This window comes from Podarcis muralis, chromosome 1 (assembly GCF_964188315.1).
Source record: "Podarcis muralis chromosome 1, rPodMur119.hap1.1, whole genome shotgun sequence".
Lineage (NCBI taxonomy): Eukaryota > Metazoa > Chordata > Lepidosauria > Squamata > Lacertidae > Podarcis > Podarcis muralis.
Window position 1 is genome coordinate 116,080,856 of NC_135655.1, and position 228,739 is coordinate 116,309,594.

At 43.8% G+C, this 228,739-nt stretch overlaps 1 protein-coding gene across 6 annotated transcripts; it reads right to left on the bottom strand.

Moving 5' to 3' along the window:
- Positions 1-8,883: 8,883 nt before the first annotated feature.
- On the bottom strand, positions 8,884-177,614 carry RAPGEF4 (Rap guanine nucleotide exchange factor 4). 6 transcript variants are annotated; one of them, XM_028749531.2, is made up of 31 exons: positions 177,160-177,614; positions 165,236-165,378; positions 160,333-160,421; positions 150,453-150,599; positions 89,761-89,833; positions 89,147-89,211; positions 81,759-81,812; positions 79,564-79,670; positions 76,566-76,687; positions 74,880-75,063; positions 65,039-65,123; positions 64,078-64,138; positions 62,467-62,543; positions 60,911-61,057; positions 59,686-59,804; positions 56,311-56,399; positions 54,639-54,717; positions 48,560-48,710; positions 47,700-47,788; positions 45,897-45,927; positions 39,696-39,774; positions 37,770-37,916; positions 33,159-33,256; positions 27,665-27,790; positions 26,713-26,891; positions 19,522-19,612; positions 16,897-16,947; positions 16,124-16,211; positions 15,712-15,776; positions 10,738-10,792; positions 8,884-10,279 (listed from the first exon to the last, which is right to left on the bottom strand). In XM_028749531.2, exons 1-31 carry the CDS (start codon positions 177,222-177,224, stop codon positions 10,152-10,154), a joined length of 3,084 nt encoding a protein of 1,027 aa, XP_028605364.2. In that variant the 5' UTR covers positions 177,225-177,614; the 3' UTR covers positions 8,884-10,151. The 6 variants fall into 6 exon arrangements, with proteins under 6 accessions (XP_028605364.2, XP_077773107.1, XP_077773116.1 ...); XM_077916981.1 differs by lacking the exon at positions 177,160-177,614 and adding an exon at positions 171,971-171,991; XM_077916990.1 differs by lacking the exons at positions 150,453-150,599; positions 177,160-177,614 and adding an exon at positions 171,971-171,991.
- Between the last annotated feature and the right edge of the window lie 51,125 nt (positions 177,615-228,739).

Genomic DNA, 228,739 nt, shown 5'->3' on the forward strand with positions numbered 1-228,739 from the left:
TTAGTTTAATTATTTACTATGTTTTATCTTGTATTTTATTCTGTGAACTGCCCCGAGATCTTTGAAAGGGCAGTATATGAATAAAATACACACACACACACACACGTGTATTGTTGCAGATTCTGAAATTATTTTTATGATCTAACTAAAAATGCGCACCTCACCATAGCGGGCGAGGTTGTGAGGACCGATCTTTGTAAATTAGGACATGATCTACAATTACATTAAATCATCCTTCCTGATAGTTGGTTTGCACCCCAGTAACATGTATCCCCTGTAGAAAGGTGCGCTTCTATATTGTTCTGTTTTCAGAAGAAGCCTGGAGCACGAGAACAAGATTAATAGGCAACAGATTTGATTTCTAATACCACCCCACCCCCTTTTAAGCCATGCAGAAGTTAAAACCATTTTATCCTTTAATATTTCCACTAGTATCGCAGTTTGTAGTTGATGGCTTTACTCAGCTGGCAGTTACTCCTACATTGTAAATATTTCCAAACATATTTCTAATCTTATATATAGCCCTCATGCTAGTTCTTATATTAAACTTTGAGATCCAATAGTGTTAAATTGCTGTTCTAATTTCAGAGCGGCTTTCCTCTGTGGTGCAATGTGGGTTTTAACATCGTTCGCCTTGTTTTATGAATCTACTCTGATCGCCTCATTGTTTCATCCATTTGCGTTGTCTAATCTAATCTAATAGTACGTTCTTGCCAAAACATTTTTGTGTGATCTGCGTAACGTGAAAAGATGCCAGAATGCTACTTCTTTCCATTTAGCATGTGTGCGTCTTTTTAAAATAAATTAATCAATATTAAATTGTTATCCAACACATATTTGATATATAGCCTCCCTAGAAATACATGCGGGCTGAGGTACAGGTATAAAAAATGGAAAAGAAAAAGAAAACAAATCATAATACAGTGGTACCTCGGGTTAAGAACTTAATTCGTTCTGGAGGTCTGTTCTTAACCTGAAACTGTTCTTAACCTGAAGCACCACTTTAGCTAATGGGGCCTCCCGCTGCCCCCGCGCTGCCACTGCGCAATTTCCATTCTCATCCTGAAGCAAAGTTCTTAACCCAAGGTAATATTTCTGGGTTAGCGGAGTCTGTAACCTGAAGCGCCTGTAACCCAAGGTACCACTGTAGAAATATATATAATACAAATCATAATACAATAGGCATATCCATGAAGCAACAGAAAAGGGGTGGACCAACAGAATTTTTCTGGGACCATGCTTGGGTAGGTGTAGCCAACTTTGTGGCAAAATTAAATAATAATAATAATAATACCCCACCCATCTGACTGGATTTCCCCTGCCACTCTGGGTGGCTTCCAGCACATATAAAAAGATAATAAAATGTCAAAAATTAAAAACTTCTTGATACAGGGCTGCCTTTTTCTAAAAGTCAGTTAGTTGTTTATCTCCTTGACGTCTGATGGGAGGGTGTTCCACAGTGAGGGTGCCACTACCGAGAAGGCCCTCTGCCTGCCTCCCTGTAGCTTCGCTTCTCACAGTGAGGGAACTGCCAGAAGAGCCTCAGAGGTGGATCTCAGTGTCCGGGCTGGAGACGCTCCTTCAGGTATACTGGGCTGAGGCCTAGATGGTATGGCTCCTCTGGGAGGGTCTCAGTGTGCTGTATGGTGCTAGAGGTCGTTAAAGGTAGCCTAGCCATCTTTATTTTTCATGGATGCTATCCTCGACTAGAAATATTTCATAGAATCATAGAGTTGGAATAGACCACAAGGGCCATCGAGTCCAACCCCCTGCCAAGCAGGAAACACCATCAGAGCACTCCTGACATATGGCTGTCAAGCCTCTGCTTAAAGACCTCCAAAGAAGGAGACTCCACCACACTCCTTGGCAGCAAATTCCACTGTCGAACAGCTCTTACTGTCAGGAAGTTCTTCCTAATGTTTAGGTGGAATCTTCTTTCTTGTAGTTTGGATCCATTGCTCCGTGTCCGCTTCTCTGGAGCAGCAGAAAACAACCTTTCTCCCTCCTCTATATGACATCCTTTTATATATTTGAACATGGCTATCATATCACCCCCTTAACCTCCTCTTCTCCAGGCTAAACATGCCCAGCTCCCTTAGCCGTTCCTCATAAGGCATCGTTTCCAGGCCTTTGACCATTTTGGTTGCCCTCCTCTGGACACGTTCCAGTTTGTCAGTGTCCTAATTGAGAAGAGGAAACGATGAGGATGTCGCATCTTTCCTCAGATTAGGGTTCCACATGAGCGAGGAGTCAAACAGAGCTCCTCCGGCACTGAAAATGTGTGAGGGAACGGCAGACTTACCCAGGCCAGCAAGGAGCTTTATCAGAGTTCAAGCAAGACAGCATCACCCAAGAAAAAGCTAGTGATAAGTCTGGCCTGGGAGGAGTCCTGACTGGAGGACCAGATAGAGAGAGCTAGAAGCCACATTCAGTTACACCATCCCTGCTTGGCACAATTTTGTCTCTTATTTTTCTTCTCTCTCTCTTACCATCATCCTTCTGTGGCAAGCCAGAATGCCTGGTGTGTGTTGAGTCCAATTTAGTTGCAGATGGCGAGCTATTATTTATCATTTTTTTAAAAATGGCAAATCGAACTGGATTCTCGTAGATTCGGATCTCCGTGTTACTTAACAATTTATTCCGACTCCCCAATGTTGAAGTCTGTACATGGAATGTTTATGCTCAAAGTAAGGTCCTGGGTGTTGCAGAAGTTTCTGGGGATTTTTTTATTTTTTATTAAAGGAAAACTTTTTAATCTGGCTATTATTTCCTTTGATTGCTAATACGTTGACCCTTCGTGACACCTGCTGCTTGTTCCTGCTGAACTTTAATGCTGATCAGAGTAAAGAACACTATGGTTATTTGAAAAGGCAGGGTGTAATGCATTTCAGATTAACAGCGAAAGAAAAGCTATTCAAGAAGGCAGAGGTTCACTATGCCATAGCGCACTCTGTGCTGCTTTTCTTATTACGAGTAGGGGGGAAAAAACCCGAAATGAGAATAGCACATCTTTTAATTTCCTTCCACTATTACCTCTTGATTTGCATTCAGGTCTCCCAGAAGAAATACCTCTGAATTCAGAAGAAGGCTATTTAAGCTGCATGGTGTTTAAAAAATTGCTGGAAGAGGTTAAGGTACCGTATATTATGCAGTTGACCTTACTAAGAAGCTATGTTAACAATTTAGAGTTATAATTTTCTCCAGTTACATTTTGTTAAAATATTTCTTTTTTTTCTCTCCTCATTTTATTTTTTCATAGCAAAACTCATTATCCCTTCTAGGTACCCCTGCAGGTTAAACCCTTCGATTTTTATCTTAACTTGTTTTGTTAGCTTTTTAAATGGCATTAAAAATTATATGAAAAGTTATTTGACTCGCAGAGAATTATCTGGTCCTTTTCCCTTTCAGCGGAGTGAATTATTTTGTTTTGTCTTTTCATCTCCTTTCATTGCAAGGACCTAGCAGCAGACAGCATCCTCTAATACAGAAACGCAGTATTTCCAGGATTATTATTTTTTCTTCCTTTTTTTTTTACTCTTAGGGACTGAGTAAAAAGTGATTTTTGCCTCTCAGTTAAAAATAAAATAAAATGGGATACTATTAGAATGAACAAAAGGTGGGAGATTTAAACATCCGCCTGTTGCTACTGTCCCCTTCCTGGGCTAAGTGCTCAGGGGTATTGTGGCAATTCCAAGCATTTTTTGGATGAGGCTGGTTTTCTGGATTTATTTCAGTGGAGCATTAGATCTAGATTTTATTGCCCTGATGGATATCTTAGGCCGGAGACAAGGGAGTGTGGCCCTGTTGTTTCTTCTCGATGGGGAATTGGAGGCGCCATTTTAAGGTGGTTCCATTCCTTCCTGGATGACCAATTCCAGAAGATGGTAGCATTATGCTATAACATGAAAACTAGAATTGTAGGGTTAGAAGGGACTGTGAGAGTCATCTAGTCAGGATTTTTTTAAAAGTCCTTGGCATGCATATCTTTTATTCTTAACAGCTACACAAAATAACTGAAGTCACATGTGGAGATTTTGGGGTAAAGTGTTATCAATATGCAGATAACATAACAGCTTTATTTCTCTTTTTCAACTGGTTTGGGTGACGCAGTGGACAGGGCCATCTTTACACATAGGTGCTAGGTGTACGGGGCACCTCTCAGGGGTGCCAGGCGGCCAAGAGTCTGGGGCCCGAGAGTTGAGTTAAGGGAAGAGCTCGACCATCAGCCAGAGCACCCGCAAGTTTGGGGGCAACCAAGCCAGTGAGATGCTGAGGTGGCCAGCGAGCTCCGCCCTCCTGGGACTGGGCAACCTGGGGGGGGGGATCTTTGTACCCCAGCACCGCATATGCTTAAGACAGCCCTGGCAGTGGAACTACTAAAATAGTGCTTGATCATGGGCTGAGATGGAAGTGATGTTGGTTGGCAATTTGGCTACCTGAATGCCATTTATTATGCTTTTGTATAGGACTGCACTCCCTCCAGTGTGCTTGGCAGTTTGAGAAGGTGCTCCCTGAACCATCTCTGTCACTTGGAGGCACAGATTTCTCCTGTTGAGTGGAACACCTTTTACCAGTTTAGGTAGTCTGACTTGTCAGCTGCAGTCCTATCTGGACAAGAGACAGCATGGTCTCAGTGATTCTTGCTCTGGTGTTTACAGTGGTACCTGCCTCGGTTTTCGAATGTAATCTGTTCTGGAAGACTGTTCAAGTTCTGGGTTACTTCCGGGTTTTTGGTGTACAAAAACTAAAACGTTTGACTTCCAAGATGTTCAAAAACCAAGGTACCACTGTATAGCCACTTTCTCCTGGAATCATGCTTTGAGGCTCAACAGTGCAGTTGCAGCAGATATATGGTCTGCTTTCGAACAACGTCTGCAACCAGATCTTCCTCATTGCCCACAGCGGAAACCCAAAATTCAGCTTTCCCGTTCTGCAGATTGCAATTGAAAGCCAAGGAATGCATGGGGGTCTGGATTCCAGCTATGGGCTAGTATCCTCAGTTTTCCACTTCAAATGTTTCCAGAAAACCCACATCACTGAATGCAACTGATTCTTTCCAGATATGCAATGGATCTCTACCAGCTTCGCTATACCCTTGGGTTGGCTCTAGTGGCTACACCACAACAAGGGCGGCTGCTGTGATGAGCCCTGAAGGGCATGGGAAGTGGGTGGAGCAACTGCGGGTGCAGATCTTGGTGGTAGTAGCAAATATTCAAATGAGAATTGGAGAAGGGTTCCATGTCAACATCGGTAGAATGTGGGCCAGTCGTCCTAAGAGATAGGAAAACACCATTCTGAAGGGATGGGTGCTTGCCTCCATTGCCGTTGGCCAATCAAAACGGAGTTGGGTTCAGATCCCTGAATCCAGAGTGGCAGAGACGGGCACGAACCAATGTCTCAAGTTGTCAGAAAGGAGGTTCTGATTAAACATCAGGAAGAACTTACTGGCAGTAAGAACTGTTCGACTGTAGAATGGACTCCCTTGGTAATGATGATTATGAGTTTATGCTGTACAAATATAATTATGAACAATAAAGATTTAAAAAGAAAGAAACAATGGACTCCCTTGGAAGGTTGTGGATTCTCCTTCATTGGACTTTTTAAGCAGAGGGACGCGGGTGGTGCTGAGGTCCAAACCACAGCACCTAGGGCTTGCCAATCAGAAGGTCGGCAGTTCAAATCCCCGCGACAGGGTGAGCTTCCGTTGTTTAGTCCCTGCTCCTGCCCACCTAGCAGTTTGCAAGCCCGTCAAAGTGCAAGTAGATAAATAGGCACTGCTCCGGTGGGAAGGTAAAATGGTTTGCCAGAAGCGGCTTAGTCATGCTGGCCACATGACCCGGAAACTGTCTGTGGACCAACGCCGGCTCCCTCAGCCTGAAAGCGAGATGACCTTGGATGAGCATCTGTCATGGATGCTTTCGCTAAGATTCCTGCATTGCAGGGGTTTGGACTAGATGTCCCTGTTTGTGCTACAAAAAAGGATGTGGGGAGACAGTGAGGCACCAAGAATGTGGATACAAAACCCATGCTTAGATATTGAATGAACAGCATGGCATCCGTTCACCACAAGACGACCAGGCAACTGATTACAGCAAGATTGCCACAAATGGGAAACACTTCGAATGCTCAAAAGGGCTTCAGTCTTCACTGTATCTTTCCTCTTTCTCGTGATATTCTTTCTTAAGCTCTGACTTCTAGCAACAACTCTCTCTCTCTCTCTCTCTCTCTCTCTCTCTCTCTCTGTGTGTGTGTGTGTGTGTGTGTGTGTGTGTTAAAGGCATACTTAAAATTTGCTTTAAAAGATGCAAATTGTCTCATCTTTGATAGTGGATGTTGACATGAAATCTAATGAGGGAAGATATCAATTGTCATAAGCGTTAATTTAAGCTGTTTATTTTATCATCAACATGTAGCTCCTTTGAGACCATGGGGGGTGGCTTGAGTAGCGCAAAGGAGAAGACTGTTGTTTTCAAAAGCAGCATTAGTTTGATCATTTATAAATTCCTGCACGCCAGCTGCGTGCCTAGATTATTCATGCTACTACAATTAATACCATTAAGGAGGAAACACAGGCGTCCTTGGGAGACTATTGCTGAAAGGTGTCAGATCTTAAACCAGGTTCTGTTGCTCCCCGTAAAATATAACCAGAAGTTGCTTCTGTGATTGTATTGTAAACAGCTGTGATCCACCCTGGGCCCTTCACGTGAGGGGCAGACAAAAGCCAAATTTAAAACAACAGCCACTGACACTCTGTCTCCACTAATGAAAAACTAAGTGAAGCACCCATTTGTGGGACAAGTATAAAGGAAGAATATGGCAAGGCTCATTTTAAAAGGATGAAATGAGGTTTGTAAATGTGTCTTTACTCTTTCCAGGTTTGAAGAAGACTCTTCTTCACCCAAACCCAGTCCTACCATTCAGCAGAGTGAGGCAGCCACCTCAGGCAGGGAGACGATTTGGGGTGTTGTGAAAAAGTACCAAAATGGTTCATTATTTCAATTTTCCTTGTTTTTGGACTGCCGGGGGAGGTGAGGTATTTTATGTGGGATTTTCTGCCTCACGTGCCAAAATAATTTGGGTACTATGTAGGGAGATATGAATATATAGATTTCAGCTTCTCGTTTTTCCAACCATAAGTTCAGTTCTCCACATTGCTACATCGGTTTGCAATTTATTTATTTTTTTTAAAAGCCCTCACCAGAATTCATGAGCATTTTAGTGCGGATTTCTCTGAAACACACCCATTTTTTCTATGTGATTTGGGCTTATATACACACCTTTGTTGTTGTTGTTGCTGTTGTTTGGTCGTTTAGTCATGTCCGACTCTTCGTAACCCCATGGACCAAGGCACGCCAGGCACTCCTGTCTTCCACTGCCTCCCGCAGTTTGGTCAAACTCATGTTAGTAACTTCGAGAACACTGTCCAACCATCTCGTCCTCTGTCGTCCCCTTCTCCTTGTGCCCTCCATCTTTCCCAACATCAGGGTCTTTTCCAGGGAGTCTTCTCTTCTCATGAGGTGGCCAAAGTATTGGAGCCTCAGCTTCAGGATCTGTCCTTCCAGTGAGCACTCAGGGCTGATTTCCTTCAGAATGGATCGGTTTGATCTTCTTGCAGTCCATGGGACTCTCAAGGGTCTCCTCCAGCACCATAATTCACACCTTTACTAAACAATTTTCATGAATATATTCATTTATATGCACACTTTACCCTTGTGCATGCATTTTTGAATACGCCAGTTGGAAAACTGCATTGCAAAATTTGGAGAAAGTCTGTTCCGGTTCTCATCTTGTTTCAGAAAATGTAAGTTTACCTTAAAATGCAAACTGAATCAAATGCCCCTCCCCCTTCCCCGCCCCCTACGTTCCTTGACTTGGGCTATGGGAAGGGTAGCAAAGTGTCTTGGGCCAGCCCTGAGACTGAGGAACACCACCCTTTGCACTAGCTCAGTGAAAACATTGGTTTCTAAAAATCTGGAGGGAGTTTCCTTTCACAATCAAGAAACCTCGGCCTGTCAATTCTACACCCACCTTCCCATTTTATGCCAAGCTGATGACTAAATTCCAGGATTACAGCCTGGTATGTTAACGTGATTTTTAAAGGGTGGGGACATGCCCCAATCTGCCCTTTGAAGAGAGACAATCCCTGCCTGAGTTTAGGAGGCTTTTGAGAGCATTGTTTTCCTCTCTTGCCTATCCCAGCGTGCTGCATTAAACCCTTTGGACTCACGTAACACGTATGAGTAGGTGGCCCTTCACCGAGTTGCCTCTACTTGCCTCTGTTTGCTGGAGTTGAGAAAGCCATTTCTATGCAATGGCCCTTGAATTCTTCTCTGGGTCCTTTTCACCTTCGAAAAGGCAGACCGCTTGTTCATCGAGCATTCATCCTGATTTGCTTGCAAGGTGTTCAGATGCCTTCCTTTCGGCTGTTTGTTCATCCTACACCTTTCTGTGCATTTGCTGCGGACCACAAAGCACCCAATTCTTTTATGAAGTGGATTTGTCTTGCTAGGGCAGCAGGGCCCTTGAATCCCCTTTAACTGTGCAAACCTAAATTTCCAATGTGCTTGAATGCCTTCAGGCTAGTGAAGCCCAAACTCATAAGAAGGCAAGCCAGACCAATAGTCCAGTCCAACCTGGAGATACTACGGATTGAACCTGAAGCTTTCTGGCATGCAAAGTCTGCTCTATCATTTGCGCTACAGTCCAGCTATTTCAGAGTCAAATAGGAGGTTTGCTGAAAGAGAGAGAGGAGGGAAGTACTTATTGAATGCATAATAGCAAAGTCCAACTACTGTCTACATTGGGCAAAGATAGTGTCTATAGTAATAGATCAAGGTGCAAATAACAGGCGCTACCGTTTTTAATAAAGGATGGCACACACGCTTTCATCGGCAGTTACGTTTAATGAAGACAGTGCATTTTATTTACATAAAACATACCACACACTCCTCGTAGCCATGAAATGTAGAGCGTGTACAGTACAAAGACCAAATTGTACTTCAATTACATGCTGAATAAAACAAGATTAAAGTAATTTGTTGTGGCGCAACAACGAACACGTAAAGAAATAAATAATCCTCACAATGAACTGACGTTTCTGTATACTGCCTACTTAAAAGTGCAAAACGGTTCCTGAAAATCGGAGGATATTTTGTAAAGTTTAAAATCCAGAAAAGACAAACCTAATCAGCCCAAAGGTGTAGCTGATTGTCGAAGGTTTCAGTGCCCAGGAAAAAAGAAACATTATTATTTTGAAAATATGTTGTGCATATTGTGCTCTTTCTGAAGAAGTGTTGTGGGTTGTTGTTGTTTTTTGCAAGTTTTTAATGCTCCCCCCCCTCCTCCAAACTATCATTACTTTTTTCCTGGCATTTTGTAAAATCCTGATTGGCAGTTTAAAGAAAAATCCCAAAGGAAATGAAATGTAAACAAATATGTACCTAAGTATTAGAGGCCCAGTCAATGCTCAGGTTAACTTAAGTGGCCACAATGCTCTACTGTAGTAAGGCAAATGTGGTTAAGAGCTGACTTAAAAAATATAATTCTCTTACAGGGAAAGGCTTTTTTTGACTATTCTCTGAATACTAAAGCCATGGCAATTCGTAACTGTACCTTGTTTTCTGCCATTAGGTATTTTATTTTTAATTTTTCTTTTGCTACTGGAGCTCTTGAGAGCCAAACATGCAAAACGAAGGGCAGAAGTTGGCCTTCAGTTTGATAATGTATTAGAAAATACTGCTATTTCTTTTATTAGATAAGAGAACCCACCTATACATTCACTGGAAACGGCAGAAGTTATAGGTTCAACTTTTCACCAGCTGTTATACCATTTTGCTTTGGGTGTCCTCTTTTTCTCTCCTCCTTTTTTAAAATTTCTTAAATAAAGATTTATTTTATATACAAGATGTTTCGTGTGTTTCAAAACGAACCAGAAGTATATATAACACCAGTAATCTCCCAGCTACAGCTCACGACCTCTTCAAACAGCCTCTGCTATTTCTCAGGGAAGGCAGTTACCATTGTGCGTTAATTACCTAAGATGTTAGGATCTGTTGTTGCTTATATTTGCAGTGGCAGTGCAGTAGCACAGAAAGTCGAACAAATGACCTTGTACCGGAGGGAAAGGGGAAGGTGTAATCACTTGAAAGGTTTTAAGCACGTCGTGGTTCTAGCCGGTGCGACATCTGTGATAAAGTCCTCTGGTTGTCAATCACACTTAATTGCCGAACGTAACTCCGGACATCCTGATGGTTCTTATTCACCAGAGATGCGTCGGGATCTGATGAAACAGAAGTGATGTGCTATTGGTACGCTTAGTCAAACGCAAATCTGAGCAGAACAAGACAAGCCACACAGCCTTCCACCAGCAGAATAATATATAAACATGCAAAGCCAGAACGCCACATTCACAAAGCCCCGTCCTTCCCTCCCTTTCAAATTAACCTTGCTGCATTCTTCTGTAATCCTCGTCCCACAAATTGGTGCTTTGTTTAGTTCTCCTTGGTTATTTTTCACAAACACTGGAGGAATGGTGTGCATTATTTTATCAGCATAGGTAACCTGATTAAAACCCCAAAACCTTGATATCTCTAGTAAAATGACTCAGGAGGCACACCCTGATTTCAGTAGAATTAGATTGTGCCTCTAACCTAGGCTGTAATTCCAGATTGTGTTTGCAGCCTTGTGGCATAGAGGGAACAACTGTATCAGTAACAACACACATATTTTGATACTTACTGAAAGGCTGGCTCCGGCAGAATTTCACTGTCCTAACGGTTTTTGAAATCATACGCTGAAAGGAAAAAATAATAGCCAACCATATTAAAACCATCATCCTGCATGTGGCAAGCAAGCCTGTCAGAATTAAAAAGGGTTTAGTCTAGACTTCCTCCCCATTCCAGGAGCCCTACTTTTCTATAGGCATGTCTCTTTTAACATGGGGATGCATTTATAGATGGACTGCTCCACCTATGTTCAGAAATGATAAAATGCCCCACACGTGCTTTTCTGCAGTATCTGAACAAGCTCTCTGAGGCTTTTCCAGCAACAATGACTATATATATATATATATGTTTGTATGCAACCTAAGCAAATCACCATGTGGGATCAAACCAAGGCTCTATTTATAATTCAGCCTGGTGTCTTCCAGAAGCTTTGAAACAAAAAGACCATCAGCCCCAGCTAGTATAGCTAATTGTCAAGGATGATGGGAGTTGTAGTAAAAAAAAACCCAAAAACACCTGGAGGATACCAGCTTGAAGATGGCTGACAGGACATGGAGACAATTTGCCTTCTTTTTTTGTCGCCCCCAGGTATCTGCTATTCAGAAACACACTGCTTGTGAACAAGGAGGCAAGATTCTGCTATCCTATCTGTTGAATCAATTTGTTTAATCCTTTTTCTGTTCCGGTAAAATCTTTTCAGTGACCTCCTCCATGCTGAACAGGTGTTTATTTATGTTTCATTCTTACATTTACCTGGGAGTGTTTTAAAAAACCATGCAGTACCAAACATTTGGAAACAGCAGTGAACACAAACACAACATTCCCGTAGCCACATCTACCGAAAGGTACTGTACCAAAGAGGAATGGTTGCCAAGGACTCTTTCAGACCAATACGACTCAGGAAAACATATAACTGTACAATGCACGGACCCTTTGCATTTTTTTTTTTTAATTTATGGTTATAAATCTGGTTCTTTTATTATTTTTCATTTAGGAATTTGGCTTTGGAACTGGTTGTAAAGCTGGCCTTAGTAATGTTTCATAAGGGAAATAGTAGATCAGGGTTTCCCCAAATGTGGCTCTCCAGATGTTTCGGGACTACAAATCCCATCATCCCTGACCACCGGTCCTGCTAGCTAGGGATGATGGGAGTTGTAGTCCAAAAACAGCTGGAGACCCACGTTTGGGAAACCCAGCAGCAGATTGTTGACTCTACTTACAAATTCAAACGTCTAAGGGATAACAAAGAGTTCAAAGTTCTGCAAAAAAAATGCAGTCGTACCTCGGAAAAGTCGAACGGAATCCGTTCCGGAAGTCCATTCGACTTCCAAAACATTCGGAAACCAAGGTGCGGCTTCCGATTGGCTGCAGGAAGCTCCTGCAGCCAATCGGAACCCATAGAACTCGCGTCGGACGTTCGGGTTCCAAAAAACGGTCGCAAACCGGTTCGGGAGCCACAACGTTCAACTCGCAAGGTGTTCAGGATCCAAGGTACAGCTGTAATAATAATAATCCCAACCCAACAACACTCACACACATGCAACCCCCACCATCAAACTGTTTGCTAACTTTGTATCCTCCTCCCCCCCAAAAATAGTTTAAGTTTTCCCATCCCAGTGTGGTTTGGAACTCCATTGCTGGAAAGTTACGCAGCACTAAATCTGGATCCCTCCACAACAGAGCCAACCATACATTACAATGAATTCTCCAGGCTGGCCCCGTCATCTCGACACCCTCACCCTGCAGTTCCAATTCAGCTTGCAGGCAGCCTAGAATAGTGGCAGCAAGCCAGGACATTTTCTGCTAATCCATTCCTAGACCCAGGCTCCAATGTTGTTATAAATATTCATACCACACCACACAAAAACCACTAAGGGTTTAAGTCACATACTTCACTTTTTTTTTTTTTTTTTTTGCATAATCTTTATGTTCCAAAAACGAAAGAATGCTTGCCCTCTCTTCCCCCACCCCCCCCATAAGGATCAGTGCGTGGATTCCTTTTGTTCAGCTCCATAAAACCTGAAAACCAATATGCACAAATTCGCTAATCCTCATTTCACACCTCAAGGGTGAAGAGTCTCAGTAAAAAGGAGAACCAGTGGCTGGTGGCACTATTTTTGTACGGCCATGGATGGAGAAGCTTGTGTTGCAGAGGCGTCTTGGAATGCCCCTATGGGCTGCTTTTCAGCAAGTACCATGACAGCGATATTCTCGCGAAGCACATTAGATAAGTGCCACCAGAAGCTCTTTTCCTGATGCAAGGAATTTGGGGAGTGGGGAGAGAGACAGGGACAACAGTGGAATCTGTTCTTGTGCATCTTGCTTTTCCATCAGGAAGGCATGTTCCTCTCATGGCCAACTCCAGGCATAAAGGCAAAACTCTCTAGCTAGGCCCCCAGCTATGCACCTGCAGTTCTTCGCATAGCTGTCAACTTACAGATTTGAAAATAAGGGACCAGCAGCCTCGAAAAGTAAGGGATCAGCAGCCAAAATAAGGGATTTTCCCAGCACAGGTATGTTCAACTTCTGAGCCCCTCTGAGCCAAAGGCAGAAAGCCCAGCCAGCAGCCAAATGAAGCCTCAAGCGGTGGTTCCCACAGCACAACAACTCAGCAAAGGGGATGCAGCAAGGAAAACCACTGTCACCTCTCCGCTGGGAAGCGCTGAGCAAAGGCGAGTCCCCAGGCAACGCAGCCGATTTGATCGGCACAAGGCATGCAAGCTCCACCCCGCAGTCGTTCTTAGACTCCTTATTGGGTGAGCAACGCAGCCAAGCAACACAGTTGGAGCCTCCTTCCTCCCTGGCCAGCAGGGAGGGAGGGAGGGAGAGGAGCTGCTTCCTTTGAAACCCGGGAAATTTAAGGGACATCATCAATCAGGGACAGCAGCGGGACACAGCGCTGGGATAAGGGACTGTCCCGCCAAATAAGGGACGCTTGACAGCTATGGTTCTTCGTCTACCTTTACCTACAACAGAAGCCTTGATTTTTTTCTTGGTCAGGTTAGGAGCCACAGTTTTGCAGCTGCATTTTATCCCCATTGCCTGGATCAGGCAAAACAGGACTGGGAGAAGATGCTGTGTCGGTAAGTGACAGGTAGGTTAGTGAAGACTGGATTTTTTTAAAAAAAAACCCTGACCAGGACTCCTGCGCCTTTCGGGAGTTGTGCAAAAAGGCAAATTTCTGCAGCTTTTGTCATTCCTGCATGAAAAGTGGCACCTGCCAGGACGCTTTCTTTAGTGCAGCTATTAAAGACAGAGAAGGCCTGTCCTTCTAGGCCTCTAGCCCCCCCCCCCCCCACGACAGCACCGGTGCCAAATATTTGACTGCATAATTCGTCCTGGAGAACTCACTAGCCTGACAGGTGAATGGCAGCCTCACAGAATCAGGCAATTTGCAAAACTGGTTTTTTTTTTGGTGGTGGGGAATTAAAGCCACACTGGGCTTGATTTTTGGCACAGATAAACTCTCCCAAACAGCAGACGAAGCGGCAAACCTTCATCTCTGGGATGTACTGAATGGTCTTTCGGGCAAAAACCAATGTTCCCTGCATGTAGAAAATGGGCATGTGAGGGGAAATCTAAGGCCTTTATCTCCCTGACCTTTTTTAAAAAAAAAATATATATTATTTACCTCACAAATAATTTCTCCAGACAACTACACTTTACTAATATTCAAAATATTTTGTTGCTATGGTTATTATTTTATTATTTGCACAGAAAACTATCTGTTCACAAGAGCTCCGTTGGCATGCTTAAAGTTAGAGACCTGCAACATTTAAAAAACCGGGCCTTTGTCGTACTATAGGGGTGCTAACTCAGACAAAAAGGCCTCTGAATTTGTGGTCTAATGCAGACAGTCTTTACGGTCTCCAGGGATGCCACTGCCTGCTCAACATGCTGTACCAAATCCATTAGGAAAATTGAAATAGTTTTAAAATAGCTGGGGGTTTTTTAAATAATAATAAAAAATAGTACAGTGTGATTAACATGCCATTACACAATCCATTGACTTGGTATGTGAGAGGCTGCCCTCTAGAGGCTGATTTGGAGAACAGGTAGTCTGAGCGAGAAGTGAACGAAAAAAGAGAAAAAGGAAGCAGCAGAATTCTATTAACTGATGTGTGTCAAGGAAGTCCGTTTCCTAAGGAAGCAGGAAATTCCAGGTAGATCAGAATATGCCTAACCATTGGCATCTGCCAGCAAAATTAGCTGCCAAGAGAAATTAGGCAGATAAATAATGATTTTGGTAAGAGAACTTGCTGTGGCTTCGTTGGCAGTATATAGATGAGCAACACTAACCTGCAAGGGGCAAGTAACTTTAAAATATGTTTTTTATGCTGGATCTATGGAATTAAATCAGTGGTTCATTTATTTGCCAATCACTTTAAAGCATTTCCAAACTGCTTAGGATTTCAAAATCTCCAAGTGGTATACATAAAAGCAACAAAACAGTATACAGTATATACCTTGGAAGTTGAACGGAATCCGTTCCAGAAGTCCATTCGACTTCCAAAACGTTTGGAAACCAAAGTGCGGCTTCTGATTGGCTGCAGGAAGGTCCTGCAGCCAATCGGAAGCCATGGAAGCCCCTTTGGACATTCGGCTTCCAAAAATACTTTACAAACCGGAACAGTCACTTCAGAGTTTGTTGTGTTCGGGAGCCAAAACATTCGAGAACTAAGCTGTTCAAAAACCAAGGTACGACTGTACTTAAAAACACAGATCTGCAACCCAGAAAGGCAATAGATTTTACTCTGAACTGAAACCTGCTGCACTCTATATTTTCCAGTCTGAAAGCCTGCCTTGTCCCGGGGCCAGCCTGCTACTCAGCCCATTTTGTACAACTATGGGGTGGACCCACATCCCAAAAGCAATGGGAATCAGTTTTTCCCCACCCATTTCTATAGGATGCAGGTAACGCCCAGTGCTCAGCCATCACTCTTACAGAGCCATTGAAAATCTTGCTTTAGTAATATGCCCTACTTACCATTTTTTCAAAGTTCACTAGATTGTCGATGAAGGTCTTGTTCCCTTCATGGATAAATGTCATGTCTGCAATACAAATAAAGGCACCACCTGTGTAACTGGCAATAGTTGAATCCGACATAGATAGATATCCAGTCACTGAGAAGATGGACCAACTTTTCACTTCCTACATGCTATAGCCCATTCAAAGCATTTACTTGTAAAAAGTAAAAGGAAAAGGAAAAAGTAACATTTAGACAGTAATGCTTAGATTTGTGAAAGAACCTTTTTCTTTCTTAGGGAAACGGGGATCAAAAGTATCATTTGAGATTATTATTATTATTATTATTATTATTATTATTATTACTACTACTACTACTACTACTACTACTACTACTACTACTACATGCTCTTCACCCCCTTCAGATAGTTACCTTTTATGAGTAAAGGCATGAATGGAATAACGGGAGGTTGAAGTTTAGCTACCGTCAGTCTGTAGGCCCTGTGATTTCTTGATGGGTCCTGGGGGGGAAAAGACACAGTCAGATCTGTGCAAGTATTTCATAAAATACAAATATTAGTTAGTTAACAGTTGTGTGTTTTTTAAAAAAAATGTAATAATTTCATAACCTAATTTATGCTTCGTTCATAATAAGGATAGTCTTCTTTCAACACTTCCTTGGAAAGATAGTAATCATCCATTTCATTAGCTGCCTGTTCCTTATAAGTTACGTGCTGTCTGATGAGAGTGTAATTACTTAACAAAAGAAGTGTTTATTATCAAAAGGGAAAATACAGCTAGAGGTGCAGTTATTAGACAGTGTGCTTATCTGAAGAAGAGAACTGTTGCATGCTTCTCCTTTATGCATTCGCTGAGCCATCTCTATAAAACTCTAAAACCATAAATCTGTAACAATAATGCATGCAGGTTGGAATATAGAATCTAGCAGAAATATCAAGGGATGATAAAGTTTTCTAAATTTCCCAGGCCGACTTTAAGTAGGGCATATATTTTCTCAGAATAGGCTCCCTGAGAGTATAATTTATTAGTCATACATGCTTGTTTTATCAGTGCTGTGGCGGGCTCATAAACTCCTTAAAGTCACACAAGGACACATAAAACGTTGGGAAATAGACAAATTCAGATCAGGTGTTCAGAACCCAGGGTGAATCCAGGTAGTGCACACTTAAGCATTAAGCCAGTTACCATTAAGCTTTCAAACTCTGCATAGATCTTCTTGAACTTGCTCGGAAGTTTCTGTCAATAAAAGAGACAAGCACAGATGTGGGAAGCCTGTAATCGAATCAAGATGGACTGAACTGTGTGCGCGGCGGACTGAATTTGCCCAGCGCACAGTTCCTACAACACAGCCCCGAGATGGAAAAAGACTTGCTCTTTTGCCACAGGTTTACAACAATGCAGCTGCGGGGGGGGGGGGGGGGAAATACAGTAAGTCTCCTAGCAACCAGATTATAAATAGAGAGCCACGAAGCTTTTAGCCGTTTGGGATCCAAAATACACCCCACCCCTCCCCCAATACCCTGGGAAATGCCAGAGAGATTTTCTCTTGGTTCGCAGAGGTTATGGAGCAGCAAAGCGGTCCACATGCTAGTGTGGATTTCCCAGCGTTCAGGGTTTGTTTGGGGGGGGGGTTGTGGGGAGGGGATGAAGAAGACACATCTGTTTCAAGTTTCACGTTGGCCCCATCTTTAAAAGGTAAAGGTACCCCTGCCCGTACAGGCCAGTCTTGACAGACTCTAGGGTTGTGCGCCCATCTCACTCAAGAGGCCGGGGGCCAGCGCTGTCTGGAGACACTTCCGGGTCACGTGGCCAGCGTGACATCGCTGCTCTGGCGAGCCAGAGCCGCACACGGAAACGCCGTTTACCTTCCCGCTAGTAAGCGGTCCCTATTTATCTACTTGCACCCAGGGATGCTTTCGAACTGCTAGGTTGGCAGGCGCTGGGACCGAACAACGGGAGCGCACCCCGCCACGGGGATTCAAACCGCCGACCTGATGATCGGCAAGTCCTACGCACTGAGGCTTTTAACCCACAGCGCCACCCGCGTCCCTTGGCCCCATCTTTAGTGCAGCGCATTTAAGAAATAAATAATGACGTCCTTGGGAGCAGTGATCTGGCGAAATTATTTACATTAAAGAACAACAGACCTCTACAATGTGTACACAGGCAAATCGTTCCTCAAGTGCGCACTTCCGGAAGGTGCTGTATAATATGAACTACCACATATAATCTGAGCTAGCTCTGGAACCAAAGGTCGCTGTTTCTCTCTCTCTCTCTCTCTCTCTCTCTCTCTCTCTCTCTCTCCTTTGTTATCATTACTGGAACACGTATGACTAAGGTCAGGATCCAACAAATGTATACACTAGTTCTCTGAGCCACAGGGGACTTTCGACTTGTTGTTTTTTACCGTATTTTTTTGCTCTAGAAGACGCACCAGACCACAAGACGCACCTAGCTTTTGGAGGAGGAAAACAAGGAAAAAAATATTCTGAATCTCAGAAGCCAGAACAGCAAGAGGGATCGCTGCACAGCGAAAGCAGCAATCCCTCTCGCTGTTCTGGCTTCTGGGATAGCTGCGCAGCCTGCATTCGCTCCATAAGACGCACACACATTTCCCCTTACTTTTTAGGAGGGAAAAAGGGAGTCTTATAGAGCAAAAAATACGGTAAATGACCATCACAGGAACATAGGAAGCTGCCTTATGCTGAGTCAGACCATTAGGTCCACTGAGCTCATTAGCATCCCCGTTGACTAGCAATGGCTATCCTGGGTCTCAGGCAGAGAATCCTCCCCAGCCCTCCCTGGAGATGGTAGGGATTGAACCCAAAACCTTCTGCATGCCAATGAGTACGACTGTACTCATTTTAAACATCTTTTTTTTTATCTAACACTCAATTGTGGCCCAGTGCAGGCTTCTGAATACCAGTTCCTGCTTGTAGGCTTCGCATAGGCATCTGGTTGGCTACTGTAAGAAAAGGATTCTTAATAATAATAATAATAATTTATTTATACCCCGCCCATCTGGCTGGCTTCCCCAGCCACTCTGGGCGGCTTCCAACCAATATTAAAATACAGTAATACATCAAACATTAAAAGCTTCCCTAAACAGGGCTGCCTTCAGATGTCTTCTAAAAGTCTGGTAGTTGTTGTTCTCTTTGACATCTGGTGGGAGGGCGTTCCACAGGGCGGGTGCCACTACCGAGAAGGCCCTCTGCCTGGTTCCCTGTAACTTGGCTTCTCACAGCGAGGGAACCGCCAGAAGGTCCTCGGCACTGGACCTCAGTGTCTGGGTAGAACAATGGGGGTGGAGACGCTTCTTCAGATATACTGGACTGAGGCCATTTAGGGCTTCTCAACTAGTTGGGTCACTGGCCTGATCCAGCACAGCCCTTCTTATGTTTGGTTCCACTGAAACTGTAAACTATGGTAAATGGTTTACAGTGAATGCAGAGATCACTACTGCTTCACTCCTCCCTTAGCACAAGCAATGGCACAGAACCACAATCCCAGGGCTTAGTGTGGTGAAATCACTAGGAACCGAGACTTGTTTTGCTCTGAACAAACCATGAATGGTAAGAGAAAAGGAAATCTTGACTTCATCTTGTGGTCTGTGGTGCCTGGTTCAGACGTAATGCTCAGCTAGGAATTGCGGTTCATTCTTCCCGACAGGGGAGGAGCAAATTGGGAGAAGTCTCTGCATTCATGGTGAACTGTCAATGACGGTTTACCATGATGTGCAAAAGCAGAAAAATCAAAGGAAGAAATGAAAGGCGGCAACATTTGTAGAACTAGGATTTACTCTGCACTCACCTCCCATGTCATTGTGAGGCGGCTTACCGCGACGTTGCTTAGTCCCATGATCAAAGCGAAAAAGGAATTCAAGTTTTTATATTCCTTGCAACTAGAAAAGAAGAGGTTCACAGTTTGATTGGGCAGGGGGGGTGGTGGGAACAAACTGAGAATCAGAAAGCCTGGCTTCTAGAATGCTTCTATATTTTGGAAGTATTCATCCAGACAAGTCTTATTATCGTGCTTGGAAGGATATCCTACTGTATTTATTTTAGACCAACCCCTTCGGTTGCAATTCTGAGCATATTTTCTCACAAGCAAACCATCTGAATCACCCGGACTGACTTCCAAGTTAGCCTCTTGAGGATTACAGCAAATCACAAGCAATTGTGAAACAAGAAAGGTTTAATAATACACCCACAATGTCACCACTTAGCGTCTTATTCTGATACTCCTTAAAAGTCCTCTTCATACCGCTTTATTTTTGTTCTACGTATTTCTTAATTCTCTTCCACTCAATAAACACCATCCTCGGGGCGTTTCCAAAAAACAATGCTCACTTAGCTAGGTTTTGGGAGTCCCATTCAGCAGAAATTCAGCTTCCAATTTAGAGAAACAAAAGTAACATAATCTGCTAAGAGACAAAGGCCGAATTCAAACGTTGCTTCTGTTGGTACAAGGGGACATTTCCCCATAAGATCCTATAGTGTTCTGGTAACCTACATGGTAATTTTTATCTCTGCTGTTGTTAGTTTTTAATGTTGTATTTGCATTTATGTTTTGATGTATGCCGCCCAGAAAATTAACTATGGGGGAGCAAAAAACTATAGGGGGAAAAATAAGTTTTATACATCTGAATCATGCTCGGGTGGGGGAAATCACATATGTATTCTCCGTGCCAAACCTTCCCCTTATCTGTGATGAAATTGTCACGGGTAATACCCCCAGAATGCTCAGCACCCCAGCACAGGACTAGTCAAGTTCTCGGACTCCAACTCCCATCATGTCACTTATCAGGCACGATGGGAGCTGCAGTTCAGTAAATATCTGGAGGTGGTTTGTGGGAAAGAGACTGTGACGTTAACATATATGAGAGAGTGGTGGAGGGGAAATAGTTAAATAGGTTGCACAGACAGGACCCAGGGGGGTGGAGTCAGTGGGACTATACAACCAGTTCTGGGAGGAGTTGGTTGGGAGTTGTGGGTGGGTAGTTGGTTGGTTTTAGTGGGTTGGCTGGTTGGGAAAAGCAGTTGGTAATAGAGAGAGACAGTTAGGGCAGTGGGTTCTTGAGTGTGGGGAGGTAGAAGAGATAGAGAGAGGAAAATAAGACTAAGAAAGTAAAGAGCAACCACGTTTGGAATGCCGTAAAAATTTTGTCTGTGTCTGAAATAAAATACCCTCTTCTTTATTAATTGAGAAGCTGACTGAGGCTGAAGTGATTTTACCAGGGAGGACCTGGTTGGTGGCAGCGGATTAGTGGTGTACGGGTCAATAGTCCGTGAGCTGACCGCGGGCTCCGTACAAACGCCACAGAGACGTCTGGGCTAAACTGTTAGGTTCTCTGCTACTGGTTTAGGACAAGGCTGGGGAATCTCCCCCCCCCCCCCCCCCGCTGTGAGGGGCCTTTAACCCATGGGGAAAAGCAAAAGTGGACCACACTTCATGGCGGAACAAGCAAGAACCAAAAGTGGGTGGAGCAAATAACATAAGGAGGAGCCATTCCTTCTCTCTCTCCCTTTCTTTGGAAACCAAGACGAAACTATGGGCCACATATGCTTCCAGAGTTTTCTGGATCACAGCAAGTTCACATGGGTACAGCTTGAGGCAAGTCATTCACAAACAATATCCCTTCACATCCTTGAAATTCGCCTATTTTGAGCAAAACTACATTTGATCGACCTCATGATCCCATTACATTTTCCTGTTTCACTGTATAGTTAACACACACAAAAAAAACATGTTGCCATAGTAGCGATTTATTTTTTTTACTGCGAAGAACAGCTCCACGAAACTGAAATAGCAGAAATAAGATGTCATCGTTTTATATTAGGAATATGAAATCTGCCCAAGTATTTGCATTCAATAAATAAAAAAAAGATCCCGAGAACTTTAGCTATTTCTAATTTACAGAGGGGGGGGGGTATTGACATAAACAGGAGGTTGTCAAACGGGAATTAACATGAGGTTAATCCTGTAAGTAGTAATTCTGGGATATTAGTTATCTGCTTGCCTCAGGCAATGCTGATGTTTTCCCTGATATATTTTTTCCATACTAAAAGTAAATGTTCATCAGTATTTGTGCGCCTGGGGGACGGGGGCTGTGTTTTTTTTAAAAATAGTGTATATAAGGAAATTGTTCAAATTATTTAGCTTAATGAAATTTATTCCTATTTTCTGCTAATGATTAGGAAAAGGAACCACATTTTGTTCTTATCTATATGTGCTACTGCCCTCTGCTGGACAGAATGCAGAACAGCTCTGTGCAAAAATGGCTAAAAAACGGAGATTCAATTCTCTTTACACTGCTAACGCACTGCGAGTCTCTGAATGTGGCCTGCCACATTCTGCACCAGTATCATTGCATAGGATAATAATGGAAGCATAACCTATGCTACCTGCAGTGGTGATGCTGGGTGTCCTATGGAGAATTTGGACTTTACAAAATGGGGAAAACCCAGATTCTGGCAGACTGGCGCCATCCCTAGCTGGTGTTAAGTAAAGGTAAAGGGACCCCTGACCATTAGGTCCAGTCGTGACCGACTCTGGGGTTGCGGCGCTCATCTTGCTTTACTGGCCGAGGCAGCCGGCGTACAGCTTCCGGGTCATGTGGCCAGCATGACTAAGCCGCTTCTGGCGAACCAGAGCAGCGCACGGAAACGCCGTTTACCTTCCCACCGGAGCAGTACCTATTTACTTGCACTTTGACATGATTTCGGACTGCTAGGTTGGCAGGAGCTGGGACCGAGCAACGGGAGCTCACCCCATTGTGGGGATTCGAACCACCAATGTTCTGATCTAGCTCTAGGCTCTGTGGTTTAACCCACAGCGCCACCCGTGTCCCACAGGCAAAATCACTCTCATTCACCCAAGCCTTTGGATCTTTATTTTAGTGGGGTGGAGTGGAGTTAGATATATATATATATATATATATATATATATATATATATATATGCAGGTTTTGGTGTCCTCGGGTATCTTCCCGTGTAAAAGTTGGGGTGTCTAGGCGACGTTTCGACGAGGTCTCACTCGTCATCTTCAGGCTGGTGCTTTCGGCTTCTTGTTACTGGAACAGAGCAGGATCTCAGTGTTTGAGTTCCTATAAATACTGTTGAGGAGGTATGGTGTATAGCCTCCAATGTTCTGGGCAGAGAGGAAGTTCCCAGGCTAGTGTGCCTTTTCTTCTTTTGTTCCTTAATTGCTTGAGGGATATCTTGAGTGATTTCTTGAGTGATATCCTGAGTACCACTTAGGTGGGTCATTAGGTGTGGATTAGTTGCTAAAGCCTTTGTGTCTTGACCTCTTGAACTTTGTGAAGAGTTTTTCTGAGAAGATGGCTGTACTGCACTTAGTTGTGCTCTGGCTTGGCTTCGTGTATAGGGGCGAGCTGTGGTTTTGTGGCCTGTGCCAGCCAGATCTGTGTAGGGATTGCAGGGGGGTGCAGCATCCGGAGGTGCCACCATGGTTTGGCTACTGGATGGTGTCTGTAATTTATCTGTGGAGAGGGTCTGGGTTTGGGTCTGGTGTGGTTGATTGGTGATGGCGTTCTGTGTGCCTCTGGATCTGGTGTCAGTTTTTGTGGGGAGGGCTAATTTCCAGATGTCTGGCAAGCGGGATGTGTCGTCACGCTTGTTCATGTTGTGAGGGTGTTTCTCTATCTCGATGGCTTCCATGATTATTCTCTTGTGGTGATGTTCCATGTTAGAGAGCAATTTGGAATCTGCAAAATTAATTTCGTGTCCTGTTTCTTTCATGTGTTGGAAGAGAGAGGAAGTTTTTTCTTCTTTTTTGACGGCATTCTTGTGTTCTGCGATACGTGCATTTATTCGTCTGTTTGTTTGTCCAATGTACGTGGCTGGGCAGACTTTGCAGGGTATTTCATAGACCCCTTGGTTTTCCAACTGGATTTTATCCTTGGGGTTTCTGAGGATATTGGCTATTTTTTGGTTGGCGCAAAAGGCTGTTTTGATATTGTGTTTATGGAGGATTTTGCTAATTTTATCTGTAGTGCCCTTGATATAAGGAAGGAGGGCCATGCCATTGTTTTCTTCTGTGTCTTGGTTTTTGGGGGGTGTTTCTTTTTGGATTAGCTTCGTAACCCTGTTTTGCTGGTATCCATTGGCAATTAACACATTTGAGAGATTCTGTAACTCAGTTGTCAAGTGGTCTTTGTCAGCCAGGCGTTTGGTTCTGGAGATGAGAGTCTTGGCTACGGAGTTTATTTGTGCAGGGTGGTGGTGTGATTGTGCATGTAAGTAGCGGTTGGTGTGTGTTTTTTTCCGGTAGATAGTGTGTCCTAGGGAGCCATCAGGTTTTTTGTAGATTAGGACGTCAAGAAAGGGAAGTTGGTTGTTGGCTTCTATTTCCATAGTGAATTGTATTTTGGGGTGTAGGCTGTTGAGATGTGTGAGGAAGCTGTCCAGTTTTTCCTTCCCGTGTGGCCAAATTACAAAGGTGTCGTCAACATATCTGAGCCAAAGTTTGGGTTTGTGTTCTGACTTGTCTAAAGCATTGGTTTCAAAGTGTTCCATGTACAGGTTTGCGATGACCGGTGAGAGGGGTGATCCCATAGGTGCTCCTTCTATCTGTTTGTATCTTTGTCCATTGTGGATGAAGTACGTGTTGGTTAGGCAGTGGTTGGTCAGGTCCAAGATGTATTCGGGGGGATTGTATTTGTTTTGAATGGCTGTCAAGGCTTCATTAATGGGCACTTGTGTGAAGAGAGATACAACATCGAAGCTCACAAGTAGGTCATTGGGATGTAGGTTTTGCTTCTTTATTGTTTCTATGAACTGGAAGGAGTTTGGAACGTGTGAAGAGATGGATTCTGCATAGGGCTGGAGTTGCTTGGCGAGAAATTTAGCGAGATTTTGTAGAGGTGAGCCTATGGAGCTGACTATTGGTCTGAGTGGTGTTCCTTCTTTGTGTATCTTGGGGAGGCCGTAGAGTTTGGGGCATCTGGATGATTTTTCTCTGGGGATGATTCTTAGCTGGATTTCTTCACTGATAGGAGAGGCTTTTATTTTGGATTTGGTGGTTTTTTCCAGGTAGGTGGTGGGATCTGTTTTTATAGGTTGGTAGGTAGGGTCTTGGAGTAGATTTGATAGTTTTGCTTGGTAGTCCGATGTGTTCATCAAAAAAGAAGAAAAAACTTCCTCTCTCTTCCAACACATGAAAGAAACAGGACACGAAATTAATTTTGCAGATTCCAAATTGCTCTCTAACATGGAACATCACCACAAGAGAATAATCATGGAAGCCATCGAGATAGAGAAACACCCTCACAACATGAACAAGCGTGACGACACATCCCGCTTGCCAGACATCTGGAAATTAGCCCTCCCCACAAAAACTGACACCAGATCCAGAGGCACACAGAACGCCATCACCAATCAACCACACCAGACCCAAACCCAGACCCTCTCCACAGATAAATTACAGACACCATCCAGTAGCCAAACCATGGTGGCACCTCCGGATGCTGCACCCCCCTGCAATCCCTACACAGATCTGGCTGGCACAGGCCACAAAACCACAGCTCGCCCCTATACACGAAGCCAAGCCAGAGCACAACTAAATGTAGTACACCCATCTTCTCAGAAAAACTCTTCACAAAGTTCAAGAGGTCAAGACACAAAGGCTTTAGCAACTAATCCACACCTAATGACCCACCTAAGTGGTACTCAGGATATCACTCAAGAAATCACTCAAGATATCCCTCAAGCAATTAAGGAACAAAAGAAGAAAAGGCACACTAGCCTGGGAACTTCCTCTCTGCCCAGAACATTGGAGGCTATACACCATACCTCCTCAACAGTATTTATAGGAACTCAAACACTGAGATCCTGCTCTGTTCCAGTAACAAGAAGCCGAAAGCACCAGCCTGAAGATGACGAGTGAGACCTCGTCGAAACGTCGCCTAGACACCCCAACTTTTACACGGGAAGATACCCGAGGACACCAAAACCTGCATTCCTGTACCCGTGAAAATCTACGAAAGCATATATATATATATATATATAATATTTGTGTATTTTATGCTGTTTAATTATTGTTTTACATTTGCTTTTAATGTGTTTTTTTTTTGTAAGTTGCTTTGAGTCTCATTTTTGCGGTTGGGAAGCAACAAATAAATATAATAAATAAGAATATAAAATCACGCAATGGTCAATCCGCTCCTAGACAATTCCTTTCTCACAGGCAGTCTGAGAGGCAATAAGAAATAACTATCTCTGATGCAGATCAAAATCTTCATACAAAATAATTCTTACTCATCCTGCCAGAGACAGAAAACCGACCATGTGAAGTCTACAGCAGTCTGCCGTGGCTTCCAGTCCATGGCAGGTGTAATAGCCCAAATTATGGACGTATTTTACACCTCTCTTGCCACAATGCAATCCTGTACAGTGGAACCTTGGTTCTCAAACACCTTGGTTCCCAGATACCAAAAACCTGAAGTAAGTGTTCTGGTTTTTGAACGTTTTTCAGAAGCTGAAAATCCGATGCGGCTATCAGCTATTGTTTCCAGGGTGCCTGCACCAATCAAAAGCTGTGCCTTGGTTTTCAAACATTTCGGAAGTCAAACCGATTTCCGGAACAGATTAAGTTTGGTGCTTTTGTTTTTGCTATTTATTTTGCGTTTTTGCTTTTGAGGCTTTTTTGGTTAATTTGTTTTTGTGACTGTGTGGAACCCAGTTCAGCTATTGATTGATTGCTTGATTGTGTGACTGAGCCAAATTTATGTTCAATTGCTGTTTTAGAGGTTGTCTTAAAAAGTCTGGAACAGATTAATCTGTTTTGCATTACTTTTTATGGGAAAGCGCGCCTTGGTTTTGGAACGCTTTGCTTTCGGAAAGGACGGATTAAGTTTGAGAACCAAGGAACCACTGTACATGCCTACTGAAAAGTAAGCCCCATTCAGTTCAGTGGGACTTCCTCTCGTTCCCAGGGAACTTTATAGGACTTGCAACGTTAAAGTCGTTGAGCTATACTTACTGGGCTGCAATCTTGATGAACTTCTTTAAGAGCTGGACACGTTTGCTGAGTTGGGAACAAAGACAAATCTCTGTGACTACCCAGAACTGGAGTTCATTGAACCTTCGCAAAAACAAATCCAAATTTGCTGTGGTCTTCTTAAAATTGTGTCTCCCAAATGTGTGGTAGACCAGTTCCAACTAGGGGAGGGGAAAAAGGAGGAGGGGAAGAATATGATTTGTGCTTTTTTAAAAAGAAAAAAAAGAACCGCCCTGGAACAAATCTCTAGTTACGTTTCCAAATAGTCTGAGGGTTGGATCTTGCTATGTAGCAAGTGTTCTCTGATCACATTTCTGTTCCTCCTCTCTTCCCAAAAGCTGACTAGACAAGAGTCTGTCAGCTTACGAATAAGTGCACTGGCCACACCTTTACTTCTCCCATTGAAAAGTTTGTAAACCAACCATTAACTATAGTTTCCCATTTTATTGTTACTTGGAAAATACGGCTGAAAGCTTCGGAACAAGCCAGGATATATGTAAGAGGCCAACATAGAATCATAGAATCATAGAAGTATTTGAACGTATTTCAATTTCTCCCAAATTGTGTAATATTTCCAGAAACAGAAACATTTTCCTTTCACTTAAGAATTGGCAGAAATGTGAGAGCTCCCTGGTGTGCCAAATGGCATTCTGCACTTGCAGTCTGAAGTGCCTCTACTGCCTCTGGATTTTACCACGAATTTTGCAGTCCAGAAGCACTCCGTCCAGGGGGGGGGGGGGGTCAGAGCTGCAAGACTAAGTTCCTGGAAAATGCGCTACTGGGAGAGAGAGACGGGTGTGGGGGCAAAGGAATGGGAAGGCCAACATGGTGTAGGTGCACTGGGAAGAGACCTAGTTCTGTCGCAACTCTGCCCTGCCATGTTAGCCACTTCTGTCTCAGTCTACGATGGGACAAGCACAAGAATTCTCCTCACCTCATGCACGCAGTTGAAAAGCTCCCACTCATAAATGGTCATTTGATACGCTAAGTCTTTGGAGCTCATGAGTTCAAACATTCCCACAGTCCCAGTCGATGGGCCTTCTTGTTCCTGCAGTGGAACCTGGGGAAAATAACAATGAAGCTCTCCGTAAACGTTCTTATCCACCTGATCTCTCTACTCTGTTTTAACAACTCTTTTTCTGTTTTGCTTTTTTGCACGCTTGTATAAAACTGACTGTGTGAATATTGGTCACAGCACAAAACAAGAATAATGGCTTCGAAGTTAAATGCACAACACGCACATTGCCGCATAAACGCACACAGAAATGCATACAGGTTTGATACACATTTTAGTGTATTGCTGGGTCTTTGTTGGAAGCCGCCCAGAGTGGCTGGGGAAACCCAGCCATATGGGCGGGGTACAAATAATAAATTATTATTATTATATGTCACTGTGAGCTACTTAAGGGCAAGCAGGACTCGTCAACCTGCAAAGGTAGCCCATCTAGGAGAAGGGAAACTCTCATCCTAAACCTCTGCTGCCTTGTGGGATATCTTCAAGAGAGGAAAAGACGAAGTAGTAAACCCTATAAAAATCCGGAGGGCAGTCCCGAAGACGGTTGGATGGTGCCTTGTACACCTCCTTCCGGCAACTCTGGAGCCAAGCTGGTGCCAAATGTATCTCTCTGCTTTCCTTTGGACCACATCAGCGAGGCTGAGAGGGGGGTCTTTGTGTATGGGCAGCCCAGGACCTCCACACACACTGCCCAGGCTTGTGCTCTGGGGAGGTCACTTTGACGCTGCCAACGCAGCGGTTTGACTTCACCCCTGGAGCCTCTGTCCATTGTCTCTTGAGACAGGTGGATGCCAACAACGTGAGCTAGGTTTCACCTTTTTCCTCGCTGCAGGAAATGAATAATAATACTACTACTAATAATTTTTATTTATACCCCGCCCTCCCCAGCCAAGGCTGGGCTCAGGGCAGCTAACAAGCAATAATAAAAGCAAGTTAAATGAACACAACTTAAAAACAAGATTAAAATACAACATTAAAATATCGAAACGTTAAAATATTAAAATGCAGCCTCATCACAGGAGAAGAAAGGAAGAAGAAAAAAGAAAGAGGGGGAGGGAATCAGATTGGCTCCAAGCCAAAGGCCAGGCAGAACAACTCTGTCTTACAGGCCCTGCGGAAAGAAATCAGATCCTGCAGGGCCCTGGTCTCATGAGACAGAGCGTTCCACCAGGCCGGAGCCAGGGCTGAAAAGGCCCTGGCTCTGGTTGAGGCTAATCTAACTTCCTTAGGGCCCGGGACCACTAGGGTATTGCTATTTATGGACCTTGAGGCTCTCTGTGGGGCATACCGGGAGAGGCGGTCCCATAGGTACGAGGGTCCTAGGCCATGAAGGGCTTTAAAGGTCAAAACCAGCACCTTACATCTGACCCTGTACTTCACCGGGAGCCAGTGCAGCTGGAAAAGCACTGGGTGAATATGCTCCCATGGCAGAGACCCCGTGAGCAGCCTCGCTGCAGCATTCTGCACCCGCTGGAGTTTCTGGGACAGCTTCAAGGGCAGCCCCGCGTAAAGCCAATTACAGTAGTCAAGCCTGGAGGTGACCGTCGCATGGATCACTGTAGCCAGGTCGGGTCGAATAACTGAAATAAAGCAGCCTTAAAATACAATGACATAAACCTCTTTTTCTCTCATGTTTCATTCCTGCTGCCTTGGAGGGGGGAAGCCTACAGGAGAAAGCTGCCAGGAAAAGTGAGGCCGGTGGCAGTGGCTTTCCATGGTTCCTAATAGGGGACACCCATTCCTTCCTGGAGTTGCCAGGGACTGAACCTGGGCCCTTTTGCACCCACTGTGTGTTTTCCCCAGCGGGGCAAATATCACTTTGGGAAACAGGCCAGGGAGAATTCCTTGCGCGTTTACAAGCCATTTACAGCACATATCTCCAGACCTAGGAATCATCTGGGGAATCTTCTTTTGTTTACTTGACACCAGGGTCTTCTGACATACGAAGAGTACACTCATGAATAAATATACCATTCATTATCTGCCATTTGTTTCCACATGACCTTCACTCACAATTATATTAATTACAGCGATATGCACATACAAAGTGCGGGCTAAATTAATCTTAATTGTTCCCATCTTTCATTAAAACAAACAAGAAACATCAAAACGGCGTTTTTCCATGCCACGTAACGCGAGGAATGAAGATGCCGCCTGGTGCGCAAATGGAAAGTTTGTATGTTTGATAGATGACCCAAAGAGAACTAATGCTGTGAACTGAAAATATTGGGTTGAAATTCTGCACAGCCTTAGGTATGCTGCTGTTATGCTGGCCTCACCCTGACTCAGTAAGCAGAACGGGGACGATGTTAACCACTTAAAGCTACTGAGATAATCCATGCAAAATACTTCGGACTCTAAAGCGCTCTATAAATGCTAAGGAATGTTAACATTGCATTACTCTATAGCAAAATGTTTCATCCGCTAAGAAATGGCATTTCTATCTCTATCAGCTTGTGAGTGATGCAACGGCGAGTTGATTGTAAGGGATTCTTTTGACCTTGGGAAAACAGGGTTTAGAGACTAGATAGCATTTTGGTTGCCATTCATAGCTTGAATTGTAGCAAAGTATGAGACGCTCCATTTTGCAGGATTTTAATTGATCAGAATTGGCTCCCCACTTGAATTTGTAAGCAGAGCTGATATCTACAGTCCTGCGTTAAGAAGAATTAACTTAACACCGTTTGCATTTTAGTTACCAGTAATTTGAGCTGGCAGCCGCCCAACGATAGGTGAAGCTATCCTTCCTAGCTGCTTTTTACTCCACTAGAGGGCAGTGCAGTTCATTAACAACGTTTCCCTTTCCAATTTTTTTCCATATTGCAATATATTCACTAATCATTAACATAAAACTGGAAGCTTTCACCTGGCACATTGAAGGCTATCCTAAACGCGAGCTTTCCTAAGGAGTAGAAGGAATAATGGTGGAAAGCACCAAAAAACGCAGGTACAACCCAAGCCGAGTTAAGCACTTTTAAATTTTACTGATTCAGTAGAAGGCACTGATTTTTGTTGTTATTGTTAAAATGAATGAGACAGTGCCTTTTACTATGATTACGAACCAGGACTGAGAGAGTTCCATGGATGTACCCATCTTTGGCTATCCTTCAACTACATTTGTATCTACTCTGAAGATCTCCCAAACTTTTTAACACAAAGGACTGCAAAGGAAGGCTCCCCACTCCTTCTCCAAAAACCCCAAAGCGCTGCTGTTTAGTGCCAGGCAAGTGCCAAAACTCTTGCCTGCAGCTCTTTGCAACTTTGCCTGCTGTGTCCAAAATACAGAAGGCTCTTTAAAATGATAAATGAAGGACGCAAGTGTCGGCATGCCAGAAGCACACTACCGCCTAAACACAATTTACATTCGTATTTAAATTTAGTTGCTGCCTTTATATTTTAAACAATCGCGATCCAAAACTATCTTTTGTATCTGAAGCGACGTCAAAGCTTCCATTTCACAGTTCCTATGAAATGGATTGAAATGGATTGAAGTGTCTCATTGGGAGGGGACAAGAGCCAGGATCAAGGCTTGGGGAGAGGGACTTAATTCATGCTGGCCTGCCAACGAAAACTGCTCTGAATGAAAGGACCAAAAAGCACTTTATAATAATAATCCAGCTCTCTGGAAGTGGACCCCTTGGGAGCATGGCGGGATTACTCTGCTGTTAGTACTCGCAAACATTTCGAATGTTTTAAGGAAAGCCAGACTTTCTAATGAGAACAGTGGTTTTAATTATAGAGCCCTGAGGAACGACTTGAAAGAGTTTATTCTGTGCCTTCATAATATGCCAGCCTATATATAATGCTTTTTTTTAAAAAAAATACATGTACAGTGGTACCTTGGGTTACATATGCTTCAGGTTACATATGCTTCAGGTTACAGACTCCGCTAACCCAGAAATATTACCTTGGGTTAAGAACTTTGCTTCAGGATGAGAACAGAAATCATGCAGTGGTGGCACTGCAGCAGCGGGAGGCCCCATTAGCTAAAGTGGTGCTTCAGGTTAAGAACAGTTTCATGTTAAGAACAGACCTCCGGAACAAATTAAGTACTTAACCCGAGGTACCACTGTACACTTCTTTTTACTGCACTTAAGAAAAGGACAGAAATATGCTCTCACGCCACAAGCATAGGGCATTTTATTCTCCTGTCCCTACAGGTTCACTGAAAATGCCTGGCTCATCATTTGGGAAAGCAGGCGACTGCTCTTGGCGCTCCCAGGACTAGGGGTCTTTAGCCAGATCTGCCATGGGTAATAAGCTGCCTGCCAGCAGGGCAACCCCACACGTGGCAACACCAAAGGATATCATTGGGGTCACCCCAAGGCCATCAATACAGTCGTACCTTGGATCTCAAACGTCTTGTCTCCCAAACAAATCGGCTCCTAAATCATCGAAACCCAGAAGTGAGTGTTCCTGTTTTCGAACCTTCTTTTGGAAGCTGAACTTCCAACAGGGTTTCCGATTGGGTGCAGGAGCTTCCTGCAGCCAATCAGAAGCCGTGCTTTGGTTTCCGAATGTTTTGGAAGCCGAACAGACTTCGGGAACGGATTCCGTTTGACTTCCAAGGTACAGCTGTACTGTATTTTTGCTGGTTCCTGCCATTGTTTTCTGTGAGGCCCCACTGCTATGTGGTTGATTTCTAGACCTCTCTAGGATGAGGGTAGCTCTTGAGTGAAAGAAGAAGAGTTTTGGATTTGATATCCCGCCTTTCACTCCCTTTAAGGAGTCTCAAAGCAGCTAACATTCTCCTTTCCCTTCCTCCCCCACAACAAACACCCTGTGAGGTGAGTGGGGCTGAGAGACTTCAGAGAAGCGTGACTGGCCCAAGGTCACCCAACAGCTGCATGTGGAGGAGCGGAGACACAAACCCGGTTCCCCAGATTACGAGACTACCGCTCTTAACCACTACACCACACTGGAGAGAAGCAGCTGGTACTCATATTGAAAATACGCACAGTATATAAATTTGTCTAAATAAATACAGTTTAAAAACCTGGTCTGAATCAGGGGACGTCCTACTCAGAGAATGCTATCCACTGTCATAGTATGGATCTTCCCCACACAACTCTGTGCAGCCCTCTTGCCAAGATTTGAAAATCTCCAATAATAATAATAATAATAATAATAATAATAATAATAATAATAAAAAATTTGTACCCCACCCATCTGAGTGGGTTGCCCCAGCCACTCTGGGTGGCTTCCAACATATATAAAAACATAACAAAACAGTAAACATTAAAACGCTTCTTTGTACTGTGCTGCCTTCAGATGTCTTGCGGATAGTTATGCAGAAAGGCTGAGGAGAAATTTTCAGGATAAGAAATGCGTATGTTATATAGCGTTCAAGTAAGGAGTACAAAGCACAGCCTCTGACCCGAAAGGCGTTCAGAGGCCTAGCATACTTACATACCAGTGAGTCAAACTGGTCTCGAGGGCAAGCAAAGAGGCGTCCGTTAACACTGAGCGTTGTAAACACCGAAACATCGTTGGGTTTTAGCACCACCTTTTCTGTGAACGTGAAAAGCATGGGATATACTACAGAAAACGCATGCCCATTATCACAAGAAAAGCAAGTTGTCAAGACTTCTCATTGGAACAAAACAGAATGGATGCCTACGGTGGAATTTGAGAGAATCTCTTCCATTTGGAAGGGCAGCTTTTATAATTTGAGAGCCCACTTGACTGGATGACACATTCAAATATTTGTGTGTGACACTCAAAGGTTAGGTAAGTATTAGTAGCGGCCCAGTCGGCGGCGTTACTTGTGATTCGGATATATAAAATTTGTTTTTATTTGTTTGTGTTTTTATGCCAAACAGTTTTTATGCACAGTACAGAGACCACTGAGGCAGACATTCCTTGTTTGTTTTCAATTGTCATTACACTCCGTAACACTCTTTCATATATCAAATTTATGAGTGTTAATTTTTTGATCCCAATGTTTTTCTAATCACGTCCGTGGTAGAACCACGTGACTCTTTTCTCCATTGCAGTCAATCTATACTGCTCCTAGAAAAGCTGGCATCTTTAAGAAAAACAACAGGAAGTTGCCAATAAACCTTTTTTTAAAAAAAACAAAACAAAACCAAAAAGCAGCAACAACATTTTACTTGTATTCATAGTTCCAGGTCAGCTATGGGATTTGATCTTTGTCTTGTAAAGATCTTCAGGTGCCTGGACTGCAGCCTGCCTATGCTCTCAGTTATGATGAGACCCTCTTCTGAAGCAGACCAGTGTCTACCATTAAACGGCGATGCCATTCTACTGGGACTCAAATCTCTAGCCACCTTACTTTTTAAACTGTCCCTGGCATGAAGTGTAAGGAGATGGGTGAATTCTTCAATTCTTCCCCGCTTTCCTCAGACTAACTTGGAGTCATCAAGAGTTCTTCAACAAAAAATTGAGGAGGAACTTGGATCCTTTCTCAAGCTCTTCTTGGCAGCACCCTATGGAGAAATGCTTCCATTGTGCTTCCTTTTTTTGGGGGGGGGGAGGGTGTTCTTTGAAGGATTGCATCTGGGAAAGCTGGGGATGGGGAAGCCCAATTCTTGGGCTAGCAGAGCACCCCTTGCCCAGTCAATCCTAAAGGCTGCCTTTAGGGTAAGATGGTGTGACGTTAACATATGAGAGTGCTGGAGGTGAAATAGTTAAACAGGTTACCCAATCAGAACCCAGGGTGTGGAGTCAGAGGGACTATAAAACCAGCTCTGGGAGGGACAAAGGGGGAGTTCATTTGGAGGTTGGTTGGAGTGGGAGTGAATTGGGATAGAGTCTGTGGGTAGGTTGAGTTAGTGTAGCGAAATAAGCTGAGTCAGGAACAGTTAGGGGCTAGGAAGACAAGTAAAAATCTGAGAGGTGGTTTAGTGAGTGAGAGCAGGTAGCAGAAGTTATAGTTCTGGATAGGCACCCCATGAATGTAATTGACCGATACTGTTTATGAAACCGCACACTTGTTAAACTGCAATAAATAAACGGAAGTCTATGTTCCAATTTAACCCTGACTGGACTCAGTATTTTACCAGGTAGGGCCTGGGTGGTGGCAGCGAGAAATAAAGTGGTGGCACAGGGATCAATAGATGATGAAACGTCCGGGGACCCTGTGTGATCGCCACAGAAAAGTTCTCTATGAGAATTGACTTTTGGCTCCCAACCCCAGATTGTCTAGGGGACAACGTCTCTCGCACAACATCTCCCTTGCTAGAACTGCCCATAGGAAAAGTGATTTGAGAAAATCCACTCTGTGCTGGTTGTCCTTGGTGTGATGGCAACTCTGCCAGCTGTCCTAGAGGAAGCTCTTCAAAGCCCTCCAGCAAAGCAAGAGATTTCTCCACTGTGTTGCATGGGGCCTGCTTAGACCCTGGGGAAATCAGGGTGCGTGTGGTGGTGGGGAACTCTTCAAAGGAAGAATCTGAGGCCTTCCTGTGTTCACCTTAGGTGAGCATTCCCAAGTACCTGAAGCTTGTTTCTGAGTCTGAGCTGGAAAGACTTCACTAGTGTCCTCTATAAATGGAAGAAGGTAAAGGGACCCCTGACCATTAGGTCCAGTCATGACCGACTCTGGGGTTGCGGTGCTCATCTCGCTTTATTAGCTGAGGGAGCCAGCGTACAGCTTCCGGGTCCTGTGGCCAGCATGACTAAGCCACTTCTGGCGAACCAGAGCAGCACACGGAAATGCCGTTTACCTTCCCGCCAGAACGATACCTATTTATCTACTTGCACTTGGACGTGCTTTTGAACTGCTAGGTTGGCAGAAGCAGGGACCGAGCAACGGGAGCTCGCCCCGTCGCGGGGATTCGAACCACTGACCTTCTGATCCGCAAGCCCTAGGGCTCTGTGGTTTAATCCACAGCGCTGGAAGAAGGCTGATGGCAAAAACACTGATGTTCCTGTTCAGGGAAATGGGTCTAAAGAGCTGTCAATGAGATTTATCACATTCAGATGAAGGTGGGGAAAGTTTTAACCCTAACATATAATGTAATAATTCATCTCGGAATGTAATAGCGATGGTTGGGCTTGCTTTTTGGAAGAGATGCGTAAGATTCTGCTGTCAGTTATATTTAGCTCTTGCAATCCCATCAACAAAAGATACCTGCACGTCACAGATTGGTTCAGAAGGGCTAATTAACTGCCTTATAAATCTTTTTGTCCCAGCGTAGGTCCACCAGAATGCCTCCCACTCTGGTGAAAGAAATCCTATTGAAATTGCAGAATAGGGACGCCCCTGGTATCAATTCATTTGCGGAAAAAGAATTGTCCCCGACAACAGTTTCTATTTGCGTTCCAATGTAGCTTTAATTAACTCTGTCAGAATTCACAGCGCCACACAAAATTGGAACCAGCAGTCGTACCTCAATGCAGTGCTACCTTTCTTAAAGACTTCCCTTCAACTAATGCTCGGCCTTAAAGGTCAAATATTTAATCTTCTATCAAAACAAAGCTTTTGCCATAGGACCCTCCCTCCCCTCTCCCAAAAAACCCACCCACCCTAAATTTTACCAAATGAAAACATATAGGGCATGATCTCCTATGCAAGAAGGATTCCCATAGGATTTATAGAACCTTGTTGCCCCCACCTCAAGCATTAAAGGTAAAGGTAAAGGGACCCCTGACCATTAGGTCCAGTTGTGACTGACTCTGGGGTTGCGGCGCTCATCCTGCTTTATTGGCCGAGGGAGGCGGCGTACAGCTTCTGGGTCATGTGGCCAGCATGACTAAGCCGCTTCTGGCGAACCAGAGCAGCGCACAGAAACGCCGTTTACCTTCCCTCCGGAGTGGTACCTATTTATCTACTTGCACTTTGACATGCTTTCGAACTGCTAGGTTGGCAGGAGCAGGGACCGAGCAACGGACCCACACATAAATACTAAGGAGAGAAGGTGGGTTGGATGGGGACATGAGATACATTCACAGACCACCCAGAGGCAGCATGGCAGCTAGCATGGTGTAGTGGTTCAAATGCTGGACCTGAAGACCAAGGATCAAATCCCCACTCAGCCATGAAGCGCACTGGGTGAGCTTGGGCCAATCACATTTTTTTTAGCCTAACCTACCTCACAGGGTCGTTGTGAGGAGAAAACGGAAAGCAGGAGAACCATGTCAGCTAAGTGTAAATAGGGCTGCATCCTTATTTGTTAAATTTGTATCCTGTCTTTCCGCCAGACAGAGTTTATATATTACCACAAAGCTGTTGTGCTATTATTATTGTTATTATTATTTCAGTTTATATACCGCTGTATAACTACAGATCTCAGGGCAGTTCACCGATCCTAACACAGATATACTACTAAAAAAGCCCTTTTATTTAAAAATACCAGGGAAGATATACCTCAGTCAAATTATCGAATCAAGTTTAATGTCTGTCAACCAACTAAATAATTTTCAGCTGATTCACCGCCTGACTTTTAAACCAATGAATCAGTTAAGTTTAATCATACTTGCTTATTTCCGAAAACGTACAGGGTACGTATGTGCCTTTTTTTTATATATCTATTAAACGAACCGTGAGGTGATTTCCAGTTTAATGATTTTCATCATGGTGAGATGGCAAGAATATCTTTAATATTCTCTTCATCATCCTACACAACAGTGGCAAACCAGACACATGGAGCAGCCTTAAAAATAAACAGGTGAGCCGTTAATGCGCAGCCTCCCAAGTAATCAACTAAAGCTTTAGCTGATTAATGTACAACTAAACCAATCCATTGGATTAATCTACAATTAAAGGCTGAAAGCTTACATTCTCACTCTGGCCATGGATCTAATTTGTGTAATGTGCTGTGGCTTCAGACTGAGGTTTCCGGCTGCAGATTTTGGGGTGGGGTGGTGGGAAGGTTGATGACAGCCAAGGCGCAGAAATTTAGATTCCACTGCCCACAGCGAAAGGCGCAGTCTGGTTTGCCAGGTATTAAAAATGAAAGACGAAAAGTCTTTAAAGAAATCAGTGCGAGCCTTTCCCATTCCTTCATGGTCTGCTGCCCCAAAGGTAAATGAGGAGTGTTAAAGATTATGCAAATACCCTTACCTCCTCCCGAGCTCATCTTCACTAATATCAAGCCGTCTCCAGAGCCCAGCTTGTCAGCTACGGCACTGATAACTTCTTTTACGGAAGACAACACTGGAATGCGGATTGTGGTGTAGGTTTGGTCGATGCAGTACACCTTGAACAAAACTTCAGACAGAAACAAGGCACATCATGAATAAGGGCTGTAAGAAGATGAAACAAGGTAGGATGCAGAATATGATGATGATGATGATGATGATGATTTATACCCCGCCCATCTGGCTGGGTTTTCTCAGCCACTCTGGGCGGCTTCCAACAAAATATTAAAATACAATATATGAATTCAGTTGTTATTGTTGTTGTTGTTGTTAATATACTGACCTATACCCTGGGATCTCAGGGCGGTTCACAGAATAAAATCAAGATATAAAACCACAAAATACCTAATAAAAATAAAAACAACAACCCAATAGCCCCTCCCCTCCCCACACAAAGAACACATTTTAAAAGGGCAAAGGATATAAATCGGATCAACCAAAGGCCTGGTTAAAAAGGAAAGTTTTTGCCTCTCGCCTAAAGGTGTATAATGAAGGCACCACGTGAACTTCCCTGGAAAGAGCATTCCACAGATGGGGAGCCACTACAGAGAAGGCCCTGTTCTCATGTTGCCACCCTCCGAACCTCTCGAGGAGGAGGCACACGAAGGAGGGGCTCAGGGTCCGAGTAGGTTCATATGGAAAGAGGTGGTCCTTGAGGTATTGCATGACAACTGTATGCAACTTAGCACTGCCATCTTTTACTTTATTTTGTTAAAGGGGAGGGTGTTCTCAGTGGGCCCCATAGTTTCTTGCTTCTCCTAGGCCCAATCCTAAAGCAGAGATGGGGAACTTGATGTTGCTCCCATCACCCCTGACCATTGTGGCTGGGGCGAAGGAGAGCTGGAGTCCAAGAACATCTGGAAAACCACAGGATCCCCATCTTCGTCCAAGAGGGAAGAAGCAAGACCTGTGGAGGCTTCCTTCTGGTTCTCCTTGCTCCTCACCCCGCTCACATGCTGTTGAGAGAGCAGGGCACCAACAGCAAGGAGGAATAGCAGCCGAACCAGAAAGTCCCAGAGATTGGCAGTAGGCATGCATTTTTATCCCTGTTGATAACAACAACAACAACAACAACAACAACAACAACAACAATATTTAGCTATACCCCACCCTGCCCGGTTCAAAAACCAGGCTCAGAGAGGCTAACAACAAATTTAAAACACTTAATTGTAAAAGCAGCATAAAATACAGTATAAAAACACAAATAACAATAAAATTCAAAGTTCAGAAATCAATGTAGGGGAAATCCATCTAATAAGCATTAGATAGTCACCAGGGCTAGCTGGCTGAATTAGTCCTACTTGGGCCAGCGAGGAGGCCAGGGGAGAATTAGCTGTGGGGTCTCAGAGTGGGTAATCTTTATAAAAGGGGAGGGGGAGGGAAGAGAAGGGAAATAAAAGAGCAGGCTGAATTCAAATTAAAGGCCAGGCGGAATAGCTCTGTCTTACAGGCCTGATGGAAGGAAGTTAAATCCTGAAGGGCCCTAGTCTCATGGGACAGAGCATTACACCAGGTTGGAGCCATCACTGAAAAGGCCCTGGCCCTGGTGGAGGATAGTCTGACTTCCTTAGGGCCCGGGACCTCTAAACTATGATTATTCATGGACCTTAAGGTCCTCTGCGGCGCATACCAGGAGAGGCGGTCCAGTAAATACCAGTCCTTGAATGCTTGGCAGACTAAGAAAGGGCGGTGAGTTGCTAGGGGGGAGAAGATGGTTTAATCCTGACCACTCCTAACCCAGCTCAGGGGCCGTCTCAACATGAGAAGAGACCCTGGGTAAAATTCCACCCGGGGCTGGTGGTCCTTTTCTTCTATCATCCAAGTCCTGCGATCGTACTCAACGACTTACGTTCATCGCTTCCCCTTATGGGCTGCCGTTTTTGCGTTCTTTCGTCACTCGTGTTGAAGTGCTGCAAGAGAACTTTGTGCTGGGGAAACAAACCCGACAAAACGCCATGATTGTAAATGCAACTAGAAAACTTTTCCAGAAAGCTACTGCATGTTATGTAAGAGTTGTCATCCCAAATTAGGCCCAAGACCCATCTAGTCCAGCAATCTGTTCTCACAATGACCAACCAGATGCCCATGACAGGGCATGAGCGCAACAGCAGTCTCCTCGCTCTATTTATATATATATATATATATATTTGCTTTCGTAGATTTTCACGGGTACAGGAATGCAGGTTTTGGTGTCCTCGGGTATCTTCCCGTGTAAAAGTTGGGGTGTCTAGGCGACGTTTCGACGAGGTCTCACTCGTCATCTTCAGGCTGGTGCTTTCGGCTTCTTGTTACTGGAACAGAGCAGGATCTCAGTGTTTGAGTTCCTATAAATACTGTTGAGGAGGTATGGTGTATAGCCTCCAATGTTCTGGGCAGAGAGGAAGTTCCCAGGCTAGTGTGCCTTTTCTTCTTTTGTTCCTTAATTGCTTGAGGGATATCTTGAGTGATTTCTTGAGTGATATCCTGAGTACCACTTAGGTGGGTCATTAGGTGTGGATTAGTTGCTAAAGCCTTTGTGTCTTGACCTCTTGAACTTTGTGAAGAGTTTTTCTGAGAAGATGGGTGTACTACATTTAGTTGTGCTCTGGCTTGGCTTCGTGTATAGGGGCGAGCTGTGGTTTTGTGGCCTGTGCCAGCCAGATCTGTGTAGGGATTGCAGGGGGGTGCAGCATCCGGAGGTGCCACCATGGTTTGGCTACTGGATGGTGTCTGTAATTTATCTGTGGAGAGGGTCTGGGTTTGGGTCTGGTGTGGTTGATTGGTGATGGCGTTCTGTGTGCCTCTGGATCTGGTGTCAGTTTTTGTGGGGAGGGCTAATTTCCAGATGTCTGGCAAGCGGGATGTGTCGTCACGCTTGTTCATGTTGTGAGGGTGTTTCTCTATCTCGATGGCTTCCATGATTATTCTCTTGTGGTGATGTTCCATGTTAGAGAGCAATTTGGAATCTGCAAAATTAATTTCGTGTCCTGTTTCTTTCATGTGTTGGAAGAGAGAGGAAGTTTTTTCTTCTTTTTTGACGGCATTCTTGTGTTCTGCGATACGTGCATTTATTCGTCTGTTTGTTTGTCCAATGTACGTGGCTGGGCAGACTTTGCAGGGTATTTCATAGACCCCTTGGTTTTCCAACTGGATTTTATCCTTGGGGTTTCTGAGGATATTGGCTATTTTTTGGTTGGCGCAAAAGGCTGTTTTGATATTGTGTTTATGGAGGATTTTGCTAATTTTATCTGTAGTGCCCTTGATATAAGGAAGGAGGGCCATGCCATTGTTTTCTTCTGTGTCTTGGTTTTTGGGGGGTGTTTCTTTTTGGATTAGCTTCGTAACCCTGTTTTGCTGGTATCCATTGGCAATTAACACATTTGAGAGATTCTGTAACTCAGTTGTCAAGTGGTCTTTGTCAGCCAGGCGTTTGGTTCTGGAGATGAGAGTCTTGGCTACGGAGTTTATTTGTGCAGGGTGGTGGTGTGATTGTGCATGTAAGTAGCGGTTGGTGTGTGTTTTTTTCCGGTAGATAGTGTGTCCTAGGGAGCCATCAGGTTTTTTGTAGATTAGGACGTCAAGAAAGGGAAGTTGGTTGTTGGCTTCTATTTCCATAGTGAAGAACAAGAGCTCTTGTTCCTTGCGTAGGAACAAGAGATCACATAAGATGGTGGCTCTTCGGATTTCTAGTTTCTCGTAGGTTCTTGTCAGCTGGAAGGTTTCTCACCTCTACGGGGTTCCTACGCAACTGCCGAGACAACAACTTAATTCCCACAAGCTTCCAACTTAAATTCCACTCTAAAACCCCAGCTACCGAAAGGATCCTGAAACGAACTGAACTATCCCTAATCAGAAACGAACTACACAAGAAAAGATACCTACTAAACCAAACCAACAAAGATCTGCTCACTCTTCACCTCAAACTCTGTAACAAAATCCACCCTGCACTCTGGGACAAATGCAAACAACTAGCCGTCTGGAGAGCTGAAACGGAGACCTCACATAAGACAGACACACATACCAACAAACTCCACAAACTAGAGAAACGCCAGAAGCCCAGCCACCCTCCACAACAACCCATGAAACAAACAGTACATAACATATCAGACAGGATCCTCACCTCAACTGAAACCAAAGTACTCTCCAAAGGTTTCAACTTTGCAGTCGCCCCGAGACGCATCCCCACGGAAAACATCATATGCGGAGTCGAAGCTAGCCTAACCAAAATCAACCCAGATGAAGCCAATAAAATCAGACTTGAAGTCACCAACATCCTCTGCTCCAGCAAACCACCCAGAAGCAATTTACACAAAGAAGAACAGAAAGCACTCACCAACCTGAGGAAAGACAACAACATAATCATTCTCCCAGCAGACAAAGGTAATGCCACTGTTGTGATGAACACATCGGACTACCAAGCAAAACTATCAAATCTACTCCAAGACCCTACCTACCAACCTATAAAAACAGATCCCACCACCTACCTGGAAAAAACCACCAAATCCAAAATAAAAGCCTCTCCTATCAGTGAAGAAATCCAGCTAAGAATCATCCCCAGAGAAAAATCATCCAGATGCCCCAAACTCTACGGCCTCCCCAAGATACACAAAGAAGGAACACCACTCAGACCAATAGTCAGCTCCATAGGCTCACCTCTACAAAATCTCGCTAAATTTCTCGCCAAGCAACTCCAGCCCTATGCAGAATCCATCTCTTCACACGTTCCAAACTCCTTCCAGTTCATAGAAACAATAAAGAAGCAAAACCTACATCCCAATGACCTACTTGTGAGCTTCGATGTTGTATCTCTCTTCACACAAGTGCCCATTAATGAAGCCTTGACAGCCATTCAAAACAAATACAATCCCCCCGAATACATCTTGGACCTGACCAACCACTGCCCAACCAACACGTACTTCATCCACAATGGACAAAGATACAAACAGATAGAAGGAGCACCTATGGGATCACCCCTCTCACCGGTCATCGCAAACCTGTACATGGAACACTTTGAAACCAATGCTTTAGACAAGTCAGAACACAAACCCAAACTTTGGCTCAGATATGTTGACGACACCTTTGTAATTTGGCCACACGGGAAGGAAAAACTGGACAGCTTCCTCACACATCTCAACAGCCTACACCCCAAAATACAATTCACTATGGAAATAGAAGCCAACAACCAACTTCCCTTTCTTGACGTCCTAATCTACAAAAAACCTGATGGCTCCCTAGGACACACTATCTACCGGAAAAAAAACACACACCAACCGCTACTTACATGCACAATCACACCACCACCCTGCACAAATAAACTCCGTAGCCAAGACTCTCATCTCCAGAACCAAACGCCTGGCTGACAAAGACCACTTGACAACTGAGTTACAGAATCTCTCAAATGTGTTAATTGCCAATGGATACCAGCAAAACAGGGTTACGAAGCTAATCCAAAAAGAAACACCCCCCAAAAACCAAGACACAGAAGAAAACAATGGCATGGCCCTCCTTCCTTATATCAAGGGCACTACAGATAAAATTAGCAAAATCCTCCATAAACACAATATCAAAACAGCCTTTTGCGCCAACCAAAAAATAGCCAATATCCTCAGAAACCCCAAGGATAAAATCCAGTTGGAAAACCAAGGGGTCTATGAAATACCCTGCAAAGTCTGCCCAGCCACGTACATTGGACAAACAAACAGACGAATAAATGCACGTATCGCAGAACACAAGAATGCCGTCAAAAAAGAAGAAAAAACTTCCTCTCTCTTCCAACACATGAAAGAAACAGGACACGAAATTAATTTTGCAGATTCCAAATTGCTCTCTAACATGGAACATCACCACAAGAGAATAATCATGGAAGCCATCGAGATAGAGAAACACCCTCACAACATGAACAAGCGTGACGACACATCCCGCTTGCCAGACATCTGGAAATTAGCCCTCCCCACAAAAACTGACACCAGATCCAGAGGCACACAGAACGCCATCACCAATCAACCACACCAGACCCAAACCCAGACCCTCTCCACAGATAAATTACAGACACCATCCAGTAGCCAAACCATGGTGGCACCTCCGGATGCTGCACCCCCCTGCAATCCCTACACAGATCTGGCTGGCACAGGCCACAAAACCACAGCTCGCCCCTATACACGAAGCCAAGCCAGAGCACAACTAAATGTAGTACACCCATCTTCTCAGAAAAACTCTTCACAAAGTTCAAGAGGTCAAGACACAAAGGCTTTAGCAACTAATCCACACCTAATGACCCACCTAAGTGGTACTCAGGATATCACTCAAGAAATCACTCAAGATATCCCTCAAGCAATTAAGGAACAAAAGAAGAAAAGGCACACTAGCCTGGGAACTTCCTCTCTGCCCAGAACATTGGAGGCTATACACCATACCTCCTCAACAGTATTTATAGGAACTCAAACACTGAGATCCTGCTCTGTTCCAGTAACAAGAAGCCGAAAGCACCAGCCTGAAGATGACGAGTGAGACCTCGTCGAAACGTCGCCTAGACACCCCAACTTTTACACGGGAAGATACCCGAGGACACCAAAACCTGCATATATATATATAATATATATATATGCTTTCGTAGATTTTCACGGGTACAGGAATGCAGGTTTTGGTGTCCTCGGGTATATTACTAATTATATATTAGTTTTTTAGGTTTGGTGTCCTCGGGTATATTACTAATATATATTAGTTTTTTTAACATATGATTTTCAACAGTAATTAAACATACTTTTTCGTCTTATTCAAATTTTTGACTTCCATCAATCCTGTCTGAAAAATTTCCAGTCTAATCTCTCAGTATGCATTTCTTATCTTCCCTATTACATTTCAAACTCATAACCAATTATCTCTATCTTTTTCTACTTTGTAACACTTCGTATATTTCTCCTTACAAAACTTCTTATGGTCCTACTAGCATAATTTGTTGATTACAGTTGCTCTTCAAATAATTCATATACTTCTTCCAATCTTCTGTAAATCTCTGGTCCCGCAGGTTTCGAATCCTTCCTGTCGTTTTGTCCAGTTCTGCATAGTCCATTAATTTCGTCTGCCATTCTTCTCTCGTCGGAATTTCTTGTTTCCATTTCTGGGCTAACAATACTCTTGCTGCAGTTGTTGCATATAAAAACAATTTAACATCTTGCCTATTAAGCACTCTCCTCGCTCTAGAGCATGAGACTCTTAATCTCAGGGTTGTGGGTTCGAGCGCTACGATGGACAAAAGATTCCTGCATTGCAGGGGGTTGGACTAGATGACGATTCTATGCCCTCCCCAGCAACTGACATTCAGAGCAGAGGTGGCTGGTGCTGAATGGGACTAGTGGGGCAGAAGGCAGGAAAACCAACACTAGGTGGAGCCAGAGCCCGTATCAGAATCCTTGTTTTGTCCCCATCCTCTTTACTGCTGAGTTCTACAAGGACTGAGGAAGCTGAGAAGACAGCGCCACCACCTGGACAGATTATTGAGAAGGCAGGTGGGTGGGGGCTGGCCGAGAGCAACCTGAGGTTGGTGGGGCAGTGGATCATTTGCCCTAATGGAGCTGACCTCAGTGATTTGATACCGGGGGCAGTCTACACAAAGCCTTTGTGTGGCTAGCGGCTAGCGGTAGGTCTATCCCCCATGAGTTTGCCTAATCCCTTTCTGAAGCCATCCAAGCTGGCAGCTGCCACTGTATGTTGTGGTGGTGAATCCCATCATTTAACTTTGTGCTGTTGGTGCGTGTGGGAGAAAGAATAACAGAATACCCATAGATCTGATCAAATTTCATTGCGTGGACTTGCTTCTTCTTTGGAGACTAAATTCTCAGGGCACCTTCACATCTTCTGTTTTAACCGCATGCATGTAATGTTATGCGCACACACAAAACTATAACACGTCTGCACAACCAATGTGCTTTCCAAAGTATAAACGATACCGATGCGTCGGACAGGATACAATAGTAAAGATGTACTTGCCAATCCACAGGTGTGCACTTGCCCTTAGTGGTTGGGAAAATAACAGTTTAACATTTTATGTGGGACAAGCAGTCTAAATACTTACCTTTTTCTGTGGTGCTTTAGCTTCTTCTGATCTGCAAAAAGAAAAATACAGCCTATTTTTAGAGGGTGAAATTTGGAAGCAACAACGGTTTGGTTCGCACGTAACACTAAACCATGGTTTGGCACAATGTGCACAAGCAAAATCCAAGCGAAGCCTCAGGCTTGTGCATGCCACTCTCCTTCTCCCCATGAGGCTAGGAAAAGAACTCTTCTAGCATTTAATTAATCATTCAAAGAACCCTTGCTTTGCATTATGTATGAAAAAAGAGATCAAGGTGGTTTGTTTTTTGAAGCAAAGCTGTTTCAAGAGGAGGAACACAGTAACATAGGTTGCTGCGTTTCCAGTGAGTCCATTAGTGGATTGTAGATTCCATTAAGCTCAGTGTTCATCTTCTACACTGTCGGGCAACAGCTCTGTGGGGTTTCAGGCAGGGAGTCTACCTGGAAAAGACAGGTACTGGCTTCTACGTGTAAAACAGATCCTTTGCCACTGAGCTGTGGCCCTTCCCCAAAAATCTAGAGCAAAGAAGCAGTGGCAGGTGGAAGCTCCTTCACCCAAGAGCCCAATAATAATAATAATAATAATAATAATAATAATAATAATAATAATAATAATAATAATAATTAATAATAATAATAATAATAATAATAATAATAATAATAATAATAATAATTTATTATTTATACCCCGCCCATCTGGCTGGGCTTCTCCAGCCACTCTGGGCAGCTTCCAAAAAATTTTTAAAATACTGCAATACACCAAACATTAAAAGCTTCCCTATACAGGGCTGCCTTCAGATGTCTTCTAAAAGTCTGGTAGTTGTTGTTCTTTTTGACATCTGGTGGGAGGGCGTTCCACAGGGAGGACGCCACTACCGAGAAGGCCCTCTGCAACTTGGCTTCCCTGTAACTTGGCTTCTCGCAGTGAAGGGACCGCCAGAAGGCCCTCTGTGCTGGACCTCAGTGTCCAGGCTGAACGATGGGAGTGGAGACGCTCCTTCAGATATACTGGACCAAGGCCGTTTAGGGCTTTAAAGGTCAGCACCAACACTTTGAATTGTGCTCGGAAACGTACTGAATTCCTTTGCAGGATTCAAAATGCATGTTTGCAAACCACAGTCCTCCTCTTCCTCTCTCCTGTAACATCTAGATACACAGATGTATGGTAGGATGCCATGGCACTTCAGGTTTCCCTACTCCACTTAGTTGGCCTGGCTTGGACATCATGCTAAACCGTGGTTGATTGCTCAACAGCACAATGACGTTTCATAATACTATATATTTTCCTACTCTTTTTGGTATACAAACTCTAAAAAAAAAGTTCTAGCTAAATTCTTTGCTGATGGGGAGATGGAATACAGTGAAGCTTTCTCTCTGGTTTCACACATTTGCAAAAGCTAGTTTAAAAGGTAAAGGTACCCCTGCCCGTACGGGCCAGTCTTGCCAGACTCTAGGGTTGTGCGCCCATCTCACTCTAGAGGCCGGGGGCCAGCGCTGTCCGGAGACACTTCCGGGTCACGTGGCCAGCGTGACAAGCTGCATCTGGCGAGCCAGTGCAGCACATGGAACACCGTTTACCTTCCCGCTGGTAAGCGGTCCCTATTTATCTACTTGCACCCGGGGGTGCTTTCGAACTGCTAGGTTGGCAGGCGCTGGGACCAAACGACAGGAGCGCACCCTGCCGCGGGGATTCGAACCGCTGACCTTTTGATCGGCAAGTCCTAGGTGCTGAGGCTTTAACCCACAGCGCCACCTGCGTTTAGTTAGCTAGTTTAGAGATGAACAAATTCAAGGTTATGCTTACATTTGTTTCATAGTCTTCTCTAGCTCTGGTAGTTGCTCTTTGAGGGCTGTAATCATCCTTGTATCATCTGATACACATACATAAAACTCCTATTAAATGAAAAAGAACACTCTTCAAACAATAATACAAAGAGGCAGTCGACTTGTCAAGATATGTATTGCAGGTGGGCTGACTACAGAGAAAAACGGTTCAATAGAGGTTCCTGACAAATACCGGAGAAACAAATGACCACACTGGAAAAGTTCAAAAGGATGGAATCTGAATCTTGCTCCACCTCTAATCCAATATTATCTCAAGAGATGGAGTTGGCAGAGTGAGATGGTCACCTCTAGCAACAGATCTTCCATGTCATTAAAGAGAGAGACAATGTCAGTTATTTAAAAGGTAAAGGTAAAGGACCCCTGGGTGGTTAAGTCCATTGTGGGGATTCGAACCGCCGACCTTCTGATCGGCAAGCCCAAGAGGCTCAGTGGTTTAGAACACAGCGCCACCTAACACAGTACGGTTTACTGCCAAGTAGTATTACAGGCATGGGATTGTGCTGGAAATGTCTAGGTTCCATATTCTCACAATGCCCATTTCTTTCAATGTGATTGTCTCTGTATTAGAAAACAGACTGGTATCTCCACCCCCACTTTCCTTCCTGAAATTGCAGCCAGTGGCAACAAGGCATGATATTGTTTGCAGCAGCAATGCAAAACCCCCAAGAAGGACATCTATAGTTGTTTGTACTTGAATGTAACGTCCTTAGGAAGGAGAATTCTACAGCTTGGAAAACAGTCTTGGCTCAGCTCTCCTGCCTCAGTAACTAGTTAATATTGATTTCAACGAAACAGCAGTACTAAGCAATTGTGCCCTACCTCCAGAAAGGCCATTGCCGCTTCGTCCTCTTGCAGGACATCTCCATACAAAGCAGCCCATTGCAGCACTAAGCGAATGACTCGCCGTTTGTTGTTTAGGGCATAATCCATTTTTTCTTGCTCCGTACCCTGCGAAGGCTGAGCGTGGTAAGTGCCAAGATGTCAAGGAAAATGTTCATTTTGCTACTTCATCCACCCCCCTCAGAATTTCCCATCGTTTCCTCATAACAAAGCGCGCTTATAACTGATGCTTTCAAGCGCCGTGAAACACACAACTGCCCAGCAGGATTTTCAAGATCAATAACAATTTGTGCGTTCTCCAGTTTATATACTTTCATGGCTTTTGATGACTTAGCATGGCGGTGGTGGGGAGGTGAACCCAACGGGCCTTTCCTTGTAAAGTACAATTGGCAAATGGTTCAAGGGACATGGACCCAATTCGTTACTTTCCCTGGACTGTGGATGCTCATTGGTGGTGGAAGAGTGGGATCAAGGCAATCCCTCTAGCCTTAAGGGAGATGCAGAAAGATGCACGATAGCCACTGTAGTAATAAACTGAACACAGTGTAGATATATTATTTCTGTGGCTTTGTATTTGTGTAGGAGGCAGGTAGCACAGCACATTTTTATAGTCCTGTTTTAGCTGATGTCATGGTGTTGTGCTCTTCAACTTTAACTTGTGGTTTTTGCCTCTGCAGAGAAATAATAATAATTATGATTTATTATTTATAACCCGCCCATCTGGCTGGGTTTCCCCAGCCACTCTGGGCGGCTCGCAACAGAATATTAAAAACACGATAAAACATCAAACATTAAAAACTTCCCTAAACAGGGCTGCCTTCAGAAGTCTTCTAAAAGTCAGATAGTTGTTACTTTCTTTGACATCTGATGGGAGGGCGTTCCACGGGGCGGGCGCAAAAACCGAGAAGGCCCTCTGCCTGGTTCCCTGTAACCTCACTTCTCGCAGGGAGGGAACCACCAGAAGGCCCTCGGAGCAGGACCTCAGTGATTTTATTTGCAGGAGATGTACATGCAACAATTGTTGATTCTTCTTGCTGTGATTTGTTCACGAGTTAATTGCTTGGCAGCATGGGGCATATGAAAGTGTGTGTGTGTGTGTGTGTGTGTGTGTGTGTGTATGCGTTGGGGGGAAGGCAAAGACCACTGGTTTTCCAGGCCACTGCCACAGATCGTGGGGGGGGGGGGCATAGGGCTGGTTCTAGTTTCTATTGCCTCTTCTAGCTTGCACTGTGGTGACATTAGCCTGGGACTCTGTGATGTGGGGGCTGGTAGTCCATTGCCTTCCTGTTAGTGGAGGTGAGGCATTTGGCTTCCCTAAGATAATTCAGCCTGTCCTTTCATTAGGGAAGTAAGAAAGCAGCTATTTCTGTTCCAACCTATCTTTGTCACAACCAGCGCTGTTTCTCTTCTGCTGCAGTCCAGTTTCTGCCAAATATTATATTTCTCACTGTCCACTATTTAATGTAATGTATATAATTAGTTCGACAACATGATTACTGGCACAATTATTTCCACACCACTCGTTCTGATTTAAAGGACACATCAAACAATGTTTTTAATAAAAATAAAAAGGTCATTCATGATGTATCAGTTGCAGGCTTAAAAACCAACCAACCCAAGAACCTTATGAGTGAGTACTAATCCTATTCACTGGACTGATTTCCATTCCAGGTCTGGGATGAAACAATGAACAGCAGCAACTGCTGCTTCCATTTATGATGGAATTTTCTGAAGCCCCAGCCTTTCACAGCCATCTCCCTTTGAAAATAAGACAGGCAGAGCATCTTTGCACATAGATATATTGCCTCATCAACCTTCTGCTCACACAGACCTTTGGTATGTGTGCATTTCCAACCCCGAGTCCAGCATGACCAAGGGAAAGAGCACGTTTTTTAAAAAAGTATATATGGTTATGTTAGCAATAATATAAATCTGTATCATTAAACAAGTCAATGGAATCCATTAAAATTTCATTGTGATTATTACTGTTTGCAAGCCAGCAATTAAGATGCAATGGAATGCTACCCTCACCTACTTCAGATGCAGTTTTCTCTGTACCCTGGTTCCTTCCCACGCAGAACAGGTGCAGCAAACAGTATTTTGAAATGTACGCATATGTCAGAATTTTGTTGTTACAGGGCAATTCAGGTGTAAACTTCTCCCTTTTGGAAAGGGCAAGTTTTGACATTAAGATCAGAAATGGCGACTGCCCAGCACAACCTTGGTTTGAGGGACGTGCTTCTTCACAATGCATCTCTTATCAGTCCAGGGTCAGCAGAGCTGAGTCTACAAGCACTACTGAATTTCTACTTAGTCCAGGCTGACTTGGGATCCAGTGACAGACAGATCTGACAGACAGCCGTATATAGCTAGATCCTCACGAAACAGGGAGGAAATTGAATATAATAGTATTTTGTGCCTTCCATGTGGAATTAATGGCCCAGAATATTTTCTGCATATGACAGTTCTGACAAGCACAGGGCCGTTGTGAATGTAAGTCTTAAAATAAACTGTTTCTTTCAAATCAAAGCACGGGGGCTTTGACATGCAATCTCTGGGATGTCTCAAGATACTGTGAGCTGATCAGAAGGGAAAACAAATGCATCAATAGAGCCTCTTGCACAATATATGCACAATATGACTAAAGCAGTAATTTAAGGGGGCGGGATAGAAACTGGGCTTATTAAGCCATTTTTTTGTTTCCCTTAGACACTGCTACAGCTACTTAACAGCCTAGGACATGGGACACCCTACTGAAATCTAGAGTCATGGGAAAAAGAAAGTCCACCCTCTTTGAATTCTGCGGTTTTACATACGAGGACAAAATAACAATCACCTGTTCCTTAGCATGTCTAAGGAACATGGTGCAATATGTCATGACTGCAGGTTTTAACTGAACTTATAAAAATGTATATATTTGGTTGAGATTAGAAAAGTCAAGCTACCTGATGGAGGTGAGAGTAGACATTGCATTGCCTAGTTTGGTCCCTTTAACTGTTTGTAGGGACAGTTATAACATTCCATAAATCAAGTAGCATTTCACTGAGCCGTTCTCTCCCTGCAGCTTCTACCATGCAAGCCCTGTAATTATTTAATATCCTTCTATCTGCTTATTAAGTGACTCACCACAGGCACTCGTAATTTTTGCCGTTATTTTTCATTGCTCACCTACTTATTTTTAATTCTGCTAATAATTTCTCCCATGCAAATGTGATCGTGGGATGTGCGGGGGGGGGGGAGGGAGAACCCTCCCTCCCCAAATGTTCACGCTGCATATCTATTAGAATAATAGCGTTATGTATAAATAAATGACAGAGAGGCTGTAATTTTGAAAGGTATTAATCAACAACGATGTTGTGACTGAATACCGATCTCGACAAGTTTCGTTGCTTTAAAATTGCAATGATTTTTTACAGCCCGTTCCTCCCTCAATGCAAGCAGGGATCTACCGTATTTTTCGCTCTATAACACGCACTTGACCATAACACGCACGTAGTTTTTAGATGAGGAAAATCCGTAGGCATGCCACCCGTAGGCATTCCCTCCATAACACGCACAGACATTTCCCCTTACTTTCTAGGAGGAAAAAAGTGAGTGTTATGGTGCAAAAAATACGGTAGTTCCTTTTCACGTGCATTGGAACCGAATGTTCGGTATTTATCACCATGAGAGAGTAGATGAATGGGATCAGATCATGTGTGTGTAACATGCTAACCTTTTTCTTAAAACAATACAGAAATAATAATATAATAATAATACAATAAGTGGTATTCAACTGTGTACCTCCACCACCCACAAATCTGGTCTGGAGGCTTGGTGGAAAACACAGAAGAGGTTTGGGGGTGGGTGTTGGTAGAGAATCGTGCATTAAACTAGTAAGAGACTGACACCAAAGGCCAGAGGCAGGAGGCAGAAAAGGACTGAGAACAGGGCTGTGCACACACTTCTGAATCCAGCACGCTCCCAACATTGGTTTGGGAAGTGGTGCACACACGACGTTCGCCACACAACCCATATCTATCCTATCGTTCCTTGGGAAATGCTGAGGTTTGATCCGTTTCCCCCAAAACTAGCTTCATTTCGAACACAGAAAAACAACAACAACATCCCTGCCCATCTGGACCTAGTTCTGTTTTAAGCCAGTAATGTGTACACAGTCTTAAGTCAACCCCTGGAGACCACGCAAGGCTACATTTAGTGAACAATAAGGAAGCTGAAATCCAAGAGAGGCCAGGTCCCAAGAAAAGAAAAAGGCAGGAGAATGTGAATTAAATCTAAGCTAGGTTCTGTGCTACGAAAATGGACTACATCCTGCACAACGTGACTGAAGCCAGGCAGGATTTCTGTACTTCCAACATTTAGTTCATCTGTTTCTTTGGTGGGGGAAAAAAGATTTTGCTCCTGTCACACAAACACACACACACACACGAATACCGTCAGCTGGGCTGTATTTATGTGGCTTTTGTTGCTTTCCTCAACACATGTCACAGGTTTTTAATTACTTTTGCTATTTGTGGCACCACAATAGCACTCAAACAGATCTGGTTTCCAGGGTGATTATGCAAGCCGATGTAGAAATTTGAAAATAGGTGGCCTCCAAAGAGCTTATTATTTTAAATGATATAGTATAACCTGCCGGTGGGTAAAGCCAACACTTGGGGATGGAGGTGGAGGAGAAACAAGCAAGGGAGACAAATAGGAGGCAGAGTTGCCAGGGGTCACAAGCGCTGTTGCCCTGTTTGCGGGATTCCCATAGGCATCTCAATGGCCACCTCGAGAACAGGGTTCAGGACTATATAAACCTTGGCTTGATCCAACAGGGCTTTCCTTAGGTTCTTATGAGCATGGGGAAAATGGCTTGCAAAATACTCGCAGTCATTCATAGCATTAGGCTTAAGGCAGATGTTCCATCCATATTGGTTAATCTTGCTCTAGGAACGAGACGGCTTGAGAGTTTAGTTCCACCATGAATGATGCTGGAATGATTAATGCAGGCTCCCATCTTATATACTCTGACCTGGGAGTAAGGGAAAGGACCCCCGGACGGTTAAGTCCAGTCAAAGGCGACTATGGGGTTGCGGCGCTCATCTCGCTTTCAGGTCGAGGGAGCTGACGTTTGTCCACAGACAGCATTTCCGGGTCATGTGGCCAGCATGACTAAACCGCTTCTGGTGCAACGGGACACCCTGGTGGAAACCAGAGCACATGGAAACGCTGTTTACCTTCCCGCCGCAGTGGTACCTATTTATCTACTTGCACTGGCATGCTTTCGAATTGCTGGGTTGGCAGGAGCTGGGACAGAGCAAAGGGAGCTCACTCCATTGTGGGGATTCAAACCGCCGACCTTCTGATCGGCAAGCCCAAGAGGCTCAGGGTGTAGACCACAGCGCCACTCGCATCCCTGACTTAAGTAGGACTTAATCCTGAGAAACGCAGCACAGCACTGTAACAAAACGAATAAAGTGAGAAAGAGCTAAAGCTCCCAATAGTTGATTCTTCCTTCTTGACTTTCTCGCTTAACTTCCAAGGGGTTTCTTGTCAGAGCGTGTCCACTGATGGATGTGGTAGCTCAGCAGCTTCCCGACCACGCCAAGCGTTGATGCCAGCCTTGCTTACCACCAAATTAGGTGTCTAATATGTTTTGGTTAAGGGATGCGGGTGGCGCTGTGGGTAAAAGCCTCAGCGCCTAGGGCTTGCCGATCGAAAGGTCGGCGGTTCGAATCCCCGCGGCGGGGTGCGCTCCCGCTGCTCGGTCCCAGCACCTGCCAACCTAGCAGTTCGAAAGCACCCCCGGGTGCAAGTAGATAAATAGGGACCGCTTACTAGCGGGAAGGTAAACGGTGTTCCGTGTGCTGCGCTGGCTAGCCAGATGCAGCTTTGTCACGCTGGCCATGTGACCCGGAAGTGTCTCCGGACAGCGCTGGCCCCCGGCCTCTTGAGTGAGATGGGCGCACAACCCCAGAGTCTGTCAAGACTGGCCCGTAGGGGCAGGGGTACCTTTACCTTTACTATGTTTTGGTTGGTTTTTTAATACAGTAATAATAATAATAAAGGATATTGAGCCATCAAAGCCGGACAAAGCTGATTATTTGGCATGAATATGCAATGCATCATAACAAAATCAAGTACACCAGCATCTGTGAAAATCAAAAGTAACAGAACGTTATACTCCTGCATGACAATATTATTTCCCACCATTGCAAAATATATTGTTCCCTCCTCCGCGGTAAACAGCACAAAAAGAGTTATACCAGATGTGTTTTGCACATTAAAAGCAATTAATTAACAGCATGATCCTCGACATGTCTTGCCCGAAGAAAGTCTCTTTGAGTTCAGTAGGACTTGCTCCCAGGTCCAATACTCAATGTACTTAAACCCCACTGAATATTGTGGGACTTGTATCTGAATAGACATATATAAAATTGAACTGTAAATTACAGCAATTTGTCTTGGGTCCTAAGAACTGCAAGGATCATTCTGCTTGCAAAATGGGGCTTTCCTGTCTGCTCCCTTTTATCTGCACACAACAATTTTTTTCCAAAAAAACCTTCTTCCTTTTGCCTTTTTAAGGGCAACACAGGCCACAAGAAGATGCCAGGCAGTTTTTTTTGAAATATTTAGCCACTGGCTTTGCTGTTGCTATGCCATGGGTTGCTTGTAAGTATTTTACAGAGCTCTAGCTAAAGATGTCTCTGACTAGGAGCTGGGAGAAGAGGGCACGGGAATTAGAGGAATTCACAGACACAAGGTCCAGGGAGTGGATTGTGGAAGCAGAGGCTCATGAGACAGATGGATGGAGGAAGCAGAAGCAAATTAAGGGTGGCAGGGAAGAAAGTGGCAAGGAAATGAGGAACTTAGGAATAGGAGGAAGAGCTATATGTATTAAGCAAGGAGGCTTGTATGTTGTTAGCAGGAACTTAGGGGACAAGCAAAAGAACCTGGGATGATTGGATGTATGGGCTAGATATACGAAGGAGCAATATATAGTTCCAGTGTTTGGGAGTGACTTTCATATGTTTTTAACCAATCAGTCAAATCTTTCATGGAAAAAAATGAATCATTTTAATCCTGGATATTTTCCCTGAAATCAACTGGCTCAGATCAAATTTATGTGGTCCCCCAATGCCCTCTAACGCAAAAGGAAATGTATTTCAGTGGAAAGTGTACAAAAAATTATGGCTGTTTGCCAGGGCATTGTTTTCACTGCTACTATGCAAACAAACTGATTAAACAAAACAAAAACAATTTCAAAGTAATGCAAAAGGGGGGGGGGATCAGTGATTGCAGATGTTTGTGATCTGACAAGCAAAGAAAGAAACACTGTGGTTCAAATTTCTAGTTGCCTGCTAACAAATGGAATACTGCCCCAAGATATTTTGGAAAAATAGGATTGATTCAAAATACGTTTCAAAAGTGAAGTTGTACTGGAAGGTTTTGGAAAATAAAACAAAATGTCCCTAAGAGAAGCTGCAAACTTGAAACTAGCCCTCCCTTACTTTTTAGGGCACCACCGAAAGGTTGTTCCAAGGTTGTAGCTCTTTCTAACACACACTGAATGCAACAGCGACACTCAGTACAAAAGCAAGACCGAGCCGCACTCTCGGCCAAAGAATCTGGGTGCTTAAGCCCCAGTTTAAATCGAATGACTGCAGTTTGGAAATGTCGGATTGCAGCATTCACTTCTTACGTTGATCTACAGCTGCACCGACATCTTTATTTAAACATTCTACCTGTTCCTTCGCTTAATGCTGATTCGAGACGCATTGTTTCGAGGAAGTGTTCCAGAATTTTCTCGGGCGTTCCTGACATCACGATATACCTGAGTAAAGGAAGAAAAGAAACAGTGACCTAAAAAACCACTCTGAGCTTGTTGGAAAGAGAAGGTGAATACGAGTGTGACAAAGCACACACGCACACATGCACATACGTGTGTGTAAAGCTTTAGCATAGGAAAGATACCCAGTGTAGAATATCTTTACGTCTTGACTGATTTTAGCAGACGTTTTGCAATATGACATGCTTGCAATATGACCTGTTTTAGTAGCTTCAATTTGAGAAAAAGGGCCAAAAAAATAGAAAGACAAGTGAGTTGTTTCTACAGGAGAGGGGAACAGAACTGCCAGCAGAGCAGTGGAAATATGGAACGCAATAGTGACACCAACAAAATAAGCATCTGCCACTAGACAATTTGAGTGGCAGCCGTTCCCCGCTGGGGCTAGTAGGGTGGAAAGCAAGGAGCCCCACATTAGACGGAGGTGGAGCCAATGACAGACAGAACCAACTCATTCTAGCTCTGTCCTCATCTTCCTCTTTCTACAAGAGGCAACACTGAGACTAAGGAGGAGGAGGAGGAGGAGGAGGAGGAGGAGGAGGAGGAGGAGGAGGAAGCTGGCAGGCTGTGCTGCCCCTTGGATGGGCAGATTGTTAAGGCAGGTAGTTGGTTGAGGGGCAGACTGAGGCTGGTGGGCTGGTGACCCATTTGTTCTCAATCAGCCAGTCTCCCTCCACATGACAGTGTACAACAGTCAAGAGGAGAGCCAAAGCATGGTCAATATGGCCGCTGGGTCAGTTGGGGTGGGAAACAGGCACGTTTAGGAACAGGGCCAGCTCATTTGCTCTCTGGACTTAAAGGCAAGATGACGCACGAACGCACACACCAACCACCATTCTATATACAGAAGCAGACCAGGCTGGCCACTGAATCTTACTGTGACACTGGCAATGGGACAGTGTCAAGGGCAGCAGACAAACCTAGGGGTTGCAGAACCGGCCACATGGCACAGAAGTGCACAACTGGGGGTGGGATGGGGGAATCTCAGGAGGAATGGCGGTGTGGGGGAGGCTCCCACAACTCATTCACGAACGGACACCCAGTATCCAACACCTGAGGCCGCCATCTCACTTTGCCCCATAGTCAAGCTAGCCCCGATCAGAATGAAGTTCCCTGTGATGTGCTGCTTTGGGATCCAAGCCATGACATTTTCTCGAGATGCTTCATGTGCGGTCATCATCCTACGTTATGCATTTGTAAGTGTGTTTGATTTCTTCCTCTCTCTTTTCACCCCAATGCTCTGCGATGGCCAATGGCAACAGCTAAGATGTGATCCCAAAAGGGAGGAGGGGTGGGTCACGTATGGAGTTGCCTTTTGCTGCTGTAGCGTTTGAATTATGAGGGGAAAGGTCCTTAGGAAATCTGTACCTTCTCCCCAAATTGAGCCAACTGGCTCGTATCCTCAAGTAGCCCTCGAAAAACGGTAGCTACGGCAGCCATCATGAAAGAAGCTAACAGGCCCCATTTGTCACTTCTCTGAGCATCAAACTATTGAGGTTCACTGAAAAATAGGAACTTATCTATTAAGCTTTCCTATTTCCTTCCGCAGTAAATGGGTTTCTTTTAGTGAACCTCTTGGTTCTTCTTACAACTTTGCATCATTTTACTGCGCTCAAGTATAGGGGGAAATCTAGGAAACTTCCCCCCTAAAAAGAAAAAAAAGAAAAATGCTCCTGCTGAGAAATAAGTAGTGGAGCTGAGCTCCTGGGAGCTTCTCCTCACTTTGAGGACTGGCCATCATACGGTTCTTTTACCTGCCAGCCCTTTGGGAAGAGCTGCATTGATGTCCCAAGAATGCAAACCCCTTGTTAAGCCAAGTGCACAGAGAGATACTTGCAGAGATACTAACTGTGTGTCTTGGGGAGTGAAGCAGGGAAAGAGAGAGAGAGAGAGAGAGAGAGAGAGAGAGAGAGCGAGAGAGAGAGCTGTACTTTCAATATGAAAGTGGAAACGAAATATTGTGGAAGTGGCTTGCGGTGCCTGGAGACTAGTTGGCAGCAGAACTCTGCAAGAGATCAGTCGGCAAAGAGAAGATGTGTTTGCCCGTAAAGGGAGAGGGGCATAGGGAGTGCTTCACAGTGGGCTCTGCTAGCAACATCCCTTTGAACACTGCAAGAGAGAGGAAGCATTGGGGAACATGGAACAGACCCAAATTGCATCTCAGGTCATTCGTTCCCAATTCTTAAGCCTTTTCCAGCCTTTGACACTTCCAAAATGAAAGAAGCCAGTTCTGGACACTGGTGCCTTGTGTATTGGGAACAATTATCCCAGAGACATGAAAACTGCTTATGATTACTCATAGGCACTTATAGGGTCTACTATACGCCAGGCATTTTATAGGGAACTGTAGTGATGTGTCCCAAAATGAGAGCCAGTGTGGTGTAGGGGTTAAGAGTGGTGGACTCATAATCTGGTGAACTGGGTTCGATTCCCCGCTCCTCCACATGCAGCTGCTGGGTGATCTTGGGCTAGTCATTCTTCTCTGAAGTCTCTCAGCCCCATTCACCTCACAGAGTGTTTGTTGTGGGGGAGGAAGGGAAAAGGAGATTGTTAGCCGCTTTGAGACTCCTTAAGGGGCGTGAAAGGCGGGATATCAAGCCAAACTCCTCCTCCTCCTTCTTCCCTATTTTCCAGGGACAGTCCCAGATTTACAGGAGCTGTCCTGGTTTCTGATTTGATCCTGGAATGTCCCGCTTTTCCTTAGGACATTCCTGTTTTCATTGGAGAAATGTTGGAGGGTATGGAGTTATGCAACCCCTAAGGCAAGGGGAGATAAGTACCTATGCGACCTTTAGAAGACCTCTGAAGGCAGTTCTTCAGTACATCCTCAATTCCTACCCTGCAGGAGTTGGGCCAGACAACTTGATGCAAGGTGACTAATGAGACAGATGTGCACTTTAGGAATTGGAAATGAAAATAATAAATTATGTTTTCTTAATAGCAAAACGAATGCGGTTTTAAAAGCTTTTTTATCAGTAATTACTCTGCTCAGTAATAACATTCCTTATGGTCTGTGAACAGATTTTGCACGTGGGGACTATTTGCAGCGAGACCTGCCTAGAGTTAATTTTTGACAGCTAAAGGGCCACAGCTAATGCGTTTGCAAGTTGATATATGTTGTGCGCTGCAGGGCATGTGACCAGCTGGTTATATCTTTTCAAATGTGACATAATGCACTCTTTTCAAAGGCAGGAAGAAAAGACTATTGGCTAAATAAAACCATTTGGAAGAGTTAATCATAGTCTTGCATCAACACTGTGGAATTAAATCATACTTGTGCTGAGGAGGCTGTGAGTTTCCTTGATTAGGAGCCCTGTTTCCTGCTGGGATCTTCTCGAGTACCAAGACATCTTGGTCATGTTCCTTAAGTCTGACTGTGTTTGCTTCGACATCCTGAAAGATGATTTTTAATCATTAACACGCCAGATAGAAACAACTTGGTGAAAAGCCGTGCTGCAAATGAAAATCAAAAGGCCATTGATATATGGTTTTATACTCCTAGAAAAAGTATGGGACCCCATCCCGGGAAAGACAGCTGCCCTTTAGTGTTATTGGCATCTGTGGGGCAAGCTGTATGGAACTTGCAACTAACTTGAGGTCCATGTATTTCCAGCATGACTGAAGTCAGTGTGGTGTAATGGTTAAGAGTGTTGGACTATGACCTTGGAGACCAGGGTTCAAATCCCCACTCAGCCATCAAGCTCATTGGGTGACATTGGGCCAGTCACAATCTCTCAGCCTAACCTCCCTCACAGGGTTGTTGTGAGGATTAAATGAGGAGGGGGAAAACCATGTATGCCACCTTGAGCTCTCTAGAGAAAAAGGCGGGATATAAATTCAATAAACAAACAAACTTCTCTTGGGTCATCAGGACCTTAGATCACAACATTGTGTTCAGTTATGTCAAGATTTAACCAACCTAAGCAGCTTTCTCTACTTCCTTTATCTATCCATGAATCTTCCTTCATTACAGCGGAAGTGCTAAACACATTATTTTTATCCAGGCTCTATAGAAAATTAATCCTTTTCCCCAGATGCCTTTTTCGTGGTTCAAAGGGAAGGCTTCGCCTTAGGTTCCTTACAATACTTCAACTAAATCCTTTCTCCCCCAGTACAAAACTGGATTCAGATTCCTTACTAATGCTTAACCAATTATGAGTAGTACTATTAGCACTATACTACTATCATGACCACCACTACTACTAGTAGTAGTAAGATTGACAGCCTATTCCAGTCATAATCATTCTCTCCACAGCCAAGTGTAGCACAATGGTTTTTGCAAAGTTCAGCAGTGTGCTCCACAGCTGGAGAGACTACAACACCCTCTTTCACCACTGTTTTTACACCAGCAGTGGTGCAACAGCTGCCAACGATGGCTCACGTTTGTGCACAGATGAGCGAAGGAACCTCGGGTGTGCGGAGACTTGAAGGGAGAGTTGTGAAACGTTCACAAGAGCTCTAGAGCAAGCTCTTAAAAGTTGGGCAAACTCTTAACTTACCCGCAGTATCCTATTAAAGTCTTCCTTGTCGACTCTCAAGAAATGGCAGTTATCTTCTCGCAGAACAATGGAAGCAGCTCTAGGAGCATCGTTCACTAATGCTAGCTTGCCAAAATCATCGCCTTCATGTAGGGTACATACCACGCCCTAAAAATAACAACAACAAGAAGAAAAACGCATTCACACAGAGAAACCGTAATTGGGGAGTCTGTCCCATTGACGCTCCATGTGCAAACACAGGATTTCTAAGCCAAATACTATAACAAATGTATCTGGCAGGGAATTTAACAGCCAAAATAACGATGAGAAGACAATACATGGCAGCTGGTTATTACTAATGCTACAGAAAGGCAAGGGCAAAGAAAGAATGGGGTTTGTTCTCTGAAATTTGTTTCAGAGACAGACAGACTTCTGGCTCCGCTAATGGTGGCAACTTTCTTTTTATTTTTTTTATAAAGTCAATTTTTTTTAATCAAGTTTGTTGAACAACAGACTGCCAGTTTCTGATATGTATTCTTGCCTGCTATCAGACTGCACTGTTAAGTCCCATTTGTTATAATGACAAGAGGAGTTTTTAATTGTATCTAGTTTTTCCTTAACACCAAAGAAAATATTTGGCTTATTTTATTAAAAAATCTCTTATGCCACTTTTTTTTCTTAAATATGTCATCAGAGTGGCTCACAGCATGCAAATAGTAACATAAATTGCAGCATAACTTCTGGTTTAAAAGGAACCACAGTTGTTTGGGTTGGACACATGAAGCTGCATTATGCTGGCAAGAGACAATTGGGCCCTCTAAACCCAGATCCATCTGTTCTGGCTACTAGGAATGGGGGATTCACTCACAGCCTTTTCTAGCTGTTGGGTATGTCCCCTAAATCCGTTCTCGGGGTTCCCACAGAATAAGGGAGGGCGCAGAGATGCACAGGGAAAGAACAGCGAGGAGAAGTTATACTGGCTAAGCTGACATCCTTGTGCTAGTGGATATACCGTATTTTTCTGTGCATAAGATGCCCCCGTGTCCCTCTTTTTGGGGACTCCAAATTGAGAAAATGGAGGGGGGGGAGATTGCCCAGACTTGTTGAGCTTTTTTGGGGGGGAACCAAAAATCGCTCACCTGCAGGACCGCCACAGCCAATCCCACACACATCGACAAAGCCACCAATCGCCTGCACGCTCGCCGAAAGCAACCCACCAATCACCCGGAAAAACACTGTTGACAATCTCCTGCTTGCGGCAGCCACCAATTGCCCATCCCAACTCTCCACTATCCATGTATGAGACAACCCCCATTTTTTTGCATAATTTTTAAATAAAATAACCTCGTCTTATACACAGAAAAATACGGTATTTGGCTGGATACTGCCCATTGCTTCCACAGCCGAAAACAAACATTTTCACAACACACATATGACTGCATGCACACATTCTCTTACACATACAAGCTGTGATAATTTTAGGCACATGCAAATGAGAACCATTTTATGCCGGCGTTCCATTCCGGGCATCACCTATACATGAAATGTGAGAAATACTAAGAATCTTAAAACAGTACCTTGCCATAAATGACTACATTGACTGATCCTTTCAGAATAATGTACCAAGAAGTTCCTTCTTCTCCCTGATTAAATACTGCAGAAGAGAGAGAGAGAGAGAGATGGAGAGAATAATGTGAAGTGGCCATGGAGGAGAGGCAGTAATGAGATTTATTTACTGAGAAAAGAGGAACATTCAACACCTTAAAAGCACAATGGGGGGGGGGATACACAGAAGATTGAAGTACTGGGGTTCTGAGGTGGTAGAATGCAAAGCACAAACAAGATACAGTCATACCTCGGGTTACAGCTGCTTCAGGTTGCGTTTTTTCGGGTTACACACCCGCAGAAACCCGCAAGTTCCAGAAGGGGTTACTTCCGGGTTTCGGCGGTCGCACATGCACAGAAGCGCTAAATCACGCTTTGCGCATGCACAGAAGCGCCAAATCACAACCTGCTCGTGCGCAGACATGCCGCTGTGGGTTGCAAACGTGCACCCCGCATGGATCACGTTCGCAACCCAAGCGTCCACTGTACTTCTTGCGACGACACCCGAGTAGTCAATGTTCCTGTATGTCAAAACTCCCTGGGAGAAGAAAACTAACTAATATTTGATGTTTTCTTGTGTTCTTAATATTTTGTTGGGAGCCGCCCAGAGTGGCTGGGGCAACCCAGTCAGATGGGTGGCATATAAATATCATCATCATCACACCAGGAAGTAGGTTCAGCTAGAACCTCTCTCCCTGATTTTCTAAGACTTCTTCCTTGAAAGGATTTTTCTTTTTTGCATGGGGGAGCATTCAAAATCACACATCCCCCCATTTGAAGTCTGAAATGGTACGATCCATTCTGCTGCATGTGCAGTCCCAGCTTAACAATGCTATTCCCAAGCAAAATTATTTGGAAGTATGCACTATGAAGCTGACATACTACCAAATAAAGACGGATGGAATAAGCATCCTGTTTTGAAAAGTGGGCATTTCCAATTCACTCTCACAGAGAACGAAAAGGGACTATTGAATCCTTCCCTGTGGTTAACAAAGACCCGGGTACTGTATAAATAAATTCATCCCATACATAATGGGATTTATCCAGGGCTTTTTTTTCAGGGGAACTCAAGAGAAACTCCGTTCCAGCACCACTCTGGTGGGCGCCATTGTCCTTTGTAAGAGAATGAGGGAAGCGTTCATGGTGAGTTCTGGCACGTCTTTTTCTAGGGAAAAAACCAGCACTGGATTTTGTCCAAGGTTCAGCATGCAGAAGACAGCTCATGCAACAGATCTTTCCTTACCCTCTTCCCTACAGCCCCTCGTAACCCACCTCCAAACTCTCTCCAGAGGGTTTTGAGGAGATCTGCCAAACTTTGTGGGCTGTGTTAAACAGAACTGCAATGGAAGTGGGGGGCGGGGGGTGGAATTGTCCAGAATCAGGTAAAAGACTCTTGTGCTCAGCCACTCAGGTTAACATGGGATACACAACCCCAGAACAAATGGCCCAGCAAATTCCTTAAGGTTTTTGTTTTTTGTTTTTTTTTGCCCTCGGGTCCTGAGTTTTCAACTGCAGTGCCAAAAGCAATTAGGTCAATACAGTTAGCTCAAGTGTAAACCTGTGGTAAAATTAATTTCACTTACAGACGGTTCCTGCTTTGGGATGTGACTCAAACACTAGAACACCTGCTAGCTCCCGCTTTACCTTGAAGCAAGACAAACAACAAGCATTATAGTTTTGTTTTTACATCCTTGACTTGTGTAGTTATATATCAACTCATAGGAAGGGTGGGGGAGGGTTCGGAAGGGAACGGGTGCCAAAACAGTCACAGAAAGCAGCGTTGAGCATCTTTGTCAGTGTAGGGTCGCTATTGCATCTGTTGTGGAATGCAAAGAGAGTATGAGAAGTCATGCAGAAAGTACATGACTCTCTAAATAATTTGGTAGGATTTAGCAGAAAGTGGCAGACAGCAGTCTGACATAGTGCTATGGGATCAACATAATCATACCCAAGAGCATACAAATTCCTTGTATAAATGCAATTATATGGAGGACACCACATGCCCACCCAGTCACTCTTGTATATGGCTGGGTTTTGTTTTCTTTTTGAAGTATATTCTGCAACGTGTCATTGCAACTACAAGACAGTAATGGTATATATATATACTAGACTGTTCGCACCTAATTCCGCTTCATAAATTGTTCTGCAATCCTTCCCCAAGGGTTATTGCTTTTGGAGCACTCTGGCACTATAGTGCAACAAAACTCATACAACCCCAGAATATTCATGATATATAAAAAGTGCTGGGGTTTCAGCAGGTCATAACGGGACATGAAATGATGGAAAATGAAGTGGTAAGTCTGCCCTGAAACTTATTTTTCAGGTGCAAATAGTATTTAAAGTGTGATTGTGTGTAACTGCCCAGATACCATCATGAGCACAAATCATCATGAATGTGTAACAAAATGATTGGCTGGGACAGAACTTGTCCTCACAATCCAATACTATGCCCCTTTTGTACCCATATAAGGGAGGCATCGGTCAGCTACAATTCTATTTATTTATTTATTTGCCATTAAGGGTCACAAAATATAAAATGCTCACTGTTGTTGAAAGATGAGACAAAGCTTTAATGTGCAGAAGTTCTTCATATATAATTTCTAGGTCATCAGCAGTTCTCTGGCCAGGCCTATGATAAAGCATACACAAATATTACAAACTGAGTAACAACAGAATATCACAAACTAAATTTAAGTGAACTGTTTGGCCATATGAGATCAAGGAGTTTGTTTGTGGTCTTATATTTATGTTCTACCTTTATTTCGTCAAAGAACCCAAGGTGACATGCATGTGGCTGCAGGAAGTCAGCTGTCCAGACAATGATCAGATCCAGCCCTAATCAACTTCTGCAAGATGGCAGCTTTACGGGCTTTCAGACCATACTACCTGACCATAGTTAACCGATTTAAAAACTAATTGCTTCCATACAAGAGCATTTTGCAGTCTTGCATATTCTTCAAACAGATTAATTGTATTCACGCATTGTATTCACCAAAGCAAGGCAAAGGGTAAAGGGACGCGGGTGGCGCTGTGGTCTAAACCCGAGCCTCTTGGGCTTGCTGATCAGAAGGTCGGTGGTTCGAATCCACACGATGGGGTGAGTTCCCATTGCTCTGTCCCAGCTCCTGCCAACCCAGCAGTTCGAAAGCACACCAGTGCAAGTAGATAAATAGGTACCGCTGTGACAGGAACGGAAACGGTGTTTCTGTGTGCTCTGTTTCCGTCACAGTGTTCCGTTGCGCCAGAAGCAGTTTCGTCATGCTGGCCACATGACCCTGATAGCTGTCTGTGGACAAACACCGGCTCCCTCGGCCTGAAAGTGAAATGAGCGCCGCAACCCCATAGTCTTCTTTGACTGGACTTAACCGTCCAGGGGTCCTTTACCTGACCTCACCAAAGCATCCCCCAAAATGATCTCTACCTGGAATTAGATAACTCCCACCTCTCCATAGCTAGGGTAAGGAATTTTGGGCTTGCTGCCTTGACGCGGAGAATACCTGTTGCTAAGGAACTACAGCAGGAGAGGACCATTGTGTTATGTCCTGGTTAAGGGCTTCACAGAGGCATCTGATTGGTCACTGTGGAGAAACAGAGTCCTGGACTAGGTAGGTCTTTGGTCTACTCTAGCAAGGTTCCTTTTACATTCTTACAGGGTGCTTTTCTCTCCATCTCTCTCTCTCTCTATTAACAAAAACTCTGCAAAATGGCTGACTTTGCTTTGAAATGCTTCAAAACTCAAAAGAAATTTTCTCATCGTCCTGGCCAGAAGAGTCACACTAAATAGAGGTGTATTTGCCGCCTGTGTGAAGTTCCCTTCTTTGCAACCGACCGTATAAATAATGTATGAGGGAGGAAGAGAGAGAGAGAGAGAAAGGTTTGTGGCACTACCCGGCAATCTTTTCACTCAGCAGTTACGGTATTTCATCTTTGCCAAAAAAGAAATGGGCTGGAATTTCTCATTTAAATAGATGTAGCCCCAGAAAAGGTCATTTGGAATCTAAAGTGACTTTACCTCACAGATCTGTCAAGGAAGCTATTTTTCATCAAGTATGCCTATAACAGAGTTGCTAAACTTTTCTGGAGCCAGAATCTCAAAGCAGGTTTTTTTGGGGTGGCGGTTTCTAATTGGAATGTATTGAATGAAGAGTCGCTTTTAATTTCTGGCCGATGAATACCTTTTCGTGGTAGAAAAGTCTGCAAAAAAGTCAAGATCTCTCGGCTGAACTGCCGTGTTTGAAAAGCCCAGTTGACAATGATATCATGACACACAGGAAACTGCATTTTGTGTGTGCATGTGCGAGAGAGAAGGCATTACATTACGAGTGTCTTATGTTAGTCGATATAAAGCAAAAGCTGCTTTAGTACAGCTACAGGGAGATTTTGGTGGGGACGCGGGTGGCGCTGTGGTCTAAACCACTGAGCCTCTTGGGCTTGCCAATCAGAAGGTCGGCAGTTCGAATCCCCGCGACCGGGTGAGCTCCCATTGCTCTGTCCCAGCTCCTGCCAACCTAGCAATTAGAAAGCACACCAGTGCAAGTAGATAGATAGGTACTGCTGTGTTGGGAAGGTAAACAGCGTTTCCATGCGCTCTGGTTTCTGTCATGGTGTCCTGTCGCACCAGAAGTGGTTTAGTCCTGCTGGCCACATGACCCAGAAAGCTGTCTGTGGACAAACGCTGGCTTCCTCAGACTGAAGCGAAATGAGCACAGCAACCCCATAGTCGCCTTTGACTGGACTTGATTCTACACTATTCTGCCAAATAACTTGAATCCTATGCACACAGACTTGGAAGTATATACTATAGAAATCAGTGGAATTTTCTTCCAACTAAACATGGCGAGATTGGGTCTGCAAAACGGTTAAAATGCAGGCAAAACATTTACTAACTTGCAGTGGGACATGTTTCAAAAGTAGCACAGAATAACAGCAAAATGAAAAGACATATAAAACTGTATCTCTAGTTGAAACATCTTTTTTGTTGTTATAATTTTCATCGGCAAAACAGACTATGGTTAGATTTTTCCATTCAAAGGCATGTTTTATTATTCATTCATTTATTACGTTTGCAGTATAACATTAATAAATTCCACCATTAAAAGTAAACAATCTACATAAAAGTCATAAAACTGTATAAAAAGCAGATCAGATGGCAGCCAGTTTAAAAACATAGTTAAATTTTAAAACAGAGATTAAACACAGCGAAACAGGCAAAAGGAAAAAAAGCCCTGTTTAAATAAAAAGTTTTTTTGCCACCTGCCAGAAACTGAGCAACAAGGAGGCTAAATGAACATCTTTGAAAATGAATTTTCAAAATCTGGATATAGCCACTAAAAAGGCCCTTTCTTGATTTCCCACCAAATCCACATCAGTTGTTGGTTGGACCGAGAAAAGGGCTGCTCTGGAAAGTCATATCTGGTGATAATTGCAAATGTGACTGCTACTTGGGCATATTTGAAGATTGGCAGACTCAAGATCAAAACGCTGACTCTGTTTTACCCCTTTCCATGTCATCATTACCTTTTAAAAGCAGCTCCTCATTAGAAGTTTTTAATTGCATGGATATCATCTTTTTATTATTTGCTGGCAGTATTTCAACAGTGCAGTTGCAAATGTGCTTTTTATTTTATGTGTGAGCGCGCTTGCATTCATTTGGGGTGTTTTTTGATTGGTTTTGGTAATCAGCCACACAGGTATAAGCCCCTAAATTCCCACTGCATTAACGACCTGCTTTTTATCTGGTAGACAGGCCGTTCTGATTCATATATACTTTAAGCTTTCCTTTAACACGAGTGAAAATGTCACACGGTCTGTTGCAGAGGCACCTCAGACTTCTGCTTGTCCAGGTATGGGAAGATATTAAGCGGTGTGGTGCACCAATGATGTAGATTTCTCGGATCCTGCTGTGTGAAGACCTACTTTCTGCAGGAAACCTGTTGGGTGAGCTAGGTCTTAGTTATACCCAAGATAAAGTAAATGGGAGGTTCCGGGAGAAGCAAACTACACATTAGTGGAAGGGAGAGCTTGGTTGAAATTACATGATCAATAAACACTGTTGGCTGCTTGAGTAGTCTATCAAGGTCACAGACACCGAGTTTCTCTGTTGCTGCCGTGTGGACAAGAATGAAAATTGTATCTCGGTATATAAGCACTGCTGTGCCTCACAATGCCTGCTTATCCCTGTTCTTACTGCAAACTTGAATAAACCTCTGTCCAAGAAGAAAAAAGATCAGGGTGAAGAGGACAAGATGGCAGTCAAACTAATTTTATTTAGGGTCTACTATATGCCAGGCATTGTATAGGGAACTGTAGTGATGTGTCCCAAAATGAGAGCCAGTGTGGTGTAGTGGTTAAGAGTGGTGGACTTGTAATCTGGTGAACTGGGTTCACGTCTCCATTCCTCCACATGCAGCTGGGTGACCTTGGGCTAGTCACACTTCTTTGAAGGCTCTCGGCCCCACTCACCTCACAGAGTGTTTGTTGTGGGGGAGGAAGGGAAAGGAGAATGTTAGCCGCTATGAGACTCCTTTGGGTAGTGATAAAGCGGGATATCAAATCCAAACTCTTCTTTTTAAAAAAATAAATAATTTTTTTATTACATTTTCATAACTTTAACTACAGTGGTACCTCGGGTTACGTAGTTAATTCGTTCCGGAGGTCCTTTCTTAACCTGAAACTGTTCTTAACCTGAAGCACCACTTTAGCTAATGGGGCCTCCCGCTGCCGCCGCGCCGCCAGAGCACAATTTCTGTTCTCAACCTGAAGCAAAGTTCTTAACCCGAGGTAATATTTCTTGGGTCAAGCGGAGTCTGAAGCGTATGTAACCTGAAGCGTATGTAACCTGAAGCGTATGTAACCGGAGGTACCACTGTCATTAATTTCAAACTTCAAATATGTTATACATTTCTCTTATAACTTGACTTCCCACCTTCCCTTCCACGCTGTTTTTATATGAACAGAACAGTGGTGACCTGGCTCCCTCATAACCAGTTCCTGTGCCACCATTGGGTATGTCAGCCAACCAGCTAGATCAGGGGAGGTGTTTGGTGATTGCAAAAGCACTGCTGCGGCTTCCGCCATCCCTAATGGGGCGTGTTTGTGTGCAATACTCTGGGGGGTGAGCCAGCAGTGGAGCAAGCCGATCGGGCGCCTAGGGCGGCGCATGTGGCCAGCCGGGGCAGGATGCTCCGAGGGGTCTGCCTGCCTCATCCCACTCGGCTGCCCTACAAGCTGAGGGGGAGGCAGCAGGCGGACCGTTTGGGGCAGCATGGAGCCTGCGGGCACCCAAGCCACCACGTCACTCCCAGGAGAGACACGTGGCTTGGGCATCCTGCAGGCCCCACGGTGAATGCTGCCCGGCATTTTGTCACGCCCCTCAGTAGTGACACCCGGGTCAACCCACCGCCACCGCACCCCCTTCTTCCGCCACTGGGCTGAGCAGGCAAGGGGATGCCCCTGTGGCCCCTGCTGGGGCTAGTACTTGCCACAGTACTTGCCAAAATGTGTTGGAGGTGTGGGATGTAAGAATCAGATGCAGTCAAACACAACATTGCTAGAGTAGACATGAAGGTTGCCTCAGTCCTCCAGCCGGAACTTCCTGCTTTCCAGGACTGAGACGAAACTTCCTGTGTGTAACTTGAGATGGAATAGAAAGAACCAGAACCACAGGCTGGCGACCATCTTGTCTCCTCTGGTCTCTATCGATGCCATCTTAACAACAGCACTACTAAGATGCACCCTTGGCTCCAAACCAAGAGAAGAAAGGGGGGGCTTTCTCCCATAAGGAGATAGTCACCCCATTTAAACTATGTTACAACCTTTTAAGTCTGCCTTCTGGGAACCTTTGTGTGAACAAATGATTACTTGTGACTAAACGTTTTATACAGAAGACTGTGTAGCGCAGGGGTATCAAACTCAAATTCATCGGGGGCCACATCGGCAGTTTGGTCACCCTCAAAGGGCCGGTTGTATCTGTAGGACTATGTGTCCACTCTTTATTATCATAAATTATTGTCACTGCATTCAATTATTACTGTTTTTTGTAATAATGTAAGTAATAACTAGCTCTGAAAGCAGAAACGTAGGTTTCCTGAATGCATGTAAAGTGGAGGTTTCCTGTGTAGAACGGCCGGCGCCGCTAGAGGGCAGACGTTCTCTGGCTTGTAGGCTGCCGCGCATGCGCTGAAGAGGCGGCTTTCTTGTGTCAAAAAAAGAAGAAGCGAGAACAAAAGGTGAAAGCTGGCGGCCGACGGCGGCTACACGGGCCACATGACGAGGTCTGGCGGGCCGGATTCGGCCCGCGGACCTTGTGTTTGACACCCGTGGTGTAGCGTCTTATTTTAGGAGGGATTAAACAGGGAAAATACCAGGAAATATTTACAGAGACTGTAAGGAGTCTGAGCAAGCTATCTGCTGTGCGTGTGTTTAAAAAAGGGGAATGTTAACTCTGCTGATTTTGTTGAACTTGTACAGACAAGTTGGGATAGGATATCTTAGGCAATATAGTCTCCCCTGCATCCCTAAATATTCCCACAGGATGCTGATACTGGCCTGCTATATGCCTTGACCTTAAGGGCTGATAGTGGGAAGGAGGGGAGAGATTTTAATGAGAAAAACAGTGCTGGAAAAAGAGTAAATCTGCTCCCCCCAGTGATCAAAATCGGGCTTTCCCATAACTGCTATTAGTATTTTTAAAGACTAGACTGCAAGAGATCTTGTAACATGCCCAGTACGGCACTTGGAAAACTGGGCAAAGTAGCAAGAAAGGATCCATAGCCTCGTCACACAGCAACTGCGTATTACAGTTAGCAATTTCCTTGTTAAAAACTGGATTCGATTCATCGTTTTTAACTGCTTGAATTTGTGCAATCAGCTAGATACAGATTAAGAAATAAAAATTCAATTTAGGTTGTCATTCCTGAATTGCAAAATAAAATTTTAAAAAACATTAAGTCACAGCTTTCAAAAAATAAATTCCAGGCGCATAAACTATGGATTTCTACTCGCAGCTTTGTTGCTTGCACTGAAAAAGAAGCTAATTTTACATTTCTAGCAATGCATGTTTTTAACAGGGAATGTGGCGGGTGGCAGGGAGAGAAACAACCTTACCAAGAGCAACAAGAGTCTGCCAATTTTTCCCCCTTACAGCTTTCTTTTCTGCCTTCTTTTTTTAAAAAAACAACAACACTACAGGCTTTCTTTCATCAATTGACAGTTAAAACGTAACAGTTAATGTAATAAATAGAGAATTTTTAAAGTTGCCTGTCAAAACAAGTGACACATTCTGCAAGTGAGTTTCAAATTGGAAACAATAGAAAGCACCTTTTAAAGCAACAGCGTCATTATACAATCAAACGCTCAAAGTGATCTTTTCAGCATGTTTTTTCTTTCTTTTTGAAATTGCATTATTTCTTTCACGGTAATTATGCGAGTTTTTTGCATCCTCTTGGAGAGTTGCATGTCAAAGGCAGCAGCTGTGCTGATATGCAAATGGGAAGTATTTTTTCAAGCCAATACACAGCCAATATTCTACACCTCTTGTAAACCTTAGTCATATGGCCAGGATAACTTGTCAAAACTAGGGCAATTTCCCACAGATTAGACAGTAAATCTGTGTCTGGACTGCACCACGGACTACAGATCAGGACTAACATGATAGGGACCATACTCAAACTTGGAGGAGGAGATTAGAACTTTTCTCCCTGATATATAGATTTACAGATGTGGGGAACAGTGGAGTACAGTCGTACCTTGGAAGTAGAACGGAATCCGTTCCGGAAGTCTGTTCGACTTCCAAAATGTTCGGAAACCAATGCGCGGTTTCCGATTGGCTGCAGGAAGCTCCTGCAGCCAATTGGAAGCTGCGGAACCTGTGTCGGACATTCGGGTTCCAAAAGAACATTTGCAAACCATAACATTCATTTCCGGGTTTGTGGCATTCGGGAGCCAAAACATTCAACTTGCAAGACGTTTTGACTTCCAAGGTAAGACTGTATTCTCACATGGACCCCCAGTGGCAGTTGGAAGTGGTACAGTCCAGCCAATGGCTTATGCCCTTACTTGCTTCTTTCTAAGAACAAGGTCCATTAAGGTAACTCAAATCCTCTGCTGGGTCAGAGGTCTTGCCATACTCCAGCGAAAAGGAAAAAGGCCATCTGAGACCCATGCTTTTTTTTTTTTTGGTACACAGGTAGATCGTCCAATGCAGTGGTCGGCAATTTGGCTTGCGTCGCTTGTAATTGTTAGGGTTTGCCAGTTGGATGAGTGATATTTGGTTTGGCATTCCACCCCCCCCCCCAAAAAAAGTTGCTCCACAACCATGGGCTCCCCCCCCCTAAAAAAAGCTCTCAACAACTCTGTGCCATCTCCCCCCATTTTCTTAAATTTGAGAGCATCTTATACATGGGGGCGTCTTATAGACAGGAAAGTATGGTAGTTTTATGTTATCTGTATGCAAATGCAAAAAGTCACATGAGGTAAATAGAAAGGAAAAGTTGGAGGTGGAAATTCTGTGGAACTTTTGGAAGAATTTTTGGCTACCATTTTAGGTATGCATGGAGTCCAGCTAATAATAATGATGATGATGATAATAATAATAATAATAATAATAATAATAATAATAATAATAATTGTTGGGATACTGCCAGGGAGACAAAGTCCATCATGGCCCCCAAGCTGGCTGTCGGACGTTCCATCGATCTCCCATAGTCACGCAGTATCAGCAATTAGTGACACGAGCTCTAGAAAATAGCTTGCCACATTCCAGGGCTGGTGCACACTCTTATCAGCAGATAATGCACAGCAGAAGTTGCACGCAGGAGAGCATATTTACAAGTTTATTCAGCGTTGGTCAGAACAAAGAAAAACATGACCGCCTGCTTCAGCGTTCAGGCACGAAGAAGGAAATGAAAGCAAAGACACAACAGAAACATCCTATGAAACAGGAAATACGCAGGCTGTGACACAAACATCCTGATCCCTTTTAAGGTGGAACGGAAATATCATAATAATAATAATAATAATAATAATAATAATAATAATAATAATAATAATATTTATACCTCGCCCATCTGGCTGGGTTTCCCCAGCCACTCTGGGCGGCTTCCAACAAAAGATTAAAAATACATTCGCTTATACTGAAGCAACCTGTAGGATCAATTCTGAAGTGGCTAAAACAAACAGTGGTATCCAGGTAATATTTGGAGATATTAGATCTATGGAGCTGATTATGAATGCAGTGGGACATAATCCTGTCCCCCCAAATAAAATCAAACTATAGAGAGCTACAGTTCCTCTCAGATATTATTGTAACTACTCTGAAGAAAAGGAAGACATTCGACTCTTGTTATAGATATATTAAAGGGAAAGGATACCCCTATTTCATCTATTAATATAGCTCATTGGCTTTCACAAACAGAGGGCGTAAGAGTGAAAACAATAGTGTACCCTCTTTTCTTTTCAAATCACCTACAAATAGCATAAATCTATTTGTATACATCAACGGAAGAAAGTGAATTAACAGAATTAATGTCTTCCAGGAGTTCCACAATTCTGGTGCCAAAGATGGAAAGGCCTTGCCTCTTTGAGGCCTTCCAACATCCTGCAGACTGTGGAGAAAGGCAGAACTGGTCCTTCGAGAAAGATCTTAAGGTATTCATATACAACAGGGATACTGGAATAGATGCCTGCAACTTAAAATACAAAGGCTACATGACAGCATGACTCATACCCAGGCTGATGAGGTGAGAAGGGAAGCATAGGGGTATGGACAAGAAGGACCCAGAAAGCTGACTTTCCTCAAGACACTACTGGAAGAAATCAACAAACTTATCCAAAACAGCTTCATACAGTGGTACCTCGGGTTAAGTACTTAATTCGTTCCGGAGGTCCGTTCTTAACCTGAAACTGTTCTTAACCTGAAGCACCACTTTAACTAATGGGGCCTCCTGCTGCTGCCGCACCACCGGAGCACGATCTCTGTTCTTATCCTGAAGCAAAGTTCTTAACCTGAAGCACTATTTCTGGGTTAGCGGAGTGTGTAACCTGAAGCGTATGTAACCTGAAGCGTATGTAACCCGAGGTACCACTGTACTCTCTCTTACACTGACAGCCAATCTCCAAGCTCCATGCACCTCCCTTTTATTTTACCTTTGGCTTTTTTAAATACAAAGAAAGGAAGAAACTGAAAAGCAACCTCAAATTATCCTATCCTTTCAAATCATCCTATCCTAAGTAGGTTTCTCACAGGAGAAAGGTGTCAGGCAAATGTTGGGCTGTGGCCATAGAGTTCTTGAGGGTGAGTGGCAAACTAGCACTGGGAATATGGCTCAAGGTTTGAAATGTATCAACCTGCTGTCAGAGACAAGTCAGTAATTGTTGATGATCTTACGGCTTTCTGAGGATCATCCTCATATGGGCATCTGGTCCAATCTGTGAGAGGAGAAGCATGGTGTCTTGCAGTTCTTCATCGCATTCTTTCTTCTCTTCCTCCGTTGGCATCGGGGCATCTTCATGCTCGTCGTCCAAAAACCGATAAAACAAGTATTTGTCCTGGAAGTTTTGTTCTTGATCCACTGAAAACATCATCAATACGAATGTAACAATTAGGACAGGAAGGCATTATAGCTTAAACAAGGTATCATGGCCTGGAAGCCTGGTTCTCCAATGGGAGAACTTCAAAGTCACTGTCTTCTGATCACTGCATCAGGGCAAGCATTTTGGCTTGCCAGAGAGAACGATCCCCACCCCTCTCCTCCCCTCAAGCACTGTTATGGGGGTTTTCCTGACTCCCCAAAGCCAACTGGGTGTGTGGACAGGGGTGGGCAGGGGGAAATCCCCATTATGCTAGCAGAAATCCTTCTCATGTAGTACCTGCATAGTTAAGACACACTTGCCTCTTCATGCATTCAGTCTGACCACAAAAGGGGTGTACATGCTTATGAGCCTCTTTGCAAGCCCCTTCAGAGATAAGCACGAAATTTGGCAGTGGAGGAGTAGGGCTGGTACACAAAGGAATGTTGGGGGTTGGCGTGCTCTTTCTGCCCTTGCATAGTCAAGAGGAACATCTCCACCTCCATCGTTCAGTCCGGACACTGAGGACCAGCTCCGAGGGCCTTCTGGCAGTTCCCTCACTGCGAGAAGTGAGGTCACAGGAACCAGGCAGAGGGCCTTCTCGGTAGTGACGCCTGCCCTGTGGAACGCCCTCCCATCAGATGTCAAGGAAATAAACAACTATCTGACTTTTAGAAGACATCTGAAGCCAGCCTGGTTTAGGGAAGTTTTTAATGTTTGATGTTTTATCATGTTTTTAATATTCTGTTGGGAGCCGCCCAGAGTAGCTGGGGAAACCCAGCCAGATGGGCAGGGTATAAATAATAAATTACTGTTCTTATAAAAGGGCCATTATCTCACCAAACATTTCTATCTATCTATAAGCAAGTTCCTGAGTGCCATGACACTGTTAGCATTGCACAATCCCGAAGCATCACATAATCTAGAGTTACACAGATGTAAGTATGGGGCTATTTAATAAAAACCCTCCTTACTGCTATAAAACTCAATGGGTGGTAGCCAACTATTCAACAAAATCCCACCAGTTTACAAAAGAAATGGACATTAACTGCCCTGAGATATTTTGATGAAAGGCGGTATATAAAATAAGTATTTTTTAATTAATTAAGTTGAGGCAAAAGCATGCCAATCCCCTTCCTCACCATTTGAATTGCATAATCCAAATTTCCCAATATGTACTCAAATCTCTTCCGCAAAATACTGACAATCCAAAGACACTCCATAATATTATGTATTTTCACAGATGGTTATGCTCCTAAAAGAACTGTGATCCCTTTTGGGATTGCTAAGGAATCTATGCCATGGATCTAGTAAAGTGTTTTCCAAACTTGAGTCTCCAGCTGTTTTCAGACTACAATTCCCATCATCCCTGACCATTGGCTCTTGTTAGCTATGGATGATGGGAGTTGTAGTCCACATAAAAAAAACCAGCTGGAGACCCCCGTTTGGGAAACACTGATCCGAGTGGGAGGAATTTCCTATAAAGCAATAGAGCTTCTCTTACCATGATTGAGAACACCTTCTTCCAACAATACTTGCCACATGCCCACCGCCTGCGTCCGTAAATGAACGCACGAACTCTGCTGCATTATCCAGTCTACCAGTTCTGTTCCTACGCAGCACTGTCTGAGGGAGGAAATAAATATATTTTTTTTAATTTAAAAAATGTTTTACATCATCTGCTGGTTTTAAACACTTGATATATAATAACTATTTAGAAATAAATGGAACCCGGTCAAGAAAGTGACTTCAAAGAAAATGGCAAGACACTGGATACAGGATTATGCATATACGGTCACAGGTTTTCCCTTTAAGCCAGGCATAGGCAAACTCGGCCCTCCAGATGTTTTGGGACTGCAACTCCCACCACCCCTAGCTAACAGGACCAGTGGTCAGGGATGAGAGGAATTGTAGTCCCAAAACATCTGAAGGACCAAGTTTGCCTATGCCTGCTTTAAGGAATGAGGAAAACGGCCCGGAAAACATTTGCCCCCAATCCTGGGGAAACACAAGATTATCCTTCCTGCCTCTCCCAAATTCTCCACACACCACGGAGAATTCAGAGGGAAGGCAATGGCGCACTCTCTCTCCTATCACAGCCTCTGGTGTCCAACTTATCAGAGCAAAGTGGGGACCAGTCACTCATTTGAAGGCACTCGCTTTGCATCCTTTCCTCCAGCAGACTCGGGAGAGGGAACAGTCAGCCTTTCTGGGCCTGCAAAATCCAACGGCAACTAGTCTGCCCTCCCCAAGTCTCCTGGAACTTGATGAAGAGAGAGGGCCATTCAGTCTGTGTAGTGTAAAGGCACAAGGGTAAAGCGAGTGTGTTTCAGAGCATGGAACAGAGTGATAAATAACTCTCCCCATGCCACTGGTCCTGTTAGCTAGGGATCATGGGAGTTGTAGTCCCAAGACAGCTGGAGGGCCGAGTTTGCCTATGCCTGGGCCAGAGCTATCCTTTATTGGGTTTCACTGTGATGAAAACAATAAAGAAAACCTCATCTGTTCCTAGATGAAGGTTTGTTTTCCATTCTGATGAGGAGTTCTGTGTAACTCAAATGACTGCAAGTTGAATAAAACAAATCTTTGTAACCTATTTCGTTCCTAATATAGAAAAAATAATAAATCCCCAGCTCCTAACTTCGCACACATATTTACTATTAGCAACAGAAAAACTGAGCCCTCAAGGGTATTTAATTAAATTATTCAGTCCTCTTGAGAAGGTGCACCACATTACTATTACTATTAGTAGGGGGAAAGAAAGAAAGGTGGGTTAACTATCCTTAGTTTTAAATTTCTATTCTGGCAGAACTACACAGATAATTTAGTTTATCCAAGGCAGTGCTGCCACCAGCAGGATACACAGAAGCATGAGCGATAATAAACATAAACCTCTATCTACTAAAACAGAGAGAGGGAGAAAGAATTACAAGTACAATGAAGCCCAATCTAAGGGGGAAGGCTCAATTTAAGCATGAAATTGGACATTTAAAGAATGCTATTGTTCACGTGGCATTTTGGGCTGCAGGAGAAATTCAGTCTGCCTATTAAAGGGCAAATCTACCTAATTTGCGCTTCCTGAAACAGTATATGAAGAGGAACACAGCCATCCTTCAAAATCTGCACTTTTCCAAATTCTGCAGTGCAATTCTCCAACCACAAATGCATTTACTAAGTAAAGTGTGCAGATTAGGCAAAAACAACATACAAAAATCTGCACATTAGGAGACATTCGCTCTGAAATGCTGACAAGATTTCATGAGGACTTTAAAAAACTGATCATCAAACTGATGTTGAAATGAACTTAACAGGGAAAATGAGAAATTGACACAGATTTGCCCTAATGGTAGACCACCATATGGCCTTTACCATTATTATTATTATTATTATTATTATTATTATTATTATTATTATTTATTATTATTTATTATTTGCATTTATATACCACCTTTTTCATCCAAGGACCTCAAGGTGGTATGAACATGGTTCTCATTCTTCCCCAATTTCACCTTCACAACGACCCTGTGAGGTAGGTTAGGCTAAGAGATGGCGACTGGCCCAATGAGCTTAATGACTGATTGGGGATTTAAACCTTGGTCCAGCACACTATAATCATTACGCCACACTGGCTCTTTGTTTGAATCCAATTGCCTAGCCTATGCATGCATCATTTCTTCTATTTAACAGACTAGAATGACACACTTAGGGCTATCGTTTTCAATCTGTACTTGGTGGGTTACCATCGTATCGCAAGCACCGATACAGTCGTACCTTTGGTCCCAAACGCCTTGCGACTTGAACGTTTTCGCCCGAACACCACAAACCCGGAAAGGACTGTTCCGGTTTGCGAACATTCTTTGGAAGACGTACATCCGACAGGGTTTCCGTGGCTTCTGATCGCGCGCGGGAAGCTCCTGCAGCCAATCGGAAGCTGCGACTCGGTTGTCGAATGTTTCTGGAAGTCAAACAGACTTCTGGAACGGATTCTGTTTGATAACCAAGGTACGGCCGTATTTGGAAACCTCAAAAAGCAACAAGCTACAATTAAAAGTCACTAGATGGTGCTCGCTGGACCATAAAGAAGGCTGATTGCCGAAGAATTGATGCTTTTGAATTCTGGTGCTGGAGGAGACTCTTGAGAGTCCCATGTACTGCAAGAAGATCAAACCTATCCATTCTTAACGAAATCAGCCCTGAGTGCTCACTGGAAGGACAGATCATGAGAAGAGAAGACTCCCTGGAAAAGACCCTGATGTTGGTAAAGATAGAAGGCACAAGGAGAAGGGGACGACAGAGGATGAGATGGTTGGATAATGTTCTCGAAGCTACCAGCATGAGTTTGACCAAACTGCGGGAGGCAGTGGAAGACAGGAGTGCCTGGTCCATGGGGTCACGAAGAGTCGGACACGACTAAACAACTAAACAACAACAACAGATGGTGCTCGCAATATGTAAGGGCCCCCAAATCGTTATGCAATCAGCAATCAGCTGCTCACAAATACCTGTATGTCTTCAGGTGATATTTACGGTCTCTTATCATGTGAGGGGCTCGGGAGAGGATGGCGTTCCGTAATACTTTCCCAGCTTGAAGGATTCTTTCTGATGGAACCTGGAGGAGGAGGAGGAGGAGGAAGAAGCAGGCAACAAATATTTTAAGCTTTTCTGTTTTCCTGAAAAGACTTTTATGTAACAGTGGTATTTATTGGGGTTTTTTTGACAATGCAATGAAGCTTATTAATCTAGGCTTTGATGTCATAATGGGATGTGTGGATTTGCCCCCACGTTTGTAGATCTCCTTGGATCTGCGGGATATAACCAATCCAGGGATCTTCAGCTGCACACAGTGTGCACTTCCTAGTTTCTGCCAAGAGGACCCCGCATTTGCACATGCAAGGACACTGAAATGAATCTGTTCTTTCCAGGTGTGTGTAATAGCAGGTCTACGTGTAATAATAATAATAATAAATTTTTATTTATACCCCACCCTCCCCAGCCAGGGCTGGGCCCACGGCGACTAACACCAGTAAAATTACAATAAAAACATAATAGATTTTTTTTAAAAAAAATACAGTTTAAAATGCAATATAAAATGCAGTCTCATTTTAAAAGTAGCCCATAGATCAAAACCGTAAGGGGCGGGAAATATAAGGGTCAGACTGAGTCCAAGCCAAAGGCCAGGTGGAACAGCTCTGTCTTGCAGGCCGTACGGAAAGATGTCAAGTCCCACAGGGCCCTAGTCTCTTGTGACAAAGCGTTCCACCAAGTCGGGGCCAGTACTAAAAAGGCCCTGGCCCTAGTTTAGACCAATCTAAGCACCTTACGACTTGGGACCTCCAAAGTGTTGTCATTTGTGGACCTTAAGGTCCTCCGCGGGGCATACCAGGAGAGGCGGTCCCGTAGGTACATGGGTCCTAGGCCACATAGGGCTTTAAAAGTCAAAACCAGCACCTTAAACCTGACCCTGTACTCCACCAGGAGCCAGTGAAGTTGGTAAAGCACTGGATGAATGTGATCCCGTGTCAAGGACCCCGTAAGGAGCCTCGCTGCAGCATTCTGCACCCGCTGGAGTTTCTGGGTCAGCTTCAAGGGCAGCCCCGCGTAGAGCGAGTTACAATAATCAAGCCTGGAAGTGACCGTCGCATGGATCACTGTGGCCAGATCAGGGCGAGAAAGGTAAGGGACCAACTGCTTAATATGGCGGAGATGGGAAAATGTCATCTTTGCTGTGTGTGTCTATCAGAGCGCCTACACCTAAAGCAAACAGAGCAAAATTGGGTTTGAGTGTAGATCGGCTTGGTGCACTTTCTCACTTTTGTCTGTGTTTGTTTACAGTACAATTTCATCAAGTCTGCTTTTTATGTTGTGGTTTTATGTTGTGAACTGCCCTGAGATGAGGGAGCAGCCAGGAAAGCCAATTGCTTGAGCAGAAAGGTGTTCCCCCTGATATTTTATTGATCCAACCAGCTATGTTCTATCTGTAGCCCCTAGTAATTCAAAGGAACTTATCAGTTATGTTGCATTGCAAGTAGCACGGCAACAACACTAACGGTGAGGTATTTATTAGATAGTACAGGTGAAAGGGACGCAGGTGGCGCTGTGGGTTAAACCACAGAGCCTAGGACTCGCCGATCAGAAGGTCGGCGGTTCGAATCCCCGCGACGGGGTGAGCTCCCGTTGCTCAGTCCCTGCTCCTGCCAACCTAGCAGTTCGAAAGCACGAAGTGCAAGTAGATAAATAGGTACCGCTCCAGTGGGAAGGTAAACGGCGTTTCTGTGTGCTGCTCTGGTTCGCCAGAAGTGGCTTACTCATGCTTGCCACATGACCCGGAAGCCATATGCCAGCTTCCTCGGCCAGTAAAGCGAGATGAGCACCGCAATCCCAGAGTAGTCTGTGACTGGACCTAACGGTCAGGGTCCCTTTACCTTTACCTTTACAGGTAAAAAAGTAAGTTACATACACTGACAACTTCCCACTTATGAAGGGGTTATATTCCGGGCACTGACCTGTTGCAAAGTCCTCAGGCAAATACTTTACTCTAGAGTATTCACAATTAATGCAGTGAGACAGCATGAAGCTAATTTACTCAGATATATTACAGTCAAAGTATCATTGCGATGGCAGGGTGGGTAATTGGATAACCCCAAAGCACTTCAGTTTCTACAGTAACCCAGGACTGCTGTACATCTAAGCTCTTTACCTCTACATTGGCTGTAGCTGGACGGAATGGGATGTGATGATCAATGAAAGGAGTCTGAAAAATAAAATTTAAGTGAAAGAAACAAAGGGGGCAGTGATAAAAGTAAACAAACGTGGAAGCGGGTTTTTCAAGAGAAAAATAAATAAATGAACATACAAAAACTGAAAATGTTGGAAGTCTGAGAAGACGTGAAATATGCAATTTTCCACAGTATCATTTGTCGCAATCAAGAATAACTAGGTTCTACATTTAGATGAAAACAGAAAGATGCATAAACAGCTACTGAGTTAAAACATGGCGATGAGATGCAGATATCAGTAGCAAAAAGGGAGGGGGGAGGGAAGCCCTGTGTAATTGAAAATTCATATGCCGTTTTTTTTGAATAGAAGTTCCGAGTCGCCTTTTCTCAGCCAACTTTGCGCATACACTAAAACTATTCCCTAAAACTATCCTGTAACTGTTCAAAAGATTCACACCTTCCCTCTACCTTCATACTATGCGAGTGATCCAGCTTTGTACAATTAAATCCCTAAATTGGTTTCTCCCTCCAGAGCAGATTTCACACCTTCAGGATGCAAAGCATGTGAGCTATGGGTGAAATGGGCGAGGCAAGCTGCTTAACCCTTTCCCGTGCTATTTTTTCAGAACAAAACCACAACCCTCCCCAAAGCCCATCTTTTCACCCTTGGGAGGAAAGTTACAGGTACCTTTTGTAAAATCTAATTTGACCCCTGCTTGACAGCTGAAATTGAAGAAACGCCTCATCTGAAGAGGAGTAATTCGAACAAAGCTTCTGTTTATCCCTAAAACTGCTAAAATGTGGAATTTTAAAATATTTTTGTGCAATCAGAGCAACCAACGTACGTTAGAATGATACACCAGGCATGCATTATTTAGCATTACATAGTGCACTGCAACTATAAATGCCCTCCACTTTAAGACACATAAAATGGCCCAACCATTACCCAAAATGACACATCGCGGCCAGTGTCAAAAGGAAAGGAATGCTTAGGCGGAATATGGTCTGTGCACAAACACATGCATAAAGATTGGAACACAACTAATGATGTCTTATTTTCCTGTCATTTCCATGCTTCTCTGCTACAGCGTTAACAGCTGCTAAAACAGTTTTGCATGAATTGAATAAAGTGCTCCAAAGATGAAACTCCAGCATATGCTCAGTCCACAGACTGAGGCCCTATTTTTCATAGCCATTCTCAGTGGGAAGATGGAAATGGTTTGCTGGAAGTGTTTTAATTTAGGCAAGAATAATGGATCGTCTTCCCTGTACACCAAATACAGCACGGGTACTTAAATGATTTGTGCTTCCAGAATCAAGACTGCAGAAATCTGCCGAAGATAGGAAGTGGCCACCTTAGTCAACCACAAAAAGTGTGATATTTGCCTTTTCCCTTTGAGGAGAGCTTTTTCTGTTTGTGCCCTTCAACCAAGGGAACTCCTTCCCTAAGTCAAAGGCCTCTCTTCCCTCAGCTTTTTATAATGGTACAACAGAGGTCTGACCCAAGACATTTTTCCTCTATGAGGCAAATACAGTCATACCTCATGTTACGTCTGCTTCATGTTATGTTCTTTCAGGTTATGTCCCACGACGACCCGGAAGTACTGAAAAGGATTGCTTCTGGGTTTCGCCGCTCGTGCATGCGCAGAAGCGCAAAATGACATCACACGCATGAACAGAAGCGGCGAATCGCAACCCACGCATGCGCAGACTCGCCACTGGGGGTTGCGTTGTTTTCATGTTGCGAACGGGCCTCCAGAATGGATCCCATTTGCAACCAGAGGTACCACTGTCAAGACAGTGCCCCTGCCATTCTGCATACAGAAGCTGACCACTCTGGTACAGTAGAACCTCGGTTGTCAAACGTAATCCGTTCCGGAAGATCGTCCAACTTCCGAAACATTCGACAACCAAGCCACAATTGCCGGTAGGCAAATTCCTTTTAAAAAACGTGCCTGCCTCGGAAGCCGTTTAACTTCTGAGGCGCATTTTGAAACAGCAACATTCGCTTCCGGGTTGTCGGCGTTTGGGTTCCGAATTGTTCGGCTTCCAAAGCGTTCGACAACTGAGGTTCTACTGTACCTTGGAAGCAGGCTGGTTTATTGCTGCGCAGCACACATTGCTCTGTCCTCAGTGCTACTCATTCACTACTACATCACTTACAATCTGTGTAAGCAAATGGTGCCAGCATTCATCACACATGCACAACGCCCGCTGGAATGGATGGCCTGGGATTCCCACCTCTTTGCTTGTTCACACAGTTGGCAGCTTCTCTCACAAATGTCCTGTGACACACTGCGAGAAGGTGACCAGGCAAGGTAATCCCAGGCAGAAATAAATAAGCACTGCCGCTGCCAGGGCATGAGGAATGGCATGGCAGGATGTCAATGTTTTCCAAAATGTCTGTTGCCTAGTAGGGTCCATCCTCCTGGGACAAAAAAGACCTTTGTATTCTTCAGGGTTAAAGGGGGTGTTGGCGTCCTGTTGCTTGTATGTTCCTATTTAGCTTTTTTTATTTAAAAAGTTGCTTTGTCGTTTTTATTGCTTTAATTGCAGAGTTGTTAAAAATACCCTACTTATTGTGCATTTGTATTAGAAACTACCTTTGGAACGCTCCCAAGGACCATAAAGTGGTATAAACTTTTTTTAAAAAAAATAAATACATACACTTTTTTCCTCTTGTGGTTTTGATCCATGTCCCTGACCTATTCAGTAGAAAGGGGGTGTTAAGGAGAAGGTGGTTTGCACAGAATGTTCTGTGCTCCCAATTCCTCCTGGCTGTTACAAGAGGGTATGTCTGTTTTCTGTGCTTTCTCCTTTCTTCCCAAAGCCTCCCTCCTCCTTTGATATAAATAATGAATAATGTAGAGTTGCAAAAGCTGTAAATCTCCACATGCTTGTGTGGCATTTTTGCATCCATGTTGAAATAATGGGATAATAGCCTGCACACGCCTTGGAAATTCAATAGTTCCCGCTCAGGAGCTGCAATCCTCAAGTGTACTTACCTGGAAAGCGATCCCTGCTAAAATCACTAGGATTTGCTTCTTGAGCAAACATGATTAGGATCACGTTAAGAATCTGCTCCAAACAAACATCAGGCAGACAATAAATCATTTTCTCGTTCCTTATTAATCACTGAAATCTTTGCCACCAATCTCCCTTTTCACACATCAAGAACGGCTGCCACAATTGCTGCATGCATTTATTGATTCATTGGCTTCCTATCATATTTTCACTCTGCAATTCCCAGTTTCCAGAATTACTTGTAGGACGGGTGCTCACAGCACACATTTGTAAGATTCTGCGAGATCTTCCAAGTTTTTTAAATTTCCTTTTTTCAATTTTTCTGCCAAAGTTGAAAGAATAATTGCAAGATTTCGGGATGGGGTGGGGAGGTGTTCATTTAACTGTTTCAAACATAAGTGCCAAATGTGCTGCTCGTATGCGCTCGACTTGTCAGAAGAACTGACCCTTGAAAAGGACAACCCTGTTTCTCACCGTAATTACTTTTTTCCCCGACTGCCCAATTGCAAAAACTAATGGAGCGTGTGTGCGTGTCTTTATAGACGGTGATGGAATCACACCGAACATGCGCAAAGGAGCTGGGGCACAAAGCGTATTTCAGACTGTATTTCATCTCATGCTGCAATCCTGTGCCCCCAAGTGATGCAGTCATTTCCTGTGTTCCTGTACTACTACAACTAATAATAATAATAATAATAATAATAATAATAATAATAATAATTTATTATTTATACCCAGCCCATCTGGCTGGGTTTCCCTAGCCACTCTGGGCAGCTTCCAACAAGAGATTAAAAATACATTAAAACACCAGACATTAAAAGCTTCCCTAAACAGGGCTGCCTTCAGATGTCTTCTAAAAGTCAAATAGTTGTTTATTTCCTTGACATCTGATGGGAGGGCATTCCACAGGGCGAGCGCCACTACCGAGAAGGCCCTCTGCCTGGCCCCCTGTAACCTCACTTCTCGCAGTGAGGGAACCGCCAGAAGGCCCTCGGCGCTGGTCCTCTGTGTCTGGGCTGAACGAGGGGGATGGAGATTAAATTATATCCATAATTTAGGCACAAAGTACCTGGTGCTTTGACGCAACCATCCTACGGAATGACATATAGATCCAACAAACCAGAAGTCTGCCCACTCCTGGCTCTACGAGATAAATTTAGCAGGTTTACACCTTGAAACCAGGAGCTGATCGTTACAGAAATGCTGTATACTCCCACAAGATCTTCCGAGGTTTTACAGTCCTGTATCTTCTTTCCAACATCCTTTCCCTCTGTACCATGGAAGCCTCTTTGCAACATCGGTAACTCTGAACTACTTGTGCTCAGAGAAGGGAGAGTGTGAAACAATAGCGTCACTGCTTACAGACTGGGCTTTCCAACCCCTCAACTTATATAAGAGCAGCTTATGCAAACCTCAATGTGCTTTTGTACTTTATCTTATGTAACTAGTGAACCGATGACAAGTGAAGACCTGCACACATGTCAAGACGGATTTATCATGAACGCATTTGTCACAGACTCCTCCGCACTTTTGTGCCTTGCGAGTTTCACTTTTGTTTTACTTTTCTTTCCTTGCATGTGACGCAACTTCAGACGTTCAGGGTCATCTGCAAAACTTTGGGGTATTTATTAATTGCTCCGAAAACAATCCGCTGGTAGTGATTTGGATAAATCATGAGACACCATTCTAAATCCCTATCTGCGTGAGATTTGTGTGCTCGAGATAGATGCCTTTCAAGCCTTTGTAACCTAGAGGAGTGACTCCACAGCAAAGGCACTCCATGTGGCTGCATTTGAAGAATGCTTGGAGGACAGCATGCACCATCTCACCTGTTGAGAGAGTGTTTGGATGTAGCAAAGATGCTGGGGGCAATTTAGGAACCAAAAGTGTCTTATCCTTCCTGTCAACATGCTATTAGGACAAGGGACAGGCAAATCAAGTTCTCCTTTTTCTAGTCTTAATCTCCATTTTCCACATTCCTAAATTGGTTTGTGAATTTATATTTTAAATGCCCTCATCAGAATTCATCAGCATTCTAGCGCAAATTTCTCCTAATGTACCCTTTTTTAAAAATGCAATTTTGCCTAATATACTTTGCAAACCAATTTCCCCTAATATAATGGAGTTTTTGTATGTCGTTTTCCACCACAAAACTATTCCCTTTATCCTGAGTGGCTGCCCTTTTCTCTCCATTCCTTCTTTAACTGATATACTAAATTATAATCTCAGGTGGTATTATATAAAAAAGTATACTTATAACACAATCTTAATGCCCATAGGCTCAGTGGAGTTTACTTTCGAGTAAGCTCGTGTAGTAACCCTTGTTTTAGAGTGATAATTTTTATTGTTACTTGCCACAATGAAAATTACTATTGGTATGGCACATCTTATTATAAACTTCACCCAAACTGGTTTGTTTTCAAGCAGGATAAGGATGGGACAGGAAATACCATGTAACAAGACAGGAGGAAAAGCAAATATATGCAGCAATGTCTCTAACGTTATTAAAGGTTAAAAAGATGTGTTAAAAGATCAGTCTCTTTAAGGAAACAGGGCAGACGGACAGGCAGACAGGAAGTAGTGAACCTCAATAAAGAAAGGAAAAAGTGTGGCTGTTTATGGAGCTGGTGAGTAAAGAGTGCCAAAAGTATTCTTCTGAGCAGATCAGACTACGTAATTATTTTAAGAATATGGATTATTTAACCTACAAGAAACAAGCAATACATTCAACCATGCAGAAAAAAGCCTAGTCAACAAAAGGGAGAATGTAATAAAATAAAAAACCAAGCAACACACATTAACTTGGTTGTTGTTCTATCCCTAGCTGGTAAGTTATACAGAAAAAGGCATCATCAATATATTTGTGGCTATTTTATGGTATCGCCTGAATGACTTCAGACTTTTGTCAATCCAAAATAAAAAAATGGGGCTTTGTTCACAGGATATATGTTTCCCAGAGTGGGTGGGGTATAAATGTTGCTGCTGTTATAGCTGTACCACAACCACTTGATGTACTGAGCACTTTGCTAATGTCATGTTTTGCCATGCTTTTCATCATTAATAACTTAGATCCTATGTAAATGTAACATTAAATAAAGTTGAAGACTTTCCCTTGCAATTTCCTGACTATTAAACAATGTGTGTGTGTGGTTAATTTGATTTCGGTGATAGCTTATTGTTTTAGTTCCAATATATTTTGTATTCTATGTTGCAAACTACTCTGATACTTTTTACGAATGAAGAGTGGCACATAAGTTTTTACATGGAGCAGTAGTATGCTCGCGTGTTCTCATCCTCTGTTCCCACTCCACTCCAGGCAACATCTGAAATTTCTTCTCACATACTTAGGCCAGATTATGTGGTAACATACAATCATGTGTCGCTTGCCATAGTAGGAGATACATCAATAGTATGACCCATAATCTGACAATATGCCATTTGGGCAGTAATTACAGCTATCACTGGGAGTGGTGCAGGAACCATTGTGGCATGGAAACAGCCGGGTTGCTCCATAAAGCTAAATGGAGTCTAACGATATACGCTTTTTGGGCAAAGAAGGGGATTTTACATTGCTTATTTCTGTAGAATTTCGTTTACTAGTTTCTGAACTTCTGAATAAAATAAATCTTAAATTAATTCAATTTGGTTTTTTCCACTTGCAAAATCTAAATGTCTTGGGGTGATATACTATTAGTGCCAAGTGTATAAGCAAATTGCCTGCCTTTCACAAGCGTTTTCTTTGCTATCTTACTTTTTCCCTAACTTGTGGTGTATAAACTCAACAGAACTTTGCTAACAGAAATGGCCCAATGAACAATACTGGCAAACCGCTTCATTTTTAATATCAGTTGCAATGAGACTTTCTGCTGTGATTAGCCATCATAGAAGCAATATAGAACCCAGGCTTAGTAAAGTATATTCAGTTTCATAAGCATCTACATTATTTTTTTTTTTTTGGACAACTGAAGCACCTGTGTTTTATTAATGTTTCCACACACAAAAGTTAATTTAGGGTGCAATCTTACATTTATCGTAAGGCCAGCTGAGGGGACTTATGCACCCAGCTCTTCCATCTGTGGTCGGGAGAATCCAAGCATGTCAGAGGTGCGGTATTGGGGCAGGACTGATACAAAGCCCCTTTGTATCACCAGCACACCCAACAAAAATAGCTCAAGCAGTGTTATTTTCCTCTATTGCAGCCAATGGGAGGAAAGAAGAAAAGACCCACCTTGGCCACTGAGAAACAGCGGGGCACAAAATGTGGTGCCCGTTCCCCCCAGCCTTGCCTGTGAAGAAGAATTGCTTTGCCTATGTACAGGCAAAATGAAGAAGAAAAATTATTTACCTTATTGCAGTTTTTAGAGATTGAGCACAGACTACTACTTGACATGTTATCCTTGTCGGGCATTCCTGTAAGAAAACAGTAGACACATCAGAACAATATGTCTGAGAATTACCGTATGTTTCGCTCTATAAGACGCACCAGACCACAAGACACACCTAATTTTTGGAGGAAGAAAACAAGAAAAAGAATATTCTGAATCTCAGAAGCCAGAACAGCAAGAGGGATCGCTGCGCAGTGAAAGCAGCAATCCCTCTTGCTGTTCTGGCTTCTGTGATAGCTCCACAGCCTGCATTCGCTCCATAAGACGCACACACATTTCCCCTTACTTTTTAGAAGGGAAAAAGTGAGTCTTATAGAGCAAAAAATACGGTAAATGTTGCTCTTCAAATGGGATGGTTCTTTTCACTTACATCAGCCACAGCAGACTTTGGTTTTTCAAATTTCGGCAGCGCTTGAGGGCAAAATCTGGCACCCACCCAACCTCCCATTCTGCTTGGCGCCAAGGCAGCGGAACCAGCCACGCTGCCCTAAAATTCACCTCTGACACCAGGGATCGCCTGACATAAAGATCGCCATTGTTCCCATTTTACAGATACTTTTGCTGAGGTACTTACTGTCATTGTTGGAGCCAGTTTCCATAACACCATAAGGAGGAGCCAGAAGTCCTGACATGTACTGTCGGTATTTCTGAGGGGAGGGGAAACGGTTGAAACGTCACTTTGCTGAAAGTTATCCACACCAAATTTTTAAAAATGAGATAAAGCCTAAAAATAAAATTCCTGGGGCTACACATGAAATGTAATTGTGGTTTAAAATCCTTCGGCCATATTTTAGGATTCTTTCTCCCCCTGTATTTTCTTATGTTGTACACTGCCCTAAGTTCTATTTTAGGTGAGTAAAGTTCTACTCCCAGCTAGAGTTCATTTCCCCCATTTTTCTCCCAGAGCAAACAGCAAGAATCAGCGCATTGTGTCCCGAGGAGGATGTATGCTGGTGTACAGTGGTACCTCGGTTTACGAACTTAATTCATTCTGGAGGTCCGTTCTTAACCGGAAACTGTTCTTAACCTGAGGTACCACTTTAGCTAATGGGCCTCCCGTCCCCGCTGCATGATTTCTGTTCTCATCCTGAAGCAAAGTTCTTAACCTGAGGTACTATTTCTGGGTTAATGGAGTCTGTAATCTGAAGCGCCTGTAACCTGAAGCACCTGTAACCCGAGGTACCACTGTATAACACTGCACTATGACACTGTTTATGTTACTTTAACCGGTTTGTGTGGCTGTCTGTGGCTGCGGGTGCCTGTTCTAAGTCTATCTGTACTTACTTGCAAGTGCCGGTCTCCATGTGTGTGTCCCTGGTATTTTATGTTCCTGGAAGTGTGTGCGTTTGTGTCTGCCTGTACGTGTGCCTGCAGTAGTGTATGAGAGAGTCTGCCCACATCCAACAGCCTGTCATAACACCTGCTGGATTGCTGTTGCTGTTTAATCTTTCATGCTTGCAAAAAATGTTACAAAAACTCCGTTCCATTTGTTTGTTCCTTTGCTTGGCCCTATTTTCGGCATCACAATCCACTTTCCTCCTCCTCCCTTTGCTTAGAACCTATGAAAACATCATGACATTCACATCCCAAGCAAATTGGAGCAGCACATACAGGTGTCACTTGTGGAAAGCCTGCTTAAAATTAAACTGGTCATAACCTTAGCACTACGGGACGCGGGTGGCGCTGTGGGTTAAACCACACAGCCTAGGACTTGCCGATCAGAAGGTTGGCGGTTCGAATCCCCGTGACGGGGTGAGCTCCCATTGCTCGGTCCCTGCTCCTGCCAACCTAGCAGTTCGAAAGCACGTCAAAGTGCAAGTAGATAAATAGATACCGCTCCGGCGGGAAGGTAAACGGCGTTTCCATGCACTGCGCTGCTTTGCCAGAAGCGGCTTAGTCATGCTGGCCACATGACCCGAAAGCGGTACACCAGCTCCCTCAGCCAATAAAGCGAGATGAGCGCCGCAACCCCAGAGTCAGCCACGACTGGACCTAATGGTCAGGGGTCCCTTTACCTTCACTTTAACCTTAGCACTAGTCTGGTCATAGTGAACTCGTGCGAATGTGCAAAAGGGTTTTCTAGACTGTGTAGGCTAGTCCCACCTCCTACATGATGCGCTGTCGACTCCCCTGTGTTGTGGGATTAGCACAAATCAAAGGGCTCCCAACATGGGGGTGAGAACTCTAAGTAATCCAGATGCTGTTCCCCAGAGTACTGGTTGAAATACATCACATTTCCATTTGTTCATGTTTCCAAACAAAACGTACAGTCGTACCTTGGAAGTTGAACAGAATCTGTTCTAGAAATCCGTTCGACTTCCAAAACGTTCAGAAACCAAAGCGCGGCATCTGGTTGGCTGCAGGAAGCTCCTGCAGCCAATCGGAAGCCCCGTCGGACATTTGGGTTCCAAAGAACGTTCACAAAGCGGAACAATCACTTCTGGGTTTGCTGCATTCAGGAGCCAAAACGTCTGAGTAGCAAGGCGTTCGGGATCCAAGGTACGATTGCATTTGCTCAAGTTGGGGACATGATTTTCAACTCTTCCCGCTTCCCCACGGCTCATGATATAAACAGACAACTCAGTTAGCATCAGTATTTAGTGACACAGGCAGCTCACAGAAAAGCTTCTCAGAACTCAGTATTGATGTGATGTACAGTAAATCACAATCATTTGTAACTGGTATTCTCTCATTGATGCCCCATGCCACTGAAGGCAAATACAGTGCAGACATGATCAATAAACCATCAGGCTTATGTAACTTTCTGTCTAACGTTTTAAGTGATATCCCAGTAACATGGGAAACAAAAAGCAGTGTGCAACAAAACCAACCAAGGTTCTTTTTTAACATAAATCCATAGGCACTTACACCAAAGCATTGTGAGTCATATCTCCTTGTGGTTATATTGATGAGCTCACAATCTAATCCCATTTAGAATGGGTCCACAAGATATCTCTGTTAAAGAAGGAACTAGGAATCATTCTGTATTATTCTTTCCCCACACTCTTTTTCATTTGGCACTATAAAGAGTTGTTTTTGGATCGTTGGCTAACTGATATTCATGTCAACTTCAACATGCATGTTTGAGAATATCTCATTCATAACACCATTCTAATGAAAAAATCATCATCCTCTGAACCTAATAATAATAATAATAATAATAATAATAATATATTTATATGCTGCCCATCTGACTGCGTTGCCCCAGCCACTCTAGGCGACTCCCACACACAGTAAAATAGTAAAACATCAGCCATTAAAAACTTCCCTGAACAGGGCTGCCTTCAGATGTCTTCTAAAAGTGAGATAGTTGTTTATTTCCTTGACATCTGATGGAGGGCGTTCCACAGGGTGGGTGCCACTACCGAGAAGGCCCTCTGCCTGGTTCCCCGTAGCTTCACTTCTCGCAGTCAGGGAACCGCCAGAAGGCCCTCACTGTCCAGGCTGAACAATGGGGGTGGAGACGCTCCTTCAGGTATACAGGGCCGAGGCCATTTAGGGCTTTAAAGGTCAACACCAACACTTTGAATTGTGCTCAGAAACATACTGGGAGCCCGTGTAAATCTTTTAGGATGCATGCAAACAGGCTGCAATTGAGTTTCCCATGTGTGTGATGTCTTCAGCGCTGGAGTAAAAACCCCAGACATTTAACAACCCAGCTTGCAGAGATGATCCTGGCCCTGGACTCAGAGACGGGAAAGCTCAGCGGCTGACTGCATATAATGCACCCACCACTCAACTCTTGGAGCTCCCACATCTTCCATATTGGGGAGGACCACTTACTGTCAACTCTGCCTTCACTAGAAGAAGTGGTCAGGACTATTACTGGTCGCATTGTACATTTTGGCATATATATCCATGTTTGTTAACTGATGTGGTTAAACTTTTAAAAAAAAACAACTTAGACTGAGTTTTAGCACACAAGAAATACTTAAAACAAATGCTTATTTCTTGATGAATAGCCTTTGGACTATAGTGGTACCTTGGGTTAGGAACTTAATTCGTTCTGGAGGTTTGTTCTTAACCTGAAACTGTTCTTAACCTGAGGTACCATTTTAGCTAAAGGAGCATCCTGCTGCCGCCGCGCGATTTCTGTTCTCATCCTGAGGTAAAGTTCTTAACCTGAGGTACTATTTCTGGGTTAGCGGAGTCTGTAACCTAAAGCATCTGTAACCTGAGGTACCACTGTATAATGTAACTTAAACAGAAAGCTATCTATAGAAAGATTTTTCTTCCAAAAGCATTTTATTTTAAAAAAACAGATTTAAATTTTTTTAATCCAATTTTTTTGATTTTTTTAAAAAAATCATTGATTTTTATCCACCCTGGTTTTAGGCTTACTTGCTGATGCTCTCCCCAGCATAACATAGAATCGTAGAGTTAGAAGGAACCCTGAGGATCATTTAGTCCAACCCCAGGAATATGCAGCTGTCCCATGTGGCGATCAAACCTGCAACCTTGACATTATCAGCACCACTCTCTAAGCAACTGATCTATCCAGGCTGAGATGTGACGCAATCTCTTTCCAAGTCAAACGCTGAACTGTACAGTGAAGCACTGCTTCTGTTTGCTCTTTGAACTTCTGGAGGTCCTTCATTTGGTCTCTTTGCTCTTCCCCTAACCCAACAACAAAGTACATGAAGACTGAAGCACTTTCTGACACTTTTCTAATAAACTTTTGCCTAACAGCAAAAAGAGGAGGAGTGAGAGTATTCTAGGTTCGCTTTATTGATGCTATTTTTCCAAACTAAGACAGCTTACACTGTTCCTATCACTGTAAATATCTTTTTTAATGTTTTGACTGGGTTATAATTGATTTTACCTTATTGATCCAAACTGGAGTTCAGTAAAACACCTAAATATTTTACAAGCTTACTATTCCATTTAACCCTCCAAAGTCCCGTTATAGCTTTTTCCCCATGATTAATCAAAATATATAAACCCTGCTTTGCTAGCATTAATTTCAAAGCTGAATGTCTGTCCAAACTCACGCATAAACGCTTTTGGATGAGGACCATGTTGGGGGGGTGCAAACAATTAAAGTCCCTTCCCCTCATAATCCAGCTCCCCATCCCTAACCACTGGTTAAAGCAAAAAAAACAAAGTTTGCATTGACAAGTGTATCCCTCAGTAGCCCAGCTTGAATATGATATCCTCTGCATGAGGGGCAATTTTGACTCCTCCTCTGTCTTGCAAAATGCCTAGGGATGAGTAACCTGTCAATTTCGGGTTCTCTCGCTTGTGCTTCAAGACCCCCAAGCCAGCCCCAGGAGAATAAGGACACAAGGACACAGAATTTCAGCTAATGTTAATGGGCAAAATTTAGGCCACAACTTTATTGGTTACAGAATGTGAGCGGTATTGGCTTAGGCACAGGCATCAAGACTGTATATGACTCCTGCCCACTTTGCAGGAAGTCTGGAAGGGTAAACCACCAGTAGGGGGAGCCCCGCTGATGCAGATCAACCCCCTGGGTTCCCGCTGGGGTCGTGGCATGGCCCTAGCCCCTCCACGGGCTTCGGATGAGATCCACACCCCTGGATTCCTTTAACAGAATACCCTTACGCATGGAGAGGCAGGGGATAGCCGCCCCTCCCCAAAGCTCGCCGCCAATACCCTCACACCTGCAACCCTCCTCTTATGCATTCGATATTATCGGGCAACCAAACATCATTTCCGTCGTCAGAAAGGTGAACGCCATCTGCACGGTAGATGGCAACACCTTGCGTGTCACAGCCCGATCCAAGAGTTTCCTGGCTTTGTTAGTGGCAGCTAACAAAGTTCTTAACCCGAGGTTCCAATGTATGTGAAACTGCAAAGCTCTATGCACCTACGGTGTAAAAGAAACTCACCCCCATGCTTTTTAAAGGCTCTATCAATCACAGGGCTCTGTTACTTATCTGCTGATCTGAAATCCTATTCAGCATAACTATATTTCCTTCTACCACAGTAATGCAATTTGCCAAAGACCGTTATATAACAGCTTTTAAAAGGAAGGCTGCCTATTTTTAGTGAAAAATAATCAGAGTCCCTCAATACAGCTACCTCCCAGCCTCCTGGATGCTGCAAGTATTCTTTTAACCAGATCCCAAAAGGGCTTTGAGGCTTTTCATCCCACTTTGGCCATATAAAATAAATTAATATTTCAATACCTTCTTGTCAATACTGTGTCTCAGTTCAGATGCAATGGGAAACTGTGACCTTCCTGAAGAAACCAGAGGCCTTTCTCCTGGGCATGGTCGGCCAATTGGTGTCAAAGAAGGACAGAACTTTCTTTATGTATGCTACTACAGCAGCAAGAATACTTATTGCAAAGTATTGGAAGACACAAGATTTACCCACTCTGGAAGAATGGCAGATGAAGGTGATGGACTATATGGAACTGGCGGAAATGAAAGGCAGAATCCGAGGCCAGGGAGAAGAGTCGGTGGAAGAAGATTGCAAGAAATTTAAAGACTATTTACAGAAACACTGCAAAATTAATGAATGTTAGAATGATGTTGGATTGAAGTTAAGCGGTTTTTAGTAGTAATGTTATAAAGGAATATATAAAATGGTTTGTTAACAGGTGATAATATAAAGCTATAATATACTAAGATAAAAGATTAAGATAAAATCAAAGAGGGAAAGGATTTGCTGAACTAATTAATTGAACTGGAATACAAAAAAGGGAGGTGCGAGGAGGTCAGGGAAACAAGCAAATGAAAGATAAGATTTGGAAAAAATGATTTAACTGTTTTTACTTTGTATTTTCTTCTTTTGTTTTTTCCCCTTATTTTTGTAAAATGTTGAAACCTTAATAAATATCTTTTAAAAAACACACAGATGCAATGGGAAACTGGTTTTGCACTACAAGCCTTATGCTTGTATGCTTCCTCCTCCTCTTTTGCATGCTAGTAAAGGAACAGCAGGAGCAACAGCTTACAGTTTCAATTAGAAAAACACAGCCTTATCATGGAGGGTTCTCACTAACCACAGTTTAAACAAACCACAGTTCCATGTTCAGATGTCACAAAGAACTGTGGCTTGCTTAAAACCAGAAGCAGAAGTTTCTGAATTGCTTCTCATGGGCACAAAAGAGAAGAAGTGGGGAAAGTGAAGCATTAGTGTGCTGGGCAAATGTGTTCACTATGACTTAATACAGTCATAACTGCTCACTATCCTACCTGTTGTTAGGCAGTTGGGAACACCTGAAAGGCTATTTTGCTTTTCCCTTATCTCTAGCATCAGAAAAAATATATATGGGTAGCCACAAAAGGGGGAAAGTATATTTCTAGGTGGGTGAGAAAGAAAAACAACAACATATATTAATGAAAGGAGTTCAGCAATGGGGGGCAAGTAGGGGGGTGAGGTACTTGTTGGGGGGCACCCCCCTCCCCATGCTGCCTACGCTTGCCTTCTCCTGTGTGAAAATTCCTGGTCGTTTTCATTTCCAGAAATAATTATGATTACTCCTACATCTGTACTGCTGCTTTAACAAACCACGGGTGGTTCCAAAGCTAAGTCTGCAATGGTTAGAAGGTCATTAGCATTCGCACAACCAGCCCACCCCCCTCAAATGAAGAAAAACAAGAACATCTGGACATGAGAGGGGAAATGGAAAGAACCGAAAAAGCTTACAGGATGCTCTGAACATCCTAACAATTTTTAGACTGGGGCTGTGTACACACTTCAGCCTTTGAAGCGCTGTGGTTTGGGGTGTTCTAAAAGCACAATGCTTTGCAAGTGTCCATACCTGCAAGCTATGCAGGTGGAATGAGCAGCTGTTAAATTATTGCTGCTGGTACACATGGATGGCATGTACTCAGTGGCTAGCAGCTATTCATTTCTTTGTGAGCACTGTCCTTTCAACATCTACCCGGCAAGTTTACTGATATACAAGAAGTCCGGTACTAGAGGCTGTGCAGGTTCAGTAAGTTATATTACACTCTATATGCTCAGAAGCTGCCTGTTCTTGTGCCACGGATGGCTGTTTTATTGCAAGGCGATGGGGAAAGTTTGTAGTGAGTCCAATGTTAAACAGGATTTTGATAAAGAGGAGGGATTACTTTTTTAAAAAATGAAAGCCATGCCCCTTTCCAATTGTCAATGAGTATAAAAAGGTAAAGGTACCCCTGCCCGTACGGGCCAGTCGTGTCCGACTCTAGGGTTGTGCGCCCATCTCACTTAAGAGGCCGGGGGCCAGCGCTGTCCGAAGACACTTCCGGGTCACGTGGCCAGCGTGACAAAGCTGCATCTGGCGAGCCAGCGCAGCACACGGAAACGCCGTTTACCTTCCCGCTAGTAAGCGGTCCCTATTTATCTACTTGCACCCAGGGGTGCTTTCGAACTGCTAGGTTGGCAGGCGCTGGGACTGAGCAATGAGTATACTCAATGAGTATAGAGAAAGAGTTAATCATAACCGTTTCCACTCATCCTTTTAAAGTTCACAAACACCTATTAGAGCCTGTTTCTGCCCCCCACCCCCATTTAAAGAGCAAAGCTTTGCTGACATCTATGCAATTCTCCAAAGACTGAAATATCAGTACAGTGGTACCTCGGAAGTTGAACGGAATCCATTCCGGAAGTCCGTTTGACTTCCATAATGTTCGGAAGCCAAGGCACGGCTTCCGACTGGCTGCAGGAAGCTCCTGCAATAATAATAATAATAATAATAATAATAATAATAATAATAATAATAATAATTTATTATTTATACCCCGCCCATCCGGCTGAGTTTTCCCAGCCACTCTGGGTGGCTTCCAATAAAGTGTTAAAAACAAAACAGCATTAAATATTAAAAACATGCCTTCAGATGTCTTTTAAAGATAGGATAGCTGCTTATTTCCTTCACATCTGAAGGGAGGGCGTTCCACAGGGCGGGCGCAACCAATCATTATCATCACAAGCTTTATTGCACTAGCCAAAGGCCATGGCATCATTCACAAAGGGAACTAAAAGAAAAGCAACAATAACCATAAAAACATCAAGCACTGCAGGTACAATAAACCACGATCATATCTCCTAATAATTATTTGTTGCATACAATAGAATAGCAAGGGGTTCTCAGGTAGAATGTGCCAGCTTAAATATCCGAATCACCTTTGCAATTGACCACTATTTTATCTAGTTCTTTTCTCCTGATCTTCTTAGCTGCCAACGCATATATAGTAGTACCTCAGGTTACAGGCGCTTCAGGTTACAGTCACCACTAACCCAGAAATAGTACCTCAGGTTAAGAATTTTGCTTCAGGATGAGAACAGAAATCGTGCGGCGGTGGTGGGAGGCCCCATTAGCTAAAGTGGTACCTCAGGTTAAGAACAGTTTCCGGTTAAGAACGGACCTCCAGAACGAATTAAGTTCGTAACCCAAGGTACCACTATAGTGCTACTTTATAAGTTACGAAGTCATCAGTAACTGTAGCCAGTTGGAAGCCACATCGGACGTTCGTCTTCCAAAAAATGTTCGCAAACTGGAACACTCACTTCCGGGTTTGCAGCGTTCGGGAGCCAAAAAGTTCAATGCACAAGGCCTTCGCGAACCAAGGTACGACTGTATACTGAAATCCATGGGAAGAATTATGTAAAACAACAATGGAGTCAAGAACAACAAATGGCTCAGGTATTTATCAGGTGAGTCTCCACCAAAGAGGGGTTGGATGGCTACACAAATGTGGCCAACATCGTAAGACACTCCCCCAGCAGGCTCTCTCTGGCTTCCACAAAAGGCAAAAGGAACTGCAGAATGCATGGTAGATGTAAGTTGGCTTATCACTGTTCCGTCAAAAAGCTCTTTCAGACCATCAAAATGAATGAAATACTAACAAAATGAAGATGACAATGTATGCACACTCAGCCAAAAAGAAATGCATTTTGGGGAGTTAGCGAATGCACTTTCTAGCTGTGTGTACACATAGGGCAGCTTTTAAAAATTTTATTTAAACAATTTACATTCTGTTTAACTACACTTGTCTCTGAGCGCTTTACAAGGATGCAATACAAAAAAGTAAAAAATCAGTAAATGGAATAAAGGAGATCTCCAGTAGGTGCTAATGATTCAGCAGGGAATAGGCCTATCTTACCTCAACAGGAAGGGATGCAGGTGGCGCTGTGGGTTAAACCACAGAGCCTAGGACTTGCCGATCAGAAGGTCAGTGGTTCGAATTCCCGCAACGGGGTGAGCTCCTGTTGCTCGGTCCCTGCTCCTGCCAACCTAGCAGTTTGAAAGCATGTTAAAGTGCTTTACCTTCCGGCGGGAAGGTAAACGGCGTTTCCGTGCACTGCTCTGGTTTGCCAGAAGCGGCTTAGTCATGATGGCCACGTGACCTGGAAGCTGTATGCCGGCTCCCTCGGCCAATAAAGCGAGATGAGCGCCACAACCCCAGAGTCAGTCACGACTGGACCTAATGGTCAGGGGCCCCTTTACCTTTACCTCAACTGGAAGTGGTTCCATAAAATTTCTACTGGCCATATAAATGTCTTGCATATTTGTTTTATTAGTTATTAGTCATGTTATATCAAAAGAGCTGGACAGAATTTGGCTCCCAGATTGTTTACTGAGTCCGCTTTCTGAAATTTTTTGCAAGATCACTTGCAAATATTTTTGCACAGATCCACCAGAAATCTGCTGAAGGGCTCCTAATGCAGTTTCAGGAGAAAAAGCAGCCAATGTATTTGCATTAATAAAATATTATGTTCCGAGATCTGCTGAGGAGTCGCTGGCATGGTTCTAATTTAAGATATTGCCTGCTCAGTGTATTAGAGTAATTAGTAAGCATTTCTCCAAGGCAAGTTGAAATAATATGGGAGTGGTGAGGGGAAACACGCATGGCAGATCAATGCCACTTAACTGAATGTCATAAAAAGGACCTGCCTTGTGGCTATTTGTTATTGGATAGTAAATCCTAAACTAGACTTGCAGTTACCATGTTGTAGATACTATTGCCGTAACTGCATCAAATCTGAATGGGGCTATGCAAGTAATACTATAAACAACAAAGGCAAACTTGCTTAAAATGTTGCAGATTTGGTTTCTGAACTGTCCATATCAGGGTATCAGTACTTTTTTTATTTAAGTTACCTGACAATAGTGTTCTGAAACAAAATTAATTCCAGATCCTAATTCCAGGGTATTTGATGTGGGAATATAGAGGCTGCAAACAGGAACAAAACGGTACCGGCTACTTAAACTATGATACTTAAAAATAATTAAAACAGCTTACAGATAAATTTTATCCTAAAATGTGTTCTAAGTTTTTCATATATTTGTATACATCTGTTTATTTGCTTCTTATGCAAATTCAATAAAGAAGAAAAAAGGAAGAAAGCTGCAGATTTAATGGGAGGAATTGTTAGCCAATCACGCCAAATACAGTGGCCTGGATTGAAATGTGCTCTACAGCTGGGGGGGGGGGGGCATTTTCTGTTCAAGGAAGAACTGTTGAAGAAGAGCATCGCATGAGCTATTTATTTTAAAGCCAAATAATGAATCAGTGCTCTTTCAGAGGATCAATAAATACAGCAGCCGAATGCATGTAACACTAAACTATGGTTTAGCGTTATATCTGAAGCAGGTTAATGAGTATATAATTTTACATTTCATTTATCATAGAATCAAATAATTTTAGAGTTGGAAGGAACCCTGAGGATCATCTAGTCCAACCCCCTGCAATGCAGGAATATGCAGCTGTCCCATACGGGGATCGAACCTGCAACCTTGGCATTATCAGCACCATGCTCTAACCCACTGGGCTCAGTTGTATGCAGTTACAGATGTCTTCAAAATTCTACCACATTAGTAGGCACACTTCCGTGACAGCCATGGGGCATGGGAAATCCCAAGAGACAGCGCCTTAACAATGGCTGTACCAACATCAGGGAATATCTTACCTCATGATGCCCATGTGGTCCCCTATCTGGCTGTATTTCACATCTTTATTCTAGCAGAAATTTGCATGCTAAGTACCTGTTGTTTTATATATCGGAATTTTATCAGTGGTTTCCGCCTTTGTTGTATTTACGTTGCATTTTAATTCAACAACTTGCTTTTACAGTCGTACCTTGATTCTTGAACAATGCGTTCTGGGAGTCTGTTTGACTCCCAGAACTGTTCAAAAACCAAGGCGCAGCTTCCGATTGGCTGCAGGAGTGTCCTGCAGCCAATCGGAAGCCGCGCCGGACATTGGGCTTCCGAAAATCGTTTGAAAACCGGAGCACTCACTTCCGGTTTTCGATTGTTCGGGAGCCAAAACGTACAAGTTCCAAGGCGTTCGGCAACCAAGGTACAACTGTATATGATATAATATGCATTTTTTAAATTATTTTTTAAATATACGATACACTTTTAACTTGTTGTAAGTCACCCATGGTGGTGCACAAGGACTAGAAGGGTAGGGTAGAAACTAGAAATGCAGGAAGAGACCAAAGTCAATGCAACTACTAGTATTCAACTTGTGTGATATTTCACCCCTGCTTTTGTCAAGGCCTGCCTTTCCTTTATAATACTTACTTCAATTAATCTTGTATGCTTGAAAAAACTTCGTGCACACAGCACACAATCTCCTTGGGCTTAAATCAGGAGGCGAAAATGTGCTCTGCTCAAATGATATTGTGCCAAGTTAAGAGATGGGTTTTTCTAGCAGATGTGTATGCTAAGGTAAGAGTGCATGGTCTGCAAACTCATCTCCAAGGAAACAAACTGCAGCAACAATGACCCAAACAACAAATTGCTTAGTACTATTCTGCTTCAGTTAATTTATGGACTGAAATCCCATACTGTAGTCTTCCAGTTCAAAATTCAGAAAGAGTCTAACTCAGTTTCCCAGGCGAACCCACTCAGTAAATGCACTTAATGGCTGGGCACTATTTATGTCCCAGCAGAGGACAGAAAAACATATAAATGGTTGGGGGGGGGGAAGGGGCCCATCTGGTCCCATTTATCCGTTTTCACGACAAAATTGGAAAATCATAGCTCAAGTCACTCACAAGACCCCAGATCAGCTCACCACCAGTCCTAGGATCTTTACACGCAGGTAAAGCCAGAAGAAAAAGTGACTATAAAAATAACATTGGGAAGATGCCGCCTTTTTGTTTTTCCTGAATGAGCTGCTGACTAAAAACACTCACTTTATAAATCAAATGATGAATTATCTAAGTGCCTAGGCCTGAAAACAGAACCTGAGAAGTCAAGCTGCGTCCTTTCTGCCTCTTCCATTATCTCTGTAGTAGAGATTCTGCAATCAGAACATAGCGGGAAATTGTAGGGATGATGCAAGCAGCATGAGAATATCCCTCTTCAAGCTCTAACAATTGCAAATCATCCTTCGCAGTGATGAAGTCAACAACATGGCTTGAAAACACACAGAGAGCCAAACTACTGAATCAGGCAACGTCCCATTTTGCATAATCTCTGTGCGTTGAGAGTGCTTATAACCACACTTTAAGTTGTTTGGACATCACTTTCACAGCAGAACATATATTTCCATCTTCCAAACAATGAAAACATTAGCTGGGGCGATGCTTTTCACAAGAGGAGTTAGTTCTGGAAGATTTTTTTGTTCAACAGACTTCACTCAAAACCCATTTCCCTTTTCCCAACACACATATCATCTTCCAAAGTAACTCGTGGTTGAGAAAATACTTTGTATTCTTATGCCATTACGTTTTCACTAGTAGTATAATTTTAAATGTGTTATGTTGTCTCTGGAAAGCCCATGCAACCCAAGGCCCCAGCCATAACTCTTAATGAGGCTCTAATTATTTCTATCTAATTAACGTAGTCTGCTTCAGCTGCTTCTCATTTGTTCTAAAGAGCATCAAACTTAATCAGGCTTTTCTACTTTTTATGGACACAGGCTCCAAAAATACAGCTAATCTACCAACACTGCAAACGAGTAATGACTCGAGTTGGCCCAATAGAATGGTGTTATTGCATTTGCTTCATGTTTTCCATTTTGTGGGACCAACTGGTCTAGCAGTTAGACAGAGTGCTGGACTGGAAGTGGCTCCAATCAGCCGTGAAGCCTATTCTCCAATTACCGGTAATCCAAGACCCAATCCGAAGATTCAGTAAAACTTCAGAAACTGAACACATGGGGATAATTTGGGGTCCCCATACTTAAAAAGACCTGGTAGATACAACTAAATGTGGGGATATGTGTGAAGACAAGGCTAGTTTTTGTCCAATGGTCTGCCCCAGCCTCCATTCCTTGATGGGCTCTTCTCCACAGAGCCTAAACATGGGTAACAGTCCCTTTGTGCATCTAGCTTATACTCACGTGGGCTTTGTGGATGACAGCTGATCCACACATTGATTACCCCCCACATTTAGCTGCCTGCACAGGGCTTTAATCTGCTTTCCTCCCTAGCCTTTTGCACAATAAGATGGGAAGGTATAGCGTTGCAGGAGCAGCCAATGTAATTCATTGTGGCGGTGATAATGAGAAAGACAAATCTCCATATTTGTGTGTGAGAGATGTGTATACATCTTTCAAAATTTAACTCAGGTGTTCCAAACTTCCTGAAAGCGTATACAAACAAATGATCCAGAGAAAAACGAAAACAAAAGGAATTATTAAATGTGACATATCTTACGCACTTAATTTCCTCATTTTCAGCCCTAAATCAATAAAAAAAAACTATACAGTATATTGAGATATGTTGATCTACTTCTGCTATATGCAATAAAAGCACACCTGGTTTTCATTATATTTAGCCTGTTTGTTAATATTGCCATATGAGTGCATTCTCATCATCTGTCTATCCAGTCCTTTTTTGCATAATGTACTCCAGCTACTATGATCATGTACGAAACTAGCTTTTTATGCACAGTCATACCTCGGGTTGGAGTGTTTTTGGGTTGCGTTCCACGGTGACCCAGAAGTAACGGAACGCGTTACTTCCTGGTTTCGCCACTCGTGCAGACGCTCAAAATGACATCACGCGCATGCGCAGAAGCGATGAATCGCAACCCGCACAGACTCAGGTTGTGTTCACTTCAGGATGCGAACGGGGCTCCAGAACAGATCCCGTTCGCATCCAGAGGTACCACTGTACTTGCTTAACAACCCATTTATATAATTTAAGTTTTAAAAAGATAATGCATTCCTATTAATTGAGTTGTTATTATTATTAACACTTCCCTGTAACTTTCACTTTGCGAGACCACCACCAATTATGGTAAAGGTCTCCTGCTGTTTCTAGCAGTCTTAGGTGGGTCTTCTTTCATGTATCGGGGACACGGATGGCGTTGTGGTCTAAACCACTGAGCCCCTTGAGCTTGCCAATTGGAAGGTTGGCGGTTCTAATCCCTGCAACGGGGTGAGCTCCCATTGTTCTGTCCCAGCTCCTGCCAACCCAGCAGTTTGAAAGCACACCAGTGCAAGTAGATAAATAGGTACCGCTGCGGCAGCAAGGTAGACGGCGTTTCCGTGCACTCTGGCACTCGTCACGGTCCTCCGTGTGCCAGAAGTGGTTTAGTCATGCTAGCCACATGACATGGAAAACTGTCTGTGGACAAATGCCAGCTCCCTTGGCCTGAAAGCGAGATGAGCGCCGCAACCTCATAGTCGCCTTTGACTGGACTTAACCATCCAGGGGTCCTTTACCTTATACCTTCTTTTATGTATTATGACAGGGGGATATACTAACCCAGAATAACCTTACAGCAATTCTGCCCGATTGCTGCACTTCATGAAAAAAAATTATTTTTGTTTCAGAGACTCTCTCATATTGAATACATAGTGATCACACACATACCCTGAATATTTTGTAAAGGTAAAGGGACCCCTGAGCATTAGGTCCAGTTGTGGACGACTCTGGGGTTGCGGCGCTCATCTCGCTTTACTGGCTGAGGGAGCCAGCGTACAGCTTCCGGGTCATGTGGCCAGCATGACTAAGCCGCTTCTGGCGAACCAGAGCAGCACATGGAAACGCCGTTTACCTTCCCGCCAGAGCGGTACCTATTTATCTACTTGCCCTTTTGATGTGCTTTCGAACTGCTAGGTGGGCAGGAGCAGGGACTGAGCAACGGGAGCTCACCCCGTTGCGGGGATTCGAACCGCCGACCTTCTGATTGGCAAGTCCTAGGCTCTGTGGCTTAACCCACAGCGCCACCTTGCATCTGATGCTAGTCCTTCTCAGTGCCTTCAATCCTTCACTGTTATCATTTCAAATTCCATACTTGCTTGTTTTCCCCATGATGTTCAGTTAAGTTTTCTGATGGAAAAATATTCACACTAAGGAGGGTTTCCTTTCCCCCTCTATTTACCTTGATTTCTGCAAAGGTTGGGGTGAAATTATTTTCTAGGAAGTATTAAAGGTTGAAATTTTATATATGACTATTGTAATCTTGAGTACCCAAGTTTTTTTGTTTTTGTTTTAAAAAAACCCTGTTTAGCCTTTTAAAGCCATCATGATCAGGAAGGAAATGAGGTATCTAACCAATTCTCTTTGAAACCGATGGCAAATCCTGTGTTCATCAGGCCCAGGGCTGACCTTAGATGATCCTTCTCAAAACAGCCTTTGCTGATAAAACCCTGGTTGCCTTTTTAATATTCAATCAGTCTTTTTGATTGCTAATCCCACAAAGGGGAGCCTGTTTCCATTATGATTAAATACAAGAGAAAGCCCTTTCTTTGGTTAATTTTGTATCAAAGAAGGCCTTTAATCCGTATATATTGCACTGGAAGCATGCTTTCTGGCCTTGTTTCAAAATTTATTTGATTATGTCATAAGCAACTGTCAGTGTGCATTTTGGTAGATATACACAGAGGTCACAAATTCAGGAACTGGTAAACAGTCAGTTAGATTCTCCCAAGTATTAAACACACTCAAGTTCTAAACATTTCAATGTAGTCTTGAACTCAGCTTAGCGTGCTGCTTTCCTAAGGCTCGTTCAAATCTATACGTTCATCATGCAGTGACTGAAACCAATTGGTAGCTGGCTTCCATGTGTGAAACCCCCATCACAGATTGAACCACCACAGGTGGAACTCTTATATTCACAATATCTCAAGCACAATGAACCCAGTTAACATATCAAATGTTATGGCTATGGTTTTCCCAGTAGTGATGTATGGAAGTGAGAGCTGGACCATAAAGAAGGCTGATCGCCAAAGAAAAATAATGCTTTTGAATTATGGTGCTGGAGGAGACTCCTGAGAGTCCCATGGACTGCAAGAACAAACCTATCCATTCTTAAGGAAATCAGCCCTGAGTGCTCACTGGAAGGATAGATCCTGAAGCTGAGGCTCCAATAATTTGGCCACCTCATGAGAAGAGAAGACTCCCTGGAAAAGACCCTGATGTTGGGAAAGATGGAGGGCACAAGGAGAAGGGGACGACAGAGGACGATATGGTTGGATAGTGTTCTCGAAGCTACCAGCTTGAGTTTGACCAAACTGCGGGAGGCAGGGGGAAACTAACTGCCGTGCTCTGGTCCATGGGGTCACGAAGAGTCGGACACGACTAAACAACTAAACAACAACAAACATATCAGAAGTTTGGGGTTCTTGGGTGTATGTGCTGCAGAAGCTCAGTCAAGCAGTTAAGCTCACCACAGAAAACAGCCATTTTGCAGATTTTCTTTACTTGGCCAACACCAATATAGACACTATTTACAGATGCTGCAAGTAAGTCTTCTCTCTCTGAGCCCAGAGAGGGTTCTTTGCTTCAAAGTCCTTCCTGTGTTAGAGTCCACAGCCAAGTCCCTAGTTCAGTTGCTTGCAAAGTCCTACAACTGATAGTGTTCTCCAAGTCTTGGTGCCTGGCAATTTTCCAACTCCTTTCTCAGATGATCACCTTTTAAAAAAGCCTTCACTCAAATCTACAGTTCCAACAGATTGCAGGGATTGTTGAAAGCTATCTCCTACCCACCCAGGTTGTAACCTGAGCCCTTTTACACACAGAGTTACTTGCCAAATCTACACAAGTAACAGAGTGACAAGATGCCTGCAGGTGCATTGTGGGAAATGAGTAATTTCTACTCATGGGGAATTAACCCATCAACTGCTTTTCTTAACAGACTGCACATTACATCCCCCACAGAAATTGCCCAGGAATCACACAAAAACTAGCAGTCCTGTAGTCATTTCTTCCCCTTCTTTCTAAAATGTTTGGAAGCACTAACGACTTGATGCTGCATCAGTATAAACAGTAGCAAATAACTAACTATATCTCAAGGGTGCAGGACAGAGTGCATTAAAAGTACTTACAAATGGTGCTGAAATGAACCAAGAATGGGTACCAAGCAAATGTCTCCAGAAAGGTTATTCCACACTCTGGGGACCAACACCAAGAAGGCCCTGTTCCTGTAACCATTGTCTAACCTCAGAAGGGAAAAGGTGACAAAAGCTTGGCATCTGATAATAATCTCAGTATATGGGCAGACTCATAATAGGATAAGGCGATCCTTTAGACTTTTTCCCTAAACCATTTGGGGCTTTATATGTCAACAAAGGACTAGACCAAACTAGAGCAAAAGCAAAGTAACTAAATAAAATACATGGATACAAGTAGAAAAGTTTACAATAATATACAGTGGTACCTTGGTTTGCAATTGTTTAGGATTACAACCGTTTTGGATGACAACCAGGTCAAACCCGGAAGTGCGTGTCCCCCTTTTTTTTTATTACAACCCGTTTTTTTTGGAGGTCCCATTGGTGAAAGCGTGCCTTGGGTTACAACCTGTTTTGGTTTACAACCGGACTGCGGGAACAGATTATGGTTGTAAACCAAGGTACCACTGTATATGACAGTAGACAAGATACAATGCTGGTTAACCCTGACACAATGGACAATTGTAACTAACTCCTCTTCATAATTGGTTTTACAGTGGTACCTCGGGTTAACTACTCAATTCGTTCCGGAGATCCGTACTTAATCTGAACTGTTCTTAACCTGAAGCACCACTTTAGTTAATGGGGCCTCCCGCTGCTGCCGCGCGGCCGGAGCACGATTTCTGTTCTCAACCTGAAGCAAAGTTCTTAACCTGACGTACTATTTCTGGGTAAGCGGAGTCTGTAACCTGAAGCGTATGTAACCTGAAGTGTATGTAACCCGAGGTACCGCTGTAATGCTTCTTGTTCCTACACTTTGACACACTGTTGTGTAAAAAGTGACAAATAAATAAATAAGATTTATTTGTTTGTTTATTTCATAAGGTTTATATACTGCTTGACTATAAAAAAACCCCAAACAAACCCCACCTTCAAAACAGTTTGTAAAAGAAGAAGAAGTAGAGTTCTTGGAAAAATCAATGGTGGAACAGTATAGATCAATTAGCAGTGTTAACAGTTGTCAAAAGCAACTAAAACTATGACTGATACAAAAATCAGTGCACCTTAATTGTGTCCTAAAGAAGTAACTAAACAAACTGGTCTCAGAGTACAGATCTCAGTTCTAAATGAATTTTGTCACACAAAAGATAATGTAGAGCAACCGTCTCCCCCATCACTTCTGCCAGCTGGTACTCAAAAGGATGGCGCTCCCCATTGCTGCCGAGCAGCTTGAAACTGCCTGTGTCACTCCTGGCTTCCTCTCTCCCTTTTTGTTTCAAACACTTTGTTCTCTGTATGTAGAGGCAGAAGTCAGTTCTCCTGTCCTTCTCTTCTCAGAAGAATATTTCCTTGAGGGAGGCTGCATGAGAGAATGGACGAATCATCTAGACCAGGCACAGGCAGACTCGGCCCTCCAGATGTTATGGGACTACATCCCTGACCACTGGTCCTGTTAGCTAGGGGTGATGGGAGTTGTAGTCCCAAAACATCTGGAGGGCCGAGTTTGCCTATGCCTGGTCTAGACTCCCTCCCCCTCCCAAATAAATAAAAAATACATAGGAAGAGAGAGGAGTCTTTTGCAAGACACAAATGAAAGGAACGTCACACACACACACACACACACACACACACACACACACACACGACCAGTAACAGGGATTAGCACACCAGGTACTTGCCAAAGTTCTCAGAAGGGTCCATCACCCACCATGCTACTCTTTACTCAACTTATCAGCTACAGCCACTTAGGTTTGGCCCTGTTCTTACTGCTGGAGGCCCACTATTTTAAATATCCCACAATGCCTTTCGGGTCCCATGACATGGTGGTCCCCAGAGCACCATTATGGGGGGGGGGAAATAAAATGGTGAGTGGCAGCAGCAGTGCTTGCCAGTTGGACCATTTTGTTGCTGTTGTTTTGCTACTGGGTCTGCAACCATCAGGGCAAGGGAAGCCATCACTGATGTTGAAGGGTCCACCTAGGGAAGGGTGCTGCCAAGAGTAATGCCGTCTGAGGGGGCATTACTAATGAGGGACCCACCAAATCTGAAGGACCCATGCATACCATGCCCATAATCTAGCTACAGTGGACCCTCTGGATACGAATTAAATTCGTTCCAGGGGTCCGTCCACAACCCAAAAGTCCATAGGCAGAGGCACTGCTTTTGCCCATGCGTGCAGCATGATTGAGCGCTTCTGGGCATGCGTGTATGGCAAAACCTAGAAGTATACACTTCCAGGTTTGTCGCGTTCGTAACCCAAAAGTTACGTATCCAGAGCGGTATGTAACTAGAGTAGCCAGGGTACCTGAAGGAGCGTCTCCACCCCCATCGTTCATCCTGGACACTGAGGTCCAGCTATGAGGGCCTTCTGGCGGTTCCCTCACTGCAAGAAGTGAAGTTACAGGGAACCAGACAGAGGGCCCTCCCATCAGATGTCAAGGAAACACACAACAGTCTATCCTTGGTTCTCGAACAGCCCCGTTTTCAAACTTTTCAGCTCCTGAATGCCGAAAACCAGGAAGTAACTGCTCCGGTTTTTGAACAATTTTTGAAGCTGAATGTACTATGCGGCTTCCGTTTTGATTTTCCCTACTGTATTGAGGCTTCCACTTTCAGTTTTCAGTTGTTGAATGTTTTGTAAGTTGAATGGTCTTCTGGAACCGATTACGTTTGACAACTGAGGTTTGACTGTGTCAGACTTTTAGAAAACATCTGAAGGCAACACTGTATCAGGAAAATTTTATGTTTTACCAAAAAAAATGTGTAAACCATCCAGAGTGGCTGGGGAAACCCAGCCAGAAGGGCGGGGTAATAATAATAATAATAATAATAATAATAATAATAATAATAATAATACATCTATATCTACACACATACATACCCAATATATAATCACATGAATAATCACATGAAAGATTCATCCCTCCCTCATACTTTCCAAAGATGTTCTGAAACATGGGTAGGCAAACTAAGGCCCGGGGGCCGGATTCGGCCCAATTGCCTTCTCAATCCGGCCCGCGGACGGTCTGGGAGTCAGCATGTTTTTACATAAGTAGAATGTGTCCTTTTATTTAAAATGTATCTCTGGGTTATTTGTGGGGCACAGGAATTCATTCATTCCCCCCCCCCAAATATAGTCCAGCCCCCCCTCAAGGTCTGAGGGACAGTTCATCAGGTATCACCCCTGCCCTGCTGGTGTTAGATGGCACAGCAGAAGATGAAGAGCTCATGGGGCCAGACCCTGACAGATCTCCTGAGAGCAAGGTGGTCCCGGCAAGAAGGGAAGGGCGTGAACCAGTTGAGGAGTCTCCATTCTGCAAGGTCACACCATTGGAGGCACTGGCATGGGCCAATCTACCCTGCCCACATGAGTGCCTGCTTGCTGGCTCAGCCCTTTCCTTCAGGATGAGAACCATGTGAATGATGGTGCCTGCCTTCCCTGTCAAGTGTTGAGACAAGTTCTTCGATTTGGCCTAGCCATGAACCATAGAGCTCTGCTTCTGTGACCTGCATCTTTGACCTATGTTCAAGCCATGTAGCGACTTGAGGAATAAAGCCTTGGGGAACTATTGAGCCACGAGTCTGAGCACTCTGTATCTGAGAGTGGGAGGCAGGGCACCTATTTCTTTCATGGAAATAGGTGTCCTGCCTCCCACTCTCAGAAAGTGTTTCTAAAGTGGATCTGTTATTACAGGGATGCAGGAATGGAATAAAGTTCAGTACTTTTCTGTGTATAAGACTATTTTCCTTTCTTTTAAAACCATGCTAAAAAGTGGGGGTTGACTTATACATGGGTAGTGCATAGGATGGACGTTTGATTTGTAGCTGCCGAGGCTGTCAGCGGCTATTGTGGGTATTATTGGTTGCTGCATCAATACGTGGTCTGATTGGGCGAGCGATTGGTAGCTTCTGCCACCGATTGGACAGATGGGAGGCAGATTTAGCGATGTGTGCAGGTGAGCAATTTTCAGCAATCCCCCCCCCCCCCAAAGCTCTGGGCAATCCTCCACCATCTCCCTTCATTTTCTTAAATTTGAGTCCCCAAAAATAGAGGGGGTCTTATAGATGGAAAAGTACGGTATGTTGGCTTTCTCTCATGCTGTATTATATAATCCTCCAAACAAAATCCTTTCCCCTTGCTGCCTTGCAGTGGGGGATTTTTTTGCTTCTCCCTGCAATCTATCGGATTTGAAGCTATGGTGGTATAGTAAGAGAGGCTGTGAAATGCATTAAGGAAAACCAGAAAAAGTGCTTTAAAACAGAGGAATCATAGAACAGCTGAAAACAGCAATTACGACGCAATTGTCTGTGGGAGAGAGAGAGAACAACGGTTTATAGATTTGACCTACTGCATCTTACCTTTAAGAACACAAAGAGGAAAACATTGCTACACAGAGCAGTGTAATGAGTTTGGCAGAACAGCAGTGGGGGCGATGCTGCCTCTGACTAGGAGAGGGATGGGGCACTAGAACAGGGATGGGGCGGGGCAGGGCAGGGCAAGGTGAGGTGGTGGCCATGTTCAAATGAAGCTCATTGGGGGACCTTGGGCCAGTCACTGCCTCTTAGCCTAAGCTACCTCACAGGGTTGTTGCTAGGATAAAATGGGCAGGAGGGAACCACGTGTGCCACCTTGAGTTCCCTGGAGAGCAGGCGGGATATAAATCAAGTAAATCAATATTAACTACAGTGGTACTTTGGGTTACATACGCTTCAGGTTACAGACTCCGCTAACCCAGAAATAGTACCTTGGGTTAAGAACTTTGCTTCAGGATGAGAACAGAAATCGGGCTCCGGCAGCGCGGCAACAGCAGGAGGCCCCATTAGCTAAAGTGGTGCTTCAGGTTAAGAACAGTTTCAGGTTAAGAACGGACCTCCAGAACGAATTAAGTACCTAACCCGAGGTACCACTGTAATGGGTTTTGATACATCATGTCTAAATATTGTTTAAAGGTGTGTTTTTTTTAAGGAACTCATGAAGCAAAACAGGATGAATCATACTGGAAGAGTACTGGCTTTGTGTCTGCAACGAAACACAAGGGGGAATCAAATGATCTACATGTGAGAAGTCGCATCAGCCTCTAAGGCTGAATCTCAATTATACTGTGGCCTTTCTAAAGAAGCCTTAATTTTAACTGTGGTTTTATTTAATGAAGCACATTTCCACATGCAAAAATATTGTGAAATTACATTGTTTTGATGGAGCGCTGGCATTTGCTCAATTTTTTTTTTTATATTAAAGTACTGAAGAGAATATTTCCCTCTTGCCACTTGTGTGAATGATGCTTTTAGAACAGCATGGCTTGACTTAGCTGAAGCCTCTTTGATTCCATTTAATAAGAAGCGAGAGAGTGAGGAAAGAAGTTATAGGACGATGCAAATGATAGCAAGCTTCCCAAGCTCAACGTGGAATAACCTGAGGTACCACTTTAGCTAATGGAGCCTCCCGCTGCCGCCGCATGATTTCTGTTCTCATCCTGAAGCAAAGTTCTTAACCCGAGGTACTATTTCTGGGTTAGCGGAGTCTGTTACCTGAAGCATCTGTAAGCTGAAGCGTCTGTAACCCGAGGTACCACTGTAGATGGTCTTCCGAGAACCTTCCGCTGTACAACTCCTTAAGCAGACAAAAGTCCTTCATTCTGTAAAACTTTGCATAGGTACATTCTAGAGCTTCCTAAAAACACCAGACAGCGCTTTCTGCCTGAGGAGTGCTGTTTTCTATGCAATGAGCGCCGCAACCCCAGAGACGGCCACGACTGGACCTAATAGTCAGGGGTCCCTTTACCTTTACCCTCCTTTGCAAAATCAACATGGTGATATATAACATGGGATGAGAAGCCTGTCTCCAACTTCCATCAGGCTATAGACAGTTATTGAATACCAGCATGGGTTTAGTGATGCAGATAAGCCCATGACATCAGTAAAAAAGCACATGACTAAGCCCTTCAAAATGGCTAGGAAGGCTTCCCATTTCTAACCCACCAGAAATGAGAGGTGGTTTTTTTGTCTAAACCAAAGATATGATGTGTGAACATATCAAAAATAGATCAGTGCTTCTGTACCCTCATAAATTTATTTATTTATTCCCCTTTGGATCACTTAAGAGTTACATCAATTGCCCATCAATTTCACTTCGATATCATACTGTTTTGCCCAGCATATTTTATTATTTGTTTCAAGTTTGAATAATAACAAAAACAACAACAATAATGCTGCTGCAACAGGTGTATGTTTCCTACCCAACATGTTACTTATATTGTTTATATTTAACGTAGTTTATCATGCTTAAATATGTAAGAGGAACATTGAAAGCAGCTAATACATAAGTATCTTCCAACTGATAGCAATATGAGAGAGAATCACGTCACACTAAGCGAAACCATGGCTCAGTTTGAATGTGTGGGCTTCTGGAGCGGAGTTCGCAGCCTGCTTGCTCCCCCATGATCCTTTTCCCTGCCGTGCTGAGCTCAGGGGTGTACCTAGGGATTGGGTAAGTTGGCCCCCGCCAGGGCACATAACCAGGGGAGCACAAAAATAACATAGGAAGGCAGCCAGATGGACCAACAGAGGAAGAGGAAGAGGAGGAGAGACAGAGGGGAGCAGACGCAACCCCAATGGCTGTGTCACTGGTGGAGCACAAAAGGCGACGAAAAGTAATTTTTTTGAGTTTCTGATCCATGATCACTCCCGGCACCAATTCAGCTCCTTGCCAAGGGTGCAAAGGAGCCTAGTTATGCCTCTGGCTGAGCTAAGATTTGCCTGAGCATGATGTGCAAACCAGGCCATATGCACTATGGCTACACACAACAATATCAAGAACCAGCGACCACTTGGCAACAGTACAGAACCTACAAACAGAAACAAGATTTCATAGTTACAAGTGCTACAGGGTTTTTTCCTGCCAACTCAAACAGAAGAGGGGTGTGAAGTAGCTAACAACTCAAAAATATTGCTCTATGTTTGACAAATCCTGCAGATTCTCATTAGGAGACCTGAGAGGCAGTGATCTGGTTCCTTGCCTTAGGTGAAATGCCAGTCTCTGTTACATTTCAGGGACGCTGGCAATAAAAAAGTAAGACTCCTACTGCAACAGTCGGCCACCTGCTTCTGAACAGCTAATTAAGGCAGTGACTAAGCAGCTATAGGATATTTGTGCCTTGTTGAAAAGCAGCTGTTGGCCAAGGTGGAAAAATGGGGGGAGAGATGATAAATGCTTTCAGTAGCTAGATGCTTTTCTTGTCCCCCTGCCCTGCGACATTTCATCAAACATTGCAAAGTTAAGTTCAGTGGGGAGATAAATAATAATAAGCACTGCATTCAGGAAGGAAAAACCAGATGCACCAATATAGGGTGGGTGGCACCCAGGCAGAGAGTAGTACATGTGGAGGAAAAACCAAGGGTCTTAGTAGACCACTCACTTAAAATGAGTCAGCAGCATGATATCGTCAATGTAAGACAGTCGGTGTAGTATAACTCTTCAAATGTTGGACTAGGCTCTCTGGGTTAAATAGGCAAGTCATTCTCTCTCTCTCTCTGCACAGGTTTGTTATGTGAGCAGTGCTTTGGGGGGGACGCATACCCCTAAACATTTTGTGAATCTTTATTTGGCCTCATTGAGGGGCACTATTTCAATATGACTACCCCTAAACATTTTTTTTATATAGAAAAAAAAGCACTGGTTGTGAGGATAAAATGAGGCCACCTTGAGCTCTTTAGTAGACGTTGAGGTATAAATGGAGTAATAGTAGTAATGCTGAAACAGCAAACACAGTTCTAGACGGCAACAATGGGCATTTATAGTGACCAAATCATGAGAAATAATGTTGTTGCTTAGTCATTTAGTCGTGACCGACTCTTCGTGACCCCATGGACTAGAGCACACCAGGCACTCCTGTCTTCCACTGCCTCCCGCAGTTTGGTCAGACTCATGTTTGTAGCTTCGAGAACGCTGTCCAACCATCTTGTCCTCTGTCGTCCCCTTCTTCTTGTGCCCTCAATCTTTCCCAACATCAGGGTTTTTTCCAGGGAGTCTTCCCTTCTCATGAGGTGGCCAAAGTATTGGAGCCTCAGCTTCAGGATCTGTTCTTCCAGTGAGCACTCAGGGCTGATTTCTTTAAGAATGGATAGGTTTGATCTTCTTGCAGTCCATGAATAGTCTCCTCCAGCACCATAATTCAAAAGCATCAATTCTTCGGCGATCAGCCTTCTTTATGGTCCAGCTCTCACTTCCATACATCACTACTGGGAAAACCATGGCTTTAACTATACGGACCTTTGTTGGTAAGGTGATGTCTCTGCTTTTTAAGATGCTGTCTAGGTTTGCCATCGCCTTTCTCCCAAGGAGCAGGCGTCTTTTAATTTCGTGACTGCTGTCACCATCTGCAGTGATCATGGAGCCCAAGAAAGTAAAATCTCTCACTGCCTCCATTTCTTCCCCTTCTATTTTCCAGGAGGTGATGGGACCAGTGGCCATGATCTTCGTTTTTTTAATGTTGAGCTTCAGACCATATTTTGCGCTCTCCTTTTTCACCCTCATTCAGTGGCATAGTGTGGGGGGTGCAAGGGGGGCCGGCCGCACCGGGCGCAACATCTGGGGTTAGGGCAAATCCACAGGTTAGGGGGCGCAAATCCACGGGTTAGGGGGCGCAAATCCACGGGTTAGGGGGCGCAAATTACTTGCCTTGCCCCGGGTGCTGACAACCCACGCTACGCCACTGCCCTCATTAAAAGGTTCTTTAATTCCGCCTCACTTTCTGCCATCAAGGTTGTGTCATCTGCATATCTGAGGTTGTTGATATTTCTTCCGGCAATCTTAATTCCGGCTTGGGATTCATCCAGCCCAGCCTTTCGCATGATGAATTCTTAAATAAGCAGGGGGACAATATACAGCCTTGCCGTACTCCTTTCCCAAGGAGAAATAATAGTGCCACATTATTCTGCTTTAGTTGACTCTCACCCGGAGTGCTGTGTCCAACTGCTTCTCTATATGCACACATCATCTATATAAGATAATATTTTAGAGCAAAGCACATCAATGGAGACAAATCAATCACCTCACTTTCAGAGGAGAGATTTTTATTTGGTACATATAGCTTTGGCACCAAATATCTGCACAACACCACCCTATTTTAATAACCAAGCTGTGAGGTTTACTCCCAAATCAAGGGCAATTCTGCTTTCATAGATTTCTACCAACACCACAGACAGTTATTCCTCCTTTAATGCAGTAATGCATTACCTGCAATTCTGAAATCTGTGACCAAGTGGCAGTGAAAGTAAAGGTTAAGGAAACGTTGGCTTCCTTGTCCATTTTTACTTTTCCATTAATTCTCCCCATCCACCCCAGTTCTCCACACACAGAGACGAAGACATTCTGAACAAAATGTATATTTATATGAACAAGGTTTAGATCAATGTATATATGGAATCAGAGGCGTGATTTTCTTGTGAAACCACAAAAAAAATAATTAAAATCAAATCCAGCTACATAGATTTGCAATATATTTTGGCAGTTTTAGTTGATAAACGTGCCCCAATCGAAGGGACTCCAGCACTGCAAACACTTCTGCTGTGCAACTAAGATATGAAAGCATAAACTAATCCATCATTTCCCTATGTTCTGTTTCCACTGTACTTTACAGCTTTTCCTGAATATTTTGGGTACAACACTATTATGTGTTTGCATTTTTAAGGATTACTTGTTTCTTCCACTTTCCAAGTATTAGACCAATAGTTGGGATGATGAGCAATATTAAGAATGCCTTGTTGATTTCACAGGGGAAAGGGGGAAGGGAAGGAAAAGAAGTGGAATGACAGGAGATATCATGGACTTATCATGAAAGTTTCGCCATTCATTTAAAATGATGTGTGGGTTGTAGCTTTTGGTCATTACTGTGATTGCACAGCAAATGACTGGATCATTAATCTCTCGTTTTGAAAACAAGGCTTCTAAAATGTTTCCAGAATGAAACTGTATAAATCCAGTAAAATATAATAGCAAGTTTCCCCACCCCTTGAACTCTACTACTCATGTTAAATATTGGGCCTGTGAGTTCACCGGAAGCATCAATACATATAAATACACAAATTACATTTTAATGTTGCTGCCATTTTTAATCACACACAGACTGACTCTCAAAGTGAAGGCGATTCAACTTTGACAATATCTGTAACAACTTTAACTTGGCATGCTGACATACTGCGTAACAAACATCACGGAGGAGTTGGTTTCAGTGGTTTCTTAAGTAAACGATACGCACAAGCGTCACAATTTACAAAACAGTACAATTTGCAGCAGCGGCAGCAACAGCAGAAGAAGAAGCCAAAAGCACAACACAGTCAAATTTAAGGGGCAACAGCACAGAAAAACATAGGCCCATCCAGCGGCAAAAGCTCCTTCAGGCTATAGTGGCAGCAAAAGTTCAATGCCTCCTTGCACCAAGAGTCCCATGAGGAAATTTGCCTTGTTCTAATTTTGGAATCTGGAAAAAAACAAACACCAGGAAGGATTTTTATATATATATTTAAAAATAATAATGATATGTATATATCTGAAAAAGAAAAATCTCTTCAAAGAAAAATATTTTCCCTCAGTGTGAAACAAGAGAATTGCTAGTGACATGTCAAAAGTACTGAAGCAAAGGTGTGGCTTTTAACATCAATATGAAGATTAAGGCTAGTTACCCTGTCCCTGTGATGTTTAGGCCATGTCATTACACCGTGACACACCGTGACACTTGCGTGCCCACATCATTTGCTGTCACTGGTGGAAAAAAGCACATAGCGAAGGCCTAAACATTACAGGAAAAGGAACTTTCAAAAGCCTCCCCACCCCTCATTTCCTAAAATGGCAAACAGTGTTGGTTCAACCCTAAAATCAATTCTGCGCTATGCCTGCAAATCTAGGAACGCCTCATAAATAAATGCTGTGACTATTTCAAACTGACTGCTGGGATTCTCTCCCCTCAGGGCAATTCACATGACCAAACTGATATTGTTGAGAATGTGGGTTAAGTGGATCGATGTAAAATTTGGCACAGGATGAAGCAGGCAAAATGGTAGCATCATGTGGACTAGGCACATGATGAAGCAATCACAAGACCAAATCCCCCACAAACCTACTCTATATCTCCAAGCTCGCCAACACAGCAATTTTAATTGGTCCTTATTCACGGAGAGAACCGCAACTATCAGCTAAGCAGAGTTGAAGGATGCGAATAAAAAATTAAAATGTTATTCCGTCTGGCTGGGTCTTTGGGGAGATGGCCTAGGCAGGAAGCTGTCACGACAAATGAGCATGTACTGGCATACGTCTTAGTAAATCAAACCACAAACGCGCAAAAAGAGTTAGCTGGAAGGCTGGTGGAAAACATTGTTCAAAGCTGCAAATTTTAGATAACATTGGCTTTTGAAACAGCCAAAGCATTGTTTTGCTGCTGAACAAGGCTGCAAGGCTAGTATGTCTACTCAGAAGTAAGTCCCACTGAATTCAGGTAAGCAGGGCTAGGATTTGCAAGGGACTAGGATTTGCAAGGGACTAGGATTTGCAAGGGACCAGGACTTCGCTAATATCTTATGCTAAGAAATAGCTCTAAGCAAACAACAAAGAGTCACTCTGAACTGGAGGCTCTCTATTTCATATTTCAGTAACAAGCTGGAGTAATGCCAAGTGCTTTTGGCAAATCCTGCCCCACAAAATAAATCTCTTCTCTGCTTGCCTATCAAGGATACTCAAGTGAAAAATCACTGTATTGCTAGAACAACGCTTCTTGACGCTTAACAGCAACAAGGAAACCAGTTACTAATGGGGCCCAAAACTAGGAACTTAAGAAGTAGCATGGCCTCCTTGTGGATGGGTGAATTTGTCGACTTGGGTTTCTTTCAGTTTTTCTGCTTTCTAATTTTAAATTCCATTCTCCAGATTCCTGCATTCTTTGTGCATATTATTTGGTTGCAGAACTGCACCACAAAATTAGAAGAGCGAATGTCAAAAAAAACCCAATGCAGGTTGCGTAGTGGTTTGCAAAATGTCAATTAGATTGTTTCTCATTTAAACTTCATGAGACCCATTCTAATTCATTTTTCTCTATCACATTTTAAAACATTTCTCTGCATACATGAAGGGTGGAAAAATGAACCTTGAGATTCTCAGGAGTCCACTGGCAACCCAATAAGGTTTTTAAAACTGTGTGCAGCATGTAGGGCTTTGTGGCCCACCTTGAGTTCATTATTTGCTGAAATGTGACCACCACTAAAAAGCCCCTGCTACGTTTCAGAAATGTGCCCTTTTGTTTCTACATGAAAATTTTATCTGTCTTTCTGTACAGTGCAGAAATTCAGCAGTACTAGAGTGGTGTTGCTCTGTACAGGAGAAGGGTGTAGAATTAAAGCAAGCAGCAGCTATCAAGGCACCCCACTGCTACAGCCAGGTGAAAAGTCAGCAGAGATGCTGGTGGCAATTCCAGATTATGTTTTGCCCCGTTTGAAAGATTCCATAAACCTGAATCTATACAGGCATCCCCAAAAGCATCTCACTTAGACAAGCAAAAAAAATCAGAGCATCCCCAGCTCTTATAGTCCCAGTACAGCATTAATACTGACATCGCTTAATGGCGACTGCACAGAGATAAGGAGGAAAGGTTAGGATGTGTCTGGCTGTAGATGTGTAATCTCAGCCCTCCTGAGGGAATGGTCCAAAACCTTTGACCTCCCCAGATGCAAGAGTAGTGCTGTTATCTTAGCTCTTCTGCAAAGGTCCTCCTTGCATTACATTTGCCTGTACAGACACCTGATATTCATGGATATCTGTTGCCCTATACTGGGCACAGCTGTGAAAATGCACAACCATAAAAGAAGCTGTCAAGCATCATATGCAAGTACAATGACATCATGGAATGGGCCAAAAGCCCCACAACCAGTATTAGGCACCAAATATTCCTTCCCTATCCCCACAAACCCAGGAAACTCAGCACACCAGCAGTTTCGTTCATGTACAGGGTTGCCAATAGCCCAGAAATGAAGCCCTGGTCTGCTGCTTCTCGTCTTCCTTTAACAGAGATTTGATATGCAGGAACCCAAAGGGAAGGTTTTCAGGGATGGAACAAAACGTGGAGATTTGTTCATTGCTGCAGCTGAGGTTCTAGTTCAGAAGCTGGTAAGCCCATTAGAAATCCTATCACAGTGGCAGCTGCTTCTTCCAGGAGAGCCTAGAAATGTATTCTCAGCAAAGCAAATCTTTGTTGTGCATATTGTTTGCAGTTCTTTTGACATATGATCAGGAATACGTATGAACACCAGTTTTTTAAAAAAGAAAAGCAATCATGACCATAGTAGCTATGGAGACACGATCCCAAACCCTTGAATCTTGATCTCAAATGACCCATAACGCATATAGACTGAACATATCAATTTATACAGGCATTATGGTAAAATCCACTACCGACCTGTTTTTGTCTCATGCCCATCTGATAACAGTGGCAACGACCTCTGCCTGGGGCTTTAGAAAGGATTAATGACTAACTGGCGTTAATAGCCTTTGGATACATTTCAGCCATCAACTCTTCCAGCTCATCATTAATCCTAGGAGATGTGCTAGACACCATTCGGTCATTATTATTAAAACTTCATTTAAAAAAAAAAGGGAGAAAAGAAATCCTCTGCACAGATGGGTGTAGCATAATTGGGAAAAGAATAATTGTCATTGTATATTGGGGGCAAGCGTTCACTGGGAACACGAAGTCTCATTATCAAGAAAGGGAAAGAAGGCTTTGAATGCTGAACCAAAAAAAGTGTCTGTAAGGACACTAGTAAACCTTGGCTTAGATGGCCCTGACTCAGATGCTTGCCTTGCTAGCTCATCTTTTAACTTGGTGGAAGAGCTGTTCACCTCTCACGTGCAATAATATGCCATTACAGTGGTGCCTCGCAAGACGAAATTAATTCGTTCCGCGAGTTTTGTCGTCTTGCGATTCTTTTCATCTTGTGAAGCACGGTGTCGGGAAAGTTTTGGAAAAGCTTCAAAAATCACCAAAGTCTTCAAAAACCTCAAAAAAGGCTACCACACCGCGTTCTATGAGTTGCTCCTCGAAGTCAAGTCGCAACTGTATTAACGGTGTTAAGAAAAAGGAAACAAACTTGCAAGACGTTTCCGTCTTGCGAAGCAAGCCCATAGGGGAAATTGTCTTGCGAAAAAAAACCCTTTCGTCTAGCGAGTTTTTTGTCTGGCGAGGCATTCGTCTTGCGAGGTACCACTGTATAAAGCAAGCCCTGGTTGTACTTGTGAAGGTTCACAACATGAGATCCTTCCTTCTCAAGAAAAGAGGGGATATCCTATGAGTAGGGAACTTCTACTGAGTTCAAGATGGGCTTTCGACTGCAGAAAATGGATTCCGGTGTTATGGAAGTGATTTCCACTGCTTGGTTTAAACTGTGATGAAAACACAGTTAATCATTACCCATTGATTTTATTACATTCTACTGTTGTTAGCTTTTATTGTAGACTGCTGGTAAAAAAAACCTTTGGGTGAGTATAATAAGTCAGTGGTGGTGGTGGTGCTGGATCAAATGGGTCCACAAAAGGTTTCGCCTTTTCAGGGCACAAGACTCCACAGATTTTCCATGTCAGGAGGAAACATCTGCCATCCCCAGCTGCACTATGTTCATAAAGCTGTTTTCGTGGAATGAAACTAAGCAGGCCAGACATTTTCTTTTGCCATACTGTTCCTGCCATCCCCAAGGCACAATGCGCTCGGCAACATACATGACAGTGACAGACTTGTCCTCCTGAATGCCCCATCACACATCAAAGCTGGCTATGGGGTGCTCACCACTTCTCTCACCCTGGGGCCTCCATCCCAGGTCCTTTTCTCCCAACTAATATCACTTCAGCATAGAATCCTGGGGGCTAGAGGAGAATATTGGGGCTCTAAATCAAACATATCCATTCTGAAGGAAATCAGCCCTGAGTGCTCACTGGAAGGACAGATCCTGAAGCTGAGGCTCCAATACTTTGGCCACCTCATGAGAAGAGAAGACTCCCTGGAAAAGACCCTGATGTTGGGAAAGATGGAAGGCACAAGGAGAAGGGGACGGCAGAGGACGGGATGGTTGGATAGTGTTCTTGAAGCTACCAGCATGAGTTTGACCAAACTGCGGGAGGCAGTGGAAGACAGGAGTGCCTGGCGTGCTCTGGTCCATGGGGTCATGAAGAGGCGGACACGACTAAACAACAACAACAAAACTACAGGGCTGGAGAGGGGCATTACCCCTCCCCATGGATACATCCCTTTTGTTCTTAACATCAGACTATCCTCCCAGCCATGCTTTCCTCATGGCAAGAGCAGACCTGCATTTCAGGAGGCAGGTCTGCAGCTGCCATGTCCAATTTGGGCCTGACAAACCAGGGCAGTTGGTCTTACACATGCAAATTGCCTTTGTCCCTGCCAACAGTAATCACACAACTGTTTAGAAAGTAAAGTTCTTCTCTGTCTCTAGATCAGAAAAAGGAGGTGGTCAAATTCATCACAAACAGGAGTATGGCGTCTGAAGCCTACTAACGGCCTCCATGCTGAATTACATTGACAAATGTCAGTTTCCAGTTTTCCTGTTATATTTTACACAGGGTTGAGAAATGTATGCCACACAAAAGGATTCTTCCGGCGACAGTCTTTACAGGATATGCTATACAGGCAGGATAACATTAAAACATATAAATCTTTTCAGTAGTAGCTGGCCTTGAACTCAGAACCTTTTGGGCTGTAGCTAGGAATGCAACCCTGCTATTAAAACAGAATATTCTCCAAAAGACTTCACCTCCCCGCAAAGATACAGCCATACCTTGGAAGTCGAACAGAACCCGTTCCAGAAGTCTGTTCGACTTCCAAAATGTTCGGAAACAAAAGTGCGGCTTCTGATTGGCTGCAAGAAGCTCCTGCAGCCAATCGGAAGCCGCGGAAGCCCCATCGGATGTTCGGCTTCCCAAAATAGTTCACAAACCAGAACACTCACTTCCGGGTTTGCGGTGTTCGGGAACCAAAACGTCCAAGTACCAAGATGTTCAGGATCCAAGATATGACTGTACTTGAAAATCACCCAGGCTGACTAATCTTGTCTCAGCAAGAGACAATATTCTGCTACTGTTAATCCAATGTCTCTCTCTCCATTATCTCTGTCCTTGCTTAGTGCCTGTTTTTGTTCCTTGGCTTCTCCTGCTCACACTATCAGGCTTGCGCATCTTTTCCAGACACCCAGCTTCCAATTCCCTGGAAAGGATCTCTTGACCCTAACTTGAACTCGTGGCACCATCTGGTGTAACACTCTGAACTGCTGACCCACCTAGTTGATTTAACAGTCTTCAGTCAGTGCCTCTTGAACTTCACTTGCGCAGGGTCACGATGCATAATACTGACAAATTTATGGCAACGCTGACAGAAGCAAACAGGAACACATCTGTGGTAGGTCTTATTATGGACCTCAGTGATAACATTCCATTTAAAAAAGGAGGGGGGGGGCAGAAAACGAAAGCAGTACACTCATTTTGTCAACCCAGTTCTGAAGAAAGACTTGAGAATGAACATGTTTATTTGGTGTTGTAAACGAAAAGACAATGGTCTCCGCTGTGTGGAACGCATTCATTATTTTATGAATAACAAGCAAAATCGATGACTTTGTAACAGAATTTGCGTGACCAGTCAATCCAAACCATACGAGTGCTGCATCAAACCTCCCAAATTGAAGTAGACATTAATTGGGCTCAAGGAACAGCCTGATGTCTCACATGACAGTGAAGTAAAACACTCATTACATTTCGTAACCGTACATATGCCAGATTAGAACTTCTTGGGGGAAGTGGAGATTGAGTGGTTGTGGAAGTGTGTGTGTGTGTGTGTGTGTGTGTGTGTGTGTGTACGCACGTGTGTGTGCATATTATTTATTATCATTTTTTTTCATATCCCACCTTTTCCTCAAGGAGCTCAAGGTGATCGCATGCTTCTCCCCCTAACACACATTCTTTATCATCACAACAACCCTGTGTAGTAGGCTAGTCTGAGTGACAGTGACTGGCCTAAGGTAGGGTTGCTATAAGTCTGGAATTTCCCAGACATACTCTGAACACTGCAGTCGGAAGCAGTGCCTGGGCGGAAATTGGCAAAAATGTCCGGGAAAATCCAGATGTGTGGCAACCCATGTCGGCAGGGTTGTTTTTGCCGATTTTCCTTTTTAAAAAAGCTCAAAAGCTTTGGGCAAAAATAGCTCAACAACAATTTCACTTTTTGAAATATGGCAACCCTACCTAAGGTCACCCTTAGGTGACCTACTTCGTGACTGAGTAGAGATTTGATCCTGGCTCCCCCAGATGTTAGGCACTCTTATGGCAACGCAACACAGGCTGTGGATACAGAGAATATTCTTTGAATTCCTTTCCTTCCACTATTGTGGAAGATACTGGACGGAGATGACCTAATCAATCAGTGTCTCTAAGCACGCGGTCTCCTAGGAAACTCTTAAGGTATGAGTGAGTATATTAATAAATATATGTAACGTGTGGTTTTTTTTCAAGTTAGAGCTGTTACCTAAGACACAAGCTGATGGTTCCCCCAGGAACAGGAGAGCAGCTCATCTTAAACTGAAAGACTCAATGCTTAGATGGAGAAACCAAAATCAGGAGTTACTCAAGGCCAGGTGGAACCTTATTGGCTCCAGGAAACTCCCTGTCCACTTTCAGGGTGGCACTGCAGAGCAGTCAAAATCAAATCAGCAGTTCCTTCTGCTTGTAAACAAAAACTCAGTAGTACAAGGAATAAGGAAGCTGGGACCCCAACGACCACAACACACGCTTCCTGTTTAGCACTACATTTGTTAAATCAAACTGCCACGGGAGCTCCAAACTCTAGACACAGCCTGGGACAACCACTGAGGTGACAACCATTCATTCTTATAACAGCCCTGCAAATATAGAGATCGTCTTTCGTACTTTCCAGACTAGAAAACTGGAACCTGGGAAAATGCTAACACAGCCAGCCAGTGCATTCTTAAATGAGGTGAAATTAGAACCCACTTTCTCTATCCAAACAACACTTCATCCAATAAACTGTTTTTCTCTTTCTTTCTTTCTTTCTTTCTGATGCCGAATACTGTGACTAACAGTATCATAACGACTTTTCCTAATGCCATAAAGGACATGTGCTCTTTAGGTTTCAGCATTTAAGGTTCAAAAATTGCATTTTTGAACTAAAATCACTACCTCTGAATCTCTACAGCAAAACTCCATTTGTTTCCTTTTGCACTTGGCACATATATTATTAAATCACGTTCTTCTGAAAACTAGCGTCAGGCTTAGTTTTTTAAACATCTATTGAGAGCAATGTTTCAGCTTAACGCAGGATAATATATTTGAGGAGTTTCAAATGCATTTATTTGCTACATACTGTGTGGTGATTAAATATGATAATCTAATCTAGTTGCTTTGGAGGATAGGAACCAGCGGTGAAATCAAATCTGTTCAAAAACTTCTTAAATGCAGATTTCATGTTGGCAATCAATAGTTCCTGTGCCATTTCCCTCCCTGCTCTCTGTTGCAGATGTAAACGTGATGTTAAATACAACTGCTCAGTTTTTTTGGGGGGAAATTATGGAAAATACCTATACTACATTTTCAGAACCTTTTTTTTTTTTTTTACAGAAAGCATCCTTTCATTAGCAAGCATTGCCAAGAATAAAACACTTATAACATTGGTGCACTAACACACACACACACACACACACACACACACACACACAGAGAGAGAGAGAGAGAGAGAGAGAGAGAGAGAGAGAGAGGCATTACTCTTGCTTCTCAAGTATTTCGCCCACTAATTTGCAGCATTAAAAAATTGAGAGTTAATGGGGGGTGGGGGGAAATATCCAAACTCCTCTGGCTAAGCACAAAGAAATGTTAAAATGGAAAACTCCGATTCGTTAGTCAAGCAATGCCAATTATATATCAAGAAGGCATGAGCTCAAATATAGCAAAAGTGAAAAGGACACGATTCAATTAGAAAATAATGCTGAGCCTGCCGCCCCCCCCCCCACCTATATGAAATTTCAAAAACTTACACTGTAGTGTTCTTATCAGTCCAACCCAGCAAGCAGCCTTAAAAGTGAATTTTAGATTTTGCATCCATGCTCCATTCTTAATGATGTGACTGTTCAGGCACATGGTCGAGTAGCACTCAGCTTCTCCCTTAGTGATGTACGAGAGGCGAGCTCTGCTGATTTATCTAGTCTTTCTGCTGCAGATTAGCACTAATGTTTCTGCCTCTGCATCCTACCTTTCTTTTAAGCAAGTGGCTCTGCATTACCATTGGCAATCCAAATTAGACAGCCAATGCAGCATAGATTTTTCTCTCTCTCTCTCTTTCTCCCCACCCAGCTCATCCCCTATGAAACAACTGATAGGCATACAAGAAATCACACTGTTTGGATGTATTGATTCTCACTTCCAATTTCCCTGCTGGGAAAGAAGTAGTCACCATAGGTGCCCTTCCCTTCCTGCAAAAGAAGGCTGCTGTGGTTCGAAGGTCTGTTTGCGATTTATTCTTCTGAAATATATTTAGCTTAGACAGATGGTCTCGGGCAAATAATTTGCATGCAGAAACTCAGGAATTTTGATATGTGTAACTCATTGATAATAGCCATACACATTCAGATTTACTATTTGCTCAGTGTAATAGTGTTTTGGGGAAACCGGATACAAAGTGGGTCAGGCTTTAATGCATTTAACATCCATTAGCGGCCATGAGCTCGTGCTCATAAATAGGTTTTATTTAATTACACTGCACAGGATGCATAGGTTACACACTCACTCTCTCGCTCAAATCCACTTCCTCTTGCCCTGCTCGCTTTGGAACGTCTGACATTTCAAAGTGTGCTGCAAGTTGCTCTTCTTAAGAACTGTCCTCACGGCTGATGTTTTACACTGCGCCTCCGAAGATGTCAACAAGTTTACTACAGCAATTAGCAAAGGACAAAGTGAATGAACCGCTGCCACGTTCTTCCAGGCTTTCGAGTAATCAAGGAGTGTCCTAGCAATAAGGGACCATATTTTATTCATGATGTTTTCAGGCCAAGACACCACAAGATTTTAATTTTTTTTTTTAAGTTTAAAATTTTCATAAGCACTCTCAAACACTCAAGAAACAGAAAATGCCCCACAGCTTTTATTCATTTCAAAATCTGAACAGCCTGACAACTTTGCTCCCTGTCTAAATCAATCCATACCACGCTTCTGCCTAGTTTAATTGCTCTCCACCCCTCCTGCTATAAATCTGAAGCTGAAGGAAACAGACCTGCTCTGTGAATAACAGCAAATGTCCAGTTGACATGAGATGATCTTCAAGGCATCAGTGTTGTTGTATGAACTCTTGTCCATACAGAGAGCTTGTGCAGTGCTGTGGTCAGAGTGTAGGACTAGGTAAAAGGTAAAGGTAAAGGACCCCTGGACGGTTAAGTCCAGTCAAAGGAGACTATGGAGTTGCGGCACTCATCTCGCTTTCAGGCTGAGGGAGCTGGCGTTTGTCCACAGAAAGCTTACTGGGTCATGTAGCCACCATGACTAAACCGCTTCTGGCACAATGGAACATCATGAAGGAAACCAGAGCGCACAGAAATGCCGTTTACCTTCCCGCCGCAGCGGTACCTATTTATCTACTTGCACTGGTGTGCTTTCAAACTGCTAGGTTGGCAGGAGCTGGGACAGAGCAACGGGAGTTCACCCCGTCATGGGGATTAGAACCACCGACCTTCTGATCAGCAAGCCCAAGAGGCTCAGGGGTTTAGACCACAGCGCCACCCGCGTCCCTGACCTGGGAGTAAATCCTATTGAACACAGTGGGACTTAATCCTGAGAAACGCAGCACAGCATTGTAACAAAACGAATAAAGTGAGAAAGAGCTAAAGCTCCCAAGAATTGATTCTTCCTTCTTGACTTTCTTGCTTAACTTCCAGGGTGCTCTTGTCAGAGAGGGTCCACTGATGGATGTGGTTTAGACCACAGTGCATCCCAGTGTAGGACTAAGGCTAGGGAAACTTCATTCAGGTCCCTTACTGTGTGATTTCAGGCCAGGCTCTCTCAGCCAAAGCTACCTTGCAGGGCGATTGTTGCAATGATAAAACAACATATTCTGCCTCAAGCCCCTTGGAAATAAGGCAGGGTGAAAATGTGTGTTAAATAAATAAATATACATTTAAGAGTTGAGAAGATCAGCGCTGCCTCGATTATTGCATGTAACAATCTTGCAAAAACAAAAAAATGCAGAGCATTACCAAAATGGTAGCTTTTCAAAATGCACCATGAAGTGGTGATGTTGTTGTTGTTGTTGTTGTTGTTGTTGTTGTTGTTGTTGTTGTTAATCTTTCAACTTCCTCAAATAGTAACAATAAAAAGATTTAGCACCTTTTATCCCAACACCAGAAGAATCTTATGAATGTACAGAAGCATGTCCTCACTCCCGTCTTGAATTACAGCCTCTCAATTCGGCAGATTTCCAGCAACTGACAACAACTAGCAATGCTGCACAATTCTAGGGGCAGGAGATTCGGCGGAATACTGTAACCGGCTGAGATTGCCGGGGAGATGTTGGCTTTGGCAGAGCAAGTTATCCAAACAGAAATTAGTTCTGGCCACGAGAGGGGAGTGGGAGGAGAGAAATAATTTCTGCTCTTGCAGCAAACGTGTCATGGGATCTGTAGTGGCTGGAAGCAAAGAAGATCTTCCCTGTTTTACAATCCCTTTGAAGATACCATTCAATAGCAGGAGTGGCAGAGCACATGCCTACCCACTGTTTCATGTGAGACCCACTTTCCCAACTTGCTTGTCGGTGTCCCCCCCCCCCCCAGCTTTCTTTTAAAAAGCCAAAGGAAGCTCAGCTGTTATGGGTCTGTTCTGTACCTAATTCGTTTACCAGGCATCAGGACGCACAAGATTTCCACGTTGCATATGTGAACTCCCTTATCTAGACTGAAATGCAAGGTAGCAGATGGCAGGGGAGGCCAATGGGGCTTGTTGTTGTTGTTTAGTCATTTAGTCGTGTCCGACTCTTCGTGACCCCATGGACCAGAGCACGCCAGGCACCTCTGTCCTCCACTATCTCCCGCAGTTTGGTCAAACTCATGCTGGTAGCTTCGAGAACACTGTCCCACCATCTCATCCTCTGTTGTCCCCTTCTCCTTGTGCCCTCAATCTTTCCCAACATCAGGGTCTTTTCCAGGGAGTCTTCCCTTCTCATGAGGGGGCCAAAGTATTGGAGCCTCAGCTTCAGGATCTGTCCTTCCAGTGAGCACTCAGGGCTGATTTCCTTAAGAATGGATACGTTTGATCTTCTTGCAGTCCATGGGACTCTCAAGAGTCTCCTCCAGCACCAGAATTCAAAAGCTTAAATTCTTCGGCAATCAGCCTTCTTTATGGTCCAGCTCTCACTTCCATACATCACTACTGGGAAAACCATAGCTTTAACTACAGTGGTACCTCGCAAGACGAATGCCTCGCAAGACAAAAAACTCGCTAGACGAAAGGGTTTTTTGAGCTGCTTCACAAGACGATTTTCCCTATGGGCTTGCTTCGCAAGACGGAAACGTCTTGCAAGTTTGTTTCCTTTTTCTTAACACCGTTAATACAGTTGCGACTTGACTTCGAGGAGCAACTCATAGAACGCGGTGTGGTAGCCTTTTTTGAGGTTTTTAAAGACTTTGGTGATTTTTGAAGCTTTTCCAAAACTTTCCCGACACCATGCTTCGCAAGACGGAAAAAATCGCAAGATGACAAAACTCGCGAAACGAATTAATTTCGTCTTGCGAGGCACCACTGTATATGGACCTTTGTTGGCAAGGCGATGTCTCTGCTCCATTGGGGCTTACCCGAAGTTAGAATGGGAGAGGCAGAGTGGCAGGGAAGTGGGCGCTGTCTGAAGGCACCAATGAAGAAAATACAGCATTTCCGCTACTGGGTAATGTGCACTCAGATAAGCACCGCTGCCCATCCCACAATGTCGGTATTGGAAATCCACCTGAATGCTAGCACAAATGCAGAATAAGCATGCTCAACATTGGGTAGACAACCATCCTACCAATCAGACACATACCAACCCTACTACGGAGAATATAGAAGATTCTTTCTCCCCTTCATTTGCTGCTGCCACTGCAGGAAGTGTGAAAACAAAGCCTGCGTCTTACACATGTGCCTGTTCCCCGAGCAGAATTTAATCCCCACTCGTCGGCTGATGAATGGGGGCTGTATCCTACTGCATCGGCCGCAGGGACCCAATGTGGGATTGAACCCCACCCTCCCGCTGATCAGCTGACACCACAAATGCAGGGCTAAAGAACGAACAAATAAAAATCATACAGTGGTATCTCAGTTTTTGAACAGCTTAGTTCACAAACAACCTGGAACCCGAACGCTGCAAAACCGGAAGAAGGTGTTCCAGTTTTTGAACTTTTTCCCCAGAAGCCAAACTTGCTCCGTTTTGAGTCCCCCTGTGTTTCCTATTGCACTGCTAAGTTGCGTCCTTCCCATTGTAATTCAAGCCTTCTGTTTCCGATTGCAGTGTTCTGAGGTGATATTTGGAGCTTGTATTTGGTGCTTTTGTTTATTTTGCGTTTTTTGTTTTGAGGCTTTTTCAGTTAATTTGTTTTTGTGACTGTGTGGATCCCAGTTCAGCTACTGATTGATTTGATTGATAGATGGCTTGATTGATTGATTGATTGTGTGACTGCAGAAATGGATAAAAGCCCCCCATCCAAACAATGACTATCATCAGTGCAGGTAAGAAAGAAAATTAATTTTAATTTTTATAATCTACAATACTGTTTTATTTATTTTATAGTACAGTACATTGATTACTGCTTTCATTATATGGATCAATGGTTTCGTTAGATAGTAAAATTCATGATAAATTGCTGTTTTAGGGGTTGTTTTAAAAGTCTGGAACGGATTAATCCATTTTGCATTACTTTCTATGGGAAAGCATGCCTTGGTTTTGGAACGCTTTGGTTTTGGAACAGACTTCCGGAACAGATTAGATTTGAGAACCAAGGTACCACTGTAGTCCGATAATATACCACACCTGACTTTCGACCAGATGAGCTGAAGCCTAGTCTAAGAATAATACCGTTCTCTAGATAAAACGATTGTTTCAGAAAATCAAAGTGAGTTTTCTTGGGTTCTTTTATGAGCACCAGAGCTAGCATCTGTCTTTTTTTTTTTCTGGCACAGCACAGGAAGCTATTTGCAATTTGTTTCCTATTTATTTGTTACGTGTTTATCCAGGCCTTACTCCAGCAGGTGGTTCTTCTGTGGCATTCCAGATGTTGATGTCGGCTGGGGCTGGTGGAAGTTGTGGTCAAACAACATCTGGAGGGATAACAGCTGAGCCACTGTTCCCTTACTCCAAGAAGCATGGGATAGTAGATGTGGCATTTCACCTCCCTAGCAGGCTCCATGGGATATCTGACAAAGTTGGTTTGCCCAAGCCAGCCAAGAAACTTTGAGGCTCAGCAGGGATTCAAACCTCTCTCTCCCAACACAACTGCCGCAGAGCACCACAGCAGCTTTCACATCCATTTTTACAATAAAACTGAAGTGCCAAGCATTATAAGCTGCCACATCATTTATTTAAAAGCAAAGCACCACTAGAAATATTAAGAGAAATTGCAATCACCTTAACTTTAACGTCGACAGCAACAACCGGAATATTTCTGTCCCTTGAGTCATTTGATTTGCTATTTGCTCAATTCATAATTAATTATTAAAACGAGTCACGGGTGGCTTTGATATTCTGGGGAAGTGCAGTACTGCCAGCATGGCATCCGGTTTGAAATGCAAACTGACTTCCATAAGCATTCAAAGAGGGCTAGGATAGGAGAGTATCCTATCCCCACTTGCTACAGAAGGAGCCTGCTCCCATTTGCTCAAGAGTTTTGTGTACATGCTGTGCAGATGTTTGGCATCCGACATGGAAACGGGACATGCACGCTTACCAAATGAGAAATTACTTAGGGCAATAGGTGGCAAAGTCAAACATGCTACCACATCTACTGTTACTACTGTATTTTTCCGTGTATAAGACTAGGTTTCCCCCCTAAAAAATGATGTCCAAAATTTGGGGGGTGTCTTATACACGGATAGATCTCTTCCCATTTTCTTAAATCGAAGTCCCCCCAAATAGGGGGTGTCTTATACATGGGGGCGTCTTATAGATGGAAAAAGGTATACAGTGGTACCTCTGGTTGCGAACAGGGTCCGTTCCGGAGGCCCGTTCGCAACATGGAAAGAACGCAACCCGAGGCAGCGCCTCTGCACAAGTGGGGGTTGCGATTCGCTGCTTCTGCGCATGCATGTGACATCATTTTGTGCTTCTGTGCATGTGCGAGCAGCGAAACCCAGAAGTAACCCTTTCCAGTACTTCCAGGTCACCGCGGGACGTAACCTGAAAGAACGTTAACATGAAGCGGACATAACATGAGGTATGACTGTATATATTTTTTAACAAAGAATGACTTATCTACCAACAGTATTGCACCCCACCAACAGAAGCAAGCAGAAGAAGAAGCAAAATGATGGTAAATGGCCAAAACAAAGAAACACTTAACAGAAAATAAAGAATACAGTGAATAAAGAATAATAAATAAAGAGTCTAAAACCTTGGAAAACTGGCATGCTATAGGGATTAAAAGGCCTGGGAAGACCAGGACTCAAATTCTTACTAAGCAAACAAGTTGCCTGGGTGTACCTCATCCAGGATCTGACCTGGCCCACATGTAATTCTAAGCCAAACCATGGGGCAAACATGCTGGTTTCTGGAGAGAAGATTGTGACTGCTTTCCCCCCTCCTCCAGTCCTACTACTGCTGTGCTGCTATAAGCTAAGCCATGGTTTGGTTTAGCATTACATCCAAACCCAGACTCATTGTTTATGTCACTCCAGCCAATGAGTCTGAGTTTGGATGTAATGCTAGGCCAAACCATGGTTTAGCTTATAGCAGCATGGCAACAGCAGGACTGGAAGAGGAACAAAGCAGCCACATTGTGTAGCCAAGATTTGTTCTATGGCTTACTGCTCGCGGATTCCCTGGAGCACAACCATGGTTTATTTTGCCCCCAGACAATCCATGAGCTTGGTTTATCGGGTGGGGTTTAAAGAGTTTCCTTTGAATTTGGCGCACTGAAATAATGCTAAGGAAATTATGCTTCCTCTTTGCAGTTGGAGTAATTATATCATTTGCTCATTTATTTTATTTTTTAACTTGAAATTTAGTTAAAGATATTTCTAGGCACAAGAGCAGCAAAAAAATAAAATTAAAAGCATATGGGACAGCATATGGAAAGGAGAAAGCAAGAGTTGTGTGCAAGAGTTATGCACTGCTTATGTTTTATTTAATCTTATTCCATCCCACCCACAGCTAAGAAAATGTACAGACGTGCACTTGTGAAGCAGGAAGGACTGGAGCATCATGCTTTGTAAGTTAGCAGAATGATTAAAAAAAGAAAAACAATCAGAAAGGATTGTGAGAGTCCTGGCCACTTCTCAGTTTTGTTATCACTGCTCATAAATAGGTGGAAGTGGAGACCCACACCCAAGAGTTCCTGATTAGCTGCATAAATGACAAACTTGGGAAGCAGACAGAATTATCTTGTGGGTCACCAACTGGCTGTGACAGGTGAGGAGAACCCCTATGGTAGTTTTTATCTCCTCCCATCCCAAATTCATATATTCAGATAACATACCTGCTATGCTAAGAACTGGACAAATTTTAGTCTGTCTCAAAGCTTTAACAGCTGTTTTCCTGTTTGGGCTGCTGGTGGGATTTCTCTCAAGCTGTACACACCACCCTGACATCTGATACAATGAAGGGCCGTATAAAAATGCATGAGATTTTAAAAAGCCAATTATTCCCGATACCCTTTTTTCCAGTGATAACAGCACTTAACGTAACATGTGAAGTCTGCCACAGAGGTAGGGCCATCATTAAGGAAGAATAGAGATACGATTCCCCTTAATCAATGGCTTGACATGACAACATTGTGGTTCAAGGACCAGATCCCCGCATAGTGGAATGAAAACACAAGGACACGTGATATAAGGTTAATGGGCAAGAAAAGGTCACAACTTTATTGATTACAGCAAGTGAAAAGGTATTGGCTTAGGCATTGGATTACGTCAGCTGACTCCAGCCCCTCAGAGAGGGGTGAGTCTAAAACAGGGGGGTTTATTCACCAGTAGGTGGAGCTTGTTGATGCTAATCCAACTATAAGCTCTCCCCTGATGTCACCGAGGGTCGTGCCATGGCCTCCCGCCACGCAGGCATCGGACAGAATACACGACCACCGGATTCCTTTAACGGAATACCCAAAAATTGAAGGCGTAGGCGATGGCCACACCTAGCCCTTTGACACACCACAACACATTATTCCAATGCCTAACGTACCCACCAATACCACGAAAGTTGTGACGATTGCTACGAGGTAGGCGAAAAAACCAAAAAGCCTAATGCCAAATGGAAAAATTCCTACCAGGCCCCCCAGACAACCGGGGCGACCAACCTAAGGTCCATAGCAAGGCCAAAAGAAAACTGAGACCCTGAGCTCTAAGGGAGTGGAGGGTGGGTGACTCGCGATGGGATGACGAAAAGTGAGGCCGGGAGGCTGGCGCCCCAGCAATTTAGGCTGCTATACATGCCCCCTCGCAGGCACCTGGTTGGGTGCCTGCCCATGGGCGTGGGCGCCAGCCAGGTGAGTAGGAGGCAGGGGGCTAACGCCCCCTGCTTAAAGCGGAGTCTGGCTCCCGACCACAACCACTCCCCTCTCTTGCAGGAGGAGAGTCTTTGTGGTTCAAGGACCCGATCCCCGCATAGTGGAATGAAAACACAAGGACACGTGATATAAGGTTATATGTGCATTAGGATACAGTGGTGCCCCGCAAGACGAATGCCTCGCAAGACGAAAAACCCGCTAGACGAAAGGGTTTTCCGTTTTTCGATGCGCTTCGCAAGACGATTTTCCCTATGAGCTTGCTTCGCAAGACGTTTCCGTCTTGCGATTTTTTTCGCTCCCCCCCCTTTTCTAAGCCGCTAATAGCCTTTTAGCCGCTAAGCCTTTAATAGCCGCTAAACCGCTAATAGCGCTAATCCGCTAAGCGGGTTGCTTCGCAAGACGAAAAAACCGCTAGACGAAGAGACTCGCGGAATGGATTATTTTCGTCTTGCGAGGCACCACTGTAATAAGAATATACACACCTGTATATTAATATATGGTAATGTAACAGTATTTATTTCGTTTCAATCTCATTCACTTTTCTCACTCTCTTTTTATAAATGGAATTGTTCTAATAAAGTATTAATAAAAATAAAAAGTGGTACCTCCAGCAATAAACCAATGGCATAGCGCCCATTGTCCTTGGGCTGCGTTCTTACTTTTTATACATACGCATTTCATCCAAGAGCGTTAGCTCTTGAATTGGTGCAATGCATATCGAGGTGAGCCCTTTTTTCTTAAAATGTTCTTGTTTGTTTGCATTCCATTAACAGTAATGGTGCAAGCATCATTTTATTTTCTCATCCTTCTCTGGAGGCAGCATGAGTCAAGGCTGAAGCGTGGAAAGCAGTGCAGACCTCCCCATCACGACGCACTGTTGCATTTTATTTTGTTTTTTTTAATCGCAACTATGTAAACATCAGGGGTTTTTTGAAAGCGAATCATGGTCATCCAATAGGATCAACTGGATCAAGAGTGCTGTTTGGAGCTGGAGAACACATCATGGTTGCTAACGGAAATACTGTAAACATGAATGATGCTACGAAAAACAGAAGGGTCAAGGCAGCAGGGTCTGGACTAGGGATTTTTAACAGAATTCTGACCATTAAACTACAATTCCCACAATTCTCTGGGGAAGTCCTGGCAGTTATAGTGATATAGGTAACGGTAAAGGACCCCTGGACGGTTAAGTCCAGTCAAAGCTGACTATGGGGTTGCAGCGCTCATCTCGCTTTCAGACTGAGGAAGCCGGCGTTCATCCACAGTCAGCTTTCCAGGTCATGTGGCCAGCAGGACTAAACTGCTTCTGGCGCAATGGAACAACATGACGGAAACCAGAGCACACAGAAATGCTGTCTACCTTCCCGCCACAGCGGTACCTATTTATCTACTTGAACTGGCATGCTTTCGAACTGCTAGGTGGGCAGGAGCTGGGACAGAGCAATGGGAGCTCACCACATCACGGGGACTCGAACCGCTAACCTTCCGATCAGCAAGCCCAAGAGGCTCAGTGGTTTAGACCACAGTGCCACCTGCATATACTTGCTTCCATACTTGCTTCCATTGCACTATAGATTTGACAATGGTCTCAGCAATTCCTATACGCCTCCATTTTGCTGACACAAGTATCAATCTTTTTTCAATTATGATGGGGCGCTGAGGTGGGGGGAGCCTAACATTTCCTCATGATATTTTTCAGACGAGACCCCATTAAAAGCTGCTGTTTGGCCTGTAAGTGGTGAGGAGAGAAAAAGATCCAGGCAGCACATGGGCAAGTGGAATTTGAAACACTGTGGAGTTTTATTTTGGCAAAGGAAAGGGAAGACACTTCCTACGCTTTTAAAATTAAGTTTGGTGTGAGCGGCAGCAGATTTGAGGGGCAGTTGGAACTGCACCCAGGTAGTACTGCCCTGAGGCGAGAGAAAGAATATGGGAGAATAAGGTGGTGACAAAGGACCACCAAGAACCTGAACAACAACTGAGAATTTACAGGATCTAAAATTAGAATTTCAAACTGATAACCTGACAACATAGCTTCAGTTCATGGAGATTTCCCTCAAACAGAAGATGTAAACTCTGGAAATTGTTGCGGGCTTCAAACAGATGGAGAAATTGACCCATCTGAAAGAGGTGCAGAGAAAAGAGTTTTATAATGAGCTGGAGACTTAAATAGTACCGAGAGAAGCCGAGAGGAGAACTATCTCTGGGGACAAATTAAGTGTAAAATTCTCGGCCAGTCAAGCTCCCAAAAGAAATTTATTTCTCTATGACTAATTTAATTTCCCCTCTGTTCTGCCTGTAGTTTCAAACTAAGGAGCTAAGCTATGTAGGTGATATGGTGGGGGGGGGGGGGGAGTTCTCTAAATGTACAAGTACTGTATAGACTAGTCTTTTGACAAGCTTTTGTGGGCGGCGGCAGCAGTAAGATGGAGCCTAAATGATGCAGTCTTGTTTTTCTGTCTGTTTCCTTATATCATCATCCACTCTGCAAGGATTTCCAGATAAATATTTTGTCAAAATTACAGCACCTGAAGTTCACAAATCAGAACTAGAAGATTGCTTAGCCTCATCATGCTCTTTTTCCCAATCATGCTATTTTCCAAGTGTACATTTTTTAATGCATCAAAATAGAAAGCAGAACGCTCCGGTCCCACAAACGCAGCTTCCCTCATCCTACACCTCTTAAACTGTCTTCCCGCTGCTGCCTATCACAGCTATAACATGCCTGGCTTAGTTCAGACATCATACCAAACCATGGCTAAGGAAACCGTAGTCTCTGATCTGCCAGCAAACCACACACACAAAGAGATTTGCAATTCAAGCTTCATGATATCTATAGCCCTGTCCGGGGAGTCCCCCCTCCCCCCCCCCACAGCTAGGATTGCAGGAGCAGAAAGTGGGTACATGTTTGTCCTCCCCCCTCCTGTCGCTCAGCTCCAGCATCCCTCGTGTGGGATGGAGGAACTTCTACATGAGAGATTCTGCTCACAGGTGCTCGCCACACAATTTAAGAACCTTGTGTGTGGAGGGTGATAAAAGTTGAGCACTGGGGATATGCTTAAGGGGGCCTACAAACGTGTTATCTGCATATTGATTGGGACATATGCACAATTCTCCCTCCATGGAAGTGTTATGTGCACATTATCTATGAGGCCTGGTGAATATGCACAATAGCTGGTTGTTATGTACATTAATTGGGGACGCGGGTGGCGCTGTGGGTAAAAGCCTCAGCGCCTAGGGCTTGCCGATCGAAAGGTCGGCAGTTCAAATCCCCGCGGCGGGGTGCGCTCCCGTTGCTCGGTCCCAGCGCCTGCCAACCTAGCAGTTGGAAAGCACCCCCGCGTGCAAGTAGATAAATAGGGACCGCTTACCAGCGGGAAGGTAAATGGCGTTTCCGTGTGCGGCTCTGGCTAGCCAGAGCAACGATGTCACGCTGGCCACGTGACCCGGAAGTGTCTCCGGACAGTGCTGGCCCCTGGCCTCTTAAGTGAGATGGGCGCACAACCCTAGAGTCTGTCAAGACTGGCCCGTACGGGCAGGGGTACCTTTACCTTTTATGTACATTAATTGGTCAGTTTACATTCCCCTTAATATATACCTTGGTTTTCGAACAACTTAGTTCTCGAACGTTTTGGCTCCCGAATGCCACAAATCCAGAAATGACTGTTCGGGTTTGGAAACTATTTTTGGAAGCCAAACCTCCGGCGGGGCTTCCGATTGGCTGCAGGAGATTCCTGCAGCCAATCAGAAGCCGTGCTTTGGTTTCTGAACGTTTTGGAAGTCGAACGGACTTCCGGAACGGATTCCGTTTGACTTCTGAGGTACCACTGTATATGCATATATAGTACACTTCCTAAACCAAGCATGAACTATTATAATAGCCACCATTATCAGTATATTTTTAAAAATATTTTCCATTACAAAATGAAATAGTTACTTGAAACAAGACAAAACTATGCTGCTACAAGTACAGTACGTGCAGATTAATCTTTTGTGGTAGCAAGATTAGTTTGGTTTTTTTTAAAGGCAAGGGGAGTAAGATGGGAACAGTAGCTGAGAGATTAGAAATTTCAGTCCCTGAAATAACCTCAGTCACATATGACCTTGAGAATTAGCATGACTGGGTGAACTGCAAATTCGACAAATATAAGTGTAGGTTTTCAACAGCACTTATCGTGCTATTCTCAGAAGAGCAGTCAATGTTCCTAATAGTCACATGTTAAAAACAACAACACAAGTTTCGATCAAATCTAACAAATATTATAAAAATAAAAATGAGCATTTCTGACATAAATGCAAACATAATGTATTTTGCCACAATCTTTTCTCAGTCACAAAAAATCAATTATCAAAAAGCTAGAACTAATACAGAATATGCAATTTTTATGTTTTCAGCTGTGCTTTGCAAAATGTGTTTAAGAACAAAGTAAGGAGCTGCCATATTTTAAAATGAGGATCCGCCATACTATCTATCATCCATCTATCTATCTATCTATCTATCTATCTATCTATCTATCTATCTATCATCTATCTATGCACTGCTCCACTGGATTAAGAAATTAAGGTTCCCTTTAAAGCAGGCTTGATCTTTGTATGCAGCAGAATGTTGTAGAATCCTAAAGAAGTAGAATATTTCACTGCAAGCGGTGGTAAAAACCCACCACTAAGCCAAATTCCATCCAAGTAGAAAGCTAGCCCAGCAAGCTAGTAGGCTGAGCAATATCCTTTCTCCTCAATAAGCTAAGGGATTTTTTAAAACACACTCACACACATTTCTCCACCAGAGTCCGAAGCGCTACAATCCACCCTCACAATCTGCTGTTTGTGCAGACTCTGCAGGATCGATTTAGCTATCAAAGGACTGAAGAGTCACGTGTTTAAACAGTTTATACTTCTTTTTTTAAAAATTCAAGCTGCTAAAAATCCTTTCTTCAATCTTGTCCCACACAAATTTCCCCGGCGCGTATACTGTTAGACTTAAAATAACCAGGTTTAGCTTGTATATACCCCCGAGAGTCCCGAATTAGAATTTCTTTCCTGGAGTTCTCTCCCTAAGCTTTACGTTTTAATTAAAAACTCAGCATGGGGCACGCCTCACAGAGCTCCGCATGATTAGTCAAAACCTAAATATCCCTATCAGATTAAACCGAACAGCTAAAAGAGAAGCCTACGGGATTGACTAGTTTACTCGCGGAGTTCCCTTGCCTTCTCCCTGACCCTCTTGCGAAGGTTTGGCTCTAAAGACTGGGCTACGGAGTGTGGTGTATTTTTGTTCTTATTGCTTACATTTCCTGACTGGGAAAGATTGCAGCTCAGTAGAAAAAGGTCCCAGATTTAATCCCGGCCATCTCCGGGTAGGGAGAGATTTCTGCTCAAAACCCTGGAGAAACTGCTGCCAGTCAATGGAGACAGTCAATGAATTGGACCAATGGCCTGACTCTGTGATGGCCTGGGATTCTGATTCTGAGAGTGAACAGGAGGAATCCCAGCCGGCACAGGAGTCCCCGCCTCCAGGGCCGGCTGAACTGGGGCAAGGCCTGGATTCTGAGGAGCCTGCACCTGTGCCAGATCCTCAGGAGCAGGCACCAGGTGAATCCATTCTGGCCCCAGAGGTGGTTGAGGACTCAGTGTCTACAGGTGAGTCTTCCCCGGGGCCCAGTAACCCTTCAGCCTCTCCTGAACTGCAGAGGCTTAGGGCAGAGAGGCGAAGGGAACTGGTTTCTCCCAGGAGGAGTGCTCGCCTTAAGGCCAGGAGAGGCGGGGCTCCTGGGGGCCGGGACCGCCCCTGGCCTTAGAGAAGATAAAGGCCAGTCAGCCCGGTCCCAGGTTGCGGGACAACGTCGTCATTGAAGAGCTGTATCGGCCAGCATCCAGTCCTGTTCCTCAAGTGTTCCTGTTCCCCGCCCGGCTTCCTGCTTCTGATCTTCGAGTGTTCCTGTCCCCGCCCGGCTCCCTGTTTCGGACCTCACCTTGCACTTTGTGGACTATCTCCAGGCTAGTGACTCAGGACTGAACTTTGACTATGGTAACAGTAACCTTTCCCCCGGGACCAGCACAGACTCACTATAAGGCAACTTCCTATTTGTCTTCCTTTTGTCTTGTGGGAGCTGTCCAATCTTATTGTGATGGCCTAGGATTCGGACTCGGATGATGAACCTGAGGAATCCCAGCCTGCACAGGATTCCCCGCCTCCAGAACCAGCTGAGTCGGGGCTGGAGTATGAGCCTGAAGGGTCCTCACCTGTGCTGGATCCTCAGGTGCAGGCATCAGCTGAGCCTGCTCTGGCTCCTGAGGTGATGGAGGACCCATTGCCTGCAGGTGCTCCACTCTCAGCCCCATCAGAGGAAGCTGAGGTTGCCTCTGGGTCCGGTAACCCTCCAGCCTCTCCTGAGCTGCAGAGGCTCAGGGCAGAGAGGCGGGGGGAACTGAGTTCCCGCAGGAGGAGTGCTCATCTCCAGGCCAGGAGAGGCGAGTCACAGAGGATCGGGGCCGCCCTGTGTCTCGGGGCAGATAAAAGCCAGCCAGCCCCAGTCCCAAGTTGTGGGAGCAACATTGTTGGTTGCTAGTTCTTGCCTGAACCCTGTCCTGCTTTCCTGCCTGAGCTCCTGACCCGTCCTGGCTCCCTGCTTGCATGCCTGTTCCTGACTTCACCCGACTCCCTGCCCTGCACCCAGCTTCAGCTACTACGGACTGCCTCCATGTTGCACCTTTGACCACGGACCAGACTTGGACCTTGCCTCTCGGGTAACCCACGGGACCAGCACACTCATGATGTTAATATTTGTTAAGAGGCTGAAGAAGGAGCCTCCCTACTGTGATCAAACAAAGCACGTCTTCCGACCACACTTTATTTTTTTGGTGCAATACTCCTGAAAGCCCCAATCTAGCCATTTCCCTTCGTAATTTATGAGGTAAAAAAAGGTACAGGACCCCTGGATGGTTACGTCCGGTCAAAGGCAACTATGGGGTTGAAGAAGCTGTTGCCCTGCAGATGTTACTGGACTCCAGTTCCCATCAGCCCAAAGCAGCACGACCAATGGTCCAGGGATATTGTAGTTAGGGCTGCCATATTTCAAAAATAGAAAGTTGTTGAGTTGTAGTGCAGCAACATCTGGAAGGCCCCAGGTTTCCAATTCCTGGTGCATAAGGGGAAATGTGTTGCTCATTGCTCATGAAATTGTGAATAATATCTAACAGGCTCCTATTCCTTCTGTGGAAGCGCATTCTGCAGAGCAAATTGCCATAGATATACATTTCCTCTAGGTATTGCAGTTGGAGCGGTCACAAAATGCAATATCCACCAGAAGCACAACATTAAGAGTAGATCAATAAACCTTGTGTGCAAGATTGTGCACTGAGATTGCATAAAATCTGATTACATCTAAAGGTCATTTCCTAAAAATAAAACATTAGAAATACTTAAAAGCATTCAGGGTTACACTACTTTGAAGACGCCCTTTAAAAAATTGTCAGCAATAAGTTGTAGACAGTGTGCCAGCTTCTAATTCCAGAGGAATGTAGATCCAACCAGCAGAGGAATACCTGCTAAAACTACAAACCTCTGAACGAAAAGCATGGAAAACAGAAGACGCGACAGAAATAATAAAATGGCAGCCCAAGACCCCACATCATCTCACTATAGAAACGATGGATTAGCTGAAGAGCCGTCTCAGGATAACTGAATCCATGCTTATCAGAAATTGCGTCTTGTTGAAGTTATGAAAATCACAGCAACTTCAGAATCATTTTTCAAATCTACAGAACCTACAGAACCAGGGCTTTTGTATTTTTTTAGAGGTTGCCCCAGGACAGGAAAAAAAACGTATTCAAGTGCCGGGGGTGGCAATGGTACTATCAAACTGCCTCTATTTTTCTTTTTTAAAAAAACAACAACCAAACAAACAAACCAAACTTGTGTCTGTCTTCAACCTTACAGTCACCAAAGACACCAGCCCATTTTGTACAGTAATTCTCCATATCAATCAACACCGTGCCCCTCGGATGTCTGAATAGTTCAGCTGTAGGTGTTACAAACCCTGTGCACATATGAATTCAATCTGCACGCAGAGCAGACACAGGCTGAATCTAGACATATATTTTAAAAAATGCTGTGAAAATGCTTTAAAAAAAAAACTTTTAAAATATATATGGAATTTCCCATTAGTTCACCATTGCCATCTTGTGTCACATTTGCACAATGCACTTAAATCAGTATATTTGCAGATTAATAGCGGATTCCTCTGCTCACGCTTTTTTGGACCAAGATGAGGTTGTGCAGGTGAGGCTAGTGGGCACAATTCCACTTTCCCCTGCTACCAATTCAAACACAGCCCAAAACGTTTTGCTGCCTGAGGCATAGGGCAAGATGCCTCCCACCACCGGTTCCACATAGAGGAGCCAAGCAGGAAGGCAGCTAAATCCTGAAAATGACATAGCATCATCCAACTAAGGGCAGCAGGCTAGCTTAAAGGATACAGGGTAGACCGCGTAGCACAAACAACTGTGTCTCATCGTTGTTTGCTCTCCCCCCATGCCCAACAGCTGCAGCCTAAGGTGGTTGCCTTGCTCTACTGAACAGTAGGGCCGGCCTGCAGACCAATTCTATGTGAAATGGTGTGGAAAGGGTAAGTATGTCTCTGTTTGCTTAAATCCAGTGTGTTTGGGTGTATTTCTTGCAATCAGTTTTGTTGTGCTGCAACATCATGATCTCCCACCACCCGCCTTGCATTTAGAGAGAGGGAGAAAAAAGGCATATTGGTGGAAAAGACCCTGATGTTGGGAAAGATTGAGGGCACAAGGAGAAGGGGAAAACAGAGGACAAGATGGTTGGACAGTGTTCTCGAAGCTACTATGTTTCCGTAGTACGTTTCCGAGCACAATTCAAAGTGTTGGTGCTGACCTTTAAAGCCCTAAACGGCCTCGGTCCAGTATATCTGAAGGAGCGTCTCCATCCCCACCGTTCTACCCGGACACTGAGGTCCAGCGCTGAGGGCCTTCTGGTGGTTCCCTCACTGCGAGAAGCCAAGTTACAGGGAACCAGGCAGAGGGCCTTCTCGGTAGTGGCACCCGCCCTGTGGAACGCCCTCCCACCAGATGTCAAAGAGAACTACTACCAGACTTTTAGAAGACATCTGAAGGCAGCCCTGTTTAGGGAAGCTTTTAATGTTTGATGCATTACTGTATTTTAATATTTTGTTGAAAGCCGCCCAGAGTGGCTGGGGAAGCCCAACCAGATGGGTGGCGTATAAATAAATTTATTAATTATTATTATTATTATTATTATTAACATGAGTTTGACCAAACTGCGGGAGGCAGTGGAAGACAGGAGTGCCTGGTGTGCTCTGGTCCATGGGGTCACAAAGAGTCGGACGCGACTAAACAACAACAACAAATAGATGAATCAGAGCAGTCTACACAGAGCGTGTCAGTTAAGTGTCTACAGAGCAGCTGCCTGCTTCTTGGCTGTGTTTTTAGTGCTTCTGAGGGTCTCTAAACACTTTACTACTTGAAATCACATGATCATCCCATAAAACCCAATATTCCTCACTTTATTAACTCTCTGGGTTTTGTATCTGTACAGGGCTTGCCTAGGGAGAAATCACTAAATCCTAGCAAAGATCTCTGGAGTTGATTACTGTGTAATAAACTGACAAAACAGCACCCCATAAATCAACCCAGTAATTTCGAGTGGCTAGCCTTAGCATCGAAAGTTCCTCTTGAATTTTTACTGCAATATTTCAGGTCTTATATCAAGTTTAATCTCTTTCGCAAATGAACTGTAAAACACTCGCTGACGTGCAACGCTTGAAAGGAAGAAGAAGAAGAAGAAGAAGAAGAAGAAGAAGAAGAAGAAGAAGAAGAAGAGGGGGGAAAATATAAGTTATATTTTACTGACACATCACTCCAACTGCTCCTCAAACCATAGCTACTGTTGTAAAGTAGCTACTTCTAGTTGTATTTAAATTGTAATTAACACATACTATGTCCACTCTGCTAATGATCAAACAAATGGTCAAATGGTCAACAGTACTGTACATTTGAGTCATTCATTTCAAATATCCACAGGAACAGGAACTGCATCATTAAACACACACAAACATCCCCTAGAACATTTCAAAAGCAGCTGAAGTGCCTAGTACTGTTTAGAGAAATATCTAAAATACATGACTGAAATTAGGCTTTATTTCGTATAGTTCTAAACCATTCCTCGTTGACACCAATCTCATGGCATGGTACAATACTATAAAAATCCAAATTTAAATATATGCAAATATAAGCAAAAAGTCCATTTCATCATCAGCACCACTGCAACACCGTAGCCATTAGACACCACCATAATATATCAGGATTTTTTGAAATGTGGAGTAGACTTCATCCTTCCAATCACAAAGCTTATTAAACTGTACTGTCTAATCTGCTTCCTGAGCTGCAAACAGAATTCTCATTAGTGTATATTAAAAAATGTAGGTATAATACTGGCATTCTCTTTAAAAGCTATGTACGTAAGGATCTAGACTTCGAAGAGATGAGTGGTATATTTGAGTCAAGGCCTTTAATCGTATTTTGGATTTAAGAAATCTTCCTGATCCTTTCAAAAAGCATTCGAATCTGATGTTATGTAACCGTTCCAGCACCGTGCAATTTGTATTTATTTATTTTTTAAAAGCCACACATTTCTGCTATGGGTTGTTGTTGCTTTTAGGCTGGCTCAGGAAATTTAATTTTCAGATTTACGGCTTAGCAAGAGACACACACATAATAATCAAAAGAAAATGAGATATGGCAGCACTTATCAAATCTCTCAGTTCATTGCTACTATACCTAGCCAAAAGGAAGAGCCAGATAACCGTCGAAGTCCTGTCGTGATCTCTTTCCAAATAACCAAGGAAGAAAACTTGCTCTGTCACTCCCTGGAAAACACTCTGGTAACGCCTTGTACACAGACTCTTATCCACGGATTCCAATTGTGCCAAACTATTATTTTTTTATTCCACGTCAGAGAAAACGTGTTTGTTTTTTTCTGCTGTCACTTCGGGGAAGTTCCAAGCCATGCATGGCGATAGGGACACTACGGAAAGTAAGCACTAAAAATAAGTAAATCTCTTAGTGGATTCACTCCCTTCCTGTCTGAATTTATGTGATTGAACTGAAGGAAAATGCATGGGCACAGAGTGAGCAGAGCGGCTGCAACATCCTGCAATGTGTACAAATAAACTCATTTTCTGCTATCCTTTCTTCCCAAAAGCAAGTGGTCAAAAGCTCCTCTTTTATCTATATTGTGGTTGAGAGCTTTTAGACTGGTTGCTAGACTGCTTGTAATTTCTGGTTCTTTTTTGTTTTAGTACTTTGGGTTTTTTGATATTTTTTCCATGGCTTTTATACTGGTTATACATTTTATGGTCTATCATGAACCTCTGGACTGGAGGATGGAATCAAAATCTAAATGATAATAATAATAATAATACTGTGTTTGGATTCGTATTCTTTTGAAGCCAATTTCAAAGCCTGCAGAGAGCAGCCTGTCGATCTAAACTCGGTGCAATTTAAAAATTAAAAGCCTAAGGATGCATGAGCTCACCAGTTTTAGAGCTTCCTGGTTTGCAGATAAGGAACCGGGCATCTTAAAACCAAATGTTTCGCTTTTTAACAAGCTGCTTCAACAGCTGCCTTTGTAAAACTAGATGTCTCTGAGGAAGAACATGATCCATGGCTAAGCAGATGTTCATCGGCTGGGTGTTATTCAAACAGAAGTAGACAATGCGGGAGGAGACAGCTATTTTTGCTAATAATTGCTGCCAGAAGGATAATATTGGTTGTTTTGATATACTGTTGAAAATTAATAGCAGGGAAACCATTAAGATGAAACTATGGTTTGTTATTTCAAATGCAATGGCAAACTATGGTTTGCCAAAAAGGACAACTGCCCTATGCAAAGACTCAGGAGGGGGAGGGGGCGCAGATGAAGACACCACCAGGTCTGCTCCTGTCATATTTTATCAGGGACTTGAGCCACTTTGGGTACTCCTTTCAAAAGCCAAATACAGTGGTACCTCGGGTTAGGTACTTAATTCGTTCCGGAGGTCCATTCTTAACCTGAAACTGTTCTTAACCTGAAGCACCACTTTAGCTAATGGGGCCTCCCGCTGCCGTCGCACCGCCGGAGCACGATTTCTGTTCTCATCCTGAAGCAAAGTTCTTAACCTGAGGTACTATTTCTGGGTTAGCTGAGTCTGTAACCTGAAGCGTATGTAACCTGAAGCATATGTAACCCAAGGTACCACTGTACAAATAATGAATTAAATAAATAAGCCAGAAGTGACCAGGAGCATGGAAGCTCAATGTTTATTCCAGTTCTCATAGTTCTGAACTGAACCACTATCCTCTACAATTGGTTAAGTTCCTCAAGCAGACATTGAGGGTTGTATTCAACATAGCATTACGGTGAATGTTCTGCCAGTTCTCCTTGTGCAATGGAACATTCTCTCCCCTTCTCAACCTCCTCCCAGCGCCCTCTAAATTTGTTCTGGGGGTTCTTCAAGCCTTTGGAGCAGCTTTGGAGATGGTGCAGAATACATGCAGGAGTGGGGGAAAGAAATCCCGTTGACCTAGTGCACATATTTAGTTGAATACCACTTGCAATATTTGCAATTTCTGCCTAGAGCATGACAATACGGCATTTATAAAGACGAAAGTATAATTTGAGCTAAATAAAATGCAAAGAAACCAGTAGAGAGTGTTTGTTCTGATGCTGTCACATAGTCATACTGCAGGGTGACCTTTGAAGAACAAGACGCAAGAATCAGGTGCTGTCCAAACATGCCTAGAGCCAAAAGGCCAAGTCTCTTTCCACAAATTGACATCCAATGTTGGCCAGGGAATTAGTGTCAAACTCTGATTTCTTGCACCTAGGGCTAAGATGCCATCAGGTACATGGCCTCAAGCACATTAAGTAACCTTTCCCAAAACTGAGCAACAATGGATTGATCATAGATTTTTGGTTCTGTATTGTATAGCCTGACAGGTAAAAAGTAGACAGTTATCGCTTCTATGGAATCCCATGTAAAGCAAGAGTCCCTTCTCAGTGATGTAAGGCCTACAGGCTATGCAGCTCTTAGTGAGAAACAAATATGCCTTTCCCAGTACTTTTTAGGTCACATTTTAAAACCTTGAAAGTGTTTTCTCTGAAATGCCTGCCAGATTAGTACGTCAACACATGAATGATGCTTATTGAGCATGAAGACGTGACTAATTAAAAGCAGCAAGAGCTTCAACGGTTTCTCACCCATGTACTCTCAATTTCATTAATTTCATCTTACTGCCAATTCTAAACTTCAACAAAGGTCTGACATCAGGATTCTCCCCACAACATGAGAAATAGTTAGCGGCATCCATACTTCTGGGGCAGCGCAACAGAAGAAAAGCAAAGTTTGCCAAATAAAAAGTCATGTTGCAGATAAAAGGCCGTTTTAACACTACCGGTTTTCATTTCAGCAAATTAAGTATGGAAAGCTAGCTAATTAAAATGAAAAACTATGTCATGGAATGTTCATAGGAAACACCAGTTATCAAACTAGGGTGCGTGAGTGGGGAGATAAAATAGCTACACCTCTACAAAATTTCTTAAAACCACATAATTTCATCTTATTTGGTTACCTAACGTTACATATGCTTCCACTGCTCTCTATTAATGGCATTTTTGCATTTTAAATCTTGCTTATTGTATAAAGCAACAAACAAATTCAAAATCTTCCTCCTCGTTATCATAAACTAAAGGAAAACTAGAATCAGTGGTTTTAAAATACCATATTTTTCGCTCTATAAGACGCACCAGACCATAAGACGCACCTAGTTTTTGGAGGAGGAAAACAAGAAGAAAAAAATTCTGAATCTTTGAAGCCAGAACAGCAAGAGGGATCGCTGCGAAGTGAAAGCAGCAATCCCTCTTGCTGTTCTGGCTTCTGGGATAGCTGCGCAGCCTGCATTCGCTCCATAAGACGCACACACATTTCCCCTTACTTTTTAGGAGGGAAAAAGTGAGTCTTATAGAGCAAAAAAAACGGTAAATATTAGATTCTTGGATGGCAGCAAGAATATGGTCCAGTTTGCACGCAACACTAAAAGCCAACCCATGGTTAAGCAAGGATGAGCAAGCATACAGGTACCCAGAGCAAAAGCCATGGCTGCTTTGTTCCTCTCCTGGTCCTGCTACCCCCGTGCTACCCAGAGCTAAGCCGTTGTTCAGTTTATTGTTATATTGGAAACCCAGACCCATGGTTTGTTTCTCTCCCAATAAACCACAAGCTGTAATCAAAGTTTATTCTGGCTTACGGTTCAAGGCTTGTTGGCAGGGGGAGGGGAGCCAAACCGCAAACCATGGTTTGGATGTAATGCTAAGCCAAACCATGGCTTAGCTCTGGGTAGCAAGTCAGGACCAAGGAACGAGCAGAGAGGCTGTGATTTCTGCCCTGGCTGTTCACTCTTGCTAAGCCATATTTTGGCTTAGAGGTGAGTGCAGTTGAGGCCTGAGCGGAGCAGGCGCTGATAAAACTACAAAAATTCAGTAATTTTTTAGGGCTCGAGAGAAAATGGGAGATTGCTTTAATGACTGAACCGATTTATTTTATGTGATGTTACAACAGTACACAAACAGACAACTATATGAAGAAATGGCCATTGGTGGTTGTTTTTTTAACAAAGGGCAACCATATATATATTTTTCCACATTATGAACTAGTATGTTATGACTTGTTAAGTTTCATAATATTGGTACAAATTTGTCACCTTCTTTCAGCAATTACTTGTATGTATGTTATATATTCTTGTTTTATGTAACAAACACACTTTCAGAGCCGGCCTAACAACAAATTTTGACAGTGGTACCTTGGTTTACGAACTTAAATCTGTTCCTGAAGTCTGTTCTTAAAACCAAAGGGTCCTTAAACCAAGGCGTGCTTTCCCATAACAGCGGGGGACTCAATTTACAAATGGAACACACTCAACAGGAAGCGAAACATGTTCTTATTCCAAGGCAAAGTTCACAAACCAAAACAACTACTTCTGGGTTTGCAGCGTTCTTAATCCAAGCTGTTCATAAACTAAGCTGTTCTTAAGCCAAGGTACCACTGTATTAGTCAAGGGTCCCTGTGCATTCCACATACATCTAATAACACAGCTAGGCTCCTTAAGCCTTCTCCCCTATGTTATAATTCATCGAGTAGTCTTTTGAGCTTACCTCCCAAAGTGCCTTGAAATCCTTCTGTTCAATCCGCAGCAGCTCGCTGTTCTCCCTTGTAACAATAGTGGCATGGCGAGGGGTGTTATCCAAAATTGACTCTCCGAAAGCTGTTCCTATTCCCAATGTGCATATTGTCACAGCATCCTGTGAAGTTCAAGGGACATGAACTTATAAGCCTTTAGGTTCTGGAGGGTTTAACGCCACAGTCCTGTTAAAAAAATTGCAGCAGCCTTCGCTTGTAAACAGATATTCCAAGTCAGGCATAGGCAAACTCGGCCCTTCAGATGTTTTGGGACTACAACTCCCATCATCCCTAGCTAACAGGACCAGTGGTCAGGGATGATGGAAACTGTAGTCTCAAAACATCTGGAGGGCCGAGTTTGCCTATGCCTGTCTAAGTCATGCACAGCAGAGTGGGGTTTTAGCAAAACCGTGTCTTAATTTGAACCAAAGCTCAGGATCAGAATGAACCTGTATTTTGTCTGCCCAATGCAAATCATAGAGATTTTTGCCTATGAGAGAATAGCTTTCTATCACCACCGCCCAGTGCTCAAATTAGAAGGGAGGACCGGGGGGGGGGGGTTGTCTCATCCTGCTACCTTTTGTGACATCCACCATATGTGGCCAGGGGGGATAAAAATCAATGAAATAAAAAATATTTTAAAAATCAGATTTTTAAAAATTTAAATCAGATTTTTAAAAAATTTAAATTGGATTTTTAAAATAAAATGCTTTTGGAGGAAAAATCTTTCTAGTTTTCTATTTAAGTTACATTATAGTCCAAAGGCTATTCTTCAGGAAATAAGGATTTGTTTTAAGTTTTTCATATGTGCTAAAACTCAGTCTAAAAAAAACACCATTTAACCACATCAGTTAACAAACATGGATACATATGCTATAATGTTATTGTTTAATTTAATAAATTGTTTAAACTGTTATTAAGTAAATGGTTATTCTTCTCCTTCCAATAAAGTACAGCAGAAAAGTTATCCAAATATAAACAGCTGGCTTATTGAACCTCACAATAATTTCATAACTATCTGTCTATGTATTTCTAAAAGCATAACCAAATCAGTAATTTTTGATAGAACTGTAAAAACTACTCTGAAAATTTATTATTCCAAAAATGAAACCTTCATCTGGTTGTAAACATTAAGATTATACCAGCAAAGACAAGTCTTTCTGTAAAATTAATTAATTAATTAATTAATTAATTAATTAAAGTCTTAATGACTAGCGATTTAAATTGTGAAATCAAATCCACCCTGATAGTGGCCCTTAGAATATGGCTAGCTTTTAGAAAGAGCTAAGAGGAACACAATATGGATATACCTAGGGGATAATCTCAGGAAGTGAAACTTAGGGATTTCACCCCACCTTTCCCTATCATAATTTAAGTTCTGCCATTGTCAGCCCTCAAATGCTTTCGGATTAGGCTGGCAGTGGGTGTTTCAGATCAGAGCGAACAGCTTATATGCATGTCCAAATCCTAGCTAGGTTTGCCGGCCACCCTTGTTGCTGTGCTATGAACAGCACCTGACATACAGAAATTAAGAATGAAAAGCACCTGGAAAACCCTCCCCTGCTTAAATTCCTATATACACCATAATGATGTTACAAGCTATAGCAGCAGAGCTAAGAGAAGGGGCAGCTGCTGGCAACCCTAAGCCAGCACCTATATATAGCTTTTAACAATAGTCTTGATCTTTGCGGTCGAGAGCATAACCTACAGTTATAAAGCAACATACTCAGATAAGGTTTATTAAGAGAAATAACCTTTACTGTCTATCCCTGATAGTATTCATCATAAGGCTGACAACCAATTCTCTGCTTTTGTCTGAAGAGGGGAATTCACAGTTCAAAAACAAAGATAAATTAGATGTACAGGTTTCACTCAGGGGAGCCGAATTCAACATATCGCCCGTTTCAACTGAGGTAGGGAATGTTCCTGCTCTCGACAACATCTAAGCTTTTTTTTATTCTGCCTTCCTTCTTCCTGGAAAAAAGATGTAAGAATCTCAAATTCTCTCTTCTCTAAGAAAAGCTCTTTTTTTAAAAAAAAAAAAAGGAAACCGTAAACAACACAGGAAAGTCCGTAATTTCTTGTTATTTTACTATCCATGAACCTGGTGACATAAATCAAAGTTTCCATTTAGATAGTAACAGATCAGGATGGAGAAGTGGAGAGGGAGGAAACTGGGTTCATATATCAAAGAAAAAGAATCTGAGGTTTTAGGAAAGAAGGGGCTTAAAACAAAATCTGCTTCGGTCAGGAAGCAAGCCTATCCGACACCCTAGACTTCAGAGTCCTAATTTCTTTCTGTTCCCTGTTTCTGCATCTACCATCCTTGGGGAAATGGGGCACCTGGGGCCTATTATAGACTGGTTAACATGGCTCCCAAAGAACCCCCGCTGTTCCCATGGATTGGCTTTGAGAATGTTATCAGATGCCTTGCTCTGCGCTTCCCCCTCCCCAACCGCCTGCAATCCCAGAAGCTGCAGGGGATCCCCACTCCTGGGTGCCACAGGATGGCTGGGTCAGCCACAGAACCGTCTAAAAAGAAGGCAAGCGCTTTGGAAACACACGCACACATACTGAAAGGTGCGTTTGTTTTGCAACATACAGATTTGCTATTCTGGCAAAGCGTGAAGTTCACATCACGAATCTCAAACCTGCATTACTGTATTTTTCGCTCTATAAGGCGCACTTTTCCCCCTTCAAAAATTAAGGGGAAATGTGTGTGCGTCTTATGGAGCGAATGCCGGCTCCTTGGCTTCAGCGATAGCAACGCGAAGCTTCCGAAGGGCAGAGGGAGAGCTCCCCCCCCACGCGCGCTCCGGAGGCTTCACGTTGCTTTCACTGAGGCCGTCTGAAGCCTCCGGAGCACAGGGAACTCCCGCTGCGCTCTGGGGGCTTCAGGCAGCTATCCGCAAGCCTTCGGAGCGCAGCAGGAGTTCCCGCCTGAAGCCTGGAGAGTGAGAGGGGTCGGTGTACACCGATCCCTCTTGCTCTCCAGGCTTCGCTTCGCTGGAGAGGCGCTGCACAGTTTTCCCTCTCTGCGCAGCACCCCTTCAGCGAAGGGGGAGGAGAAATGGAAGGGGCTCCGTTTCGCCTGCCGCTTCGCTGAAGGGGCGCTGAGCAGAGAGGGGGAGAATTCCGCCCCCGTTCTCCCCCTCCTATGGTCCGGTGCATCCTATAGAGCGAAAAATACGGTACATAGCACACCTGAATGCCTCAAATCCTACAGGCACCTTTTGGTTTAAAAAGGTCAGTGTTGTGGTTTCAAGAGGAGACCAGATAGCCTTCAGCTCAAATAAATAAAAACCGTATCACCCAGTTTTGTAATGTTCATTTTGAAACAGTTTTGTAACGTTCATTTGCAAAATTATTCATAGCAGCAGGTAAGTGTAGTTATTTTATGCTTATAAAGTCAGGTATTTTTCTGTTTGTTTCGTTGTTGGTGATCTTGCACGAGCTATCAGGTTCTGGCAAGCACCCTGGATATGATCCTTACTGCAAACTCTAATATGAAAGTTGTAGGCTAACTTGTACAGTTTGTAGACTAGCATACAGTCGTACCTTGCTTGTCAAACACCTTGGTACTCGTACGTTTCGGCTCCCAAACAATCGAAACCCAGAAGTGAGTGTCCCGGTTTTTGAACTTTTTTTAGAAGCCAAATGTCTAATGCTGCTTCTGCAGGGCCGGATTTAGGTTTGATGAGGCCCTAAGCTACTGAAGGTAATGGGGCCCTTTATATGTCCAGCTGTCCTTTGTCAACAACAAATTGTCACTGTTTTTTGTGTTGAATATATGCTATCTGGTAATTTATGGACCTAATAGGTATATTTGCACCTAACAAAATATGTATTTTATCAAAGTAATTGTTGAACTGAAATACAATTAAGAAGTAGTATATTAATAGTGAAATACAATTAAGAAGAAGTATATTGGGGGGGGGGGCCAAGAGAGCAGGGCCCTAAGCTATACAGTAGCTTGTTTAGCTTATACATATATCCGGCACTGGGCTTCTGCTATTGTTTCCGGCGTGCCTGCGCAATCGGAAGCCAATCGGAAGCTGCGCTTTGGTTTCCGAACATTTCGGAAGTTGAACAGACTTCCGGAACACATTCTGTTCAAAAACTAAGGTACGACTGTATTAGGTTTGTGCCTCAGTGGATGATCGCAATGCTTTCATTGCATGTCATTTCAAACAGCATGGAATGCAAGATTAAACCCCATGGAACCTCACAGTGAAGGGTCCCCAGCAACACTTTCTGGAGTCAGCTATCCAAACAGGATTGGAAGCGCTGCAAAGCAATACTGCCCAGCCCCAACTTGGAGAGCCATCCAAGCCATGATTAGCTTGAAACCGGCTTAAAAAGCGATGTACTGTAGACATATTTAAAACTAGCAAATAAGGGAGCTCTGTATGTGAAATTTAAGAAACTGAGGGAAATTATACCCACCCACCCAATAAATGTGCCTTGCATGTGATGCTAAGCTTCTTACTTTCTAATTTATGGGTTTTGTCCAGCCAGAACTCAATGTATGACTAACAATGACAACCATCCTACATAATTTATTTATACCCTTTCCTACAGCAACCTGAGGGTTAAACCACAGAGCCTAGGACTTGCCAATCGGAAGCCAATCCTGCCCACTTAGCAGTTCAGAAGCACGTCAAAGTGCAAGCAGATAAATAGGTACCGCTCCGGCGGGAAGGTAAACAGGGTTTCCGTGCGCTGCTCTGGTTCTCCAGAAGTGGCTTAGTCATGCTGGCCACATGACCCGGAAGCTGTACGCCGGCTCCCTCAGCCAGTAAAGCGAGATGAGCGCCGCAACCCCAGAGTCGGCCAGGACTGGACCTAATGGTCAGGGGTCCCTTTACCTTTACAGCAACCTACAAAAATGGGAATTTATTTTTTTTTAAGCTGTGGTTCGTCCTATACATACTTTCCAGGTAGTAAATTCAACTGAAGTCAGTGAGGCTTACTTCTGAGTAGGCTTGTGCTGTTAAAGGCCATTTCTTTTACTGTACCACCAGGCAAATTTATTTCACACGGTGTATTCAACAAACTGCACCATAATCTTGAATGTCCAGCCTGTCCTAACTCATTTATTGTCTTCTCTGGGCCACAAAGGTTACAAATTGCTTGAAGTGGGAATGGGAGGTGGAGAAAAACTTCAAAAGCTGATATTCTATATATTAGGGGGAAATACTTGAATGTTAGACCCCTTTGATCCCAATAAGCTATTGTCTGTTAACCAGCACATAAAGCCTATACAGTACAGTATCTTTACACAGAAAAGGTCTTAAAAAGCGCAACAATCATTCTTTTTTCTTCGGGGGGGGGGGGGAGTGGAGTAGGCAAGCAGAACAATTTGCCTCTTGGAAACCCTTTCAGGTTTTTCTCCATCCTGAAAAAATGCTTAGCATTTATCCTTTACTTCTGGGCTGGGGAGCCTGTGGTCCTCCTTATGTAACTCCCATCAACTCCAACCAGCATGAACAATTATCAAGAGTAACGTGAGCGGCAGTCTGGTAACATCTGGAGGGCCCATAGGTTCCTCCTCTCTGCTTTATCTGATACTTCTAAAATGCCTGTAACTAGATTCTGGGTGATTGACAGGTAGAATCGCAGTCATTCTACCTGCTGTCTATATGCTTCTGCTGCCTCTTCGCCCCCCTGCCAGTTCCAAAACTTACAGTGGTTTGAGAACAATCCGGTTTAACAACGATTTGGTTTATAAGCTCCGCAAAACCGGAAATAGTGTCTTGGTTTGAGAACTTTACCTCAGTCTAAGAATGGAATCCGAACGGTGGAAGGGCACCGGCGGCGGGAGGCCTCATTAGGGAAAGTGCGCCTCAGTTTAAGAATGGTTTTGGTTTAAGAACGGACTTCTGGAACGGATTAAGTTCGTAAACTGAGGTACCACTGTATTTTGCTTCCTCTGCCAAGTGCAACAAAGGAGCTAGAAGCGGGGGAAATGAAGTACAGTGGTACCTCAGGTTACATACGCTTCAGGTTACAGACTCCACTAACCCAGAAATAGTACTTCAGGTTAAGAACTTTGCTTCAGGATGAGAACAGAAATAGGGCTCCGGCGGCGCAGCAGCAGCAGGAAACCCCATTAGCTAAAGTGGTTCTTCAGGTTAAGAACAGTTTCAGGTTACGTACAGACCTCCGGAACAAATTAAGTACTTAACCTGAGGTACCACTGTACAGGTGACGACCATTTTGCATGGGGGTTCCATTTCTTGCCCCCACGTACAGGTCAGCCCCTTTCCACCCCAGCCCCCCGTTCTGCTCTCTTCCAGGTCCAAAAGGACACACGCACCAATTGGACATGCCTAAAATGATCCGCCGCCTCTATCCCGCACTGCACATGGCCACAATGCCAACCATCTCCTTGCTTATGCCAACAGTGGCAAAATCAGATGGGCGGTTGTGGCTTCCTGCTTCCTCTGCTGCTTCTGTAACAATGAGTGGGGAGCTGGCATATGTGCAAGAGACAAAAATGTGTTGGGGAGGGGGTTAATGGGCTGTCATTTTTTTTGTTTTTATTGTGCATTTTGTGGTTTTATATTGAGATTTTAGTGTCGTGAACCGCCCTGAGACCTGAGGGTATAGGGTGGTATACAAGTTTAATAATAATAATAATAATAATAATAATAATAATAATAATATGACGACGACAATGACGACAACGACAAGAAGAAGAAGAAGAAGAAGTGATTGTCACCCCTAATATGGCCAAACCAGTACCCATGAACTGCCATTGCTATCCTACTTGGACAGCCATAGTACGCCCACAGAGATTTAGGTAGGCTAGATTTTATTGCCTCGTAAACTTTGTAGGTTTGGGCCCATAAACAAGCACGACTTCCCATAGAACGAAAAATGCTATAACTGCATGGGTGCTTAAGTCGGCCTATTTTCATGCGACTAAAAAAAGAAAAGAAAGAAATCTTAATGCATTCTCGTACTGCCCTCTTGTGGCATGCCATCGTTCTACAGCTATTCATACAATCCAGTATTACACTTGCCTGTGAAATTCTGAGTTTATTATTTCCCTAACCAACTGCTGGTACAGCGGTACCTCAGCTTTCGAACGCCTCCATAGTCGAATGTTTCGGAACGCAAATGCCAAAAACCCAGAAGTAAATACCTCGGTTTTCAAACGCTCCTCAGAAGTTGAACAGGAAACGCGGCTTCTGTTTTGAGTTTATCTGTATTGAAGCTTCCATTTTGAGGCTTCCGCTTTCGGTTTTCAAACGTTTCGGATCTCGAATGGACTTCCAGAATGGATTACGTTTGAAAGCCGAGGTACCACTGTATAATTCATGTCTAAACTGGAGGAGTGTGTGATTTCTAGTACACTTATATCCAGGTTGGGGTTTTTTGATTTTTAAGCAGGAACTGAGTTCCCTTACTTTAAACAATTACCATATTTTTTGCTCTGTAAGACTCACTTTTTCCCTCCTAAAAAGTAAGGGGAAATGTGTGTGTGTGTTATGGAGCGAATGCAGGCTGCGCAGCTATCCCAGAAGCCAGAACAGCAAGAGGGATCGCTGCTTTCGCTGCGCAGTGATCCCTCTTGCTGTTCTGGCTTCTGGGATTCAGAATTTTTTTCTTCTTGTTTTCCTCGTCCAAATACTAGATGCGTCTTATGGTCTGGTGTGTCTTATAGAGCGAAAAATACGGTAGTTGTTTTGTCGAGGGCGGGCAGGCTGGAATGGATATACACCCAACACCCGAGCCAAAAATCCACCTATATCTGCAATCAAAAAGGTAAAGGGACCCCTGACAGTTAAGTCCAGTTGCGAACGACTCTGGAGTTGCGGCGCTCATCTCGCTTTACAGGCCGAGGTAGCCGGCGTTTGTCCGCTTCTGCAGACAATTTTTCCAGGTCTTGTGGCCAGCATGACTAAGCCGCTTCTGGCAAAGCCAGAGCAGCGCACAGAAACATCCTTTACCTTCCCACCGGAGCGGTACCTATTTATCTACTTGTACTGCATGCTTTCGAACTGCTAGGTAGGCAGAAGCTGGGACTGAACAACAGGAGCTCACGCCGTAGCGGGGCCTCGAACAGCCAACCTTCCGATCGGCAAGTCCAAGCAGCACAGTAGTTTAAACCACAGCACTACCAGCGTCCCCGTAAAGTTGTGGCCATTTCTAACCCAGATCGTGGTCTGCTTGAGTTTATGGATCACATCTTACATTTAGCCACTGCATGGGGAGGGAGGTGGCGCTGCCACTGGGCCCGCAATAAACAAACTTTGAGGCGAGTTCCCCCGCCGTTTTTTCCAGGGGGGGAAAGCTTAGATCCTTTGGTTTAAAATGTTAAACATATGAGATGCCAGTGTATATGAGAAGCCAGAAGTTATGAATGTAAGAAGAGCTAGTGGCCCATCTAGACCAGCTTCATGTTCTCAAGGTGGGCAACCAATGCCCATGAGAAGCCCATAAGCATGACCTGAGCCCAAACAGCACTCTTCCCATGTGTGATTCCCAGCGACTGAAATAATAATAATAATAATATTATAATAATAATTTATTATTTGTACCCCGCCCATCTGGCTGGGTTTCCCCAGCCATTCTGGGCGGCTTCCATAGAAACCAAAGATACAGTAAAATATCACAGATTAAAAACTTCCCTAAACAGGGCTGCCTTAAGATGTCTTCTGAATGTCAGGTAGTTATTTATCGCTTTGACATCTGGTGGGAGGCCGTTCCACAGGGCGGGCGCCACTACCGAGAAGGCCCTCTGCCTGGTTCCCTGTAACCTCATTTCTCGCATCGAGGGAACCGCCAGAAGGCCCTCGGCGGTGGACCTCAGCGTCCGGGCAGAACGATGGGGGTGGAGACGCTCCTTCAGGTATACTGGGCCGAGGCCGTTTAGGGCTTTAAAGGTCAACACCAGCACTTTGAATTGTGCTCGGAAACGTACTTCAGAAATTCAGAAGCATACTGTGTCCAACCATCACTGAGACCTGTACAGGAAGAGGATGAAAATCCAAGAGGATTCCAACACTAAACCAACATCTGCTGAGTTCCTCCCTTGCTGCTTCAACTTCTGTCCCCATAAAAATCAGCCATATAACATTAGACAGCTGTTTTCAGAGACAAACAAAAGTGATGGGTTCCCCCCCACACACACACTTTCAGTTCAGCTCCATCTTAATTGTCCACCCCCACCCCTCACCACACAATATTTACTTGTATACATGGCATTTTGCAAATTATCATAAAAATACAGATCCCTTCATAGGAAGCTGTTTCGTACGGAGACAGATCATTGGTTTTTTCCAGCTCAAAATTGTCTACTCTGAGTGGCAGAGGCGCTCCAGGCCTTTAGGCAGGCCCTGCCTCCTCGCTGAAAAATGGAAATCCCTGAAGAGTCAACCCTTTGGTTTTTAGTAGAGGACTGGATCGCCTTCCTTTTTTTCTCTTTCAGGACATGTCTGTGGTAAGCAAGCATGATTTTCTTGGGGGGGGAAGCAAGGCTCCGATTCCTTGTTAGGGCCCGACTCTGGGCTGCAATCTGCACATTTCAGAGTCAGGTGGTCCCTGGTTGCTAAACTCTGGCTTTTGAATCGGTGCCCAAGTCACAGATGGTTAGGATCATGACACACAGTCCCTCGCACACAGTAGTAACGAAAAGAAATTGAGAAGTGCTCACAAAATATTTCACATCTGAAAGCAATTCACACTGCTACCGCAGACGTTTGATACTTGACACCGGTGTCAATGTGGGGGGGGGGCGAGGGGGGGGGAAAGCACAATATCGACAAAACCCCTCAACAGTTTTATCCAGTTGTAGGGTAGCATTTTCTTCAGACAATTGAAGCCATGTCAGAGATGTAATTTTACCTGATGGTTGCTCGTATCAGAAACTTTAACATCCAAAGATCCCGTCAGCACGGCATACCAATTTGTTCCAATATCACCTTGGCGAAATACTGTAGGAGAAAGAGAAAGAATAAAAGAAAAGAAAAGAAAAAGAAAAAGAAAAGAAAAAGGACTCAGGTTAAAAGGTATATTCAACCACCATTACCATATGACTATGCTGGGATTGCATCTGTTTCCGAACAACAGATTCTTAACTTGTATGGTGACTAACCATAGCTGTTGACATACCATATAGTAACTATATGGTTGATGCTGACTAATGTGTGATAACTGCTTTCTAACAAGGGGCATATCTATATTAATATTACTTCTCTTTCCTTAAAAAACAAACAAACCATGGTTCTATAGTACTGTGGGTGGGGACAGGGAACCCCTAAAATAATGTTTAGCACCCACATCAAACTACAACTCTCAGGATTACTTAAAGTTTGACAGTTAAACTGGTTGAAAAAAAGATTTTAAAAAAAATGTAGACCCTCCCTTATTGCTTTCTACCGATATCCCATCATAAACAACAAAACCGGGGGAGGGGGGTGCAGGTTAAACCATCAGTGCACAAAGTTTGCACAATGAACCATTTCACCCATTTTGATGTTCAGATCAGAACTTATACTTTCAAGAAGACAGAACAGTTTCCAAAACCTCTATATTTGGGTTAAGTTTGCCTTTTTACTGCCCGTGTTTTCCCACCTCTACTGCTACTTTGGCACCTCCCCTCAACCCCTCACTTTCTTATTCTTCTTTCTCAAACATGACTTAGAGCAGGGGTCGGCAAACTTTTCCAGCAGGGGGCTGGTCCACTGTCCCTCAGACCTTGTGGGGGGCCGGACTATATTGGGGGGGGGGGAGAACAAATTCCTATGCCCCACAAATAACCCAGAGATGCATTTTAAATAAAAGCACATATTCTACTCATGTAAAAACACCAGGCAGGCCCCACAAATAACCCAGAGATGCATTTTAAATAAAAGCGCACATTCTACTCATGTAAAAACATGCTGATTCCCGGACCGTCTGTGGGCCGGATTTAGAAGGTGATTGGGCCGAATCCGGCCCCCGGGCCTTAGTTTGCCTACCCATGGCCTAGTGCATCATAAAGCCTACTCTGTAGTGGTGAAGGCAGAGAAGAAATATCTGGGTCTTTACATTCTTGTTTGTATAGTTGCTGGACTTTTGCATTTTGCCCCTACCTATTCTTTGGAAAGGTTAGAGAATCTTTGGTAACTTGCCAAACCTTTCTTTTCTTCTTTCAGAGAGGTGCATTCGCAATGGCTCTGACCTTGACTCCACCACGGATGTTGAGTTAATAGCAGAGCCATTCTCTTCATGTTAATTTTGCGTTTGTTTTGGATGAGCGTCAGTTTCTGACACCCAATAATGTGGGCAGGGTACATGGTTCAGTTCATGCCTGCAACATGTCTGTTCAACCCATGGTTCATCTTGTCTAGACCTGAAGATCCAAGAGACATGCCTGGCCTATTTGCATCATATAATCAATGTTTCGTTGGGACAGAGCACTGGGGGTGGATATAGCTAAAAAGAGACAGTACTCTCTCTCTCTCTTTTTTTAAGAGAACCACAGGCTAATCTTTTGTTTTTATTTATTCATTCATTCATTTAATTTCTATACTGCTCTTCATCCAAGGATCACAGGGTGATTTAAAATATTAAAATACAAAAATACATAAGACAGTAACAAATGAAAGAACACCCCCACACACACAAACACACAGTTTAAAAGGTCATCAACTGTTTAATTAGCCGAAGGCCTTGGGGAAGAGGAATGTGTTTGCCTGGCGCCTAAAGATATGTAATGAAGAGGCCAGGCAAGTCTTCCAGGGGAGAGCATTCCACAAATGGGGAGCCACCACAGAAAAGGCCCGTTCTCGTGTTCCAGCCCTCTGGACCTCTCACAGAAAGACATGAAGAAGCTACGTACCTGCTCCTTCAGAGGGATCATAACCCTCAAGAGCAGGCACCCTCCCATCTATCGGGTCTAGGGAACCACCCACTAGCAGCGCCTCAGTCTTATCTGGATTGAGCTTCAGTTTGTTAGCTTTTATCCAGTCCATTACTGAGGCAAGACAGCAGTCCAGTATACACCTGCCACATCTGCAGACGTACAGCAGAAGCAGAGCTGTGTGCCGTCAGCATATTGCTGACAATGCACGCCAGAACTCCGTTGTGGCCAAGGTGGATGGTGGCTGTGGAACTTCTTCGGTTCTTGCATGATGCAAGTTCAGTTTGGAGCTGTTTAATTTGGCATCCAGTCAGAGATGGCTTTGCTTGTCCCGGCTAATTACCTTTACCAGGAGAGATATGGATTGGGGGAGTAGGATCTTGCTGGTTCTTCAAGATCTCTTGGCAGCCTTTAGTAACCTTCAGGACACAACTGTGTGGGTTGAGCTTCTCTGCAATTATTCTACTCACTGCAGGATTCTATGACAGGCATAGGCAAACTCAGCCCTCCAGATGTTTTGGGACTACAACTCCCATCATCCCTGACCACTGGTCCTGTTAGCTAGGGATGATGGGAGCTGTAGTCCCAAAAAACATCTGGAGGGCCGAGTTTGCCTATGCCTGTTCTATAAAGTGGTAACTGGAGCTTGTTGTTGCTTCCAGTGGGAGACCTTTCTGTGGAATTCTACAGAGATCTATTCTGGATTCCCGGGCTTTCAAAACATTTACATGAAACTGTACAGAGAGGTGATGTCAAATAACGACGCCGTGTGATTGACAGGCGGGTGGCCCCAATGTTTCTTAAATTGAGCCAAAAACTGGTTTTTCATCTCTGCGCTATGCCAATACAATCCCAGAAATAAATACAGCCTCCTTGATTGACTTTTCTTCCCTTGAAGAGGTGCAAAACTCATGCCTCGAGGGTAACAAAGGAAAGAGTACGGATGACCAAAACACCATAATGGGAGAAGCCGCCATGATAGAAGCTGTCTCCATTGAAAAGCATTGTGTCTGGAACGATGGGCAGGGGGTCTAGAGCAAGAGGCAGATTTAGGGGAGCACAACCAGTTCGTCCGCACTGGATGCCGAGCCGAGAGGGCACCATAACAACAATGAACAGAAGGTGGGGGGACACACACACCAAATTTTGGCATTGTACAGGGGGCCACCAAAATTTTAAAGCCCGAAGTCTGCCACTGATGTAGCCGGGTTGTTGGGCCACATCCTGGAAAACCGTCATGTCCCACAAATGTGGAAGAGGATGAAGCCATGGCTTCTCTCAGCTTGCTTCTGTTATGGTCCTATTCTCACATTCATTTCCCATCTGCTATGCAGCAAGTCAAGAACCCTTCTTGCTTCAGCAAACAGGAGAGGGGGAGGCAGGAAAACAGATGTGGGGTGGGCAGGACTGAGTCAGGAGAAACTGTGGTAGCATTATCTTTCAGAGCTATGTGGCTTGTCTCTCCAGATGGCAACCTAGAAGGCATGTGTGACTTTTCTGTCTATGGTGACTGATGAGCGATAGCTAGTTTACAAGTCGTCATCACTTGATATTTAAGCTGCATTCTAGTAATCTTAGCATTGTGACAGTTTTCTCCCTTCTCCTTCTCCCTCCAGAGCCCTGCTCCTCGCCCTTCTGTCACTAAACACCTATTAGGAACCTCCCCTTGTATGTAAAGAACTGCCATGCTGTACGATGTTGGCCACTTAAAAGACATCACTTCCCATTGGAAAGGTCCATCGTGGAGAGGATGGCAATGGAAAGTTTGGGTTCCAGCTCTTCCTGAGCACCTAGCACATGGGTAGGCAAACTAAGGCCCGGGGGCCAGATCCGGCCCAATCGCCTTCTCAATCCAGCCCAGCGTGTTTTTACATGAGTAGAATGTGTGCTTTTATTTAAAATGCATCTCTGGGTTATTTGTGGGGCGTAGGAATTCGTTCATTTCCCCCCCCCCCCTTCAAAATATAGTCCAGCCCCCCACAAGGCCTGAGGGACAGTGGACCGGCCCCCTGCTGGAAAAGTTTGCTGACTCCTGACCTAATGCAACACAGAGGGGTTGTTAGAGCTGTCAAACAAAACACGATCCTTTTGACAAGGTATGGTTCCTCTATACCACTGCTAAGTAAACAGCAGTGGTGTTAATGCCAGACCTCCAGCCATTCACACTTCCTTATGACAAGGCTATGCCACAGATAGCTGAAGCCTTGGTGACTTCAATGACTCAGTAGTTTGACAGTGTCCCTGCTCAGTTTTCTTTGTATGTGACAGATGTATGTACATAATATTCTGCAGGTTTTGCTGTAGTTTATCAATGCTGCTTTTTAAGAAAACCTAGTGCAAAGAGGAGGTAACAATATTTGGAAATTCTCACAAGTATGCACAGATGTAGTACTGACGATGGGGCAAACTGTGTGTCCTCCCCGTGTCATTAGCCTTTATCGCTGTCAAGGCAGTGTCGCAGCCAGAGTCTGGAAATTTATTGTCAAGTGTTACCAGGCCCCTATGCAAAGATTTTGTAGACCAGAGTTTTCCCAAACTTGGGTCTCTGGCTGTTTTTGGACTACAACTCCCATCATCCCTAGCTAGCAAGAACAGTGGTCAGGGATGATAGGAATTGTAGTACAAAAACAGCTGGAGACTCAAGTTTGCTGCAGACTATTCTAACAATTGTAAAGGGTTTATTTACATAAAACTGAAGGATTTCCTATTAAAAATAAGAGTTTTTGCAAACTACACAGCGGAAATGGAAGTAAGATTTACAAGACCAATAGTACTGTAGTCAAACAAACCACTGCTACAAAGAATGTTCTATGCTACCAACATTCTAATAATTCAAAGACCTTGTGATTTCTGATTACTGCTAAGAGATTTTCTTATCCACAGAAAGAGAGAAAAAAATCTTACATGTAATTCCCTTTTCCAGATTTTCGTAATAGCCACAGAGACATATTTGCTGCAGAAGATTTGGATGAAACTTCTCAAAAGCTTTCACTTCTTTCAGCCGGGTGAATATAATATCCACATCTTCACCAGAGCGCTCCAAAGGCCTGCAAGAACAGAAATGAGATGTTTGCCTGTCTATCAAATAATGGGTTCATTTTTCTTTATAGGTTACCTTTTCCCAAAGGCTATGGATTATTAATACACACACACACACAAACACACACCCTCAACCCTTCAGCAAAAAATACCAACCTATCCTAGGCTATAAGTGTTAGTACAGCAAGGAGATGATTATATCTTCAACTAGGAACTTCAGAAAAGTGCACCGACTCTGATGAGCTGCACAGAATTCTGCAATGCTTAAGTAGCTACTGAAAATATTTTTCTAGAGGTCTTTTCTAGAAGCTCCAGACTATCAGCGCTTTGCAGCAAGGATTCAAGCAAACAGTTAAATTTAGGTTTGCACAGTGGATTAAAGCACTCTGCCACCCTAGTACAACAAACTCAATTCTTAAAAAGAAACTGAGATTTTTATGGTTAGGAAGGTGATGGGAAAATGCGTTGAAAAGTAACGAACAAATAATGAATGGGAAGATTTAGAAGAGCCCGCAAACAAATCAGGATGGATGGAGGATGAATACTTATTGTCTTACAACCTTCCCACAAATGAATCAGAATAAATATTAAATAAAGACTAGGTGCAATGGAACCATCATGTAAGCTTTGTGCAAACAAGTCAGGATGAATGCTTAATAAACAGGTAATCTAGAAGAACCCAAAGAGTACAGCTGATGCATTACTCCAAACTGCTGCATGTCCAAACTTAAAACACTGAAAAATGAGAACCTCCATTTACTGGCCTGGTTCACAAATCACAGCAAAATCAAACTTTGGTTTACTAGGATCACTCAACCATTCTGGCTCCAAGAGAGGAGCTCACATCCGTTTCTCCCCTGTCCTTCTAGCAAAGCATGGTATGGCACCGAAGCAAAGATTAATTTAGATTATCACCTGAATCCAGGATCGTGGTTAAACTCCCTCCCCTTTAAGCACAATCTGTTGCCATTGCAGATCATAGTTAAGGAAGAGTGGCTTTCGCCCCAATCCCCAGTTTGGATGATAAGCCAAACCTTCCCGGGCAGCTCCTGGTGCTGGTATTATAAGGCTTTACATCAGCGCCAAGTGCAGGGAGAAGGCCATTCTTAATGGAATCTGCACCCCACCACCACCCTCCCTGTTTTTGCTAATTTACACCCCTACCCACAATAGCTTTCCAGAAACAATATTTAAGGAAACCTTCACAAAATATGAAGAGTCTTTGGGATTATGTGCCAAAGTCTCACAGAAGGGGCCTACAAATATAGCACGTACGGTATTTTCAACGAACACACTAAAACCAGTGCCGTTTTTATTTTTTTAATCTGCTAATCATTCCTGTCAGAACCGTGGGATGGAAAGCCAGATGGACAGGCCCCAGCTGGAGCGTCCCCCTTCTCAGCCTTGCCGCTGCGGAGATCCATCACTCATCCTCCTCCGACGTGCGTCTGCGATGAGCACACGTTACTCAGCAGAGTAAACACAGAAAAGATCTGGCTCGAGGCATGGATACTAGGCTACGTTTATTGTACATAAATCAGGAGAAAGAAAACATGGCTTCTCTCCTTGTCGTTCTTCTCGGACAGAGAGAACACAAAAGCAATACAGAGCGGATGTTCCGCTCACAAGACTCCAACAATCTGTGCTGGAATGTAAACAGACATGTGACATGTAACAATCCCACACATATGCAGTGCGGTAGGAATGGAATTCCCAACAATTCCTTCTCATCTTGAAAGCCCAAGGGGATGAGCCCTGCAGCCTTGTTGTTGTTGTTTAATCGTTTAGTCGTGTCCGACTCTTCGTGACCCCATGGACCCGAGCACGCCAGGCACTCCTGTCTTCCACTGCCTCCCGCAGTTTGGTCAAACTCATGCTGGTAGCTTCAAGAACACTGTCCAACCATCCCGTCCTCTGTCGTCCCCTTCTCCTTGTGCCCTCCATCTTTCCCAACATCAGGGTCTTTTCCAGGGAGTCTTCTCTTCTCACGAGGTGGCCAAAGTATTGGAGCCTCAGCTTCAGGATCTGTCCTTTCAGTGAGCACTCAGGGCTGATTTCTTTAAGAATGGATAGGTTTGATCTTCTTGCAATCCATGGGACTCTCAAGAGTCTCCTCCAGCACCATAATTCAAAAGCATCAATTCTTCAGCGATCAGCCTTCTTTATAGTCCAGCTCTCACTTCTATACATCACTACTGGGAAAACCATAGCTTTTACTATACGGACCTTTGTTGGCAAGGCGATGTCTCTGCAGCCTTGGATGTGCCCAAATAATCGTGCTTCTTTGATCAGGGAAGGAGCTTCGAAATGATGATGTTTCAGAAGAGTCTTCCCTCTGCTACCATTTCATAAACATTTCTCTCTACCTCCAGCACCCTCCTGGAGAATTAGGCCAGGGAGACCGAAACGCTGCCTCGAGAAAAGAGCCGGGTTCTGTGATCTGTACAGAATATGCAAGTAAAGCATGTTTGCTTTGTTTACTTGTATGAGCCTTTTGCTGGTGGGGAACGGGGTACGGACTCTGCAGTGCACCAGAAGCTTTGTTCTCCTTAACAAATGGCAACGCTACTCATTCTCACTTTGGTTTCTGAGGCTATGCATAAGTACATAGGAAGCTGCCTTATACCATTGACTATCAGCAGTTCCCCAGCATTTCAGTGAAGAGTCGGCTGCAGCCCAGATTGCATAGGCAATGGATATCCAAGTCCTTCTTCTTGCCAAGCAGGTATTCTATTGTTGAGTTACAGCCCTTGCGTCTGGCGGCATCCCTGATATCTCAAGGACCACCAGCTCTCACATGCACCTGACTTGACAGTTAAGGTCATATCCAGATGTCCCCAACCTCAGAGGTTAGGCATGTGACAATCATCAATAAGGCCCTTTCCAGAGTGGTGCCAGGCTGTGGAATTCCTGCTATAGAAATGTTAATCTGACACAAAACCTTTTTCTGTTTTAAGACTGTGTGTGTGTGTGTGTGTATTTGTTCATGCTCTTAATAAACAGAGATGCTGATTTAGAAGCTAAGGTGCAGCAGAAGGGGAAAAACAACAAATGAGGTGGGAAGTCGACAAAAATAAAAAAGATGTAACCGTGTTTTGACTGTGTATGCTAGAAATGCTGAAATGTAATAAAATATAATTGATGCTTTTTAAAAAACAAACCAGGGATGCTGATTTTATCTGATGTTGATTTTTTGCCTATTCAGGTGTTAATATATGTATTATTTATTGCTGAAAGCTGCCTATTGTGTATGTGTGTGTAAAATTAAAAGGTGGGGTCTTAAATAAATAAAATACCTACAAGCCTATCTTTCCAGATAGATTCTGGGTGGTTCAGTATGGATGGGTGAAGGTTCTTTGGCTACTGAATTCTGGCTCTGATAAGAAATTCCACTCTTGATCAGTTGCAGCAGCAAGGCAACTGCATGGCCCCAGAAACAATCTGCAACGTGTACCTGTGCGGGCTGCTCTAGTTGAAAAAGAACTCAATGCACATGAAAGACACTGTATGAGATGAACTCTAAGATCCACCACAGATTTTTTAAGAGTCTGAACCAATGAAAATCTTTTTGCCTGACTGTTTTTGAACTGCCAACGGTTTGTCCAAGTTTTCAGAAGAATGGCTGGAAGTTGTAACAGCAATTATTTAGCTGCTAATTAAATAATAAACGGTCAGTTGATTATTTCTTCGCAGACCAGAAATTCAGGCTTCATCACTGTTTGTCTGCACAAGTTTTGTGCAGTGCCATCATCAAGCAATCAATGGTGGCAATCTGTTTATAGTATCTGAACAGTGCTCAAACTGCAAGCTGTCTTAAAAGGAGCAAGCATTAGTGTACCATGAAAAATTAAATTTATTGTATCTCTGAAATGTGATCAGGACACCTGCAGCAGTGTGTCAGTGCTGACACAGGTGGAAAGGTAGGGAGTCCACTCATTGTGTGTGTGTGTGTGTGTGTGTGTAGCTGTTTCTGGATGACAACTCCCATCATTGCCAGCTAGCAAGACCAGTGGTCAGGGATGATGGAAACTGTAGTCCAAAAACAGCTGGAGACCACTGATTTAGACTCTCTTACAAACTCAAACGTGAAATCAAATTAAAATCCAGAGATTCCAAACAAAAAGAGAAATTAAGAGTCCTGTGATGCTTAAAATACTTGTGGGCATAAGCTTTTATGGGACAGATCCCACTTTGTCAGGAAAGCACTTAGCTACAAATCTAGTGATTACTACTCTGCTGAAACCTCATAAACCTTAAAAAAAAAATTCTTGCAGGCTGAAAATCTCAAGAGAAAATTGATTTATGGTCAAGCTGTTTTTATAAATGGTGTCAGAAGTCAGCTTGTGGGCTTTAAAAAAATCCCTGTAATTGGAATAACTTAAAACAAACTTACTGAGCCTAATTGAACCAGCAACAAATTAATTACTTGTAAGCATGCTTTTACGCTTTATTACACCTACTTAACCTTTTGATTGAAATCAAAGGGACTTCAAGTATTTCAGTCTGATCAGGGTAGGCCCCAGATTAGTAACTACAGTATCTTCAGCCCCATTCATAAATTTTAGGTCAGCATCTGCTAAATGTTTTGTTGGGTTTCCCTAGGGGTTTTGCAATGGGAAGCTCAGAATTTTATTCTGCAAAGGGTACACAATTCTGCTTACCAGACCTTTCATGGCAAGTATTCCTCCATCGCCCGCTGGTAACCATGACAAAACAACCCCCAGACTTCCTTCACAATGTGGGAACTGAGGAAGGGGACATTAGGATTGGGTGTGCTTATGGCGCTCTGAGTATTTTGGACGCCTCGCGCATCAACAGGGATAGTGTCCGTCCTTGAGGTGCAAGCCAGAAAAGGAAACTTGCCACTCATTTTGACACTAGAATGCTGAGCCACTCAAGAGTGCCTCTGTAGCCGAGCATAAAAATTCAGTTCCAGACAGGAATGCTAAGCCTTGCCGTTTTGGCTAAGATGCTCAGATAATCCCGGAAGCTCAGGCTCTGAGGCTGCTGCAGGCAAGTGGGGGAAGAGAGCCTCACAGTTGTGCTAGGCTGCTGAGTCTCTCTGAACACTTCCAAGCCCCAGCACAACTATGGCTTTTTCTTGCTACATGCTCAGAATACTGCAGTAACGTCTAACTCTGGATCTCTCCTCCTCTCCGCCATTTTTAAACGCACCAGTCATGGCTCAAGGGCTTCCTACAAAGCCACTGTCCACCTTTGGTCATCCTGTTATCTTGCCTCTTCAGACTATCATTTGCCATTTGTTGTTTTACAAATAATTTGTAAGGATTCACAAAGTCCTGAACAACGTGGGGCCAGGATACCTCAGGGATTGGCTGAACCCAAGTTGTTCAGAGTGTCGTTGGTCATCTCTCCCCCAGTTGATGAGGCTCATCGACAACAACAAGAAACCGAGTCTTTAGTGCCATCAGTCTAGTCTTGTGGAATACTTTGCCAATTAATATTCAGTGGGTCCCTTCTGTGCCAAATTTTTAACGCCTACTAAAAACTTTTCTATTCCACCAAGGCCTATGCAGGCAATTAAGTAAGCACCACCCACAATAGTCTATCGATATTTGTTTTTCATTTATTTTTTTGCTGTGGCCTTGTTTTAAACATATTATATTATTGTCTGGCTTTACATTTCTATATTGTTACAAAAATGCTGTGATATATTTTCATAATACTGTGGTATATCAGTATTTATATAAATATATATAAATCTTCATTGGGATTAGTCAGGATTTTTAGTGGATCGGGACAGCATCAGCTTGTATCCTTTTTAAAATAATTGATGATGATGATGATGATGATGATCTTTCTTTTTTCTTAAGTGCAATATTAGGACAACGAAAAGAATTTATCACTACTAAGCAACATACCAAGAGTTAAGACAAAGCAACCAATGGCCAAGTGCCTCATGTTCTCTATTGGAAGATCTGCTAACCATTTGTCTAACCATTTTTAATTTGAAAAGCAGAACTCCCAAATCTAACCTGCAAGGCAGGAGGAGTGTGACTGGCACACCCAGTTGCAAACACAACGAATGTATGTCAGGTTTTCATTAAATCTGTATCAAGTTCAATTAAATCTGCTTAATTAAGACTTGGTGCAGCCTGGTTTGATCTGCTCTTACTTATTATCAGGCAAATAGGTAAAGGTAAAGGACCCCTGGATCTTTAAGTCCAGTCAAAGGCAACTATGGGACTGCGGCGCTCATCTCGCTCTCAGGCCGAGGGAGCCAGCATTTGTCCATAGACAGCTTTCCGGGTCATGTGGCCAGCATGACTAAACCGCTCCTGGCGCAACAGAACACCGTGATGGAAACCATAGCGCATGGAAACGCCATTTACCTTCCCGCCGCAGTGGTACCTATTTATCTATTCGCACTGGCATGCTTTCAAACTGATAGGTGGGCAGGAGCTGGGACCGAGCAACGGGAGCGCACTCCATTGCAGGGATTAGAACTGCCAACCTTCTGATTGGCAAGCCCAAGAGGTTCAGTGGTTTAGACCACAGCGCCACCCACATCCCTACACCAGGCAAATCATCATCATCAGGCAAATAATACAGATTGGCACCAATCCTGTCCAGCATTACCATTCCTCAAGTCTTGGAGTTGTCAGCATGATGCCAATCGTCGCAATGGCATCCCTGAGGACTTCACCTAGCACCTGGGAAACCTCTGAAGCTTCCCCACAAACACACACATTTGTTGCTCTGGCTACCTTTTTCCTCCTTGAAAAGCACATAGAGCCTGCCCATAATCACATGCATTTTGCATGCACCATCTGTTTGCTTTAGCGTTAATGCTGTACTTATATATTCGTTTTCAAAAGGTACACTCAAACAAAGGTCACACCGCAAAGGACTAGCTCAGTTCATTGTGTCCTCAAAGCAACCCTCAATCTTTAAATAATTCATGAAAAGCCAAGCAAGGATCATAACATTCTTGACACACCAGGACAGTGGCATTACATGGTTTCTTCTGTGATCAGCTCCTGCAAGCGAGCACAAGAGCTGGCAAAGGCACTGCAGGTTCTGAAAACTGCAAAGAGAGCCTAAGAATTAATATATACTTCATTGTATGGAACTGTATTCCTTGGGCTAACTGGTGTGATCTTTGAACATCATCGTTCATATGGAACATGCATCATCTTAAATTCTATAAAACAAAGATGTAAATGTGGCCATTCTTTTTTAGACCACAGCAAGAAGTCTGGAAGACTTACTTTGCAATGAGGGGATGCTGTGCTCTTAACTTTGATCTTCTAAGCATTGAGTAAGAGTACTGAGACACAAGAGTACCTCACTACTTTTGGACACAAAGTTCCTAGCTTAGTAAACCATAGCCTAGCAAGCTGGGAATACATGTTGGGCTCACATATATCCAGTCTTCAACTCTGATTTAAAGAGATTTCAATTCTGGTCTCTTAGGATCATGGCTCCCAGGATCAGACCCTGCCTTCTTCAAGGGATGAGGGAATCAGCCTCAGGTGTACATAACCAACCAGAGGGTCTTGCACAACAAGAGTTGCAATGCCTTAGATGCGGTGCTGCCCTCAAATACGACTGCTGAAGAATTCAGCTACAACAAATCCGTTGTGGGGAAATGGAGCCATATTACACATTGAAGAGTTACACTGACTGCTTATTCATTTCCAGGCCCAATTTGTCCTGGTGCTTTATAGCCCTAAACAACTTAGGGTCCAAATATCTGAACAGCTTTAGTTTCATCCCATTTGGATGACAGTAACGTGCGCTACATGGGGCTACCTTTAGAAAGTGTTGGGCAAATTCAGCAGGTCCAAGATCCTGCAGTCATATTGCTGACCAGAGCCAGTTACAAGAGGAATGCAAACTCCTTGTTGTAACTGCTCCACCTGTCAGTTTCCAGGCTCAATTCAAAGTGCTGGTTATGAGCTACAAAGCCCAACATGGCTTGGGTCCAGGGTATCCAAGCCTGCCCTGGTTTTGAGATCTTCTGAGGCGGCTTTTATTTATTTCAATTGGGATGCAGTAGCCCATCAGCTTTGCTCACTGTGCCACCATTTTGAATATGGCTTTGACAGGCATGCCTCAAGGTTCTAGTAAATTACGAAGCAGTTCCTACAAGACAGACATTTGCCCACCACTCTGGAGACAAGAGAGTTTACAACCTAGCAGCCTCCCTCTTTGAGACATGAAGGGCTGGGTGGAAAGGTACCCGTTCTTTTGGTACCAAACCGGGCTAAATTAGGTGTGGCTATAAGCAAGTCACTGTCAGCAAAAAATAACAGCTGTGCTGTTTAGCCTGGAAAGCAATTTCTTTGATAAGCTGCCTTTCTTCAACAGCGCTCATGCAGAATTCCCAAGGAGGTCTTCATCAGACTCATACCAGCTTAGCTTCTGTGAGGTTGCTATTATCATAGGCCTTCTTCACACCACAGCCTTGTCTCACATTATTTCTCCCTCTCTGGCATTTTCAGATCTGTACAGTATGAGGCACGACTCTGTAGGCTGCAATCCCATACGCTGCACAGGGCCTTAACTCTTAATGCCACACACAGTATACACACTTACCTGGGAGTAAGCCCCACTGAAGGCTGCATAAACACCATGCGCTGAAAGAAGCTATGTGCTCTAAATGCGCTTTGAAGGCTGCATACACACAATACACTCAAAGCGCATTTAGAGTGGAGCACGTGGCTTCTTTCAAAGAATACTGGGAATTGCAGTTTATTCCCTCAAAGAGCCAATTCCCAGCACCTTTAAAAACTATACTTCCCAGGATACTTTAGGGGAAGCAAAGGCTTGGTGTGAATGCCATACTCAGTGAAAGCCATACTCCTGAATAAATATGCACCATTTACCTGAAAAACGCTCAACAATAAATTTAGGGAAACAGCTGAAGAGATATAACCTACTGAAATCAATTTTACAATCAGTATGATCAGCTAAGGTCATGAATGGTGCACACTGCAAGATGACTATTATGTGATTGCCGGTGATAGGATGAGATCACACTAGTCCTTTTTTTGCCATATCCAATCCCCAAGAATAATTCAGGTGCGTTAAGGGAAAATGTTGCTTTACTACTCTCTTTTCACCCATCAATCAGTGTTAATGAACAGTGACTAACAACGTATTGTTTACTGCCAAACCTACAATCAGATCCAATGTGAAATTACCCTGCCTGCCAGCATCCGGGAACAATCACATTTGCGGTCCATGGTGATGAAGAAATCATTTAAGACATTTTAAGGTGGGGAAGAGAATGAAGTGATGAGAGTCATTCTGTCACCAACTTGGCTTTTACTGACATGAGGTAGAGAGATCTTTCACTTTCATGTGAAGGAGAAAGGATAAGACTCCAGGAATGTAGTCAGGTAAGAGGAGATGTTAACTCTCGGGGGTTTTGAAAATGGGAATTCAAATCCCCAGAGAAAATGGAAGTGACAAGGGGAGAGTTGGCATACTTGTATTGGTGGGTGCAGTGATAAAGGTATTCTCATCTGCACTAAGCCAGTGGTTCAAGAACTCCCACCACCACCACGGACCACTTGCAAATTGCTGCAGGTCTTGGCAGATTTTTACACCCGTTGTAGTAATTGTAATGTGCAGTGCCAGATACACTCCTTTCAACGCTGTCTTTTTATTCCTTTCATTTCTTACAGGCTTCATTTTATTGTATAACATGCATTTGTCATAAAACAGCGTAAGGAATAAAAGCAACGAAAAATATACAATTACAAATCAATATATTTAATACGATGGATGTGCCATCTCTTGACTTCAGCCACAAATTCACAGACACACTGAACTACCTGAATGAAGCAGCGGCCCATGGGCTAGTGTTTGGGAACCCCCTGCTCTAAGCCAGAGGGCCAGTCATCTGGAACAAGTGACCCTGCCATGTCTGCTTGAAAACCGAGAACGGTTGCAGGTGGGCCTTGGAGACAAGACTCTCCTGCATAACTCCTCACACCACACCAATATGCCAATTCCACCTCACTAACCACCAGTGGCGTAGCGTGGGGGGTGCAGGGGGGGGCCAGCCGCACCGGGCGCAACATCTGGGGTTAGGGCAAATCCACAGGTTAGGGGGCGCAAATCCACGGGTTAGGGGGCGCAAATCCACGGGTTAGGGGGCGCAAATTACTTGCCTTGCCCCGGGTGCTGACAACCCACGCTACTCCACTGCTAACCACAGTTGTTGTGGATTGCGATGGGGTGGTGAAATCCACCGTGGTGAGCAATAGGATCCATGTTGTGAGCAGCTACATGCATGCAGCTTGGTGCGTGGTCTTCAAGCATCTGAGATGCCAAGTGGCCTCCTTGTTTGACTGAATCATTTTTTGGAATATACCACAAAGGGTATGTGTATATAGTATAGCAGTATAACGCACTACACAGATACACCAGGGACCCCAAGTTCATACAGAACCATCTCATTTCAGGGGCGGAAAGGCCAGCTAAGTCCATCTCACCACTGCATCTTCGCTTTCCTACGAAATCAAGCCACACAATAAAATCAACCCACACCAACACATTAAGAATATGGAGTCAGAATGTACATGAATATCACCTTTTTAGGGCTTCCCAAGGACAGTATTCCCCCCCAACCCACATGGTCAATCTGCCTGAAACCCCAGAGAGTCTCTCTGCCAGTCAGATTAGACATCCCTGGACAATCTGACCAGGCATAATTGCAATGGCCTATGTCTTCACTATGTCTCCCTCTCTCTTATACACTCGTACCATCCCACAACTGAAACATCATTCTGGAAAAGTTAGCGCATACAGTGGTACCTCAGGTTAAGTACTTAATTCGTTACGGAGGTCCGTTCTTAACCTGAAACTGTTCTTAACTCGAAGCACCACTTTAGCTAATGGGGCCTCCTGCTGCTGCCGTACCGCTGGAGCACGATTTCTGTTCTCATCCTGAAGCAAAGTTCTTAACCCGAGGTACTATTTCTGGGTTAGCGGAGTCTGTAACCTGAAGCGTATGTAACCTGAAGCGTATGTAACCCGAGGTACCACTGTATATATACATAGAGAGAGAGAGAGAACGAGAGAGAGCATCTTCTGCAGTGTAACATTTATACACACACGCACGCACGCACACACATATATATGTTACTGCATAAGATGCTAAATAAATAATAACAACAACAATAATATAGATGGACACAGTGATCATATCTTCCACCAAGTTGCCTTCTGGGAAACCACCCCACCCACCCAAAGTCTTGTGACCCATCTCCAAGGTAGGTGCTTATGCACCGATGGATTATTGATCTCCCCGTTTCTCCCTTGCCAGCAGTGCCTAAATGCACAGGCCTTGCAGCAAGAGCCCTCACAGGAGCCACCACCACCAGCAGCAGCAGCGGGAGGCCGGGAAAGACACGAGGCGGACCCAGAAGCTCCTATGGGGTGCGGGGGTGGGGGTGGGGAACAACCCTTTCGTTTCCTATTCCTCGGGCACGTGCATGATCTCCCAGGCGAAACGCGTGTCCCCTCGGGGCTTGTTCTCACCTCTCCACAGAGACACACGATAATACACCCGTGTGGAGAAAGCGCTGCCCCCCGCTTACAAACACGGGGGTCCCCTGCAGACCCACTACCCCGCCCTCTTCCCGCGCAGGGATTTCGATATTCCCACCCAGCTGCTTCGTGGGTTGAATGTATTCCTATATAGGCCACGACTGTAGCGAAGGGATAAGAGGAGAGGGGGACGACACCCAGTCAGGAGGGTGCACCCCATTCCCTCACCCCCCCCAAAAAAAAAACAAAGGCGCCGATGGTACCTTTTATCCAGGCAAGCGATCCACTCGGTGGAGGAGGAAGAATGGGAAGTGTGAGCAGCGACCATCTTTTCCCAGGGCACCGACCCAGGCGGCTACTGATTGTGCCGCCGCCGCCGCCGTGGTGGGTGGCTGCTCGGCTCGGCTCCCTTCCTCCCCGCTGCTCCTTGGCGCTGCCTCGCCGGCACCTTCAGCGCCTCCCTGCCCGCAGCCTGGAGGGGCTCCCGCCTGCAGCCGCCTCCCCGCGTCGCCCCGTCGCTGCGCAGTCGGCAAGCAGCGCCACCTGGCTCGTCCGTCTCTGTCACCTAGGCGCCCGCCTTCTCCCCCCTTCCCTGGGCTCGCGCGGCGGGTCTGTTCTGCGAGCGCTGCAGTCTCCCTTTGGACACAATGGGCTAAATATAAACCCCTGAAGTCAGCCTCGGCAATGAAGAAGAAGAGGGGCCTCGGCTCTGCGCTGCTTGGCGCAGAGGCTGGCGACGCTTGGGAGGGAGGAGGAGGAAGAGGGGCGCCTCACCTATCCTAACCCCCAGGGCCTCGCCTTCCTCTCCTGGCCCTGAGCTGTAATGATAATATCACTGCGGCTGGAGACAAGGCCGCTGCCACCTGCCTCCAGAGAAATAAAAGAGAACGGAAGCTCTTGGTGCACATCATTCCTGAGGAAAATCACCCCATTTCCCTCCCTACCGCCGTGCCAAAAAACACAAACCCTCTAGGACTCCAAAATGCCGCACTCTGGTGGTCCCCTTGGCTTGCAGGGGATGTAAGCCGCTCGCCAGTGTTATTTTTCTAGAAAAAGAGGTGCTGAAACTCTTCATGAACGCCTCCCGTTTTCTCTTCTTCTTTGGCGATCCCTTGAAGCTGAGTAAGATTGTCTTCCATGAACACGGTCTTAACAGCGAGTCCATAACTGTGGAGGCCAATTCTGGACTCCCACGTCCTTCCACGGTGGAGACATTGGTTTCCAGGCAAGAGTTGATCACGGTGAGGGGTTGCCAAACATGCCTTCCTCTTAGCACATTTCTCCATTGCGTCCTGAGTTCAAGCGTCTTCAAAGCCCACGACATCTTTGGTAAAGGCCATTCTCCAATTGGAGCACTTGCAGGCCAGTTTTTCCCAGATCTCTGTGTTTATACTATATTTTTAAAGGTTTGCCTTGAGAGTGTCTTTAAACCTCCTTTGTTGACCACCAGCATTATGCTTTCTGTTTTTAAGTTTGGAATAGAGCAGCTTTGGAAGACGATATTCGGGCATGCGCACAACATGACCATTCCAACGAAATTGATGTTGAAGAATCATTGCTTCTCTTATAATGGCAATGGCGCCCACCTGAGAGGTACCAGAACTGGGTTCTAGTGAGTTGTGGCTGAAGAAAAGCCCTGCCTCTCACCATGCAAACCAAGTCCAAACAAACCAAGCGTTCATTTAAGACACATCAGGATTCCAATACTATGTCCACAAACAGTCCAGGGTTTTTCTTGGAAGGTACAACACAGCAAGCGGGGACTAACCAGATCCCTGGGATGCTTCCAACAACAGGAAGACTTGGGAAAGAGGCCTTATATATACTCTGGCCTCCTCAACTGCAGCCTAATGACAGCTGCTGGCAGTGAAGGAGTATCAGTAATTGCTTATACACCTGTAAACCCCCTACTCATAGGTAGCGTACTGACTCTGGGGTCCCTAGATACTTTTCATCACTCTTCGGCCTGGACCCCGAGCTTCTGGCACCAGCACTCTCAAGGATTGGGGGATGGCACCACCTCCTCCTCTGACATGCCTTCAGGTATCAATTCAGAGAACCTGGAACTCAGTGGGCCCTCCCTGCTCTTCAAGGTCCATGTCTTGTAAGGCGTCTAGTTCATCCTTGCATGCCTGGCACCCAGTCAGAGCTAGGCATGACACCAAGTCCTACATTCAGCATCATATATTGTTTGCCCCTAACAGCAAACCAGTTTGGAATTAACAGATCATCTGTCAGGGTCACTATTAAAGTGGAATGTTTCTCTTTCTGCTTCGCTTCATTCAATGCAAAGTTGTACACACATAAGTGTAACATTTAGATCAGAGTTTCCCAAACTTGGGTCTTCATTTACAGTGGTACCTTGGGTTACAGGCGCTTCAGGTTACAGACTCTACTAACCCAGAAATAGTACCTCAGGTTAAGAACTTTGCTTCAGGATGAGAACAGAAATCGCGTGGCCCCATTAGGTAAAGTGGTACCTCAGGGTAAGAACAGTTTCAGGTTAAGAACGGACCTCAATAATGAGTTAAGTTCTTAACCCAAGATATCACTGTATTTTTTTTGGACTGCAATTCCCATCATCCTTGACCACAGGTCCTGCTAGCTAGGGATGATGGGAATTGTAGCCGGAGACCCAAGTTTGGGAAACTCTAATACAGATAAATGTAAACTTTGTATGGTTCTTCAGTGCTGCCTTTGCCTTTACTTCAAAAGAGAAAGGTCTCCCTCAGGCGGTTGTGGACTCTCCTTCCTTTGAAGTTTTTAAGCAGAGGCTGGGTGGCCATCTGTCATGGATGCTTTAGCTGAGATTGCAGAGGGTTAGACTGAATGACCCTTGGGGTCCCTTCCTACTCTAGAGTTCTATGATTCTATGTGCAGAACAATCCAAAATGTAAGGAGTGAAAATTACAATGGCGTAAAACTTTCCTAAGTTCTAGTTAACGGAAAGTGCATGTGCTCATGTAGGTAGCATTTCAATTTTAGGTTTCTTTACCATCTTTGAAATCTCATGTCAACCCTGCGAGAAGCACTTGTTCTGAAATCTCATTATCACAACATCCCATGGGAGAAGCAGGAAGCAATTACATTAAGGAGACACTAGGGGAGCAGGGGGTTGATGTAATTTCATTATTGTGCCCTACTGAGACCACCAAGTGCTAGTGCGGTTCTTTGCTTCTGCATTTATGCATGTTTGAGTCAGTGGCGTAGCGTGGGGGGTGCAGGGGGGCTGGCCGCACCGGGCGCAACATCTGGGGTTAGGGCAAATCCACGGGTTAGGGGGCGCAAATCCACGGGTTAGGGGGCGCAAATCCACGGGTTAGGGGGCGCAAATTACTTGCCTTGCCCCGGGTGCTGACAACCCACGCTACGCCACTGGTTTGAGTATATGTGTGCCTATGACCTGAAGGACAACCAACAGGGGCTGGGGCACAACTGCTTAGCTACACATCCCAACCTAGGGAGAGGGTTCATATCCAAAGTTGTATGCCTAACATTTGGTAACCATTGGTTAGCTATGGTAGGAAAGGTTGGCATCTTCCAGTAAGAATAAATGGACTAATTAAGGTGGAAATCCTACTCACATTTGCTTAAAGGAAGTTCCACTTATTTCCAAATCATTGGGCTTGGAGCAGAGACACATGACTTTAGTTTTGCACACAGTAACAAGCAAACAAACTTCTGGTGGTTTAAATGCACCCCATGTTTGGAAAAGCACTGTCTGATACATGTGGTGGCAGTGTCCCTTTGTAGCTACATTTTGCAATTCTGCTTTTGAGCATGTATGTAAAGTTACCTATCAGCAGGTCCCTAAATCTCCTTTGCTGCCATTGTTAAGTTCTATTTTTGTAAGTTCTAATCTAAACTAATGCATAACAAGCATCTACTGTAATTTTTAGTAACCACTAAGATGTCAGTTTCTAGTGTCTGGAAGAGCTCTAAAGAACTCTCGGGAACTGGAATAACTACGTCAGAAAACAGGGATGGAGCTTGCTGGAATTTTTCATTTGGTTGCACAAAATCAGCTCATTAAGTCATTCAATTCACTAACCACCTTGTAATTTGAAACTGATGTAAGTGACTTTGACTGTCTTCTTTAAAAAAAACAAACATTTCACAATTGATTGAGCAACTTAGGTTTTACTAATGTTAATAATTTTTGGCTCCCAGCTCCCTGGGTGGTATTTTGCCCCGAAGGTCATATGGTGTCCTTATTCTCAGCAAAACAAAGTTTTTTCTTCACCTTATGCTTCCTCTGTTAATCACACCTTCCTGCAATCTTTTTTCTCCTCCACGAAATATTGATTGAAAGGGCAGCTCATCCTTTTGGTATTTTGAAACCTGAAATTTTCCAGAATTTGTTTTTTCCTTAAAAAAAATTTTTTTAAATACATTTTGTAAGTGGAGTTGTGTTGTCTGAATTGTTAAAGGATTTTTAAATTACAGTGGTACCTCAGGTTACATATGCTTCAGGTTACATACGCTTCAGGTTACAGACTCTGCTAACCCTGAAATAGTGCTTCAGGTTAAGAACTTTGCTTCAGGATGAGAACAGAAATTGTGCTCCGGCGGCGCGGCAGCAGTGGGAGGCCCCATTAGCTAAAGCGGTGCTTGAGGTTAAGAACAGTTTCAGGTTAAGTACGGACCTCCGGAACGAATTAAGTACTTAACCCAAGGTACCACTGTATTGTATCATGCTTGTTATCTTCCTTAGTCGTTTTGTTCTGACTTCTCCATTTTTTAATGTTACTCTCATGACTCCTTCTAATCACCAGCCATACCACCCACCTCCACAGTCCTTAAGGATGTGTCACAAGAGACATCAGTTTATGCACCAGGAGAATTCCAATTTGTGTCGGAGACTGAGTTGACACTGACAGGTAACCTGCAACATTTTCAGCCCAAGAGATGAGTTGCCCCTCTAAAAGCAAAGCACAGACACACTGTTAACATTCCCATTTTCACATCAGCATTTTGCCCTGGCACTCCACACAAACCCAACGTAATCTTAAAGGTAAAGGTAAAGGTACCCCTGACTATTAGGTCCAGTCATGACCGGCTCTGGGGTTGCGGCGCTCATCTCGCTCTATGGGCCGAGGGAGCCGGCGTTTGTCTGCAGACAGCTTCCGGGTCATGTGGCCAGCGTGACTAAGCTGCTTCTGGTGAACCAGAGCAGCGCTCGGAAACGCCATTTACCTTCCCGCCGGAGCAGTACCTATTTATCTACTTGCACTTTGACGTGCTTTTGAACTGCTAGGTTGGCAGGAGCAGGGACCGAGCAACGGGAGCTCACCCCGTCACGGGGATTTGAACTGCCGACCTTCTGATCAGCAAGTCCTAGGCTCTGTGGTTTAACGTAATCTTACAGCACAGTATTAGTGCACCTTAATTTCTGTCATGCTGGGTTGCTTTTATATGTCTTTAAAGTTTCTGTTTCTCTAAGCTCCTGGTGGTGGCACCCTTAAAACAAAAATACTGAAACTGAGCAAATGGAACTAGAGAAACAGGCATAGCCATTTATAGCTGATTAGTTGGCACGCTGGTTGCATGACTCCTTGTAAAAGTAACGTTATACCCCAATATTTGCAGCCTTCTATCTAGAGTCTGAACTCATGTGCTCTTGATGCAAAATAGCTACAAGTTTATACATGAACATGACATTTCCATTTTACGGCCAGAATGAATTAGTAAGGAGTGGAGCAAATGGAATACACAGACGGCTTAACTCTAGAAGAACACAACTCAGTGGAAAAGTGTTCCAGCAAGTGAAGAACAATGGAGAATGGGAGGACAAAGTATAAAAGAATCTCCCCTAGGTAAGAACTGTGTTTTTGCTGTTGGAAACAGAAGGTAGATAGTGATTGTAAACATTACCTAGAATGCTGTTGGGCCATAGAAAGCTCAACGACAGCAGCTGTGCAATAAACCTGTCATCTTCAGATGCTACTTTCCTGCAAAAACAAAAGGAGGAATTCTGAAGTGAATTATTTTTTAAAAAAGAAACTATGCAGCAAAACTAAAATTAGGGCAATGAATTCCCATGTTGGTACACAAAGGTATCTGTGTATAATTCCCACTAGAGTTTGAGGTAGATTAAAAAGATTCACAAGATTTACTTTGCAATAAATCCTGCATTTTCAGAATACTTTCCTTATCTCAAATGGTCTCAGATTTTCCGAGCAACACATTCCCACTGCTTTCTTCCTCAGAAAGGGTCATAACTGGTGATAAATGAAGCAGCGACCCAGCGGTATTCAAAATGTCCTTCTGAGTTGTTAGCAACTTGAGTGCAATTCCAAACACGTTTATTTGGAACGTGGGTTTTGCTTTTATTTTTATCTTTATTTTTATTTTTATCTTTTTAAGGAACAGATCCAGTTTGCACAATACTCGCTTGATGTGGCAGTTACCAAAAATAATAATAAAAGATACAACTCCATGATCAGTCTTTCTTCTACACGGAAGCTGGATCAGGATCTACTCATAGATCGGGAAGGATTTCTGACTTCCAACAGTGGTTCTTTCTCTGCATTTGGATGCTGAGCTTAAGAAAACTTTGGGGGAAACCACGCATGGGAGCTGTCAAACTAAGGGCTCACATGTGGATGTTTCAAATAAACAAACAGAAGAGCCCTGCTCTTATTGCTTCGTTTTTGTTTTGGTCTTTTGCTTCACCACCTCTGTGCCTTCAGTACAACTCCACACAATCCAACTACTAGATTTGGGACTGACCATAACAAAGTTCTTAACTATTCCTGAATCACATCCACCACCACCCGTTTGTTTTCATTAGTTGGAGAGGAGTTGCTTTTCTTTCTGGGTTCACTTCACTCAGCATATTTGGTCCACAACCGGTGATTAGACACACAGTACTGAATGGAGAAACTGGGAGGATCATTTCTTTGCCTGAACCATCAAAACAAAGTAGGTCAGAAGCAATCGGGAGCAAGCTTTCCTCCCTTACCATAGGAAGAATCCACCACTCCCAAAAGCTCTTAAAATAGGAGAAACCTAAACTATGTGTGTTTGAAGTATTCTTGACCGACAGGATATCCTACCCTTTCACCCAGTATGAATATTTCTGGAGTGAAGCAGTGTATTACTTATAACCCTGATGGATCACTTCAGCTACAGATTGAAAGCTGCACTCTTTCAACAGATGATTTTTAAATTTTTTTGCAGCACTAGTTTAAATCTATTTTTGCAGAAGTAAGGAATCAAATATTCGAACACAACAGCCTCAAGGAAAACATGACCTCAAACAGAACTCCCTGTTCATAGCCGGCTGCTCAGAGGAACTTGGCTAGTTGAAGTGAAGGTCACAAGGGCTCGTGTTTCCCTTCCATTTTGAGCCTCGCAGTTCCTCATGAAATATTTTCTGTACATCCTCCGTGCGTGTGTGTGTGTTTTAGCTATGTCATTAAGGTCCAAACTAGATATGCAGAGACTCATGTCTCTAGATCGAGTTGTTGCTGAAGCCCTATAAAAGCAGGAATGAGGTGGGGTGAAGTATAGTTCAGTAGTGGGTGGTCAACAAGGCGATGATGAATTGCCTACGCTCTGAAACTGCCCCTTCCCAGCTGGAAGAAAATCCACTGTTTTCAGGAGGCAGGAGTATAGAACCAAATCAAATCTTTATCACTACAGTCAATGACCAGCGTCAAGGAAACAAGATAAAAGACACATAAAACACATTGTCCAAATGTTCAAATATTGCTTAGTGAACTTTTGCAACCCATCCTTACTAAGTTTTCAATCACTCCTTCCCTGTTTGAAAAGGAATTTGGCATGGCATGCATTGGATTGGACCACCACGATGTCCAGTTTATCCACAATAGGACAAGCAAACCTCTAGCAGTGGTAGCATCATGCGGTTGTCTACTAATGCAGTTTTGTTTCCTCTCAAGCAGGATAAATTTCAAAGCCCAGGATAAATTTCAAAGCCCATCCACGTGAAATTAAAGTATTACATGTTGGATTCTAATCAAGCAGAAAATGCCAAAATAAATTTTTGCCCGAAAGCAAAGAGCGAGTGAGGAAGGCAGATTGTTTTGAGGGAGAAGGATAGCTTTCCCCTCCGTTTGCTGTGACTCCAGTCTTGTGTTTTGAACGGCATAGGCAATAGCTGCAAAAATGCTGAGCTTCTTGGGCTTGCCGATCAGAAGGTCGGCGGTTCTAATCCTGATGATGGGGTGAGCTCCCGTTGCTCTGTCCCAGCTCCTGCCAACCTAGCAGTTTGAAAGCACACCAGTGCACGTAGATAAATAGGTACCGCTGCGGCGGGAAGGTAAACAGCATTTCCGTCCGCTCTGGTTTCTGTCACGGTGTTCTGATGCGCCAGAAGTGGTTTAGTCATGCTCGCCATATGACCCGGAAAGCTGTCTGTGGACAAACGCCAGCTCCCTCGGCCTAAAAGCGAGATGAGTGCCGCAACCCCATAGTCGCCTTTGACTGGACTTAAGCAGAGTCATCACCTTGCCAACAAAGGTCCGTATAGTTAAAGCTATGGTTTTCCCAGTAGTGATGTATGGAAGTGAGACCTGGACCATAAAGAAGGCTGATCGCCAAAGAATTGATGCTTTTGAATTATGGTGCTGGAGGAGACTCTTGAGAGTCCCATGGACTGCAAGAAGATCAAACCTATCCATTCTTAAGGAAATCAGCCCTGAGTGCTCACTGGAAGGACAGATCCTGAAGCTGAGACTCCAATGCTTTGGCCACCTCATGAGAAGAGAAGACTCCCTGGAAAAGACCCTGATGTTGGGAAAGATGGAGGGCACAAGGAGAAGGGGACGACAGAAGACAAGATGGCTGGATAGTGTTCTCGAAGCTACCAGCATGAGTTTGACCAAACTGCGGGAGGCAATGGAAGGCAGGAGTGCCTGGTGTGCTCTGGTCCATGGGGTCACGAAGAGTCGGACATGACTAAACGACTAAACAACAACAACCATCCAGGGGTCCTTTACCTTTTTTTTACCTTATATAACCCAGATGCCATTTCACTTCTGCTGTGCCTTCCCTACCACTCAGTGCTGAAAACCAGGGATTTCATCCACAATGCTCCCATGTCCCCGCATATTCTGCCAGATGCTGGTTCACTATTTGACAAATCACTCCACCCCCTTTGTTGTACACTATACAGCGGCAGATGAGCAAATTAGAATTGGGAGCTTCAGTGCAACTCCCAGGTCAATTTCTGTTTGGCAATATGCCCTGAGCATGCCACCAAGGTTGACTGTTCGGCCTGCAGCTCCTTAGATGTAAAGAATCTATATTTGGAAAAGAGTATCTCTTGAAAGAGGAGTTTGGGGTAAAGGAATTTCCTCTCAGTTCATAGGGAAATTATGGTGGTTTGCTCCAACACATACACTTCCATACCTTTCTCCATCACCTCGATATGCATATGTTGATGGCTTTCCCACACCTGTAAGGCATAAAAGGGCGTGTTATCACGTCACGTTGAATTTGTGTTCTGCATGCGGCTTTAGAGAAGGCTGCTAATTATATGGTATTTTATGCCCTGTGAAAAGAAAAGAAAAACGATTAAGTGAGATCATAATCTACTGTTCTGAACGACTCCAGAAAACACAGCTTAGAGAATGTTTGATTTCATAATACTTAAAAAACCCTACCAGATGGAGGAGTTCTTAAATAGGATGAAAGCTTGTCTTTCTTGTATTTATGTAGAAAATTGATATTATTGCAAGTTCAAGTTTTGTTGCAGGGCATTCTAGGGGTTAGAAGAAGCATAGAGTGAGATTTGATGTTGGGTTTGTTGATGCAGCAACTTCTGTTGTGCTGCTGCAAGGACTTTGCCAACCTTTTCAGGCCAGCAGACACATTCTGAATTTTGAGAAAGTATGCAATCATATGGGACGCAGGTGGCGCTGTGGGTTAAACCACAGAGCCCAGGACTTGCTGATCAGAAGGTCGGCGGTTCGAATCCCCGTGACGGGTTGAGCTCCCGTTGCTCGGTCCCTACTCCTGCCAACCTAGCAGTTCGAAAGCACGTCAAAGTGCAAGTAGATAAATAGGTACCGCTCCGGAGGGAAGGTAAACGGCATTTCCATGTGCTGCTCTAGTTCACCAGAAGCGGCTTGGTCATTCTGGCCACATGACCCGGAAGCTGTACACCGGCTCCCTCGGCCAATAAAGTGAGATGAGCGCCGCAACCCCAGAGTCAGCCACAACTGGACCTAATGGTCAGGGGTCCCTTTACCTTTTATGCAGTCATATGCCTCCCCTCTTTCTCCCTCCCTTGCATACATACATATAAGTCCACAAGATTTGTTTCCAGGCTCTGGGGGGTTGGCAGCAAAGTAAAACACTGAAAGGGTGAAGCAAGCTATATTCTCACACAGATGGAGTATTACGATGGCTGTACAGTTTGCTTCATATCTCAGGGGAAGGGTTAAGCACAATGACCCAATCGGCTCATTCTTCCCTGTGTTAGATACCCTTCCTCCAGCAACAGCATTACAAGTCAAACACAGATTGGGGACCCCATGTCTGCCCTGTAACATGTAGTTCCAGCCTTTGCACAATGGAGAGTTCCCATCCAAGGGGAAATGTTACAAATCTGTAACGGCGTGGCCATCGTCTCCAGAAACGTGCCTGGTGGTTTGCAGAACTAGCACTTCGTTTGTAGGACTAATTATAATCTACACATTCCAACCAAAATAGCTTGTGACCTACTTGTAGAAGAACATAAGCCATGAAATAAATACCATGGTGGAAAAAACAACAAGATTATACTACCATGAAAACATGATTGCTCTGTCTGTGTACATCGGGAAGTAGTGGCTTGGATCCAGCACTCTACAGGGCAAGGCTCCGAAATTCACATGAAGCTCTATGCAAACAGGAAGGATAGTTCCTCCTTCATCTCACTTCCGTATGGGGAAATATTTTGCAGGCGTACAATTGCGTGGCAAGTTTCCTCCCCCATATGAAATGAAGACTCAGACACATTTGTTTAAGGTTAATGGGCATAAAAGGCCACAACTTTATTGATTACGGAATTGAAGGTATTGGCCTTAGGCATTGGCTTCTATCAACTACCCGGCATGGTGACTGGGAAGGGTTGAACACAAACCGCGGGAGTCCTGTTGAAGTACGCCAACTAGGATCCCCACAGGTGTCACCGCTCGGGGGCGTGCCGGAGGCCCTACCTCTCCAGGCTTCGGACAAGGCCACGCCCCCCCTGGGAGTCCTCTACCGGACTACCCCTTCTCCTTGGGGGAAGGTGATGGCGCTTCCTTCCCCCTCCATTTGCATAACAATTGCCCCATGCCAATGCCTAACCGCCAATACCGCTAAAGTTGTGACGATTGCTATGAGGTAGGCGAAAAAACCAAAAGGCAGGAAGTGCGCCAACTTGGAAAAAATCCTACCAGGCCCCTTGCGGCGACCAACCGGAGTCCATAGCAAGGTCAATTCTAGCTAAACCTAAGGGTGGGTGGGATGGGAAAAAACCGCTCAGCTGCTGGGCGAGGGGGAAAAGAGGGCGGTCCCTAGGCGTGCCTGACCTTAAGTAGCCTAGGCCGTGCCTCCCCCGCCCGCCAATCGGCGGGCTGGGTAGCAGGCACGCCCAGGGATTCCCCAACTCTCGGGGGGGCAAGGGAAGCCCCCGCGAATGTGGGAGGGTCCTGCCCGCAACACCCTCTCCTCTGCAGGTTCGAAAAGGGCTTTGTGATAGCAGAGCATTCCTGTTGAAGCGACTGAGGCAGCTCCTGCTTAGACCAAGTGCTCTGTGTGCAGTACAGTGGTACCTCGGGTTACAGACGCTTCAGGTTACAGACTCCCCTAAACCAGAAATAGTACCTCAGGTTAAGAACTTTGCTTCAGGATGAGAACAGAAATCGTGTGGTGGCGGCGCGGCGGTAGTGGGAGGCCCCATTAGCTAAAGTGGTGCTTCAGGTTAAGAACAGTTTCAGGTTAAGAATGGACCTCCAGAATGAATTAAGTTCTTAACTTGAGGTGCCACTGTACCGGACAATGAGCCCAGCCACCTTTTATTCACAGTCGCATAAGCACTATACTACAGCATGGCCATAAACCTGTACGTTCAACCGCTGAAATACACACCCAATATGTAGAAATGGAGATTTATTTATGAATGAACACTGTTTTATTAATGGACTCTGTATTTTTGGAATTACCTAAGAGCCACCAATAGGGAGCTTTAGAATCGGACAGCTAACCAATCGGGTACTACCAAACAACGACCCCTATTGCTGAAAGCAGGTAACCAGCAGGAAATGCTTCAGCTCAGCCTTTGGAGTGTCGACTGAACACCCCCTGCTGTGCAGATAATGGAGAAAGCGCGTAAATTGTATCGCTTCTGGCATCCTGGCCAACTCTATTATGCTGGTGTAAATCCTGGTGCACCAGAAGCCCAGAAATGCAGCAAATAAAATCTGTTCATACGTCAGCGACTGATAAGACTTGTCAACCAGTTCTTCCAAAGTCTTCCTAAATTATAAAGCTCCAAAATACAGGCCAAAAAAGAAAGCAGGTCTGGGAAGAGCGAGCCATACAATGGGCATCACCAGTGAAAAGGTCCTGCTCTGTGTAGCTCCTATCCTGTCATTTGATAGGGTGCTCACTTGCCCTCCTTATTGACATGGAATGCTCTCTGTTGGAGTCTCCAGGTCCAATATAAAGACCATAAGAAGGGAGAGAAGGGACCTTGAAGTTCCCAACAGCTGTTAAGCAAGCAAGCAAGCAAGCAAGCAAGCACACAGGTCACCTTTGTCACAGGATGCCTATGTCCTGGACAGGCCTACACCTAATCTTGTTTTTGTACAATCTTGTTTGTTCTCAGTAACCAAAATTATATTATCAACATATACAAGCAGAAAATTTGTTTTCCTTCATTGAAGGAATCGTACAAAACAAAGTGGCAGAAAAGTTCCAGAAGAAAAGTTCCAGGGTGGCAACAGAAAGCAAACTAAAAATGTTTTTGCAGTTCATCAGAACTATCCAGTGATATCAAGTTATAGGAAAACTGGCGCTATTAACAGTAACCCTTCTAGTTGGTTAATTGATTTGGCAACTTCCATGCAAATGACGTCTGATGCTAATTCCCCCCCCCCCCAAGAGTTAAATGATAACTCATTAGAGGCAGCTACAGTTGCAAATGGAAACAAAATATCTGTGAAAGGAAGAGGAGCAGGTTTGCTCAAGTGTGTTTCAGGTAGAAATACTGTTTGTAATGAAGTGATAGCAGTAGTTGCTCAAATTAACAAATAACAAAGTTTTGAGAATTTACATGCTAGATTAAAATTGATTAATTCATTGAGAAAGGGATTGTAAGAAAAACACTGAGGCCTAATTTGAATAATAGAGTGCCTGGTATCTGGTGGACAATCTCCTCCTTTATTTCCACACTGTGGCTGCAGACCAAATCACCTGTCAGGAGAGCTATGAGATTCAGGTGAGATTCAGGTTGTCAATCCCAGCAGGTTTATAACAGGAAGGCCTGTGGCCTGCCCAGGAAATTACAACTTAATTTTCCTAAGAAATAATGCTTATTCCACGGGCAAGTAACTGTGCAGGCTCAGCAGTAGACACAGGGCTCAAGAGTCGTGATTCAGGAGTCCACGAACAAGGCAAGAAGTTTAGGACTGGATGGAAGCTATGAAGACGTCCCAACATTTTCGCAAGCCCTGCCTGCCAAACTTGTGAAAACAAGGCATGGCACACTCACTCACGAGGTTCACGATGGCTTTCCTGCTCCTCCCTCCAACACATCCTCCAATTCACATTTCTGGCTCCTCCTGCATCTCAGGGCCTGCCAATCAAAACCTGATTCCCACAATGCTGTGGGGCTCACAACAAATAGCACTGATATTGTCCTGGGACGTTTCAATGCGTTTTGGCACTGCCCCCATCTACAAGTTGCATATAACACCTACAGGGTGGGCTTGTCTGCTCAAACAAATGCTAGGCATCCGTGTTGCCTAGAATGTATGTTTGATGGGAAAGTGACTCTTTCACAAGATCCATGTGAACTTTGGCCCTACCTCATTTAGTTGTTGTGACAGCAAGATGGAGGTTCACCTTCCACGTTGCTTCGAGCTACTTGGAAGAAGCTTGGGATAAAAACGCAATTAATGAAAGTGTGCCAGATGTGAGTTTGGAATCTGCACTAACCCTCACAATCTGCTCCTAGGCATGGCAGGGCACCCAGCCTTTGAACGTAATGATATTCACATCAAACATTTTTGGCTGGTAGATCCTACGGTACTCCAGGGGAACCTCATGCTTCCTGATATATTTATGGTGTCCCTTTTCCCGTCTTAAAATGCAACACTGCATAACTTTCCCTTATGGCAGAGTTGGTTTAAATATTGTTTGCTGGATTTACTCCCTAATCTTTAGGCATTCTTGTGCAGAGGCAATACATTTGTTTTCAATTACATTATACTATAGCAGCCCTTCTGTCATGCCATAATCTACTTACCAAAGCTGATTAGTTACATTACATTTGATGCAGAGCCAAGCCTCACCCCCTGCTTTTCCATTAATGCTACAGCACTCCCCCCCCCCCCCCCGCTCTCTGATCAGGGCCTGCAAAGTTGAGTCAGAAAGGCGTGCTGGAACGCTGAGCCTTGGAATTGCCAGACCAGATCAGACATGCTGTGTGTATAGTCCAGCAACTTGTTTCGAGATTGCCTGCGATAAGTACATAAGTCAACCTTGCTCACCCCACTTCCTTGTAACTCTTTCGATCCCAGCTACATAAGGCAGCAGGTTGCAGTTGAGATCATCAACAAATAAAAGATAAATTTAAAGTGCATGTATGTACCACACCTGCAATACTGTGTCCAGTTCTGGGCACCACAATTTCAGAAGGATGTTGACAAGCCGGAACATGTGCACAGGAAGGCAGCAAAGATGATCAAGGATTTGGAAACCAAGCCTTGAGAGGAACGGTTGAAGGAGCTGGGTGTGTTTAGCCTGGAAAAGAGGAGACTGAGAGATGATAGCCATCTTCAAATATCTTAAGGGCTGTTGCATGGAAGAGGGAACAAGTTTGCTTTCTCCTGATCTGGAGAATAGGACTCAAACCCATGGCTTCAAGTTACGAGATTGTTTGTTTGTTTGTTTGTTTGTTTATACCCCACCCATCTGGTTGGGTTTCCAAACAGAATATTAAAAACACAATAAAACATCAAACATTAAAAACTTCCCTAAACAGGGCTGCCTTCAGATGTTTTCTAAAAGTCAGGTAGTTGTTTATTTTCTTGACATCTGATGGGAGGGCATTCCACAGGACGGGCACCACTACCGAGAAGGCCCTCTGCCTGGTTCCCTGTAACCTCGCATGGAGGGAACCACCAGAAGGCTCTCGGCGATGGGTCTCAGTGTCCAGGCTTAATGATGGGGGTGGAGACGCTCCTTCAGGTATGGAGGGCCGAGGCAATTTAGGGCTTTAAAGGTCAGCACCTGAGATTCCAATTTATAAACATCAGGGGGAAAACTTTCTGACAGTAAGAGCTGTTCGACAGTGGAACAGTCTCCCTTGGGAGGTTGTAGACCCTCCTTCCTAGGAGGTTTTTAAGCGGAGATTGGATGGTAATCTGTCATGGATGCTTTAGCAGGGGGTTGAGGTCTCTTCCAGCTCTACAAGTCTATGATTCTATGATTTATTCATTTAGGCTGCAATCCTATGACACCTGGGAGTCCCACTGAATTCATTGGACTTAATTCTGAGTGTACATCCATAGGGCACTGATTGTGGCTCTCCAGGATTTCAGACGGGGTTCTCCCAGACTTGAACCTGGGACTGAAACTCTGGAGAGCTGTGGTCGACCAGTATAAACATGACTTGGTGGTGAACCAGTGGTTTCACTTGGTGTAAGGCGGCTTCCTGTCCTCCATTTGTACACTAACTTGTTAGCACAGATCCAAACGTTGGCAGAAAGTCAAAATCCCCAGAACAGTAGGAACTGGCACATAGTAAACTGGACTTACAGTGCAATCCTAACTATTTTGCTTGTAAGTCCTGCTGAATTCAATGGGGCTTACTCCTAGGTAAGTGAGGTTATGTTAGCAGCCTTAGATCTCATACTTAGCCATTGCCTTATGGCTCTGATGCAAAAATCCACATGGACAGCTATTTAAATGAATAAATCATAGAATCGTAGAATTGTAGTGTTTGAGGGGACTACAAGGACCATCTAGTCCAACCCCCTGCAATATGGGGATCTTTAGCCCAGCGTAAGGCTCAAACCCACAACCTTGAGATTTACTATAGTCATAAACCACAGAGCCTAGGGCTTGCTGATCGGAAGGTCGGTGGTTTGAATCCCTGCGACAGGGTGAGCTCCCGTTGTTCGGTCCCAGCTCCTGTCAACCTAGCACTTTGAAAGCACGTCAAGTGCAAGTAGATAAATAGGTACCACTCTGGTGGGAAGGTAAACGGTGTTTCCGTGTGCTGCTCTGATTCGCCAGAAGCGGCTTAGTCATGCCGGCCACATGACCTGGAAGTTGTCTGTGGACAAACGCCGGCTCCTTCAGCCTATAGAGTGAGATGAGCGCGCAACCCCAGAGTTGTCCGTGACTGGACCTAACGGTCAGGGGTACCTTTACCTTTAAGGCTTGAACCCACAACCCTGAGATTAACTATAGTCATGAACCATGCTGCAGAGAGCCAGTGTGGTGTAGTGGTTAAGAGCGGTAGTCTCGTAATCTGGGGAACCGGGTTCGCGTCTCCGCTCCTCCACAAGCAGCTGCTGAGTGACCTTGGGCCAGTCACACTTCCTTGAAGTCTCTCAGCCCCACTCACCTCACAGAGTGTTTGTTGTGGGAGAGGAAGGGAAAGGAGAATGTTAGCCGCTTTGAGACTCCTTAAAGGGAGTGAAAGGCGGGATATCAAATCCAAACTCCTCCTCCTCTTCTTCTTCTTCTTCTTCTTCTTCTTCTTCTTCTTCTTCTTCATCACATTTAGAAACTTGAATGATATATCAAAGTTTTATTTTGGGAGCACTATCTGCAGTATCATACACTCTATAAGGTTTTCCAATGCATTCCTTTCCAATGGGCTTTCTGCCCTTATTCACACCTCTTGTCTTTCCAAACCTGGCATCCACCATAACTTGAAAATGCTTCCATTTGGCTGCACATGATCTGGTCAGCAGCAACAGTGGGAACAGACCAAGCCAGACTGCAATTCATGTTTCAGGAATGTCTCTTGTGGGGGTTGAGAAACAAGTACTTAGTTAAAAGCATTTCACAGCAATGCAAATGCCCAGCAATAGAAAAGAGAAAAATATGTGTGGTCAGTACGCTTTCAGTTTTTCATGTCTTTGCAACAATGCCTGAACCCCCCCCCCCTTTTTTTTTTTTGGCCAACCCTTTTCTTAAAAGGTGCAGTCAAAGGGATTCATTTAAATATCATAACGAGTTCATGAGTTACAAAGATAGCAACTTGAGGTAGATATAATAAGGATAATAATGTCCATTCAACAATAATATATTGTTTACAGAATAAAATGCACTAGTCTCAAGTTTCTTGATGCATATGTAGATTATACGCTTTAAAGGACACTTTTATTGCCCTAAATGAAGTGCTTAGTTTATCCCCTTTGAAATGTTGCTCCGTGCGGAAGCCAAACATGTAACAAGCTACATTAGGGATTAGAAATAGGTGGCAGAATGCAGATTAAGATCATTGGTCTATGAAGCCCAGCACCATCCTGGCTGGCAGTGGCTTGCCAAGGCCTTTAAGGTAAAGGTAAAGGGACCCCTGACCATTAGGTCCAGTCGTGGCCGACTCTGGGGTTGCGGCGCTCATCTCGCTTTATTGGTCGAGGGAGCCGGCGTACAGCTTCCAGGTCATGTGGCCAGCATGATTAAGCCGTTTCTGGTGAACCGGAGCAGCGCACGGAAACACTGTTTACCTTCCCGCTGGAGCGGTACCTATTTATCTACTTGCACTTCGACATGCTTTCGAACTGCTAGGTGGGCAGGAGCAGGGACCGAGCAACGGGAGCTCACCCGGACGCAGGGATTCGAAGCACCAACCTTCTGATCAGCAAGTCCTAGGCTCTGTGGTTTAACCCACAGCGCCACCCGCATCCCTTAGCAGATGCCAATAAGTTCCTCCTGCTATGGAAGGAACCTGCTCTTCTGGACGAACCAGGGGGCTCCCTTGCATGCCAAGGCACCTGAGCCCCAAAGTTCCCAGGAGAAGAATAAATCACACTGACACAGAACATTTGGTTTATGGGTTTGAGTAGGCCACAACTTTATTGGTTACGGATATGAGCAATTTGGCCTGTAACTTACATCAGATAGTGGCACCCCGTGGGGTCCCCATAGGGGCTGTGACATGGCCCTAGCCCAGGCTTCGGACAGTATTCACACCCCGAATCCCTTTAACAGGACACCCTTACTCAGGAGGGGCAGGCGAAGGCACCAACCTCCCCTCCATCCATTACTGAAGCAACATCTACTACGGAATCGCCAGTCTGAACCTTGCATGGCACTGTCCAGGGTACCATTGAAGCCTTGCCTCTATACTGTTGAGGCCATTGCTCAGAATAAAAAGGGAGGGGTTAAAGGAAGAAGGAATCCAGGGTTAGATAAGGACATGAAATGGGGAACATTAAAGTGTGAGAATCAGGGAAGATGGGGAGAGAGTGTCCTTCATTCCAAAGTCCTGCTGACCTATCATATTTCATGGGCCATTCCTTCATTGGTTATAAATCCAGTGGTCAAGAGCCAGGGAAGAACGGAGCATCATTTGGGAAGCATGTGTTTTGTTTGGTTTGCAAAATGATTCACAAAATTATTTCCCATGCCTTCCAGTAAAGTTTGGAGGATTGCAGCAATTTTATTTATTTTTAAAAAAATAAGCAGCATATCCTATTTTGAGTGCTTGGAGTAGGCTAACATTAAAAAAAAAACCAAACCAAGAATACACATAAAATAACTACATAATACTACATAATAACTACATAATAATCTGTTTAATTGCAGATTTTAAAAAGAAATGTTCTCAATGTCACTTTTTATTCTGGGCTGTGAATCAAACACTGGTTTTTAGTTGGGAGGGAGGAGAAACACATGATGTCAAAATGCTATAAATTGTTCATATTTTACTATGTATGGTAAAAAAATGTAGCCTACAAATGGCACCAGTCCAATATATTTTAGAAACATCTTATTCAATAGTTAAACAGATCAAACCAAAAATGTTCTTTTTTTAAGAAGCACAGAAGTATTTACAGCTTAACAAATCTTATGGGCTGCAGTGTCTTTGGCATGAACTGAAATTCATGATATTGTTTTGCACACGTTACAGGGATGAATGAGATCACAGAAAAGCAGATATTAGGAGCACAGAAACCAGCAAAATCTCTCTCTCAATTTCTCTCTCTCTCTCTCTCTCTCTATATATATATATATCAGTACTTTAAAAGACTGAACCCTAGGTAGTTTCTTAACTTGAACCATTTTTAATTGTGACTGCATAAGATGCAAAACTAGTGTGTCCTACTTTACAGACCACAGTCCTCTCTTGGAAGGACTGTATGCCCTGAGACAATTTAAAGATCAGAAATCATAAGAAGAGAGAGCCGGGAGACTGAAATATCCAATCAACAGTTAGCGCCAGATATCACGTTGAGCGAGCTCACAAATCACCTAGTGTTCACTGTCTTTCCCACTATAATGAGATATGTTGTTTTTCTATTTAAATTATACCAAAGGTAAAGGGCCAGTCTTGACAGACTCTAGGGTTGTGCGCTCATCTCACTTTATAGGCCGGGAGCCAGTGCTGTCCGCAGACACTTCCGGGTCACGTGGCCAGCGTGACAAGCTGCATCTGGCGAGCCAGCGCAGCACACGGAATGCCGTTTACCTTCCCGCTGGTAAGCGGTCCCTATTTATCTACTTGCACCCGGAGGTGCTTTCGAACTGCTAGGTTGGCAGGGGCTGGGACCGAACGACGGGAGCGCACCCCGCCACGGGGATTCGAACCGCCGACCATGCGATCGGCAAGTCCTAGGCGCTGAGGTTTTACCCACAGCGCCACCCGCGTCCCTCTTAAATTAAATTATACTAGCCGCTTCCAAATTTGTATCTATGCATATAAATCTCAATTTTTAGGTAAATATGTCTCCTGGTTTTTTGGGTGATGGGTTTCCTCTTTTTGGACAATGCATAAGTACAAAACCAGTGTTCCTACCCTGTGTACACACCGTTTACCACAGCAAATGTGAAGCTGTTGCTTGGGATTCTATCCAATGCTGTATGAGGAGAGTTCCATGGGATTTCCTTTACCCATGTGCCCCCTAAATCTTATTTGAAGGGTTCCCCAATCCTCTGAGCCAATTCTGAGGATGAATGGGGAGAGGAGAAAAAGGAGAGGTTCCATTGCATAAGATGTCTGCCGTGCTAACGGAACAGCAGCATAACCCTTGGCCTCTAGATGTCCTTTTTGCAAGTAAACATTTCCAATTTGAAGATACTGCATTTTTCTCAGAACTAAACCACAATGTTTTGTTCCTTGGTAGATGCAATCATTTTTCCGATTAGCATGACATTTGAGATTTGGTTTGCTCTTGGAAATGGAACAGTCAATTCCACAGTCATCTATAATGAGAACAAACCCACAGCTCCTTTTATCAGCCTTCTTGTTGGCTATAATAGAGGCCAGTTTTACACATGCAGAATAGTGAGGTGACAGAGTGGCCTGTACCACTTCAGAAGGCAAACATATTTGAATACTTCCCCCCAGTTATGGAGCAGTGGAAGGATCCAGTTGATTCAGCTCTGGCACAATATAAGGAGACAAAAGAAGGAAATAAAGCATGTGTGATATGTTATCCAGTTGTGAACCCACCACATAATCCAATTAAAGAAAATAATCCAACCAATTTTAATTTATCAACTTAAATTCAAGGCCCAGAATGCTTCAGATTCGGTGTGTTCAAGAATAGTTGGACATTACCATTTGCAGAATGGATTCTGCAATACCTATAAAATAGCAAGGGGCACCATGTTTTCAGTTTAGGGCTGCTAATCCCATCAGCTCATTACCTTTTTTAATGAAAATCTGGGGGTGGGTGGGGGGAATGAGGCGCAATTAAATGGCTGGAATTCTATGCACATGTTTCATGTGAGCAGGTCCCACTGAACTGTTTCATTTACTTCTGAGTAAACAAGCACCAGAATTGGATGTCTAATAGATTGACAGGTATGTCCAAGGATGTGAAGGCTAGAAAGGTACTTGATTTAAAAAAGAAAAGAAAAGGGACATGTTAAATAATGGCTCATTACAGAATCAACTGGGTCGGCTTAATTAATCTCTTGATACATATTGCATGCTACCTGGGATAAAGATACTTCCGTTCATAGCATGCTTGTGGCTGTATTATCTATCATTGTCCCCGTTGTTTTTCAACTATCGTGAGGGCAGAGTATTACTGTATTTTTTGCTCTATAAGACGCACTTTTCCCCTCCTAAAAAGTAAGGGGAAATGTGTGTGCGTCTTATGGAGCGGATGCAGGCTGCGCAGCTATCCCAGAAGCCAGAACAGCAAGAGGGATTGCTGCTTTCACTGCGCAGTGATCCCTCTTGCTGTTCTGGCTTCTGAGATTCAGAATTTTTTTTTTCTTGTTTTCCTCCTCCAAAAACTAGGTGCGTCTTGTGGTCTGGTGCGTCTTATAGAGCGAAAAATACGGTATATTTATGTCATTGGTGCCACAATCAATTGACACAAGTATGTGCTAACAAAGCAGAAAAACATGAAGAAGAAACCAATAAATCAAATTTAGTTATCAATATGTCTTTATAATGGCAAAATGTTGTTGGTTTATAGAATGTTAAGGAAATTTAAAAAACAACCCATTAACAATCCAGAAGGAATAGTCTGCATAGGTATTACACAGGTTGCAAGATTCCCTTTGGCAGCTCCCGCTCTAGGTTTTTCTCATCGGTTGCAAATCCTCTATAATGTTAATCGCACATAAGGAAGTGTTGGCTTTGTAAGGTCAAGAAGAATGAAGGAAATATGTGGAAGAGGTGTGCATTCAGGACAGAAGTGACGCATCATTTGTACCTTAAGAGGCAGTTTTAGCCTTCAAAAGTAGCAAGTGAAGAAAGATGGCCAGTACAAAGAGAGGAAGATACTACAGGGCAATGGCAAGAATGCTTAAGTCAACGGTATCAACACCTGAATGCATACCCTCAATTATTTCTCTGATGAAAATAGGGACATCCTATTCTATTATCTATATTTATGCCGAAGAAGAGAAAGAGCAATTTATCAATACCTCCCAGTCCATTTCCATTTCCATAAAATGACCTATGTATGTTGATTTCTGACTGGATTTGGCACCAGTGAAAATCCTTTAAAATCCGATCATTTCATTACTCAGACCGAAATCTGAAAGTAGGCATCTTCCTTGGAGTTCACTACGATGGGGTGTGGGGGTGTGGAATGATATAGTTTCTGCCGTTGGATAAAGTATTTGTGAAAATGGGTGGCGTTCGTAGTTTTTTCTGCCTCCTTGTTTGTAAAAGGCCTTCACGGTCGTATTTCACCTCCATTTAACTGCATGTTTTCTTTCTAATTGAGAAAGATCAAAGCGAATTCAGACTATGCTAAAAGAGTTCTCCCGGGAGATGTACTGGGAGGAGCACCGAAGGAAAACGAGAGAGTGGGTGGGAGGAGAGGAGACGGCGTCAAAAGAGAGGTAGGAAAATAATAAAGAGAAGAGGCCTGGAGATCATCAAATAATCCTAAGAAAACTTACTATATTAAACAATTTCAAGGGCAGCAGGTTAAGTAGCATAACTAGGCCTTTTTACGGCAGTTGAGGGGGAAAGTCTACATCATTAGTACTTCCTCACTCCATTTCTAAATATATATATATATTGACTCACTAACTTTTCATGGATATTTCTTGACAAATTAAGGCGCCCGACGCACGAGACATCTTTTAACAGTAGCTACCCAAACCAAGTCTAAACGCAAGAAAACTTTTGTTTGAATGGGAGCGTCCAAACTACCCGACCTTGCTCCTAGCCTCCTTTGGATAGAAGGTTGAACTGGCTTGGCTTTGCCAATCTACTTGGCGCATTTGAAAGAAAGTCACGAAATGAAAGCGTCCATTTTAGACACCACGAAAACTAGGGAGATAAGAAAAGTTGAAGTTCTGAAAAGAACCCTTTTCACTGAGCCTGCTAATAAAGGCGGTCCATCTCTTCATTACCATCCTACACATCCACCTCAGTTAGACTGCACAAAAGCGGGGGGGAAAGCCGTCTTTATAGTTGTACATGATTATATTTTTCTTTTGTATCGAGTTCAAAGTCGTCTTCTTCTTTTTTTAAAGGCACGTGTAGATTGCTCACAATGTAATGGGCCATTCCCAGGAAATGTGGGGGGGAATGGCCTTCGCGTTTTATATTAATACAATAGGTTATGTATAAAACAGTTTTTAAAAAGTTAATGCATATTAGCTCCGAACAGCCATTTTCTAACACCGTGCGGCTCTTCCAGTAGAGCAGATGAATGGAGGTACAGAGGAAGAAGAAGAAAAAACCCACAATGACAAAGGGATAAAGGTTTAACTAAAAGGACATGGATCTGTGTTTCAGGTAGCTCTTTACCTTCCATCAGGAAACGAGTTATTAGGAGTAATGAAATCAGAGATCGACAATACAAAAACTTTTCAGATCCTTCTGTATGAGGCGGCGACTCTGGCCTTTTACTTCTCCACTTTGTAATGATTTCCTTTGAGTTGCGGTTCTGAAAAAGCTGCGAGACATCTTCCTGTTACTTCTTTTTCATCTGTTCCAAACACTGGCCAATAATAACCCCAGTCCTATTCTTTCCGTGCTTTTTTTGAAACACATATTGAGTATAATGACTATAAATTACCTCGTCGACGTAGCAGGTTTGTGAAAGAGTTAGAGCTCCACTTTGCTGCTGCTAGGTGCCTGTGTAGAAGTTTGAAGAGATGGAGCAGGAACGTAGCGATTCATAGCTCCGTTCGCTTTTACAGCTAACAACCCATTGTACCCAAGAACAGAATGTAAACGTTACGGTTGCTGGAAGGAAATGTGATCAACTGTTGTCCCTAGCAACTTTGTAGGCAATTCGTTCACGGAGCGAATGCTTTATTTTCAGTATGAAATTTCATGTAAGTATGAAAAACATGTTAGAATTGCTGGCGGAGGAGGAACCGCACCATATCCCAAGTATCATGACATGTTAGGCCCAAACTTAATAGAGTGAATTGCAAATGGATAACCAAAACTAGGCAATGAAACGTCCACCAATAATTGCTAAGCTTTTAGGCTAGCTATAATGTAAGGTATTGTCATACTGGTCCGTTGGGCCATTCCACAATCCCAGTTCACAGAAGCTGGCCACATTTTGTTCAGGTTTCACACTGTGACTGTTTGGGAACTCATTAGTAAACCTTTTTATGGTGGCTGTCAAAAAGCTTTCCAACTCTCTCTCCATTCTTCTCCAACCAATTTGCGAAGACCTCTAAGGCCTGGTCCTCACTGATTTTCAGGGAGTTAAAGGATCTCATTGAAACCTTGAATTCTAAATGCATGCCTTCATTGTCGATATTTAGATATCGTCAAAATATTTTTCAAGTACCAACAAAATCCAGCAGTGATATTTCTGTTTTGTGCAGAAGGTTCTGACTCATTTAGCATTGTAGCTGGCCCCAAATATTGAAATCTGAATTGTTTGCTCATGAAGTGTGTCACAGCTGTCACTCAGCCAATGCTCATCACCCATCTTGTATTACAGCTTCTTTATTGTTCATAATTCTAAATACATTTGCCCATATATAGCAGCTGAGCTTCTATGTTGCATTATGGAGTCACATCATGCTTTTGTCTAATGTTGTAGGCTTTCCCCAATGAACTGTTGTGAATGATACAGGGGCATACGTAATGCAACATTGCATCGTGTATTCAAATCTGCCTTACTAAACGTTATGTGAAGAAAGGAAATGGTAGACAAGTGTTTTGTTTTCAGCCAATGGCAGGCAAGATAATTTGCTGTCTGCAATGGAACTCAAATTGTGCTCTCCCCACCCCTGCTAGAGCCAACCCTTTTTTAAAAATCCAGCAGTAATCAGACATTAATTGTTCATCTCTTTCCCCCTCATGGTGCTGCCTGAAGTTAAGTCACTTTACCCTAATGTATGGCCAGGTTAGCCCTATGTTCAGGCCGCCATACTTCTGGAATTTCCCAGACATAGCTGGGATTCGGTCCTTGTAAACAGCGTCTGGGCAGAAATCACTGGAATATGTCCAGGAAAATCCAGACGTATGCAACCCGTGTTGGAAGTGCAGATTTTGGGAAATTTTCTTTAAAATAGCTAAAAACTTGGGGTTTTTTAGATTTTGCCAAAAAAAAAGCTGAACAACTTTTTGTGTCTGGATTTTCACTTTTTGAAATATGGCAACCTTACACTATGTCAGCTAAGCACCTGCCATCTGGCCTTAGCTATTTCTGGGCTTGGAATGAACTAGTTCAATTTAATAAGCTTCACTAGATCAGAAATATTTGAACCATGCCTGAAAGTAGTTCTCATCGTTGCCTAGTGTACTTAATGTGAATTAAATTGATTTTGGGTAGAACCTTGAACCATTTCGAGTTTGTTTAAATATCATAATTGTTGGGAGGGGGAGCAGAATTAAACCATTCAGATAGACCTTTTATGGGTCTTCTTAAATCTGTGTTATATTTCAGCATAGCAGTTTGTAACGTTCTCAATTCTGAATTTATTCTGCTGAGGAGCATTTGGATAAACTTGCAGTGAACTGTAAACTGAACCTGAGCCAAACTAGTTCGTTTTGTAAAGGGATGAGGGTAAATTGGAATTAGTTCCTTTTTGAGCATATTGAACTCGAACCAGTTACTTTTTAAAATAAATTTCCCAAGCTCTGGTTACTGCTATTTTCAGTACATGATTTCAACGATTAGCAAGCCATGTTTCCGTTAACCTTGACCTAATTAGTAAAGTTTTCATGCCATGAATGGTTATAATCAGGATTCAGCATGACAAAACATAATCAAACCCCTGGCAATGATGCCTCGCTTTGTGTCAAATGTAAAACAAGGATTTTATTGCCAAAACACACAGTCATATGCCCCTCAAGCTTAGGGCCATCTCAGATCCTTCTCAGTCATCATATTGTGAAAATTAATATTGTTCCTTTCAGCAATTACCAGATATATTGTTCTACTCACTACTGTTTTTGTTTGATATATTGTGAGATGCCTTGAACAAAGTTTCTTTTGTGGAAAGGCAGCACATAAATTAAAGTCTAATCTAGTTATTCGTGCTACTGAATGTCAGTATCATTCTCTCTTTCAACCATCTGTTTGTCAATATGTGAATTAAAAACTCCTACCAAGCTCTTGATATTCGGCCAAAGCACTGGCGTAATTCGATGGGATCTGTTTTGTTCAACTGGGAATAAAACAGCTCTTGATTTCTTTATCGTACTAGTTGTGGAAGTCCCATAACAATATTACATCAACATCAGAACAAAACTTCCACATTTCTCAACTAAATACCACAACTCACTGTTACAATATTATCTGAAACAGATTATAGCCAGCAGCATATTTATATATAAATGTCTGACATTTGTAATGTAGTAAATTCATTTTGTTGCAAAATATTCATTCCCCGAGTGTACCATCTTCTGATCAGCGATATTTTTGTAATTAAAACTACTGGGTTTCCCATCTCATCTCCAAAAAACAAACAAACCCTACGTTCTATCCTTTTATTTCCACAGACACTTGCCAAAAAAGCACACAATTTTTCTACATTCCGGTTTCCTCCTTGTTTGAAGCATGTAGGAGGACTGTAGAGAAACCGCGATTTGACCAGAAACTGGTGAAATTGACCCAGTAATTTAAGGAGAAATGGTTTCATCAAAGCGTACCCTTTCCAACTTTGTTTCCTCAAATCATTTCACTGAATCATCAGCATATTTATTTGCAAGTAAGTCCCATTAGACTTACACAACACACCGTTGAACTGTTGTTCTCTTAGCCCCCACACCCTGACCCCCCCCCCAAATATAGTATGAGACACCTTTCAACCCTGTGGGCTTGCTTTTGAATAAAGAGTATTGGGCAGGGGGTTCCAAGGCAGTCTTACCTTTTAAAAAACAAATACACCCCAATACAAATACTGTATTTTTCTGTGTATAAAAGGATTTCCCCCCTTATAAATAATAGGCCAAAATTGCAGTTCGTCTTATACACGGATAGTGGGGGGGGGGGGGGACGGGGGACTGGTGATTGGTGGCAGCAGCCAGCAGGAGATTGTCAGCGGTGTTTGGGCGTGTGATTGGTTGCTGCAGCCAGGCTTGCTGACGACTGGCTGTGGCTGCAATTTTGAGGGCTATTTACGGCAGCGGCGAGGCATGCGTGCAATCAGCTGTGGTTGCATTGAGTGTGCAGGTGGGCTTTTGCCGGCAAGTGTGCAGACGACTGGTGGCTGCGGCAAACTGTGCTATTTGCATTTGTGGCTAGGCAGTAGAGCGATTGGCAGTGGTGCCCCCCACAAAAGCTGAAGATCTCAGGGCAAAAAAAAAGCTCAGCAGCTTTGGACAATTCCCTCCCCCCAAAAAAATAATTGTTGCTGTCCCAAAAAATAGGGATCACCTTATACATGTGGCCATGTTATACACGGAAAAATACAGTAGTTTTTTCCTCGTATTTAAGGTTTTAAATAAAGGTGGCATGGAATGGAACGATATATCTTCATTTTTTTTAATAAGCCGGCTTCAATCACCGCACTCTCTTTGAAGCTGTTTCACACAGTACCCTCTTGAACGAAATGAACAGCTTGTGGAACAACCCACCAACTATATAAAAACAAACGCTTTTCTTTACCTTTTTAACTGCTGCCCGCTATAAAAGTAGTCCCCAAAAGAGGCAGACAGTTTGAACACCTCAAAATTAAAAAAAGCACTTCAGAAGGGGGCTTGCTGGGAAAAACAAAATGGTGGCCGCTGCGATTCTGCAAACTTTTGTTTTCTCAAGAATATCTCCTTGCCAAGGGGGATGGTTCCCCACCCCTCTGGAAGTTTTCCAGACCTGCCTCCATCAAGCAATTTCAGGGGTTACAGGAGGAGGAATGGGGGAACCCCCATCTCACAAGCATTGCCCAGGGCTTCTGCTGATGGGATATGTTAGGTGAATACCACCCTCTGTCTTCAGTCTTCATACTAACTATCTCTATCATCATATTTTAATAAGAAAGCACCTAAAATGACTGCATAAAATATAGCAACAATTTTTAAGAATTGCAAAGCCAACTTTACAGGTTTATATTTATCTTAAAAGTGCAACATCCTGGACATGTTTACTCTGATGTAAACCCCAATGGTGCTGGAGGAGACTCTTGAGAGTCCCATGGACTGCAAGAAGATCAAACCTCTCCATTCTGAAGGAAATCAGCCCTGAGTGCTCACTGGAAGGACAGATCGTGAAGCTGAGGCTCCAATACTTTGGCCACCTCATGAGAAGAGAAGACTCCCTGGAAAAGACCCTGATGTTGGGAAAGATGGAGGGCACAGGGAGAAGGGGACGACAGAGGACAAGATGGTTGCACAGTGTTCTCGAAGCTACCAGCATGAGTTTGACCAAACTGCAGGAGGCAGTGGAAGACAGGAGTGCCTGCATGCTCTGGTCCATGGGGTCACGAAGAGTCGGACACGACTAAACAACTAAACGACAACAACAAACCCCAATTACAACCAGAGAAGTGTGTACAGGAGAAACAGAATGAAATGTGTTCACTGTGTAGAGAAAATGAAGTAGAGGTGGCCCCTGGCTATAGTGCTAAAAATCTCAGAAACCTCTCGAATACGATGGACTTCAATAATAGCTTATCTTGTGAGGCCCAAAACTACATGTGACACTCAGATAGGTGACAGTTTTCATTATTGGACAACTGTTGCCAAAATTTAATGTCTAAGAAATATGGCATCCAAACTTCCTTTCTAGGAGCAGGACAACTGGAACGACTAGACCTCTGCAATGGGACATTTTCTCTCATCTACGAATACTATTTGAAATGGCATACCCTCCACCATTTCTCTGATGAAAATAGGAACGTCCAGAGCTATTTTTATAGAAAAAGCGGTGTCAGAACTCGCCATGAACACCTCCCTCATCTCTTAGAATAGCAATGGCACCCAATGGAGAGCCGCTGAGTTTTGGCTGGGTAAAAAAGCCCTGGGGATGTCCTACCATATCCTTGAACATTTCTCCAATGAAAATAGGGATTTCCTCAGAAAAACAGGACATTCCAGGATCAAATCAGAAACCGGGATGGCTTCTGTAAATCTGGGACTGTCCCTGGAAAATAGGGACACTTTGAAGGTCTGAAATAGCAACATGGATTGTGGCAAGAAGAATGAGTTGTGTTCCCCTCGCCACGCAACACAGTCCCATTCCTACTCCAGGTCATGGTGGCTATTTCTATTTTTGAAATACAGTGGTACCTCGGGTTAAGTACTTAATTCGTTCCAGAGGTCCATTCTTAACCTGAAACTGTTCTTAACCTGAAGCACCACTTTAGCTAATGGGGCCTCCTGCTGCCGCCGCGCCACCGGAGCCTGATTTCTGTTCTTATTCTGAAGCAAAGTTCTTAACCTGAGGTAATATTTCTGGGTTAGCGGAGTCTGTAAGCCGAAGCGTATGTAACCCGAAGCGAATGTAACCTGAGGTACCACTGTATGTACGATGAATGCCAGCACACATTTAACATCACATATAGTATGGCCCACACATGTGTAGGTTTGGGTTGCATGTTCCTTCTCTCCCTCCCCAATTAAAAAACAAAATGGGGATGGAGTACTGCAGAAAGGCAAGAAAGAAACAGTCTCTTGTGGGTGGGGAAAATCTCTTTTCTCACACTGTTTCAGCATTCCTACAATGTACCATCGCCAAGTGTCTTTTTATATTCTACTGTAGGGGTCAGCAGTTGTGCATTTACTTGAAATAGCTATATGCATCTGCAATGAATGAAGGAGAAATAAAACAAACAGTCCAACAGGATGCTGAAGAGCTCAGCCAAATAATACAAACTTCTAATCAAAACACCGGCTAAACTGGAAGCTCGGCAATGGCTTAAGTTTTAAATGCCCCTAGTTTGTTTGTAGGTTTGTTTGTTTTTAAGCAGCCACACATGATCAGATTTAGAAAGCAGCTGCAATCTGTGTGAGAAGAACAGGGGAGGGACAGAGACCCAAAGATTGCAATAACCTATGTGGTGAATCTGTGATTCAAATACCAGTATTTGGATATGACTAGGATGGAACAAACATCATCTTGTGCACATAGAAAATGATTGTGATGGTAATGTTAATACCAGGGCTCCCGAAAGCACAATTTAAGTGTAAATTTAGTCAGTTTGCCATTCCAAGATCTTGGGGCACGTGGACCAAGATAAACTTCTGTTATGTACTGAGTTGAATAGGATCCAAAATGCAGCAGTCTGATTGGTCCTAGAACAATAGGATTCAGAATGCAGCAGTCTGATTGGTCCTAGAACAATAGGACCCAGAATGCAGCAGTCTGATTGGTCCACAGGAGCCACCCAATCCATCTCCAGGTGGAAGTGAATCCGCAACCTGATTGGCCTACAGCAGAATCCCAGAATTAGCCAATCATGTGGGGCCCATTGTGTAAATAATGTATATAAAGCAGACATTCTGGGGGAACTTCCATTCTTCCTCACCACTATAGCTGAATAAAGAGCATGAAATCCACTCTCGACTCCAAGTATATTTCAACTTCAGAAGCTTAAAAATAGCATTTTTCACAACTTGTTTCTACACATTTCTCTATGGTGGGGTAGTCAGTAGTGGCAGTGGCTGAAGAAAGGGAAATCTCCATCACAGAAATGGGTGCGACTGCTTCTATGTGGTCTGTTCCCCTCAGTAACAGAAGATGTTAGTCGCTACCTCTGAAGATAAAGGATAAAGCAAATTAGACTCTTCATCTCAGAATCATGGGTTTGAGCCCCATGTTGGGCAAAAGATTCCTGCATTTCAGGGAGTTGGACTAGATGATTCTCATGGTCCCATCCAACTCTATGATTCTAAAATGTGGAAATGGAGGCCAATTAGTGCCTAGGTTGGGTTAGAGAAATGTCCTTCTGTCGGAATTAGGAAGATAGATGGAGAATATTGATTTAACCTACTACCCATGCCTGTGAATCTTGCTGTGTGGTGTTCATCCTACATACAGTCAAACCTCGGTTGTCGAATGTAATCCGTTCGGGTAGCCCATTTGGCTTCCGAAATTTTCGACAACAGAGGCGTGGCTTCCGATTGGCTGCAGGAGCTTCCTGCACTCAAGCAGAAGCCACATTGGACGTTCGGCTTCCAAAAACCGTTCGAAAACCGGAACACTTCCAGGTTTTTGCTGTTCGGGAGTGAAATGTTCCAAAACAGAGGCGTTTGGGAACCGAGGTTTGAGTGTAGTATCAAAGTCTCCCTATGCTAGTTACTTGCAGAGACGAGGTAGTGTTGGGAGGAACTGACGTTTCAGCTTTGACACTCACATGGAGAAATCAGCTTTCCTTGATGCAACAATAATCAGTTGAATTCACTGTTGCACTATGCAGAGGCGGAGCTAGCATGCTGTGCACCCAGGGGCGAGGCGAGCGTCCCAGGGGTGAGGTGCCCTTGGGGGCAGAGCGAGCCGCCCGTGGTGGGCTGCTTCCTGGGGGGGGGGGGAGGGAGCCACACCGCTTTGCCAGCAGCCTTCCTCCCTTCCCTCTTCCTTTTGACAGCTCGGGGGAGGCTCTCCCCCCCCCGAAGCAGCCCCAGAGCGGAGGGCAATGGCGTGCCGCCCGCCTGCGACTTCCAAGCCTTCCCCGAGCTGTCAAAATGAACAGGTAAGGGGGGAATGCAGCCAGCAATGTGGCGCATCTCCGCCCCTTCCCCCCAATGGTTTGGGGTAGGCTTGGAGGTCGTGGATGGGCAGTGCGCCTGTGATGGCCTGGGATTCGGACTCGGATGCTGAACCTGAGGGATCCCAGCCTGCACAGGATTCCCCGCCTCCAGAACCAGCTGAGCCGGGGCTGGGGCATGAGCCTGAAGGGTCCTCACCTGTGCTGGATCCTCAGTTGCAGGCACCAGCTGAGCCTGCTCTGGCTCCTGAGGTGATGGAGGACCCATTGCCTGCAGGTGCTCCACTCTCAGCCCTGTCAGAGGAAGCTGAGGTTGCCTCTGGGCCCGGTAACCCTCCAGCCTCTCCTGAGCTGCAGCGGCTCAGGGCAGAGAGGTGGAGGGAACTAAGTTCCCCCAGGAGGAGTGCTCGCCTCCAGGCCAGGAGAGGCGAGTCACCAGAGGATCGGGGCCGCCCTGTGCCTCGGGGCAGATAAAAGCCAGCCAGCCCCAGTCCCAAGTTGTGGGAGCAACATTGTTGGTTGCTAGTTCCTGCCTGTACCCTGTCCTGCTTTCCTGCTTGAGCTCCTGATCCGCCCTGGCTCCCTGCTTGCAAGCCTGTTCTTGACTTCACCTGACTCCCTGCCCTGCACCCAGCTTCAGCTACTACGGACTGCCTCCACGTTGCACCTTTGACCACGGACCGGACTTGGACCTTGCCTCTTGGGTAACCCACGGGGCCAGCACAGTGCCGAATGTCACCTCCCTCAGTGATGACACCCAAGTTGGACCGCCCCCACTGCCACCGTTCCTCTGCCCCTGGCGCTAGGGTCAATGTTCCATCAACACTGGCATATTTCAGATAGAGCAATCCCCACTGCCTCACCCTGTGTACTGTTCTGGGGTTCTCCGACGCCCCCACAAGCCTATTTGGGGAGGTGTGGGGCACAAGAGGGATGAAACCCCCATTGCAGAAGTGGAAGTCCTTGAGTAGAGCTTTTGCTGACGGGCCTCATTCACGACTCCATCCGCTTCCGCTTGGCAAATCAACAGCCATGCTGACGTTTTTCTTTGGTTAAAAGTTTATTTGATGTTTACATCATAATGTCCCAATGAACCAACAACTTAAAATACTTTATTCTTGTTATTACAGTTAATTTAATGCAGTCAGTGGGTTTTAACCATAAGTAAAAAAGAGATTTCACAGCTTTTGAGGATTTAAGGTTCCTTCTTTTCCATTAGCCACGGTAATTCTATTCTTCCCGCAAAACAACAACAAAAAGTTATATCAAACAAAAAGCTTTTTACAGACATTATCTGTACTATACAGAATAATTTCAACTAGATCCATATTGCCATATGTATATTTAGAGATAGTATAATGGCTTATGACCCTACAGTGTTAATAAAAAATCAAGAAGTGAAGTAGTAAAATATCAAAGCATTGACTCATAAATCCTCTTTGAACAGGATTTGTTAATGCAATGTTCCATTCTAGTGATTTATTGCACTGTAGATTTTTTTTTGCTAAATTTAGCTTTTCCACAAGGGGCTCATAAACCACAATAAAAGATGACATTAGACTCTGTTGTCTGTGATAAAAGTTAAGTAGTATGAATAAAGAGTGCATGTCTGCTTCTGAAATATATGCAGTTCAGCTACTGCTCCAAACCATGATGTACTTACAAATTATATTCTTTATTAATTATTATTATTATTAAATATTATTTTACCTCATCCTTAGGACCCAGGACAGGTTACAAGTTAAAATACAACATTAAAAACTAATCTCAGGCATTAAACATTACTAGTCTCAGGCATTGGACTGCACTGATATAGTTAGGAGTGCTATTTTCTAGAAAAAGAGGTGTCAGAACTCACCGTGAACGCCTCCCTTGTTCTCTTATAATGGCAATGGCACCCACCTAAGGGGTGTCAGAACTGAGTTCCGGCAAGTTCTGGCTGAAAGAAAGCTGTTATGTAGTAAACTTGGATCCTAGAACAATAGGCAAGTAGGATCCTAGAATGCAACAACTGATTGGCTTGCAGGAAAAGACCAATCAGGCTCCAGGAGGAAGTTAATCAGCCTATTAGGCTGGTAGGATCATAGAATGCAACAACTGATTGGCCTGCAGGAAAAGACCAATCAGGCTCCAGGAAGGAAGCAGAATCAGCCAATCAGATGTGACTCATTGTGTAAATAATGTATATAAAAGCCTGAGGTTTGGGGGGCAATTCAATCACTGTTTTACAAGCTGCAATAAAGAGCATGAAAACACTACAGGACTCCGAGTATATTTCAAAAGCCCTGGTTAGGATATCTATCACTGGAATGTTTATGTACATTCAAAGCAGGTTTTCTTTTCAATCTGGGACTTAATTGCAAACCATCCTCCATAAACTTCTTGAGAACAATTCTGGATTCTCTTTGAGAGTACCTCATGAGGAGGACTACTTCTTAGACAACCATACTGTGCTTCCCTTCATCTTTAGTCGTGGCAAAATCAATAGATGGCCAAGTGTAAATTGTAGCAGCGGGAAGGTTGCGTCTACATTAGAGCCCTTTAGCACTGCTGAGGTACAGTATCGGTTTTCCACAATTAGCTAGACTCAGATTTTAAATGAAGTTTGCACAGAAGCGCTCCCTGTGGTACTGTATTTGGCAGCGCTGTTCCTTGCGGCCATGAGCCTTCTGCACACATTAGTCTCATTCAGCAAAGATTCCCTGAAACATTAATTAAAAGTTTTCTCCTTGTAAATTCACCCCATTTCAATTCTTCCTAATGAGCTTATGAGGAGTAATAGATGAGTTGCCCAATATTGCGCCAATGTCTGTTATTCATCCCGCGGTCATTGTGGTGAATTTAATTTCTATTTCCTCTATTTTTCATTGTTTTATAGCTCCCTGTTTATTTGAAGTCTTGTAGTTTGTACAGTCTAAACGCAACGTGACTCATATTTATCAGTATTTTCCACTCCATGCTGTAAATTTTGTGCAGGAATAGCAAAGGGAAAAAACATGGAAAAAAGAAAACTTAAAATAGTGAGTGTTATTATTGAGACTAGCTTAACAGGAACACATTTTTAAAATCCTCCACCTTCTGTTTGGAGCTCTGGGACTGTTCTGTAATTTTTCTATTGTCAAATGTCACCATTCTGGTATAACTTAACTATCATTTTCTAGTGACACTGTAATCCAGATTTTTGCAAAGTGCTATATCCTTTACAGAGGGAAAAAATAAACAGTAGCATAAAGTAATCATCTCTGCAAGAGCAGCTGGTGCTGCTTATATAAAATGTCAGATAGCCTAATAGAGGAGACTATAAATATGTTTGCAAGTATTAGTATTTTAAAAAAATATATTCTATGGGCTAGGCTATGCCTCAGAATGCCCAGCTTCTATTTGGGTGGTACGGAGAGAAATAAAACAGCCCTAACCAAAGAAATATTATTTTTTTCCAGTAGCAACTGTGTTAGGAAACACCTGATATATGGGAGATGGATGTTAGGGGTGGGGAGTTTATAACACTACAAATAGCTCAGGCCTATTTAGAGGCTCATAAAATGCTGCAAACTACAATTTTATTTATATGTCACTTGAGAAGAGATGCTGGCATGACCCAGATATCTGAATCCCCATCCTCAGGGGAAGACACTTTTAATTCAGAGGACACCATGGACTGGATAGAGAATGTGCCCTTTGAGGCGGCCTTTGAGACCCCGGTCTCCTCAGTAGTTCCACCCCAGAGGTGTCTATTTTGCCAGTATTACCCTCTTCAGACTCCCAGGACTCCAACTTGGAGGCAATAATTCTGGAAGTAGCTATTTTTTCCCCCAGCCCAAGGGCCACATTGAGGATTGGCGTTGTCTTCAAGGGCCGTACGTTGTTGGTATTTAACACCGACTAAAATTGCAAAAATGTACAAAACGAATTCAAATCGATGTTGGAAATGTAAAGGGAAGGAAGGTACTTTTTACCACATGTGGTGGACATGTACACTGGTAAAGGCTTTCTGGGAGATGATATATAATGAATCAAAGAAAAGGTTAAAAAAACCAGGAGCCTTTTTGTTAGGTATAATAGGTGAAGAGATACCAAGAGAAGGCAAAAGACTTTCTATGTATGCAGCTACGTCAGCGGGATGCTAGTAGCCCAGAGATGGAAGGAAGGAAGGAAGACGTACCAACAAAAGAAGAATGGCAGACGAAACTGATGGAGTATGCAGAGGTGGCGAAACTGACGGGGAAGATCCGAAACCAGGAAGAGCAAGTATTTTCAAAGGACTGGAGTAAATTTGAAATTTATTTAAAAGACCACGGCAAACAGTTAAAATCATTGTCATTGACACTTGTAATGTGGAATTATTTATGATAATTATGGATATTTAACAGATGGATAATAGTAAAAGATGCAGCAAATTTAATCTTAAACATGGAACCCATAGAGGGAGGGAGGTCCAAAGGTTCAAAAGAACCTTGTATTTTAATGTTTGAAATGGTTAAGTTAAAATGTGGAAAAAAACAAAAAACTTTGTTGTTGTTGTTTTAAAAAAGGGCTCCATGTCATTGTGTGCATGTCATGTGTGTGTGTGTATGTGAGTACACAACACACCATGAGCACCCATAAGCGAAGGAAGAGAGCACGCAACTTCAGGGACGGGGGCGGGGGGTCAGGGACTGTCATGACGAAGAGGTGGGAGGAACTGCCAAGGGAAACCCAACCTCCAGCCTCCAGCCATGGGAGTTGGGGTTGATTGCTCTGCCTGTTTGCCCTGCGCATTCTTCCATACTATTTTCTTCCCAGAAATTTACAGATTCTGCAACAGTCCAGGTGCTGCAAGTCAAGGAACGATGCCGTTGGTTTATGCGGATTTGCATAAACAAAGAACGAGCGCACCATCTGTGGCTACAGAATTTTGGATGTTTTGGACCAAGTTCTGAAATCTCTCTACACTTCAAGAATCTGAATCCCTCCCCTACTTCTGCCCCATGCTTCGTGTGCAAATAAGCAAATGAGGCATTTTACGTCCAGCAATTAGCATGTACATTTTTAATTGCCAGCCATGTTGTTATTGTGCGAAGTTTGGAATCGGCATTGGTGGGACGTTTCCCTGCTGAAAACAGCCAAATAGAAACCTGAGTGCATAGTTGAGTTTCAGCCAGCAAGCATTCCTGTCAAGTGAAGCATTAATCACCATGCCAAAAGAATGTGGTTTTCTCAGCTATGGGGTCTTGGTTAAACCTAACACCAGAGAGGACCAAGGGGCTGGAAAAGAAACACAAAGTCCGTGATTCCATTTCATTGTTCCTCCTTCTGATCTCAGTCGATTACCTTCAAAATGGTATTATCATCTGACATTGTAGTGCCACAGCTTAGTGAATAGTGATTTAGCTGTTCTGTGCTCCCCAACCTCAGAATATGCCCAGTGACTGCTTCCATTCTTCACTTCATTCTGCAGGCATTCAAGACATCCATTGCCAGCCCTGCTGAGGGGCTTGGTTCGCACAAACTGCTTGTCCTGCCTCCCGAAATCTTGCTGCATTTTTGAACTGAAACTTCAGCCGGAACTCGATATTATGGAAGATGCAGAGCTGCAGCCTCGCCTCTCCCTCTCTCTGCCAAAGCACCTAGTAATACAAATAAATTGTATTAGATGGTGATTACATTGTCACAGGAGTGCCTGGCGTGCTCTGGTCCATGGGGTCACGAAGAGTCGGACACGACTAAACGACTAAACAACAACAACACATTGTCACAAGTTTTCCCCCTCAGGGATGGGGGTGTCTCTGAGGACAATGGCATCAGCACTTGACCTGAAGGAACAGGTGACAAAATTGGCAAAGGAAAAGCCACACAAAGTGAGATTTGGATGTGCCTGAAATTGCAAGACTTAAATGTTAACATCACAATTCACAAAATGATTTGTGTGCTAGAACACACACACACACACACACACACACACACACACATATTGCATTTGAGAAAGATAACCAAATACAGTATGGTTGTATTACTTATCCTTGCAATTGAAAATAAGTTTAGCAGTTTCAACTTCTGTGCCTTTCATTTTTTCTACAAGACAGCTGCTTTTGAAAATTGAAGTTAGCGATCTTTTTTTTTGGGGGGGGGGGAGTGCAAATAGTTAACCCAGGGCACAAAGTAGCCTGGTACCGACACCGATTAGAAGGCAGTTGTACATTGTAATTTTTTATTGGTATTGTTACTAATTTAACTGTCATGGGTTGAGGGTGCCCATAAGTAAAAATAAGTTACCCACAGGCAGAGAAACAGCCATTGTCTATTGGAGTCTGCAGACATTAGTTCTATTGGCCCTTTGGTCAAACGCCATGTTTTACAGTTGCATCGCAGTGGTCTTTTGTTACCAATGTCCAAAAAGGCAATGTGATCATTTCCCTCCATTTCCCCCATGCTGAAAAAGACAATGAGATCATTTCCCCTGCCCACCTTGAATGGTCCACAAGCTGTTTGAAAATAGAACTGGCACGGATCCAGCTAGGTTTGGCCATTTACGTACATGAGACATTGCAACACAGAGCTACCAACCCTTCCATAAGCTTGCCCAATAAAAGATGCAGTTGGGGGAAAAAAGAAAAAGAAGGCAGCAGCTGGATGAGAAAACAACAGAGATTTCACACCATTGGGGATTTGGCAGAAACGCTCCTGGGGCATAAAAGATAAAAGCCTGGCATAACCATGTCTCAGTTGCCTGTTTGCAACTTGGCCGCCAATGCAGTTAACATATATATATATATATATATATGCTTTCGTAGATTTTCACGGGTACAGGAATGCAGGTTTTGGTGTCCTCGGGTGTCTTCCCGTGTAAAAGTTGGGGTGTCTAGGCGACGTTTCGACGAGGTCTCACTCGTCATCTTCAGGCTGGTGCTTTCGGCTTCTTGTTACTGGAACAGAGCGAGGACACCCGAGGACACCAAAACCTGCATTCCTATACCCGTGAAAATCTACGAACACCCCAACTTTTACACGGGAAGACACCCGAGGACACCAAAACCTGCATTCCTATACCCGTGAAAATCTACGAAAGCATATATATATATATATATATATGCCAAGCCACAGCAGTAATATATTGTATGAATATATTGAATGATTCGTTTGCCTTTTTTAAAGGAGTGTGACTTCTCTCAAAAAATGCCGGCTAAATTCTTGCCACTTAAATGCAGAATGAGATGTGTCGCTGGCATTTACGTTCAAAGGGAAGCTGTTTCGGAAGCTCTTTAACCTTTGAAGCCCAAACAGTGAGATCATTTTTCACGAGCGGTGCTAAAAATAAGCAAACCAAAAGAAAAGAGAGAAACCCTCCTCAGTCTGGATTGTGTCGCTTGTGAATATGGTACAGCGAGCAGGAAAAAAAAGCACCACAAAATTGGATTTACGTTGCAATCGGTGTTGCTTTATGGTTAATGTACCATGCAGTAAATGCAATGTTGATTTGCTGCCCATTGCTAAGCAAGTTTAAGGTAAAGGTAAAGGTACCCCTGCCCGTACGGGCCAGTCTTGACAGACTCTGGGGTTGTGCGCCCATCTCACTCTATAGGCCGGGGGCCAGCGCTGTCTGGAGACACTTCCGGGTCACGTGGCCAGCGTGACAAAGCTGCATCTGGCGAGCCAGCGCAGCACACGGAAACGCCGTTTACCTTCCCGCCAGTAAGGGGTCCCTATTTATCTACTTGCACCCGGGGGTGCTTTCGAACTGCTAGGTTGGCAGGCGCTGGGACCGAGCAACGGGAGCGCACCCCGCCACGGGGATTTGAACTGCCGACCTTTCGATCGGCAAGCCCTAGGCGCTGAGGCTTTTACCCACAGCGCCACCCGCGTCCCTCAGAAGCAAAACCCATTATGTTCAACGGTGCTTACTGCAAGTACGTGTGTGTGTCGTATAATTGCATCAGTTGTGAAATGGGCATAATCCTACAGTCCTAAACTTTCTATTGAACTCAGCAGGTAACATGCATAGATAAGTCTGGGCTGCACATCTAGATAAGTCTGTTTCCCAGAGTACATTCCCCACCCAACAGAATAAACACTGTTGAGTTATTCCAAACATGCACCTTAGTTTGACTCACAGCTGGAGGCCAAAGTCAGAGGGAGGTGGCTTGGGTTCTGTGTTTCAACCTCGCTGTTGTTTGCTTTCGGTTATGAAGCGGGGGCATATTGCGAATTATTCTGCAGATCTTCAGCCCAGGCGGCACTGTTAACACCATGGCAAGTATTAACAAGCCACAGCTTTTTGCAAAGAGCCATTGGCTCCAGCTGTAGCCAGATCACAATGACATGACTGGGAGAAATTAAGTAATTTGGAACTTTGGAATTTACATGTTGGATTTAAACCAGAAACCTGGAAAAGGAGACTATTTGGGAGCTCAAAGCAGGTATATCAGTATTTAAAGTGGGCAAAGTGCTTAGGACTGTTTGCTCCTGTTCAAGTCAAAAGAAAAGAGGCATGTAAGTTAGCATATGGTCATATGCCAGCCCACTGGAAGACTGAACTGTACAAAGAAATCCCTTGTCTCCAACTGTTTAGCTTCCTGATTGGCTATAGGGAACTTCTTCTTCTTTTAATCATTTTACAAATATAGTATTATAACAGTCCAAGTACATATACATATATTGAGATCACTCTGAATCTCACAATTCCCCCCACTCCCTCCATTGGGTCCTATTTTCAACATTTAGAACTGCATACTCTTCAATACTCTAAATTTTATAACAATCCATATTATCCATAGTATTTTTAACATTACAAGTAGAATTAAAATCCTGCTAATGTTTCCATCTGCTTGCAGTGGTCTCCTAGATCAGTTATAATTTCCCCCCATTCTTTTAAAAAGTTTTTGTCCTCTTGGTTCCTGAGTTTTCCAGTCAGCTTTGCAGTTTCAGCATAGTCCATCTGCTTAGCTTGCCTTTCCTCTCTGGTGGGGACTTTGTCTTCTTCCATTTCTGGGCTAGCAGACTACAGTGGTACCTCGGGTTAAGTACTTAATTCGTTCCGCAGGTCTGTACTTAACCTGAAACTGTTCTTAACCTGAAGCACCACTTTAGCTAATGGGGCCTCCTGTTGCCGGCGTGCTGCCAGAGCACAATTTCTGTTCTCATCCTGAAGCAAAGTTCTTAACCTGAAGCATGATTTCTGGGTTAGCAGAGTCTGTAACCTGAAGCGTATGTAACCTGAAGCGTATGTAACCCGAGGTACCACTGTATAGGGAACTTCAAGTGCACTAAGCCATGCTCCCATGTAGAGGCCATAGAAGACTACCCATGTTGCACGAGAACTTCCTTCTCCTGTTTTGGTTCCCACCCTCTAGCTCAGATGTGGGGAACCTGTGGCCCTCTAGACATTGCCAAACTGCAACTCCCATCATTCCTGACCATTGGGCATGTCTGCTGGAGCAGATGGGAGCTTTGGTTCAGCAACATCTTCAGAACCAATGGTTCCCCATATCTGCTCTTGCCCAACCCTGCCCCCCACCAGGGGCAAGTGTTTTCTGTGTGCCAGAGACTGCTGAAGAACTTCTATGCAGGGTACAAAAGAGCTTTGAATTATTACTGTTGAGTGGTGCATTGCACTCAAAATCGCAGTAGGGTTGAAAGCCTGTAGGAATTCCTTCTGCATGCACACAGACATATGTGTCAGAGGGAAAGAATTGTGCCCTCTGTCTATAATTTTCACATTATAATCTAAACTATTCTATAAATATTAACTTTGGGTAGATTCCAAAGTAAAGCCTCTTCCCTGATGACCTGTTTCTGACTTAGCAAAAGTACATTGCATGTTAAACGTGACCTCAAATCCAGAAGAATTTCTCCATTTGCACAAACTTGTGTAAAACTTTCCACTAGCCTGAGTGCAAAAGCTCAAAGAGAAACCCTAATACATTTTCTCTTTAGTTATTTGGACCCAAGTCTATGTGAGCAGGATGTGTATTCAGGTTTTCTCTTATTTTTGTGTGCGTGTTATTGGGGTATAAAATCTATAAAAAACATAGTTACTAAAAACACAGCATTTAAAGTGCAATAACAGTCATCTTTTGCTGAAAGGGAGAAACTTACTTAGATATTGGAGAAAAGAGACTGTATACTACAAAATTTTGCTACTAATTCATATTTATATGTATCAGTTAATTTAAGCAGGCTACAGTACATATCTGTTCCACCAACCAATGTCAACCTAATATAAAATGCATGAATGGAGCTAATAAAATTGCAAAATTTATTTCCATGCATCTGTCTCATTTCCTGGAAACTGACCTCTCTTTTGTACTGAGCACTGTCGCTTGAAATAATCTACTTCCCTTCCGGTATATTATTCAAAAATGGGCTTTAGAAAACACATGCAGGTGACTAGCTGATATCAGTTCACAGCTCATGATAATTTCCCTGAGTTTAATAGGGGGGGGGGGCGGAGAGAGTGAATTTTCTGTGCATATATGTGTGTATATAACAGTGCTGGTGGGACCTGCGACACAGCACAACAATCAGTGGGTGTATTTGGTAGCTCCTAAGGAAACCATAATACCACAAGAACTACGGAAACCACAAACCACATGAATTTCTAGGCATGAAAGTGTGTTACTACATTTGTTTCCTCCTGGTGAGCATCGAAAAACATAATGAATTTGCTGAATTGGCCAAAATGACGGCAGCTATCAGAGGTCAAACAAATCAAAATTTAATAAAAGAATGGAGTTGCGTGAATGAATATACGAAAAAACACTGCTCCGGTACAGAAATATTGATATGTAAAGAACAAAGTTTGTAAGGGGAAAAGGTTAGTAAAATCAGAATATTTGTCAAATACAATATAATAACACAACTGTAAAGATAAGTTATAGAATTAAGGAAGTCAGATTTTAACTCACATTTCGAGTTATGTCGAACCAATGGTGGTGGTGGTGGGGTGAGGTGGTGGGATGCTTTGTGTTACTAACATGTACATATATGTAAACTTTTCTTTTTTCTGTTATTTTGTAGAGATAAATACTTCAATAAAAAAATTAGAAAAAGAAAAAGAAATCTGTGGCCCTCCAGGGGTTACTGGACTACAGAAAAGAAAAACATAAATGCAATTAGAATATATAGTTCCTATTTACAATACTGGTCTAGGGACATCATAATTGCCCGGTGGATCATGTGATGATGGCAAATACCATATAGTGACATGACTGTGTGACATGGGCTATTAAAGAGAAGTTAGCATCAACAGAGCTTTCTTATCATATAAAGGTAAAGGGACCCCTGACCATTAGGTCCAGTCGTGACTGACTCTGGGGTTGCGGCGCTCATCTCGCTTTACTGGCCGAGGGAGCCAGCGTACAGCTTCCGGGTCATGTGGCCAGCATGACTAAGCCACTTCTGGCGAACCAGAGCAGCGCACGGAAACACCGTTTACCTTCCTGCCGGAGCAGTGCCTATTTATCTACTTGCGCTTTGACGTGCTTTCGAACTACTAGGTGGGCAGGAGCAGGGACCGAGCAACGGGAGCTCACCCCGTTGCGGGGATTCGAACCGACGACCTTCTGATCGGCAAGTCCTAGGCTCTGTGGTTTAACCCACAGCTCCACCCATGTCCTTCTTATCATATAGTCACCTTAAATTGTTTTGAACTGTTTTTAAAGTTGTGTCGACTCCCATGAGAGGTGGTGGACTCTCCTTCCTTGGAGGTTTTTAAGCAGAGGTTGGATGGCCATCTGTCATGGATGCTTCAGTTGAGATTCCTGCATTGTAGGGGGTTGGACCAGATGTCCTTTCCAACTCTACAATTCTATGATTCGATGAATTTAGAGTGAAAACAATTAATCACTGAATACTGGGAACACTTCAAGCTGATTAAGCAGCCACATTGAACCACCTCTTTAATCACGTGAGCCCTCTCATGTCCAAGTCACTTGTGCATTAAAAAAAAAATGAGTACAATGGTACCTCGGGTTACAGACACTTCAGGTTACAGACTCCGCTAACCCAGAAATATTACCTCAGGTTAAGTACTTTGCTTCAGGATGAGAAACAGTTTTAGGTTAAGAACAGACCTCCAGAACGACTTAAGTTCTTAACCCGAGGTACCACTGTAATTATGTACAACATTATACATAAAACTGTTTGCAAAAAGCCTAAACACATACAGTATGTATGTTGTTGTTTAGTCGTTCAGTTGTGTCTGACTCTTCATGACCCCATGGAGCAGAGCATGCCAGGCACTCCTGTCTTCCACTGCCTCCTGCAGTTTGGTCAAACTCATGCTGGTAGCTTTGAGAACACTATTCAACCATCTTGTCCTCTGTCATCGCCTTCTCCTTGTGCCCTCCATCTTTCCCAACATCAGGGTCTTTTCCAGGGAGTCTTCTCTTCTCATGAGGTGGCCAAAGTATTGGAGCCTCAGCTTCAGGATCTGTCCTTCCAGTGAGCACTCAGGGCTGATTTCCTTCAGAATGGAGAGGTTTGATCTTCTTGCAGTCCATGGGACTCTCAAGAGTCTCCTATAGTATGTATAATAAATATTAAAGGCTTTATTTCTGCAACTTAATTTTGAAAGTATTAATAGGTAAGTATTTTTATACAGTCCTATGCATTGTAGTATCTTTTGGGGTGGGTGCAGTTACTTTTGGAAACATGGAGGGTATACCTGTATAGAATTTGGTAAAATAGTGAGAATAAAAAAGCCTTGCAGGCTTCCCACAGGCATCCAGTTGGCCACTGTGAGACCAGGAAGCTCGACTGAATGAGCCTTTGCTCTCAGCCAGCAGGACTCTTCTCATGTTCCTAATAACTCACTTCTCATTAGGATCAAGGAGTGAGATGGAAATTAGAAAGAAAGAAAAATCTGTGCAGATAAGCTTGATGTTGAGATTTTTTCAGAAGAACCCATCTCTAGATTTCAGCTGGATGATGGCTATGTCCCAGAGGACAAAAAGGAAGACACCCCGCTATTCAAGGCCAGTGTTCGCATCCAGAACACCTGTGCTTTAAAAGCATGGCTACAGTGGCCCTGATTCCTAGCCAGGATTCCATTTTCTGCTCTTCTGAAGGATACATCATATGTGTACGCAGTGGCATAGCATGGGTTGCCTGCACCCGGGACAATGTGGAGGAGTGGGAGGGAGGGAAACAGACAGAGCATGCATGAGTATTCAGCTGCCTAAGGTGTCCGCATCAACCAAGAGATTGCAGAGAGAGGAAAAGAAGAATTGTTTTGTTGCCTGGAGAGGTCACTTCTTGGTTCTCATTGAGAAGCCGTTTTCAACAGAGCTCAGCGACGGAAGCACGTAGCTGTATTTAGGCAGCACCAGGTGTTGAAATGTTGTGCCCCTAACAAATTTTGTGCCCGGGGCTACTACCCCTTTGGCACCACCACCACATCACACCCTGTGTGTACATGCATTTAATGGGTTTGTCCTTTTTTGAAATAGCTGCCATTGGAGTGCTTATGATGGGGACTGGTCCCATGGCCTGTGGTTGGTTTGTTGGTTTGTTTAACTCTTTTCTGTGACATAGGCTCAATGGAAATTCCTCCCCAAGCAGCTACTCACCTGGGAGGCGAAGCTGCCATTATTGCCCAGAGTTTACCAGCCCTGTAGGCAGAAATTTTGTGGTGAGGTGGGGGCCACAGCGTAGTCCAGGTAAACCAGAACATAAAATACAGGTGACTCAACATGATTAAGGTTACTTGAATGTCTTACCTCTTAGGGAGCCATTGAGTAAACTATTGCCTGCATGCTTTTCTTTCAATCTCCACAAGTAAAAGATCTATCTGTCTACAATATGAGCATTCGGGGACATGTTTAGAATATCTCTCAGGGGGTTCTGCCTTGCACAGGCACACACTGATAAGCCACAGGGCCTTAACTGAAAACGGCAAAGCTGGAACAGACTGGAACTGACACTTCAGAAGGCAGGGAAACAGCTGCGAGTTGTAAACAGCACAAGGCTTCTGCAGCTTTTAACTTCCCAACCAACAATGTATTTCCTAGGCTCCATTGAAAACAACCAAGAACCGTTTCAGCGCTTGAAGCCTATAATGAATGTATTTAGCAGCCAGCTTTGTTCCAGCCTATAATAGGAAAGATTATTCGTAAGTTAGGTCATACATGGTTACTTAAATACAGAGGGAACACAGCGCTCTCGACAAAGCATCAGCAAGAATCAGTGATTTATTTCCCCACTTACCCAGCTTCTTGATGATGCACAAAGCTACACAAAGAGATAGTCTGGTATTGTGACTATTATAATAAAACACTTCAACAACTTGTCGCAGGAAAGTGTGTTGTGAATGCCTGAAAGTCTCCCCAAAGCCTAAGCTGACAGAAGTGGCCTGAGATCTGATGTTGTCAACCCCACGGCGATCGGATCTGGGAAACTCCGATATTTTTGCTGAGGCTGCATTGCTGATCCATGGTGTCATCAGCCTGCCTGACCCATTTAACAAGATGTACGTTCAATCTGGTATTCCCATCCGGGCAAGAAGATGGTCATCTGAGAGCAGGGATCTCTCTGTTGAGTCACTTGTAATGGTCAGGTCAATTCCCAGTGAAGTTTAGGCTTATGGCGATTATTCCTCTCTGCAAGGTGATGAACTAGCTAGAATGACAAATCCATAAAGGTTCCTGAGAGCCAACAGGGGTTTCCTGTGGACAGGCTGGTGTTCCTGTCAAAGCCCTGGCAACTTCCTTTCTGAGTCAAATTGCAGCTTTGGACGGTTGTGGGGTTTTTTTAATTACTTTTTGAAATCACAGCACAGGTGGAAAGGGATAACCCACTTCCCATAAACCTACGCATGAATGTATTGGGGTGTGTGCATGTGCATACATTTATTTATTTAGATTTTTTTAAATTTGCCATTGTTTGCATATCTTGTCCTGTCCACGGACGCTCAAGGTGGACACATTCCTGCAAAGAAATGAAGAAATATTTCTAAGTAATCAGTTTAGAACACCCATCCTGAAGTGTAGGTGTGTTCCCACGAGGCAAGACACAGTGATAACAGCAAGAAGTTTTATTGAACTAACAGAACTGGACAACAGTGGCAAAGCAACTGCTTATATACATTTATGAAGGTCTGGGCCACTCCCACTCCCAACGTCACTGGCTGTCTAAACCTCCAAGCTGCGAATCATGACTCAGAGTTTAAGGGCCAATGGCAGAGGCCCAAATCCTGAACTGTTCTGTGACTGGAAATCATGTATCGAATCAGAACACAGGAGCTCAGAATCCTTAGTGACTATACTCAAGCTCAGGCAGACATAGATTACTGAATACATAACACCTCCCATCCAGGCAAATAGGTCTAAAAATGCCAGTAGGAAATACCAGGCCAGGACTTGGGCAAATGTCAGCAAGAGCCTGTATCTAAAATCACTCTGTAGTGTGCCCATGCAGTTCTAACTCATTGCAGCTTAAGAGTGTGCCCACACAAAAGTGTCAGGGTACGATAATCACTTGGGAACTTTACCATCTCCAAAAGCTGCACAAGACTCAGCTATTGTGCTTTATTTTTTTTTCCAGCAGGAGATTGCACCTTTATTTGGAATAATATGTCACCATTAATTGCAACTATTCTTTCATGGGGTGGGGGTGGAATGAAGCCCTTTCTATTTTTCTGCAATGATTCATCTGTCTGAGAAACAAACAAGAAGTTTCCTGTGGTTTCCCCTTTATGATTTACTTTTACCACTACAGTTTCCGAGTAGTGATTACCTGTGTTCAAGTATAATCCTTATTCATAAAGTCAAAGTAGGATGAATCAGATTTCATAGTGTCCACAAACCACACCTATTGAAGACCAGCCCTGGGCATTACTTAACAGTATCACCAGCTTAGTGAACAGAACGTCCAAATCCTCATACATTAACCTGGAAGTTCAATGCCATGAATTCCAAAGCCATCGGCTTCCAAATCAGGGTGCTTAGCTTCAGAGTTCCAGCCTCGCTTCTGTGTGTATTTAATGGTTGAGCTTTTGAAAATGACCATTTACTACCTTAATTTCTCCAATGCCAAAAATAGTCACCCTACTTTACATTTGGGGGGGGGGGACACATTATCATCCTTGGTGCTCTTTTTGAAAAAAACGAAACAAAAAACACAGCATGGTTTTCTTCTGATTTAGGTGTCTCCTCCTCCTCCTCCTCCTCCTCCTCCTCCTCTTCTTCTTCTTCTTCCTTGGCAATCACTCGTAGCTGAGTAAGATAGTCTTCCATAAACACGGTTTTAACAATGAGTCCATAAGTGACTGTGGAGGCCAGCTCTGGATCCCCACGTCCTTCCACAGTGGAGACATTGGTTTCCAGATGGGAGTTGATCACGGTGTGGATTTGCCAAGTGTGCCTTCCTCTTAGCACGTTTCTCCCTTTTGTCCTGAGTTCGAGCGTCTTCAAAGTCCATGACACCTTTGGTAGAGGCTGTTCTCCAATTGGAGCGCTCTCAAGCCAGTGCTTCCCAGTTGTCAGTGTTTATAATACATTTTTAAAGATTTGCCTTGAGAGAGTCTTTAAACCTCTTTTGTTGACCACCAGCATTATGCTTTCCATTTTTAAGTTTGGAATAGAGCAGTTACTTTGGAAGACGATAATCAGGCATCCGCACAACACGACCAGTCCGACGAAGCTGATGTTGAAGAATCATTGCTTTGACACTGGTCATCTTTGCTTCTTCCAGTACACTGGCATTAGTTTGCCTGTCTTCCCAAGTGATGTGTAAAAAAATTTGGAGACACCGTTGATGGAATCTTTTGAGGAGTTGGAGATGGCGCTTATAAGTGGTCCACGTTTCACAAGCATTCAATAAGGTGTGGGGAATCTATGGCCCTCCAGATGGTGCAAGCAGATGGGCTTAGGCAGCTACCCTACCTCAGGTGGAAGAAGCCAGCCCATGGGTGCCCCACCTCTGGAAGTGAGTTCCAGCAAGAAACCTGTTATCGTTGTCCCTGCTTTAGAGGCACTGCCTCGCAACCCAGGTAAGGGAGACGTTGGGAGGTGGTAGGGCGGCACCTTCCTGTTTCACCTCAAGCTGGTTGCAAGCATGGCCAATGGTCATTGATGATGAGAGGTGTAGTTCAGCAACACTTGGAAGGCCAAAAGTTACCTTTACCCATTCTAACTGTAATGGAATATGTCTTCACTGTTCCCATTCACTACCTGCCTCACCTCATTTGGCAAGGCACACCTGGGGAAAAGACAGAGAAGTGTGGGGATGTTGTGAATAGTAGGAGAGGATATATTGATTAAATATTATCCTTCCTCACTCACGCTGGTGAGTCAGCAGCAGAGTACATTACCCTTTTATATTGCAGGAAGCTGGTTGGTAGATTTGTATGGATCTCTTGAGTTAAGCAATCCAATCTGGCTTGTCCAGATTGGAATTTGTTCCTGGTAAATCCCCTCTGTTCCCTCTTAAAATGAAGAAAGTCTTCTTCATAAGTAATGAGAAATTTACTTACATTCAGTTCACAGTATGATCCCTGAAGGCAGGCTTTGGCTGGTAGTTACAGTTACAGTTACAGAATGTGGCTTACACCCTTTCTGCATATGGACCCATGAGCTGCTGGCTGAGAGCCAGCAGTGCAGTCCAAGAGAAAAAAATGGACGAAGGGAAGGTGGCTTTGTGACCAGCCCTTTTACTGGGTCTCCCAGGGTCATGCCCATCTACCTGGTACACATAGGGGAAGGATGCTCCAGACAGGTGTGACAGGAAGTCCTCCTGGCTGGAGTAACATTCCCCTGCATGTCCACTCTAGGCAAACAGGAAATGTTGTATTTGACTGCTATAGTGATTACATCCCACAAGAAGGAATCAGCATGTGGGCAGGCTCCTGTGGAGGCCAGGCATTCCTTCAGGTACCAAGGCCATCAATAAGGCTTTAAAGGCTACCCCTCACACTTTGAATAATATGCACCTGCAATGATAAAGTGCTTCAATAATTAAAAGAGAACTGAAAGACCCTTCGGTGCAACTATTCCTTGCCAGCAAATTCCATTTCAGGATCCACTAGTGTAGAACAAAAGTGTGTTTGTTCATTAGTATCAGTGCTGGCTTGCAAATACAAACTTAGTAGGTGTGTGATTGCATTACTCATCTGGCTATGCGGTAGCGGGTAACTGAAGCCTTCTCTGATACTGCTCTAGATTAGTGGTTCTAACAAATCATGACATTGTTTCAGTCTCCAGCATGACGGCAGCTGGAAAAGGTAACGTTTTCCCCTACACCACTAAGGACTCAGCTACATTCGTAAAGATAAAAGCGCTTTATATGCGTTTTAACATTGTGACATCAGATGGCGCTGTGGAGTCCTGTCTTTCGCCAACGGGATTTCCCTGTATGAAGTTTGCAACACCTTTAAATGAAATGCTTCTTTGATGTGTCTAGATCCAGCCTAAGTCTTCTGTTATATATCCAGCCTAAGTCTTCAATTATATAGATTTATTAAGTGCTGTTTCGCTCCATAAGACACACTAAAAAAAGCTCAACAACTTTGAGCTGAACCCCCCTCTCCCAAAAAGGAGGTAGATCACTGCCAGTTTTTAATTCTGAAAGTAGATCACAGTCTCTTGAGAGTTGCCCACCCCTGGAGTAGAGGATTGGTCTTCAACTGATGGGTTAAGACCCAATACTGAGTCGCAACAGTAGTACAGCTACCATATAACTATATGGTTAAAAACTTAAGTAGTTGGTCCCCAAATGCATGTTTGGGCTGAAGGTGAGTACTGGAGTCTGAAAAGGTTGAAGGCTACTAGGATACAGCATATGTATGTTGCTCATGTTCTACCCAAAACTTCACCCCCTTTGGGCCATTGCGCCAGCATATCTACACCAGTGGAATGAGTCTGCTGGTAGCCTATTTTCATGGGGCATGTGGGATTTTCTGCCAGCATCTTTTTAATGGTATATCTGGCATTCTACTTGCATAGAAGGGCTTCTGCCAAATCCTGTTACTCTTCTGCCACAGATCTCAAGTATAGGATTATAACAGAGGTTTACATTAATTTTGTGCAACTCTTTCACAACTAAGCCTGAATGAAATTGCTGGGCCTTATTACCTACTGTAGAATTTAAACATGTATTACATTTTTTAGGTGTCACAGAGTTTAAATGTTTGTTTGTTCTTTCAGAAGATTTAATAATAGTAGGCATTCAGATGAGCTAGAGTCATACTAAAATAAAATAAACAGTTAAACATATGGCATCAGGGTGATTTCACATTCTTGTCTAGACATACTAATGAAATAAATATGTATTGTGGAAAAAATGGGCAAATATGATAATAATAATGATTCTAGATAAGAAATGGTATAGCAGAAAAGCTTTACTAGCAGCAATTGTGAAAATGTTAATAGGGTATTTTCATTTCTTTCTTTTTGGCTTTGTCATGAAACAATTTTAACTTTATGCTAAATAAAGATTCCATTAATCTAATCTTGGATACATGTCTTTAGCCAACTGTGATCCTCTAATCATCACTGCACACTTGAGTTACTTATAACTTCACAGTGCTGGTACAATTAGAACATTATTAAATACTTTCACAAAGACAGAAATTTGCCACTTCAGCTAGAGAAGACTTTTCATTGTCTCTTTATCATGTCCCCCCCCCCATTTCTGCTTCTCACTAATAAACCAAATATATTATGTACTTCTGCAGTAGCCAGATGGTTCCACTGAATATTAAATCTGTTGATCAGGTATTTATATCCAATTAAAACTATAATTAGGTATGCTTACTCTTTCCTCACTGGTAGCTTGTGTGTATCAAATCTGCACTGAGAAGCACCATTCTCCACCCTATTTTACAGAACAATCCAACCTGCTACTCCTTATGGTGAGCTGCGAGGGCCTTGGATTGAGCAGAGTGGTCCTTCTAGTCAGCTCTGCTGAAAATGTGGGCAGGTGGTAGACCTA

Excerpts from the sequence above, each read along its gene's own strand:
- RAPGEF4 (XM_028749531.2), bottom strand. The coding sequence starts at position 177,224 with ATGGTCGCTGCTCACACTTCCCATTCTTCCTCCTCCACCGAGTGGATC. Across the intron at positions 45,928-47,699 it reads GAGAAGACTATGAAACAAAT|ATCAGAAGAAGCTAAAGCAC; the intron begins GTAAGCATAACC and ends TTCTTTTTGCAG. Across the intron at positions 39,775-45,896 it reads CTAAAGCACCACAGAAAAAG|CACAAAGTTCTCTTGCAGCA; the intron begins GTAAGTATTTAG and ends TTGTTTCCCCAG.